The following is a 260,052-nucleotide window of genomic DNA, read 5'->3' as shown; positions in this document are numbered from 1 at the left end:
TAAAGCCTCGTAGATCCTACTGTATCCGAGCTTCAGCCTCCTGATTTCAGTATTTAACTCCAAACTGGAAACATTTATCTTTCCTATCCTCTTCAGATATCGTCTCTGTCCAACACACAGAAAAAAACCTACCGGCGTCTTGAATTGTGTGGAGAGAAAAAGCTGTCAAGCGGTGATATTGATCGATATAGATTTTTCTCCTCACAGTCGCCCAAACTTCATTTAACGCTACAAAAGACCTGATGTCGCCTCCAGCTGCAGCGAACAGGGAGTGGGCTGTCTGGAGCCGCCTGGTTCATCCGCTTCTTCTCATGGTTTTACTGAAGTATCGTTGTTAAAGCGTGACGCCGGACTTATGTTGATGTTTAACTGGAATTGTCCAGGTTCTCCAGTCAAGATGCCAAAAGTGCACGAATGTAATTGAAATATTTATTTATTTTTTGTTTCTTTGGGGGCAGCTGACATGAAATCATTCTGCAGTTTTCTGCATTCACTCTGCGTAATGTAGACACTCATTTCCTGAGTAATAGAAGTAAATAAGAGCCAGATTAGTTCACATCGACCACGAAGAGGCGTATAAATGCCACGATAATGCACAAGGCGTGTAGCGTGCAATAAGTACGCCTTTCTTGATTTCCGCGTGTCATTTGTACGGCATGTATCCTGCACTGACTGCAATGTAAACGCATCCACATATAAATGCTACGGTAAGAGTTAGTGACGTAGTATAAAAAGAGAGAAAGTCCAACAAACGCCGGCCTTTTAACCAGGAGACCGGTGTTTTGTTTCTTAAATTATGTTAGTGACGTGTTTTCCGCAGTTGCTTATTTCAAGCCCAACCGTGACGTTTCCCCTTATCCTAACTAAGTGGTTTTCTTGCCTGAACCTAACTGTGCATGTTTGCATGGCGTGCAAATGACACGTGCAAACGCTAAAGTGCGTACTCTGTGAGACCGAGTTAATCAAAGACATGCTGCCACTCGCTCTAAACACTCAATTTGCAACTTGATTCACAAAATTAGCTCTCTAAATGCTCATTTCACAGAATGTTAACAGGCTGTGCAGAAAAAAGTGCATTATTTCTGAATGATGACAGTTTTCAGTAAAGTTTTTAGTGTAGCATATTATATCATGCACAACCATGGTGGAATCTCCGTCAGTGACGTATCTCTAAACATGTTGATGTTCAGTCTGTCTTCGTTTCATCCTGTCACTCACAAAGAAACTTGTATTGAACATGTAGTGGCTCAAACGTTCACCCTGCCTCCTCGGAGGTTGTATCGTCATCGATGAAATTTAAAAACTTTATGTAGCCCTTATTTTTCCCAACTCCTGTTTTCCTTTCCTAACGCTAAAGCTACGTCTGGTAACATCAACTAAAAGACATTTTGCCTTTTTAGAGTAAAATCTTGTGATAATTTGGCAAAATTAAGAAAAAAGGAAAACTATGATAAATATGTGTTATGAAGATGTTTTACAATAAAAAGTTCAAGTTGTGTTTATGCTCGTCACATCATCTAAAGTCCCGTTGGAACGACAGTGAACCCTGCAGGGATGCTAACATGCTAACATGCTAATGTGCACCAGACAGGTTAAAGGTTAAATGCGTTCTGTTGGTCAGTCGGTCATATTGACACCACGAGGTCAGAGCTCAGAGTTCACCGTGCAATCATGCTAACGAGGTCGACACACATTTGTACTGTAGTTGTGAGGACCATCGTTGACATAATGCCAAAAAACAATCCTTATTTTAACCCAGAATAAAAACATCCAAAGTAATATAGAGAAGTTAAACATTCAAAATGAGGCACTGACGATACCGACGAGTCACGTGACTAAAGACTGACGGTTCGTATGATATCTTACAAAAAGTTATTTCTCATTTTTTGTGTTCCTACGAATGTCCAGCATCAATTTTCCACATTCTGTGACAAAAACTACTTAGTTAGGTTTAGGAAAAGATGTTGGTTTGGGTTAAAATAACACCGGAAGTGCTGTGACTTAAGTACGGAAGTTACGTGACAAATAAATCAACGTTGTTTCATGCGGCACATGAACATCGGTCTACTGGTTGAAAGTCTTGTGTTTGTTTGACCCGTCCACTCCCCTCCCTCCCTCCACGCTATTAACACTACGTCACTTGCTCCGACTGTCCAATAACAACGCGGGTGGGTTTACAGTGGAGTTAATTGAAAGCTAGGTTTGTGTTGCTAAAGGGCGCCTCAGTACGTCGGTTTACGACGTCGAGGGGCACTGGACCAATCAATGATCGGCCTATTTAACGAGTTGGGAGTGAGACCGGGTTGGTTAAAGTTATTTTTTCCTGAGTCAGAACCACTTTGATACTCTGAATGAGCTCAACATTCACACAGATTTACCTTCAGCCGTCGGAGGGGCGACTGCTCACCGTGATTAACCCAAATATCTCTTTTAATTAAATCAGCCGGCAGATTAAGTCGATGTCTTTGCTTTCAAACAAGAATGGAAGGAGGTTCATAATTACTTTCTTACTTTATTATTGGTTCTTATGCTCAAATGTACCTAATTCTAACCTGAACTTTACTGCAAAGTCTTAAAACAGCTTTTTGAAGAAGTGAGTACAACAACAACACACACACACACACACACACACACACACACACACACACACAGAGGCAGCATGGTGGATATTAAATGATTCTCTCCGGGGTGTTTGGTGAAACGAGGAGGAGGAGGACTACCAGCTGAGAAACAATAATTCCCAGGTTGTTTTTTATTCTTTATTTGCACGTGAAGTTGTTGTTGTGAGTCCGTATTGTTCCTGAGGAGATGAGAAGCGTCTGTCTGGTGAAGTGAAACTGAAAAAGGACCATCTGCTCTTCAGTTTGCATGATCAATGCAAAGTCAGTCTGTTTTTTATATAAAGAAATCTCTCAGTGGGATAGTTACTGTTGTGTTGTTTGTGGGGGGGGGGGCCCTGTTTACCGAGGCGTTTCCATGGCGATGATGATGATGATGATGATGATGATGATGATGTGACGAGGTTCACTGCACAGATACAGGCATGTGGATTCACTTATATTTATGATACGGGTCATTATGTCTGTGTGTATGAGCGTGTGTGTGTGTGTGTGTGTGTGTGTGTGTGTGTGTATGCGTGTGTATGTGTGTGTGCGTGCGTGCGTGCGTGCGCGCACGCACACGTGTGTGTGTGTGCTAGCAGAGGTGTCAATAAGAAGATGAAGAGAAGACAAAAAAGAACACAGAGAAAAAGAGGATGAAGAAGAAGACAAAGAAAAAGAGGACGACGAGGACGATTAGGAAGACAAGGACGAACAAAAAAGAAGACGAAAAAGAAGACGAAGAAGAAGTAGAAGAAAAAGAAGAAGAAGAGAAAGAGGACAATGAGGACGACGAGGATGACGATGAAGAAAATGAAGAAGAAGAAAAAGAAGAAAAAAATGGACGAACCGACGAATCGACCGATTCTTATCAACGTCTTGACTGAAATACAGATTTTGATGACATAGATTATAATTGTGCGTCTGTTTCTGGAGTGTTTTGCAGGTTAACTTTCACTCTAAAGCTCCGTTAAGTTCATCAACAAAAACTACGATGATAAATATTAATGGACGAACTTTTAACCCCTAAAGACTAAACCAAAACTAAAGTAACTTTTGACAGAATCTATTACATATCTGTCAGATATAAATGGACAGATTAAGAGCCACATAGGAGCAACACACCTAAACTCAGTTATGTTACATTCTTTTAACCATTTTGTGTCCCTTTGTCATCATTTTGCATCTATTTCTAGACATTTTACGTTTCTTTGTGGTCGTTATGCGTCGATCTTAAGTTGTTTTGCAACTCCTTGTTGGTCATTTTGTGATTGTTCTGCATCTTTTTTATGATGGATTTGCATCTCTTTTAGCCATTTTGCTTCTCCTTGTAGTCGTTTTGCATCTTTTTGCGATGGTTTTGTATCTATTTTAGTCGTTTTGCGTTTCTTTGTGGTCATCTTGGAAGATATCCACCTGATTTGTCTAACGAGCAGTATGACGTGTGAACTTAGTTCAGGTGTTTCTGCAGACTCCCACAGCTGTGCTGCTCTCCTCAGACTGCAGATGGTAGAGATGTGAAAGATTCACACGTCTACACTTTGTTGTGTTGTTCTGAGCTTTTAAAGGAATTTTTCATCATTTTGGGAAAACTTGCTTTTTCTCTTTCTAGACAAGAGTTCCTATAATCCTTTAATAAGGTCTTCTTGTTCATGCTGGCTCAAAAAGTTGAGTCATTAAACTTCTTGGTAAACAGCCAACTTTCAGTAAAGCCGACGTGGACGAGAAGTCCCTAGAAATGCTCTGAAACATGAGTGAGAAAATATGATTGAAAGCTCCGGGACAGCTACTCAATGGACCTTTTTTGTCACAAAAAGAACTTTTTTTCTCGTAAAGTTACAACTTTTTTTCTAGTTAAGTTATGACTTTATTCTCGTAAAGTTATGACTTTATTGTGTAAATCTCAGATGTTTTTTCCCTCAATGTGGCCCTAATACTCCGTAGTACATTGTCTCTTTGGCCCTCGCTGCATTAGACTTATATACTATATACTTAGACTATAAACTGTGTTACCTTCATCACAATGATCACATGTTTTGCGGCTCCAGACAGATTTTTTTTGTACCTAAAATTGCTCTTCTAATAGTAAAGGTTGCTGACCCCTGGGTTAATGCCTTGCTCAGTGGCACTACTGCCTCAGGGAGGTGTTTAAAGGAGGTCTGGTGCTGCTGGACGAGGAGGAGGAGGAGGAGGAGGAGGAGGAGGAGGAGGAAGACGAGTGAGGACTAAGGAGAAAATTGTCCCTCTAAGAGGCCCAGTCAGCACTTTGTTGCTGGAAAATCCATCTGAAAACTGTCCTTCAGTAGGCCTGCAGCGCGCACACACACACACACACACACACACACACACACACACACCTGCAGATAATAGCACAATTTGCAGGATGTCTGACGGCTCATCAGGAGCCGTTTGCAGAGAAATCGTGACTGAAACTCGTGTGTTGGGTTGAAGAGGAGGATGAGGAGGAGGAGGAGGAGGAGGAGGAGTAGAGCCAGGTGTAGTGAAGTAAAATAGACGAGAGGGAGGACACGTTTTACACCCTGCTTTTTATCTTTTCAGTGAAATTGAATTGAATTTGGCTGCGATTCAGACAGAAACAGCCTTTATTCTCATTTTTGGGATTAGTTTTTTTTGGCTGCTACGTGTTCATAAAAACTGGATTCCAATCAAATTTCATTTATAATAAGAGCAAACATATTTACTGGCAGGACAAAAAAAAAAAAAAAAAGCACAGAAACCTGTTTTGTGTGAGATAGTTGTATCCCAGAAAGATTTCTTTTTTTTTATTTGGGGCTTTTCATGTAACATTTCAAAGGAAACAATTCGATGTTGAGAGACGCTGCGTGTTTCTTTAGAGAATAAAGTGCTGGAAGCTGAAAATGTCTCGACGTAAAGCAGCGAAATATCTCACTTCAAACGTCCCGCCGCAACGAGGAAAGGACCTGAAGCACGATTTGTTGTGGTTGCTTAAAGAAGAAGAATAATGGTGAAATAAATGCAGAGTGGCTCGTAGGAGTTTAGAGTTTAGTTGCACATAAATATTTTGAGACAACGACAGACTGAAGAGGAAATGAACACAAACTGTGAAACAGCATCGAGATGACAAAAAGAGCCACGAGCGGCTCGGCAGCGAAAAACTGATGGATAAACAAACCAAAAAAAAAAAGGTGCAGTGTTTGGTTTGTCGAAAACACAACCATTCATATTTTAAGGTGATGTACAGAAGGTCTAAGTACAGAAATCAATACATTCAAATATGACTACTTCACAAACTGCTGTGCGACTGGACTGATATGTTTGCGTCTGTAGATTTCTCATAAATTCACCAAAAGTTACCATTAAATAATGCCCCATTCACGTATTTAAACATAACATTTTAAGAAAACTTGTAATGCAAAAAATAATTGTCTTAATGTCAGTAACAAACCAGGGAAGTCTCATGGTGATATCTATTAGTTATTTTATGTTTTACCCTTTTCCCATGTGGTGTCTCCTCTTAAAGTTCAAACATCGGTGCCACTCCTCACTTCCTTCAGACTTCCCTCCTTCTACCAGATGCTCTCAGTCTTTCCCATCGGTCACCTGACTCCATCCACCTGCTCACCTGTTCCTTGTTCCCTAATCACCTCCACAGTATTTATACCAGCTCATCTCCACCTGCTCTCCATCTCCATCCAGGGTGCAATGTGCTTTTGTGCCTTTGCCCTCCTCGTTCCTTCATTCAGCCTCCGTCCTGTCCACACTGGGAATAAAATAAAACAAGATGAAGCAAAAGCTCCTGGTGCGAGTAATGACTTCATTGGCTGATTGAGAAAGTGTTAGTGTGAGGATTAGCAGGTGTAATGATGTCTACATGAGTAGGTGCAGCGTAGTGAAGTATTGATTTGTCGCAGAGCGTTTAAAGTCAAAGTTAAGATGCATCAGCAGGTGATGTTTCCCAGCCAGTCAGCGAGCTGCAGCAGCACTTTTCACAGCCGGTGATTCCACACGGTTTAGCAGCTCCAACGTGAAGATGAAGTCATTTAGCTGACTCGACTCTCGCTTCAGATTGTACAAGTCAAACATTCAGGAGTCTGGAGGAAACACTGAACAAGATTTAGAGAATGATTCGTGGGACAAATAGATTTATAGTTTGATTGAAGGTTTGGAGCAGCTTCATGTTTTTAACGCTGCAGAGTCAAAGTCTCAAACTACTTGTGCAGCCTAATCCAACCTTTTGTTATTTGGTTGGATGTTGACTATTCCCCCAAAACATATTTTTTTGCTAAAATAGAAGACATTTTTCACCACAGAGCGGCAAAATAAACCAAATCTGAAACTAGTGGATCCTCTGATATTTAGAACCAGACCGTTCTCATTTCCAAGGTGTCAAATACCGACACTTTGTCACAGCCGTCAGCGCGTGATACCGATGCACGAGGCACCCTTTTGCACCGGTATGAGACGTGTTCCTACGTGACGCAGCAACAGTAAACGCTCAGAGAAAGTGTGCGTGTGTGGTGATGTAGTTTTAAAGAGCAAAAAAAAAAAAGTCCAGTCTAACAGCAGTTTGTGAAATGTCACAAAATGTAATGTTTTGATTTGTGTACATAGACACAAATTTCAATTTTTTTTTGTGATAATCAGCACAAAATCAATACGTATGTAAACCACGTTACTGTGAACCTGGAAGTATAAAAAGCGGCGAACACTGCGTAGTTTTTTTCTCCCTTTGACTAGGGCACCGCTGTTCGTGTGAAACCACAAGTCAACGTAGATTTATTTGTCACCTAACTTCCGTACTTAAGTTACGTCACTTCTGCAGTGTGTTCCAATCCGCGTACTTCTGTACTTACACTTACTACTTTGAGTGCATAAGTGCGTTCACACTGGGAAGTACGGCAAAATGCAGTGCACTCAAAGTACCCGGATGTTGTACTCAAAACGGTCAGATCGTTGAGTGTGGAACGCTGGACACTTTCCATACTCAGCTGTCTCCATCTTGGCTACGTAGATAACAGAATAAAACAATACAATACGTAAACATACCGGTGCATTTACAGCCAACAGGAGGACACATCGTAGGCGTAGGTGACGACGTTGGAGACGTAATTTCCACTCTGCTTTCATTTTTTTTCAGAAGATATTTTGGCGGGTAGCGAGCCGCGGTCAAATGTTGCAATCGTCATTTCCGGTCAGTGCGCCGCAGAGTATTCGATTTGAGACGACCCTACCCCCGCTGAAATTTACGCACTACTCAATTGAGTACAGAGTGCACACAGTGCACTACATTGAAGTGTACTTCTGGAAGTACATGGATTGGAACACACTCCTGGTGTTATTTTAACCTAACTACGCTAACTAAGTATTTTATTTTGAAAAGACTGGAGAGGAAATGAACACCTGTCATGTGTTGCTGGTAGATAAACGCATGAAAAATCTGTTGTTGAAAGTCGTGCTGAGCATCACGAAAAAAAGGGAATTTTGTTTCTATGTACACGAATCAAGTAGATTCAATTTCGTCAAGGGGCGTCAAAGCGGCGGTATGTGACGAGTTGGGATGAGAACATGTTGCAGCTAGAACATATACGAGTAGAGTTAAGGATGGCCCATACTAAAAGATTTTTCAGATCTTAACACATGTTTCGAATGTGAGAGTCCACACACAACGACATGTTATCTTAAATTCAACAGTTTAGTTCCTCTCGTGTGTGGAGAGCAACAATTTGTCCAAATACATCTTTTACACCTTTTCGTGCGAACGAGCTGGTTAATCAGAGCGTGCACGGCTGCATGCAAACGAGAATATTAGTGGAGTATTCATTTTCATTAGCAATGTTAACAACTTAGTAGGAATATTTGTCTTTTTCAGATTAAGGAATTATGTTGTGCATGTAAACGTATTCAGTGATATATCGAATGCATGTCCTCCATATCTCTAAAATCAGCCACTTCTTACAGCATCGTCAACTCATAATGACACGTTCGGTCTGTAAACGTGGACTCTGAAGGAGGCGGTTCCTGAAATAGGACACGGCTAAAGTGGGAAATGGCCGAGTGGGAGAGATCACGACTTGAGCAGCACGTCAGATTGTATACTGGAGGTCTGACAGGAAGAAATTACAACACCGCCAGCTGTCCGATCAAATCATCATCATTTCAAACTGATACTGAAGCCACAGATTCTGGACTACATGACCCGCATGCTGCTCATATATTTGCTTGTGTAGTAAAGCTCCATCTGTACACTGTGCATGTATACAGGTACAGTATGTGAGTCATTACAGGCAGCAGCATCCAGCAGAGAGTGTCTCCATCAGTCCTCCTGACACACATCATTGACTGTGCATTGAGCTGTGAGGAGCTCAATAGAGCCAACACCATTACACACTGCATCAATAATGACAGAACAGCAGATAGGGCGATTCACTAACACAGGAAGAGAACGTAGACCAGAACCCAGATAAACCTGAACTATAGAGGGGGGACCACACAGACCCAGGACCTGGACCACAGATGGAAACCACTTTGGCTTCAGATTACAATATCTCAACAACTCTCTGATGGATTATCATGATATTTTGTACAGACATTCGTGTTCCCCTCAGGATGAATCCTCATAACTTTGATGAAGGAGCCAGAACAGCACACATCTGTACCAACGCTGTTTCCTGCAAATAATGTTTATAAGACACACATTTGCAACAGCATGAAAATGTAATGCTGTCTGATCTATGCTTTGACGAAACGCAGATCTGACAAGTCGCAAAATGTTCACACAGAACACAAACTTTAACGTATACTGTTTGTTTTCCTACGATATCAACTCACAGTAAATAAAGCATGGTTAAAGTTTATTATAGATATCTGTTTAGGAAACAACAACACTCAGTTAAGGTCAAGGAGAAACTGAGTCAAAAGTCACTTAAAGAGTCTGACACGACATGTTTATTATTCAACCCAACTCGTGCTCCATGTGCAGCCCGCTCACATGAAAAGGTGTATAAATGCCACGATAATGCACAAGGCGTTTAGCGTGCAATAAGTACACCTTTCTTGATTTCCGCGTGTCATTTGTACGCCATGTATCCCCTCCTGACTGCAACACCGAGCTTTTGACCAGGAGACCGTTGTTGACCGGTGTTTTGTTTTGTAAGTTACGTTAGTTTGTCACGTGACAATTGTTACACGTTTTTTATTGACGTGTGGGACGTGTTTTCTGTAATTGTGTTACGTTGTTTCCGTACATATTTTACTTATTTACGTACTTATTTTAAACCCAATCATGACGTTTTCCTTTACCCTGACTAAGTGGTTTTGTTGCCTGTGCTGCGGACGTTACCGTAGTTTAGTTGCGTAGCGTACAAATGATACAAGAAGTGGTTTACAAATTACACGCTAAAAGGCTCAAATGTAGGGCTGTCCCGAATACTATTTTTTGGGCTTCGAAGCTTCACTGAGCAGCAGGCTGACAAGTTCTTCTGTCTGTCTCCATCTCCCCCGTTTCAGCGCTGCTGCTGCACTACGCTCATGTACCTCTACACAAAACAAAAAGCCATATCCGTCTGAGAATAATTAATAATAAATAATGTTGAGGTGAATAATGAACAATGTTGTCGGATTATTCCTTATTTCATGGACTATTTTGAGATTTCTGCTTTATTATTACATACTTTTAAAACAAAAAACAAAGCATTCAAATAGTGATTTGGAGGTCGAATACCATGACAACGGTTGAAGCTTCAAAGCATTTGGGTCAGCCCTACTAAAACACATACTCATGACACGCAGAATGTCCGTGTAATATCGTGGTATTTATACGCCTTCCTGTGAGACCGGGTTGCGTGTGTGAAACAACATTGAGTTATTTCACCTACTTGTATTATGTAACTTCCGTACTTACTTATCAAACGTAGTTATTTTAACCCAAACGACGATCTTTTTCTAAACCAAGTATTGTTGTGGAAGTAAACCTAGTTTTTTTTTAAAAGACACTATGCATGTAACGAGCGGAAACTGACATACCGTCTCTGACACGTCCAAAACTGACGCTAGATGGGAGCCTAGAGCGCCATAGTTTGAAGCGTAGGGCCACTGACCAAGCGTCGGTATTAGACGAGTTGGGAGTGAGAATGTGTTGCTTGCTGAAATCACCCTGAACGTAGCACGTTTTCATCACTGGATATACCACTGGACAATATCCTGCCTCCAGTTATGTTTCTATAAAAAACAAATGTAATTTCCAGGAGACAGGACTCCCAATGTTGTCCTCACACTCATTCTGGTCCTCACAAAGATAGAAGAACAGGAAATGCCTCTCACACACAGCTCCCCCGGTGTGATATAGATTTCCTCTGAAGTGTAGAAGCTGTCAGACAGAAACGTGAATCTGACAGAGGTGAATATGAGCTAATCTCTCTCTCTCACGCCGTGCTGCTCTGAGAGAGAGAGAGGCTGTAAGAACGATTCATGTAAAGCACATGAAACGGCTTCTTCTCTTCCACTAATACATCAAGCAGAATGAAAGGATGAAATGCATGAATTCACGTGGTTATATGTCGTGAGCTCGCTGGGTTGTGGACAGTTTGGTAAAGTGAGGATATTTTGGGTTATTTTCCACGTCTTTAAAAGGCTGTTTGGGGGGCGACCCGGAGATGATTTCATCAGACAGCAGCACATACAGTGATTTTAATGAACAAAAGGAGCAGTCGGAGAGAAAAATACCCTCAAGTCTGTTTACGTGTGAACTTCGGTTACACTCATGATTCACTACTGTATACTCGTTCAGAGCCTCCCTTTAGATCTAATCTCCTCAGCACAGAAACAGACACGTTTGAAAGGTAAATAATCACAGAAATGAACTGTTTCTTGCTCATACAGCAACTTTTATTTACAGACAAAGAGTAAAACAAAGTGACTGCTTATGTGACTTAAAGGTTCTATCAACCTGATCTCACGGCAAGGCGTATAAATAGTACGGCGTTTTAAAGACATTCGTGTCATGATAACAAGCTTGTTTTAGAGCTTGTTTTTTGCTCTTTGCACTATTTTATGTTAGCTTGAATTAAGTCGTCATATGATGTCATAAAATGTTTTGTTTTGTAAGTTACGTTAGTCATGTGATGTTTGTCACATGTTTTTTAGTGATGTTTGTTACGTGTTTTCCGTAGTTGTGTTACGTTGTCTCCGTACATATTTTACTTACTTTACTTACTTTTTTCAACCATGACGTTTTCCCTTACCCTAACTAAGTGGTTTTCTGTGGACGTTTGTGTGGCGTACAAATGACACGCAAAAACGCTAAAATGTGTACGCATGACACGTGGAATATCCGTGGAATATCGTGGTATTTATATGCCTTCCCGTGAGACCAGGTTAGATTAACGTAACCGGCGGTGTACCTGTTGGAGCACGCGAACACAGCCTCCCTCTTTCATTCCTTCAACCACCTTCTTTAAAATGTCAGTGTTGTGTTTTCTTTTGGGCATGCATGTCTGCAAACTGTCGGCAAGACTTTCAACCAGGAGACCGCTGTTCATGTCCCGTGTAAAACTAAAAGTAACTAATTTTGTCACATCAGTCTTTAGTCACGTGACTCGTCGGCATCGTCAGTCCCGTGAGTCACGTAAGTCGAGTTAGTAAAGTTAACGTCAACAACGACCGTTTCCTAACCCTAACTGAGTGGATATGTTGCCTAAACCTAACTTCCTGTGAAAACGAGCGTAACAATCGTATATTGACATGCCGTCCCCGGTCCGTCCAAAAGTAAGACAATAGGGGTACCCAGTGCGTCGGTCTCCGATACCGAGGGGCACTGACCAAGCGGCGGTGTTTGACGAGTTGGGATTGAGAATGTGTTGTTGCAGCAGGTTCAACATCTGGAGGAAAGCCTGAAACCAGAATAGTGGAGGCTGTTATAGCAGCATGTTAATGAACACGGTGTCACATTCACACGTCCAACTGTCCACATACTTTGTTCCACATGTTCTCTAAGTAAAGCTGGTTTATTTCCAGGGATGGAGGATGGGTTTGTTAATGAGGGGACTTTGATGTCTGAGTGGATTAAAGACAGGTCAGCATATTAGAACATTAACATCCCTCTCTTCTCTTCTCTGTCTGTCAGCGTAATTTCTTCACATCACACATGTTTCAGGCTCACGACGGTGAAAATGGAGCTCGGCTTAGTGTTAATCGCCCGCACACGAGAAACTCCTGAAGCCTCCTGCATGTTGGCAGGCGTCAGGCATGTTTCCTGCAGATAGGCAGGAATTTTCACCACCTGCACTTTCTCATTGAACGCTTCAGGATTTTGAAGCTAAAACCCCCGCTACATATCTGAATATTATTTCTTCAAATGAGCTGTTTCTGCTGCAAAAGTTGACCTTTAGTTTACATGAGTGCGACATAAATTGGCAGTTTATGTCAAATAGAAGACATTTACAAGAATGTGACAAGAAAAGAGAGTTATTATAAAACGCACAGAGCTCATGTCTTCAGTTGTTGTTTCTGGAAATTTGGGGATCTGACATTCAGTTTACATTTAACAATTTAAAAAAATAAGGCTAGCGATATTCATTAAATTTTTGTTGTTGTTAAAAGTGACCAAAAAGTAATATATAACATCCAAATGAATAGAGAAAATATACATATTAATGTTCAATCTTAAAATTGCAGCTTTTTGTTTAGGACTTTACTCACTTGCAGCTTTTTTTTGGTGAAATTAATTCAAACGTCAATAATTAAAATGCGGCGAAAAAGCGAAATATTTTTTCCGCAACAAGGTCGATTTTTTTCTGCGCTTTGCACGGTGAATAAAGACATAAACCAATCACATTGGAACAAGTTGAGTTGTGCCTAAATATATGAAACAACTACATGGAGGCTCTGTAGTCTGAACCAAGACTGCAAACTTTATTCCTCCTTTCAATCTTGACAAAGGCAGCACAGTCCAGATCCACTCCTTCCGCTCTTACCTTTCACAATAAAAGCCCCAGATGTATAATATTCACGAGTATTTTTGCATTTTCGTGTCATTTATTCGTCTCGCTCCCCAGTGTGTAAAGGACTTAAACCAAACATGGACAAGAAGTATTTAAAGTTCAGAACAAATTAAATTTGATCATCTACAACTTCAACTGGGCAAACTCCATCTGCTGATGAAGCTCATGTGCAACCTGATCTCACGGGAAGGCGTCTAAATAGCACGACATTACACAGACATTTCGCGTGTCACAAGTACTTTTTCAGGCTACGCCGCTTTTCACGTGTTATCTGTACACCACACCACAAAACTACGGTAACATCCACAGTTATATTTAGGCAATAAAACCACTTAGTTAGGTTTAGGAAAAACATCATGGTTGGTCTAATGTAAATAAGTACTTAAACTAAGTAAAATACGGATGGAAACAATGTAACAAAAGTACGGAAAACACGTCACAAACATCACTAACGTACCTTGGTTGAAAGTCCTGTGTTTGTTGGACCCATCCACCTCCCCTCCCTCCATCAGCAGTCTTTCTCGTCTTTTATTCTCCATTGCTAGCTCTGAGCGTAGCATATATACGTGGATGCGTTTACACTGCAGTCAGTACAGACTACAAGCCGTACAAATGACGCGCCAAGCGGAAGAAAGGCGTTCTTATTGCAACGCAAAATGACTTGCGCATTATTATGTCATTCAAATCACCTTTTCATGCAAACGGGCTGTCATGTGATATATTAGAAAGCGGTCAAACAGTTACTAATTGGACCCTTGAGGTGAGATTGTTTTGTTAACGATGAGCTCAGTATTTCTAAAATCCTGTCTGCTTGTATGGCATACATAAAAGAGATTTTTTGGGGGGGTATTTTAACCAAATTTGATAACTGATTAATCTTGTACCAAAAAGAAAAGTGCTATAACTGGCCACATGGTGGCAGTATTCACGCCAAAAACACTTTGTTTGTTTTGTGCCAAATGTCCTTTAAGTAGAAACCTTTCACTCACCAGCGGCAGTTACAGATATATATATATTTAGAAGAAGCTCAAGATTATGAACTTTATTTCAGGAAAAGATTATTACTTAACTAACCTCTAACATATTAATCATAATGTGTCTGTGCTCATAGATCCTCAGACTCATTAAGTCAACTCTTATCTTCTGTCACAAGGTCGAAACTCTTCAAAGAAAAAAAATAAACTTCACTTCTGCCTCGAATCAAATCCCCCTCTCCCGTATCTCTGTCCCCTTCTCCTCCTTCTCCATCAGGCTCTTATCTGAAATTTAAAAAACCCTTTGTACTTCTCTTCTCAACTGTTTCCTCCTTTTTTACCCTGAATGCTGTAATAGTCCTCTTTCATTTTCTTGCCCAAAATATTGAATTGAAAAACACCTTTTCTCCTGTGAGAGAGAAATGCTTTCTTCTTATCTCTGTATGTTTTGTTAGAATCACCTCAGACCTCTTCACTCATTTATTGTTAAGAAATTAAATATTGTCACACTATTAAACTCATTTTAAGTGACTTTGGATCAGATCAGCAGCTTTGTGTGTAAAATAAAAACATACCAGAGGATCTAAATGAACATTTGATACATCTAGAAATGCAATAATAAGTTTATATATATGATTAATGCTGGGAAAGCTAAATTATGCTGCTACTATATTAGTTTTTTGACAACCCATTAACTCATTCATTATTTAATATAATCATTTTCATGTTAAACATTGCAATTCATCAGTGTTTATCCCAAAATGTCCCTACGATCACTGTTGAAAAGAGCATTTATTGACACTAAAACTTGTCACTAAATGTCAGATTTAAGGCTGTCAATCAATTCAAATATTTAATCACGATTAATCGCACGATTGTCCATAGTTAATCTTGAGTAATGACACTTTTTTATGAGTTCAAAATGTACCTTAAAGGAAAAGTTGTCAAGTACTTAATACTCTTATCAACATGGGAGTGGGCAAATATGCTGCTTTATGCAAATGTATGTACATATTTATTATTGGAAATCAATTAACAACACAAATCAATGACTTGTCCAGAAACCAGTTTTTCCTCGCCAAAATTTTGCATATTTTTGGAGCGTTAATTAGCCTCATTTGCGACAAGTTAGTATGACATGGTTGGTACCGATGGATTCCTTAAGTTTTATAGTTTTATATGATACCAGTATCTTTACTTTAGCTTTAAACTTAAAGATCGATGGCGTTAATGCGTTAAAGAAGTTAGTGGCGTTAAATCAAATATGCGTTAAAAAGAAAATATTGCATTAAATGTCAGAATATGGATATTTGATAATTTAATTTGTCTGAGACTTACAAGGACCACGTTGGCTTAAAAGTTAAAGTTCAGAGTTAATTCTTGACTTCTGAAACAACAGTTTTGATAAAACAATCTCACCTCAAGGTCCATTTAGTAGCTGTTCTGGAGCTTTTGATGATATCATACATTATGATCTTCCGATGGAGATCGTTGTCCCCGAGATGAAAATAATTTAAATTTGAGCATCTGCATTTTCGTAACAACTCAGTAGATCTCGTCGTCCGCTGATGAAGATCATGTCATACGATCAAAAGCACTAGAACAGCTACAGTAGGTCATGAATAAACTTCTACATTTTGGCTGTTTTCATATTAAGATGTCGAAACTACGGTCAAGATTTCATAAAAAAAAAAAAAGTTATTATAAATATCTACAAAGTAACACAACATCAAGTAATAAACCAACGATATGGAGGCTGTAGGTGTGTTTGGAAACCACATAATATTCATATCCGAAGCACAAACACTGCCGTGGTTAGTCAGAGCTCAACGATAAAGAAGGAAATGGTTCTGGAGCAGCATGACAGCATTAAATGTGACCGTAAAATGTGTGTCCAAAACCTTGAAATCACCCAAAAATGCCTTGAAAATCAGTGGGAAACCTTCTGTCATGTAATACAGATGTGATATAAAGAACACTGTTTCCATCTAGTGGCTGTGACGTTGTACTGCGTTCTGAATGTAATAACAGACAGGTGTGAAACCCTTCACCTGTGGAGGAGATCATCGCCATCTAGTGGAGATTTTGTTATACTGCATCATCAGAAATATAATTTTGACAGAAGAGGGAATTGATGTTACGCTTGATTTCCAAATGGAGTGTTAGTGCATTATTAAACCTGCGACCTTCTGGTTTAACGCACACTGTAATCTGTGTGTGTGTGTGTGTTCTCGTACACCTATCTATGTGAGGACCGATCCGTGTCTTAGACCTTAGAAGCGAGGACATTCTTGAAAAGTGAGGAGATGTTGTTCTGTCCTCACGAGGACTGTTTCAGGGTTGATACTCAGGGTTTTATGGTTAAGATCAGAGGTCGGTTCAGGCCGGTGTTTCCTCACAAGTTCAGTAGGATTGTGTGTTCTCCTGACTCCTCTTTTTTGTCTTTGTTATTGCCATTTCCAGCAAGCGTTTATAATTTATTTTCAATTACCTCATGGAACTAGTATGGCAGCACCTAGTGGTAGTTTTTTGGTGCTAAACCAGTGCACAGCGTCACCTGACCTCGCATCTCAGGAAGCTCTTATTGAAGGCAGGTGTGCTGAAGATTAGTGGACTGTGGAAGACAGAATTGGTGCATGTTTTGGTTATTTTGGCTGGTTTAATCTTGGTTTGATTTGATGAATTTGGTTATTTTCTCCACTGATTTGGACTTTTTGTTAAGGCCTGTTTATTTTGATGAATGTTTGTGTTTGAGGTTTTGATTTTGTTTATGATGCTACAATCAGCCAAAGCAGTTTAGCCGAACCCACCAACTCAAATACACAATTCAAACAACCGTTGGACCACCCAAAACCATCATGGATCATCAAACAGTGAGTAACAAACTTACCAACCTTGCAACGCATTGATCATGTCCTGATGTTATGGCATCTGTGAGCCATTTAGCTTAGAAGCTGCAATAGTCTATTGATTTTTTTTATTGTGCTGTATTGTAATTTTCATGCATTGTACCTTAAAGTGAATTTAAGATACTGCTTGGGAAACTGTTGGGAAGGAATTGATAATATACGTATCAGTCTTGGACCTTTTTCCATTTGCAGGTTTCCATGTCGACCTGTAAAAGGTTAGCGACCTCCAAACAATACCAACTATTGTGGCGCTGTGGAGCAGCACAAAACATAATACATATGCATGTAGTTGCAGACATTATTGTGCTTCTTTGTCCAGAGTTTGCCGCTCACCTTAAAACTTCGGTTATGCTTTTTGCAAGGATGGGCGCATGCACATGAGCTGATATGGAATTGTGATGAGGAAATGTTCGAATCTTTTATACACCGTCTCCTCGTGGCAAACCGTCATTCTCAAAACTCTGAAAAGGTTCTCTATTTTCGCCGCCCATCCGAGTCCGCATAGTTAGAAAAATTGCCACACGGAACCGCTGTAAAGGGCCATGCGGACACTCGTGACCCTCGCGGAAGCATAAATCACGCTTACGACATAGGCCAAGGATCATATTGAGTTAATGAGATTCCTCACAAGTATAGCAGTAAAAATTGTTTGTACACAAAAGAAAGATTATCAATGTTCAAGCGTCAAAATCTTGGATTTTATTGTTATATGTGAAATTTCCAACTAGTTTAAAAAAATAAAAACCAGACACCAAGACAAATGTAAAATTGTCGAAAAATGACTTTATTAGGGTCGCTGTGATTTCTAGTTTAAAAGAGACACACTGCAATTTTACTGGCTTAGATACCAACCAATGGTTTTGTTTTGGCATTTTGCTTTATAAGGCAAAAACATTCACTCTTTAAGGCCCTTTTTCTTAACACTTAATATTTTAGACTTCAGTAAAGCGTTTCCTTCCCTCGAACCAGACCAAACTAAATGTTACATTTAGACATTCAAACTGTAAAATACAGTCAGTTTATTTGTCCTTCCTCATCTGGTAACATTGAATCTTGAGAAAAGTGACAGTGACAACACTTCGGTTTCACCAGTTGGGACAAACTAAAGACTTAAACTTTCACAAAAGGCACAAAGGCACAGGATGATTTCAGTTACACACTCACACACTATACCCTGAATAACACCACACACACAGACACCTTCTGCTCATCCTAAACTTTAGCTAGCATTCTTGCCGTTCTTCTTCTTCTTTTTCTTCGGTGTTTGCTTCTTGGAGGACTCTGCGTTGGAGGAGGCGGTTGTTTTAGGTGTATTTTTGGAGGGTGTAGCTGACTCAGACTTGGTTGCTGCTTCTTCTGGTGCCTGCACTGGTTCAGCCTGGACCTTCAGGTCTTCCACTGGGACCACTGGTTTGACCTTACCGGCCTTGACCAAGATCTCAGCCTCTGCTGCTTCTGGTTTTGGCTCCGTTGGTGGATTGATCTTGATTTTCTCAGACTCAGATGTCGGCACCGGTTCAGAAGGTTGCTGCTGGATCTCCTCATCTGGTTTGACTGATTGCACCTTGACTTGAGTTTGAACTTTTACTACTTCTGGTTTTGTGTCTGTTGGGATCATTTCAGAAGCGTTCTCCACCGGTGTAGCTGGCGTTTGAACCTCCTCAACTTTATCTGGTTGAGGGAGAACTGATTCTGCTGACTCTGATTTGACTTCTACATGGACAGAAACTGCCTCCTCTTTGACCTGAGTTTTGGTTTTGAACTGGACAAACGCAGCTTCCATCAAGTCTTCTTCGGGGTCCGCATCGTCTTTGCCCTCTTCGTCATTGTCGCCGGTTGTGGCCAACAGGGAGGCGGCAATCTCCTGCAGCTTGGCCTGCTCCTCCCTCAGACGGGACATGTCCTTCGTTAAGACCAGGTCCTCCTTCTGGAGCTCCTGGAGCTCCACAGGGGTCAGCGTGGCAGATTTGTCCTCACTCTCAGGGAGGGGGGTATCATCATCGAGGAGAGCGTTCCCGAAGATCTTTGTTGCGATGTCGGAGTTAGCATTGCGGACTTCCTTGATCTTGACATAGAGGATTGCCCTCTCTCTCTGTAGGGCATTACACAACCTCTCCAGCTTCGTGATCTTCAAGACGAACACGTCGTATTCTTTGTTTTTATCGCATCTCTGGAGAAAATGAGGCGCAAAGAAAGTGAGATATAATGAGAATAAAACTATAGAAAAACATGTTAAAGAGTAATCAGATTATGATCATTCCTTAGGATACTTGGCTGGGATTTTATTAAGACTCAACAAAACCTATGCTACGCTAAGAGCTAGTGACGTAGAATAAAAAATGAGAGGTGTTTTGTTTTGAAGTTATGTTAGTGACGTTTGTCACAATTTTCTGTACATATGTTACGTTGTTTCCGTACGTATTTTACTTAGTTTACGTACTTATTTTAAGGCCAACCATGATGCTTTTCTTAAACCTAATTATGCTGGTACTGCACCTTCATACATGTGTGTAATATTCACGTCTCGGCAAGACAAAACGTGACACTGACACGCTATGCTCTAGTGGACAGGCGGGTCTATTACACGCTTTGGCATGATATCGGGTTGCATCAATATACCTCCTCAATCATGTCAGTCAGAGCCTTGTTGCAGCTCTCGAACCTCGTCTTCCACAGACCTGACTCTTTCTCCATTTGCTTCATCTTCTCTGACATCTGAAAAGAAGGAAGAGTTTTAAAATCACAGACGAATGTGAGCCGCAGGAACTAGAAACATGGACAGACTGGTCCCATTGACAACCACCACTTAGATCTCTACATCACACAGAGGTCACCACCTACATTATCCATCTCCTTCTTGAAACGGACGTAGATTTCGTTGCTTTTGGCGAGCGTCTCCTGAAACTCGTCGAACTTCTGAGCGTAGAGGGTCAGCTGTGGACAGACGGAAACACAAAGGGAGTCAGACTGAAGCACAATCTGGCGAAACATCAACCCCTCACATGTCTGTATCTAAACATTTGCTGCTTCAGGTTAATCATCTTGTTTACTCAAGTTCTGTTTAACTTGAACTGACAGTTAACAAGACCACAATCAATGCAGCTCACTGTGATCTTTCTACAGACGTACATCGGCTCATTATAACGTTACTGTTATGAAATTATAAGATGCAGCACTGCATCGCATTGTTAAAAACCAACGACCTGTCAAAGAGACAAAAACATTATTTATAACAGACAGTAAAGGCACATAAATGTATGTTTAAAGAACCAAAACATGATTTTTGCTCTGAATCTTGGGGGAAACATGAGTTATTGGATAATGACTGCGCCTCTAAGTGATGGATTACTAATCGCATCAGTCATTAATTACGAGCCTTACACTCTGCTGGAGGCCATCAATCATTCACACTTTCACGATTCCAACATAATATTCACTTCAAACTTCACACGAAGAAATAGAGGAAAGATGCAGCTTGATCGTTTGTTAATCATCATTAAGTTCTGATACGAGATAGAATTCATCCTGCTGACATGTTTGTTAAACTGTGCCGCAGCTCCAACGTCTCTCCGCTCATTCAGAACACTTTCAAGTTAATTTTCTTTATCTTGCTGGGAGAGTAAGAAGAAGAGAGAAGTAAGAGAGAAAGAATCAACTAATTCAACCATCAAACCTTTAAATATGGGGGTATAAGGAGGAAAACGTGAGATGTGTCTGGCTTTTAAAACTTAACTGTCAAAGATGTTATCATTAAAACATGAATTGGTATCAATAAATAAACAATCTTTCTGTGTGTAAAAGTTTGTAAATTAACTTGCAGAAATGTTAGACCAACTTTTACCAACTTCAGAAGCAGCATTTTGCTGTTGAACATGTACACATTTTAGTTTTTTTAAAGGTTAATTCCAGTGTTGTTTTAGATATATATCTTTAGATTGAACTTTGAAACTTTGTTTAGAGCTTAATGTTGGAAAATGTACAGAAAATATCAGTTAAATGAATTCATGAAATATGTAACAACAAAAATCCCCGAACTTTCCAAACATTTGTAAAAGATCAGAAGGTCTTCGTTGAGCCTCATGACCCCCAATTTCTGGCTCCAGCCCTCAGTCTATCAGGTAAGTCTCAGGTGTGTGCTACCTGTCCTCGCTGTCAGCATGTTAGTCTTGTCAGTGAAATATTCACCTGTGACTGCATCATAGTCCCCTGTTCTCTGAGTGCTTTAGTCTGCAGTTTCCACTCAGCAGCCGTAACCAGTAACTGGTTAGAAGAGAACAGACGGAGACAAACATTAACACGTTAACATGACGTTTCATTTACCTTCTTCTTCATGGTCAGCTCCTGCTCCTTCATAGCGAAGCATTTCTTTGTTTTGTCAATAGCCTCCCTAAGCAACTACGGCGACAGAGACAATACACAGTCAATCTGAGAATAGCTTAACAATGATGAAATAATCATGGATGTTAATAAACGCTAATTCTTACAAGACTCACAATAAAGCACAAGACACATTTATGAAATATAATGAAGAAAACTTAAATAAAAGTGTAAAAAATCTGTAAAATGTGGAGGATTTAATCTGAAGATTATATATAAAATTATATTTGTATGCTTTTTTTTAAGTTTAGAATTTATTAGGTCATTAAGGTCAAGATCTATGACCCAGTGCATCTTTATTATTCACAAAATGAATCTCTGGGTATAACATCCACTCACGTATTCCTTCTCCCTCTTGTGTTTCTCCTCGGCTTCGGCCAGCTGAGCGTTGCTCTGCTGCAGTTTGGCTTCAGTCAGTTTGTGCTGCAGGTCGCGATGCTTGTTGATCTTCTCCAAACCCTGCAGAGAGAGGAAGAGTGGAAGAGAGCTGTGAGTCTGTAGAGCTGTCCTCTGTGAGCCTGTAGACGGCTTTTAATTTGAAGAATGTGGGCCGCTTTTTAAGGGAAAATCCAACAGATGTCAGACGTCATGCACGCTTGTGAGAGTCTTTATTTTCAGCTCCGCTTACAGGGCTAACAGTGCTAACGTTCGGTTAGCAATGGAGTCCGCTAACGCCAACAAACAACCAGCCTCCACCAGAACTCAGCACTCCGACACCAACTCCACAGAAGCATAAAAAAAACAATGTTATATTTAGTGAAGCCCGTCTGGAAAACAGGAATGGGACCGACGTTGATGAGGAAAACTAGTGTTGTGGAAGTGTGTGTGCACGTGGGAAGTGAGTGGTGAAGCAAGAGAGAGCGAGCGGCGGTGAAACGAGCGAGCAGCGGAGCAGAAGAGAGTTAGTTTAGCTCTGAGAATATCAGCGAATGTTTATTAGAAGTTGCATTTTGTGCAGAAATAAATGCTGCAGCTGAGTGGAGTGACGGCGGTCAACTCCGGAGAGAGTAACATTATCGACTCCGGCCCTGAAGACCAGAACTACGGAGTCTCCACTGTGTCTTCTGACCGCGGTCGGGAGGCTGAAGCAGGAAAAGTTGACACTGGGATCGACATCGATTCATGAAGAGACATTCGTTTTGGTAAGCTAATGTTACTGCCAACCTCAGAAATCGCGAGTTGCGTTAATTTGTTGAAGAAACAAATTTGCACTGATGTGTTATTATCGCGTTAACTTTGACAGCCCTAAACGAGACTTTCTTTATCTTCTTAGTTTCATTTTGATGGCTCATTAAAACGTGTTAAACCCATTAGAGCTTCTGTTATAAATGCTATTAAATCATTAATAAGCATCTCTTCTACCTCTAAATGTTTATAAATGGATTCTCTGCAGCTGAAGGCAAGTGGAAACCCTAAAGCATGTTGACCTTTGACCCCTCACCTCCTCCCTCATCTCACACTGGTTCATGAGACTCTCCAGTCTGTCGGTCAGGTTGCTGTTTTCGTGGCACAGCTTGTCGTTTCGGGTGCTGTGCTGCTCGATCTGGGTCTGGATTTCCGTCAGCATCATCTGGAAGTGGCTGGTGATCTCCGTCCTCTTCTCCTCGTCCTCCCTGCAGCGCTTCAGCGTCTCTTCCTGCAGGGGGGGACAGAGAGGGAGGAGGGATTGACCTTACTGTTCCAGTATCAGTATTTCAAGACTCTTAACACATAGAGTTAGCAGCTGCCGGCTGCCCCTACACACCCTGAGTTCGTCGTAGTGTCCCTGCAGCTCTCTGCACAGAGTCTCCAGTTTGCTGCGAGCGGCGGCGCTGCTGCGTCTCTCCTCTTGCAGCTGCTGCCGCTCGTCCAGCAGGACGGTCAACCTCTGCTGCAGCACACACAGCTTCCTCTCGTCGCCACGCCGCTGGGTCGCCTGCATGAAAACACACACAAGGGGAGAAGCGTGTTGTTAGGGATGTGATTATTATAAAAGGCAACTATTATATGAATTGAATGAAAGATGATGAGTACGCAGGTTTCTGTCTGAGTAGCTTTAGACGAATATAAAACACTTCTCACCAGCTCAGCATATTTCCGGACCACATCCTCCAGTTTCTTCTCTGGAGTAGAGAGCTTCTTCAGACTCTTCATGATGAGACAGACCTCTGCAGAGAGACAAAGACAAACACAAGAAGGACATCGATGACCACTTTGGAAATAATCTTTTTAGTAATGCTTTGAAGTTGGAAGTTTATTTTCTTATAGACAGAGAAATCCAACATCAGAAATAAAAATGTCTCTAATTTTGCCCCCGAAATTCCTTCAAACTCTGCTGTCCAACTTTATTTACCTTTTTCTGAATCACGTGTTTCTTATTTTATTAGTAACTATCTGTTCATGGATTTTTAACTTTTTTGAGACTATTTTTATTTGTTCAAAGTCAAATAACTAAAAATACCTATATGCTCAGTTGAAATGTATTATTTATTATTATTATCATGGCCACGTCTTTTTGTATCACAGAGGGTAGATACATTATTAGATATACCTCTTAGTGTAACACAACACCATTAATGAAAGACTACATCCAGTAGCATTATGGGGAAAGTAAGATGTAGATGTATTAGGACACATTGCCATTCCCAACTCGTCAAATACCGCCACTTGGTCAGCGCCCCTCGGCATAGGAGACCGACGCACGGGGTACCCCTCTAGCGGACCGGGGACGGCGTGTCAAAATATGCTCGTTACATGCATTGTGTCCTTTCAAAATAAACTTCTGTTTTCAAAGGAACCACTTAGGGTTAGGAAACGGTCATGGTTGACGTTAACTTCACTGACTAATGATTCACGTGACAAAATAAGTCAACGTTACTTTTAGTTTCACACGGGACATGAACAGCGGTCTCCTGTTTGAAAGTCTTGTGTTTGTTTGACTCATCCCCCTCCCCTCCACCTCCTCTCCCTTCCGCCCTGAACAGACTCTCATGCTATTAATACTACGTCACTTGCTCCGACTGTCGAATAACGCCACGAGTGGGTTTACATTGGAGTTGGAGCCCCGGTTCGTCACATACTGTTGCTAAAGGGTGCCTCAGTGCTTTGGTTTCTGATGTCGAAGGGCGCTGTAATTGACGAGTTGGGAGTGAGAACGGGTTGATTAGGGAGTAAAAGCAGGATATCTTGATATATTTTTTTTTAACATTTGTCCCATGTCCTCCAACTTTATGGAAATGCACAACTGAATGAAATTAATGTCACTTTAACCATAATGACAGCAGATCAAACATCAGCATCAGTCCTTCCTCACCTGTCTCCATGGCAACCGGGATGTCATCTTTAGGTTCCTTCTTCATCTTCTCCGTATCTGCCTCCATCATACTCTGGTACATTCAAAACAATATGAAACTTTGTTTACAATCAGACATTAACATTTATCAGCAGAAGCTACTGTAGAAATTAATTTGTTTTTATGTGTTTTATGTCAGTTTGACGTCACCTGACTCACCTGGTTGTCCAGCAGGTCGGCTGCAGAGCCGTGGGTGCTGATGATGTCCTCCAGACGTCTCCTGAACACCTCCATGGGATCGGAGGAGGAGGAAGCTGCAGGAGGAGCTGCCACCTCACCTGTAGTGCTCTCAGCGCCTCCATCAGGCTGGGGGGGCGCCAACACCTTGGCTGCTTTCACCGACGTCTCCATCCTCAGAGTGCTATAGGGTCAATGGACACAGAGGGGATATTTATAGAGAGTCATTCCTCCAAATGGATGTAAACTGGCACCATTTCAGGTCAAACGTTATTAAATATGGTCTTTACTTTAGTCAGTCTTGTGTTGGTTGTACTGACTGAAACAGATGCGATGCTACTGAATCCCAGCCACATACTTTCCAGTGGTCAACGTCTGTATTTAACTAAATATCGGTCGGATAAATCCTCCGATGAATGGTTTGATTCGGCGTGACAAACCGGTGGGTTTTGATGTGACAGATCTCTGCGGTCTGTCAGCAGTCTGTCAGGTTATTAATGGAACACAGATCATAAACGGAGGAAGATAATAAGCCGCTGAACCTCCGGCGGCGCCGCTCGCCGCTCGCCTCCCAACAGCTGCTCTGATTTAAAGCACCCAGCTTCTGCTTCGACAAACTAATCTGATGTTGGGATTCACCAGCTACTGTGAGGGAAGCTTCACTCTTAGGAAGATGGGTTCCAACAGGGTTCTACCCAGAACCATTTGCTTCTGAAGAAAGGTTTTTGAAGAAAGTTTTTTTTTTCAAGCGTTCTTTGTAAGACTTTCCTTTCTGGAAGAAAGAGGAGGAAAAAGGGGATTGTTGAAAGCTTGGGTGTTAAAAGATCCTCCCAGCCACACCCCCAAACACTGTGACTGTGAACCCTGATTATTGTGGGTTTTACTGCACCACATCAGACCCGGACCCAATGAATCTCTTGAGTCTCAAGGCTGCTGTATGTGGTTCCCATGGCCCCAGGCTAACCTATTCAACTCCAACCAGGGTTAGGGTGGAGCATGATCTATGAGATATAAAATGTAGTGCGGCCCCTTCTTAGTGGATTAGTTGACGAATGCGCTAGTTCACACTACACCACTTTAGCCCTGATTCCCCCCATTAATGGTGCGTTTCATACCTAAAGGATGCCTTAAGTGTTGGTATCGAAACGCAGACGGCCGTGACAGCGTCGGTATTTGATGCAGTGGGAATGAGAACGGGCTTTTACGTTGTGATTCTTTTCGGAGAAACTCAGTTTCACAGATCTGTCGATTAAATCAACTAATTGATTTAAACTAATCAATTAGACGACAAATGTGTTAGTCCACTAAGAATTGATTTGGTTAACATCCCTAATAAAAGGTAATACTTGTGCAACTTGTGCAAAATGCTGCTGCTTGCTTTTTAACCAACACTTCCAGACGTGAACACATTACCACCGTACTTTACTCACTACATTGGCTTCCAGTTGGCTTTAGAATCGATTTGACGCTCCTGATGTTTGTTTTTAAAGCCGTTAACGGCCTCGCCCCGCCTTATTTGTCCGAGATATTAACTCTGCGTGAGCATAACGGGGCTTTGCCGTCATCTGTTCAACTTTTTTTAGAAGTCCGAAGGTCGAGTTATAAGCTGTTTGGTGATCGCTGCTCCTAAACTCTGGAACAAGTTCCCCCCTGATATTCGCACCATCACTGACCGAGTACTTTTTAAATCCAAGCTCAAGACTTTTTTATTTAGATTGGCTTTTAATATCTAGTAGCGCTGTGACATTTTGCTTTTTATGTACCTTTTTATGATTTTATGATGTTATGTTTTCTCCTGTTATTTCTTAATGTTAATGTGAAGCACTTTGGGGACCGTTTGTTGTTGTAAAGAGCTATACAAACAAATGTTGATTGATTGATTGATATTATTATATTCACAGTAGGGGGTTCCAGGTGGAACCTTTCACAAATGGTTCTATGTTTAACCCTTTGTGTTTGGTTTGAGGTAGAACCCTCTGAAAGGGGGAACCTTTATCAAAGGTTAGCACCTTTATCTCTAAGAGTGTTTGACTAATGTTCAATTGTTCTATTTAACATTTACATGCTTCCAATTGGCCACATTATACAAAACAACATCTGAAGCTCAGAGAGGTTTAGACATTTAATCTTGTTTTTCACGTGTGTGTCCAGTGTGTCTCTCTCTGTGTGTATGTGTGTGTGTGTGTGTGTGTGTGTGTGTGTCCAGTGTGTCTCTCTCTCTCTGTGTGTATGTGTGTGTGTGTGTGTGTGTGTGTGTCCAGTGTGTGTTTGTCCTCACATTTCTATCACAACATGACGGCTGCCATCGTTATTGTATCTGCTGAGTTATAATTAGCCGTCTGAGCCATCCAGCCCCCGACTCCGTCACACACACACACACACACACACACACACACACACACACATGAACACACACTCCAGACCACACCTGTTATAGTCTCGTCTATTCTGAGAGCGTCCAAATATGGTCAAACTCACACACACACACACACACATACGATAGGAAACACGGGGATCTGTGTGTGTTTATGTAACTCAAAGTCTGTTTACCTGCTTTATGTCGTAGCCGACCACCCCTCCATCGGAAAAAATAAAAATCCTGCTGTAATGACCCCCCAACGCCCCCCCAAAGAAAAACCAGGCTCCACCCACATCGTTACGCAACCAATCACAGCCCCTCCTCTCAACGTCACCCACATCAAAATAAACAACTTTACTAGTATTTTTACCTCATGAATATATTCTATAAACATGTGTTCAAACCTAACTTATAACCAGCAGGACGTGGACAAAATAAGAGAAACACCACGTGAAAAGGAGCTTTTAATGAACACAAGTCACATTAAGCTAAAAGCTAAGTTAAAAATGTATCTACAAAAGCATTCTGGGTTTAGTTCCTTCTTACTTGTCTTCTCTTTTAAAAAGGAAAAATCATAATCTTCGTTCTATGGACATTTTGCAATTTGTTGTTCCCAAAGTACGGACTGAATTAGGAAAGAAAGCTTTTAGGTTTTCGGCACCTACTGCTTGGAATAATGTACAATCTGATCTTCACCTTCAAAACTTAGTTACCTTGAATGAGTTTAAAGCTTCTGGTGAAATCGCTGCAGACCAGGTTGTCTGTGTGTTTTGTATGAGCAAGTTTTAATGTTGTTAATTTACGTGTTGTCTGTTACTTTCACTAGAACTGTCTTGCTGCTATCTTGGCCAGGTCTCCCTTGTAAAAGAGATCTTTGATCTCAATGGGACTAACCTGGTTAAATAAAGGGAAAAAAAGGTTTTTATGTTGTTTTCAGGTAAAATGTTCGTCCAAAATTAAACTATAAAATCGACAGGATGTAAGAAAAGCCACCTTGTTGTTGTTTTGTTGACCCAACTGTTGTTAATGTTGGAGTTTATATATCTATATTTAAGAGGAAACCCAAGAGTTGGAGAATGTTTTTCCACACATAAATATATATAACCCTCGGAATGAGGTTTTTATGTAAATATTTTATATCCATTTTGTCGCTTTCTATATCCGACTGATGCCGTACTTTTGCTTCCAAAGCACCAGTTATAGAAAGAACATTATACGTTATAGTCAAGATGAGCAGCGATAACAGACAACAAGAACAGAAATGAACGTGTCACAAGAAAAAATAAAGCTGCTACTGTTTGTGGAATTAATGTGAGTTGTTTTTTCAGCAAAACGACGCAACCACCAAAACAGCACAAAAGAGGCCGAAAGGTCACAAAATGTTGAAGTAGCAAAGTAAAAGTATGAAGCTTAGAGACGGCAATAAAAGACACTTTACATTCCACTAAATATCTAAGAAATAAAACAGGTCAAACATCTTTATGACACATTTTCCTCTCAGCTTCCTGCCACAATCGGCTCCATACAGTATCATCAAACTTGGAAAAAATATTGCCTTTAAATGTATCTTAATGTAACTTTGTAATGTGACTGAAGGTTTTGAGATGGTGACAGATTATTTCAGTGTGACGTGTCAGAATATTTAGACTAACAGTGACGGTGACAAAGCAACTCGCCGTGTCATGGCAGCCATTATGGAGCCCTTCATGTGTTTGTCCCGTTTTAATACATCATATTAACATTATACAGTATTAGTAGAGTAGCATATAACTATCACTAAACCACCAGCAGGTCACTTTTAACACCTATAACGAATAAAAACATATTTTTATCCAAACAAATCTACTTGACGAAGACGCTCAAAATACATGTAGCAGCAATGACTCTTCTGTTGTTGAATTTACATGAACCCAACATGAAACAGAGTCTTTACTGAAACAGAGGTACAGAAAGAACAGAGTCTTACCAGGATCAGTGGAGTGAAGGAGAGGAGGTGAAGAAGAGACAGAATGAGGCAGAGGAAGGAGAGAGGAGGAGGAGGAGGAGGAGGAGGAAGAGGAGGAAGAGGAGGAGGAGGAGGGTCCTGCTGACCGGCCCAACGACAGCTGACCCCCGAAATAACCTGAGAGACTCAGCTCACACTCTGAGGACACATGAGGGTGTGTGTGTGTGTGTGTGTGTGTGTGTGTGTGTGTGTGTGTGTTTGTGTGTGTGTGTGTGTGTGTGTGTGTGTGTGTGTGTGTGTGTGTGTGGGGGGGGGCTTCATACAGGAAAACTTCCTGACTAACATGTGAAAACGTCTGGTTGAGCTGCAGCTTTAATAAAGATAGAAATAGGATCTATAGGTTTCGTCTATCTAACATTCTTCCACAGTATAAACCAGGACGCCGGCCAGGACGGTATCATATATCATATATACAGTAGGCCTATCCATAGTAGTAGGCAGCCTGGTCGCACTAAATGTGAATGAATGACACGTTAATTTGCATTTAACGAGCAATAAGAACGGCGATCTAGCTTTTGCTGTGTGTATACTCACACACCTCACGTGCATTTAGCTCTGAGAATATCTAGTGAATGTTCAGTGGACGTTTGTGCAGAAATAACTGCTGCAGCTCCTCCAGACCAACAGAGGTTTCCCGTGTCTTGTGAAGTGACGGGGCTCTGCAGAGAGAAACGTTATCGTCTCCGACCAAAACTCCGGCGTCTCCCCCGTTCCCTCCGGCCGCGGTCGGGAGGCTGAGGCAGGAAAAGCCAACACTAGGATCAGCATTGATTCATGGAGAGACCTTGGTCTGATCAGCTAACATTACTGCCAAGCAGCTGAAATATAGAGTGATATTGTGCTTTTAGCTGACGTGTGTCTCCTCACTGTGTTGAGCGATGCTCCTTCATGTCTATGTAGAGCGAGCACAAGCGCCAGCAACAGGACGCTGACTTTCGTTGATTTAACGGCCACAGGTGTCGCTGTTAACAAGACATTTATGATTCTTACAAACAGTCCCTTTAATACATGACGTAAAATAAAACATCTTCTGCTGCTGTTATTTAAAAATCAACCTCTCTTCGATTTTCTATTCATGCCCTCATCTTTCACACAGCTTACATGACTGAATGGACTGATGCGTTACATTCATAAAAACATAATTTTTTAGCTAATTTTACCCCGTTGTGTCATTGAAACTGAGCAGGAGTGAGAGGGAAAGATACGAGGAAAACTAAACACAGCCAGTTATTTCTCAGAGTGCAGCTCATCATCTCATCTAATACAGAGCTGAATCAAATTAATCAGTCAATCGTCCACAAAATAATTGGCAGCTATTTAGATAATAAATTTATAATTTCAGTAATTTTTCAAGCAAATAAGCCAAACTTTTGCTGATTCCACTTTCTAAAATGTGAGAATTTTCTGCTTTTCTATGTCATAAATCACTGTAAGTGTATTGTCTTTGTCTTTGTTATTAGCTCAGTGGCTCATAGAATCGTTTTTAAATGGTGTAGTCTAACTTTAGTCTACCATTAATCTACCTTCAGTCCACCTGTTTCCCTGCTGCATTCTGATTGGTCAAGTACTGGTGTCGTCATCGTCATCAACCTCTTGTTGGCAGAAGTTAGTACTTCTGTTTAGGAAGAAAGTTACTGCGGTCTCCATGAACACGTGGATTACTGTGAGATTCAGCAGCCGGATATTTCTCGCTACAATCCAAACCTCTGGTGAGAAAATGCCATATTTAAGTTGAGTCGTTCTCCAGGAACAAGATGGTGAAGTGTGTTAGCTCGTCAGAGAAGATGTTTGTTTGTTATCATCCGGAGGAGATGTTATAAGGAATACCTGCAGGAACTAGCAGGCTGTCAGCATCTCAAGCATCTCTCTGAGAGGATTACAACACATGAAGCAGCAGGACGACGAGGTGGAACTGTGCGTCAAAAGTGACAGCAGGTACAAACTGTGAATTCAGCATAACAGCAGCAAATAGAGAGTGATTAAATAATAATATGTTCTTCTCTTTCAGGTTCTGATTAAAGAGCAACACATCCAACATCCTCACAATGAAACTCTGTGAGTACCTGTTTATGTTTGGTGTCTCTACTGCTATAATTCAAATGTTAAGAAGCGTAAAACCACTCCTCCTCCTCCTCTTCCTCCCCGTGACTTCCTCCTCCTCCTCCTCCTCCTCCTCCTCGTCCTCCTCCTCCTCCCTGTGACTTCCTCCTCCTCCTCCTCCTCCTCCTCCTCGTCCTCCTCCTCCTCCTCCTCCTCGTCCTCCTCCTCCTCCCTGTGACTTCCTCCTCCTCCTCCTCCTCCTCCTCCTCCTCCTCCTCCTCCTCCTCCTCCTCCTCCTCCTCCTCCCTGTGACTTCCTCCTCCTCCTCCTCCTCCTCCCCGTGACTTCCTCCTCCTCCTCCCCGTGACTTCCTCCTCCTCCTCCTCCTCCTCCTCCTCCTCCCTTTGACTTTCTCCTCCGTTACCCTCCTCGCCTCATCTCACTCTCGTCGCCACGGTAACAGTGATGGAGATAAATGACAAATGTTTGCTGCTGTAACAGAAACTTACTAGATGATTAATTCGGTCCGGCATTATCATTATCCTCATCCAGCCACTCAGCTGGTATGTGTGTGTGTGTGTGTGTGTATGTGTGTGTGTGTGTGTATGTGTGTGTGTGTGTGTGTGTGACCTCTGGGCAGCTGTCTGCTGGTAAATTTACTTTTTTTCCTAAATTTGAAATGATTTATGAGACACTAGACTCTCACTTGTACATTATACTTGTAATTACACACACAATGTAACTGCAGATCTGTATTCTGTGGTATTCTACGACTCTGTAGTCGGTTTTCTTTGTCATAAGTTTGAGTAGAGAACATTTTGAGTTCTTGACATTGTCGTCACATGTTGATGTGGGCGACTCCTCTGGTTGCTAAAAGAAGTCTGGTTGTATAGAAGTCTATGAGAAAATGAGTCTACTTCTCTCTTGATTTATTACCTCAGTAAACATTGTAAACATGAGTTTATGGTCTCAATCGCTAGTTTCAAGTCTTCTTCAATACAGCATGATGTTCATTTGGTAAATGATGGTCCCATTTAGAGTTTCAGATTTAGTGGAGGATCCTGAAGGGTTTGGAAAAAGGTTTTGTAACAGTCAAATGTTCGAGTCAGCAGAGAAACATTTAAACAGGCTAATGAAAGATGAGATAGACTGGTGCATATGGTCGTCTTTCACACATCCACACTCAGATTGTAACTCTGGCGAGGTTCCAGACTCCAGACCGTGACGTGTGATGAGCTAGCAGGTGGTCGGGATGCCGGCTCTGCTGGTGCGCTGATTTATGCAGCCGTCAAGTATCTGTCTGTGTGTGTGTGTGTGTGTGTGTGTGTGTGTGTGCGTGTGGCGACGGCCACCCCGAGGTTACATCTGCATCAAGAGGCATTAGTAATTCCTCCCTCCAGTAATTAGTCCTGTCAGCTGCAATCAAAAACTCTAATAAGGCCAGAAAACAGCAAGAAGATGATTCACAAGCATGAAGCTGTGGACGTCAAACCCCCAGCGGACTGCAGATCATCTCTACACTACTTCATGTTAGGGAAATATGATGGAAATACAGACGTCCCTGGTCCCAGGAGGATGTATCCTCATGACTTTGATCCACTTTCCCTCTAGACCAGGGGTCGGCAACCTGCAGCTCCGGAGCCACATGAGGCTCTTCAGCTCCTCTCCAGAGGCTCCCTGTGGATTATTATAAAACATTAGTGGAAATGAATAACTGTTTTATGTTTACATTTTAATTTTAATTTATCGTTGTTGTAGGTCTATGGTACGACGGTACGACGGAGTATTAGAGCCACACAGGAAAAAAATAAATCGGAGATTTCGAGAATAAAGTCGTAATATTATGTGAATAAAGTCATAATAATATAGAGTAGTAATTTTCCGTGTTATTTTCTCGTAAAGTTATGACTTTATTCTCGTAATATTAAGAATTTTTTTTTTTGTAAAGTTATGACTTTATTCTCGTAATATTAAGATTTTTTTTTTTGTAAAGTTATGACTTTATTCTCGCAATATTACGACTTTTTTCATGTAAAATTATGACTTTATTTTCTCGTAATATTACGACTTTTTTCCACGTAAAGTTATGACTTTATTTTCTCGTAATATTACGACTTTATTTTCACGTAAAGTTATGACTTTATTCTCGTAACATTACGACTTTTTTTCTCGTAATATTACGACTTTATTCTTTAAATCTCAGATGTTTTCTCCCTCAATGTGGCCCTAATGCTCCGTAGTACATTGTCTCTTTGGCCCTCACTGCATTAGACTTATATACTGTATACTTCAGACAGATTTTTTTTGTTTGCCTAAAATGGCTCTTTTGATAGTAAAGGTTGCCGCCCCCTGCTCTAGCGCCACCAAGAGGTTGACATTTGTGATTCAGAGTGAAACGTCCCAGAAAAGAAAGAGACAAACATTCTGGTAGAGAGTGTTCATGTGAGCTCAAAACTGTAAATCTGTGAACACAGAAACAAGTTTGTAAAAAGCAGACGATGCGTTTTTACCTCCAACATTCCTCTGTGCTTAATGAGATTTCAGGGATGAAATGAGCGTGACAGGTTGTTAAATTCAGCGGCTATGAGGTTTTAGTGTTTTCTAATTTTCAAGTCAATCAGTATGCTAATGAGTCGGCTCTCAGTAAACACAGTAAACACTCAGCTGGAGGAAACAGGAAGTCGCTGCTGGCCTGCAGGACGAGGTTTGGAGTTGTTTGGAACACGTCTCTGATTTGTTTCAGATGGTTTGTTGTTTTGTGTTTTCCTGGTTGGAGAGACAGTCAACCAGTCAGCCACATTTCTATAATGTGTCTGGTGCAAAACCGGAACAAAGCAATGATCTGAGGTCAAATAAAAAAATGACTCAATAGAAAAATAAAATATCATTAAATGTAGCAAAAAATATATTAATAATAAATGTAGTCATTAATGAATTGATAAAATGTGACATAAATTGATATTTCTGTTTTAATTTGCTTCTTTATTTATTTATCTTTGTATTAATTCCCTTATTTATTTACTCTTATTTTTATTTTTCCCTTTAATTACTTTTTGTATTTATTTTTAAATTGATTTATTTACTTTTGCATTTTTTTATTTTATATTTAATATAAATGTATTTATTTATGACCCAATCATGACATTATTTATTGCTTTTTTATTTTGGCAGATGTTGGCAATTGTAGAGATAGATGGTTTTCACTGGATGTTGACAATATGTTAATAGTCTAATTATGGGCCAAAGAAGAAGGAGTTTATTAAATATGTAATTAGTATAAAACTGGTGCTGATGAGTGATCATGTTTCAGGGAGGAGGTAAATCAGCAGGACTAAAGTGTAAAAAGTAAATGGACCAACAGCGCCCTCTTATGTACATACAATAGAATAACAAGTGACAGCACGGATGATGTGATGTCTAACATCTGACTCACATTTAAATGATTCAAAACTAATACAGGACCACATAACTATTCCATAAATTGTGTCTCACTGTAAAGCTGAGACTCTTGTGGATCCAATGAGCCCAACTGTATTCATGTGTGATGATGTTAGTCCCCATAGGAGACATTTAATTGACCTCACTGTATAAAATGACCTGTGGTGACCTCTAGGATAATCACAGCCTCATGAAACTTTACAGCCACAAACTAGAGACCTAGAGCATTCAGAGGATGGATGGATCAAACTAGAGACCTAGAGCATTCAGAGGATGGATGGATCAGACTACAGACCTAGAGCATTCAGAGGATGGATGGATCAGACTAGAGACCTAGAGCATTCAGAGGATGGATGGATCAGACTAGAGACCTAGAGCATTCAGAGGATGGATGGATCAAACTAGAGACCTAGAGCATTCAGAGGATGGATGGATCAGACTAGAGACCTAGAGCATTCAGAGGATGGATGGATCAGACTAGAGACCTAGAGCATTCAGAGGATGGATGGATGGATCAGACTAGAGACCTAGAGCATTCAGAGGATGTGCACCACCACATACACTACTTGTTTACTTCCTTTATTTTGACAGTTATGCACCAAAACACTGATCTGTCTCTTGTTTGTGAAAACCTACTTGGCAATAAACCCGATTCTGATAGAGTTACTAATAATATATTAATACAGTAGTCATGGAAACAGAAGTTGACATTATAGAGTTAGTCTTACTTCCAATGAAAATGATTACAAGTAGTCGTACTACCACCACAACTGTCAAGTCAAACTGAAGTTTCGGAAAATTAAGATTTATAAATATTAATAAATAGAAATTAATAAATTAATAAATAGAAAAATAGAAAATAAATAAATCAGAAAGTAATTTGTAAATTAATAAGTCCAGTAGCAAAACTGAGTGCTCAGTGAGTAAAGCAGAGGGAGGGAAGTCATTAATCAAACTACGCCCGGAGTTTATAAAAGCAACACTCCTCAGTGTCACAGCGAAAAGGGTCCTGAAAATATAGCAGAGCGCTAACTAGCAGGGCTTTCATTCAAACCAGCGCTGCAATCTGCAGTAAAACTATGCGAAAAGAACATCTACAAAGTGTGAGAGGCAGCCGGTGAGGATACTGAATCACTTTGAGAGACTGTTTTTCTGGCGGAGATCGCTGTTGCTGGTGTTTTAGTCCGTCTGTTTGTGCCGGTGGTTGACTTTGTTTGTGGCGGATCGTTTGTTTGGTGCTGCCGATTGTTTGTTTTGAGTGTCCGGTGGATGATGCGGTGAGAGGCACGGTGAATTGTGGGGGCTTATGGGAAATGTAGTTTAGGATTGCTACGTGATTTGATATGAACTCAAAAGTAATTATAAAATATAAGATACTGTGTGTGTGTGTGTGTGTGTGTGTGTGTGTATATATGTATATATATGTATATATACATATATATGTATATATATGTATATATACATATATATGTATATATACATATATGTATGTGTATATATATATTACCGTTATGTTAAGGCTTATTTGTATTTGACATGAGACATTTAATGGGAGTGTGTGTATTAACTTAAATAAGGAGTAATGAATTTTGCATAGTCTCTCTTTGTTCTTATTTATACTTATTTGGTAATAATGTGAATATTTTATTTTCTGTATTTTTTCTATTTGAAAGGTTTTTCACCTCACGCCTAACGCCTAACGCCTAACGCCTAACGCCTAACGCCTAACGGCTAACGCCTAACGCCTAACGCCTAACGGCTAACGCCTAATCACTAAATGGAATGGATAATAATTCCAAAGTGAAATGAACCTGCAACTCAACCTAAAAAATAAAGGAGAGAAAACGGAAAAGCTGTTTCATTGAGTGGATTCCAGTTAAAATCTTACAGTGGATGTTTCAGTCTCTTTCAAGTTTGGACACTGCACATATTTAAACAATAACTTGACAACATCACTGATGACGGTAATGTCATCTATACTGTACATCCACATACAGTTCTACCATCGTGGTGGTATGAGGTGTGTTCTGGTGACCAGCTGGTGGCAGCAGTGAGCCGTCAGACTGCTTCACTGATACAATCCAGTCACATGTTCACCTGCAGGAGTGTGTCTCTGTTTGACCCTCCTGCTCTCTGTGCTTCTCTTTATATAGTCTGTAAAGAGGAAGCTGAATGTTTAAACTATTAATAAAAGACTCGTATGATCTGTATACATCCGTCACCAAATAAACACCAACAGAAACAAAAGTATTGATGTTCTCCAGAGATTGTAACAGAATAATAAAAATAATAATATTAATATTAATAATAATAATAATAATGAATTTAATTTATATAGTACACTTTAAAATACAGAGAAATCTCAAGGTGCTTCACAGCGAGGGCAAAACAATCAACGTTAAGACAACTTACACAAGAACCATACGATTAAAAACGTCAAAATAGGACAAATAAAATGAGTCAAATGACTTCCTGACGTTAGTTAAAAGCAGCTAAAATACTATGAAATCATAGTGATTATAAAACCCTATAGGAGGAAACTAAAAGGAACAGGTGAGTTTTACGGTGAGGAGGTTGGAGTTTCCAGACCTGAGTGTCCGGGGTGAGGATTGAGGGGTGAGGAGCTCCTGCAGGTCGGATGGGACCGGTACAGTTTATTACCTTGAAGACCAGGAGGAGTATCTCGTAGATGATCCGATGGTTTATTGGGAGCCAGTGAAGAGATAGAGGAGGACTGCGGTGATGTGCTGTGATTTACGAGTTCTGGCGAGGATCCGGGCGGTGCTGTTTTGGACATGTTGTAGTCTGTGGATAGTTTTGTTTGGGAGAGAATTGCAGTAGTCGACGCGTGAGCTGATGAAGGCGTGAACCGACGTTTCTGCATCACGTTTGCTCGGTGAGAGTCTCAGTCGTGAAATGTTCCTCGGGTGGAAGAATGAGGTTTGGCAGACAGATTTGATGTGTTTGATGAGTCCAGCTTGAAACCTAGGTTTGTGACGAGTGAAGAGAGAAGGATGGGATGACCGTTGATGCTGATGTGGGTAATACCAGCCTTTTTTTGTTGTCTGATGGGCATGGCCAGTGAGAATGGCTTCTGACTTGCCGCCATTTAGCTGCAGGGAGTTGTTGCTTATACAGTGATGGATGTCATCCAGGCATGTAGAAGCCCGGGATAGTGCAAAGTGTCTATAGTACGCACAAGGACCACCCGCCTGCTTAGAGGTATTGTTTGACACTGAAGAAAACTTAAAAACATGATTATTCTTGGGGAAGTTATGAGGAGCTTTTTTCAGATTTCTAAGGTTATTTGTGATGCATATCAGAGATCATTATATCCTGTAAGTCAAACTGAATCTAAAAATATCTGCATAAACAAATTGAGGAGTTCTCGGCACTAAAGGGTTAACATGGACACGGAGAGGGACGGAGCGAGAACCAACAGAAGAAATGAAGTGAACTTGTTCCAGATGAAATAAGGACACTAGAGGAAATGAGTGATGATGGAGAGAGACTGAGGACATGTGGTCCGTAGAGGACCGAGCCAGGCCCATCTCATCAGCAGTAATATACCATCTGACCCATCCAGCGGTTTGATTAAGGGGCCGTTTTGCAGAAGCAATCAAAGAAAAGCAACAGTAGGGACGTTCCTCCATCACTCCGCTGACTTCACTCCACTGATGGATTATATAAGCGTCGCCCGTTTGGTCCACACTTTTCATCTGAAGCCGTTTCCAGAAACAATCAGGAGAAGTCGGTCCAACCCTGGAGCACTTTGTGTCTTAATCCAGTGAGGATTCAACAAGTAACTTCAGAGACTTTGATTGGCAGCAGGGTCTGAAATGAACTTTTTTCACTTCCCGCCACTGTGGCAGACAAGGATTTGTTTTATCTGCCACTTTTGAAATCTCTTCGCTAAATGAAGGAATAACATTTCAGATCTGATGTCATTCAATGTTCGATATATTTTACACAAAACACATTATATACATGGTAAATTACAGTGTTTGAATTACACCATAATATAATAATAACTCAATGGCACCACCTGTTGAGTTCAACACAGATTTGTTGTTCTCAGTGTCGCATTATCAGGGAAAAAATATGGTGCGTCCCCTCAGGTTTAGTAGCGCCATGCTGTTGAGCCCTTTTTTTATTCTCAACCGTGTCTCCGGTCCCAGACAAACTGAAACATGATACAGCATGCAAATGCGTCACTGTGCAGCGTAACTGTTGGAAAGCATCAATAAGAGGAATCGATAGTCACGGAGGCATGAGATGCCGAGGAATCGGACAACTAGGAACACGTTCTTAACGGGAACTGGTTCTCTATTCCCATCACTAGTTTTCTGCCAAAGTGGCGGATGACCCGACGATTTTATCCGCCACTGCCAACAATTTACCCGCATTTTGCGCATGGCGGGTGCTAATTTCAGACCCTGATTGGCAGCCAGGAAACATCACCAAGAGAGGTTGTTAAAGGGTTTAACAATCATTGAGTGGGTGGGAAGGTGGGGAGGTGGATGGGTCCAATAAACACAGGTCTTTCATCCAGGAGAGCACTGTTCACGTCCATGTATGTGTGTGACCCTTCAGCCTTTACATCTACTGTGTCTACTTAAGATCTGTCTGGATCAGTCTGACGGAGCTGAGTGACTCATCTGTTTGCACATGTAAATAGATTTACTCCACCCGCGTCCTGCATGTTTCCTCTGAACACCTTGTTTATATGTAAATAACACAGCACATGAAGCACATCATAATTGGACTGTAATGTTATTCAGGACGGTAGAAACTGGAAGACAAAGAAGAAGGAGGGCCGGCTGAGGTCGGAACACATCCTCTCTGCTACGCTTCTTTAAAAGCAGGCGACTCACTAGCGGTTACATGGAGAAGGGAACAGTCGGTAATAAATATGTGATCACAGAGAAGCAGAATGAGATCTGCTCCTTCTTCCTATAACGTCTGTCTCACACATAGTGATGCTGATAGAGGATGCAGGGCTGCGGCGTGTGTGTGTCATGAAGGGGAAGGATTTTCTCATTCTTCTTCTCCGCCTCAGAGGCTCAGTGTCCCGGTCCATCATCAGGACTTTATTTTCTCCACTAAGCTGAAGTGCTAAATAAATGAGTAGCTGTTGTCTGTTGACGGATGTTAGCTGGACGGCTGCTGCTACAGTAAACTAACCTGAGCACAGTGAGACACTGGGTTTATTGGGTTAGATTTACTTTAGCTTGGTATTGATTAGTCTTTTAAAGGGCCGTGTTTATTAAATTAGATTGTGCTACGTCTAACTATAAAGCAGTGAATCTCTGTAAGTGTATCTGTGTGTGTCCTTCACCTATCTCCAGAACCGTTTGTCCGATATACTTCACACTTGGCAGGTGTGTTGCCGGGGACCCGAGGACGTGCAGTGTCGAATATGGTGCAATTTGGACATGCGTCACGTTCAGAATTAAACCCTTAAAACGCCGACGGCGGGCCAGGCCGCTATTCTTTCTTTCGGAGGTTGTAGCGGGCTCAGTTGTCAAGGTGATGGGAATATACTGATAGGAGGTAAATCTGTCATGTCCATTTTCAAAGGGGTCCCTAAAAATGAATATAGTGCAGGGTAACAACTGAGATACAGGACTACTAAAATGTGAATATAGTGCAAAAAGTTATATAGTGCTGGATAATAAAATATAGGAGATATAGATATTAAGAAATGTCAAATATGGAATATAATGCGGAATAAGAACTGAGGTAGAGAAGTTTTTTTTAAATAGACTTAAGTGCAGAATAAAGCTGTACATTGTTTGTAGAATACAGTAAAACCAGTCTATAGAGGTGCAGAGTAGAGCTGTTTGTGGTGTGCAGAATTAAAAAGTCTATTAAAGTGCACTGTGTGCATTAACTGTCCTGCAGACCGTCCTCCTTTGTCCTCCTCCTCCCCAGAGAGGTGTTGTACAGTTTGATGGCTCGGGGGACAAAGGATTTCCTGAGTCTGTCTGTGGAGCACTTGGGGAGCAGCAGCATTAAATACTTGACAAATCTCCCTTTAAGGTACATTTTGAACAGATTAATTCGCGATTAACTATTTCAATCGATTGACAGCCCTAGTTCAAATACTCTGCTGGGAATAATCATTTGTGTTAACTTGTTTATTTCTGCAAAAAAGTTTGATTTCTTTCATTAAAGGGACTGTTTGTAACTTCTTACACTTACACACAAACTACACAGAAGCACCAAAACCGCAAAGTTCTATCTCGTGAAGCCCGTCTTGCAAAACGGTGTCAACTCTTCCTGCCTCAGCCCCCCGACCGCGGCCAGAAGACACAGGGGAAACCTGTGTCTGCTCCTCTGCTTGCTTGTCTTCACTCACACACCGCGCTCGTTCTCGCTCTTTCACTCCACTCTCACGTGCATGCTGCTCACTCCACACTGCAGAAGAGCTCTGAGAATATCTAGTGAATGTTCAGTGGATGTTTGTGCAGAAATAACTGCTGCAGCTCCTCCAGACCAACAGAGGTTTCCCGTGTCTTGTGAAGTGACGGGGCTCCGCAGAGAGAAACGTTATCATCTCCGACCAAAACTCCGGCGTCTCCCCCGTTCCCTCCGAAAAGCCAACACTAGGATCAGCATTGATTCATGGAGAGACCTTGGTCTGGTCAGCTAACATTACTGCCAAGCAGCTGAAATATAGAGTGATATTGTGCTTTTAGCTGACGTGTGTCGCCTCACTGTTTTGAGCGATGTTCGTTCATGTATATGTAGAGCGAGCACAAGCGCGAACAACAGGACGCTGACTTTCATTGACTTAACGGCAACAGGTGTCGCTGTTAACAAGACATTTCTGATTCTTACATAGAGTCCCTTTAATAGTTCTTACATCTACTCCTTCACCCTTATTGAAAAATCCAGAGAAATGGGTTAACTTGCAGGATCCAGAATCACTGCTGTGTGTGGACTGAACTTCTTTTAACCTGAAAGTAATGTCAAGGTGTTCCGACCTGAGTGGGCGACACTACATCACTGCAGTGAGGTGGAATGTTTTCCAGCTGGTGGTAAAAAGTTGTAACCGTATTCTCTCTATTGTCTCACTTTGATTGGACCATCAGGGGGTTTTAAAAGGCCATGAATGAAGAGGACACATTTCAGCGTCGCACAGCAGGTGCAGATTGGAGGTTTATTAAAAAGTACGAGTGCTCGTCGTGTATTCCGTGGAGTAAAGGTTTTCAGATTTGGCACAAACAATAGAACAAAGAGCCAAAAGGCGGCGGCGGCCCGACGGGCGGACACGGCTTTTTAATTAAACACAGTCACATCCCGTCATTCAGGTCCTCTCAACCTGTCGGCTCTCTTATCTCTCTGTCTCCTCTTCATGGAGTGAAATGTGTTCAGCCATTAAAAGTTTTCCATCATTGTGACAGCTCTCTGTCATCGGGGATCAGGTTTTAATATCATAGTGCAGAGCTGTGAGGTCCCTCAGAAACATCAACACACTTTAGAACAAATACAAGATGAGTTAAGAGCGTGACGCTCTGACAGCAGCTCCTGGAGGCTTTTAACACAAATATGTGTGAGCTTATGTCACTAATAAAATACATAAATACATAATACAAGAGGGCGATATAGAGATACAAGATCTGGAAGTGCAGAAACAGATTAAGCTGATTAGATCATTTAACATAAAGGTGCCAAAAAGTATCTGATATATTAATAAGAATCTCTGTTAGTGACATTAACCATTTATCCTGGTGCAGTAGAAGTTTATGAATGGTTTTAGGTTGAAACACATACATGTTCATGTTTGTTTTATTTTTGATTGTTAGTTTTATTTTGCTTTCGTTGTTTGCAAATGTTTGTGTGTCTTGTGTCTTGAGAGTTTTATCCTTGAATTACACTTCCTTAAAATGAAAACAAACTAGTATTAGAGATAAGAGCTTTACGGAAACAACGTAACACAACTACGGAAAACACGTCACAAACATCAATAAAAAACATGCGACAAATGTCACTAACGTAACTTACAAAACAATTTATACGTTTTCAGTTAGAACAGGCGTTCAAATGACACGCAAGAAATCAAGCTGTACTTATTGCACGCTAAATGCATTGTGCATTATCGTGACATTTATACCCATTGTCTTGCAAACAGGCTGAATATTTTGTCTCAGTTTTCTGTCTCACACAGTCCTCACATATTCTGCCACCATGTCCTTTCTGATCGTCATCTCTTTCCCTCTTATTCCCTTTGTCTTCCCTCCATCTCCACCTAACTACATTATGTCAAATCTCTCCAACCCCTCCAACTTGTTCTGTCTCTTTATAAGTCTGCTGGTGGAGGTTTGTGGCAGCAGGCCAGCTGGCATGGTTCACATGGTTCAGGACGACTGGAGGGACTGCTGCATGAATAAACGACGGAGACGGTGGAGGATTATTAAAATAGCATATATATATCAATTTATATATTTATAGAGAGAGAGAAGCATAAACCTAGAGAGGTCACACAACAGTACAATATACACAATGCCTAAACTGGACACAAAGTGTTTTTCAATTCATTTTGTCTGATGCTGATTAGGGATGCACCGATCCGACTTTTTCAGTCCCGATTCGATACCTGGGCTTTGGGTATCAACCGATAACGAGTACCGATCTGATACCACTGTTTAATTAATAAGCTGTATCTCTCTGAAAGGGAAGAGGAGAGGGAAGAGGAGAGAGAAGAGTAGATGGAAGAGGAGAGAGAAGAGGAGAGAGACGAGGAGAGAGACGAGGAGAGGAGAGGAGAGGAGAGGAGAGGGAAGAGGAGAGAGAAGAGGAGAGAGACGAGGAGAAGGAAGAGGAGAGAGACGAGGAGAGGAGAGGGGAGAGAGACGAGGAGAGGAGAGGGAAGAGGAGAGAGAAGAGGAGAGGAAAGAGGAGAGGGAAGAGGAGAGGGAAAAGGAGAGAGAAGAGGAGAGAGAAGAGAGGGACGAGGAGAGAGAAGAGGAGAGAAAAGAGGAGAGGGAAGAGGAGAGAGAAGAGGAGAGAGAAGAGGAGAGGGAAGAGGAGAGAGAAGAGGACAGAGAAGAGGAGAGAGAAGAGGAGAAGGAAGAGGATCAATGTGTTTTATGTTTCCCGTCTCCCCTCGTTGATGTTTGTCTCACTTCAGTATTACTACTGTTTCCAGTGAGACGGTGGATTGGGCGGATCCAAAGGTCTGGACCAAGGCCACAGATCTCTCTGAGCAGCAGCCGAGCCGCGCCACTCGCCGTCCATGTGTGTTTAGTACAGAACTGGTCCGACGGCGTCTACGCCGCTGCGTCTAGTGTTATTTTCAAACTCTTTCCTCCTGTGTGTTAAGATGTAAAAGGTTATGTCGGCTTCTCCAACAAGCAGAAAACAGGCAGTAATCTGAGCTGTCAGGAATAAAAGCAACTGCTCCTTTGTTCCAACTGTGTGAAATGAAAACCAGCAGTTTTCGTTGTCTACGGCGACCGTGTGGCGACAGCAGCGTGTCACCTCTGTTTTGACGGATACATAATCTGTAATCACGCCTGTAAGTCTTAAGAAAAACGGTGTTGAAGCATAAATATCCTTCAGTTTGAAGTTACAAAAGCGAGGATTGATGTGTCCTGGGTGACGGCTGTATTGATTAAAACTGAAACGCGTCCGGTAGATATCCTGTTGTGTTTTAGAAGCAAAACATTGATTATCTTTTTGTGCAAAACTCTCTCCTAAAAATGTTCTATTGTTATGTAAACTACTAATTTGCAACAGCGACAAGTTCAGTCACATGAAAGGTTTTTGATGTTTATTTATTGCAACAATATGCATTTTAGTTTGGTGGTGTTGATGAAGACATTATATGATCATAGAGAGAGAAAGAAGTGGTGGACATGCGTGATTTGAGAGTGTTTGGAACATGTAACTATAAAATGAGGCCTGCTGCACGCTCCTTAAATATGATGCAGCCAGATTACACGTTTTATTCACATAACAAAGACGTGTTTGTAATGAATATCTGCAAAGTACAAAAAAGGTCACATCAGCAAAATAGGCAGTGACAATGTATTTCAAGGTCAGGTTATCATTTTAACACTTAAAGCTACTACGAGGAACTTTCATTTTGTGTTGATTTTGGCGCCCCCTGTGGACGAAAGCGGTAGTGTTTTCCACGCACCAAACTCCCTTTAGAAAACATCATTTTACTGCAGCAGGGTTTGACAGTCTGTCCCCGCGCAGTCCTGGTTCTGATTCTCCCGTGCCTCCCGTCCCTCCAGTGGGCCAAGCAATACGGCCTGGGTCTCCAGCAGCGTGGCATCGGTGTCGGCTCCCAGCGGGGACCGGCGAGTTCTCCAACTGCAGGTCCAACCCGTTCGCAGGAAAAAGGCGTATGAATGCCGTGATAATGCGCAAGGCGTTAAGCGTGCAATAAGAACGCCTTTTCTTGATTTACGCGTGTCTTTTGGTAAGCCATGTATCCTGTACTGACTGCAATGTAAAAGCATCCGGTAAGAGTTAATGACGTAGTATAAAAAGAGAGAAAGACCACTTATGGTGGATGGGTCCAACAAACACCAGACTTTTAACCAGGAGACCCGTGTTCGAGACGTTAGTGACATTTGTCATGTGACGATTGTCACAGGTTTACCTACTTGACTTCCTTATTTTAAGCCCAACCATGATGATTTCCCTTACCCTAAGTAAGGGGGTTTCTTGCCTAAACCTAACTGCAGAAGTTTGCGTAGCGTATAAATGACACTCAAAAATGCAAAAATGTGTACTCAAGACATGCAGAATGTCCTTGTAATGTCGTGGTATTTATGCGCCTTCCCGTGAGACCGGGTTGGCAGGTCAAAGGCGGCAGCGAAGCCGGATCTGGGTCTGTCTGCGGCGGGCTGGTCGCTGCCGAGGCCCCGCTGGAGTCTGAGCTGAAGGAGTTTCTGGTGAACCTGCATGATTTTTGTCGGATTTCGCTGGATTCCGACACGGTGGCAACGATGACAAGCATTAAGAATAACTACATAGAAATAGCCAATCTTCTCTCTGACGGTCTTGTTTACTTCTGAAGGTCGTACAGAGGCATCAGGGTTGCAGTGAGACTGTTTCATAACCAGTTAAAAGTTCCTCACAGTAACTTTAACTCCAGTATCTTTCCCCTAAACGAAGTGTTTCCGTAGCCTAAACCTGACTATGTTGATATGAGTGTGTCTGCCAGGTCGGTGGTGTCGCTCTGCAGGTTTTACTCTCTCCATCACACCAGGTCAGTGACTCACAATGCACCCCCGCTCTCTGTGGTATTCAAACCACTTTAATTGGTTGAGATGAACCCACATCGACCGTCCACCTGCCCGTTTCACTCTCATTACCCATTCTTCTACGAGCATTAAAATACCATCTCGTTAAAATGACGGCAGCGATGCCAGAAAAGCAGAATGAAGATTAACGTCTCATTCTCAATATAATATTTCATCCACCGCACACAAAGGCCTTCCCCTTTTTACTTGATGAACTCCCTTTACAACAGCTACATCTTCCATCTGCTGTCTCTAATCTGATTGGTGCTCACTGTCGATGTGCAAGTATGCAGTAAAGACCCGCCGTTGTTACTGTGATTGAATCTTATGCAGCCGACAGCAACGTTTACCTCAACTAACTTTTCTCTCCTCTTTACATCACCTAACATCGGTGTGTTTTCTCAACTCCACAACTCATGGGAGTCCATACAGGCTGAAAACAAAGTGAAGACGTTGTTGTTTAAAGGAATACTTCACACCCCAAATGACCATCTGTATATCAGTTACTCACCCCGGGTTACCTTGAAAACTGAGTTTTTCTCTCATGCCTCCACGGTGAACAGAGAATCAAATAACAGAGAACAGTTTGGATAAATTACAGTAAACGGAGGCCACATTTAGTAACAGCAAAACTATATAAATTTACATCATATCCATTTACAAACTCTCACACAACTGGTCTCATTTATCCAGTCATATGCTCACTACTAAAAAATATTTGACAAAAAAATACTTGACATAAAAATATTTGACAAAAAAAAATACGAAAATAATTCTAGACAAGAAACCCCACGAAAAAATACTTGACCAAAAAAAAGTACGAAAATAATACTTGACTAAAAAATAACTTGAAAAAAAAAATTATTGAAAAAATACTTGACAAAAAAAATATGAAAAAAATATTTGACAAAAAAATAAGAAAACATTATTTGACAAATAAATAAAAATACTTGACAAAAAAATATGAAAAAAATATTTGACAAAAAAATAAAAATACTTGACAAAAAAAATACGAAAAAAAATACTTGACTAAAAAATAACTTGAAAAAAAAATGAATGAAAAAATACTTGACAAAAAAAATATGAAAAAAATATTTGACAAAAAAATAAGTAAAAAATATTTGACAAAAAAAAGTGTGAAAAGAATATTTGACTAAAAAAATACAAAAAAAATACTTGACAAAAATATGAAAAAAATATTTGACAAAAAAAGTGTGAAAAAAATATTTGACAAAAAAGTGTGAAAAAAATACTTGACTAAAAAATAACTTGACCAAAAAAAAAAGTATGAAAAAAAAACTTGACTAAAAAAAAATGAAACAAATACTTGACAAAAAAATATGAAAAAAATATTTGACAAAAAAATAAAAATACTTAACAAAAAAATACTTGACTAAAAAATAACTTGAAAAAAAAAATTAATGAAAAAATACTTGACAAAAAAAATATGAAAAAAATATTTGACAAAAAAATAAGAAAAAACTATTTGACGAAAAAATAAAAATACTTGACAAAAAAATATGAAAAAAATATTTGACTAAAAAAATACATAACAAAAAAAATTATGAAAAAAATACTAGAAAAAAAATACGAAAAAAAAAATCTTGACAGAAACCCCACGAAAAGAAAACTTGCCAAAAAAAGTACAAAAAAAATACTTGACAAAAAAAAGTATGAAAAAAATACTTGACTAAAAAATAACTTGACCAAAAAAAAAGTACAAAAAATAACTGACAGAAAAAAAACTAAAAAATAAAAACTGACTAAAAAAACTAAAAAAATTACATGACAAAAAAAATTATGAAAAAAATACGAAAAAAAATTCTTGACAAGAAACCCACGAAAAAAACAACTTGACAAAAAAATACTTGACAAAAAAAAAGTACGAAAATTATACTTGACTAAAAAATAACTTGAAAAAAAAAATTAATGAAAAAATACTTGACAAAAAAAATAAAAATATTTGACAAAAAAAAATACGAAAAATTCTTGACAAGAAACCCCACGAAAAAAAAACTTGACAAAAAAAAAAAAAAGTACGAAAAAAATACTCTATTGGATTTTACTGGAACATGTTTCACTGGTTGTTGTTCGACTATAAAAAGCCCTGATATTGATGTTATTCGCTCTACAACAACAAAACAAAAGTCAACTACTTTTTGTTCCCGTTAGTGGCGTATTAGCAGCGAGCCACCCACACTGTGTGTATATAGGTCAGAATGGGTTTAATTTTAAACACACAATTAATTCCCGGGTGGGATAACACTCAAATTCATTACAAATCACCACTTATGTAACCTCTAAAGTGCCTTAGTGTTCATTTTCAGCATCAATTTCTCCCCGTGCACATATTTAGCGGCGTAATTAAAGCACTCCGATTTATTTAGATTCGCTTTCACTTTGCCCTCCTGCGTCTGTCGCTCTGAGATAAAAGACACCAGCGTCATGTTGGCGTGCAGCAGGCAAGTCAGCCTGCAGAGACGACACCCGTTAATGTTGGAGTAAGTTAATCTATGGTAATAATGGATCAAACCGCGGCTCGGGGGGTTCGTTTGGAGAAGTTGGAGGGGTGGTGGAGGAGGAGGTTGGGGTTGAATCGGGGGAGGTGTGTTTTATTTGATTTCTTCCCACCTCTCTGTGGTGTTGACTCGTTCTTGGAGAGTGAGCAGCCTTGAAGGAGCTCCGGTCGCCGCGTGTGACGGCACTTACGAGGAGTTTGACCCTCAAAGTGTTTCGAAAGCCGAAGCACTTTTCCTTCAAATTATGAAAATGGATTCTGCTCGCTCTTCTGCCAGAACACCCGGCTGATTTATTCTCAATTCATTCACCGAGTCAGGACATTATAAATGTTGCAGAGCAGAAACAGACATATATATTTATATATTGTGTTCAGATGGATGGTGCTCATCTCCTCAGCCGTATTTTACCAACAGACATTAAGGTCTGCTCTTCGTAGAGGAGAAAGGATTTATAGGTTTGTTTTGAAAATTAAGAGCTTCTTCTCTTTTCACCGAGGAGGTGCAGAGGATTAGAAGTAGTCGGTTAGATTCAAGATCGCATCAAGATTCACATGATTTCAACTAAAAGAGCACATAAAGTCCAGCTGGTCTCTGCAGGATGCTACGCTAAACGTTTCATCAAAATGTTGTCACTTAAAACAGCATACAGTTCCTTTTTTTTGGCCACTAGGGGGCAGAAAAACTCATTATTACCTTATAATGTGACGGCCAGTAATAATACGACTCTTTTGGTTCAGAGAAAAAAGTCACAATTACAAACTATTACTTCAGCACCAAGGACAAGGATTTATCAATACACAGCACAGCTAGGCTACAGAGTCATGGTCGGGGCCATAGATTCGAACTTACTGATATTTCAGAGTCATGGTCGGGGCCATAGATTCGAACTTACTGATATTTCAGAGTCATGGTCGGGGCCATAGATTCGAACTTACTGATACTTCAGAGTCGTGGTCGGGGCCATAGATTCTAACTTACTGATATTTCAGAATCATGGTCGGGGCCATAGATTCTTACTTACTGATATTTCAGAGTCGTGGTCGGGGCCATAGATTCTTACTTACTGATATTTCAGAGTCGTGGTCGGGGCCATAGATTCGAACTTACTGATATTTCAGAGTCGTGGTCGGGGCCATAGATTCTAACTTATTGATATTTCAGAGTCATGGTCGGGGCCATAGATTCTAACTTACTGATATTTCAGAGCCATGGTCGGGGCCATAGATTCTAACTTACTGATATTTCAGAGTCGTGGTCGGAGCCATAGATTCTAACTTACTGATATTTCAGAGCCGTGGTCGGGGCCATAGATTCTAACTTACTGATATTTCAGAGTCATGGTCGGGGCCATAGATTCTAACTTACTGATATTTCAGAGTCATGGTCGGGGCCATAGATTCTAACTTACTGATATTTCAGAGCCATGGTCGGGACCATAGATTCTAACGTACTGATATTTCAGAGTCATGGTCGGGGCCATAGATTCTAACTTACTGATATTTCAGAGCCATGATGAAACATACTGTGTTTTAAATTATGAGCAGACTTTGAGGCACCGCAGGCTTCATCAGATTAGTTTGTTAGAGAAGGGAGGAAAACTCTTTGAAAAACCTGATTTACAATACATTTTAGGATCTCCTTATGTGCTTTGTCACAAGCTTGACCAGACCAACATATTGTTTAATAAATTAATTTGAAAGCAGCTCACGTGTCCTGATCCTAAACTACGCCGTAGAATGGATGCTGTTCTGTTAATTTGTGGCGCCTCTGCTCAGTGAAAACCTGATTTGCATTTCATTGCCTATTATTCACACGTGTTGAATCTTCGGTGTTGAATCTAAAATGCTTGCACGCATTAATCATAATTATCTGTTCAGCCTGGCTCACTAGTTTCACAAAGATAACAACAACACCAGTCCAGCAGGCGTCAGAATGTTTCTCTAGAGAACATCAGCCTCACCAGCGTTGCCATTTTTCGCTGCCAGCTGATCAAGAACAGTCCAGGATGACGTCAATACACAGCGAAGTGTTAATAAGAGTTCACACTCTATTTAAACAGTGTTTCAGCGGATCAGCAGGTGAGAGGGCTGGTACAGGTTCATCTTCTGCTGGCTGCACATGTTACATGCTGTGCAACACATGATGTTTGTCCTCAAGGAAGACCTCTCTAACTTGTCATGCTTGATAATGTGAGTTACTCATTTTCACTATATAAAAGGATGACTGTGCACTTTCTCCTCATCACTGCTCCGCTTCAAATAATTATGATTATACCAGTAAAACTAAGACATCCTAAAGACTTTATATTTCAATCAAAGCTAATGTCACGTCATTAAATTAATTGATAACTTGTAATCCCTCACATTTGAAGGATGAATGGCGGGTTTGTCACAGAGACGTCCTGCAGTTTGTCCCTCCATGACTGTGGGCGGATTATGAGACACTGTGTCCCCGTGCACAGACACCTCTCCTAAACAGGAGCAAGACACACAGACTTTATAATGGTTTAGCCTCTTTTTGTGGTTGTCTTGTGTCTCTTTTGAGTCTTTTTGAGTCTTTTTGTAGTTGCTTTGTGTCGCTTTGTAGTTGATATATGTATCTTTGTAGTCATTACTGTCTCTTTGTAGATGTTATGTGTCTCTTTGTAGTTTCTATGTGTCTCTTTGTAGATGTTTTGAGTCTCTTAGTAGTTGCTATATGTCTCTTTATAGTTATGTCTCTTTGTAGTTGTTATGTCTCTTTGTAGTTGCTATATGTCTCTTGTAGTCTTTTTGAGTCTCTTTGCTGTTGCTATGTGTCTCTTTGTAGTCAATTTGAACCTCTTGATAGTTGCTTTTTGTCTCTTTTGTAGTCATTTTGAATCACTTTGTAGTCGTTCTGAATCTCTTTGTAGTCGCTTTGAGTCTCTTTGTAGTTATGCGTCTCTTTGTAGTTGTTATGTGTCTCTTTAGTTGTTATGTGTCTCTTTGTAGTTATGTGTCTCTTTGTAGTTGTTCTGTGTCTCTTTGTAGTTGTTCTGTGTCTCTTTGGAATTTGTTTTGGTCTCTTTGTAGTTGTTTTGAGTCTCTTTTTGTAGTTGTTTTATGTCTCTTTGTAGTCGTTTTGAGTCTCTTTGTAGTTGTTTTATGTCTCTTTGTAGTTGTTCTGTGTCTCTTTGTAGTTGTTCTGTGTCTCTTTGGAATTTGTTTTGGTCTCTTTGTAGTTGTTTTGAGTCTCTTTGTAGTTGTTTTATGTCTCTGTAGTCGTTTTGAGTCTCTTTGTAGTTGTTGTGAGTCTCTTTGTAGTTGTTTTATGTCTCTTTGTAGTCGTTTTGAGTCTCTTTGTAGTTGTTCTGTGTCTCTTTGGAATTTGTTTTGGTCTCTTTGTAGTTGTTTTGAGTCTCTTTGTAGTCGTTTTGAGTCTCTTTGTAGTTGTTTTATGTCTCTTTGTAGTCGTTTTGAGTCTCTTTGTAGTTGTTTTATGTCTCTTTGTAGTCGTTTTGGTCTCTTTGTAGTTGTTTTGAGTCTCTTTGTAGTCGTTTTGAGTCTCTTTGTAGTTGTTTTATGTCTCTTTGTAGTCGTTTTGAGTCTCTTTGTAGTTGTTGTGAGTCACTTTGTAGTCGTTTTGAATCTCTTTGTAGTTGTTAGTTGTCTCTTTGTAGTTGTTGTGAGTCTCTTTGTAGTCGTTCTAAATCTCTTTGTAGTTGTGAGTCTCTTTGTAGTTATGTGTCTCTTTGTAGTTGTTGTGAGCCTCTTTGTAGTTGTTATGTTGTTATGAGGGTATAGCTGAAGGCCAGGGGGGGTCTCTGGACCTGGACCTGGACCTGGACCTGGACCTGGACCTGGACCTGGACCTGGACCTGGACCTGGACCTGGACCTGGACCTGGACCTGGACCTGGACCTGTGCCCGATAGGCCCGTTCAGTAACCACACAGAGCCATAATATCATAATGGACCATAAGACAAAACCAAATCACCTCTCAGAGAGAGACACAACTGAGACACAAACCGACGTCTTGTATCTGTGAAGACTTTTTCTAAATGTGTTTCAGTGTCCATCAGTTTTTATTATATTGAACCGTCTGGGGGGGTCGAGGTCTGTATCGTGTCATAAAAGCTTGTTATGGGGTTTTTATTGGACCCGTGGACGTCCAGCGGCCGCGGAGACTTCAGCTAACGAGAGTCCTAATGATGACAGAAAGACGTGGAACAGGCAAATTGAATGAAAGGAGAAAAAAAGAGGGACAGCTCCGTTGATTGATCTCTCATTATGTCTCATCAGATCTGCTGTGTGTGTGAGTGTGTGGACACTCTCATTAATCAACCAGCGTGTGTGTTTGTGTGTTTGCCGCCTGCCGACCTCTGTCGTTACAGCTGATCAACCAGATGTCAATCACTCACCAGAGGGTGTATTTATACATTCATATCGTATATGAGGAAGAGGGGGACCACGTCTCATAGAAAGCACGTTTTTATATTCTAATTTGGAAAATGAAGAATGAGATGGAGAAATGTAATGTTTTCTACCAACATAATGAAGAAATGTTATTAATATATTTATCATTTTAGTAAGTAGCTATTGGTATAATGAGTATTTTAAAGTAGCATAAAGCCTTTAGTGTCTCCAGAGAGAGCTGCTGTGTAACGTCTGATAAATGTCCTCATAGTCAAGTCAGTTTTAAAGCTAGAGTGAAAATACTGGTATTATATGAAACTATAAAACCTGATGAATCCATCGGTACCAACCATGTCATACTAGCTTGTCGTGAAAGAGGTTAAATAACGCTCCAAACTTACGCTACATTTTGGCGAGGAAAAACTTGTCATGTCCATTTTCAAAGGGGTCCCTTGACCTCTGACCTCCAGATGTGTGAATGTAAATGGGTTCTATGGGTACCCACGAGTCTCCCCTTTACAGACATGCCCACTTTATGATAATCACATGCAGTTTGGGGGCAAGTCATAGTCAAGTCAGCACACTGACACACTGACAGCTGTTGTTGCCTGTTGGGCTGCAGTTTGCCATGTTATGATTGGAGCATATTGTTTTATGCTAAATGCAGTACCTGTGAGGGTTTCTGGATCAATATCTGTCATGGTTTTGTGTTAATTGTTTCACAATAATAAATATAAACATACATCTGCATAAAGCAGCATATTTGTCCACTCCCATGTTGATAAGAGTATTAAATACTTGACTAATCTCCCTTTAATGTACATTTTGAACAGATAATAAATGTGCGATTAATTTCATCACAATTAAATATATGAGTTGATTGACATGTGCATCTTTTTTTTACATTTTTTTTTAATAAATTTTCATCACAAACAAAAAGGTAACATCTATTTAAATAAAATAAAAAAATAATGAAAATAATGAAAAATAAAAATAATAATAATAAAAAGACAACCACCACAAGACATCTGCATCTTTATTCTTTTTTTGTGATAAATTCACATATGAATGTATGTTGCTTTGGACTAGTTTTTAATACACATGTAAAATATAATATTTCACATTTGAAAAACATGAAATACACATGTACAGTTGTTGTGATGGTTTGATTCATAATTGTGTTGCACATCTCAACATTTAGTTTTAACAAGGACCACGCAGAACGTCTAAATATTTACTTTTATGAATCATGTCTGAGGGACAGACAACATACTTGACTTCAGTGAAATCATATATTGGTAATAAAGCACATGAGAAGGACCTCTCCCTTATTAAAAGTCTGAAGGAACTGAAACGGCTCGATGAAACCGTCAGACATGAATTAATATTCGCTCTGGCCTCGACTCTCTAATTAAATAGAACTTTAAATCATTCAGAGGGTAAAACTTTGGCAGAAATAAGTATCGGCTCTGAAGAGAGTTGACATTTAGCAGAGCGATATTAAAGGCTTCACGGATAGCTGGCAGGGATTTAATGACGACCAGATGATTGTAGTTCTGAACGTGTCCTTGAGCTGTTTCAGCTCGACGTGGATCGCTCTGGACGAGGAGCCGAGGGAGAGAAGAAAGGTTCGGTCCTGGCTGACACTTCGCAGGTTGAGACGCAACAGCTGGAGCTAAGAAGGGCCCGCCGGCGTCACGACGCGTCCTCGCTGACGCTGATGCATCTTGAAAAGGAGTTTTCCATCACTCACAACTGGAATACATTCACTCAAGTACTATACTGAAGTATAATTCTGAAGTACTTGTGAGTATTTCTATTTAGGTGACAAGGTGTGATGTCAGGGTCGTCCCTGCTGTTCTCCCTGGAGCACAACTGCACTGATGTCGTAGTAAATTACAACTTCTGTCTGAAATGTTTTAGACAAGTTGAAGAGCCAGATGTTTTCCTGTTTCTCACATCAGGATCATACACCTGAGAACTGGCCCTTTAACGGCCCCGCAGAGAGCTGCTTGAGCGTAATAAGGTCCATGACATCAGAGGTGAAGGGTCGGAAAGGACACTTCTTTTAACGATGTGTTTTTGACGCCCCCTCTTGAGACGGCGTTACCACGGAAACTGTGAAACCTCCTCTGACCTGAGGTCAGGTCTGGAGGTCAGGGCAGTGACAGGCAGCTGTCCATGATGCAGAAATCTATTGAGGTCAAACATCATCAAGGATGTTCTCCTCGCCACTTAAATGTTACTCAGAGGAGAGAGGAGGCGCTGAGAGGAGCTTGGAAACAGCTGCATTATTGTAATATCAATATCACTGCAATACAATCAACAAATCAATCAGAAGGCCACATTTACGCTTCACAAACGTAACTCGACAACGGTCTGGAACACGAGTCTCCTGGTTAAAAATCCAGCGTTTCTTGGACCCATCCGCCTCCTCACCTGCCCACCATCAGCAGTCTGTTTCACTTTTTATTCTACGTCACTAACTCTTACATGGCGTATAAATGACATGCTGAAATCAAGAAAAGGCGTCCTTATCGCACGCTAAACGCCTCGCGCATTATCGTGGCGCTTATGCGCCTTTTTCGTGGGAACGACATGCAACACATGAGATCATACGGAAGGTGCTCCGAGCTGTTTTCTAGAAGATAAAGCAAAAACTCAGAAGGTCCCCACAGTTATAGAAGATGAAGATCATTTAACACTTACTAACTGTTTTCAAGGTATTCATAAACATGGATGCTTACAGAAGCTCTCTGACTTGATGGGCAACAGAAATAAAGTCCTCACAACACACATGGACATTTATTTATTTAAAAAGGATCCTCATTAGCTGATGGTACCAGCTAGTCTTCCTAGGGTCCGAAATCAAGTACATTACATTTATCACATACATACTATATACAATATCATATCTATCAAAAACCATACATGACCAACACTGGACTATCGATCAGCTGCACAAGTAATGTATTCTTAGATGGTGTCTGAATGAGGATTTGTTAAAGGATTGATGGATGTAAAGAAGGCAGCTATTCCAGTGATTGATGGCACCATAAATGTCTGTCTTTTTTATGGCAATAGATTTTGGGTGAGGTAACATGATTTGGCCGTCACCTGCTGTTCTAGTGAAGAATGTGACTGTGCTAAAGGCGAGTCTTTTCTCTACTGGTAACCATGATAGTTTACGATGCATGCTGTTGGGCAGTGTAAGACTAGTCTAGGCAGCTCTGTTTTGGGCAATCTCTAGTTTCCACAGTACACGTTTTGATGCAGAAGACCGTACAGGTGAGCAATAGTCCACGTGGCTTCAATTTAAAGATTTAACTACTCGTCCCAGAATGTGTGCTGGAACGTACGGAAGGTGTTTTCTTGCCATGGAAATGCCATTTCCCATTTTCCATGGACATGACTGGCAGATGGTGCGACTCATGACGTGGTGTGTTTATGTGTGTTTTACTCTCACGGTGTCATGTTGAGGTTGTTGAGTTCACTACAAGCTTCAAATACCATAAATATGGCAGGAAACGGCGATCAGGTTTCAGTTCAGGAACCAGCGGGGGAGGGGGTGAAATTATTATAATTTATTCTGTTTGTCCACACTAACAATCTTCCCATTTCACGTTGATTTGAGACACCGACGGGGTCAAATAGATTCAGATAATTACTTATGACTGAGGTCTAAATTCTGTATTTAATGTAGTTCTTTCCAGGCTGACAGGAGAGATCTGAAGCTCAAAGCTGAGGTCACCAGGTTGGTTTTGTAATGTGCGACTCACTCTGTAGCCCTGATTATAGTGAAGAGCACTCAACACACTAACACACACACAGCGGAGCAGTGACTGAATATAAAGAAACACAAAAGATCCGAGACTGGCTGCGAGTGTGGAGAGCGACTCGGGATTATCTCGATTGATTCACTCCAAAAGGCTGAACCACCTCACTGCTTTTATACCTTTTATTTCCTTTTTACATCCGTCTTTTTATTCACTTTTATACAAAAAGAGGCTTTGATAATAATTTGTTGAACCAGAAAAACCCTTGATTGATTGAATGAGTACATGAGATTCCTTACAAACAACGGTTTGGTTTCAGAAGTTCTGTCAATAGATATTAACCTCCAACAGTTTTATTGAAAAGTGTTATTTGCTCACAAAATACTGAGAAATGTGGCCTTCATTTCTGTGTATTTAATACTCTTTCCCCATTGAAAACAACAGGAAGTTCATGGCCGGTTGAGTTGATACCTTAACAACACGCGTCAGCAATGACACGCAGCTCAAGGACGATATTAAGATCCTTTTAAAAGGTCTTAGCAACTGATTGCCGCAATTTCCATTGAAATCATGCTCATTGTCGGAGTCATAACTACACATATTTTTAGATTCAGTGTGACTTACACTTCCTGAGGATATCATCACCTCGGATGTCCATCACAAGTAAACGTCCATAAATCTGCTTAGAAACAGGATGTTGCTTAATACTGCAGAACTTGCCTGAGAATCATGTTTTTAGGTTTTCTTCAGTGTGAAATGAATCCAGGGATATTTGTCTGTACATCCATTGTTACACTGCAAACAGGAGCTGTTGAAAGATAATTCGGCACACTTTTAATGTTGCCAATTCACCAAATTGTCAGCAAAAAACTGGAGCTCTATTTGTAGTTCACAGCTAACTGACTCCATGTAAGGCTGCGTATTTCCACCAGACAGTCAAAGGGTGAGAGCAGCCTGCATGTGGTCTGAGAATTAAAAAGAAAAAGAGAGCAACACCTCTGCTCACAAAGCTCAACGTAGCTGTGAATCCTGCTGTTCATCAGTTTTATCAATTATCTTTTTACCTTGAACCGGCTGGTCAGCAGTCTCTCTGCCGCTCCCTCTTCATCACTTACATGAACCGGATTCATTAAACCAACAGAAGAAAGAAGCTCAAATGAATAGAGCTGTAAAATCACTGTGGCGGGAGAGGATCCAGCTAATGACCCGAGACTAAGAGACCTCTGATTGGGTTAGAAAGTGTCTTGCTTTTTATTTGTCCTGAGGGAAATGAGTTCTTCTCCATTCAGAGGGACAGAGGTCGGAAACAGGAGACGCTCCAAAACGCCAAAAGAAAAGAGTGAGCTACCTGGAGACATAAAATAAATCATGTTCTGCTTCTTTAGTCTGGAAAATAGTGTTTCCACCAGTTTTATAGAACGATCACATGTTTTCTAAAGGCAGAAACCCAGCTGTCTCTTCATCACTGCAGCTCCGCTGTTCTTTACATTATTCAAGCAGCACTTAAACATCTTCATCCGTACAAACGTCCAACGTCTCCGAGCAGCGCTGAATATTTCAGTCCTCAGCTGGTTGTCAGCTGGTCCTTGCTGCTGTTTGGGTTTCAGTGTTTAACCACCTGCCAGCGTCATCTCTTATACATGAAGGGAAAAGGAAACACGGCTGCCTTTGTTGACATGTTAAAGCAGCCTTCACATACAGTAAACCAAAAACACACAACAGCTCTTACAATCAAAGACTCCCTGACGTCATACGAAGCAGAAATGTCCGGATTATCTCAAATGTTTGGTTTTGTTTTTATGTTTCTTTGACGTCCATGTTTTCCTCTGAAATATTAACATAAAACCAGTAAAAGTTCTTCTGTTATGATTGGAACCTTCTGTCCATCCAACACAGTCTCACAGCAGTTCGGGAAATAGTCACAATATTTATGATTCGTTTACATAGACACAAATTTCCCTTTTTTTTTTTTTCATGACGCTCAGCACGACTACGTAGTTTTGGGGCGTTTTCCTACGAATGTCCAGCAACACGTGACGCACGTGTCAATTTCCATTCCAGTCTTTTCAAAATAAAACTACTTAGTTAGGTTTATGAATAGATTGACTTGGTTAGGCTTATGCAACAAACTACTTAGTTAGGATTAGGAAAAGATCGTAGTTTGGGTTAAAAGAACTCCAACGTGAGATTGTTTATGGGTAACTGTTTTAAATCAGCCTGTTTGCATGAATGACACAATATGGTGCAAGGCATTTAGCGTGCATTAAGAACGCCTTTCTGGCTTTTGGCGTGTCATGTGTACGCCCAACACAGTCTCACGGCAGTTTGTGAAATAGTCACGAAATGTAATCTGTTAGATTCGTGTACATAGACACGAATTTCCCTTTTTTTTTTGTGACGCTCAGCACGACTTTCAACAACTTATTTTTCTGCGTTTTCCTACGAATGTCCAGCAACACGTGACGCACGTGTCAATTTCCATTCCAGTCTTTTCAAAATAAAACTACTTAGTTAGGCTTAGGAAAAGATCACAGTTTGGGTTCAAATAACTTTGGAAGTGCTGTAACTTAAGTCTGGAAGTTACGTGACAAATAAATCAACGTTGAATTCTGGCCTCACACGGGGCACCAATAGCAGTCTCCTGGTAAAAGTCTGGTATTTTTTGACGAATCAATACGTTAAATTTCATGACTATTTCATAAACTGCCGTGCGACTGTGTCAGAAAACATTAAAGATCTTCCTGGAATGAATCTGAAAATGAAAGTATTAATTGTAATAACTTATTTGACAGCTCAGTTAACATTTAGTTGTTTTATCACCTCTCTGATCTTCCAGTCCTGTAGATAACAGCGCCGACCGTCTTCCAAACTGAATCTTCTTAAGTACGGTGGACATAAAGCGAGGTGACAGGCGCCGTTCTCTTAACTGCAGTGAGGAACATCTTCATATAAATCAGCCCAGCCGCTCAGTTTAACCGCCGCTCACTTGGCAGAATAAAGACATCCATCTGTTCTCACACAACATTCATTATTTTGTCATCTCATGAGGAGGAAGTATCAGGACGTATGAGTCCTCGGCTGAAGACTATATGGTGACATTATACAGGACAAAAGGTCCAATGAGAGAGAGCCTCCATATGGGCCCGTTTCACAGCATGTCATAGCAGCTTAAAAATATTCCAGTGAGGAATGGATCAGGGCCACAACTAACGTTATTAATTAGACCTGTGATTACCCTGCAGTGACATGTAAACATGACCGCTGTGAAAAGGGCCTGTTAAACAGCAAGAGTCAAGGTTTAGAGAACAGCTAACATGAGATCATTAACATCAACTCAGTGTGAACATTGAGCCAAATGACCTACGATCTAAAGCAACTCTATGTATTTCTTTTATACCCCTTTTTCCACAAAATTTGGTGCATATATGCAGGTTTTTTTAAACAAAGGAAAACCCGCTAAAAACAGGCGATAGACTCCTTTCCCATTGCCAGTACACAAGTAGCCTTTCTGTCTTGTTTTTCTGGTGTGACGTTCAACATCACGAACACGCCGGTAAGCAGGGTTCGTAAACAGAGAAACTGCTACGGTGGTTATCTTTTTTTTATATCTGTTACTTATTCAGTCTCTCTTTTCAAACTCTCAAACCAGAGTTGGGGATTGTTGGAACAGTGGAAAGACTAACCAAGACGCTTTTAATGAGTTTATATTATTTCTGTCTCATTTGAATGATTTCGTTGATCGGTGAAGTAAAACTGTTGTCTGACTGGAGTCTGGTAGCTTTGAGTAGAACATATTGTGCCAATGCTCATTTCACTTACACGTAAGAATCACAAAACCACATTCCTTTGCATTCACAAATATAAAACAGATAATATAAAAGTTAGACGACTCCTTTCCCATTGCCAGTAGACGAGTAGCCTTTCTGGGTTTTTTTTCTGGTGTGACGTTCAACATCACGAACACGCCGGTAAGCAGGGTTTGTAAACAGAGAAACTGTTACGGTGGTTACTTCTTCTTTTTTATATCTGTTACTTATTCAGTCTCTCTTTCAAACTCTCAAACTAGAGTTGGTGATTGTTGGAACAGAGTTTTATTTTGTTGCGAGGTAAAATGACTGTTTCTTTCAATGGAGTCTGGTGGCTTTGAGGAGAACACATAACGGCTGTTTCTTTTCACATCTAACTCTGTGAATTAAAAGTTTATTTCAACCAAACCAGAGTTGGTGATTGTTGAAACAATAACACGAATAACAAAGATGGTTTTGATGAGTTTTGTTTGACCTTACTCAATGAAGGTCCTCACTAATCTAGAAATACCAGCATGTTTCTGTCACTAGACCAGCCTGCTTCTCACCTCCCTTCATATGATGTTGTGTGTTTGTGTTTTCATTAGTTCATCAGCATTTCCACCCGGCACTAGAGGAGCGTCCGTCTCGCCTCGTCTCACATCAATCTTGTCCCCGTTACTCTCAGATTGAGGTCAATCTGTCTCAGCGACTCAGCGGTGGACTCGTTTTCTCATTTAGTGTCAAATCTCAGCGTGCGGTCGTCCCCGCTTGGCGAGGTCGTCGCCGCCATTATCCGCTCCGATATGAGCTCCAAATGTTGGTACATGTCATAGAAATAATAATCAATTACAAAAGCACAGCAGCGTCACACAACACAGAACTCACTGAAGACACAACATTAAAACTGACTCCTCATCATGCACAAGATCCTGAAGGGCAACACAGACAGATCCACTTCTAATGCTGATGTACAGAGATTTATTAAAGGGGAACTTTAAGAAAACTTTGTGCAGTTAAGTGTGTTCGGTGAATTAGACTTTGAACGCTCGTATGTGCAAAAAAAGCCAAAGTTTTGAGGCTTTTTTTCGTGCGATTAATTCACACGTCAATATATTTTTTCAAACTCTTGTTTTTGTCATGAGTACTTTCACACAGAATGCAAATATTATGCGTTGAAAAAACTGACGTAATTTACGTAACAAGGTCGTTTTCTGATCTTTCGCACCCTAAATAAAGACATCGACCAATCACTTTGTGTGGAACCGCGGTGAATATGAAACAACAACACTCAATCTTGACAAAGGCAGCGCAAACCAGATCCACTCCTTCTGCTCTTACCTTTCACAATAAAAGCCCTAGATATATAATATTCACAAGGGACTGTTTCACATTTTCGTGTTGTTTATTGCCACATATTCTCACTCCCAAATCATCAAATACGAAAGCTTGGTCAGTGCCCCTCGGCATCGTAGACCAACGCACGGGGTACGCCTCTTGCGTTACTTTTGGACGGACCAGGCACGGCGTGTCAATATACGCTTGTTACATGCATAGACTCCTTTCAAAATAAACTTCCGTTTTCACAGGAAGTTAGGTTTAGGCAACACAACCACTTAGTTAGGGTTAGGAAACGGTCGTGGTTGGCGTTAACTTCATTGACTAACGACTCACGTGACAAAATAAGTCAACGTTACTTTTAGTTTCACACGGGACACGAACAAGGACTTCCCTGTCAACAGTTTTCAAGTTCTCAAGTAGAGATTGTCCCAACAAAAACTGGTTAACTGGAACCATAGTTATCTGTATGTCTGCTAAACTGCAGATTTTCCAACACGTTCTCACTCTCAACTCGTCAAATACCGCCGTTTGGTCAGTGCCCCTCTGCATCGGAGACCGACCGACCACGGTATACCCTCTAGCGTTACTTTTGGACGGACCAGGGACGGCGTGTCAATATATGCTCGTTACATGCATAGTGTCCTTTCAAAATAAACTTCTGTTTTCACGGAAAGTTAGGTTTAGGCAACACAACCACTAAATTAGGGTTAGGAAACGGTCGTGGTTGAGGTTAACTTCACTGACTATTGACTCACGGGGTTGACGGTGTCACGTGACTAAAGACTGACGTGACAAAATAAGTTACTTTTAGTTTCACACTGGAAATGAACAGCGGTCTCCTGGTTGAATGTCTTGTCTGTTTGACCCTCCTCTCTGAACGGACTCTCGCGCTAATAATACTACATCACTTGCTCCGACCGTTGAATAACGCTGTGGGTGGGTTTACATTGGAGTTAGTTGAAAGCCCGGTTCGTCATCGCTAAAGGGTGCCTCAGTGCGTCGGTCTCCGATGCCGAGGGGCGCTGACCAAACGGCGGTATTTGACGAGTTTTGACAGAGAACGGGTTGCACGCCAAAAGCAAGAAAGGCGCTCTTGTTGCCCGTTAGATGCCTTGCACATTACGGTGTCATTCATGCAAACAGGCTGATTTAAACCACTTCCCCTCTTGTGTGCTACTCGCCGTAAGTGTTTTAAGCAAAATGATTTTGTGGGTGAAGTATTCCTTTAAGAGCAGAGAGCCCTTTCAGCTCATTTCTACCGGAGCCACTGTTACATCTCCAGCATGCCGTGTTCTTAAGAAGCTTTGAAGTGATTCATTTGCTGGAGACCTTTTCAACAGTCATCCAGAGAGCAACTGAGGACGAACCAATCAGCCCAGCGGCTCCTTGAAGATTGTTCTTAACCTCTCGGTTACTCCACAACAAAGACTGGAGGAGTCCGTTTGTACAGCGGGACGCTTCACTTTGTCAATATTAGAATTGACACTGTTGAACGGTAGTGTGCGTGTGTGTGTGTTTGTGTGTGTGAGTGCGTGTGCTGACCTGCCTCATTGTGTCTCTGGTCTATTTTCAGCTCAGACCAGGTGATGCTCTCTTACAGCCCTGGATCAGGTTTTATCAGCCTGTTCTGTTGTTTTACCGGTCGCCTCTCGACGGCCTGTTTTAGAGGAAATGTCACTGCAGTAGTTCTCAATGTGCTAATACAGATGTCTTTAAAGGGCCCACAGTCCTTATCATGAGACTGAGGGTGAGTTTTGACTTCATGCTCACTAGATTTGCCTACCTATGTGTGTGTTCTCGTCTCTGGTTTGTGGCTCTACATGTGGTAACTGAAATCATTCACAAACTAAACCAGTGTAACAAGACAGTCAGACATTTATTTCATGCTCGCTGCATAAATGCATAAAGAGAGCTGTGAGAGCTCACTGGGCATATGATTGATAAAAATGTACTGGTGCAGCTCTTTGAGAATTATTAATTTTGACTGGACTGAATGATTCAACTTCTGAGAAGTCTGTTTGGGTAGCAGAGAGCAGCCTGGCGAAGTGTAGTTTGAAACACACTGTTCAAGTTTAAGGCAGCTTCAACCCTTCTTCCCTGATATTAATATACATATATACAGTATATATACTGTATATCAGAATTTAATGTATTGATTCGTGTACGGACGCTGTGTAGGGAGGAGGTTGGGGTGGATGGGTGGGTCAAAAAACAACAGACATTCACCAGGAGACCACTTTGGTGCCCCGTGTGAGGCCAGAAGTCAACGTTGATTTATTTTTCACGTAACTTACGTACTTAAGTTACAGCACTTCTGGAGTTATTTAAACCCAAACCACCATCTTTTTCTAAAGCTAACTATGTAGTTTTGTGATCTGGGGTTCTTGAAGTAATAAACTTTATTTAACTTTATAATAAACTTTATTTATATAGTTCCTTTCATACGGGGAGAGTAGTTCAAAGAGCTTTACAACAAAGTGAAGTAACAAGAGAATTAATAAAAACAGACGGATTAAAACGTGTAAATACTGCACAATAAAACAAAACGGAGGCAGAAGAACAAAACAAAGTAATAAAACAAAGGAAGAGTGACAAGGCAATACTCAATAAACACATTTTCAATTGTCATTTTAAAATGTTCACAGAGCTTGCATCTCTTTGGGTGTGGAACTGCATAGTTATAAAAGGCTGTCCAACATTACACCATTACATCATCTCCTTATGTTATAGGAGTATCCTCTGATGAAGTCGAGCCTCTGGTGCTGGTGGAGAGATGAAATGATGAGCAGAGAGACCTCGTCCTCCATATTTAAATGACTGTATTTCAGGTCATAACTTGTTGAAACATAGTCATTTGAAATCTGTTGAGTCACCTTCTCTGTAACGTTGACGTCATCAACTTTCAACCACATTTAGACCAGTTTTCAGAGTCTAGACATCCTTTGAGCTGCAGATCAATAAATATAGATTTAGGGGCTCTCAATAGAGAATATGTTTTTTAACACAATAGCAGGAAATAATAACATTACTCTGAAACCGTCTGAGAGATTATTATTGTTCCCTTTCTCCAAGGTCTTCTTGGTTACAGCGATTTCAGATCCCCCCCCCCGCCCTCTCTGAGCTTTTGATGGAAGCCAAAAGGTGTGAAATTTCAATTGCGATGCAGGCCTTCTTCAGTCCTTCACCGATTTGTTTTCTGAGTGCATATTAGCCCAGGAGAGAGAGAGAGGCGGAGAAGGTCCGTCCTTCAGCTGCTCCCAGGACAGTTGCTGTAGGAGAGGGTCAGCGGAGAGCGAGGTAGAAAGGAAATGAGTCTCCACATAAACAAAACAACACTTTGAACAGAGTTTGAATGCAGCTTTTACTGCAGCATGTTGGAGCAGTGACGGAGAGGAAAGCCCAGTCGCACAGCAGTTCCTGAAATAGTCACTTAATTTAATGTATTGATTTGTGTACATGTGTTCAATTTTTATGTAATCCACATGAAGTGGAAAGTATAAAGAGCGGTGAACACCGTGTAGGGAAGAGATCAGGGTTTTATTTTGAAAAGACTGGGGCGGAAATTGACACGTGCGTCACATGTCGCTGGACATTTGAAGGAAAATAGACAAAAAACACGTTGTTGAAAGTCGTGCTGAGCGTCACGAAAAAAAAGGGAAATTTGTGTTTATGTGCATAAATCGAATCGATAAATTGTCACAAACTGCTGTGAGACTGTGCTGCAGAGAATTGACTGTTATTATGGAAGCGATCATACTTCATGTATGAAAATAACAGATGAAGCCGAGGCAAAGAGCACAGTGATGCGAGTTATTCCTCCACCGAGTCATCTTCCATTTTAAGCTGTAAGTAGCATTTGGTAGCAAGCTATACCTACAAAGAGTAAATACACTGTAATCCGTATATATCCAATGAAATCAATTGGTATTCAAACCTCATAATTACGAACCAGGACCTATAAAGAGCTACAAACATCGCGTAGGGAGGAGGTCGGGGTGGATGGGTGGGTCAAATAACACCAGACTTTCACCAGGAGACCACTATTGGTGCCCCGTGTGAGGCCAAAAGTCAAAGTTGATTTATTTGTCATGTAACTTCTGTACTTAAGTTACGCCACTTCCATAGTTATTTGAAACCAAAGCACAATCTTTGTTAAACCTAACTAAGTAGTTTTGTTGCCTAAACCTAAGGTAGTTTTCTTCCTGTGAAGACGGAAGTTTATTTTGAAAAGACTATGTATGTAACGAGCAGAAATTGACACGTGTTGCTGGACATTTAGTAGATAAATGAACGAAAAAGGAGAAATAACTTACGAACCGTATGAAAATACGTTGAGCCCAAAGCTCACTGGCAACATTAAACTTCGTGTTTGCTTTGCCCAAAGCATCATGGGAACTGTAGTGTCAAAACACATTGATCTGAAATGGAAATTTCAACTATGTAAATATACCATTTATATAAGGAGGAGCAGCCGGTTTAATCTCTTCAGCATTGAGCCACATCATTCTCTTCATTTGAACATCATTTATTTGAAATGTAATCTAAACTGTGCTTGTAATAATGCCACGTCGTCCCTGTAAACTCATCTCACTCTGAATTCTGCTCTCTACTACGACGGCATCATCATTACTGGGCTTGTTGTTTTCTTCCTGCGTGTTGATAATACAGCTGAGTCAACAGCCGGAGAGTTCATAAATCTCTAGACGAGTTTGGATTTCACACACAAACATGCTCCGAGTCAACATATCTTCATAACCGCGAGACTCCCCGTCGTCACGGCAGCAGCCGTCACAGATGGTGCTCGTGTATCTCTGAGTCGTTGCAATAACACCGAACATGTTGAGAGGAAAAAAAGCATCATCGTGGCTGTGAAGTTCGTCTCGCTCCTGTGAAGATTTCAAGATTGTTATTTAGCTGCTAAACATGAAAAACAAACAGCAATCAGTGGACCTCCGTCTCACTGAGAAGAAATACTCATTTAACTGAAAATGTAAAAAATACAGAAAAACAAATGACTTCAGAAACTCCTGCTCCCTGGTGTTAATTACGACCCCTCCGTCAGTCTGTTGTCTCATTCAAGTTGTTCATCTGCAGAAAAACAGTGATAATGAGTGGAAGAGATGCTGTTTATCTTAAACTGAGCCAAGAAACACAAACAAACAAACATTTATTAAAGTTGAGCTCTGCAAATGTAGCTCCATGGATTCAAAATGTGAGGTAGTTTTACCCGATTCTGCCTTAACCAAGATGTTGCCCTATAGATTGATTTATAAGATGCTACATTTTATTAATAATAAAAACTGCAGCAGTTGGAGCAACCCGATATCATGTAAAAAAAAAAGGGTACGGAAACAATGCAACGTCACGTAACGCAACGTCACGTAACGCAACGTCACGTAACGCAACGTCACGCAACGCACCGTCATGCAACGCAACGTCACGCAACGTCACGCAACGCAACGTCACGTAACACGACGTAATGCAACGTCACATTTGACGTAACGGACTTAGGATCAGGCAAGAATACCACTTAGTTAGATTAAGGGAAAACATCACGGTTGGGCATAAATTAAGTACGTAAACTAAGTAAAAAATGTACAGAAACAACGTAACGTCACTACAAAACACGTGACAAACGTCATTAACGTAACTTAAAAAACAAATCACGGGTCTCCCGGTTGAAAGTCCTGTGTTTGTTTGATAGACCCGTCTGTCACGACGGCGTGTCAGTGTCACATTTTGCCTTGCAGAGATGTGAATATTACACGCCTGTATTAATATGCAGAACCAGCAGGAGGCAACAAAGCCACAGACTTAGGATCAGGCAAGAAAACCACTTAGTTAGGTTAAGGGAAAACGTCATGGTTGGGCTTAAAATAAGTACGTAAACTAAGTAAAAAACGTACGGAATCAACGTACCGTCATTAACGTAACTTACAAAACAAAACAGTGATCTCAAACACGGTTCTCCCGGTTGAAAGTCCTCTGTTTTGTTGATAGAACTGCCTGTCCAGGAGAGGACAGCTCGTCGGTCTAGGCCTGTGTATTGGCAAGAATCTGGCGATACGACACACATCATGATACAGGGGTAACGATTCAATATATTGCGATACTTAAAGCAAACGATGTAATGTGATTTTTAAAAAATTTACACCATGTTAGACTAGGCAAAAACAACAAATGTATACTGCATGCAAAAAAAAACTACATGATTTTCCCCCAAACTGCATGTGATTATCATAAAGTGGGCATGTCTGTAAAGGGGAGACTCGTGGGTACCCATAGAACCCATTTACATTCACACATCTGGAGGTCAGAGGTCAAGGGACCCCTGTCAAAATGACCATTCCAGTTTTTCCTTGCCAAACTTTTGCCTAACTTTGGAGCGTTATTTAGCCTCGTTCCCTACAAGCTAGTATGACATGGTTGGTACCGATGGATTCTTTAGGTTTTCTAGTTTCATATGATTCCAGTATCTTCACTCCAGGGTCTGCTACAACCTCTGAAAGATGGAATAGCAGTCAGGTCTTTCCGGTGGACATGCGGGTCTATTACACACTTTGCCGTGAGACTTGGCCGGTTGGAGATGAGGTCAAATAACAGCCAATCACATCCCATCATCAACCCTTTAAAATCAGCAGACAGTTAAATGAGCAGGGAACCTTTTTCTCCCAAATCTGCTTTCAAGGTTATTTGATGTTGAATTTACATTCAGGAGAGACTGAACTCACATGTCAGGGTTCATTAGCATGAGCACAGTTATGTCACAGCTGCCACGAGGAGAGCGATTGTCTGGCCGTTATATACAATAAGAACTCCCCACAATAAACCCGCTGACACCAGAGAAGGTATTTTGAATGTCTAATGGAAGTCAGGTCGGGAGATTAAAGCCGGCCGTAGTTCAAATGATGATCCTTCTGCATGAACTTAGAATCCGTCTCGACGGCTTTCAAGTTGTGCACTTAAAGCGCAGAAGGTCAAATGAAATGTTGGAAGACGTGCGAGGTATGCATGAGTATGTGCGATGCATCTGTAAAGTGTCAGACTTATGTGATGAGAGTGAGCATCGGCCTACAAAGAATACAAACTGCTCTTTTTCTGTGAGGTGGTCTGAGCAGACGGGAGCAACAGTAAGCATCATCTATTGACAACATGCTGCTTGAGATTTCTCACTTTGCCTTTCTGAGAAGCTGTTTACTACAAGTAGAACAACACAGTTTCCATCAGCCAGCTGAGCACCAGAAGAGATAGTCGACAGTAATGAACCCGCTGCTCCTCCTTTCCATACGCTCAGCTTGATCGCCACGTTACCGCGATACGATAACGTTTCCTGTCCGTGATGTCTAGCTCTGCTTTTCCTGTCAATGTGTGAAACCCAAAGTGTTTCCATCCTTTACTGGATGTGTAGTGTTTACCACGCTGGATTTAACATGTGAGGGTGCAGGTCGTATCCACGACGACCCTCCAACGGTTTCTACTTTCTCGTTTTGGCTCGCGGCGGCCGCTTGCTGTTTGTTTTGGTTGAAGATAAGATAAGATAAGATATTTCTTTATTAGTCCTACTACGGGGAAATTTGCAGCAAAAGGTGATAGTGCAGAAACAAGAAGCATCAGTGTAAAAAAGGCCATGCCTCTGCGCATGCCTCCTCCTACTAACTCCTGTTCTTTAGCATGCGCTGTACATGTGCCACCGGTGTGCATGTCTCCTCCCCCAATCACCTGTGCCCGATCATGCGCTGTGCATGTGCCACCAGTGTGCCTGCACTGAACAGGCTCCCCAATACAGCACTGAGAGTGAAACACAATTAAGGAGAGGACGGCTGAACTTTGGACATTTCTTTCAGTGTGCGTCCATGCAAAATGTGAGTTTATGTTTAATGTATATATATTAGACTAGCATTAATAATTAGTAACTCTGTATGTAAGCCTTTTTCTATGTTGATGCCTGTATTATTTTAGGCTCACTTTTTGTTGCTAATGTTTATTCACTATTCGTTCTAATCACTCTACTGTTGTGTTTTGTTGTTACAGAACCACACACCGTTGTTTTGTTTGCTTTATCTGCTGAGATAAATAGTCGTAACCATACACGTGGACTCCGCATCTTATTCTTCTACAATCACACCTGAGCATGAAATAGTGTCCTGACCCGACACCCTGAAGCGTTCGCTGCCACACCTACTGATTTATAAGAACACACACATCCTCTCACACAATCAATAAAAACAAAAAGGCAAGATACAACACAGTAAAAAAAAGCAAAACAAAAGTGAAACAATATATGAACAATTTAAATGGAATGAAATATAAAATAGGAACAAGGAATCGGAACGGATATGACGTCACGTCACGTCACTCAGACTACAACAATAAAAGCGGTGACTTCCTTCTTCCTCTGCATAGACTCAATGAAGCAAAAAAAATTATACTGGCATTTCAAAATCTATTTCAAAATCGCACAAGGTACCCTTTAGCGGCGGTATGAGACGCACCGGGCTTTCTAATGTAAACCCATCCACGGCAGCAGTAAAAGCTGAGGTGAAGTGCTGCGGTGACGTAGTTTAAAGAGCAAAAGAGACACACCGGACGGGCATGAGGGGTGTTACGTTTTACTTTCACTTTACGATCAGCTCTTCGTTCTTGTCCCGTGTTCACAACATTTTCACTGTAAAACTTATGTTTTAAGCCCAACCATGTTGTTTTTCCTAAACCTAAGCATCCGTATTTGTTTAATTCACAACATAAAGTACGTGTTTACTGCGACCGAAAAGTGGCGCCGAGGGGTCTGACAAAGCGTCAGTATGTGACGAGTTGAGAGGAGAACGTGTTGATTTATTTTTTTGAGACGTATCAAAAGTTTCTCTAAAATTCGCCTGAGTAAATTTGCTAGTGTGAAATCGTTGGTGGAGGTGTAATGACATTTCAATTATGATATTATTATAAATTTTTCCAGGCTGTAAAGTCATAGTCGAGTAGCGATGGTTTAGTAATATAATTTGTACATTGTACTTCCATCTGTTGAGGACCTCACCGGGGAGAACCAGAAGGCTTTACAGCATCTGAAACGAGTCCAAAACAAGTATTGACGTGGCGTGCTGTTAATATTTGGGCTGCTGGCCCAAGTAAATAAACTGTAGTATGGATCTCTGCAGCAGTCTGTCCAAACACTTCATCACTACTGAGGCTTGTGTGTGTGTGTGTGTGTGTCCACTGGGGGACCAGCTGATGTGAGAGGTTGCCTACATTACACTGTGGAAAAGAAGCAGTGAAAACGTTTATATTCAGGACACAAGATGAGCAAAAAGTAAAGATTGGTGGAGAAATTTGAGCTTTTCTGTTGCCTGGAACTTCAGTACAGAAAGGCCTTCTTCCTGGTTGACAAAATATACAATAGAAATTGCTTTGCATGCATTTTACTTTATTTTTCATTTAGTTTGCATCACCTACCTCGTTGAAGACGCCTGTTTGCATGACAATAATAATGTGCAAGACGTTTAGCGTGATTTCCGCATGTCATTTGTACGCCATGTATCCTGTAATGACTGCAATGTAAACACATCCGCGTATAAATGCTGCGGTGAGAGTTAGAGACGGAGAATAAAAAGAGAGAAAGATCATTTATGTTGGCAGGGCGGTGAGGTTGATGGGTCTCCTTTTAACCAGGAGACCCGTGTTCATGTCCGGCGTTTTATAAGTTTCGTTAGTGACGTTTGTCACGTGTTTTCTGAATTTGTGTTACGTTGTTTCCGTACATGTTTTACTTAGTTTACTTATTTCAAGCCCAACCATGACGTTTTCCATAACCCTAAGTAGTTTGGCGTACAAATAACATGCGAAAAAACGGTGTACAAATGGCCCGCCAAAAGGCTAAAATGAGTCCTCATGACACGCAGAATGTCCGTGTAATGTGTTATTTATTCGCCTTCCCATGAGACCGGGTTGAGGTACCCCTCTAGCGTCAGTTTTCGCTCGTAGCATAGCGTCTTTTCAAAATAAACTTCCGTGGTCAGAGGATACATACAGTTTCCGCTGCTACATGCATACAGTGTCTTTTCAAAATAAATTTCCAACGTAGGTTTACTTAGTTTTTAGGTTTACTTATGCAACAAAACTACTTGTTTAGGTTCAAGAAAAATCGTGATCAGAGTTAAAATAAATACGTTAGTTGGTAGTTTTCTCGCCTCAACCTAACTGTGGACGTTTATGTGCTGACAAATGACGCGCAAAAATGCGTACTCATGACACGCTGAATGTCGTGGTATTTCTAAGCCTTCCCGTGAAACCAGGTCGCAATCTGAAAGACACTTCTGACGTGTTTTACCTCTTCTCTAGTTGCAAAATATATTATATTCATTCATAAAGCTTCAGCCGGTCAGAGCTTCCGTCATTCACAAAATTTCATACGTCACCATTTCTGACTTTTGAACTTCCTTTTCTCGCTGTAGACCTGTGCTGTGAAAGAGAAGATTCTGCATGCATTCATCAGGATGTGAGTCTGTAATAGGTTAGTTGTTGCATCTACACTGCAAAAGAGAGAAACACGTTTAATCTGTCCTTCAGCTTCTCCACATAAAATGAACAATTCATGAAAACTGTTTCAAAAGCAGGAGAAAATATTGCAGGTGCAGTCTATTAAATATTTAAGACATCACAAGGGTCAGACAGCAGCGGCTGACTCCTCGGGGTTGAAACATTTTCTTCTTCTCAGGACACACCATTGATAGGAAAAAAACGCTGAGGGACGAGCGCTAAATAAATGTCAGAGTGGACACTCTTTCCTTATCAATGACCCTGTCCACAGTGTCCAGAGGGACAGAAAGGGCTTAGTTAACCTCTGTTTCTCCACAAACTGTAATGGAACACTGTTTTCTAACTAATAGGAGGCCCAATGAAAACATCTCAGAGTTAGAATCTATAGCCCCGACCACGGCTCTGAAATATCAATAAGTTAGAATCTATGGCCCCGACCATGACTCTGAAATATCAGTACGTTAGAATCTATGGCCCCGACCATGACTCTGAAATATCAGTACGTTAGAATCTATGGCCCCGACCATGACTCTGAAATATCAATAAGTTAGAATCTACGGCCCCGACCATGACTCTGAAATATCAGTACGTTAGAATCTATGGCCCCGACCATGACTCTGAAATATCAGTACGTTAGAATCTATGGTCCCGACCATGACTCTGAAATATCAATAAGTTAGAATCTATGGCCCCGACCATGACTCTGAAATATCAGTACGTTAGAATCTATGGTCCCGACCATGACTCTGAAATATCAGTAAGTTAGGATATGGCCCCGACCATGACTCTGAAATATCAGTAAGTTAGGATATGGCCCCGACCATGACTCTCTAGCCTAACCGTGCTGTGTATTGGTAAATCCATGGCGCTGTCCGTGGTGCTGAAGTAGCAGACCGAATTTGTAGCTGTTACTTTTCCACTAGAAATTGGTCGAGTGTTTAGCGAGAGCGCTGCAGACGGCAGAAAGCAAAAGGTAAGGTAAGGAAAAAGCTTTTATTTCGTCTGTAGGGTTCTCTCCATAATGTTGTCAGACACTTATAATAACGGTCTTAGCCTGAAGCTGCCGAGACGCTCAATCATGCCGGAGCAATTTAAAAAATTGTTGCCCCCATTTGTCACTTAGACACAAACAAATGGGAAAATAGGGTTCGCCTTGCAAAACCGAAGTTATGTACCTTTTAGAGCTCCTACAGTATGTGGCAAAAAAAACTGTAATGGAAGAGTCGTTATGTTTCCACTTTAGGGTGCATCAGTACAAACAAACACCGGATCATTGAAGACTTAGAGAGGACGTAGCGGAGGAGTAAACATTATTCATCTGGAAACACGAGCAGTAAGCACTTAATCCCTCTCCATCTCTTCACACCTGGCCTGTAATCACAGAGCATCGCTCCCAACATGAACAGTTTGTTCTTTAAATAACTGTTGCACATGCTGATAATATTAGACATTGTTATCGTTTCGGAGAGAAGATTATTCACAATGAAAATCTCAATTTCCTTTATTGAAACGCCTCAATTATTATGATTATTTGATCAGTGTTTCACATTTAGTGTTTAAATGATAGTGATAATATAACGTTAAATGTTGGATAAAATAACTTTTTGCTTTAAAAACTGTGTGTAGATAATCCGTTTAGCTAATGAGCCAGGTGGACTTTATAATTAACAAGCTTGATTTAAAGCCCCTTTGTGTGTTGAAGCCCTTTTTACTAACGTGTGTGATGTGTGTATTTAGATTAGATCCTGATGGGCAAAGTTGGTATCAGCTGCCATCAGTGTATGAATGTGTGTGTGAGTGGGTGAATGATGACATGTAGTGTAAAGGTCGGAAGACTAGAAAAGCGCTGTATAAATGCAAGTCCATTTATCATTTACCATTCTTCACCGTCTCCTCCTGCTGCACCGAGGAGCCGCACTGCTGTGCGCCGGCCACAGTGTACCGGAGGACGGATAGACATGTTGGCGAGGTCCGCTGTTTGATATGCAGTTTCGGGATGTTTTGGAGGTGCACCGGCTGCTCTTTCCTCAGCTGCACTGTGATTCGTTTATTTCTCTAACAGGACTTTATTTAGTGTTGTTTGGTCAAATATTTTCTGTTTCTTAGCCATGGTTTGGGTCCAATTATTTGGTCATTTATGGTTTGGTCTAATATTTGCTTGTGTTTGAACCCTAGTTTGGATCAATAATCTGTAGTGTTTTAGCCCCAGTTAGGTCCAATTTTTACTAGTGTTTAACCCTTGGTGGTCCAATATTCACTAAGGTTTTAATACTTGTTTAGTCCAATATTCTGTGGTGTTTTATCTCCACTTTGATCCAACATTCACTAGTATTTTTGCTACAGCTTGGTTCAATATTTACTATTATTTTTGTCACAGATTGGTCCACTATTCACTAGTATTTTAGCGGTGCTGGACCCTGGACCAGGTTTCTTGGGTTTTAGCCCTGGTTTGGGCCAATATACACACATTTTAGCCTGGCCTTCACAGATATTTGATTCCTGGTTTTGTCCCTATATTTAGCCCTGGTCTGTACCTTTTTCATATGTATGTTTGAAATACTGCTTCTGACAACCTTTTTTATAGCATGTTGACCTCAGCATGTTGCATGCACATGCTGAGGTCCAAGGGGTGTCCTGAAACATGCAACTTAGTACAGACACTTATCAGTCTTCATCACCGATCCAGACCCAGCATGAACACTGCGACGTGTCGCTTCACGCTTGCTACTAACACACTTCTTGCACACTCTCTCACTCACTCACACAAACACACTGTGACGCACACATTTCACAGATATACAGTATATACACACTTTAACAGAGATAGTTCTGGTTCACGGGGACACGTCCCAGCTAGTGGTCTTTTAATTGCTTGAACAGGGACAGTTCAATGGCAATGTGCAAAAGCTTCACTGGATGCTGTCACACTCCTTCGCTGTGCATGCTGACTATGATTCTGACTTCTTTCTGCCTCCTATCATGACATGAAGAGAGAGTATAACTCCTGTCCAAGTGGTATTACTGAGCCAAGTTTGTAACGTATCTCATAAGACACACTGTATTTAGCAGCAACAGACAAATATCAAAGCTTTCAACATATTTAGCAGCGATATGAGAATATTTTCCAGCAGTAGTCCATGTCAAATGAAAAAGAAAATGATCCAATGACACATAAAAGTGACTCATTTCAAAATGTAAAGCTCAGAAACAGGTTTACTTTTTCCCTTTTTACTCGTTAAATTCCTGGAAAAGAGAAACGCACTTACCGGCATCGCGGCTGAGGTTAATGTTAGTCTGCTTTTGTTCTGCACAGTGTGAAATCTGATGAAAGTAAAGTGTATCAACATAATTACAGCTCAGTCTGGCTTTATTTTTTTTTGTGATCAATTTTTTATTGGTATTTAAGCAAAATTACATAGGGTGGGGTTACAAATTGATAGATCACCAATAGAGTAAAAAATATATATATATATAATCACAAATTTCCATGTACTAATCAATACAGAATTGGCAAGCAGCTACAGAAAAAAGAAAATGAAAAAACAAAAACAAAAAAACAAACAAACAGGAAGAAGGAAAATAACAACAAACAACAACAAAAAGTCATTTAAAATAAAAACTTCTGCGCCCCCCTCCCTCCACCCCCGAATCCCTCCCTTTTGGTTCCCTCCCATCCCACCCACCCTAGACCTTTGGGACACGGAGAACAATTATATGAAGGATTTAATTGTAGTGATTGCTTGTTTCCAATGTGATATATTTTCCCTTTTTGCCAAATGCATGTTTGCAGCCCAGTGTTCCATACCTGCTATATCTAAGAAGTCAAGAAGCCATCTTTGTATATTGACAGAATGTGGAGCTTTCCATCTGCAAGCTATTAGTCGTTTTGCAGCTGTAAGGCCAGCTAACCAGAGACGTCTCTGCTTAACACAGAGTTCCAGGTTGGAGCTGTCATTAAGTAACAGGACTTCAGGTGAATAAGGAATTGTATTTGACAATATGTTTGATAGCATCTCTGCAACCTTTTTCCAGAACTCTGCAACCCTTGGACACCCCCAAACCATATGGAAAAAAGTACCTAATGCATTTTGATTGCATAAGGTGCAGTTTGGTGATGGTAAAGCTTTAAATTTATGCAGTTATACATTTCAATTTCATACACAGAACATATTTCACCCCCCACATATTGCATAAATTTAAAGCTTTACCAGTCTGGCTTTATTAAGTGTGAAATCAAAACATGAAACAGAAGACGTGTCTGTAGTCGCGTTCACTGAACATCTCTGCTAATCCACCGGCTCTCCGTCTGTCTGGCGGAGTGGACTTTTAATCCTTCATCGTCCACATGAGAGACCTCGGACAACAACACAGTCCGGACTCTCGTCTGAACAAAGACTGTCTGTTTGTTGCTCACTGAAGTGCTCTTATTTATTTCACATGATTGTGTTGCACTTTGGTTTTAAAAGTGTGCTTTGAGAACAGAACCGACAGGCGTCTGAAACACTTGAAAAAGTTTCATATTTCTGTTTCACGTTGAGCCAGAAAGTCCAAAACAAAGTCCTTTAATTTTTCTGAGTCTATCTGCACTGCGTGACCTGCAGTGTTTCACATAACCTCCGTTCAGGTTTTTACACAACTAGCCGACTGAAATTACCTTAAAGTGAAAGATGAAAAGATAAAGATTCTGACCACGGCTGATTGGTATTTCAGGGAGGTTGGATGGTGGCGCAGAGGAACATGGAGGGAGGCAGAAATCAATAAAAGAAAGAAAAAAAGCTTTTTACAGAGCCAGAGCCAGAGCCAGTTTATGATCTGACATATTTCTTACAGAATCTCAGTTCTATTTCACATCTCATCTCATCTTTTAGATGTAAGACACGATCGTGTGGGCTATTGATGATTGAAGAGAAGGGCTCAGGGGCAAAATGATGAATTGTATAAAAGTCCTGTTGTTTATAGGGTCAGTTAAACCATCAATCAACAAAACACCTTGATGATTTATTAATGAAGTCATTCATCAAGAAATGTCAATCTGCTCTGGTTCCAGTTTCTTCCTTTGATGTGAGAATTTTGCTGCCGTTCTGTGTTTCCATTTCATATAATTAATATAGATGAGAGATAATATATAATATAATTAATTGTTTGAACGGATTTGCTCTTCGGCCTTTCTGCAAATACGTCATGAGACTATACAGAGCTGTAGCAGATCCACCAGAGCAGCTTCTAGTGGCAATTGTAAATTTCCATTCTGCAAAACATCTTCTGCTCAGACAGCTTTTTCTGTGAAAGGAGCGAAGTCTTGGAACTCGCTACCTGATCACTTGAAATTTGCTGCGAATTTTACCACTTTTAAAGGGACTATATGTAACTTTTAGAAAGTCCTTGTTATTAATGACACCAGTGGCCGTTAAGTGAACTGCAGCCAGCGTCCTGTTGCTCGTGCTCGCACTCCGTAGGCGCGAGTGATCATCCTGGGCATCCGCCAAAACAGTGACGTGACATTACAATCATAGATCACCGTTAATGTCCAATCTCCATGATACTAACTAGCTTACAATTTGCAAATTACTTCATCAGCTATCGTTACGAAGCAAAACCGTCCAGAGTCTTTAGTACATAGAAATCCTGAGTACATAGAAATCAGTCCACAGGCTGTTATAGGCAACCGAGAAAATCACTGAAGGTCTCAGGTTTTAAGTTACATTACAATCTGTTCACACAATGGCAATACAAAGCGATTAATACATGTAAATTGTTACATATAGTACCTTTAAGAGAGCAACCAAATCCTGTTTAATTCAGCGACAAACCTGTACTTAGGTCTAGTTTTTAAATGTAATGTTTTTAAATGTGTTGCTTTATTGTATTTATTTATTTTTCCTGTACTCATTCCACTTTTAATCTCTTATTTTCACAAAAAGCCCTTCTAGGGATGGGTGTTGCAAATTAGCATCCGCTATAAGCACTATGATACTTGCATCAGATGGCCATTTTTAAGTTGTCTATGTACATTGAATTCGTCCCTATCAAATAAACCATGAAATTAAAATAATTGTAAACTGAATATCTTTTGGATTTTGCACGGTTGGTCCAATAAAACAAACAATTTGAGGATGTCACCTTTAGCATCTGATATTTTATAGACTAAACCACATTTGATTAGTAGATAATGAATGATTGATGATGAAAATAAACAGTAGTTAAAGTCCCACCTGTATTGCTGTATGAATAAGATCATAATACGATAATTTCATAATGTCATAATAGCAATAATTTCACTGTAACTGCGTGTGGCTACCATTTCTGGTCTTTCTGAATTGGACTGTTTTTGCAATGAGGCTCATTTGCATAGAAAACGGGTTGATGTTGATGTGTTAATGTCTCCATATTACCTCATTAAATACGTGCAAATAGTGCAGGAGCACCGAGACGCTGTTTGCTGTTTAATGTTTGCTTAGCAGCTCAGTTAGAGGTGCATTTCACCGTTTAGGTGCTGTTGGTATAGCACCGTTTCTTCTTGTCGTATTTGTGCAGGTTTAGCTGCAGCAAAGCCGTACTAGTAGTACTTTTGTGAATCCACTCCTCAGTGTTGTTGTATCATAAACCAAACCAACGTTGCCTCCGCAAAGATATTATAAGAGGTTGTGAGTGGCTGGCTCCTGCAGATCTCAGCAGGTATTAGATTGGATTATTTACGGCAGATCCAACACCAGTTTACAGCAAGAAATTAGTCAATGATGTGTAATCTGGCTGGAACTGAAGCACAAGGGGTGTCTGCTCAAACTCCTTTATTTTGGGATGCAGTGACAGTTGTGTCATGAAAAATAAATAAATAAAGCTCCCATACATGTCATTTTTTAACATACATTACATACAGTTCGTAGCTATACCTACAAAAAGTAATCCACCGTATTTCGTGTATATCCCATGAAATACATTTTTTGTGTAATCCATGTAATTGTGAACCGGGAAGTATAAAGAGGAGGAGATCGGGGTGGATGGGTGGGTCAAAAAACACCGGACTTTTGCCCAGGAGACCGGCGTTCATGTCCCGTGTGAAACCGGAAGTCGTTGATTTATTTGTTACATAACTTCTATACTGGAGTTACGTCACTTCCGTAGTTATTTTAACCCAAACCACCATCTTTTCCAAAACCTAACTAAGTAGTTTTGTAGCTTAATCCTAAATAAGTCGATCTTTTCCTAAACCTAAGTCGTTTTATTGCCAAAGGAAGATGTTCCTTTAAGTTTATTTTGAAAAGACTGTATGCATGTAACGAGCTGAGGCTGATGGGAATGTCTTTAGTTCTGCAGGTATTTGGTCATAAACCAAAGTAAAATGTTGACCTGACGGTGGCGCTAGATGGAAAGTCAGAGGATCAACAAAGTTATTACCCTGAGAGGAACATGGATGATGAACCACATTTCATCACAATCCATCCGATAGTTGTTGAGTCTTTTCGCTGAAAACCAAAAATGCCAAAGACACAGTGGCGCTTGATCACCAAACCCAGGAGCGTTCATCATCTGGGCACCATGAATTGCTCTACAAAATATTTCAGTCTGGACCAAAGTGGTGGACTCGTATCTGTTCACTGAAGACAGCAGCAGGGATGTGAGAAAACACTGTGAGTAAAGAGGAACAAGTCTTTATTTTACCTTCTTCTTATTGAATCTTTCAGCATCTTTGGTTTCACAGTCCTGCTCGCTGGTGTTGCCCTTCAAGAGCCTAAAAGCCGGCAGCAGAGAGAGACACTCTTTAAATAGTGTCAGACGGATCGCGGCGGTTTCACCCAGCAGCTCCCAGGTGTGAATCTTGTCAAGCATACGAAGCGCAACAGTGAAGAAAAGTCAAATATTTACTCAGTCGAGCTCCGGTGGAGTGAACACAAAATGGAAGTGATGGTTTGAAACTAAATTAAAAGCCGTTTGTGTAGAAGTATCGTTTCAGTCCATCCTCCTTTAATGTATGTATGACTTGTGGGAATACACGCGTGGGCATGTATAAATGCATGTCTGGGTTTTGTTTCACCATCGTGCCCCTGGGAGCCGGCTCGGCGCTGAGACCTTTTAACATATACCACTCCTCCCGTCTCCAGACAGCGGCAACGACCTTACAAGATGTCAGAGTGGATTCATATTAACGCTCGAGCTGCTCCCGTTAATCCCACTGACGGCAGCAAACACACCCGAGCGTCACTTTTAACTTCAAGTGCCGGGAGGACAAACTGTACGGCCACTGGAAACGCACACATCCACCTGTTCTCTGACTTCTCTTAAACATACAGAGATACCTTCTTACCGATAACTTCATCCATATTCATCTTCCCTCTTACACGATCTGCACCGTTCTCTGCTCCCACAGTGTTGAAAGATTACACCACCTTTTGTCTTCGTTTCTTGTACTGTTGTTTGAGCTGATATTCCATCTCTCGGGAAATAAACTCATCTTTTGCTTCTTGATTCATCTTGATGAAGATGAATGTTTATCATCAGACACGTCTTTTATTTGACTTTGCAGCCTCTGATGATTGAAACTCATAACTGCTACAGAGACGTGGTGGAGTCACGACGACTGCCCATTAGATTAATTGATCGCTCCAACCTCAGCTGAGCCATAGTTCATTGCTCCGCTGGCAGCCTCTCATCGTGTGGTTGTAGTCTCTTTGCCCTTGGTCGTACTTTAGTTGCGCCGTCGAGAGCCACTCGGTTGGAAAGAAGGGAAGAAATACAATCAGGCTTTTGACTCTTAGGAATCAAGAGAGCAGGTTGATCTGATTTGAGTGTTGCTTTCAAAAATAGCCTACATACCATGCTCAAGAAAGGAGTTCCTGCAACACAAAATCCCAAATGATTTCTACACACAGCAGACAGGATAGCCAAGGTCTCATCGAGGCTCTTCTTCTTCTGCTCTACACATTTTGACATGCTATAACTGTAGCTTCTGCACAATTCACCAAAAAACAGATGTTTCCTTTTGTGCCTGAAGGGAATATCAAGTGTTATCTGCCAGAGCACACAGGATGTGATGAGACTGATGCATGTTTCTCTTAAAGGTCACCTATTATGCAAAATGCACTTTTCCATGTCTTTTAAACATCAATATCTGTCCCCAGTGTGTCTACAGGCCACCATAGTATCATAAAAGACCATCCTCTCTCTTTTTCTCCTCCTCCGTTTGTCCGGAAATGGGTGCAGAAAAAAAAATCGCTTTTTTTCCTTCTCTTCTGACGTCATTAGAGAAATGCAAGCCATGTAAGGGTTTCCTGGTCGAACCAGAGAGAACCTTCAGTAGCTGACCCCGCCCCACAGCGCGTCACTGTCTCTCCTCCTCAACCGAACTTGAGCAAAGTAGCTCCTACTGTTAGTCTGCAAGAACCAGCAGAACAGGCTTCATGTACTCCCATCATCTAAATATAACATGTTCTTTCACAAAGGCTTTATGTAATTACACTGTTTAAACAGATGATATTTATATATTATATATATTTGATGTCATGCATGTAGCAGAGTACAGGTAGTAAATAGTGACTTGTAAGCAACACAACACATTTCTGTTTCACAGTCAAACTTTATTTGAGTTGACAGATGACAATATTAATTATTCACAGCATTTGTAATCATCTCACCTGTTAGTTAGTTATGTTAACATGGTACAGGAGAAAGTCTTCAGCTCCGGTAAACTATGGTAAGCTAAGCTCCGGTGGTCTGTAGTCATGGTAACACAGAGACAGCTACTACTGTAAATAATATACCATTACTCTGATCTTCCATACATTTATCTTTTAGCAGAAATAATGAACTGACTACTGTTTCACATCTTCTATTTTCCACCCTGATGGTCGCTGTGTTTACACACCGTGTCATAGCGGTAGCATGTAGCTAACCCGTTAGCATGTAGCTACATGCTAACGGGTTAGCTCTGTATCTCCCATCTGCCCACAGCTGTCTGCTCTCCTCTGGGATGATTCTGTCGGTCATTTCTCACAGATGGATCTGTAAAGACAGACGTAAAACAGAGTGTATGTTTACGGTTTACAGAGTTGATGCATAATGTAAACACTGAGCTAACTAACAGAGCTATAAATAGCATTATTTACCTGAGAGAAACCGTCAGGAAAACCTGGAATCTGGACCGCAGATGTTCATCATGTGTCGCCGATTTCTGATCAGATTCCTCCGGTAACGTGCGCTGGGTGAAGTTTCTGGTTTATAAACTTTAAAGTGGTTTATAAGCTCTATTCTAGCTGCTATCTCTCCACTCGTCTCTCTCCAGAGCTGCTCCGGGAGGGAGGGGGAGGGTGACGCTGTTGTTGAGGAAGTTTGATTGACAGAAAACGCTGACCAATCAGAGCAGAGTGGGAGGAGACAGGCTGTGAATCAGTGGTTTTCAGACAGAGGCTGAATTAGGCTCTGAGGCAGGCAGACTCAGGCTGCAGTATGAGAAGAATAAAGGGTTTTTTGAACATTGCAGCATGTAAACATGTTCTAGTGCAACATTAAAATACATCTATGAACCTGGAAATGAGCATAATATGTGACCTTTAATTCATTTCACAGCATATTCAGATGAGGCTTTTTTGGACCTCTTTAACACAAGCTTACATGTGTGATAGTTCAGCAGCAGCTGTGACTGATGGGATCAATAAACACTATTACTTTAGTAGGTGTGGGGATAATCAAGGAGTGCTGCTTGAAAATGAGGTATTGTGCAAAAAAAGCAAAAAATAAACATGTGGATAACAATCAAACTCTGTTAAATACATTTCAACTTCAAAAAGGTTTCCAGTCGTTACAAATTGTGGAGCTCAATATCCGCTAACGAAGAAGCCCTGAGGGGCAATTGTTAGAAAATAAACATGTATCTAGTCTTGTGTGCTTTGTTTCTGCATCTTTCCAGTGCCATTCTTTGGGTGCTCGTCTGTCCTCACTTGTTAACTTCGACATGTTCCTTCTCTCCACCTGTTGAAGTGATTGTATCTAGAGAGCTGGCAGCCAATCTGAGAAGATTTTAATGGATCAGTATCATCTAAGATAAAACCGATCAAAAGTCCCAAAGGGGGTTTCTGTGTGTGTCAGTCATGCACAGCAGGCTACAGGGCAGCTGGACTTTATCTTGAATTATTGTGACTTTATTCTCATTAAATTTAACTTTATTCCTGTAATTATATATTTTTTTCTCAAAATATTACGACTATTCTTGAAATCTCAGAGAACAGATATATGAGATATATTTTGAATGTGCAAAAAGTAAACATTGTAAACAAGCCAATGCTGAAGTGCCCTCAACCTGCACTCTATCAGCCAGCAGGGGGCGACTCCTCTGGTTGCTAAAAGAAGTCTGATTGTATAGAAGTCTATGAGAAAATGAGTCTACTTCTCTCTTGATTTATTACCTCAGTAAACATTGTGAACATGAGTTTATGGTCTCAATCACTAGTTTCAAGTCTTCTTCAATACAGCATGATGTTCATTTAGTAAATGATGGTCCCATTTAGAGTCAGATAGACCATAAAGCAGGGGATGCTTTAGGGCGGGGCTACCTTGTGATTGACAGGTCGCTACCACGGCGTTGTCCGGTCTGGGAGTTGTGTTTTCACTTCATCAAAGTTAATTATGACATTTTTGTCGCCTAGAAAATGTCTTATTCAGCGTTCGGTTGTACTTAACTCCACCCTGTAGAGTCACTTCTGGTTGCAAAAAAACAGGATGGCGACGGCCGAAGACCAAGATGGCGAGTTACGTTACGTTACGTTACGTTACGTTACGTTACGTTACGTTACGTTACGTTACGTTACGTTACGTTACGTTACGTTACGTTACGTTAGTGGAGTTACGTTACGTTACGTTAGTGGAGTTACGTTACGTTACGTTACGTTAGTGGAGTTACGTTACGTTACGTTAGTGGAGTAAGTGGAGTTAGGCACCATTAGTGGCATTACATTATGTTAGTGAGTTGGTGATGTTACGTTGGTTTAGTGGTGTTTGTCACATTTGTGTTTTCTATAGTATGTTTCACTTAGTTTACATACTTATTTTAAGCCCAACCATGACGTTTTCCCTTAACTTAAGTAAGTGGTTTTCTTGCCTGGACCTTACTGGGGACGTTTGTGTGGCGTACAAATGACACGTGAAATTGGCTAAAATTTTTACTCATGACACGTAGAATGTCTCTGTAATATCGTGGTATTCATCCGCCCTCCCATGAGACCGGGTTGGTATATTAAGGCCTTTATTTATATATTATATATATAATTGTTGTGTGTGATGAGCATCTTCTCCTCCAGGAGTCACTAACAGGCTCTTAGTCCCGTCGTGTTTTCGTCCCTGCAGCTGAACTTTATAGAGATAAAGACGGACGGATGAGTCACGCTGGTGTTTTGGCTCGACGGCCCTCGAGCCATCGCAACAGACGGCCTCTCATCCACTTCCAAACACATTCGTCTTGTCTAATGACTTTACCTACTGTGACTTGTTTCCAGCTGACGGGGCGGAGGGAGGAAGTGCGAAGGAGGGAAAGACGGAGAGATTAATTAAGAAGAAATGGTGGTGTAAAAAGAGGAAAACAAAGAGAGCAGATGAAGAGTGAGAGGTAGATGAAGATAAAGACGGTGATGGTTAATTACTCAGATACGAAGGAAATGTTCAGGCCTGTCTTAATAGTCACGAACAGACAGTCTCTTTACTCTTCTGTAACATCTTTGTGAATGTAGCACCTGCTCGCTCACAGGTGGCATTCATCAGACTGAAACAAGAGGTTTTCTCAAGTTAACGGTTTGTTGAATCCAACTTGTACAAGCAAACCTCACAGAACAAACTGTACAAGGTTTGAGGTGAGAACACAAAGATGTGTTCAAGAAAGGGAGGAAGAGGAGGGTGAGGAGCAAAGACAGACAAAGAAAAGAGGATAAAGAAAGGAGGTAGAAGAAAATCCGATTTGTGGAGAGCAAAAGTAAAAGACAAAACACTGGAGAGGATGAAGAAGAGGAGTGTAAGAATGAGATTGAGAGAAAAGGATGATGGCAGAGAGAGAAGCAGCGAAGAGAGGAGGAGGAAATAAGAACAGCAAAGACAACAATTGAAACAAAAGAACAAACAAAGAAGAGCAGAAACGATTCAGGAGGAGAAGCTGGTGTAGAAGTTAAAGTGAATTTCTCCACCAAACAATTACCTGAAGAAAACAACCACATGTGGTTCTATAGTTCCACCTTAATAAATTACATTCTGTTGCTTCTTCTCTACTTCCTGTTGGGCTTCTGTCAGACTTCACCAGCTGTGCTGAATATTCAGTTTATTTCTTCCTCTCGGTAACAAAGAGCATCCGCACGTTGTCTGTGGATAAAACAGGTTTCACAGCCTCTTCTGGTTTCTGATAAATTGCACCTTTAAACACAAAAGCATTCAGCTTTCCTGGAACAACACCTTAGAAGTGAATAAGTAATAATGTGAGCTTGGAAAAATGTCATCAAGGGTTAAAATGTCACTTATTTTAAGGGAAATTACACCTTTCAAACTCTGCTGGACGTATTAAAAAACAACAGCAACAGGAAGCAGCGATTTGGGGACAATTTATTGTGCTTTTATATCTTTTTTTTTTCATGCAAAATACAGGAAGACTAAATCATGATGAAATGTATTTCAGGACTTCAGTTGGACCAGAATAGTAACAGACCTGTATAGATGTCAATTTACCAGCGGTGGTGTGAACTGAGGCGAAGATGCATCCACACGAGTCCAACATGTTTCAGCTTGAGTGAAAGAATTCACACTTATCCAACGGCTTCATACTGCATACACAAACACACACTATATACTGACTATATACACACATACATTAGAGCTGTGGATCAATTAAAATATTTAATAGCATGATTGTTCATAGTTAATCGCAAATTAATCGCACATTTTTTATCTTAAAGGGAGATTTGTCAAGTATTTAATCCTCTTATCAACATGGGAGTGAACAAATATGCTGCTTTATGCAAATGTATGTATATATTTATTATTGTAAATCAATTAACAACACAAAACAATGACAGATATTGTCCAGAAACCCTCACAGGTACTGCATTTAGCATAAAATAATATGCTCCAATCATAACATGGCAAACTGCAGCCCAACAGGCAACAACAGCTGTCAGTGTGTCAGTGTGCTGACTTGACTATGACTTGCCCCAAACTGCATGTGATTATCATAAAGTGGGCATGTCTGTAAAGGGGAGACTCGTGGGTACCCATAGAACCCATTTACATTCACTGATCTGGAGGTCAGAGGTCAAGGGACCCCTTTGAAAATGGCCACGACAAGTTTTTCCTCGCCAAAATGTAGCGTAAGTTTGGAGGTTTGGTTGGTACTGATGGATTCTTTAGGTTTTCTAGTTTCATATGATATCTGTGTCTTCTCTCTAGCTTTAAAACTGAGCCGCTACAACCTCAAAATCACAAGTTGCCTTAAAATGTAGACAGAAGTTTATTTTGAAAAGACTATGTATGTAACGAGCGAAAATGTTGATGGACATTTGTAGGAAAATGAACGAAAAATGAGGAATAGGTATTTCATAAGATCTGATATGAACCGTTGTCGGAGGTTTTAACAGCTGTAATAATAGTTCTAAAGCTCTGGACATTAACATGTCGAGCTTTTGTTCTCGTTCTCGTTTCCCTCTGTCTGACGTCAGAGAGGAGCTGAGAGGAGTTTTATTTCTGAACATCAACCCGCCCCAGTGCATTATGGGTCATTTCTGTCCCCGCTGTGACAGTCAATGAATGTGCCGTTAAAACACGCTGTGAGACAAACAAGGTGGAGGCATAATGGGAAGTGTGTGTGTGTGTGTGTGTGTGTGTGTGTGTGTGTGTGTGTGTGTGAGCTGTTAGTCTAACAGCTCTTGGCAGCTAAAGAGTGACGGGTGAAATGATGGACGGAGACAGACGAGAAGAAGAGAAGAAGAAGAAGCGTTTTAACACTTTCAGTGAACACTTGATGATGATGTGCAGCTTCAGCTCAGGTCTTCATACTGAATGTAGACTTATAGACACTAAATATGTGCTTATCAAATGGAGTTTTATTATGCACATAAAACCAAACTTTCACTTCAATTTCAACCTAAATTTCCTCTCTCTCTTTCTCTCCCTCTCTTTCTCTCCCTCTCTCTCTCTCTCTCTCTCTCTCTCTCTCTTTCTCTCCCTCTCTTTCTCTCTCTCTCTCTCTCTCTCTCTCTCTCTCTCTCTCTCCCACCTGAGCAGTTTCAGTTTAATGTCCTCACTAAAATCTCTCTAAAGTGTCCGGCTGCAGTCGTTCAGGCCGTCCACGCCATCTGATTGGTGGAGAACAATAAGAACTTTATTTTCATGATGCAAGCATAATGAAATTGCAGTTGCGTTAACCTCAAATGGTGCATTCAAAGACTTCACACATATTTAAAAGGCACACACATATCAACGATAAAAAGTGCAGAATATGAGTACACAAATATAGGTAATATGAGTCCATTAAAGGTGCAGACTGTCAGACTATCAGACTGAGGAGATGTCTGAGTTTCAGTCTATTTGAGATGATTGATCTGAAGTTGAGGTTTCTGAAAAATGTTCTTCCACCTCTTCTGACAGAATAATTTTATTAATAAACTCATAATATCACAATTTACAGCACATAGCGTAAAAAGACTTCACGTTGCCTTTCACATTGACTATGTTTAAATACACAAAATATTCAGGTTTTTTTCCCTTTATTCCAACAAAAGACAATATTCCTACTAAGCTGCTTGCAAAGCTAATGAAAATGAATATTCCACTAATATTTCTGTTTACATGCAGCCGTGCATACTCCAATTAATGTAACCGGAGATGGACTTGTTGGACTGTGCGAACATTGTTGCATTTGCAACGCAGAGCAAAGTTGTTGTTGGGGGGCTTGGTGGAAACCGGTAGAAACAGACTATTTTGTGAACCATGTGCCAACAATTTACCGTCTATTTCTCACGTATGTTTCCGTGACAAAACGTAGTCTGGAGACCTCATCGCTGATTCCTCCTGATGAAAGATCTTGTAGTGTGTGACCTCCTGTCTCCGGTCAGTCATGTAGTGTGAAAACCACGACGACTTCAAGACTATTCTACTATTATTTAGGGAAAAACATCATGGTTTGGGTTTATATTATTATATTTGTGAAGTGAAAATGAAACTTAACATTGTGAACAAGGACAAACAGCATGTAGTTGGTTTCACACGGGATACTAACAGCGGTCTCCTCAGTGTAAAGTCCTGTGTTTGTTGGACCCGTCCACCTCCGCTTCCGTTTCCTCTCTGTAAACTACGTCACCACCCCGACCATTTTTTCTGAGCTTCTAATAATGACGTGAATGTGTTTACATTGTAGTTACTTGAAAGCTCGGTGCTTCTCATGCAGACGCTGAAGGGTGTCTTGAGTGCCGGTATCACACGCCGACGGCCGTGACAAAGCATCAGTATTTGGCGCCCTGGGAATGAGAACGGGCCTGTTATTTGAACATGCCGGAGCATCGAACGTCTTCAAGTGATGAAGATCCTCTTTTCAACAGCAGCACAGATGGTTCTTATGGATGTTTATGATTCAGATCTGTGGTCAGACATATTTTAGATATTAATTATCAAAATGTATTCATCCTTGTATGTGCATCTTGAGTGTTTGTCACTCGCAGCAGACAGATGGTTGAGAGCGTATATGAGTTTATCTGAGATTATGCTTCTTCATATATACACACTTCATTAGTGTGTTTGTCACGTATCAGGGAGCATATGGAAACAGCAGCACCACAAAACACATTTCTGGAGTCATTTTTACTTTTAAGGGAAGAAAATAACACACTCCTCCATACATTACAAAAAATAGATCTAACAGAACATGTTTGAAATTAAAGCCCATAAAAAACAGACAATAAAAATGTTTTTTTCCATATACATGTATTTCTTTGTTGCTGTCCAATACTGTGGATGTTGTAACCAGGTACGTGAACGGCGTTCCCATCAGCCTCAGCTGTGACTTCCATCTCATATTGTCCAACCTAATCATAATTTCAGAGCATATTTAAAAGCTTTAATACCGTCCAGTACGTCCAGCCTGCAGTAACAGGGACGCTCCAGCATGGTGACAGGTCTGTAACCACATGGTAATCACCTCCTATTAAATAAAGTGACATTTGAGCAAAGACACCTGCTCCCGGCCTGAGAGACGAGTCAGCGAACACCTGATGAACTCAGACTGAGGTTTTAAATCCTGTCAGGTCAATAAAACAGAGAGAGAGGAGGAGGAAGACAGGTAGATCATTTTATTCTTCTGGTCAGAGTTACTACAGTTGTCAAAATGTGAAGGTGTAGCTGAATTAGATGTTCTACACCAACCGCCGTCTCCCAGGTGATTGATGGGGCTCAGGTGAGACTGATGATGGTGTCTTTTATCTGCTGACGGTCCATTTCTTTCCATCACAAACTCAAGTTTTCTCTCAAGTCCCAGTAAAATCTTACTCACTCGTGGGGGTGAAGTAAACCTGAACAGTTGAGGAAGAGTTCAGGTGACATTTTAAAAAGTTTGATCACTGACATCACAGTCCTGTCACGATGTCAGACACTTTAAAAATGATTTACATTTTCCTGGCCAGTTAAAGGCAGAAGTAGCGTGGCGCTATATCGCCGCAAAACCCTAAAATTGTTTGCACCAAAATCAATTACCTTTTAATGTATTGAAATTGACACGTGCGTCACGTGTTGCTGGACATTCGTAGGAAAACGCAAGAAAAATATGTCGTTGAAAGTGTCACGAAAATTAGTACACGAAGCAAATAGATTATGACTATTTCGAGAACTGCTGTGAGATTGTGTTGGACACATATTAGACGCTCAGAGCAACCGCTCCGGAAGTACGGTTACGTAGTATAAAAAGTGACAAAGTCCGCAAAAAAAAACAGGAGGTGGATGGATGGGTCAAACAAACACAGGACTTTCACCCGGGTACCGGTGTTGGTGTCCAATGCGAAGTAGGCTACGACATATGTACGTAACATATGTGATGTAGCAAACAAAGTTATTTTAATCCAACCAAGTAGTTTAGTTGAGGTAAGTCGTTATGTAGTTAAACAGGTCATAATTTCCTCTCTATTATTAGGGCCCGAGCACGAAAGTGCCAGGACCCAACGGCGTCCTGGCACGAATTTTCGTGCGAGGAAACCTATTGTTTTTCTAAAGATTATTGTTATTATTATTTTTCCGCCGGGAGATCGCGTTTTTGGAACCTTAGCCATCCCCAAAAACTCACCAAAAGTGGAATATGCGTCAGAACTGGTGGGAAATTCAATGTTCTGCAGTGACCCGGCTCGGGTGTCTCCAGGGGGCTCCATAGCGCCCCCTAATGTAGGCAGTTTTTCAGAGAAAGTTTCTTCGATCTTCACGAAATTCAAGTATGTCATAACTCACGCCCTCATACCTGGATTAAATATTTTTTTGATTTTTTTCGGCCAACAGGAAGTCAGCCATGTTGGACTTCCTGCGTGATTTTAAAATATACGAACACATGTTTGAAGACTTTAGGATGCACAAAAAATTATGAAACTTTACACGCACATCCAAACTCGTAATTACTTTATTTTAGTGGTGAAATTTTGCTTGGGCGTGGCACGTTGGCTCTCTAGTGCCCCCTTATGTCTTTTAGATATGGAACATACCTTTAGGTACTCGGAAACTCATGAAAGTTGGCAATATGATGGACACCTGTGAACTTTATGTAAATGTACAGCCATTAGGTTCAGTGTGTTTAACGGGCTCTCTAGCGCCCCCTAACGCGTGGAAGGCCGTAGTTTGGTCAAAGTTGATCCGATATTCATGAAACTTGGTATGCATATCCCACTCATTATTTGAAACATATTCCTAATTGGGTTTCATTAGCTCCGCCCAACCGGAAGTCGGCCATATTGAATTTTGTGTTTTTCATGTCATTTATGTATTTTATGCATACTTTTACGAACTCCTCCTAGAGAGTTCATCGGATACGCGTGAAATTTGGGTGGTATAACCCTGGATCTACTGTGATTCTAAATTGCGAAGGAAATTTTGATCGCTCAAACGATGATGTCGTACGGGAATTTTGATTGTTCGCCATGACACAAAAGGCTGTTGTTACTTGACTTTACCTAGTCCCATCTGCCCCAAACTACTCAAGCTGGATAAGAGACCAGGCCTGAAGACATATATGTGACATTAAAAGTGAAAATCATAGCGCCCCCTACAGGAAAAAGGAAATTCTTGTAAAATGATTATACATTATCCAATCTTCCCCAAATTACGTATGCACATCCTGCTCATTATTCCAGACATATTCCTAATTGGGTTTCATTAGCTCCGCCCTTCACGAAGTCGGCCATATTGAAATTTGTCTTTTTTCATGTCATTTATGTATTTTATGCATACTTTTACGAACTCCTCCTAGAGAGTTCATCGGTATCGTGTGAAATTTGGGTGGTACAACCCTCAAACTACTGTGATTCTAAATTGCGAAGGAATTTTTGATCGCTCGAACGGTGATGTCGTACGTGAATTTTTGTGGTTCGCCATGACACAGTAGGCTGTTTTTACTTGACTTTACCTAGTCCCATCTGCCCCAAACTTCACAAGCTCGATAATAATCCAGGCCTGAAGACATATGTGTGACATTAAAAGTGAAAATCATAGCGCCCCCTACAGGAAACAGGAAATTTTTGTAAATTGACTATACATTGTTCAATCTTCCCCAGATTTGGTATGCATATCCCACTCATTATTTGAAACATATTCCTAATTGGGTTTCATTAGCTCCGCCCACCCGGAAGTCGGCCATATTGGAATTTTTGCTTTTCATGTAATTTATGTATTTCATGCATACTTTTACAAACTACTCCTAGAGACTTCATCGGATTCGCGTGAAATTTGGGTGGTATAACCCTCAAACTATAGTGATACTAAATTGAGAAGGATTTTTTGATCGCTCGAACGGTGATGTCATACGTGAATTTTGAAAGTTCGCCTTAACACAGGAGGCTGTTGTTACTTGCCTTTACCTAGTCCCAGCTGCCCCAAACTTCTCATGCTTGATAATATTCCTGGCCTGAAGACATATACGTGCCACGACAGCGGGTACCCCGACGTGCGCGTTCCCCAGACGTGCCCGCGGGGGCGAGGGCCCGTTCATCGCTGCTTGCAGCTTTATTTATTTTATATTGCTGTAAAAACATCTCCTTTCTTGGCAAAAACATGATTTTACTAGATAACATTTGAACGCATCATGATAACGTTGTAATTTACCTTCACCCAATAGTCATTTTGCTGAGCAGACGGTGAACGCCTCATAATAATAACTCAATGGCACCTCCGTTAACGTTAGTAGCTCCGTTATTTATCCAGTCAGGACTGTGCTGCTAACGGCTGCTAACAGCTAACGTTACTAACTATCCTCCTGCTGATTTCAACACAGATTTATCAGGGAAAAACAGGGTGCGTCCCTTCAGGTTTAGTAGCGCCACGCTGTTGAGCACTTTTTTTCTCTCCGCCGTGGCTCCGGTCCCAATCGAACTGAAACATGATACAGCGTGCGTATGCGTCACTGTGCAGCGTAACTGTGGGAAAGCATCAATAAGAGGAATCCATAGTCACGGAGGCATGAGATACCAAGAAATCAGACAACTACGGTTCTCTATTCCCATCGCTAGCGTTTTCCCTGCCTGCCAAAGTGGCGGATGTCCTGATGATTTCACCCGCCACTTCCAACAATTTATCCGCATTTGGCAGGTGCTTATTTCAGACCCTGCCTGTTAGTAATGTTTATGGGCTTGTTTAGTCTTAATAGGCCGTGTTCCCTTCATTATAAGGCTCAAATATGTTTCGCATTTTAGGGGCTCTTTTGATAGTAAAGGTTGACGACCCTTTTTTCTAGTGCTTTCTAAGGAATATCCTTTGACTTAACTCAAGTAAATGTCACTTTCCTTGTCTCGATAAACGACTTTGTCAACTTGAATGAAATGATGCACAATCCTGACAGGTGCCGGGGGAAGTAAACGACCCAGTACAGAGAAATAGAAAGCCTTAAGGGACCGACTAGCACCTCTACGTCACCTCTACAACCACAGATGCTGATTGAGGATTCAAAGTGCTTTCTGTTTATCTGTCGGCAGCCACAGTTGGATTCAAATGTTGTTTCTGATCTAACAATGCTCCGGTTTCTCTCACCCGCTCTGTAAAAGCATCATGGTCTGCAGCTCCTGTTAATCACCTTTATATTTTACTGAATTTAATATGAACAGAATTTAATATGGCTGAGCGTATTTTTCCTCCTCATCATCAGGTGTGCTCTGTGAACTTTAAAGGGCAGTTCTCATCTCGCTGTTAATTTCGAACCTGCTGGATTGTTGTTGGGTCGCTGAAACATGTGGGTGGATAAACATGTGGACCGTGGTGGTTGTTGTGAGTCATTTGGCGGCCGGTTAATGGACAGAGGGATGGATTGTTTGACTGCATCACGTTGTACTACACCCAAACATTAAACAAATGAGGCTTTTCATTCATTCACAGCTCCATCAGGAGGAGCATTTTATTGCAACAGTTGATAATTGGATGTAATTGTCTTCCTTCATTCAATAATCTGCCTCCTCCTTTACAGCGTTCCCCCGGACGCATTTGAACGCATCATTTGCCGTCGTATCGTTTAGAAACATGAGCAGTTTTAAGTCTAATCAATTTTCAGATAAATGCATTACGCCGCGGAGACGAGGTGTTCCAATTAGAGCTCAGCGTTGCGTCGCCGTGAATGCAATTAATTCTCCCGTTTATGAAGATGCATATCATTTGATTCCTGTAGTAAATATTGAACCAAATATCACTTTCAATTTGTATCGAATTACTCTGCACCAATTATATCCACATTTAAGAGTAATTTGACTTTGACATACAGCTCTCCCTCCTGTGTGTTGATTTAATCTGCTGTGATGCCTGTAATTTAGTTAAGGAGTCGGCATCTAAACAGGAAGGAGATTCTTTACAGTCCGTCAGTAACAGCAGGAACAGACAACAGGTTCATTAAATGGCTCCCCGATACTAATGGGGGATGTTTGATTTCGCTCCAACGATAATGCCTTGTTCTGTACCAGTGCAGGAAATACTTTCAGCACAATTATCTTTTATTTTACTCGACACTCTCCTAAAGGTAAAACAAACCCAAATTATTGTGCTTCTGTTTCTGCAGCTTTAAAACGAGCCTGATTGGCTCTTGCCAGGTTGTCGTTTCCATCGCACCAGAGGTCGTTTGTATAAAGTTGAGCTTTTCCTAACTTTCCCCCGGAGTGTCGCTGGCTGCCTTTTTGTATCTCTACTTCCGTCCCAGAGTTTGAGTCTGTAGATCGGCCGATTAACCCGAGCTGCTCCAGTGGAACTGCTCACTGGGTAAAGGTTCCCCGCCCAGTCGCCAGGAAGAAAATGTTGGCATTGTACATTTCTGCAAACCACGGATACTCTGAATATGGACATTTTTGCATTTGGTCAGAATGACGTAGTACGACGAGCGACTGTTATTGGAAGTTACGTGGTATAATACAGCCCAGTCACACGGCTGTTTAATGTATTCATTTGTGTACATCGACACAAATTTATCTTTTTTTCAGGATGTAGTCCACGTTGTTTACACATGAATTTGCTGAGTTTATGTTCTTATTTTGAGCCCAACCAGGACGTTTTTCCTAAACCTAACCCTAACTGGTTTTGTTGCCTGAACTGCTGCCGTTACTGTGGTATTATTGTGTGGTGTACAAATGACACGTGGAAATGCAAAAATGCGTTCTCATGAAATCAAAGTCACGAAATTTAATCTATTTGATTCGTGTAGATTGACATGAATTTACAATTTCCGCTCCAGTCTTTTCAAAATAAAAGTACTTAGGTTTAGGAATAGATCGAACTGGTTAGGATTAATCAACAAAACTAGGTAGTTAGGTTTAGGATTTATTTTTTAGGTTTACGTTGTTATGTTACGTTGTGACTTTACGTTGCTACGTTGTTACACTACGTTATGTTACGTTGTTACATTACGTTATGTTACGTTGTTACATTACGTTATGTTACGTTGTTACATTATACTATGTTACGTTGTTACATTACGTTATGTTACGTTGTTACATAATGTTGTTATGTTACGTTATTACATTACGTTATGTTACGTTGTTACATTACGTTATGTTACTTTGTTACGTAATGTTGTTACGTTACGTTGTTATTTTACGTTGTTATTTTACGTTGTTATTTTACGTTGTTATTTTACGTTGTTACTGCTGCTGCTTGTACTGACTAGAGTCACACACACTCGCGTGCATATGCCAGACAAGACTCCAACACAAACTACACGGAAGCACCAAAACCTCTTGGTTGTATCTAGTGAAGCCCGTCTTGCAAAACAGTGTTGGCTGCGGTCGGAGGACGCGGGGAAGATCGTAGCTTTGGTCTCCAGGGCCGGAGTCTCTGCTCCTCTGCCTGTCTGCTTGCCTTCACTCAGCTCGCTCCACTCTCACACACTCCACACTGTAGAAGACTTCGTAGCTCTGAGAATATCTAGTGGACGTTTGTGCAGAAATAACTGCTGCAGCAGTCATTCAAAGTCAAAGTCCAAGTGAAGTCACGAGTAACAAGACTTCTCCTTTCAGTCTGAAGGAATCAGATTCATGACTCTTGAAGTCATGTGACTCGAGTTCTCACTCCTCACGTCGAAATCCAGCCAATCTGACCTCCAATATGGCCGCTGGTCACCTGAGTAATCACATCGAAACGATCAGATTTAAATCTCATTTAGCTGCTGCGCTCAGTACCATATGTCAGGAAAATAGTGTCAGATACAATCTGAAAATAGAGGTGTGATGCAAACGAAGCTTCATTATAAACATCATTATGTCGGGGAAGATAAACAGCACACGATGATGGCATGTGGGATTTCCAAGAACAAAGCTGTTGCAGCTCACATCAGGTATCTAATTAGCTGCAGGAGATGAGAGAGCAGCTGTCCTCTCCGCTCAGTTCCCCACTTGTTCCTTTTTATATTTGAACAGATGTTGACATCCACAGAGAGGAAACATCTGCATCATCTGAACATATCTTTACTCTAAAGGCATGGACAGTTCCTTATAGTATAGTTTGGCCCTTTGTTGTAATGTATGTCTATCCATCACTTGCAGCTCGAGCCATTGACTCTGGTCAGTACGAGCAGCAGGTGACATTTCATGTGTCGTATTAAATGGAGGGGAACCTCCACCCATCTGAGTCAAAGAGGCAGACAGATGGTGGACCTCCACCCTCTTTAGTGTTCTGTCATCAACCTCATTTAAAACGAATGATGTGGATCGCTTTGCCTTCCTCTCCAAGCTCCTCTCCAACAGTCAGTGTACTGAAGTAATGCCAGAGGAACTGTATCAAATGTCAGTTTAAAGCATTACAAAAGTCACATTGGGCTTCAGGCAGCAATATTCTCCTAAATTTCTCTCAAGAGAAGTCAACTCCAGATGTGTTCTTAAATCTGCTCCTACCAGATGAGCTGAAAGATGAATCCCACTTGATCATAAATTGGAGGCGTGTGGCCGATTGTTTATTATCAGCATAGGTAACGTCTTGGTAGATTTTTCAGACCATATTTGACATCTGCTGTGAAAAGACAGCTCGTTTACCGCATAAGGAACCTTTTCACAGCGGTAGGAGATGGACCAGGCTTTCCATTAATTACACTGTAATCCGTGGCAAAAGTAAACGCACATAAAGTTCTGTGGTGACGGAGTTTAGAGAGTGAAAGAGACACACGGCACGGTGGGAGGGGAGGTGGATGGGTCCAACAAACACGGGGCTTTCATCCAGGAGACAGCTGTTGATGTCCCGTGTGTTAAGTTTCACTTTAACTTTACAATCAGCTGATCATTTGTTACAGTTTTTGTATCAAATTATTGATTTCTTCAGTAAGTAGCCGTGTGATAAGTGGGATCATGTACAGCTAGCGGGTCATTGTTGAGAAAGAATCCCCTCAGGGTGATCACGTAGGGGTCGGGGTCAGGATGGATGGATGAAGTCATGGAGACACGTTAAATAAACACTTGTGTTGTCGGCACAAATCAACAAGTTGGTCCTCCATTTCTGAGCTCCATCTCACTACTACTTTATGCTTCACGTTTAGCATTAGCTCATGTGTTAGCCGCGCCCGCCATGACGACGGCGGTGGTTGTCCTTCCTTCTTCAGTCAGCTCGGTTCTCTATTGGCTGTCGTTCTTTCCCACGTGACTCCCACGTTGAACATGTTTAATATTTGATATCGGTGCATCCAGGATGGACTTCAAAGCCGATCGGGGGATGTAAAAAAACACTCTTAACATACCTCACACCACAGGAACATCTGGAAAGATCATCTTTAGAACTACCAAACAATCAGGGCTTTGCTGACGATCGTCGGGGGGATCGGTCACAAAATCGTCCTGATTCTCGTGTAGTGTTTCTCCCGGCATTAGAGAAAACAAGTTGAATGTTGAAGCAGCATTATTATCATCGTTATTCGTCAACTTCTGTTTATTTGTATTCCAGTGGTGCATGTAGTTATATCATGAGACCTCTTTAACATAAAACATTCTGCTGAAAAGTAACTCTCTTTTCTTTAAAGTAAAAACTCTGGAAAAGTCCCAGAGGCAAAAAGAAACCTCATTCGACCGGCCAGAGTTTGGGTTTAGGTTGAGCTCCTCCAAACAAAAGCAATGTAGCGTGAAATGCCTCCATTACTTTGGTGTCGGCATCAGAAAGAAGATGAGTCTGCAGACGTCTTCAGCATCACACCCAAAGTCTTCTGCTGCTGCAGCAGTTCCCCATCTTAGAGGAGAGGAAGGAGGACATTTATTCATAAGAGTTCATAAAATACATCTTTAAATGGTGAGTTTTATTCTACTGAGGTAACAGACACAATGCTCAAACATTAAAAAGATTGTATGATGTTGGATAATAGAGATCATTTAACTGAAAGTAAACACAGAGCAGTGTTTAGTTGTTTGTTGCAGCGGGGAGTCGTCTCAGCAGCTGGTATTTTGATTTCCTTTCTGCTGCAGCTCCAGTCTATTTTGGCATTTCACTCCCTGAAGCTTTTTGAAATGAACAGAATAATAAAACTGTGACTTTGGACCGGCCCCTCCGTCCTGCTGCTCGTCCTATTTAGATGTAATCTGGTGGCGTTCGGGGCTTCGGTTTAGTTCCAGTTTGTTTGCTGTTCGTACCGGCCACCCTGAAGCTCGCTGATTGAGCCGCTGCTTCAGACTTCTCCGCCTGCAAAGTGTCTTTACTGATCATGTTGTCTGGGCCGTGACATGATAATAACATAGAACCATTTCAAGCTGATACGACCTCTCTGTGGATGCTGCTGTTGACAGGACTGGCTCTTTTCACTTTGACGAGTAATGTGAAAGGAAGGGCTGCGTTTCCAGTTGAGATTCGACCGACCATAAAACTAATACAAGCGCTGATTTCATCTCACACTTATAATGGCAACAGTCGCAAAGTAAATAGTAGAAAAACAGTGTTGACGTTATGAAGTCATACACCAGGGCCGCTCTGGCTCCTGAAAATGATATTCCCATACAACTAAAGTGCATTCTCAGTTACGTTTGGAAGGAAACCTATTATGTTGCGGATTATGTTTGTCTTTTACGAATCAAAAATACCGTTGTAAGTCTGTGGGCGAACGCAGGGAGTGATAGTACAACGAGCGACGTGCAGAGTAGGTGACGCAGTATACTGAGTGACCCTGAATGAAAATAGTTTTTTTACTAAACCTAACCCAGTTGCTTAAACCTAAGTAGTTTTTGTTTTTTTTTGTTTCAATGTCGTAGTCACTTTAAACCAAACCACGATGTTTTTTTACTAGGGCCGTCAGTCGAAATATTGAATTGCAATTAATCTCATGATTCTCCATACTTAATCACGATTAATTGCAAATCAAATACATTTTTATCCGTTCAAAATGTACCGTAAAGGGAGATTTATCAAGTATTTAATACTCTTATCAACATGGGAGTGGACAAATATGCTGCTTTATATAAATGTATGTACATATTTATTATTGTAAATCAATTAACAACACAAAACAATGACAGATATTGATCCAGAAACCCTCACAGGTACTGCATTTAGCATAAAACAATATGCTCCAATCATAACATGGCAAACTGCAGCCCAACAGGCAACAACAGCTGTCAGTGTGTCAGTGTGCTGACTTGACTATGACTTGCCCCAAACTGCATGTGATTATCATAAAGTGGGCATGTCTGTAAAGGGGAGACTCGTGGGTACCCATAGAACCCATTTACATTCACTGATCTGGAGGTCAGAGGTCAACGGACCCCTTTGAAAATGGACATGAAATCTTTTCCTCGCCAAAATTTAGCATAAGTGTGGAGCGTTATTTCCTCTCCTTGGCGACAGCTAGTCTGACATGTTTGGTACCGATGGATTCATCAGGTTTTCTAGTTCCATATGATACCAGTATCTTCACTCTAGCTTTAAAACTGAGCCGCTACAACCCTTAAAATCACAAGTTGTGTTAATGTGAAATTAGTGGCATTAAAACAAATTTGAATGAACGTGTTATTATAGCGTTAACTTTGACAGCCCTATCTTTAACTAAACCTAACTTACATTGTTGATCACATGTATAAAACTGTTTAAAACTGCGACTGTAATCTGGGAGAAAATAGGTTTCCCTCAAAACATATTCTTGTTATACAGTTTAGTTGTATGAGAATGTCATTGTGTGGGCGACAGGGTTGACCAGGGATGTACTATGTGTTTGATCCGTCTGCTCTGAAACCTGCTTTGTTTTGTAGCCGCAGGTTAAGATTTGGGAGTAAAAGTTTCATTGTTGAAGTTTGTTCTAATGAACCATCTTTCTGTCAACCAGCTGTTCCGCTGCTCAACAAGTCAACACCTGAATGTTAAATATGGGTGAAGCATCTTCTCCATCACCAGCTCCCTCCCGTTGTTCTGCTCCTTGTAGGTTTTTGTTGCTGATGCCGCCCCCTTTATGAGCCCGGTGCACTTGTCCAACAGCGTAATCATCAAAAGCAGACTATTCTTGTGGAAACTGCTCTCTTTCAGGTCCTCTGTCAGTGTCATCTTCAGTCTTTTAGCACATTTGAAATCATGCGGCTAGACAGAGGCAAAAAGCAACAAAGAGACACGGCGATGAAGGGAAGAAAGAGACAGCGGGGACAGAAGTGGAAGTTGAGGAGGGAGAGACATGAAAAGAGAGGAGATAGATATCAGTGGAGAGCAGAAAGAGAGGAGCTCATTACTGAAGGAAAGATGACCGACGTGACTCCACACACACTGAGAATGACTGAACCTCCATGTTACACTGGAGGAAACCATCACCCCGTTCGCATTCCCAGGGCGTCAAATACCGACACTTTGCTGTCTGATACCGTCCACTTCACAAGACACAGGAAACCTCTGTTGGTCTGGAGGAGCTGCAGCAGTTATTTCTGCACGAACGTCCACTGAACATTCACTAGATATTCTCAGAGCTACTAACTCTTGTGCAGTGTGGAGTGAGCGCGCGTTCACGTCTAGAGGTGGAGCGAGACAGCGAGAACGTGCGCGATGTGAGTGAAGGCAAGCAGGCAGCGGAGCGGGGACGCCGGCCACCCTTATACGTAAAAAGTTACAAACAGTCCCTTTAAGTTCCAGCCCTTCTGGTGTTATTTTAACCCAAAGCACCATCTATTCCTAAACCTGACTAGAGCAGAAATTGACATGTGCGTCTCATGTTGCTGGACATTCGTAGGAAAACGCACGAAAAATACGTTGCTGAGTGTCATGAAAAAAGAGGGAAGTTTGTGTCTATGTACATGAAACAGATAAATACAATTTCATGATTATTTCACAAGCTGCTGTGAGACTGAGTTGGTTGTTTCCAGGCTGAGGAAGGATGAAAGGGCTGTTTGCTCATGCAGACCTGATGACGGCTGTATGTGAGCTATATAGGACTAATGAAAGATGCTCAAAGTGCCGTATTGATTCGTTTTGTTTTGGCCGGTTGGTTTTTCAGACAGCTTCTGAGTCGAGCTGTTTTTGCCTGCAAATAAAAAAAAAACTATGTTTGCGTCAGCGGAGACTTTTTTAATTTAGAAAAAGTGAGATGAAACCTTATTGATCTGGTGTCAAAACTGAGTCTCTGCTGCAACAATTAGAAGAAAAACTGAGAAGGAAAACACAATATGAGGCTCAGTAGTAGTTTGTTTATTTCTCACCATCTCGTCCTATCCGTTCTTTATAAAAGTTCAGTACAGTCCTCACCAGCAGTGTTTTTCATGCAAATTTCAGGAGCAATTTTTGACACAACGCGTAAAAATTACAGTCTTATTTTCAGCTTCATGTTTGTATTTTGGCTATTAGAACATGTTTCCATGCTTAAATGTTCAAAAACCACATTATTTTCCTCATACTGTCTGCCTGAATATACCTGTATTCACCCTCTGTCTGAAACGCTCTGTTTTAGCGCATTTCAACGGAATTGCGTTGCTAGGCAACAACTTGGGTCCATGTTTACTTCCTGTCAGCTGATGTTATTTACATACACTGCAACAGGAAACAAACTGGGACACATTTAGAATATTTACGTTCAAAACCGTGTAAAGGTCTAAATATTGTATATTTGTGACATCACAAATGGACAGAAATCTTAACGGCACAATTTCTGAATACGGGCTGAGTGTATTTCTCCAAAGATTGAGCGTTTTGATACTTTCACAGTATTTACATAATCACTTAAACCTGCTTTATAATATAAAAGACATGAAAATCTCACTTTTTACAATATGGGACCTTTAATGCATCTTGTAATGTTGTGTCATTCTTACGCCTTCCTGTGAGATTGGGTTGAACAAACGCAGGACTTTCACCCAAGAGGCAGCTGTGGGTCAGGTGAACCGTTGACTTATTGATTAACTCAATGTACCTTAAGTTACAGTTATAGTTATTATTACTGGCAGGAATGATGGACAGAAAATCTTAAAATAAACAACAATTAATCTGCAAAATATCAGAATTTAAATGTATACCAGCTAACTGATGAAACAAGTTTTCTCCATGAGCAGTTTATTTCAACCTTGGATTCATGTGAATCATTCAGATAAAAAAAATAAATCATCACTTGCTCGAAAAATGATTCCGACTGAATCATTCTCAGACAGCGGGAGCTCATTTTTTTGTTACTAAATCTTTCTGTGAAGCTCCACAGAATCTCATTTCATTTTGTATACTGATCTTCCTGCAGTATATTTATATTACTGCCCTTCAAATAATTACTCTCCCCCCATGTTACTACGAAGAGACTCACGCGGATTTACCTCCGGTGACGTCATCGCCCTCTGTAATCCTTTTGGGAAATTCATTTCTGTTGACATGTCTCTGAGTCCTTTCTGTCTCCGCTGCAGACAAAGACCAATTTCATCCACACAGATGAGAGCTGGCTCTTATCTGCCGCCACTATAATTGGAATTTAACCGTTTGTGTGTAATCTGATGTTGCGATGATGGATCCATCTCCGGCATGTTTCAGTCTCCCAGAATGAGCACAGCTCGTCTGTTTGCTGTGTGATGCTCTGCTCTGGTGGCTCCGGGCTTCACTCACACATATAATGGATTTCATGTTCTAACATGTGTTGCTGTAACGGAGCTGTGAGCAACACGCTAAAGTCTTCGGTTTGTTGCTCAGTCCTGGTTCCCTCTCGTCCTCATAGTTTATCAATACGAAAAGGATTGTTGGTAAAATATAAAGGTTTCTTCAGCGTTGCCTCCATCGGGGGTTAATTATCGAATATGTTGATGAACCTCATGATTGGATAGCAACGAAAAAACCCTCTGTACCGTCATTCTGACTCTTATTGACCCATCACTAACGTAGATAAAGTAGTTTGAAGTCATACCGGCCGGCATCTTTGTTGTAAAGATTTTATTTGTTTTAAAAAAAATGTGTCCAAACCCCGTTTAGTTCCTTCTCTTTCTGCAAATCGTGACACCACGATTATCTTGGACAGGGGTCAGCAGCCTTTACTATCAAAAGAGACATTTTAGGTTAAAACAACAAAAAACATCTGTCTGGAGCCGCAAAACATCTGATGATGAAGGTAACACAGTTTATAGTCTAAGTATGTAGTATATAAATCTAATGCAGTGAGGGCCAATAAGACAATGTACTACAGAGTATTAGGGACACATTGAGTCATAAAGTCATAACTTTACGAGAAAAAAAACTCGTAATATTACGAGAAAGAAGTCATAACTTTATGAAAAAAAGAAAATAACACGTAAAATTACAACTTTATAATATTATGACTTTTTTTCTCGAAATCTCAGATGTATTTTTTTTCCTCAGTGAGGCCCTAATACTCCGTCGTACCGTCGTACCATAGTCCTACAATAATGATAAATAAAAATGAACAAAAAACAGTTATTTATGTCCATTTTTAAAACTCCACAGGGAGCCACTGGAGAGGAGCTAAAGAGCTGCATGAGGCTCCAGAGCCGCAGGTTGCTGACCCCTGACCTTGGAGATTCAATTCAATTCAATTCAATTTATTTTGTATAGCGTCAAATCACAACAGAAGTTATCTCGAGACGCTTTATATATAGAGCAGGTCTATGACCGTACACTATCATTTAGATACCCAACAGGATCCACCAAGCGCACTGTGGCCAGGAAACACTCCCCGATTACTGGGAAGAAACCTGGAGCAGAACCGGGCGCAGGGCGGGCGGCCATCTGCCGAGACCGGCTAGGGGGATAGATAGATAGATAGAGAGAGAGATAGAGAGAGAGAGAGAGAGAGAGAGAGAGGGATAGGGAGAGAGAGAGAGAGGCCACAAGAGAAGCAGCCACAATAATAGCCTAGCAGCTGTAATAGCTAATACAAGTAGGACTGATAACACAAAACCAATAGTGGTGGATGGAAAGAGTGATAATACAACTATCGGAAATGATATCATTGGGTCGTCCCCAGACGGGCTTTCAAGCGGAGCTTCCAGCTGTCTCAGTCCACCATACATCTGGCTAGCTCGCCAGCACTGTCCAGCATCTCTCCTCAGTATGTCCATGTGTGTTGGTGTGGGACGTCCCTGTGATCGATGCCCGTGCGTTGGTTCCTGCAGCATCAGCATGCTTGCTGGGAGCTCTTGATGTCTTTGGCAGTGACTGAGAAGTGTTATTCTCCAGGCTGCCACTTTGTCACTAAGTGTTGGTAGTCCCTCGTACAGACGTAGTTAATTAATGATGGTAGCTGTTGGAGATACAAACATTTACTATGTGTACCTGCACAAAATATTCAGGTTTTTGCCCTTACTCCGAAAAAGACAATATTCCTACTAAGCTGTTTACATGGATAATAAAAATGAATATCCCACTAATATTCCCGTTTACATGCAGCCTTGCATTCTCCCGTTAACGTAACCGGTGGTAACCACAGCCTCCCTCTTTCATTCCTTCAACCTCCTTCTTGAAAAGGTCGACGTTGTGATATTTGTGCATATCCCAAAAAACGTGATGATATCCTAGTCTTTCATGATGTTTAAAAGTAGACGTGTTTCTCCTTCCAACCAGAAATGTAGGCTTTTCTCGTGGGCATGCATCTCTGCAAACGCTCGGCTAGTTTATGTACAACCAGCTGGTTCGCATGAAAAAAGCGTATAAATGCCACAACAAGGCATTTAACATGCAATAAGTACGCCGTTCTAGATTTCAATGTGTCAGGTTGTCGTTATTTGCAAAAAATCTGGGAAGTAAAATGACAAAATGAGTTGTGATGTTTCATGATGTTCAGTTTTTCAGCAGGTCAAACAAGCGGCGACTTCTGTAACTCTGCTGGCACATCTTTACTTCTTAAACAAACAAATTATGAATTTAGTTCTTCTAATTTAAAACAAAACAAAATTGTTATGATTTACAAATCATATGATAAAATATTCTGTGGCACTCAGGGCTGCATGAAGAGGAGAACAATGTGAAGTGATGAAGGTTGGGGAAGTCGTACTGGCAAGAACTTCAATCTATACTGTCACCTATGGCTGCTTCTTTCATTTGAGTGTAGCCAGTCTGTCGACTCAGCCAGGATGCTGGTTGACATGCAAACATTGTAAAATCGCTGGCACTGGACGTATAAAAACTTCATCACTGAACGAGATCTAGGGCTAAATGTTGACACGCTTGTCTGGTGGCAATTTTACATTTTTGTTTTTCTTGGCAGCAAGTCCTCCAGCCTGAAGAACAGAACAGGTGGTTTGTGATGTGCTCCCTCCGTTCTTGTCAGAGCTCTCTAAACCACATTATAACCGCTATTGTCCGACAATGCTGCAATAAAAATACCACGGAAACATAATAGAATCATTTATGACTACATGACTGATAGTTCAGTACACAACAATTCTCCATAGACACAATGGGCCCTATTTAAACGATCTACAGTGCATTGTCTAAAGTGCATTTAGGGCGTTTCCACCTTTGCTTTTGCTAGTTACGTGACACATAATCCGGCTGCAAGTTAAGCACAGATGCAGAGGTGATTGTGTGGTACTGTCTTCTGTCCCTTTGGCTCTGCGTTGCCCGCCACTTGGACGAATGAAGCCTCTCTCCTGACGTCTGTACTCCCTCTCTCTGCTTTCATCATTCACGCTGTCTTGTGATTTGTGGTCACACTTTGAACAATAGATGCGTCCCTGATTGTCTCTGTAGCAGCTCGTCGGCGGTGCAGAGCTTCATCCTGCTCCTACAGTACAGTATACAGTACAGTATACTCCTGGTTCTTCAGGGTGGATCTGTGATTGCTCTCTGCACCTTTCTCTCAGATTGTTACGTGACTCAGTCAATTTGTCACTTCTGTCTTATTTTCTGCTTCTCTTCGAGGGTCTGACACATTATGGCAATCATTCACAATAGTTCTGACTCAACCGTCCTCTCAGGAAACATCTGAATAAACACAAGAAAATCAGAAGCTGTTCTTTTAGTCTGCAGCTTCAAGGTAAATCAATATCTCAAACTTCTGGATAGTTCCGTTTTTGTTTTTTTGCAAAGAATGAGATGAATGTCAATTTAATGTTTATGTGTTCATTGCAGAGCTGGAGTCAGGATGTGGTTAGCTTAGCATGGCATAAAGACTGGAAGCAGGGGGAAACAGCTAGCCTGTCTCCGTCCAACGTTCAAAGATACAGCTGCCAACACCTCTAAAGATCACTGATTATAATCTCAGCCCGTTCTCATTCCCAGGGCGTCAAATACTGTCACTTTGTCACGCATGATAGCGACGCACAAAATACCCTTTAGCGTCTGTATGAAACGCCCCAGGCTTTCCATTAACTAAAGTGTAAACCCATCTGTGACTGTTTGTATCCCATGTGAAACCAACAACGTGTCGTTTGTCTTGTGTTCACCACGTTAAGTTTCATTTTCACTTTAGAAACGTAGTCATTTTAAGCCAAACCACAATCTTTTTTACTAAAATCATTTTGTTGCCTAAACCTAAGCAAGTGTTTTTTCTTTAATTCACAACTTTAAAACATGTTTACTGCAAACGTAGAGGAGCGTCATAGTGTGTCGAGCTGGCCTACCCAGTGTGTTAGAAAGTAACGGCAAGGGGTCCTGACAAAGCATCAGTATGTGACGAGTTGGGATGATAACATGTTGGGAATTATGCCTTTCCAAAGATACACGTAAAAATCTCTACGAACTTACGCAGAGAAGGTCGCACACTTTTGATTGGTTGATTCGGAAACTGAGACAAAAGCTAATGTAAACGTACTAAAAGAAACTATTCGAATTGACCCTGTGCATGTTCACCTACGTGTAGACTGGAGATGCATCAATTCGTATGTAATCCACGTAATTGTGAAGCGGCGAACGCCGTGTAGGGAGGAGGTCTGGTCCAAAAACACCGGACTTTTCACCAGGACACCGCTGTTCATGTCCCGTATGAAACTAGAAGTCAACGTTGATTTATTTGTCACGTAACTTCCGTATTTAAGTTACAAGTTACACCGGTGTTAATTTAACCCAAACCACCATCTTTTCCTAAACCTAACCAAGTAGTTTTATTTTGTAAAGACTATAGCAGAAATTGACACATGCATGATGTGTTGCTGGACATTTGTAGGAAACCACACGAAAAATCTGTTGTTGAAAGTCGTGCTGAGCGTCACAAATAAAAAAGGAAATTTGTGTCTACGTACACGAACCAAATAGATACAATTTCATGACTATTTCACGAACTGCCGTGAGTGAGGTGTGAGTTTTCGCAAGTCTAAGGTTACCAACCGGAGAGTGAGAGATGAGTTGACGTCATCTCCAGCTTCCTCCCCACTGGAGAGGTGCCATTGACGTAGTCTTGCGGCAGCATGGTGACACCTCACCTTGTAAGTGGTGGATCCATAATGTCACTCACTGTGGTCTACATAACCTCAACGTCACCAGTTTGAGTACATGTTGCATGTCATCGCCCTCTCCGTCACCATAGAAACTGATAAAAGCACCACAGGGTACAGGTGAATCAGAACAGACATTCATTCATTAAAATGACACACATTAGGTGGGAGGCAGCAATGAAATACCACCATGAACCACAGTCACTCCTTTATTACAATCTCCTCATTCATATATTTTCACATGAAGCCAGCTGATGGTGAAGTGCACTGGTTTACGTTTTATTTTGAGATTTTGAGAACAATAAATACATTTTACTTTTAAATATTTTTAATTTATTATTTTCTATATTTTTTTCTTTTTATTCCTCTGAATTTTATTTATATTAAATTATGAATTATATGATATGTTATATTATTATTATATTATATTATTTATATTGTTTTATTTTATATTTATTTTATTTTTTTGAAACTTTTGTTTTCTTTTTAATGTCTAAAATGAGTCCTTGTTTGCATACTTGAAGTTCTGTGAATGCAGATGTGTGTGTGTGTTTAAGCATGCATTTTCCTGAGTGACTTCTTCTTTCCTCACTGTAGCTAATAGCTCAACTGGCCAATGAACTCTGACGGCCCTAAAACACTCTCCTTTTCTTGGAGGGGATTTTAATGGACTTTCTGCCTCATTTCCTGACACACTAAACACCAACAAGACAGAGTGAGGAAGGAGAGAGGATCGCCTCTGACAATCTGGTAAAACTAAACCTACAGCTGTTTAAATTTACTAAAGATAAGCTGCAGAAGAAAACAATGAAAATGTATTTTTTTAAAGCCCCTCTCCAGTTTATTTTGGCATTTCTATGATATTCCATATTTATTTGAGTCATTTCCTGACTAACTTAGTTCGCCACACTGTTTGCCAAAAACTTTTTCACAAATAACCTTGAACACGCAGCCGAGCCGCACTGCTCACGTTCACAGTGTGTCCCGGGCTGAAGAGACTTTGTTTTGTTTTATGATATAAAATACGTCAATAACTACCCCACTGATGAATTTTGAAGCCTTTACGTGTCTTAAAAGACGTTTGCTAACAAGTGGCTAATGATGTGGTGTAGTTTGTTTATAGCCAAACGTTCGCTTTTTAAGCTTTTTCCAAAAACCTAGATGGCGACGGCCGAATACCGATATATTGACGGCGAAAAACCTAAATGTTGACAGCCAAATACCGAGATGGCGACGGCCAAATACCGAGATGGCGACGGCCAAATACCGAGATGGCGATGGCCAAAAACTAGTATAGCGAAGGGCAAATACCAAGACGTTTGCTTTTTACTTCTGGCGATTGCATTCTTGCTTCAAAAATCATAAATCATGTTCTCCGTTATAAAGCCCAGGTAGATAACAATTACATCAATTACATCGACACACATATTAAAATGTAATCAAACCAGCTGCATCAAAGCTGTGGGGATATCTCAGGTTCAGACCCACAGCTTGAAAATCACCAGTACATATGGTGAAGGCTCTGACACACACACACACACACACACACTCACACACACACAGACACAGACACACACACTGTGTGGACTGACCCAGAGGCCAGATGAGAGCTGTGAAGAGAGAACTGGTGCTGGTGTTGCATTAACCTGTAACGCCTTGTCAAAGTAGTCGAGTCAAACTGTCTCAGAATACCAGATACAGTCACACACACACACACTCACACACATCCAGTGGTGTGTCAGTGTGATTAAGACTCCTTGACTTTTAATCAGTTTAATTAGGCGTCTGAAAAGGCCAGTGTTAGGTTTACTGGTCAGATAAAGGAGCAGGGAAGGCCAGTCTCTGTTCGCTCATTAAACCCAACATGATACATCCAGTTTAAACCTGCAGGAGGACAAAGAGACTGTTGAGACTCTGCAGTTGGACATAATGAGCACAGATGATATGCATCCAAAACCTTTTCTTTTTCACTGACTGTGCGTTCCAATACCCAAACTACCGTACTATTTATTATGCCAGAAATAGATTTAGTAGGTCCCAATAAATAGTATATCAAATACAGTATGCCAAACACACCAGGATGTCCTACATGTAAGTATATACATGGCGGAATAAACCTGATTCTGATACTCTCACGTTATTAATACTACGTCACTTGCTCCGACCTTTGAATAACGCCGCGGTCGGGTTTACATTGGAGTTAGTTGAAAGCCAGGGTTCGTCACATACTGTCGCTAAAGGGCGCTAAGGGGAGCTGATAGCTGCAGTGCGTACTAACAGTAAAAAAAAAAGAGATTTAGAATGCAGCCTAGAAGTCCTAGTCCTACTATTTATTAAAGGCACCCCGTAGACACATTCTCACCAACATTACTATGGATTTGTTCATGGTTCCGTAGGTGATAAACTGCTGTTGCCACTACGCTTTGTTCAGTATATATGTAAACAGATATATTTTTGTTAAACAATAAAGATAACCTTTCTCAAGAACCTTTTTTTGTTTGTTTGTTTTCGAGATGAATATGATTCGTACCACATATTTTCAGGTTTTCCCTTTTTTTTTTTTTTTACATAGATCAGGACAGTATCAACCATGTGGTGATAGCAACACGGCAACTTCACATCCTCTTCTTTTGTTTTTGTTCAAACTTTGAAAAGGCCAACGGCAACATCCTCGTGTAGGGCTGCTGTGTCCCTTTGGCGAAATGGCCAAATACCAAGATGGTGACAGGTCTTACAGCATCCTCACAAGTAAAAGTTCTCTGTGCAGTGTGAGCAAAAGTCTTCCAACTTCTCTGAGTTTATGTTGAATATTGTCATATCTGGTGGGATCCTGTCCGTGCTTATCGAGCTGGTAAAATCTGCCAGCGACAGTCGTCTTTTCAGATAAACAAATCAACGTTTGCCGGCTCGAAATGAAACCTGCTTTTGTTTACTTCTGTTTGAAATCAAGGACCTATTGTTGAAAATAATGGCTATGAATTTTCGATGGCTAATTTTCCACCATTGTTGTCAACTGCAATCGTGCAGTTCTGGAAACTTGTGAGGCGTTGCTGTGAATTTTACACGGTAAAGTCTAAAAGACAGATTTTTTGGTGGAATGTTCCTTTAACTCTAACTCAAACACATCCTCTGCCTCTTCATCCTCGCACAGATGAACAACATCACAAACACCAACGGACATCTTTTCTTCTTATTCACTGAGCCAAAGAGTGAGAGTTGTTTTGCAGCCTCCATCAAAGTCATCGCTCGTGGTGAATTCACACACTTTGTGTCGCCGTGTGGACAAAGAGGAAACACACATACACACACACACACACCCCCCCCCCCACCACACACACACACACACACACACACACAGACCGCACATAATTTCCTGAATCCGTGCCCAACTGAATGCGTGTGAATTTTTTTTTTTTCAACAATGACATGCTAATTTATTCATAACTGTCACGTTACAATCGGAGCCTCTAATGGGAGTCCTGTGAAATAGGAGTGGATGATGGAGGTGTGTGTGTGTGTGTGTGTGTGTGTGTGTGGTTGTGTTGTGTTGTGTTGTGTTGTGTTGTGTTGTGTTGTGTTGTGTTGTGTTGTGTTGTGTTGTGTGTGCGTGTGTCACTGGTCAGAAGATGATTGATGTATTTTCCTGATAGTCTGTTTCTTGGTATGGAGGTCTGAACCTGTTCACTTATTTTTTACTCTTCTGTTTAACTTCTAATTTTATTTATTTATGATTTTTTAAATGTATTATTTATTTTTTAATTTATTTTCATTTATGTATTTATTGTAATTATTTCTAAAATGTATCACTTATTTTTGCATTTATTTTTATTTATGTATTTATTTTTATGATTTTCTTTAATGTTATATTAATTTTTGCATTTATTGTTATTTATGTATTTATTTTGCATTTGTTTATTTATTTATTTTTGCATTTATTTTATATTTATTTTTAAATGTATGTATTTATGTATGTGTCTAAGCATTTATTTATTTATTTATGCATGAGTGCATTTCATGCATTTAAATAAATTAAAACACAAATATCAATTTGTCACATTTTATCCATTAATTAATGACTACATTTATTTTTAACATAATTTTTGCTACTTTTAATGGCATATTTTTTCCTTTATTTATTTATTTATTTATTAATTAATTAATTAATTTATTCATTTATTTATTCATTTATTTATTCATTTTGGATTTTGGCAGGTCCCGTCCGTCATGTCTTGGTCTCTCGCTGAAACATGACTACTCTCAGTGGCTGATGTGTGTGAGCTATAACCTCCAGCAGATTATTACCATTTGGCAAATATGCGTAAAAAAAAAAGCAGCAATCATGAATAAATCAGGCGGCCACGGCCGTCACAGAGCTGGAGAGAATTTGGGGAGTTTGTATGAGCAGCAAAGTAAAGCAAGGCTGCAGTGATGTGTTGAATCACTGTTGTGTATAGAAATATGAAATAAAGGGAGTAGTGGCTAAAGGAGATTCATCCTGTGGAGGTTTTAATGAAAAACATTAATCAGTGACCTCGTTTAATCATTTATTTTGTTTGACCTCAACTCGTCAGATGAATAAAGCTGCTATTCAGAATGAATGATTTATTTGTAAAGATTATTTTTTGATGATTTTAACAAGCAATAATTTCTGTATTACAGAAAGAAGATGGAAATAAAGGGTTGAAAGGTTGAAAGCGTGGTGCAGCAGGAGGGTCGGTACAAGCTGAGGAAATAACACTGAATGATGGAGGTCGAGTCTCCTGCCGGCTTCAAGATGTCCTGTTCAGCTCTGATAGCAGTCAGCTGGAGGAGGAGGAGGAGGAGGAGGAGGAGGAAGAGGCCGACTTCACACAGACAAGAGAGGACAGGAAGACGACTAAACACAGGTACGTCACAGAGAACTACCTCACCTATAAAACCATACCAGGATGAGTCGTGAATAGTCATAATCTGCCGACTTTAATGTCAGAAAATAGCGAAAAATACAAGGTGACGTCCTCAAATTCAAACATTTGTACTACTGTATGTGCTATTCTTCATTGTATATACTTTATTTAGTTTTTTAGATTGCTTTCATACATGCAATTTACATATATTCATACTTACAAAAGTTAAGAAACAAACTTTGAATGTATGATCTTACAAACGAACAGAGACAAAACAAGATGTATAAAAAAGAAAACATCAGCATTACAAATTATAATTAATTAATTAATTAATTAATACATATATATATATACAGTATAAATATATATATATATATATATTTATATATTTTTTATATATATACAGTATAAATAAATAAATATATATATTTATATATAAATATATATATATACAGTATAAATATATATGTGTATGTATATATAAATATATATATATATACAGTATAAATAAATATATACAGCATATATATATATATATATATATATATATATATATATATATATATACAGTATAAATATATATATATATATATACTGCTACTGTTTATTAAAATGATGAAATACTAAATGGTATGCACTCTATCTCATGGCTCATTCAGCGTTGTTACGTACTGCTGATGTTGCCTCTGGTTACGGACATTGTGGGCTTGCAAACTTGAACATTGAGTCATTTCACATCATCCAGGAAGCATGTAAATTCCCTTTTCAGCACAAGTCTTCCATTAATTCTAAAGTGCTCAGGTGTAGAGTGAAGATAGTCGCTCTCACTCTGTGATATCTGTTTTGAGCTGCCTGAGCTGAAGCAAGGCAAAGCGTCCTGGTGCGGACGGACAATCGGATGCTTTAGTGAGTGACTGATGAGGCGTGACAATGGCGTTAAGTGAATCAGAACCACGTCCTATTCAGATTCTGCAGACAGAGAGAGATCTCACTAACTCCTGTCTTCTGGCATTTTTGTTTAAAGGAAGAACTGTTTTATTAAGATAAATCCAAACAGTAAATATTCATAATACATCTTTAGCCGTATTCACACGGGACTAATGTTACCAGGGTGCCATGTCCAACAGCACATTATTCCGAAAATCCGGAAGATTTCCCATCGGGAATAGCTCCACAACTAGCAGGTCTAAATGCTCCAGGCAGATTTTTTTCTTTTTCTTTGCCTAAAATGTCTCTTTTGATAGTAAAAGTTGCTGACCCCTGGGCTAGACAGACAGACCCAAAATAAATCAAGAATAGCTCCACAACTAGCAGGTCTATCTGCATGATCTTGGTCTCTATAGATAGGTAAGACCTCAGAGAATTCATCCCCAGTGTCAGTAACATTGTGACTGTCACTATGCCTGAGTACATTCTGATGAACCAAAGGAAACATTTACATTTTTATCCTCGCCTAAAATGTTTCCTAGATTAGACAGTGGATAACAGCATTATAACAATGATGCCGTGCACAGAGATGCCACTGAATTCATTCAGCAACTCCTCGACTACAACTGAGCCAAAGCAGATAGAAATAACACAAAGCACATAGATTCTACAAAGGCTTTAGTAATGATAGGACCAGGAGGACTCTCCATTCGGCACACCTGGATACTACCTCTTGATCTACCTCTTGAAAGGGAATCTGGCTCTAAAATACTCCTGATATCCACTACAGGAGGCTATGCGCACACAATGGAGCCTTTGGTCATGACCTTTACCCTGTGCATCATCACACTCTACCATTGTGCATCATCACACTCTACCATTGTGCATCATCACACTCTACCATTGTGCATCATCACACTCTACCATTGTGCACAATATAAAATCACAATATGAGATCAATAACAATGTAAATAAGATAACAAAAAAGAATCCAAAGCCAGGTATGTACATTCAATATAAAACAAAATATTATAAAGTAAAAATACAATTTCTCGTGTGTTGATTTTGTAACTAAATTATTGAAATCATTGCCAAACAAACATTGTTTGGACTAAATACACTTGGGAGTGTTGTTTTAGTAGCGTTAAGGCCTCGTCTTTTAGAAACTATTCAGAAAAAAAAGACCACCGCAGCAAGGAGGGTGCAGGTCGTATCCACGCTGATGCTGCGGTTTGTTTTGGTTGACGGATACGGAACGGATATGACGTCACGTTAATCTGACTACAACAATAAAAGCAGTAACTTCCTTCTACCTCCACATCGACTCAGATGAAGCAAATATATTGATTCTGGCAATTAAAAATCAATAAGCCAATAAGGTGTTTGAATTAAACCGATATATTTAGAAGCTAATAATAACCGAGACAAATAAACAATGAAACACACAAAGAAGACGGGTATATGTGGTCTCTGAGCTGTACAGAGTGGAAGAACAGAAGAAGAGCGAGAGAGAAAGATGGACGTGGACAGACAGAAACACAGTAATCATCTGGCTCGTGGAGCTGGGCCGCTGATTTAAGTCCCATTCTGCTTCCTAAAGGCTGCGGACAGATCAATAAGGCTTTCCCCTGGTATGTAATGAACATCATCTTCCACCCAGTGATTCTTAAATGTGTCATCCAGGCAATTGTGAAGCGCGGCTGACTCACAGCCACATCCTATCGCTCCAAATCTAAAGCAGGAAATGGTTTCCCGCCCGCAGGCATCACTTTGCTTCAATAGATGTAAGCCCGAGCAGGCAGATTCCAGATTGCTTCATAGGTCTGGCCCCTTTTTCACACATTTTTCCATCAATGTATTTCACTTATGTCTTTGTTTACCTCTCGTATACGCCCACCCAACCATGGGCCACCGAGATGCAGCCGCACGCAGGTTTAATCAAAGGAACCAGCCGGTTAAGAGCTCGGCAGTAATGGAAATCTTACACGAGATTCTCACATAGCTGGATGAGCACATAGACTGGATATATAACACGTGGACGTAGTCACGGTGACGTCACCCATTGGTTTGTGGACTGCCATGTTGAAGCCTCAAGATCGATGTTTTGGCCGTTATTCACAATGTTTGATATGTTATGTTTAGGGATGTGTATCATTAAGATTTTAACAGTTCTACTACTACTACTACCGATACTGCTTATCGATCGTGTGAATGAGAATCACAAATGATTCCTGTTCAGTAGGGGTGTGAATCTTTGCATATCTCACGAATCGATTCAAAACGATTCCAGATTCAAAATCAATTCTTGATTTAAAATCGATTACTGATTCAAAATCGATTCGGGATTCAAAATCGATTCCTGATTCAAAATCGATGCCTGATTCAAATTGATTCCCGATTCAAAATCGATTCCTGATTCAAAATCGATTCCCGATTCAAAATCGATTCTTGATTCAAAACTATTCCAGATTCAAAACGATTCCGATTCAAAATGGTTCCTGATTCAAAATCATTTTTTTTTTCCTTTCACAATCGAATATTAATTTTCATATCTGAATATCTGTTTTTTTATTTTACAAATTGAATATGTATTTGAATTTGTAATATTCGTTCACAGCCCTAGGTGTGTTGGACTTCTGTCCATCAGCAGCAATATCGAGCTTCTTTTGTAGAAAAATGTTTTTGAAAAATCAATTTTTTTTTGAAGTTGTGAATCAATTCAGAAGATAATCTCAATTCTTACATGAATCTTTTTTTCCCCACTCTTACTGTTCAGTGAGCTTTCCTTTGCTCAACAGCAATTCTTAAAAACAAAGTCCAGTTATGTAATCCATCATTTTATCATCAGAAACCAATAAATACACCAAGAACTCTCAAATCTCTTTTTCTCACACACACAGACGAACTACCTCTCTGTCCTCCTCTCTCCTCTGCTCATCTTCACTGCTCTTATTTGTCTTTTGTCGTATTATCATTTTCAATATTCTTTTGCATATTTGGCTCCTCTAATCCGAGCAGCCACTACGGGCCATGAAGAGAGGCGGACGTGGGCAGACAGCGTCTGGCCTCTCTGAATGCTAATCTGTCACAGCGGGTTTGTGTGACGAGCAGAGGTCGGACTTTGCAATGTTTGTTTTGTCCTGTTTAGAGGCCCAGGTGGGTGGAGTTTAATATGTCAGGACTGTTTTAAAAAAAAGGGAACAGGGAGGTTGTCAATTGCAGGGAGGTAACGTGACTTTTCAACGCTTGTCTTCTGCCTCACACGTGGCACCATAGTTGTGGGCTGTAACGTCGACCCTGGTTCAGACCACCACGACTGTAACTCACCCTGCTGGAGTAACAACTCTGACCTCTGGAGTCTGGAAGCATTTATGGTGCTATATGTTTTCTCTCTCTCTCTCTGTGTTTAATCCTGCCTTCAGTCGCTCTGCAGGTTGTTACACCTGCTTTTCCACAATGTTAAACTTTTCTCTGCCGCATTGTGGTGATAAATAAGGTGCAGTAGCTGGCGTTGTTATGGACGTGCCCTACCAACTTTCAGAGAGATAAAATCAGCTCCCCTAAAAGCAGCCTAGTGTAGGAATTATGTCCACATGGGACAATTTAGCCCCTCGTGATTTACGGCCATTCCCAACATTCATTGCCAGTACTCGGAGTAATGTGCCCTTTTTTATAGCGTAGACGGCGAGGTGGATGAACGTGTAGTGAGTCAGAGTTTCATGCGAGAGACTTGAGTTCATGCCCTGTCACAAACCTACAATCAATATTAGTTTTTTTTGTTTTTTATGAACTGTATACACAATCTTTAACCGTGACCAAGTGTTTTAGTTGCCTGACACCAAATTCACACCAGGCAGCAGAGAAAATGTGCATCTCTGAAAACGTCGCAAGACATTTCCAAACAGGCGTTATTTGGATAAACTGACCACATGTTGGGAATCTAAATGGTTCCTTTCTCATCTGAAAACATATTAAAACTTAATCAGGTGACATATTAACAGCTTTGAGCTAGCTTTTATCCAGAATCCCAAAAAATTTAATTGCGAGTACTCGAACAATCAGAAATAAGCCCCAACCCAAAGTTCCTGAACATTTGGAAAGTAAAATATTAAAAAAATATTAAAATATTGTCCCCAGAAGTTAATTTAGACCCGGCTCCCTGCAGTAGAAACGCAATGATTTCCTCAAAAGGTTCCCATAGTTCCAGGGAAGAGTTCCTGCGGTGGAAAAAGGACTATAGCAACAACATGAGATGTAAGTAATTCCTTATTAACTGTTGTCACAGTGAGATCGTTAGACACAACAAACACAAGGCTTTCATTGAGGAGACCGCTGTTCGTGTCCCATGCATTAAGTTTCACTTTCACGTTACAATCAGCTGTTCGTCACATTTGCACTGTAAAAAATGTCGTAATTTAAAACCCAACCATGTTGTTTTGTCCCTAACCCTGACCCAAAGGTAGTTTATCAAGTGTGCTATCAGTATCGGTAAGAGAGTATACTTTCAGTTTAATTTTGAATGTCCTTATCAGAGTTATATTTAACAAAAGTACACTTCATTATAGGCTACTTGCCTCATACTGACAAGTATATAGAAAAGTACAAGTTAGTATATTTGCAGTATAAAAAACTATTTAACTAGTAGTTTACTGAGAGTATACTTTAAAGTGCACACATAAACTAAAAAGTGGGCTACCAGTATAAAACTAGTGAACCATCAGTACAATACTTACACTTAAAATGTACTTTTATAAGCTAAAAAGTGGGCCTATTTAGTCCCAAGAAGTATTGAAGTAGAACACTTAAAAGTATAAAACTAGTAAACTATCTGTATACTTATAGTTTAGTTGCAGTACAAAATAAGAGTTAAATGTAAACTAGTTGTGTACTCAAAGTTTACTATTCTTACACTTAACGTATACTTAAAAGTATACTTTTATAAACTAAAAGTGGGCCAATTTAGTCCCAAGAAGTATTAAAGCAGTACGCTTATACTACTAGTACAATGATATTATTATACTCACTAAATAACGTATACTTGGGAAATATATGCTTGAACTTTGCTTAAGTATACTCGATAAAATAAACTTGAAGTGCTATCTGTTTCCAGTCTTTATTTTAAGCCAAGCTAACCAGCTGCTGGCTGTAGCTTCATATTAAGCGTCCAGACATGAGAGTGATTAGTAATTAAATCTTTCTCTAAATTAATCATGAAGGTAAATGTTTTTTATTCCAGTATGTGGGTGTGTGTATTAATCAATGAAACAGTATTTGTTGTCCTCGCTGATAGCTAACCTTGGCTCGACAGGTACGTACGCTGCTGAAAAACACTTTATTTGTGATGTATTTGTATACAAATCCACGATCCGTCTTCTTATCTCCGCTCTTTAGAAGTGCTGATCATGAGGAGTTTAATATAGAGTAGGTCCGTTTGACCTCAAATGATAAATACGTAGACGGGAGACAGTTTAAATAGGCCGTATTGATCAGAAAATAACCACGACGGCTTTGAAACTGAAATCCATTATGAAAAGAGTGCCAGTTCTCCGCTCACTCTGCGAACGGCCCCACATGGCGGATCAATAATGTTGATTAGTGCTGTGTAAATGTTTATGCTGCAACATGTTTTATTTGCAGTGAGCAATTAGTGGAGGTTATTTAGGAGCACGTTTCACCCGGTATGGCTGCAACACACGGGGGGATTTAACGATGAGCTTCTTTAAACACAGTTTTTCTCTGACTGATAATCAACAAGATTCCTTTGTTTTTCTCTCCTTTCTTTGTTGCCTGGTAACGGCTTTACTGTCACACGTCAGGTTGGGGTTCAATAATGTTGAATCTGGTAACAAACAATTTCTTTTTTGTAAAATAAAACAAATTTAAAAAAAGAGAATAATCATACAAACATGTGGACAGCCAGAAAAAAAGTAATATTTACATACAATGAAAAGAATAAACAAAAGAAATTGTCAAACAATTGATGCCTTGGTTTACATATTCCAAAAGGAGTTAGAAGAAGTATAAACTAATTTAATCCCACCCCTTAAGTCATTCATTGATAATTAACCAGCTCCATTATTGAGCTAAACATATACAGACCAGTACCAGGCCGGCATTGTAAATAAGAATTTGTTCTTAATTGACTTGCCTTGTTAAATAAAGGTTAAAAAAAACAACCAAAAAAAACATGTTGCAGAGAAAAAGCCGATCAATCAATCAATAAATAAAAACGCCTATACATATATATATAAATATGCCTGTTCTGTCCAATATTCTTTCTTTTAGCTCTGTTTTTGGTCTCCACCACCTCCTGAGGGAAACATCCGTCTCTTTAGCTGTTAAATGTTCCACTCTGTTCACCCGGCTATAGTCTCTAACTGTGTCCGTCTGCTGTAGAGCTGCAGGGCAGGTAGTGAACGGTGGCTTTATCTCAGCTTGTTTGATGAAAACAGCTGTCTGAGAGCAGCGAGACCCGGAAACCAAGACAATGAGCTGAGAGCTATAAAGCTCCATAAAGCTGAATGAAACTGCAGAGTCTGGTGATACAACCTACACATACACACAGCTGGAAACCTGTGATTGTACTTTAATGAGGGCACATTACAACATGCATCTATGTGATGGCAACACATTCAGAAACGTAACACTTGTTGGCATGTCAGTAATGAAATAATACAAGAGATACAAGAGAGAACTTAATTCAGACATTATTAAACCAAAACCAACATATTATAACAGATTTACACAAACAATGCATTCATTTCATCATGTCACAAGTTTATTTTGCTGTGTCGTTGTATAGATTGATTTCATTAGTTTTTTTAATTTAAACCTTTTTCTTTCTGTTGTTTTTTTAACTGTGCAAATAAAATAAACTTTCAGGCTCCATCAGAAAGTTTTCCAAGCTGTGTTCCTAGTTTTGTCAGCGACGTTTCCACAAAGAACTTCTCTCCATATGAACAATCACTCAGTCCAACACAGTCTCACGGCAGTTCATGAAATAGTCACGAAATGTAATCTACTTGATTCGTGTACATAGAGACACAAATGTCCCTTTTTCTTGTGACCCTCAACACGACTTTCAACAACGTATTTTTTGTGCGTTTTCCTACGAATGTCCAGCAACACGTGAAGCACACGTCAAATTCCACTCTAGTCTTTTCAAAATAAAACTACTTAGTTAGGTTAGGGAAAAGATCGTGGTTTGGGTTAAAATAACATCGGAAATGGCGATACTTAAGTACGGAAGTTACGTGACAAAAACGACTTATTTAGGTTTAGGATGAGATCGCAGTTTGTGTTAAAACAACTCTAGAAATGGCGTAACTTCAGTACGGAAGTTAGGTGACAAATAAATCAATGTTGACTTCTGGCCTCACACGGGGCACCAACAGCGGTCTACTGGTGAAAGTCTGACGTTTTTTGACACACCCGTCCACCCCGACCTCCTCCCTACGCAGCATCTGTCGCTCTACTTCCTGTTTCACAATTAAATGGATTACATATGAATTGATTTTGAACTGACCATCACGAAAAATGTGAAATTTGTGTCTCTCAATACATTAAATGACATAAATATTTCACGAGCTGCTGTGCGACCGGGCTGCTCAGTTTGACTTCAGTAAAAGGTCAGCTTCTCCCCGTTGAAGTACGTTTCTTTAGGACCAGAACTTCTGGTCCTGCTAATTAAAGTCTTTAATGTGTTAGTTGCATGTTGGTCCCGTTGGCTCGCCCCCCCTCCCTCCTGTACTCACAGACCGGTAACAGTAAAGTTTACCTCCGTCCACTGATGACTCAATACATCTCGTGTCTGTCTAGTTAACAGGCATTCTCTTAATCTTATTTGTTCAGGGAGGAGTGGATCCTGTTTCACTTCTCTTTATTAGACAGCTCAGCCTCTGGAGGTGAGACAGGTTTAATTAAACCCTTCAGTGATGAGACCGTTTGAAAATCACAAATGACAATATGCCCTGATTCACCACCTCTCATTTCAGGCAATGTAGTCTGATTCATAAAATGACACTCTTGTATGTGATGTTCACATACAAGAGTTCTTACTTCTTGTTCCTCCTTTCAGTTTCTTCATAGTTTATTTTTCTACATTTCCCAGAATGCATCTCATCAGAGGACATGTAATTCAGCTGAGGGTTAAAGGATGAGGATGTTGATGAGAGATGTATTCTCATACAACGCTTCATGTATGTTACGAAAAGTTTTTCCTAATTTTTCGTGTCTGTTTCTACAAATGTCCAGCATCAATTTCCGCTCCAGTATTTTCAAAATAAACTTCCGTCTTTACAGGAAACAACTTGGTTAGGATTGTAGTTAAGTTACACCAAACCGGAAGTGGCGTAACTTAAGTGCGGAAGTTCCCTAACAAAAACGACTTACGTAGGTTCAGGAAAAGATCATCGTTTGGGTTGACCTCTTAAACCCCGATGGACCTGGTACCGGGTCCAAACAGGTTGTGTCCTGTTGCGTAGTTACAAAAAAGTTGCAATGGAAGATGATCTATTTATAGAATATGCATGCCATATCGTTTTGCAAAACAAATTAGTCTCCAGCTTTCAGAATATGTAAACAAACTGTATGTTGTCCAAACAATTGACCTCTGGTTTCACAATAAAACCAGATACGAGACCACAATAAGAGAAATATAGAATATTAATAGACTTGCAAATCATTTTTTTTCCGACTGAAAAAACACTGAAAGTTGCTCCCCATCACGTAAAATACAAAGTAACTTGTAGCTGAATTCAACCGATGGATTTATCTCTGTATAATTGTTCCTCATTGGTGTCCTTTCTCCTCTCTGCAGCTGGAAAGTGGCCTGTTATTCCTTTAACTAACTAGTGTTCACAAGAAAATATAGTGAGAATATGATTTTAATCAAATGTAATAATTTGTTCTGTTCTTTCCGTTCCGAGCAGCGCTGAAGATGCTTCATCTGAACACAGCAGGAACAGCTCTCTGCATTAAAACCCGTTATTATATGTACTTCTGTTACGTCATGTAGACATACCACGTAGGCTACTTATCAACTGTGCGCTCAAGATCAGACTGGAGACGTAACCACTTACCTTCCTTCATTTGTTCTTTTAAACAGAAAACACATGTTTGATATGGTGATAATTACTGGAAATGACAGACAATATAGCCAACAGCAGTAGGAAACGTCCAGCTCTCTGGTGACCTCCCTCCAGCCAGCCGACACCTCATTAAGGTGTTTGTAGTGAAATGAGGAGGTATTGTATAGATTTCAACCTCGCCAATCAGCCTCTCCTGGTCTGTTGAGGCCATTTCAAGGCGAGCGACAGAAACAGCTGGGCGTCTGACAAAAGTTCAGCTCAAAACGGCGTGCGACGTCGCGCTGCGTCGCTCACGACCAGGACATCTGTGTCTGTGATTACTATTGGGCTGCTGAGTCCACGGCTGTTATATTGATAAATGTGACGCTCTGGCTGCTCCGTGTCCGTGGTCTGATCTCAGGCTGGTTTGCAGGATAGGAGTTGCATGGTGATCCTCTTCATGGTGGCAGAGCTATTGTCTGCTTTGCTATTGTCTGGAATGCTTGTATGAGCACGAGTGTGCGCTTTTGTTTGGGGCGAGACAAAGTTTGCACTGGGGCCAATCACAATTCTGTTACGCTGCTGGAAACAAGAGTTCAATCTGGTAGCGATATATCGGCTGATGGTCATTCTTTAATAAACACCACAATAGTTCAGTTTAGAGAAAATGAAACTGGACGTTGTGACAAAGGACACGAACGAACAGCTGATCGTAATGTGAAAGTGAAACTTCAGAGGTGTCGTGTCATGAACTGAAGACCTGAATCAGCAGAGATGTTGAACTGTTAGTGGAGATCAATGAAAAGTCACCAACATCAGTAGAATCCATCCTCCACCACGTATACAGTGTTGAACAGACAAACGTTGTCGGTCATTAAGACCCAGTTGAAGTGATCCCATGCAGGAAAGAGAAGATTATATAAAACTAAGAGAGAGGAGAACAAAGAGGTAGGAGGTAAGAACAACGTGGTGTCTCATTATTCCTCTCACGGACACAGTCGGATAGATTGGTGTGATTGGATGCACGACAGGCCGCCATTATCGGAGAGAGAATTATCATTTTTAGCATAATAAGTCCTCTGCTAATTCTATGCTTGGGTGACCAAATTGAATAGCGGTTATTGCCTGTCCCATTTTAATGACATGTATGCACAGTAGTCTCCACTCCATCCGAATTACCTTTCACTTTCACTGTCAGTTAGTGGAAGTTCAGCACAGAGTGGAACGGCTGCTCTTCTACATTTCCACAACAGAAATGTGAACATTGGATAAAGCCAGGTTCAAAACTCTTGTTTCATTTGTTTGACATATTAGAATCAAATGTTTTTACTTTTTATCACTAAAAAATACTATAAAAATACTGTCAACGGTCATAAAAAAATCATTTTCTTCTTGCTTTTAGTAATAAATTGTTGTATAAATGAACAAACCTCTTTGTAAAAACCCTCAGAATATAGAGAGGACTGTAACTGGACAGTTTGGTGGATGTGAGAGCTACTGCAGTGGAGATTTCTGGATCAGATTTCTGAGAAAAAAGGGCCTACAGGTGAATGGGGTAAACATTCTAACTAATAGAAACTTCCCCAGTTAATTAATGACATTAAGACAATTATTGTTTTGTATTACAAGTTTTCAGAAATGTTGTGTTTAAATATGCGAATGAGGCATTATCTAATGTTAACTGTTGGTGAATTTAGGAGAAATCTACAGACGCAAATAGACAAAGAAGTAAAATAAACACAGAATCAAATATCGTATATACTGTAGGTAAGTCAGTTGTGCGTTCCATTGCAACGTCAGCGCCCAGCAGCAGAGCTACGCTTATTTCTAGTCTATTGACATATTTAATGTCTCTACCGAAATATCCTTTGTTGAACAATAAAATATCATAAATGCAATAAGCGTTTTCAGTCCAAAATGGCGGCAGTGGCTGGTGTCAAAAAACACTGGAAACAAAAGAAACAGAATATTCAATTTACTTAATTTATGTCTTCTCATTTTAAGTCAGCTCAGTGTGAGTCTTTGCTGTGTTTTGCTGTCATTTAGGCTGCTGTCACACTAGTTTCTCACCTGTCCTCTGGTGTTTGTGTGTTCCGACCAGAGACGTCAGTCCACTAACTTGTTGCTCTCGCTACCAACATCAGCTGCTCTGCTTCAATGATGTTGGTCTGAAAAAACGTGCATGCAGGCTGAAATTCAACCGTATTGTTCTGTCGGGAGATTCAGTAAAATCAAGTAAGATCAGGAGCTATGAGTAAGGAAAAGTCCACTAGCTGCTCGGCAGTGTAAATAGGCTGAAGCTAGTAGTGGAGCTCCGGCGGCACGCCTCCTCCTCCTCCGTCCTCTGTACGTCTTGATATGCGTCTTCGGCGACTCCAGTGCATCAACACATTGTTTTCCAGTCGCCTCATTTTCAAACTGTATCATCGCCTTGAGTGAAAAATTGCTACGAGGTAAAGAAAGATGACCAGGGCCGAGATCAAGTCACGTAGTCGTCCCTCCATTGATGCGTTCTGGAAGCCTGCTCTTCTTTGTTTACTTCAGCATGGAAACTCTGACCAATTAGAGAGCAGTTTCTTTGCGAATCAAAATTTCGGTCCGCTTGTAAATGCTGCCGTGTGAACACAAACCAAACCCGAGGCGATATGCAGCATTGTAACAATTTGATCCCTGATTCAGACCAGAGCAAACGAGCTACAGGTGTGAAAACGCCCTAAGTGTGGTAGTTTCCTCCTAGAAGACGTGAAGCGGCAGTTTTATACTCTGTTTAAAGATTTCAGTTTGAAGGTGATCTGCCCGTTTTGAAGACTTGATGTTGCTCATTCCCTCTCGGTATGTTTGTGTTCTAGGTTTCGTCGTGCATATTTACACGTACACACTGACTGTACAGTTTGTGTGTGATGTGGATGCACAGTGATGTTGACTGAGGTTAATTAAAACAAATAAATCAATCAGTACCCGAGGAACCACGCTGTGTTTCCTGGAGGGACTGATGTCACTTTTTTAATTGATCTGTTTGTTCTGTTGATCTGCTGGTGAGGAGCTGCATAATTCAGGGAACCCATAAATTAGCTCCTGTATTTGTTTTCCGTCCGTGGTTGCCATGGTCACATGATGAGTTGACAAACCATCAACTGAGGCAGTAGCAGAAAAATAACCCTGTATGTTAATGAGAGTGAAAGCCTGTCGCCCGCCTTAAAGAGAGCATCCAGTAGCTTTATGAAGACACGGCCCCGTCCTTAATGCTGATAACAGCGAGCAGCTCCTGCTGGAGACCGGGGCGCTGCTGAAACCATCACAGGTTGAATCATGAACCCCTGTCCTCCGAAAAGCTTCCTTTGTTATCCAACTTCCCTCCAGCTAATGACACATCAGAAGTTTTGCGGATCCAGCAGCTGTTCCAGCGCCCCCCCTCCACCGCTCTGACAGCCACCAACAGGTGCAATCAGACACTTTGACACCCACTTACCGACCGTAATTTCAGCTTCACTTACACCTGATTGTCTATTTATAAAGAGCTCAGACTGCTGGAGTGACAACCAGTAGTTAGACTTCCCTGAAACATGTCTCAGCCTTTAATGTTGCTTAAAAAAAACCACACATTTCTATATAAATAAGGAGAAATTGCTCCACTTGTGCGCTCACATAGGAACATTTATTCTGTGTTTATGAGACTCAAGCATCAATTTTTCCGACACAGAAACGTGAAACATGCCCGGCACTGAAAAAACACATCAAACATTTTAAAGAGGAAACATCAAGATGGAATCAAAAACGTACGTCACATGATCATCTTTTTTTTTGTGGTTGTTTTTCAATATACAGCACGTCCATCTGTCACGTCATGCCAAAGCAGCAACACAAAGCACCGACACTATAATCGTAAACACGGGGCTGTTAGTCTGCGCATCCGCCAGGAACCGCTCAGCGTCGTCACTGACTCATTCTTATAGGATAGAAAGTGTAGCATGTTTACAGAGCTTGGAGGTTTTTTTTGGCACTCGCAGAACCAGATGTCAGAGCAGAGGTGGACACATTATCCCGACACATGACACACTAGTGGTTTTGCTTTGGTTGAAACTGACTGTAGGTAGCAGGATTAGTGGAATATGTGACTCATCACTGATGGATGTAACATCATCTATGATTGGAGAAGGTCTTCATTTCAAATTTCCAACTTTTTATAATGTAATTTGGTACTAATTATAGGCTCGGGATTAAATCCAAATACGCTACTTGCTGGTGTAACCTGGAGAGTTTTTTAGTTCACGTCAAAAGGACATGCTCGAATGTAAAATGTGTATACCCTGCATACAATACAATATGTATGGAGATTAAGTCTTCTATAAATAAATCAATAATGAATGAATGTTTACTTGGTTTTAATGGAGAAGACAAATTGTTATTTTCCCTGAAATTACCGGCCAAATTTTTCGGGTGTTTTCCTACGAATAAACTTCCATCTTCACAGGAAGTTACTTAGTTAGGTTTAGGAAAAGATGGTGGTTTAGGATAAAATAACTCCGGAAGTGGTGCCACAAAAGTACGAAAGTTATATGACAAATAAATCAATGTTGACTTCTGGTTTCACACGGGACATGAACAGCGCTCTCCTGGTTTGTTGACCCACCCATCCACCCCGACCTCCTCCCTACACGGCATTCGCCGCTCTTTATACTTCCTGGTTCACAATTACGTGGATTAGATACGAACTGATTTTGTGGGATATATACGAATTACAGTGCATTACTTTTCATAGGTATATAGCTACGAGCGTGGGATGAGAACAAACCCAGTCTCACAGGAAGGCGAATAAATACCACGACATTACACAGACATTCTGAGTGTCATTTGTACGCCACACAAACATTCCCAGTTAGGTTTAGGCAAGAAAACCACTTAGTTAGGGTAAGGGAAAACGTTATGGTTGGGTGCTTTAAATAAGTAAGTAAACTAAGTAAACCATGTACGCAAACAACTACGGAAAACACGTCACAAAAGTCAATAAAAACATGTGACAAGCAACGTAACTTACAAAACAAAACACGGGTTTTTCAAAGACTTTGTTTCCTGCATTCTGGTGACGTTTAAAGAATGAAATAGAAAAATAATAAGTAGCTACACTGCAGCAGCATTTTACATCTTAAATACTTTTAATTTTACTTTTAATGCTCTGGAAATAAAACTGAAATAATTCACCCCTCTGGTGGAACTTATCTGTATTTAACAGTTTTTATTCATTCATTAATTTTTGCCCCTACTTATTTCTTTATCTTAGTTCTCTCCATTTATCTCTCCGTCTCTCACTCACTGAAGGTCCTTTCAGACAAAACGTGACGACGGCACCACTGCGCTCTGAAACCCGTTATTTCCAACAGCTTGCGCCGCGCCACAACGACTTTTGCCTGCGTTGAGCGAAGCCCAACTTCGGGCGCTGCACGTTGTGATGTACGGCAGTGTCCGGGTGGAAACAGTAAGGCATATAGACGCTGTACAGCGCCAGAAACAGGCGTGAACATTTTTCATAAATCAGGAGGAATACGGGAGAATGTGACCCCGGGAGGACACCGGGAGAGGGCGATGAAAAACGTGAGTCTGCAGGGAAAATGGGGAGGGTTGGCACGTATGCACAAGCAGTCTTTCTCTATTTTTATTCTACGTCTGTAACTCTTACCGTAGCATTTATACGTGGATGTGTTTACATTACAGTCAGTGCAGGATACATGGCGTACAAATGACACGCAGAAACCAGGAAAGGCGTACTTAATGCACGCTAAAAGCCTCACGCATTATCGTGGCATTTATACGCCTTTTCATGAGAACAGACTGAATTAGTACCAAATTACAGCAACTGAGCAATCCTCAGTTGCTGTAATTTAAAAAAATTATAAAGTTTTCTGGCAGCGTACCATGAACTTCTTCACGCTCAGCTGCGTCCCATTCCAGTGCGTGCTGGAGTGTCACCGCCGGCATCGTCTGCAAAGAGCAGCGATACGATCCTGAGGTCAGCATGCTGGACACCGTCCGTGAAACGGAGTCAGCGAGGCACAACCCCGCCAGAGCCCGACGCCCGCTGAGAATAAGCCCGATGTCCTGCCAAGAATACGAAATATCAAAGACCAGAAGGCGAGAGGCGGTGGCCCCTTAAGTCCACAAAACCTTCCACAAGAATCTAACAGAGTCGTACCTGGTGAACACAGAGATTAACAGAGCCACCAGACAGCTTCTGCTCCACACAGGGAGATATTTTGGTTTACAAGGCTTTGGGTAGTTTTTGTCTGCTACAGAATAGTTGTAGCAGGAGTTCAGAGAGAGACCATCCCGTATAACTGGAGAGTCAAATCCTCCAATGCATTCCCCCAAGGTGTCCTTGGATAAGTCTCATGTCTCTGTGTCCGACCCTCCTTATCAAGAGGCAGCAGACAATAAGACTCTCTCTCTCTCTGTGGGTCAATACAGAGTCACCAAATAGATGAAAATGGCTTTTTAGATCAATCGCTGATGAGCATTCCAGCAACAGAGAAACATGCTAGTGTGGTAGCCATGCTGTCAACAAGTCTGTCAGCCTCGGACGTGTGGTTTGGTAAACTTCCTCCGACACCTTCAGTAGGATTTATGCTTTAAGCCAACACTGTGGCTGTAGAAAGTTTGGCTTTTTGCCGTTCCCTTTTTCAAAAAGAGGCACTTTTTGTTGGGTTGCCGAGTCGAGGATGTAGATGAAGAAGTCCGGCTGGTGCATCCGTTGAACCGGTATCGAGGCTTGTATAGAGTTCCATCCATCCATCCATCCATCCATCCATCCATCCATCCACACAGTCTACCAAAGTCCCTGCTGGTCTCAGAGCTGCTTGAGTCCGACGTTTGCAGATCTCTCTGGAGCTGAAAACAGAAACAAGAGTCGCAGCCTCCCTCCCGCTTCACAGAGCCACTTCCTGTCTGTTGGAGTTGCCGTTGGCCGCCGGGGCGATGACGGCGGCGGTGGGCGTGGTCTTCTTGATGGAGGTGAGGCGGATGTGGGAGGTGCTGTGCAGGTAGCTGGCTTGGCGCTCGGGGCGGTTACCTTGACCACATCGCAGCTGGCTGAGGAAGAAGAAGAAGAAAGAGTTAACGGAGTCCTAAAGGATCTTTGCTTCCCTTGACACACTGACAGCTGTTGTTGTCTGTTGGGCTGCAGTTTGCCATGTTATGATTTGAGCATATTGTTTTATGCTAAATGCAGTACCTGTGAGGGTTTCTGGACAATATCTGTCATTGTTTTGTGTTGTTAATTGATTTCCAATAATAAATATATACATACATTTTACATAAAGCTGCATATTTGTCCACTCCCATGTTGATAAGAGTAGTAAATACTTGACAAATCTCAATTTAAGGTACATTTTGAATGGATAAAAAATGTGCGATTAATCACAATTAACTATTTTAATTGATTAACAGCCCTAATAATAATATTAAAACAAATGGGGAAAACATGTTTTATTGGTTCCCATTTTGGTAAACTGACTTTCATTTCTTTATTCAATCAGAAAAGGGCTCTTTGTGCTCCGACACTTTGCTCTGCAAAGGGTTAATAAAGGGGTTAATAACTCTGTTCAGAAATGGCTCCTACAACAGACCTAATCAGAAATAGATAATGGTATTTAATAGAACGGAATATGGAAAATAGACGGATAGGACTGGACCAGAATAAGGCATTCATCCAGAATAAGGTGCACCACAAGTAAAAACAGGAGACAAACGGCTGTACTAAATAATTAAGTAATTAATTTATGACAAAATAATAATTAAAAAAAAAAGTGTATGAGTGAAAATGTGCAGCGTGGATGTTGTTTTGTGGAGCCACAATGGAGCTGATGCTGCTGTTATATGAATGGGACACACTGTCTGACTGGCACAATGTGGTGATGCAGATAACTAAAGAGGAAGCTTGAATATAAAAGGCTCACAATGTACAGCTGACGGTTGTTTGGTAACAATGGTGCATTGTCTTTTAGTTTTTTTTTCTAATTCTAACTTTCCATGTAGTGATTTGTTTTCCAGTCTGCTCTCCTTCACCCTGTTGTTGTTGTTGTTGTTGTTGTTGTTGTTGTTGTTGGAGCTTTCTGCTGCTGATGCAGAGCAAACTTTCCTGTTGCTTCACATCAGAATCTTCTTGCTAGATAAAGACTGGTCTTTACTAAAATTAAGACTTTTTTTCTTGCAAATAGGTTTTAATTATTGCAAAGGAGGATTTGCACAAGAAGAGGTGCAGGTGACATGTTGTTATTACAGGACAGTCAAACAACGCATTTAACTTCAGTTCAGCCTGTTTGCACCAAAAGGCTAAATGCCACCATAATGCACAAGGCGTTTAGTGTGCAATAAGTACGCCTTTCTTCATTTGTGCGCCGTGTATCCTGTACTGACTGCTATGTAAACGGATCTGTGTATAAATGCTACAGTAAGAGTCAGTGATGTATAAAAAGAGAGAAAGACCACTAATGGTGGACGGGTCCAACAATCACAAGACTTTTAACCAGGAGACCGTTGTTTGGTAAGTTATGTTCGATGTTATGACGATTGTCACGTTTTTTATTGACGCTTGTAACGTGGTTTCTGAAGTTGTGTTATGTTGTTTCCGTACGTGTTTAACTTAGTTTACATAGTTATTTCAAGCCCAAACATGACGTATTCCCTTATCCTAACTAAGTGGTTTTGTTGCCTGAACCTAACTGCGGACGTTACTGTAGTTTTGTAGCGTGGCGTACAAATTACACACGAAAATGCGTACTCATGACACGCGGAATGTCCGTGTAATGTCGCGGTATTTATACAACTTCCCGTGAGGTCTGGTTGGTCAATTAGACTCACTTGTTCCAGCACTGCAAAATTTGAAAATTCGACAATTTATTTAGCCTTTCGTAATAGCAAACTGAATATCTGTTGGTTTCTTCAGTCAGACAAAGAAGCAATTTTATTTTCTGACATTTTATAGACAAAGCAATTAATTGATAAATCAAGAACATAATCTGCAGATTATTCGATGATGAAAACATTAATTGCAGCTATAATGGAGAGTCGACATTACAGCAGCTACAAAGGATGTTAAACTAAAATTACCAGGTCTCGGTTGTACGCCTCCGCCAACCAGTCCAGCTGCAGTTTACATCCACATCTGTCCAAAATGTCACCACTTCATCATTTTATCCTGTTAGACATTTGTGTTAAATTGTCATAATTACCCCCGCCAAGGCTCAAAGCCTAGGAAGGAGGTTATTTTTTCACCGGCGTTGGTTTGCTTTGCTTGTTTGTTTGTTGGTTTGTTGGTTTGTCCGTTTGGAGGATTACTCCAAAAGTTCACGATGGATTTGAATGAAATTTTTTGGAGGGGTGGGGTGTGGCACAATGAACAATCCATTAGATTTTTGTGGCGATTCAGGAATTTTTTTAAGGATTCAGCCAGAACATTAAGACCTCTGGGTATAACACATGCACAGTGTAGCTGATGACGCGTTGATGACGCATGACCCCGCCTCTTTCCTTCAGAGAGAGAGCGGGGGGGGGGGGGGGAGATGACAACTGTAGATTCAGCGTTTTTTCACATTAAACGTGAAATTGAAATTACAGTTGAGTTCAACCAAAGTACACTTGGTGATTGTTAGAAAGAGTAACGACGACGGTTTAGGTGAGTTTTAGTTTGTTTCTGTCCAGTTTGAATGAAGTAAACAAAAATACACAATACAATACAATCGTTCTCGGACACCTTGACGGAGGTCTGCGCTCTCCGAGTGCCATTCTTGTTAACATATGAGTTATGGCCAAAATGCTGGTTTGTGAGGTCACAACGACCTTTAACCACCAAATTCTCATCATTTCATCCTTGAGTCGAAGTAGACGTTTGTGCCCAATTTGAAAAAAAATCCCTCCAGGCGTTCCTCTGATATCTCATTCACAAAAATGGTACGGACAGAAGGACGGACAACCCAAAACCATAATGCATCTGGTCCGGGGTGTCGTCGGCGCAGAGGCATAACAGAAAACTCAAGTCACTATGAAATAATTTGACAACACCTCCAGCAGTCAGACTTTATAGAAATCTGTACCGGCTGTGTGTGGACTGATTTTATTTCTCCCAGAGTCCCAAAGAAGCAGGAAATAAAGATGGTTAACAGGCTCCCCGGGTACAGAATGTGAAGGCTTAACATTGCTGTACTTTATGGAAATCCTCACATTTGGTCTTATAACACAGTTCGGTTGAAACTTCCTTTAGAATAATAAGAAATAAATCCAAAGACCGGTGAATTACGGCGCGTGCTTCATGCAACAACCCCTTCGTAATTGCTTCCCGAAGGCGCGTCTTATTTCCCTCCGTTTTCTCTGCTGCTTCATTAGGTGTCAGGATTTTGCCTGCAAATCTGACCCCCAATGAACGCACAGAAGCCCGTCTCCGGGTTGCTGCCGCTCTCTGTGACTTGTCACAGGTTTTTGGGAGGATTGTGCCAGAGTTTTGAAAGAAGGGTTTCCCATCTTGCTGAGGAAGAATAATGATGTTCAGTGGAAGTGGGAGCACTCAAAAGGAGATTTAGAGAACGACGGAGCCGTGATTACTTCATCTCGCGTCGAGGTTATGGAGTCCATTTACGGTGAAAATGGAAGAACTCGCTCGCTGTTTTTTTTTTTTTTCCTGAATCTCTTTCGGAGCTCAACAAATGTTCAGCCTTCTGGAAAGTTTTGATTAGTCTACAATTGCAATTTACAACGGTCTGTACACAGAGAGCAAAACATCAGCAGCAGCACCCGGCCAATACTGAGCAGCAGCATGCCTCAGCTGCCTGTTCATCTATCTCCTCGGGTCATCAATACATCTTATTATCTGCATTCTATAGATACAATCAATACCATGTAGGGAGGAGGTCAGTGTAGATGGGTGGGTAAAAAAACTAAGTAATTTTTTTTCACGTAACTTCCGTACTTAAAGCTTCAGTAGTCAGTATATTTTTGGCATCATTGTGTAAAAATCCCATAATAACCTTTCAGCATACCTTTCAAGTGTTCTGAGAGAAAATTAGACTTCTGCTCCTCCTCATGGCTCTGTTATCAGGCTTTAGAACATCTAGTTAATATATCAACTTGGCAGTCTCTTTTTGAAATGGGTGCAGTTACTGTAAATATGAAATGATGAAGGCTTTGTGACTCATGAATATGGGCATTGTGTTTGTTCAGGCAGAGCATTGCATTAGCTGATTGGCATCTGCTGTTTCATGCTTAAATCACAATCACTGGCTCATTCATCAGCTGACAAGAGATGCCCAATCATATTCAATCAAACGGCTGCAGCAGCAGCTCCCCCCCGACTCCCCAACATCCTTATGGGCTAGAATGTTTTAATTGCAATCAAGAAATCAAATGCTCTGACCAAAAAAAAGAAGAAAAATAGCCGATATCTGTGGCTGTCGCAGGACTGTAATAAACCCGTCCAATCACTTCATTCAACCTGAATGAAATTTAAGAAATGTTTATATGTATATTCAACCAATGACATGAATTGTCCCTATGATTATTGGACATACTGTAGTTAGAGGCTGAAATGTATGGAGGACGGAACCTGCCAAAATAAAAAATAAATGGATAAATAAATAAATAATAATTATCATTAGACCCCATGATGACAAACATTTAGTGACAACTCAAAATAAATAAATGCAATGAATACATAAATTTAAAAATATATATAAAAAATAAATAATTGAACAAGTAAATAGAAAATAAATGAATTCAAAAATGAATGAATTAATTTAAAAATGAATTAAAAAAATAACATAAATAAATAAAAGGTAAAATAAAGAAGCATAATCAGCAGAGGAAATATGTAAGTGAATTAATACTAAATAAATAAAGAAGCAAATTAAAACAAATATCAATGTATGTCACATTTTATCAATTAATTAATTATTTTTGCTACATTTAATGACATATTTATGTTTTTATTCATTTATATTTGATTTAGTGTCAGGATCCAGAAACGGTTATCTGACGTGAGGTCCAACCTGTTGAAGTGGCGGCGGAAGCTCTCGCTGAGCAGGTAGAGGGCGAAGGGGTTGACGCAGGACGAGGAGAAGCTGAGGACTCTGGCCAGCAGGGTGACGACCAGGTGAGCCAGCGACAGGTCCATCTGGTGGTAGTGGAAGGAGCGGTACATGTAGAGCACGTGGTTGGGGAACCAGCACAGGGCGAAGAGGCCCACGAACACCAACACGATCTTAGCCAGACGCTTCCTCGTCTCCATCTGGACGAGCGGAGATAAAAAAGAAACAATGAGAAATAATCAGCTGGGATGGAAGATAAAGCTGCTAACTACTGCATCATTTACATTTTATATTCTGGGAGACATACTGGGCTGAGCTGCTCAAACCACTACAACTATGAGAGCTTTGTGTTGTTAACGGGATGCATTTGCTTAACATACTGCAGATAAAATATGTAACCCTTTGGCTGTGAACACGACACCCTGACCTGCACAAAATTGATTTTAATGCACAAAATAATTCATATTTATTCCAAATTACTGTCAGTATTAATGTAGAACACAAGTCTAGATCTTAAAATGCTTCCTGCAAAGTCACACGAGAACATGGAGTTTCTTTATACTTTCTAAATAGTTTGGGAGGATAACTTTGGGAGGAAAGGTGAGCACCGCATGGATTATATTCACTGGCATTGGTTTCACCAGTCAGGATGTTTGTCCTTGAGACGCTCCGAAGTCGTAGGGAGATGTGGAGGTGGATGTTTGGTGTATAACGTGCAGGACTGTGAGACCAGAGTCTGGCTTCATGTGCTGAAGTTTAGGCTACAAAAACACATTGGTTAAGATTTAGGAAAGATCTCCTGTCTCCTGCTTCTCAGTGATCTTTTTAGACTTTTTAGACTTTATTGTCCCACAAGGTTTTCCACAGCACTGTACTTGTAACACAGCAACAGTAATAACAACAGAAAATGACGGAGAGCATTACACACTCAGGCCTATTCAGCGACGCCTGTTGTGTAAGGCGGCTATGACTGTATCAAGCTTTTCCCAAAGCGAGCCCTTTTGCACCTCGGTGTTCTGTACCGGTGTCCGGAGCGGTGCGTTATGGTGAGGTGGTGATTGAGGTGGGTGTGTGATGTCCTGTGCTACTGAGATTGCAATGCGTGCAATGGCTTTGTTGTTTAGTTCTGTGAGGTTGGGTGTCAGGAGACCAGTTATCCTGGCAGCAGTAGTTGCATTACATTTTTTTCCAAACATATTTACTGATGCATATTAGTAGTATATGAATGTAGATTTTTAGAAGACAGGGTTGGTTTGTAAAGATCAAGCCGTTCTTACTCCGAACTACTCATATACCAACGCCGTGTTGATTTGTCACGTAACTTCTGGAGTTGTTTAAACCCAAACCATCATTATCTTGTCCTGATCGTAACAAAGACGTTTTTCTCGGAGAACTTCCACACTTAAGTTACAACACATTCCAGTGTGACGTAACTTAACTACAATCTTTTTCCTGATCCTAACTGAGCAGTTTTGTTGTCCAAACATAACCAAATTCTTTCCTGTGAAGACAGAAGTTTATTTTGAAAAGACTCGAGCAGATATTGATGCTGGACATTCGTAGGAAAACGCACAGGATAACGTGTCTTAAGATATCATATGAATCGTTGTATGAGGATACGTTGACCCCGGAGACCGCTGAAACTAAAAGTCAACGTTAACTTATTTTGTCACTTCCGTCTTTGGTCAGTGAAGTTAACGTCAACCACAGTCTTTTCCTAACTCTAACTAAGTGGTTGTGTTGCCTAAACTTAACTTCATGTGAAGACACTTTTAAAAAGACACTATACATGTAACGAGCATATGCTGAAACGCCATCCCTGACGCATCCAAAACGGACACTAGAGGGGTATCTAGAGCGTCATAGCGTCGGTATTTGACGAGTTGGGAGAAAGAATATGTTGTAAAGATCCAGACACAATCTGTCTGATACTAAACTTGTTAAACCCCTACGGATGTCAGTTTGCTAATAGTTGAAATAATGCAGCTAGAAAGCCGTTAAATGCTGAGATACAAACGGCTTCACATTTTTCACCGCTGCTTTAAAATCCATCACGCATGACGTAGGATTCGTTAAAAGCCCAAATAACAACTGATGCAAACAGTAAACACCCATCCTGTTACACTAACGATCACTTATTTTTGGGGACAAACTGTAATCAAGCTTGAGAAGAGGAAAGGTTCGACTCCCACCGGGACCTGGATGCTAAAAGCTTCCTCCGAATGTCTCCTGATGAAATGGACGGACACAGACAACGAGACGGACGGAGAATTGATCCGGAATCATGTTTAAACATCAAATGCGTTACGTGTTCGAGCGATGAACAAGGAGTTTGACCTTGTCAGGCGGATGCTCGGTGATTGCCAGAGACATATGAAAAAGGTCAATTATGTCACTCATGCGGACTTTGCACAGGTCAGCCATCCGCTGAAACGTAAAGATTGAACTCAACACAAACACTCGTAGAAATGTCAGCGGTGTTTCTCAGAGTGCTTCTGTGTGTTCTCCTCAGACCTCCTGACCTTCTGATGTACACGCATGAACTGGACCACAGAAAGAACATGAATAATGTTCTCTCTTCTTTCTACATGCATCTAAATCCTTTATAGTTTACATCCACAAATTAAACTCAGAGGGGCTCATTAGACCTTCTCACCCCAAACAGAGAGAGAATCTGACTCGTGTTGTTGACACCCAAGGCCACGTTGATCTCCCTCAGGTGCAGGCAGCTTTTTTATCGTCTCTCAACTGCATCTGTTTGGTATTTCGGTGAGTGAACCTGACGTCACTGCAGTGAACTGGAAGGGAAGACGTAGTTTGTCTGGTAGTAGTGTAACTTTGGTGTCAAGAAAGTGTCACGTAAAGCCCTTTTTCACATGCTGGACCTCCATGTTTTACTTTGAAATAAATCTGCAACCATGAAGTAAATTAACAGACTTAACGAGTAGTATCCAACGGTTCCTCTAAGATTCATCCACAACTTCTATTTAGATCAGTGAGCAACCTCCGCATCTGAGAAATGAAGCCAATGCTGAAGTACCTTAAACTTGCATTCTCTCTAACAGCCAGCAGGGGGCGACTCCTCTGGTTGCTAAAAGAAGTCTGATTGTAGAGAAGTCAATGAGAAAATGAGCCTACTTCTCTCTTGATTTATTACCTCAGTAAACATTGTAAACATGAGTTTATGGTCTCAATCTCTAGTTTCAAGTCTTCTTCAATACAGCATGATGTTCATTTAGTAAATTATGGTCCCATTTAGAGTCAGATAGACCATAAAGCAGGAGATGCTTTAGGGCGGGGCTACCTTGTGATTGACAGGTCGCTACCGCGGCGTCGTCCGGTCTGTTTTCGTCTTCTTCTTAAATGTCTTATTCAGCGTTTGGTTGTACTTAACTCCACCCTCTCGTCTCACTTGTGGTTGCAAAAAAAACCAGACGGCGACGGCCAAAAGCCAAGATGGTGACGACCAAAAACCAAGATAATGACGACCAAAGACCAAAATGGTGACGGCCAAAAACCAAGATGGTGACGACCAAAGACCAAAATGGCAACGGCCAACAACGTGGCATTTATATGCCTTTTCATGCGAACAGGCTGCTTCAAACTGCGACTGTAATCTGGGAGATAATATGTTTCCCTCTAAACATAATTGAGAAGGCTGTTTAGTTGCTTGAGAAGGTCATTTTGTAGGAGACGGGGTTGGTCTCTGACATACATATACTGTATGTTGATATATGTTGATAAGTTCAGTTTCATCCGTGTTCACATGACATCAGACTGAATGTTGATGAGCAGAACTGTGGCCAATTGATTGTGTCTTTTTGAAGTTTGACCCTCTGAATGTCTGGAGCGCTCACCTGATGCGATGTCATTTGATATTGTTTGTTGGTAAATTGGACCGAGGAGGATTACATGACTCTTCACAATGAACTTAATGAGATTCTGCTCGGTGAAGAACGGCTGCAGGTTCCAGTTTAGCGTCATTAAGTTGAAAAAGCAGCCGAAGGCATCTCACCTTGACTGCCTCGCCGCTCAAAGACGAGAAACAGTAAATAAAAAAAGTTAACCGACAGCAAAGTGAGCTGATTCCAGAGCACGGATCATCTCTGCTCTCTCCCGTCTGGCTGCCGCTGATTTGTCTTTGCTCTGATTTGCCGCCAGCGTTCGGGCAGTTTGGCGTTTCTCCAAAGATCCTCTTAGGAACCTGCAGCTCCGGGCCACAACGCATCTGGACGGTGGATTAAATGTGTGCGTGTATTGTCAGACGTATAAATATACTTTCATACTTGTATTTCCTTGTGTGTGTCTGTTCAGTACACACACACACACACGCACACAAACACACACCTGCAGCTGCTGCCACGGCTGAGTGTATTCAGATGTCTGTAATGGAGTTTCTCCTCAGCTCATTGATGATAAATCTTCAGAGCCGCTGCCTTTGTCACCGAGGAAGAAGCCTGCAAAGCCACCTGGGAGTTTGCGGGCTGCTAGCTCCCATTTAGAGGCACGTTTGAGACCGATCGACACCTGAGGTGGCGGCGGCGGTGCAGCGAGGCGTCAACTTGTCATATTTCTATTAGGCTCCAAATGCTGAAATCCGGAGCCAAAATTTCATATTTGTGCACTAGTTGTTGTGTCTGCAGATGAAATACTGTATAAATGATGATGATGTTACCCAGCATGCACCGCCATCAAACATTAATCCGCATCAAATATGTAGTTAAAGGCGGGGTTGTAAACTCTCATCACATCCTGAAAGCAATCAATTAGGGCTGTCAAAGATAACAACACGTTAACAGAAATTAGTTTTAACGCCACTCATTTCTTTAACATATTAACGCAACTTTTGAGCTTAAGGTTGTAGCGGACTCAGTTTTAAAGCCATGTTCATTGTTTACGTTCATAATGATAGTTTTGGCGGAGTGGCTTTCCGGCTTTGGGACTTTCTCTCCAGATTTCGGGACTTTTGGAGCTCCGTTCATTGGAAAAGAGTTGACAACAACGGGCTGGGTTTCCTTCACCCACCCTGCCTTTAACAAGTGTTCTGAATCAATCTCTTTTAACTGTTAGTGGTTGTAAAGAAAACAAAGCCGGCTCTATCCGAGTGTCACCATTAATAGACAGAAGAGAAAACAAACATGATCAGCTCAACAAAAGCTGGAGAAACAAAACAGGAAAGCAGCAGCGAGATGAAAAACAACTCGATGCATTCAGTGATTAAAGTGAATGGGAGGGTGAAGTGTGCGCTCTGGGAAATGTCTTTTCACGGTAGTGGGTCAATTTCACAGAGAGAGACGGAGAGACAATGTGGACGGCGTTGGGAGGAGTGTGTCTGAGTGGGTTACAATGGCCATCTCACGTCTAAACAAACAGACACTTCACTCTCCGTCCGCTGCTCAGAAACAACAGCAGGAAGCCTCGTTATTTAGCATATGACTCTTTCATTAAGTCTGAGATGAACGTTATTTAGTGGGATGGCGGACGTGATGGAGGTCTGCGCTCTCCGAGGGCACTTATTGTGTTCTGTATTGCATTGTATTGCCAGCACTTGTAATGTCTTCAAGTGTCTTATTGTGTTAGTAGTTTATTGTTTATTATTTATGTAATTTAAGATGTCGTGCTGCAAAACAAATTGAAAAAGAAAAACTAAATGTTTCAAATAAACCAACGTTGACTGTAAGGATGAAACAGGATGTGAGGAGCAGACAAGCTAGTATGACAAGCTAGTAAGACATGGTGGGTACCGATGGATTCATCATATTTTCTAGTTTCATATGATGCCAGTGTCTTCATCTTTATTGCAACAACCTAAAAATCTAAAAAAGTTAAATGCGTTAGAGAAATTAGTGGCGTTAAAACTTATTTGCGTTAATATCGTGTTAACTTTGACGGCCCCACAGAACTAAAGACGTTCCCGTCATCCGGTCTTTAATCTTCTATTCCCAGATGTTCTTTACTCTTTCAATGAAAAAGCACTAAGAAGCTGTTTTCTCTCGTCACCTCACACCTGCTGTTCTTTGCACCGTCGCTGCTGCTTTGAGGTGTTGATTAGAGCATTTATCTTCACGGATCAAAGACCTTCCCTGGATAGATACTGACGAGCTGCAGCTCCGTCACCTTCACTACCTTTAAAGTTTCTGCTCATTTTCAACAACACACAAATGAGACGTTGGTGTGTCCCAATATGTTTTCTTTCTGTCCAGACGGTGGTTCAAAGCAGCTTTGAAGACTAAACGAGACTAATGACCTCCAGACGAGGGTCACGGGACAGATGGAGGCTTCTTTTCGGTAGCTTTGCTAACTACGATAAAGTTACTAATACTGTAGGAAGGTGATCGGAGCCGGAGGGAGAAGCTTGCTTCATCTGTGTCGACTCTTGTCCTGCACGTCCAACCCATTCTCACTCCCAAATGTCAAATACCGCGACTTGTCCGTGCCCCTCGAGGTCTGATACCAACCCACCGAGCTAAAATATAAACCCATCCGCGTCAGTAGAAGACGTTCAGAGCAACTGATGTAGATTAAAGAGTGAGGAGTGGCACGTAGGGCGGTGGAAGGGGAGGATGGACGGGTCCAACTAACCTGCCCGTTAGCACCAAAAGGTGTATAAATGCCACGTTAATCTGTAAGGTGTTTAGTGTGCAATAAGAACGTTTTTCTTGATTTCCACGTGTCATTTGAACGCCATGAATCCTGTACAGACTGCAATGTAAACGCATCCATGTAAAAATGCTACGCTAAGAGTTAGTGACGTAGTATAAATAGCGAGAAAGAGAACTTATGGTGGGCGGGTCCAACAAACGCCGGACATTTAACCAGGAGACCGCTGTTGACCTGTATTTTGTAAGTTACGTTAGTGAAGTTTGTCATGTGACATATATGTTTTCCATAGTTGTTTCCGTACATGTTTTTTACTTATATTACTTATTTTACGCCCAACCATGACGTTTCCCCGTACCCTAACTAAGTGGTTTTCTTGCCTGAACATAACTGCAGACGTTTGCATGGCGTACAAATGACAAGTCTCTGAAACTCAACTGGCGATGTTGGTGGTATTGGTACTACAGTATCGACTAATAGTGGTACAGCGGAGCACTTCCAGTGACATAACACACACACACACAGTTTGTATTATTGAGTGTGCAATAAGATCCAGAGGAAATGAAAAACTGTCTGATTTCATCCACGGATATGAATCTGAAAGACGTCGCAACACTCACACGAGTTGCTCGAGTGTTTGTTTTGCTTTGCTATTGTCGAGATTTCATGAATAAACATGAACTCTCATCATTGTCTTTATAACAGAAGCAGATGGCAGGAACGTTCGAGTTAAACTGCTGCTGCGACGAGTTTTTTTCATGTTGCGTTTCTAGTTGTTGTTGCATATGTTTCTATTTGATACAATACAACACAAATACACATATTAATGTGTACTTCACTGCCTGTATTCAGACTGAGAGGTTGATGTGAGACAGGATGTTACTCTGTGTTACATTTAGTTCATGTTGATTTCTTTTATACTAAATGTAAAACACTGCTATCAGAGAGTGTGCTCAGTAAGAAGAGTATCACATCCGTCACAGACGAGCTGCAGACGCGTTTTCTATCTGCTGCAAAGCACAAAAAAATGTCAAACAACTCAAAGTATAATTGGCTGCTACGATGCCATCAGCCACAGATCTCGACTTACTAATCCATACCCTTGTCTTTTCACGCCCAGACTACTGCGATGCTCTTTTCTCAGTCTCAGTCGAGTGGCCCGGTCCCGCCTGCAGCCAAGCTGTTAACTAAAACCAAGCGTAGATCCCACATCTCACCAGTCCTCACATCCCTTCACACACATCCCCATAAAGTACAGAATAGACTTCCAGGCATTGCTCATCACACACAATGCTCCTTCATACATCTCCGAAATCCTCATACCACCTCTAGGCCACTCAGATCATCAAATATTAGGCGAGGCCAGAAGAGAATATTAGAGAGCAGCGCCGTCCAAAGTTAAAATAAAAAATATTTGAACTTTTTGCCGGAGAAAGTTGTTCAAGTTTACAATAGAATATTAAGAGAAGGCTGCATTTTATAGATATATGTATTACTGGAATAATTACATAAAATATTCAACCCGGTCTCACAGGAAGGCGTATAAATAGCACGACATTACGCGGACATTAAGCGTGTTAGGAGTACGCATTTTAGTGTTTTCGTGCCTCAGTTGTACGCCACTTTTCACAGGTCATTTGTACGTCACGCAAGTTGGGTTTAGATAAGAAAACCACTTAGTTAGGGTAAGGGAAAACATCATGGTTGAACTCATAATAAGTAAGTAAATTAAGTAAAATATGGAAACAACTACAGAAAACACGTCACAAATGTCAATAAAAAACTGACTGTCGTCACGTGACAAACGTCACTAACGTCACTTACCAAACAAAACACCGGGCAACCTGTTCTCACTCCAAACTCGTCAAATACCGCCGCTTGGTCAGTGCCCCTCGGCATCGGAGACCGACACACGGGGTACCCCTCTTGCGTTACTTTTGGACGGACCAGGGACGGCGTGTCAATATACGCTCATTACATGCATGGTGTCCTCACAAAATAAAGGTAGGTTTCGGGAACCACTTAGTTAGGGGTTAGGAAACGGTCGAGGTTGACGTTAACTTCACTGATTGTTACGGCTGTATGTGTTTTCTGTGCTGTTGTCCCTTTTCCCTCTCCAGTAGCTCTGCTCTGGTGTGCTGCATTTGCTAAACGAGGTTGGGAATGAAGTGCTTAAAAGCTCCGGTGCCAGCAGCAGAAGGGAGAGGCTTCTGGTGTGGGGACTGCTGGTTTTGCTGCCTCTCAGCCTATGATTTTTGCATGGTCTTGTTCGTATCTATTAGTTAATAAATCCTATGGATTTGAGTGTTCTAAAAGTGTCTTCTGTGGTTGATTTGGGTCAGTGTTGGAGTGTTGTTCGCCTCAATAGGGCCGCCCAAAGGGTGGGCCGTAACAAATGGGGGCTCGTCCGGGATTAGAACGTCCATGAGGTGAAGTAACTAAGTGTTGTGTGTATCTTGTGGCCTTTGAGTGTAGAGTTTGCCGGTTCGTCACATGCTGTCGCTAAAGGGTGCCTCCGTGCGACGTTCTCCGAAGCCGAGGGGCGCTGACCAAGCGGCGGTATTTGACCCACCCCCCAACCTCTGTTAGATCAGCTGAGTGCATTAACGGCTTAAAAACAAACTTCTCATTTGTGTCCTCTGTATTTGTATTCTTTCTGTTTAGAGCTTCTTATTTTTCTGCAAGATTTTATATAAATGAAATCTGACTTACAAGCTACGAGCTAAAAGCTACGTTCGTGCCACAAACCGTGAACATGCTGGAGCTGCAGCTCTGCCTTCAGGACGTTTCCTCTCACAGCTCACAGCTCAGAGGGTCGGTGCAGCTCGTTCAAGTGATTTACATGGAGGCTGAACCGTTAAATTCAAAACACACGGGAAGAGCTCCCAGTGCAGCTTTAAGGAGAAGGTTAGTCCTTTAAATGTGTGCACTTTATGTAATTTATATAACTTGTTAATGTCAGGACCTTAAAGTAGTTGGTGGAACAGCCTCAGCACACTGATGATGATGAGGATGTATCTGCAGCAATAAGTGAAGAAGACGTAGTGAGTTATTAAAGATGATGTCATTAAGCTGTCAGGGTGTTTTCACAGTGAAGGACAGCAGAGGGACAAAGAAGTGATCTCAGAGACTCTCCGAGGACGGACGATCCAATCTCTCTGTGATTCCATTTGTCTCTCTCTAACTTGAACGGAGAACTTAAGAGTTTGTGAAGCAGGAGAGTTTTCAGCCGCGGGTCATGACTCAACTTTATTGTTTTCCTTTCACAGTAAATGTGCTTGTGAGAAATGACTCACGGAGATCCTGGAGATGCAGGTTGATGTGTGAACGGAGCCAGATGATGCTGCTGTTGTTTATGTCTCAGCTCATTTATCTCTCTTCATTTGCTTTGTATTTATTGCTTCATATTTCTGTGTTATGTTTCTCTCTGCAGTATGTTTGTTTCTGAGATAAGCATGTCAGAAGTAAACATGGTATTACATAATAGTGTGCACGGTGCCAGCTCTAGTTGGGCTGAATCAAACAAACTGATAACGTTACAGACAATCACATCATCTTCTTGTCCAGTTTAACCCTTTAAAAGCAGCTTAATGAGCTCAGAGGAGAGTTTTTGATTAATATACACTAGTAGTCTATATTAGTAGATGTCTGTAATATTAATATACAGACGTTTGTCTTCTGACAGTGTGTAGCTACATGATGTGTACAACATTATGTTAGAGAACAATTAGGGCTACATCTGAAAGCCTGTTTCCATTAATACCATCTGTTAACTATGGTTTTTTTTAATCACTTAATTAAAAAGGTCGCATGAGTCAAGAGTAAACATGAGCACAACAAATACTGTGAGAAAAGCACCCAGCCACCTACACACAGTGATTATCCAGAGGAGAAAGTAAATAAACTTGAAATATGTGTGAGTAGAAAAGCACAAAAGGTCAATAAGTGTTTCTGTGTTGGAGGGTTTGAATAATTAATGAAGGTATTATGCACAATATGATGCAGATGCAACGCACATATTCCTTCTGCAGAAAAATAACTTTATATTCTTACATTGGCCCTAGAAGCAAAACTGAAAGAGTTTTTTACCTAGTGTTATTACGTGCATTAATAATTAATAAATAAATTCAACTCCAATAAGTATTTCTTTTAAATAATGCTCTGATATATGCCTATTGTTTAGCCGCCTACAGAGAGGAGTGTTGTCTTGTATCAGCCCTCTGTGGGAGGTTATCTCCTCTGTGTTTGACAGCTTAGAGTATAAATTGAATGTTTGAAATGAAGACAAACATGCAGACGCTTTGATTTCTTTTGATTCACACAACTTCTTGCATCCAGCACGTTTTCGACGTGGTGTTGAATCAGGAGACTTTTACGTTTGTGCTCAAAATCAACAGGACGTATCAGTCATGGGCACCGACAAAACGAAGCAAAACATTATATTAGAGGGAAACCTGGTGCGTTGAACACTGTCGTGTAACAACTTTGGTTGAATCTGTTGTGCACATGCCTTTTTAATATGTTTAATACGAGAGAAAAACATACCTCAAAGTCCTCAAAAACAAAATTAAAAATGCAGTTTAGTTGTACGGTAGTGGTGAATGAATGCCACGATAATGCGCGAGGCATTTAATGTGCAAAAAGAACGCCTTTCTTGTTTTTGGCGTGACATCTGTACGCCGTGTAGTTTGTACTGACTACAAATGCATTTGCGTAAATATGCTACGCTCAGAGCTAGTGATGTAGAATAAAAAGAGAGAGAGACTGCTGATGGTGGGAGGGAACACAGGACTTTCAACCAGGAGACCGCTGTTTTTTGTTAATGACATTTTATGATATGTTTTACGTACTTATTTTAAGCCCAACCATGATGTTTTTCTTAAACTTAAGTGAGTGGTTTTGTTGCCTGCAGACGTTACCGTAGTTTTGTTGTTTGGTGTCCTCATGACCCACGAAATGTCTGTGTAATGTCGTGCTATTTACGCGCCTTCCTGTGACCGGGTTGTGTATGGAAATGTCATATTGCAGGAGACACGGTTGACCAAGGAAACCGGAAACTGTAGCAAAACGGTGCAACACTGTTTTCAGATTGAACATGCCCAGACATTAAAAAATCAAGTTGATATTTAAACAAACATTTTTTTGGCACTGGAGGTCGTAGTTGACCCGTCTTTTCCTCTGCAGATGGAGGTTTACGCCGCCTCCATCAGCAGAGAACATGGAGGTGATGATGATGATGTAAGCTGGCAGGTGAAGCAGGGAAGAGATGTGGAGCAGTTTGAAAAGATTTGAGGTTGTAAGGGGACTTGAATTCTCTGAAGTAGACCCTGCAAAGTGTTTAATAAAGTGACAAGTTATCTCTGCAAACTTTGAGTTTCCTCTGGAGAGAGCTGTCTGACCTCACCCTGTACAAAAACCTCTCTCGTCTGTTGGCCACTGACCAACATTGGGATTTGAAGTTTATTGAATTGGTGGTCGTGCATGTTAGGAAAACCTTTTGCACACTAAAATATTGCTCACAAAACCTCCTGAATTTCCTTCCCCAACTCCTGTGGGTGGCTGCAGAGTGCAGCTCGCTGTAGGTCGGTGTGCTGCTGGACGCAGCCTGAGTCGTGGCTGCCTGCCAGCTTAGTGTCCTGCGCTCTGCATCACCCACACTGCCAAACCACACACACACACACACACTGTGTGTATAGGTCCGAGGCAGTTTCTGCAGAATCCTGCAGCTGTCAGTCAGCTGTCACTAGACGTGATTCAAGACATACTGCTGCTGCACTTTCTGCTCAGTCAACAGACACTAAAGTCTAAGTTGGAAGTGTAAACTCGAAGTAAAAGTTTTCCTCACAAACTTGCCCTAAAATGTGACTTTTTCAAACTGATAATAACTCCACTCTCAGTAACAAACTCCAGGAGGACTGTCACCAACTCTTTTTTAGCAGGAAACATTGAAACTGAGAGCTCTGACACACACGGTCCACTACCTGCCCAGCAGCAGACAGCAGACACACTCAGTTAGAAACCAGCTGGTGAACATAGTGGAGCGTTTAGCATCTAAAGAGACAGCTATTTCCCTCAGGAGGTGGTGGTGGAGACCAAATCAGAGCTAAAAGAGAGAGAGAATATTTGTCTCAGGTGGACACAAATAACACTCAAAGGGATGATCATGCTGCTCTGAGTCTGCAGTGGAAGTATATATGATGAGATGTCAGGGCTGCGCATCTGCATGTTCTTCTGCCCCCAAACTAAAAAAAAAACTTCAAATATCAAAGTCAATTTTTAGATTTTGTATTGTTAAAAGTTTTCTTCAAGAAAACTTTTAACCTTTTTAGTAAAATAAACTTCAGTAACAGTGTCGGGAGCTGAACCCTGGCTGCTGGAGGTGAAGGTTTATGGATTCATCGGTAGCAATTATTTAGATTTTGTGGTGCTGTTGTTGCAGATTGTATTGTTAAAAGTTAAAGGTTTTTCTTCATGGTGAACAATTTTAGTATAATGAAAACTTCAGTAAGTGTCGGGAGCTGAACCGTGGCTGCTAGAGGTGAAGGTTTATGGATTCATCGGTAGCAATTATTTGGATTTTTTCCAATGCTGTTGATACAGATTGTATTGTTCAAAGTTACAGGTTTTCTTCATGGTGATCTATTTAAGTAAAATAAAAACTTTTCTTTTCCGTGGCAGCGGTTATTGATGCTCCTTCTAAACTCTTGGCTCCTCTGCTGTTCCACTAAAACACAGGTATATGTTTTATTTAGTAAGATCTACTGCAGATGTTTAGTTTCTCCACCAGCCTGAAACATTGATAGCTACAAACCTGACGAGTCAGTTTCATCTCTCTGCTGCGTTTAACCTCCAACATCTGCAGAACATTACAGATCCTCCTCTTTCACTAACGTGTCTCATCGGATTCATCTCATTACAGTTAAATACATCCTTCTGTCTGGAAGCACAGAGTGATGATATAACTGTATAACTATAATAGTACAATTTTTCTTTTCATTATACAGACACACGCGTCTCTTTAATGATTCAACATCCACCTCCAGAAATAGTCATGTATTATTCTGATGGGAAATTCACAGCAGATGAATAATTACAGCCTCTCTGCATATGAATGTAATTCAAAATTCATTTCCCACTATATTATATTAACCTTGTGTAATATTATATAGAAAATATTAGTTCGTTTTTATAGATTCAGTGAGTCTCTTCTCTTTTTTCTTCCAAGCTCAACATTATTTTTATCTTCCTTGTGTTTTATGATTATATTGTGTTTGTTGTATGAGTTTGCCTTCACCTTTACTTTCAACTTCAATGTCAATATTTATAACAACTCACTGATAGAATATCAACTGCCCTTTCTGAAAGAATATACTCTTGGCATATTTATTCATCTTTTAAAGGCGTTCAATTCAATCAACCATGATAGCTTTCAATTATCCAGATAAATATTATAAATATATTAATGGTTTTAGGATTATTTACATCACAGCTATAATAACTTTATATATTTAGATATGACTCTCTCAAAAAGCACAAGTCTGACACAGTTATAATACTATGTGGGGTTCCTCATGGTCATGGTCACCATGAAAATACATTTTTGCAGATGATACAAATCTCATTTCATCACAATATAGCAGTAATTATTTTTGGAGAGTCCACCATTGGTTGGTGGACTACGACCAGAGTTCGGTTTTTTGGCCATCGCCATCTTGGTTTTTGGTTGTCGCCATCTTGATTTTTGGCGATAGCCATCTTGGTTTTTGGTCGTCGTCATCTTGGTTTTTGGCCGTGACCATCTTGGTTTTTTCTTATCACCATCTTGGTTTTTAGCGGTCGTCATCTTGGTTTTTGGTTGTCGTCATCTTGGTTTTTGGCCGTGACCATCTTGGTTTTTTCTTATCACCATCTTGGTTTTTAGCGGTCGTCATCTTGGTTTTTGGTCGTCGTCATCTTGGTTTTTGGCCGTGACCATCTTGGTTTTTTCTTATCACCATCTTGGTTTTTAGCGGTCGCCATCTTGGTTTTTGGTTGTCGTCATCTTGGTTTTTGTTGTCGTCATCTTGGTTTTTGGTTGTCGCCATCTTGGTTTTTGTTTGTCGCCATCTTGGTTTTTGTTTGTCGCCAACTAGGTTTTTGATCAACGCCCTCTTTGTTTTTGGACGACTCCATCTTGTTTTTTTGCAACCAGAAGTGACATGAGACGGTGGAGTTAAGTGCAACTGAACGCTGAATAAGTCATTTTTAGGCGACCAAAATGTCATAATTAACTTTGATGAAGTGAAAACAGATTGTGAAACCTTTAAAGTTGTAAAACGAAAACACGGACAACTCCCAGACCGGACAACGCCGTGGTAGCGACCTGTCAATCACAAGGTAGCCCCGCCCTAAACCATCCCCTGCTTTATGGTCTATCCGACTCTAAATGGGACCATCATTTACTAAAGGAACATCATGCTGTATTGAAGAAGACTTGAAACTAGAGATTGAGACCGTAAACTCATGTTTACAATGTTTACTGAGGTAATAAATCAAGAGAGAAGTAGGCTCATTTTCTCATAGACTTCTATACAATCAGACTTCTTTTAGCAACCAGAGGAGTCGCCCCCTGCTGGCTGTTAGAAAGAATGCAAGTTAAAGGCACTTCAGCATTGGCTTCACTTCTCAGACCTGTAGGTTTCTGCCTGGTTATATGTTATTTAAAGTTCGCAGTCAAGTTGATTATTCTTGGTTATAAGTTGATCAGCAGGCAAATGAACCAAACTAAAGACACAATATATTGTTTGTTAAAAACCACCAACTTATCTGAGCGTTTTCTGATCGAAGAAATTAAGCCTTCCAGCTCTGCTGTGTTTGTGTGTTGGGATGCAGCAGCTGTGAGTCTATGCTCTGTAATGCGTTTCTTATCTGTGGGAACATAATGAATTAGCTCTGCTCTCAGATAAGATAGTTTGGTATTGATGTGGGCATCGGCAGTTAATGTAACAATTGGCTTCCGACCTCTATAGATGTGGAGATGCGGGCGGCGAGTGAAGAGGCTTTTTCCTATTTAAGGAAGCACTGATAGCATCGCTGCCCCACGAGGACGCACGCACAGGTGGATTTAACTGTAATGAGATGAATTAGACGACATGCGATATGATGTAGAGCAGGGGTGCCCAATACGTCGATCACGATCTACCGGTCGATCGCAAAGGTAGTGTGGGTAGATCGCATGGCATTAAAAAAAATAAATAAAATTTTTTTTTTTTTAAATAGACGTCAGCCAACAAATTGCAACACTGTTTCACCTGAACTCATCTGGAGTGGAGGATGAGATTTTGACACTACAAGCTGACATTCAGCTTAAGTCCAGGGCTCATGGACAGTTCTGGAACTTACTCACAGAGGAAAAGTACCTCAACATGAGGAAATGTGCTACCTCCTTGACTGCATTATTCGGCTCCACTTATTTATGCGAGTCAGCCTTTTCCCACATGAAGATTATTAAGTCCAAATACCGTTCCACCTTGACTGATGATCATTTGGAAGTGTGCTTGAGGCTGGCTATCAGCAGCTACTGTCCGGACTATGCATCCCTGGCTGATTCCATTCAGTGCAAGTCATCAGAGTAAGGTAATGACAAAAAATGTACAGAGTTATATTGTACAATATGGGTTCATGCAGTTATGCAAGGTACACCAACATATATTGTACATATAAAGAATACTCAATATATTTATAAATAAATATATGTTTTGCATTTTTATAGTAGGTAGATCATTTTGACTTGGTCATTTTATAAGTAGCTCGCATGCTGAAAAAGTGTGTGCACCCCTGATGTAGAGGGAGGAGATATCTAATGTTAGAGGAGTTCTTCAGAGCTCTGTGAAGTCAAGTTCTTCCACATACAAGCTGGGAAAACTTTTGTGTAACATGTTTATTTTATGTGTCTGTAATTTCCTAATAATTTCCTAAAAAGTTTTTGAAAGTTTCCTGGAAATGACTTATTTATTGAGGAAAGAGATAATAGTCTTGTAGTTTTTGCAGTGGGATTTCCTTGAAAGAACTCCAAAGTGATACAAATATTCATATATGCACAGACTGTAAATAAGAAGTGGTTGTAGTCACCGTGACGTCACCCGTTGGTTTGTGGACTTCTGTTTTGAAGTCTTGAGTTTGGCTTTTTTGCCGCCACCATCTTGGTTTATGGCCGTCGCCATTTGGTTTTTGGCCGAAACCATTTCGGTTTTTGCCGTCACCGTCTTGGTTTTTGGTCTTAGCCATCTTGGTCGTTGCCATTTTGTTTTTTGGCCGTCAACATCTTGGTTTTTATGACGCGCCTTAGTTAGAATTGTAGGACCACTGACCAAGTGTTTGTATTTCACGAGTTGGGAGTGAGAACGTGTTGTTTTGACAGAATCATCCAGATACATTATAGTAGTAGTAGTTTATACTGGAGATCTGGGAAAAAGAAGCAAGTGGTTGCTTTTTTTGTTCACAAAGTCAATGTGACGGTTCTGTGATAGAAATAGATGATTGGATAGATAACTAATTAGTAGGCCAATCTTGACTGACTCGCATGTACTGTATATTTTGGGCATATTCTCTACTATTATCTGCTTGTAAATATGAAAGCTTATGGAACAGATAAAGATGAGGTAGTTATCTGCAGCTCCAGTATAAAACACACTGACCGACATCAGAGTGTGTTTTTCACGTCTCAGTGGTCGCCTCTGATGATCCCCCTCCTCTTCTCTCAGCTCTCTTAGCGTCAGGACTTGATTCACTGTTTGTCGGTCAGAGATTCTCCATTAACCCCGAGTGTGTCCAGGTCAACCTCTCTGCAGAGTGTCCTTTCAGAGCTGCAGAGCCCCGCAGGCTGCAGCAGAGATGTCACCCAGACGACTTTCCCTTCAGGATTTATGTGTTTTTAAGGTGACACGTTCAGCTAATGGGCTCCACACAGAGTATGAAATGATAATAATAACAATATCTACCGCAACTTTACCTCCACTGGCACCGCCAGGACTCTTCTGGAGTCTGTTGGGGAGAGTCAAAGGCTGTATTCACCGACTACATACTACTGACGAACGCAATAGTATACAGTACATACTGGGTTCCTCAGTAGTATGTAGTATGCAACGGTTAAATTGATGTATTTTGCCCTTCTCTCTCCTCTTCTCTCTCCTCTTCTCTCTCCTCTTCCCTCTCCTCTTTCTTCTCCTCTTCTCTCTCCTCTTCCCTCTCTTCTTCCCTCTCCTCTTCACTCTCCTCTTCTCTCTCCTCTTCTCTCTCCTCTTCCATCTCCTCTTTCCTCGTCTCTTCCCTCTCCTCTCCTCTTCTCTCTCCTCTTCTCTCTCCTCTTCTCTTCCCTCTCCTCTTCCCTCTCCTCTTCCCTCTCCTCTTCTCTCTCCTCTTCTCTCTCCTCTTCTCTCTCCTCTTCTCTCTCCTCCTCCATCTCCTCTTCCCTCTCCTCTTCTCTCTCCTCTTCTCTCTCCTCTTCCCTCTCCTCTTCTCTCTCCTCTTCTCTCTCCTCTTCTCTCTCCTCCTCCATCTCCTCTTCCCTCTCCTCTTCTCTCTCCTCTTCTCTCTCCTCTTCCCTCTCCTCTTCTCTCTCCTCTTCTCTCTCCTCTTCTCTCTCCTCTCTCCTCTTCTCTCTCCTCTTCTCTCTTCTCTCTCCTCTTCCCTCTCCTCTTCCCTCTCCTCTTCCCTCTCCTCTTCTCTCTCCTCTTCTCTCTCCTCTTCCCTCTCCTCTTCTCTCTCCTCTTCTCTCTCCTCTTCTCTCTTCTCTCTCCTCTTCTCTCTCCTCTTCTCTCTCCTCTTCTCTCTCCTCTCTCCTCTTCTCTCTTCTCTCTCCTCTTCCCTCTCCTCTTCCCTCTCCTCTTTCCTCTCCTCTTCCCTCTCCTCTTATCTCTCCTCTTCTCTCTCCTCTTCCCTCTCTTATTCTCTCTCCTCTTCTCTCTCCTCTTCTCTATCCTCTCCTCTCTCCTCTTCCCTCTCTTATTCTCTCTCCTCTTCTCTCTCCTCTTCCCTCTCCTCTTCTCTCTCCTCTTCTCTCTCCTCTTCCCTCTCTTATTCTCTCTCCTCTTCTCTCTCCTCTTCTCTATCCTCTTCTCTCTCCTCTTCCCTCTCTTATTCTCTCTCTCCTCTCCTCTCTCCTCTTCCCTCTCCTCTTCTCTCTCCTCTTCCCTCTCTTATTCTCTCTCTTCTCTCTCCTCGTCTCTCTCCTCTTCTCTATCCTCTCCTCTCTCCTCTTCCCTCTCCTCTTCTCTTCCCTTTTCCCTCTCTTATTCTCTCTCTCCTCTCCTCTCTCCTCTTCCCTCTCCTCTTCTCTCTCCTCTTCCCTCTCTTATTCTCTCTCTTCTCTCTCCTCTTCTCTCTCCTCTTCTCTATCCTCTCCTCTCTCCTCTCTCCTCTTCCCTCTCCTCTTCTCTCTCCTCTTCCCTCTCCTCTTCTCTTCCCTTTTCCCTCTCCTCTTCTCTCTCCTCTTCCCTCTCCTCTTCTCTCTCCTCTTCCCTCTTCCCCTCCTCTTTTTTTCACTAGTCATTTAAAACAAATCTAACTCAAGTCACAAGTAACTTGAAAGTTTCTTCGAGGTAGCTTAACAGGAGCAGAAAAATATAAACACTTGTAAATAATTAGAGAGGTTCTCTGTTCAAAGGAGGAACTGGGAGCAGCAGTTTGGTGGGTGTGACACGACTCTGTCGACCCCTGTGACCTCTCCTCCATCTGTGACCATCGGTGTAAAGTGATTATTCCCTCCAGCTGACTGTCCTCCGCTAAACCTCCGCTACACCTCCCTCATGGCTGGATGTTTACTGCAGCAGTGTGGGTGGGAGGTGAAGGTGCAAAGAGCTTCATGTCTCAGTCGATCCCCGTTAAACTAAAAACTACCAGACTCTTTAGAAATCACTGGATGCACTGAACTCATTTAGTTGTTCAACTTTGTCTGTTTCTGATTTATTCTCTAATTCTGCTTTAATATGGAGCGACTTTTGTTTCTTTATTATGCAATCAGACCGAATATGTTTGAGAGCAAAACTATCGACACTGCAATCAATGTTTTATTGTAGGTCAAATAAATGTGTGATTAATAATGTATTCATGTGAATCAGACTCTGCTGTTTGAAAATCTCGAAGCTTTGTTTGCTGCTGAGCTGAACACAAACAGAAGTTTAGATTCACATTAATACATTAAAACCTGAACACCAGTAGCGTTAAAGAGCCGTATACACAATGAAAACCTGCAGAATGCTGTGTGACAGAGACAGAGCAGCTCTTTGTCAGCTCATGTATTCATTCATTCATTCATTGATCCGTGACTCGCTGGGTCGGCGGGTCGGCGGGTCGGCGGGTCGGTGGGTCGGCGGATGGCTCACCTGTCTCTTGGTGTGCTCGCTGACCTCCCCCGGCATGTCGTGGGCGCTCTTGATGAGCGTACGGGCGATGTGGTAATAGTACACCGAGATGATGGTCAGAGGGATCAGGAAGTAAACCAGGAAGATCATCACCGAGTGGATCTTAGGATGCAACTGATTGGACAGCGGGTAGGGCACGCAGTTCACGAAGGTCACGTTGGTGTGGTCCTTGTGACCCTGAGAGGAGGAGAGGGGAAGAGGAAAGGAAATAAGGAAAGGATAGGGGAGGAGGAGAGAAAAGGACGTAAGGATAGTAGAGGAAGAGATAAGGGAGTAGGAAAAGAAACAAGGAGATGAGAGGGGAGGAGGAGGAGAAGAGGAGACAAGGAAACAAGGACAGGAGGAGCGGTAGGAAGAACAAGGTGAAGAGAGGAGGAGAGGGAAGGAGGAGAGATGAAAGGACACAAAGGGTCCACAAAGAAGGAGATAGAATTAGGGAGGAAGAGAGGAGAGGAGGGGAGAGGAGGGGAGAGGGGAGGGGAGGAAGAAACAAGGAGAAGAGATTGGATTAGGGAGGAAGAGAGGAGATAAGAGGAGCAAAGGGTGGAGGAAAGGAAACATGGAGAAGAGATGGGAGGTAGGAAGAGGAGAGGAAACAAGGAGATGGGAGGGATAAGAGAAAACAAGGGAGGAGAGGGGAGTGAAGAGGAGAGGAAAAGAGAGGAGAGGAGATATGGAGATGAGGAGAATAAAGAAACACAGAAACAGAAGAGGAAGAAGTGAAGGAGGAGCAGGAGGAGGAGGAGAACGAGAACGAGAAGAGGAGGAAATGAAGGGAGAGTAAAGACAAAACATCAGTGAGGATCATAAAACGGACCGTAGAGTAAATGGGGAACACTTGTCATTCATAAATCTGACTGCAGAGCAGTTTTTCGGTGTCGGGGGGGTGTTTGTGTGCTGCTCGGACTGAACCAGTGATGAGCCTTCAACAGGAAGTGATGAAGAGCTCCCATTCAGTCTGAATGGACACAAGGTCACCAGCACTCTGCCAACAGAGAGGACTCTTTATGTAGTTCTGCTGAAATCCAGCCGATGGTTGACGGACTGTTTGTTTTCTTAGTTGACTGCAGTGTTTAAACAGTTCTCATATCTGTACCATATCATACCTTCTATTGTGTAATTTATCCGTCAACTTTCCTGTTAAAGGGTAACTTGGGTATTTTACAACCTGGGTTTTTTTTGGACATTTTTCTGAATTTTCTTTTTTACTTTTTTTTACTTTTTATGATTTTTTTTCAGACATTTAATGAACTTTTTATTCACTTTTTTTACTTTTTTTTTTACTTTTTTTCAAACAGCTTTGGACATTTTTCGGACTTTTCTTTTCCCTTTCTTTCGTACATATGTCGGACATTTTTTTTAATACATTTTTTCAGACTTTTATCAAACTTTTCTTTTTACTTTTTTAAAAAAAAATTCGGACTTTTTTCTGACTTTTTTTCAGCCATTTTTTAAAAACTTTTTTTCGGTCATTTGTCGGACATTATTATACATTATATATATATATGTATATATATATATATATACATGGCAGAACATCTTCAGGCTCTCAAGGCATTTTTTATGGAGATTTCCTGCTTTTCTCTGATTTATATCATATTAAACTAAATGTTGTTGGGTTTTGGACAAAGCAGAACATTTAAAGACATCATCTTGGACTTTGAGAAAGTGAGGTGTACATTCGACATTTTATAGACCAAACGATTAATCAATAAACCTAGAAAATAATCGGCATAATGGATAATGAAAATAATCGTTAGTTGCAGCCCTATGAACATCCAGGATAGGACAAAATGTGAAGAATATGCAGATGACATGATTTTAATTATTACAGTCAATGTTCTCAGATAGATAGATGTATGAAGGGCTTAGCTACATTATTTAAAGTAATGGTTGTTGTAGTACTTATTACAGTAGTATCTATTGTTTTACCTGCATGGAGACAACTTGTGAGAAGATGGCCTCAGGAACAGCCAGCAGGACGGACAGCAGCCAGATAGAGACGGCCTTCAGACACGTCCAGAAGACGGCTCTGGACGTCTGGATGTCCATCGGGTTCACGATCGCCTTGTACCTGACGGAGACAGAGAGACAAACATCTGTCAAACATCTGCAGAGCAACAGGTACCGTCACAGTCTCAATGGGACAACAAACACTGACCCAGACAGGAGGAACGGAGATGGTACTGAAAAACCAGAGACGCCTAACCGTCGCAAAATAGATAGAGCCAGAGCAACACAACCTCCTCTCCCCGCCAGATAAATAGAGCCAGAGCAACACAACCTCCTCTCCACGCTAGATGGATAGAGTCAGAGCAACACGACCTCCACTCCACACCAGATAGATAGAACCAGAGCAACACGACCTCCTCTCCACACCAGATAGATAGAGCCAGAGCAACACAACCTCCTCTCCACGCCAGATAGATAAAGCCAGAGCAACACAACCTCCTCTCCACACTAGATGGATAGAGTCAGAGCAACACGACCTCCACTCCACGCCAGATAGATAAAGCCAGAGCAACACAACCTCCTCTCCACACTAGATGGATAGAGTCAGAGCAACACAACCTCCTCTCCACGCTAGATGGATAGAGTCAGAGCAACACGACCTCCACTCCACGCCAGATAGATAAAGCCAGAGCAACACAACCTCCTCTCCACACCAAACAGATAGAGCCAGAGCAACACGACCTCCTCTCCATGCCAAACAGATACAGCCAGAGCAACACAACCTCCTCTGTACGCCAAACAGACAGAGCCAGAGTAACATGACCTCCTTTCCACGCCAAACAGCTAAAGCCAGACAACACAACCTCCTCTCCATGCCAAACAGATAAAGCCAGAGCAACACAACCTCCTCTCCACACCAAACAGATAGAGCCAGAGCAACACGACCTCCTCTCCATGCCAAACAGATAAAGCCAGAGCAACACAACCTCCTCTCCACACCAGATAGATAGAGCCAGAGCAACACAACCTCCTCTCCATGCCAAACAGCTAGAACCAGAGCAACACAACCTCCTCTCCATGCCAAACAGATAGAGCCAGAGCAACACGACCTCCTCTCCAAGCCAAACAGATAAAGCCAGACAACACAACCTCCTCTCCACGCCAAACAAATAGAGCCAGAGCAACACAACCTCCACTCCACACCAGATAGATAGAACCAGAGCAACACAACCTCCTCTCCACGCCAAACAGATAGAGCCAGATTTTCATGAATTGCATATAAACAACCTTAAACACACTCAGGTGAAACAGCTTGCAGCGCTTCTGCAGGGCACAGCTGCACCTACAAAACAGATCACCTCCCATGGTGCATTGCAGCAGCAGCAACACTGAACCCTCATCATCTACTACCTGTGACCTTCCACCTCCTAAAGCTAGCGGGAGAAACGCAAGTTTTCTCTATGTGATGCTGGAGGCTTTAACAAACTTCTCAACAACCCCCCCCCACACACACACACACACACACGTCGTCTTATGGGCAACGCTTCAACATGAATCTATGAATAAACAGATTAAATGAGACCCTCAGAAGGCTGCCACATTAATAAAAGAAGGAAAACCATTATGAAATGACCCATAATTTCAGACTTTCTGGACCGAAACCAAACATACATCATTTAATAATTATATCATCTTTTCATTTGACAGCATTAGTGGCTCGGGGCTCTTTGTTAGTTAATGATAAGCTCCAGCAGCCGTCCGACTGCAGGCTGGAGGACAAAGAGAGGAAACAATAAGACTTTGTCACTCTCACTGTAATTATTCTTTATGTGTCATCATTGAGCTGCAGTCTCTAGACAGAGATCAGCTGGACGGAGACGCAGTGTTCATTAGCATCAGTGAGTGACAGCCATCTGTTCATCTGATGTATGGATGACGTTTACATGTAGAAATACAACACAGTCTCACGGATGTTTTGTGAAATACTCATGAAATTTAATCCATGTGATTCGTGTACATTCGTGACGCTCAGCACGACTTTCAACAACGTATTTTTCGTGCGTTTACCTGTGAATGTCCAGCAACACGTGTCAATTTCCACTCCAGTCTTTTCAAAATAAAACTATTTAGTTAGGTTTATGAATAAATTAATATCGAAGTTACTGTATGTAACGTTAATACACTGACTATAAGGATGTATGTATACTGTACATGTAGCAGCAACATCATGCAGAAACCTACGTCAGGTCAGGTGGCAAAATCTTGGAGCTAAGTACAACCGACATTTTTAGACGACCAAAATGTTATAATCAACTTTGATGAAGTGAAAACACACTGTGAAAGGGTTAAAGTTCTAAGACGAAAACACAGCCAACTCCCAGACCGGACAACGCCGTGGTAGCGACCTGTCAATCACAAGGTAGCCCCGCCCTAAAGCATCCCCTGCTTTATGGTCTATCTGACTCTAAATGGGACCATAATTTACTAAATGAACATCATGCTGTATTGAAGAAGACTTGAAACTAGCGATTGAGATCATAAACTCATGTTCACAATGTTTACTGAGGTAATAAATCAAGTGAGAAGTAAGCTCATTTTCTCATAGACTTCTATACAACCAGACTTCTTTTAGCAACCAGAGGAGTCGCCCCCTGCTGGCTGTTAGAAAGAATGCAAGGACACATCCAAAACTGCCACAAGAGGGCTTTGTGCAAACCAGTCAAGTTCTTTCACAGCAAAGTATTAAAAGCATTTCTTTATGGAGCTGGTTTTGTTAACTGGGGGGCATCATCATGTTGAATGAGGAAAGAAACAAACTGTTGACACTTTATTGTGGGAAAATAGCATTTTGATGCCAAAACATACTTCGACCAAAGTTTGAATGTTCATATTTGAATGCATAAAGAACACCACTGTGAAGCTATAGAATGATATAAAAGCATAAAAAACAAACAAAAAGAATGTACCTGCCCTTTAAAACACAGTTTAGAGTCATATACATCCGCCAACTGAAAGGGCAGAAAGAGACAAAGATCCCTCTGAGCAACAGAAGAAATCAGCAGGTATCGGTAAAAGACACTGAGCTTATTTAAACCGGAACAGCTTCCTGTTTCAGTTTCATTCTTCTTCTTTTGGGGACAAAACTATTTCACAGGTAAATAACACATTTGGTGTCTGAATTATACCGTTTTTATCTCTGTTAAAATAGTTGTTATTGCAGGAAAAACATCAATATAACATCTGATTCACAACTTTTCAACGGTGCATAGAAAACGTTATTATGTACTTCAGCATCATTTGTATATATAAATACGTGATATGTGATCTAAGTGATGCTTGTATTAGACAGTCAGAAACTCTGACTGCTTCCAGCGCTGCTGTCATGACCGGATCTTGTATTTCCACCCAGATATCCTGTTTTCTGTCCGATAGCACTTTATTTACTCATCCTTATAAAAAAAAACTATTCTTTGTCCACCTGCTGTATTTTATTCATAGAGACACACACAAGGTCACAGCGAGGTCCGATCAGTCCAGAGTTTCAGCCTGAGAGTCCACTGCTCCTCATTCTCTGTCATACAGCTCACCATAAATCTTACATCATTGTGCTCCATCGCTCTTTATGTATTATAGATGTAATGAATTATTGATTATTTATGTCATATAGGAGCTGGATGTTTTGTCCCCCGGGCAGTAAATATTTTCAGGTGGTAAGAATGTAACTATGGGGAAAGTCTGGAGCAAATGATGCCAGCGATGAGCAACGATGGTGGCAACAGGTTTATCCAAGCAGGAGGAAACACGCAGCCTTGGTGGAAGTAGCTACACTATATGGCCAAAAGTAGGTGAACTCGTGATTGTGACACTATGTTCATTTGACCCGTCTCACTTGTCAAATATTGCCGCTTCGTCAAGTCCCCCTCGTCGTCTGATACTGACGGACACGAGCTTTCAACTAACTCCAATGTGAACCCGTCGGCGTCGTTACTAGACTGGAGATTGGATGGGTCAAACAAGTAGACGTTCACCCAGGAGACCACTGTTCGTGTCACGTGTGAAAGCAAGACAACGTTGACTTATTTTACCATTGTTTTGTTACGTAACTTCCGTTCGCCAGTTGCGCAACAAACGTAGTTATTTGAACACAAGCCACAATGTTTTCCTAAACGTAACCCAGTACTTTTGAGAACTAAGTAAACCTACATTGGAAGCATAGACTGTATACAAGAAGTGGACGTAGTCACCGTGACGTCACCCATTGGTTTGTGGACTTGAGTTTGGCATTTTGGTGGTTGCCATCTTGGTTTTTGGTCGTCGCCATTTTGGTTTTTGGTCGTCGTCTTCTTGGTTTTTGGTCGTCGTCTTCTTGGTTTTTGGTCATCTCCATTTTGGTTTTTGGCCATTGCCATCTTGGTTTTTTGGTAGTCCCCATCTTGGATTTTGGTCATCCCCATTTTGGTTTTTGGCTGTTGCAATATTGGTGTTTTGATAGTCCCTATCTTGGGTTTTGGTCATCCCGATTTTGGTTTTTGGTTGTCACCATCTGGGTTTTTTTTTCAACCAGATGTGACATGAGCAGCTAAGTAGAGGGCTCTGTGCAGACAAGTCAAGTTCTAACACACCAAAGTATTAAAAGCATTTGTTTGCGGAGCTGGTTTTGTTAACCGGGAGCATTATCATGTTGACTGAAGAAAGAGACCAACTGTTGACACAAAGAACTTTACTGTCAAATATAACATTGGACGCTGCAGCATTGAGATTCACCATCATTTGAACTAAGAGACCAAACCCTGAAAAACGGGCCCTATTTATTTCATATATTAAGACTAAGTGCTCCCTAAAAAACAATATGCACACAGTCACAACAGCAGTAAACAGTAGGCAGTGATTTATAGTCTGAAAAGCTGCATTGTGTACCTCGGTTCCAGGGCCGGTATCATCTGTCTGCATCTGTCCAAATGTTCAAAATAATGGTGCGTGTCCCTTCAAATGAAATGAATCGCTGCTTCAGTTCTAGTATTTGCTCTCAACACTGGAGCAAGACTGAATGTAAAACAGTAGATTCTGCTCAGCAGAGTTTTCCACATTACTCATCATTGATCATTCTTGGTGGAACAGGTCCCAAACATGACTGATATAATCTTAAATAACTTTGTGTTGGTTGATGTTTAGTATTAGATTGTAAGCTCATAAGTAGGAGAAAAAGGTCATAATCATAAGATCCTTATACAGATTTCATAATTTAACTCTGTCTCCTACAAATTACATTTACTGTATTTTAAACTGCAAATCAAATCGGCACTATGGACAATGGACTCCTTCCATTTCAATTAAATGGTTCATGGTGGCGATGAATAGAGCACTGAAACACACAGTCAGAACCTTGAGCGGTTTCTACAAAATGTACAGTATGCAAAAACCCCCCAAAAAATGAAAAGCTTCTATTGATCACATCTGGTTGAATGTTTTCTAAACCTTTTATTCACTACTGCTGCACATTCATTCATTCAGTCTCACACAGCGTCACACTTTTCTGCTTTTCATCCACTGAGTCTGATCGCAAAATACCTCCTACCTCAACCTGATGTAAGAGACGATACGATGCACCAGACGGAGAGCACAACGTGACGGAAAACGGTTCATGACATAGTCACAAAATTGAATCTTGTTAATTTGATTCGTGTACAAAGACACAAATTTCCTTTTTTTTCGTGACGCTCAGCACGACTTTCAACAATGTATTTTTTTTTTTGCTTTTTCTTACGAATGTCCAAGCAATGTGTCAACTTCCGCTCCAGTCTTTTCAAAATAAAACTACTTAGTTAGGTTTAGGAAAAGGTTGAGAAATAACACCAGAAGTGGCGTAACTTAAATACCGAATTTATGTGATGAATACCTCAACTTTGACTTCTGGTTTCCGCTCAAGTCTTTTCAAAATAAAACTACTTTAGGTTTAGGTTTAGGAATGGAACGGAACAGGTCACAATGCTAACAAGGCAGAAACGTGCTGCTTTGATCATCTGTGCCATCCTGTCTGCTGAAACGTCTAAAAAAGAGGCGCTGGCGTATATGGACTCGCAGGTGGCGAGGAAGATGTGGACAGAATGGCTTGTCCAATTTACAGAGAGAATTGGAGGTAAGCTATATACGTTTTAGTATATCTATTGTACGTTGTTATCTTGATAGCTTCGCTCTGATTACCGTAATAAAAGCAGAAATAAGGCGCTGACGTTGGGGAATCGGCTCGTGGCTCTGCCTCAACTGTGCGAGAGCCTGTGGACGGATGACCAAAACTTCTGGCATGTCAGAAATTCATCCAACGGCCGGTCGGAAGGAGTTAATCAGGTCCTCCGTCCTCCCTTTATACTGCACAGCAAATGACACCTGATGAAGCTGAAATTCGGTACGACTCTAAAATGAGTCGTCCTGCTCAAAATTCAGGTCAGAAACGGGCTAAAATCATACAGCTTAAGCCCAGCTGTACTAACTCTCGGTGAGGCGGCCTTTGTGTGAACCCCCAACGGCTCCAGCAAAGCTTCCTGAGATGTGACACTCACCTCTGACAGTAACAATGACAGCCTGCAGCTCTTCTGAGGCTTTTCACATGTCTATACGTTCCATTTAAAGGGTTTGTCATCCAGTGGGATGCTCCACCAGCATCAGCATCTGTTACCATAGTTACCGATATGGCGCCAACCTAAAAAGTTGACTTTCATATATATATATATAAAAAAAGAAAAGAAAGGCTTTGTCACTGAGCCGTAATTGCAGCTCAGAGTGCCGGCAGTGTCCTGAGCATGTGGAGAATGTGATGGTCTTGACTCTGCAGCCCCTCCGATATATAACCCCGAGGCCAGTGACTCATCAATCAACCTGCGAGATGGCACCGTGTCCCGGTGGAGGAGCTGCTTTACCAGGAAATACTCCGGCTTTCCTGGGTTTACTTTAGGGGTTTTGATGCGACAGAAATACAAACAAATAAACACTCAAAGGGTGAGGCAAAGAATGGAAGAACACCTGAAATCAAAAGAGAAAAAAGATGGAAGGAAATTGATGAAGTCGTGACAATTACTGTCCGTCTTTCTCCTCTTTGGCTTGCGGGAGTTGTTCCGGTCAGACTGACACTCGGACTGTGACAGGAAAACCTTTTGCTTTCCATTAATCGCTCTTTAGCTCCAATCATGTCCCGTCCAATCACTTCTCTCTCTACTTCTGTCCCTTCTTCTAGTTTAATCACCTCTCCACTTTCTTCCCCATCCTGAGTTTCTCTCGTCTTCGTATGAACTTTGACATCCTCTCCTCCTCATACTGTGCACAATGGTAAGGTGTGATGATGCACAATGGTAGAGTGTGATAATGCAGCACGGGGTAAATGTCATGGCCAAGGGCTCCATTGTGTGCTCATAGCCTCCTGTAGTGGATATCAGTAGTATTTTAGAGCCAGATTCCCTTTCAACCATTTGTCACACTTTGGGTATCCAAGTGTGCCAAATGGAGAGTCGTCCTGGTCCTATCCAACTAAAACCTTTGTAGAATCTATGTGCTTTGTTGTCTGATCTAGAAAACATTTGAGGAGAGGATAAAAATGTAAATTTTTGCACATGCATATAGACCTGCTAGTTGTGGAGCTATTCTCAGCAACTTTTACTATCAAAAGAACCATTTTAGGCAAAGAAAAAGAAAAAAATCTGTCTGGAGCCTCAAAACATTTTGATCATTGTGATGAAGGTAACAGTTTATAGTCTAAGTATAAAGTACATAAGTCCAATGCAGTGAGGGCCAAAGAGACAATGTACTACGGAGTATTAAAGCCACATTGAGGGAAAAAACATCTGAGATTTACAGAACAAAGTCATAACTTTACAAGAAAAAAAGAAAATAACATGTAAAATTAATACTTCATAATATTATGACTTTATTCTCGAAATCTCAGATCTATTTTTCCTCAATATGGCCCTAACACTCCGTCATACCGTCGTACCATAGACCTACAACAATGATAAATAAAAATGAAAATGTAAACTAAAAACAGTTATTCATTTCCATTTTTATAAATCCACAAGGAGCCTCTGGAGAGGAGCTGAAGAGACGCAGGTTGCCGACCGCTGATCTAGGTGAACCACACCTTCCAGCACCCTGAAGGGCTGAAGGGGTTAAGTTAAAAGTCTCAACAACTATTTCCACAAAATGTTGTCCACACATTCATGTCCTCCTCAGGATGGACTGGTGATCCCTCTCCTTTTCATCTGGTGCCATCATCAGCCAATATTTCCGATTGGTCCGATATTTGTGTTTATCTATCTACTTAGTTTAATCTACCAGTTTGTTTGTAGGTAAAGAGGCAGCGTTGCTGAAAGGTTGCCAGATTGGGAGCAGACCCCGAGGTTACCCGAGGTTACCGTGAGTCCAGTTCCTCATACCTACGGTGCCGTACTGTCCCCGTTTCACCACCTCATTACAGGTTTTGGCCACCCAGCAGCAGTCAGCTCGTGTTTAGTGTGTGTGCATCATCTTGATAGGAAGGGATCGGGGCTCCAGTAAGCACTCCAATCATCATGCTAATTATCCATTAGGCCTGTTGTTGCTCGTCGAGGACCTTCAGGCAAAGTTAAGATCCGTTAAGGGCTCGTTAGTGGCCTTAAGTCTCGTTAGGGGCTCATTAGAGGCCATCAGGGTCAGACACACGGCCGGATCGCAGCCCGCAGCTGTGTGATCAAAATGAGTTTCCCGTTAACAAGCTGATATAACAGCGTTTTAGACGGAAGACGTCGCTGCCTGTTGGTAAACAGAACAGGAGACCCGGCGGGGCCTCTGAGCTCTGCAGCTTCCGCCCGCGTCACGCAGCAGAGAAATTAAAACTACTCATTCATTTAGCCTCCTATAACCAGCCAACGTCCAGTAACACCATTCAGTCATGTTCACGTGACAAAGGAGGAAATATTATATATTCGAGAAGACGCAGACAGCAGAAACAGCTGATCAGTCATGTGAGTTAAATGTCCGCTACGTCAGAACATATTTGACAAAGGCGTTTAATAATCCAATAATCCATAATCCATCTAGTGCATCAACTCCTCTGACAAAAAAACACCTCAAGCGAGGGGGAAAACTTTAATGCGCAGTTGAGGAAGTTTAATCGGATTTTTCCATTTCCATACAGCTTTCTAATGCGATACTTCAACATGTGCATACAAATATGTGAATGGAAACACGTTTTAAATCCAACTCGTCACATACTGACGCTTTTTGGTCACAGTAAACACGTGCTTAATGTTGTGAATCAAACAAATACAATTGCTTAGGTTGACAGCAGAACAACTTCGTTATATTAATGTGCATGTAAAGGCTGACTGCATCATAAGAATCTGTACCTGCTCCCAGCATGCACCTGTAGGCTAACGGCTTCTACAGTAATAATGCATGTACTTCAGCACTGCGTCTCACTCCAGCCTCTCTCTCTTTCTCCCCCCTGTTTTAATAGTCTCTCTCTCTCTCTCTTTCTCCCCTTCTCCCCCCCCCAGCTCCACTGCAGTCACTTCATCTCTCATCTGCAGTCAACTGGAGTGAAACACGCAGCCAGTTTCTGTCGCAAATTCTCTGCAAATATTCATCTGGTGGTGCCGGTCGGTGGTGTCGGAGCTGCAGCTGTAAGTGTACTTCACATACGTACAGTACATAGACACCACTTCATCCACTTCAACTTCCTGTTGAGACGTTAACAGTCCCGTCGCTGCTCAGAGTGACTCTGAAAGTGAAGCTTTTCATTCAGCAGAGTTTAGAGGTTATAAATATAGTTTATTCTACCTCTTTCTGTTAACGACCAAACACACGATGGACCTCTGAGCTGCTCCTAAATGTTGAAAAACCAAAAGAGAAGACTGTTATCATATTTCCAGGAGGCGTGACGCATCGATTAGGACTAATGGATGCGTCAGGCTTTAATCCAGCATGACTCAACTGTTACCCGACGTCATTTACAACCTCAATGGATCGTTCAGCTCTGAGGGAAGTATATATAGATATCTATAGATATATAGATATCTGTAGATATCTATATATCTATATATATAGGGTTAGGGTTAGTCAGTGCTTTCAAAAACAGTTACAAATCACTGTTACAAAAATAAAAAGGCCGTTCTCATACACTGTTATACACTCAAAAAGTAATGCACTATAATTCATCCGCGTAAGTCCGCTTAATTCCGCATATGGAGGAGGTCGATGTGGATGGATGGGTCCAAAAACACAGGACTTTCACCCAGGAGACCGCTGTTCATGTCCCGCGTGAAACCAGAAGTCAACGTTGATTTATTTGGCACATATCTTCCGAACTTACATACGTTACGGCTCTTCTGTAGTTATTTTAATCAACCCGTTCACTCCTAACTCGTCAAATACCGCTGTTTGGACCGTGCCCCTCGGCATCGGAGAGCGACGCACTTGGTACCACTCTAGCGTTACTTTTGGACGGACCAGGGACTGTCAATATACGCTTGTTGCATGCATAGTGTCCTTTCAAAATAAACTTCTATTTTCGCAAGAAGTTAGGTTTAGGCAACACAACCACTTAGATAGAGTTAGGAAACGGTCGTGGTTGACGTTAACTTCACTGACTAACGACTCACGGGACAAAATAAGTTACTTTCAGTATGTCCCGGTTCGTCACATACTGTTGTTTAAGGGCCTCCGTGCGTCGGTTTCCGATGCCGTGGGGCGCTGACCAAACAGCGGTATTTGACGTGTGAGAACGGGTTGTAACATAAGTACGCAAAACACAAACGTCACTAACGTAACTTACAACAAACCCCCCCCCCCCACACACACACACACTCCCTCCATCATCAGCAGTCTCTCTCTTTTTCTTTTTACTCTACGTCACTAGCTCTGAGCGTAGCATATTTACGTGGAGCGTTTACATTGCAGTCCGTAAAGACGACATGGCGTACACATGCACATGACACGCCAAATGCAAGAAAGGCGTTCTTATTGAATGCTAAATGGCTTGTGCATTATTGTTGCATTCATACACCCTTTCCTGCAAACGGGCTGAATTTAGAGACGTCATATCTGGGAACTAGATTGTGTTTGTATTAAAATAACTAGTGCAGTGCCCGTTTGTGGCGTGGCCGATTGCTTGGCACCCGATAGTGCTGCTTGCAGCGTTGTCCAGAAACGCCCATCGCTCGTCGACTGCGGGGAAGTGAAGAAGAGTTTAAATAGAACAACTTCAACACTGCACTTCCTTGGGTCCCCAGAAATATACGCACCAAGTGTGAAGTAGATCAGATTGACGGTCCTTGAGATATGCGAAGGATACACCTACATACTTACACACAGAGCTTCAGTGATTAATAGCTGCAGCCCATTAAGATAACACACTTTCCCTAGAATATCATATATCAATGCACACATTTCTGCCACTAAGTCATATGCTTACTGAACCTTTCCCCTCGGGGATAAGCACGATCTTGCTTGTTGTGTTAAGCTTTTTAACCGTGTTATCAGCCTTATTTGAAAGTCCAAATTTCTCTCATGCACCGCCGCCGTGTTACATGTATGCTTTATTGGATGTTACAGCTGGTTATGTGGTTTACAAATGGTGCGGGCAAATCGAATTTCAGCTCAGAAGCCCATTCCATGTGCCGCCCTGAGGGAGATCTCGCTGTCAGCTCCGGTTTATGTCCTAAAAAACACAATGAGATTCTGGCATTTTCTTGTTTTCTCTCTCTCTGTTTGTGTGCTGCTTCTTTCTTACCGTCTCCAGACAGGACTGACCTTGGATTTTAAAGTCTTAAACCACAACTCCCTGCTTTATTTTAAGATGCCGAGGGGACGTCTGAAGCTACATTATTTCATAGCGAATTAGGCTGCTAATTGCTAATTAAGAGAGCGTGTCATGCGTCATCATTGCTCAGGAAGGATCAGTCTGTTTTCAGATGGTCAGGAGTAACAAGCAGACAGGAAACAACATCTTTCACGGTGCCGGCAGCGGAAGACCCGAGAGAGGGAACACACACATTCAGCCTCCCAGCTCGGAGGGAAATTATCAACCTCTGTGCATCTTAAGTGTTTGTCGAGTGTCAGCCGGTGAGTTGTTGCCATCAGTAGATCCTGAGTCAGCCCCACAGGCCGCCGAGAGCATAAATTAAAAAGTTGTTGGGCTCTAAAGCGCTGGCAGAGCTCCACCTGACAGAGGACGGACATCGGAGGATTTACAGCCAGGTGTCGGCTCTGTAGTGTAGGCAGTAACTTCATAATCTCAACTTGTAGTTTTTATTATTAATTAATGAAATGAACTTCAAACTCCAAACTGAAATGCTGGTGGAAAGTTACAACACGTAGTTTAGCCTCAAATTGTTTGTCTAATCATCACAACCCAATCTCATGGGAAAGCCTTTCAAATAGCATTTCCACGTGTCATGATAACGCACTTTAGGCTATGTCATTTATCGGCGCGTTGTTACCGTGAAATGGTCGCGGTTATATTTAGGCAACAAACCCAATGAGTTAGGTTTAGGAAAAACATCAGGGTTGGGCTTAAAATAAGCACGTAAACTAAGTAAAATGCGTACGCAAACAACTTAACAGAAGTACAGAAAACATGTCACAAACGTCATTAAGCATAGACTGTATATAAAGATGGACGACGCGTCTCCACCTCCTCCCACTGTACAGAAGTGAAGCCAAAACATCCCGGATACGGGAGCTGCCGAATTGAGATTTTGACATAATTTGGAGCCAGAGTCTGCGCGGTAGTGTTGCGGTATCGAGGTCATCCGCCCGAACCAATCGTGAGCCGACACCCCCGCTTTTTATAGCATCAAATAACTAATTAAAACCAAACTTATCAGAAAAATGAACATTTGAACAAACATCAGCGTGGTGAGAACTACCTAAAATTTGTCTTGTACTTTGACTTTTTAGTTTGGCCATGTTCAATCCGCTAACATGGAGGAGGCGGGGTTTATGAGCTATACTGCAGCCAGCCACCAGGGGGCAATGCAGATGTTTTGGCTTCACTTTTGGGGAGCTGTCATGTCGTCCATCTTTGTATACAGTCTATGCTTCAAAATAACTCAACAACACTTTCGGACATTAACACCGGTCTCCTGGTTTAAAGTCCTGTGTTTGTTGGACCCATCCAACTCCCCTCCCTCCATCAGCTCTCTCTCTTTATTCTACGTCACTAACTCTGAGCGGAGCATATTTACACTGATGCTTTGCATTGCAGTCAGTACAGACTACATGGCGTACTGAAGATATGACACGCCAAAAGTAACAGATATGTTGTTATTGGACTCAAAATGACTTCAAAATGACTGTGTCATTCATTCAACAATTGGTGAGACCGGGCTGCTAATCATCACAAAGCAATGCTCTATTTTCTTTCTCTCCAACTAATTCATTCATGACGTCCTCTGAAGCCTCTTGCTCTCTGTCCATTCATATATTCACACTGTTCCTCCTCTGTTATCCTGATGCATTCACATCCATGTGACCACCACCTTTCCTGCAGCATCAAGACTCCATCAATGATGGTCAAGGTGGGGGTGGGGGTGTCGCTGACAGGTGGAAGGCTGGCCAACACTAAAAGATGAACAGATGTCTGAGTGTTAAATGTAACAGTTTTGTTTGTTACTAACAGATTCATTCATGAACAAAAAAAGAGTCCCCACTAAAAAATAACGGAAATCTCACAAAACCTCTGGTGATCAAACGTGACTTTAGTGTAAACAAACATGGCGGACGACGGGCAGGAAGAACTAGTGATGTTAGTTTTTACTTTGTGCAGAAAATTGAGGAAGGATGGATGGATGTCATCATGGAGACACGTTGAATAAACACTAATCAACAAGTTGCTCCTTCATCTCTGAGCTCCATCTTACTACTACTTTTATACTTTTATGTGTTTTGCACAAGCCCCCAGGAAGAGCGCCGGTCGGTGATCCCAATTTTCATAGTGGCCAAACGGCGGTACTACAACTTCTGTGTCTGTCACGTGATGCCATTTGGCCCAAAAATACTTTTTACCCATAGACTTACATTGGGAAAGAGACGTCTGTAACTCAGCGGATAATTTTTTTTTAGGTGAATCAACTCCCCAGTACAAACACTCTGATAGAACTTATTTAAATCATCAGGTCCTAAAAGTACTAAAACGCACTAATAGCTGAATCCAGAGTTATTCCCCTTCCGCCGTTCATGTGAATGAGACCCACACCAAGGCTGGAGCGCCAAGCCGTGACGACGGTGTGACAGGTGTGACCCCCGTGACCGAGTCATGTGACCGGGCCAGCGCTACTGCGCCTGCTCCTTTAGCCCAATGGATGAGGAGGATTGCCGGATGATCCGGGTACTTCTCCACTCCGAAGTCGAGCAATTTTGGCTTCAACTTTCATCGGAGTGAACGGGGCCCCGCCTCCAACGCTGAATCCAGTTCTCTTAATACTTCCATGGTTTAGCATTAGCTCATGCATTAGCCGCAGCCGCTATGACGACGGCAGTGGTTGTCCTTCCTTCTTCAGTCAGCTCGGTTCTCTATTGGCTGTCGTTCTTTCCCACCTGACTGCGTCATCGGCTTTCCTCGTGGTTCCCCTCACACAACAGGAGATCCCATCGGAAATATTCAACATGTTTAATATTTAGAGATCGGTGCGTCAAAAACGTAAAAACAAAAACAAAACACTCTTAACATGATCTCTCACACCACTGGAACATCTGGAAACATCATCTTTAGAACCATCAACTCTCAAAAATATATGATCAAACATTCCTATTCGTGTTTATTTTATGATAAACTAATTCTTCGTATATTTTTAGTAACATGGATGTAGAGTATGTATGATAACTTCCTCGTGTTCGTCCTCTCTCTCTACATCAACACATCAACACACACGGTGTGTATTATCGGAGCTGTGGATGATTGACTGGACTCGGAGCTGGACAGACAGAGGTCTTTAAACATGAGACAGAGATCATAAATAATTCATGTTCAGAGACACCAGTGAGCTGCTGAGGGGACGGACTGTTGTATTCCTATTCATGTGAGGACCCTGGTAGAAGTAATGTAAGCTCCATCTTATTATAATATCATCCATAAAAACATGTGTTAACCCTTAAAGAGCCCGGTGAAGAAGTGAGGACACTACAACATGTCTCCAAAAACAGCATCGATGTCCCTCCTTCCTAAAGATATCCTCACTTCTAACTTTTCAAACCTCCTGACTAACTTTTCAAAAGTGTCCTGACTTCTAATAAATGTCCTGACATTTTAAAAAATGTCTTTACTGTCCAAAATGTCCCTACTCTCTAGAGATATCCTCACTTCTATCTTTCCAAAAGTGTCCAGACTTTCCAAAAAATGTCCTCGCTGCCCATACGTTCTATAGATCATCATTACCTCTATCTTTTCAAATGTCCTCACCAACTTTGCAAAAGTTTCCTGACTTATAATAAATGTCCTGACATTTGAAAAAATGTCCTCACTTTCCAAAAATGTCCTTACCGTCCAAAAAATTGCAGACTTTCCAAAAAATATCCTCAATTTTCAAAACCATTCCTGCTTTCTAAAATGTTCTCACTTTCCACAAATGTCCTCACTGTCCCTATTTTCGAAAGATATCCTCACTTCTGTCTTTCTAAAAGTGTCCTGACTTCTAAAAAATGTTCTAACATTTGAAATCATGTCCTTACTGTCCAAAATGGTCCTCATTTTCCAAAACTGTCCCTACTTTCTAAAGATATCATCACTTCTATCTTTTTAAATGTCCTGACTAACTTTGCAAAAGTGTCCTGACTTCAAATAAATGTCCTGACATTTGAAAAAATGTCCCCACTTGCCACAAATTTTCTCACTGTCTCTACTTTCTAAAGATATCCTCACTTCTATCTTTCCAAAAGTGTCCTGCATGACTTACAAAAATGTCCTCACTGTCCAAAAATGTCCTGTCTTTCCAAAACTGTCTTCAGCGTCCCTCCTTTCTAAATATATCCTCAAAAGTGTGTTAACTAACTTTACAAAGGTCTTGACCTCTAATAAATGTCATTACTGTCCAAAACTGTCCCTACTTTATAAAGATATCTTCACTTCTATCTTTCCAAAATTGTCCTGACTAACTTTGCAAAAGTGTCCTGAATTTTGATAAACATCTTCACTTTCCAAAGAACTCCTCATCTTCCAAACTCGTCCTCACTGTCCAAAACTATCTTTTCAAAGTGTCCCGACTTGATAAAAAAAAAATCCTCACTTTCCAAAAATGTCTTTACTGTCCGAAAATTTGCAGACTTTCTAAAAATGTCCTCACTTTACACTCTCCTCCTTTTTCATTTTCCAAAATCCCACTACTTTCCAAATACGTCCTTATTTTCTAAAATGTTCCCAAAAATGTCCACACTTTAGAAAAAGGTGCCTTGACTTGTTAAATGAGCTCACGTCACAGAAATGTCCTCTCTTATAACAATGTCCTCATGTCTTCATGTTTAAAGACTGATGCTTACTTTGCAAAACTGGTCCTCATAAAGACAGAAGGAGACACACAAACACGTGACTCGTCTCGTCTTTCAGAGGAAAGACATGAAAACAGCATCCGTCTCTTTTATTGAGTTACATTCTGCTCTATTGTCTTCTATTGTCTTCTACTGTCTTCTCTCCTGAGAAGCTTTTTGTCGCATCGCTGTCCTCTTCAGTATCTGTTTCTACTATCACATGATCATCTCCTCCTCCTCCTCCTCTTCCTCATTATCTCACACTAATCAACGCTGCGCCACAAATCAGCTTAAGCAGCTCTAATTACGCCGCAGCGTCTCTCACACATTCATCAAACAGCCATTTTAAAACTCCTTCCACGTTAATAATGTGTCTCTTTACCTGCAGCCTGGACGTGTTACACCTGCCGGGGGGGTGAACATCTGCAGTATATTTTTGAGAACACGTGCGTTAGATTTGATTCAGCTGCTCGTCAGTGAGATGCAGATGAATCAATCATCATGATTTTTCTATAACAAAACATCATATTTTCATCATCATCATGTGGCCAAATAAATGGAAAGGGGGAATTATTACAGGTCTAAAAAGGTGTAATACTTCCCTCACAGTACAGAGGAGTAGAAGTATAAAGTGGCATTAAATAGAAAATACTTAAGTGAAGTACAAGTACCTTAAAACTGTCCTTAAACACTTCATGTTGCAGCACATTTAACTGGAATAATGATCATCATGAGATCAGAGATGGAGGGCGTTTTCAGATTGTTTTGAGTAAAATATGTTTGTAAAAATACTCATGTTACATGTAAAATACCTGCTTATATACCACACAGACATTTAAGATCCTTATAATAAAGTATAAGATGATATAAAACTACTTTTTGAGACTCAATATTATCCGAATAACACCACTCCTTATGGGAGAATCATCACTGGACTGTTATAAGAAAGAGGATGACTTGCAGACATTGAAGACAGAAGCTGAGGACAGAAGCTGAAGACAGAAGCTGAAGACAGAAGATGAAGACAGAAGCTGAAGACAGAAGCTGAGGACAGAAGCTGAAGACAGAAGCTGAAGACAGAAGATGAAGACAGAAGCTGAAGACAGAAGCTGAGGACAGAAGCTGAAGACAGAAGCTGAAGACAGAAGATGAAGACAGAAGCTGAAGACAGAAGCTGAGGACAGAAGCTGAAGACAGAAGCTGAGGACAGAAGCTGAAGACAGAAGCTGAGGACAGAAGCTGAAGACAGAAGCTGAAGACAGAAGCTGAGGACAGAAGCTGAGGACAGAAGCTGAAGACAGAAGATGAGACGAGTCACGTGTTTGTGTGTCTACTTCTGTCTTTATGAGGACCAGTTTTGCAAAGTAAGCATGTCTTTAAACATGAAGACATGAGGACATTGTTATAAGAGAGGACATTTCTGTGACGTGAGCTCATTTAACAAGTCAAGGCATCTTTTTCTAAAGTGTGGACATTGTTGGGAACATTTTAGAAAATAAGGACATATATGGAAAGTAGTTGGATTTTGGAAAACGAAAAAGGATGAGAGTGTAAAGTGAGGACATTTGTGGCAAGTGGGGACATTTTTTCAAATGTCAGTTCATTTATTTGAAGTCAGGACACTTTTGCAAAGTAAGTCAGGACATTTTAAAATATAGAAGTGATGATATCTTTAGAAAGTAGGGACAGTTTTGGAAAATTAGGACAATTTTGGACAGAAAGGACATGATTTCAAATGTTAGAACATTTTTTAGAAGTCAGGACACTTTTGGAAAGACAGAAGTGAGGATATCTTTAGGAAGGAGGGACAGTGAGGACATTTGTGGAAAGCAGGAATGGTTTTGAAAATTGAGGATATTTTTTGGAAGTTGTGGGATTTTGGAAAACGAAAAAGGATGAGAGTGTAAAGTGAGGACATTTTTTGACAGTGAGGATTTTTTTTCAAATGTCAGGACATTTATTTGAAGTCAGGACACAGTTGAACATATAATTGTGGACATCGTCCTGTCCTACCTGTCCGCGCTGAGCGCCGTGAGCGTGAAGACGGACACGCCGACCGAGGTGAGCTGGATGACGGGGATGAGTTTGCAGGCCGCCTCGCCGAACACCCACTCCTCGGAGAAGTAGCGGAAGGCGTCGACGGGCACGCAGGTGAGCAGCAGCAGCAGGTCTCCGGCCGCCAGGCTGCTGATGAAGATGTTGGGCACGCTGCGCATCGCGCTGTTGGTGATGAAGATCTTCACCAGAGTGATGTTACCCAGCAGACCCACCGAGATGATCAGGATGTACACCGAGGTCATGACGCAGCGCACGGCCAGGTGGACCGCCTCCATGCCGTCCGAGGAGGACCACCAGCCGGGATCAGAGGAGGAGGAGTTCAGGCTCAGAGACTCGTCCGGGTCTCCGGACAGAGACGGGGGCAAGTTGGAGAGGAACTCGTCGTCCATCACGGAAGGGGGGGAATATATCCAGAGACAGAGACAGAGAGACAGAGACACAGAGACAGAAAGAGACACAGAGACAGAGACACAGAGACAGAAAGAGACACAGAGACAGAGAGACAGAGAGACAGAGAGACAGAGAGACAGACACAGAGAGAGAGGAGCTCTGCGCTGCCGGCGCGCAACTGGAAGCTCCGCGCGTAAAGACGCACCAGCAGCTGGTTTTATACTCCGAGACGAGCTGCGAGGAGAAACTTTTACTACCGACTGATCTGAAGACTGACCCTCTACTGAACCACTGAACCACTGAACCACTGACTGAGTGACTGAGTGAAGGTGAGGTACCGACTGAAGGGTGAGAGGAGACTAACGCTCCTAAAGAGAAGGATGCTCTCCTTTGACTCTGGTAACACGGACTCTCTCTCTCTCTCTCTCTCTCTCTCTCTCTCTCTCTCTCTCTCTCTCTTTCTCTCTGTGTGTGTATGTGAGAGAGAGAGAGAGAGAAAGAGAGGGGGAGGGAGGAGAAGGCAAATTGTGAGGATAGATAGATAGATTGATGGATGGATGGATGGATGGATGGAGGGAGGGAGGGAGGAATGGGTGGATGGATGGATGGATGGATGGATGGATGGATGGATAGATGGATAGATAGATAGATAGATAGATAGATAGATAGATAGATAGATAGATAGATAGATGATCACACTAATGTTCTTGTGTCTGACTGGCTGGAACATCTGGAGCAGGAATGACATGTTGCACTATCACATGTGGTTGCCATGTTCAGTTTTGGCCACGTATGAAGAAGGAGAGAAGAGAGAGAAGACGGAAGACAAGACGGATGGGATGGATAATGAGGGAGAGAAAGAGGGAGATTGAGAGAGAGATACCGGGCATGAGAGAGAGAGAGAGAGAGAGAGAGAGAGAGAGAATAAATGAGAGCCGTCCAAACTGTTTTAAATTTTCATAATGAATTAATATCATGTGACAGAGAGAGACAGATGGAGACCTGGTGTTCATTTTCATGCATCAACCTAAAATAGCTTCCTTCTAACGGCATGCTGGGAATGAATCTGCTCCTATTATTCTACAGTAAATGCTCTTTAGATTCTTATAGTTTTATATAAGTCAATTAAAATATTTAATCACGATTAATCGCACATTTCTTTTATCTGTTCAAAACATACCTAAAAGGGAGATTTAACAAGTATTTAATACTCTTATCAACATGGGAGTGGGCAAATATGCTGCTTTATGCAAATGTGTGTATATTTATTATTGTAAATCAATTAACAACACAAATCAATAACAGATATTGATCCAGAAACCCTCACAGGTACTGCATTTAGCATAAAACAATATGCTCACATCATAACATGGCAAACTGCAGCCCAACAGGCAACAACAGCTGTCAGTGTGTCAGTGTGCTGACTTGACTATGACTTGCCCCAAACTACATGTGATTATCATAAAGTGGGCATGTCTGTAAAGGGGAGACTCGTGGGTACCCATAGAACCCATTTACATTCACTGATCTGGAGGTCAGAGGTCAAGGGACCCCTTTGAAAATGGACTTTCTTTGACAATTCCAGTGAAGCAGTCGGTATTGAAATCCTTTCCTTCATCAACTCCACTAAAAAGAATATCCGCCAATAAAAATGAGAATCTAACCAATTAGGGATGCTCATTTTGAAAAAAACTTTTAACCGATAACTGACCCTCGTTAACCGATTATTAACTGTTAACCGACAAGATTTGTGCCTCGCATGCAGCGGTGCGCCAGCTGCAGGAGGACAACAGATGTTCGTTGACGGGAGTCTCCAGTTCAACGTCCGGGAGCGTTAACTCAGCAGCTACGATGCTGCGTGTAGTGTCGCGGACATGCAGCCACTTTCCCAGTAAAAGTTTCCGCCGCACATTTAGTTTAGTTTAGCAGGTTGTCTGCTGTGTGTCTCTCCGGCGTAACTTTAGCGAGTGACCAACAAACAGTGTGTGTATTTGTGCTACGTTAGCACTTCCCCTTTTGTTCACTACAGAAATGACGTGTCAGCGGTTAGTTGAAGGTATTTCATCGTGTGTTCTGCATTCAGTACAATTTACCATCAAATCCTTTCAAACCTGCGATGAGTAGAGCAGTAAAGTGATAACTGATGAATGACTCGTCGCAGGTCAACAAACCATTAGTTGCTCCCACTCAGTCTTTACGATGTGATTTCCTCAGATACGACCCCCCACCCCCCCCTTACCCCCCATCAGCAAAAGGCTGAGATGCATTTTCAAGATTTTTGCACAAAAAGTGTGATTGGGATTAAAAGGCTGCCGGTAGGCGAGGAATGAGATTTAACAGGAGTCCACGAGGAAGCATGAAAAGCCACAGCGGAGTGGGATAACACACACTGATGGGCTTATCTTCTGCTAACACCTGCATGTTTCCTCCCTTTTCAAAAAACGCGGCGCTTCACTTTGTGTGGTGTAACTCGGCGTATCATTAAATGTCCAGGTTTCCCTACATGTCCTCTGATCCTGCATGTTTCCCGCCACTATCGGGGGAAAATAAAAGGGACGGGAAAACCACAAACGGCAGCTACACATCAGGTCAGAAATGTGTTGAATGATGTTTCTTTTTCCCCGTTTCAAACCCACACTGCTGCTGAAAACGGTGTCCTTCGTCATCAGATAAAAACATGAGATGAATGCTCTTAATGAGGAGCTGGAGGGAGAAGAAGGCGGCAGGTTCAGGGATAAAGTCAGCCCGTTTCTCACAAGTGCTTTTAGGTGACTAACGCTCATCAAAAGACCTTCAGTCTGGTAGTTTAGTAGTTTGGTAGTTTGGCTCCGGTATAACAGCTTCTGATTCACCACACGAGGTTTGACTTCTTCTTTCTTTACTCTTCTTTTCTAACTCGTGTCCAGCTGCAGCGTGAGGGCTGAAGATTACCGTTCACATCCGGAGCTTCAAATGGACTTAAAAGTTACAGGCCGTGTGTGTGTGTGTGTGTGTGTGTGTGTGTGTGTGCGTGCGTGTGTGTGTGTGTGTGTGTGTGTTTGTGTGTGTGTGTTTGTGGTTCACAGTCACAGATGGCAGTGTTTCCTCAGCGAGGGATGCCACTACATGAGCTGGAATTTGATCATGAAGTTCTTAGTTTTAAAAAAAAAGAAAAACCCCAATCTGTCCTTCAACCAACTGCTGTAGTTTATAACCATAAATATGAATAATATAGGTTCAGTCCAGCGTTAGTCTCTTTATTATTAAAACATCTGACAATATGTTTTAGTGATGGATATTCAGGTGTTTATTATACTTTGTAAGATTAAAAAGAATGAGGCATCCTCTGGATATCTGCCAGCTCTTTCACAGTGGTGGGTTTGACAGTTAAAGCATCAGTAGGCGAGATTGGAGCAAATATGATTAAAAAAAGTTATTTTCATAAAACGGTCACTATATCGTGACAGTAGTACATGAAACAGGTAACCTGAAAAAAATCATGTGCCTCTATGTCCTCCGGTGCTCCTAACGGCTAGACGTCACCAGATCCTATACACACTGCACCTTTAAAGAAAAATGATGGTAAATCTATGATGGATTTATCGAGATTTTGATGTGATGGTGCAACTAGTCCAGAGAGCAAATACCCTGCAAAAAGCACCGTTTTATAAAGCTAAGAATAAAATTAAAATAACATCAGGAGCATTTCAGAGTCAGTGTTTCAGCACATAGAATTAAACAGAGTACGTTCTGCACTCTTTACCGTTGCCCTGCAAGATTCTCTGTCTTTATTGTTTTCTCTGTAAAGTATTATACATGTCTGGCACCAACACACGCAGCTATCCTCAGATCCTTCAGTCATGTCGTGTTCGTGACGCCATCGCTTCTCTCTGAGCCAAAGCTGCGCTTTTACGCACAGAGTTGGTCCTCCTGCTCTCCGGACGCACGGCCGCTGCGAGCACAAGCTGCCTGCCAAAGTCGTATGAAGCAAGACATAGTTAGTATGGGTTAGACCAGAAGCTGTAGGATTGGACCTTCAAAATAAAAGTACGAAACACCCCTACAAAATAACAATATGACACCTTGTTGGACACTGAATGCAAAATATGAATTTGTTGTGCTTAAGAACATTTTATCAGTGTGAATGGGGCTCGAGCATTCAATATGTTCAAGTTGACACCTGGTTTGACACTTCATCAAAAACTTAGTCTGTCTGTAATGACACTGTAATAATGATGTATTCGTTGTTGTTGCAGCTACTTTGTATATATGTCTATACAGCGTTACATTACGTTTTTACTGTTCAACTGCATCTTAGTTATTCTTTTATATATTTGTATTCCTTTGTTTAGAGTTGTATTTATTTTTTACTTGTGTATATAGAGCCAACAACAACTCCACAATGTGCAATATCTTTTTTCAGTTCAATATCGTTTTTAAAGGTCAAGCAAATACATGTTTTTCTATTTATAATATATATTTTTTTATTGTTACTCTTCTTTATTTGCACTAGATGTGTATGCACTGTCAGGATTGCTATTTCATTTCGTTGTACTTGTGCAATGACAATAAAGGAATTCTATTCTATTATTTTATAACATTTGGAGGATTTTGGCCTCCATGTTATGAATTTATTTATTTATTCTTGTGGTTTTTTTTCAAGTTGTTTATATTTTTTTTCAGTATAAATGTGGTGTTGTATATTCTGCATATACTCGCAGGGATAATTTACTTTTTTATCTCATGTTTCTTTCCTTGCCAGGCTCCTGTGTTTATTTTGAAAGCTGTGACCGGAAGCACCACGTTGATTCCGCGTGCCTTGACTCTATGGCTCTCTGACCCGCGAGGTCCCGCGACTGGCTGGCCTGAGTTCGGGATCCCTGAGGGCCAAAAACCAAGATAGCGACGGACAAAAACCAAGATGGCGACGGACAAAAACCAAGAAGGCAGCAGCCAAAAACCGAGATGGCAAAAGTCAAAAACCAAGATGGAGACGGCCAAAAACCAAGAAGGCAGCGGCCAACAACCAAGATGGTGACTGAATGCAAAATACTAATTTCTCGTGCTTAAGGACCTTCATCAGTGTGAATGGGGCTCGAGCACTCAGCACTCTGTCTGTAATGACACTCTAGTATTATTATTTTGTGGTTGTTGTTTTTGTTGAAATAATATTTGGAGGATTTTTATTTATTTTTTCGGCTTCCATGCTTTAAATTGATTTAATTCTTCTTGTGTCTTTTCCAGGTTGTTTTCTTTTTGTGATTCAGCAAAAAAAAAATTCAGTATAAATGTGATGTTGCACATTCTGCATACTCACAGGGGTAATTTACTTTTCATCTCTTGTTTCTCGGTTGTTATAGTCACCTCTTAGCCTCTCTGTTTTTGGGCTACAACTCTTGCCAAGCTCCTGTGTTTATTTTGAAAGCTGTGACCGGAAGCACCCCCCACGTTGATTCCGCGTGGTTTGACTCTGTGGCTCTCTGACCCGAGAGGTCCCGCGACTGGCTGGCATGAGTTTGGGATCCCTGAGTGGAAAAAAGAGTGTGGAATGAACAACACACCGCCAGGATTACGGTTGGTGTGTGGACTTCCATTTTATTTTATTTTATTTTATTTCACTTCGTGTCCAGTTTTGGCTTTTTTTTTTGTTTTTTGGGGGAAATTTTTAATTTTGATTTGGGTTTCTTTCTGTGTTGGTGGCCGGTTCGCTCGTATAGCTCGCCAAGGGGACCACAGCAGCTCCGACAATGCACTTCCAGAAGTATTTGCAGTGCAGGGTGTGTTGTCATCTTGTTCATGACTTTATGTTTGTCATAGTGAGGAAAAAACTAAAAAGTGTCAAAATGACTGGAAATTATTTTTTTTATGAATAACTTTAAAAAATGGTTCTTTACCCAACTGGGTGTATTGTATTTTTGTTTGCCATCTCTCTCTCTCTCTCTTTCTCTTTCTCTCTCTTTCTCTCTCTCTCTCTCTCTGCATTGTGTGTGACAAGAGGTTGTTTTTTTGCTGACATAGTTCTATAGGGATTATAATGCAGGGACCACATGTCCCCCCAGGCCCATTGTTGGCCCCCTCTGTCTCTGTTGTCCTTTTTTTTTTTACTGAGCGAGTCAATTGATGGAGGGATAAAAGGCAAAAAACAAATATGCATTGACATGGGCTTTCAGGGCAGAGAGAGAGAGAGAGAGAGGGGTCAGTTGGAGATTTTGTGGCCTTCCTGTTGTTGGCCTTTAACTGGTGCCAGCAGCCAAACCGACCGGCCATGAGGGCCCAGAGCAGCCCTGGAATTAAACAGGGGACATCGACAAGCAAACCATGTCTTTAAACTACATCAAAAACTTCTATGAAGGATGCGTAAGTAGGCCAGATCATCCAAAACTACCTTGCTGTTCATGATTTGACAGTTAACAGAGGAGCAGCGCAGAGCAATTATCCCCCCGGAGGCTTAAAAAACAAAACAGAAAAACATCGATCTGTTTACTTCTCCTTTTACCTTCCGTCTTAATGGCGTATTTGTAACCCTCTTTGCTTTGTGAGGGTGTCATTTGGGCCTTTTTTTTTTTTTTTTCTCGGTGAACATGACTCAGTTTTAGTCGGAACAGAGCAGGTAGAGAGAGGAGATGGTGAATGATTCCTCTGAATGGGTTTTTTGTTTTAGCTTTTAGAGCTCAGGGCCTCGGTGAGCCTCTGATGCAGCTGCATTTATCTGGCTGACAAAAGCTGTTTTCTCTTTGTCTCTCTCTCTCTGTGTGTGTGTGTCGCATGTGAAATGTGAACGCTTGTTTGTACGCATCAATATATGTCTGCGTGTGTCCATGGCGACATTAATGTGCTGTGTCTATGTGTCGCTGTGCATTTGTGTGTGTGTGTGTGTGTGTTGCAGCTCAGGCCTCCTACGGTGATAGGCCAGTTCCACACCTTGTTCTTCGGCTCGGTGCGGATGTTCTTTCTGGGCGTTCTTGGCTTCGCTGTCTACGGAAATGAGGCTCTGCACTTCAGCTGCGACCCCGATCGCCGAGAACTCAACCTGTACTGCTACAACCAGTTCAGACCCATAACACCTCAGGTAGGACGACACTACACCAGAGATTGTAGAAGTAAAGAGACGAAACTGCTGCTGTGTGAAACTGCCGCCATTTTGGACTGAAAATGCGTGTTGAATTTAGAATATTTTTTTTTTTCAACACAGGCCATTTTGGTAGAATATGACATGAGAAGAGAAATAATTTAGTTTTACTTTTGTACGGCACTTTGTAGGTGGACGTTTTACTGGTGTCCGGTAGTCACTTTCAGTCCAAAATGGCGGAAGCGTAGCTCTGCGCTGATGTTGCAATGGAACGAACAACTGACTTTCACTTCTTGGGCCATAGATTCTAACTTATTGATATTTCAGAGCCGTGGTCGGGGCCATAGATTCTAACTTACTGATATTTCAGAGCCGTGGTCGGGGCCATAGATTCTAACTTACTGATATTTCAGAGCCGTGGTCGGACCCCCTCCAGTCCTATAACCTTTTACCATCACCTACTATCACCCTATATCCATCATATATTTCAGGATTCCTCCATTCTATATCCGATCGTCTTCTTCCATTGGCTTTTCTCACTCCTCCCTTCCCTTCTTTTCTGCCCACCCCAGGTTTTTTGGGCGTTACAACTGGTAACAGTGCTAGTTCCTGGGGCGGTCTTTCACCTCTACGCAGCCTGTAAGAACATCGACCAGGAAGAGATCCTCGAGCGACCCATCTACACCGTATTCTACATCATTTCTGTTCTTCTACGAATCATTCTGGAAGTCATCGCCTTCTGGCTACAAAGCCACCTCTTTGGCTTCCAGGTCTGTTCATTTCTAATGATATAAATCTTGATGAACTCAATAGAGTGCTTGTCCATGTCAGTTATGCATCCATCCATCCATTTTCAAGTTGCCACTCATGGTTATGGTGATGAAAGGTTGTGCAGATACCCCTTACAACCTTTTCAAAAGGAAGTTCTTTCTGGTGGGTACCAAAGCTCTCCCCGGCTAGCCAGGAGATGTAATTCTTCCAGCATGTCCCAAGCATGGATGCATAATAAGACCTGGATACGGCACCGCCACTCAGCTTTGCTTCCAATATTTCCAGTGGCTATTCGCGATATTGCAACGAGAAATCCCCTGTGACCCAAAAAGCATTTTCCCTAAAGACCACCATTGTAAAAGAGACGTCTGTAAAGCTGTTGACAGGTATGTCCATGGTGAAAAAATCTCATTGGACTGAATAGGCATCATCTTGGGGTCTGGTATCCCGTTCTTATTATACATCCATGGTCCCAAGTTGCCAAAGGTCCCTTTCCTAATTCGTCATACCTTGAACACCTCTGAAGAAATGGGACTTGGGGACACCCTTACCAGATGCCTGAATCACATCTCTTCATGCGATGGAGCAACAACTCAATAGTGGATTTATGTTGTCAAGATCCTCAAAAAATTGAACTTTGTAAGGCAAGCCACCCTTTGGGGAAACCTCAATCAGTGCAGTTGTCAAGATGGCCTGGCTCCACACCAAAGGGTTACGAAAAGTACTTTCTTGCCCAATGGCCAATCTTTCCACAGTTTGCACCAATGCAACATTCCAAAATGGTTAAATAAACATCCAATCAAGTCGATCCTGTCAGCAATGACCAAGAAGAAGAAGCTTGCAATGCATGTTGTCATCCAAAGAGGTGGACTGAACACTGTGATCCACCATGAATCCAATCATCCAGGTCAATGATACCAGTTAGTGGTGCTGAAAAATGGCCATGGTCTGATCTTTTACGAGGTTATTCTGCCAGCAGGATGGAAGTTCGTAGTATTTCAAGATGGTTCCTGAGACATGACAGCAACAACATTTTCCTCCAATACCCCATATAACAACACAAAAGAATGGAGCTAGTCGCGCCCAGTACTTGCTAGGTAAAACTAGCCGACTTGACCCAACTTGAGTATCTTCCAATGTTAAGACGAATATTACCCAGCAAAATTGCACAGTGCCATCTGGAAATTCACACAATCATGACAGTATTACCACCTCATGTTTCTCTTTTTGTCCCCCCAGGTCCACCCGCTGTACATGTGCGATGCCAGGGATTTGGAAAAGGCCTTTAACGTGACTAAGTGCATGGTGCCCGAACACTTTGAAAAGACCATCTTCCTCAGTGCCATGTACACCTTCACCGTGATCACCATACTTCTCTGTGTTGCTGAGATATTTGAGATACTCTGCCGACGTCTTGGTTATCTCAACAACCAATGACATACGTACACATAAAAATGACGAAGGGTGAAAATATCTCTGACAGTTTTTAATCGGGCTCTCGGTTAGCTACTGCTGGACTTTCATAAAAAACAGGAAGCGGACGTAAGAGCAAAACCTCACCTGGGGTCCACCGTGAGTGAGTTGCACCGAGAAATTTGAGAATGTGCGACAGTGTCATAGCTGGCGAGTCTGAAATATTCTCTGGGTGTTTTTTGCCCTCAGCTATAGAGTCATCATCCCTAGTCGTATTTCAGATATCAGTGGGTCCGTACTGGCTGTGTCCAAGGGTCTTGTATGGACGTGATGGCCAGAGAATATGCACCTCTGACACTGAACCGTTGGGGGATGGGATCGAAGGATTTCTTTTTTTTCCACAAGACGGGTTTCAACTTCAGGGTGCTACTAAAAGCTGTGACTACGGTCCAACTAAAGCACAAGGAAATCCCAGTTTGTAACAAACCTGGTGGCCCATAACAGCTTGAGGGTCCCTTAAACCTTGTTCTTGGAGTTTTTCCTCAGATCTGATACTTGTACGCACCCTGGAAGCAATATCTGCACCGATGTTTGCAATATGCTTAAGGGCCAGGTGTGCACTAAATGCATCAAGGTACATTAAACAACTTACAGAGTGCAAACAATGAATCTTAACAGCTCTTTTTCAGGAGATTTCTAAAGTTTCAGAAAGCTTTGATTAAAAGGCTTACAGTCTTCATGTAACGTACTAACAGCCAACAATGCAAATCATTTCGCTAGTCACATAATTCTGCATGAAAACGCAGATAAACACTATAGTCTAGCTTGTCTTCCAGGTGCTGATCAAATATGACAGGCAGACTATAGAGCGGGAAATAGATTATCACTCGTCATTCTTAAGAAAACTGTGAACCAGTGAGCTTACGCATGGGCGAGTGAATTGCAGGTGCCATTGCTCCTGACACTTCCATGTGTGATCGCTTCCCAGTATGTGTCTGTTATTGCTTCCAGCCCGTTCTGACCTTTACGTCCATCAACATGAGCGCCACAACTTTGTTGTGGACCTTTGATGTGGGGTTGTCTGCCTTTTCAAATAACTGTTGCTGGGTCTTAAACAACCTTCAACTTGACTCATAGAATGGAGAATCTCATGAGCTAGAAAAGCTAAAAACAAATGGCTCAGTTTACTTCCATGAGATGTAAAGGCGATTTCGAACAATGATACCATCAGTTCAAAATGGTTGAAATGTAGTGTTTTACTCTATATCTCCCCAGATACAAAATTAACATGAAATTAGTTGATGAAATATTCTAAAAGTCCCATCCTGGCTTAGATTTTGAAACTTTAAAGAAGTTAAATAGAAAATATTATTTAAATTTGGGTATACAAATGTGTTGGAATGAAAATATATACAATATTTAACATTAAGTTGCATTGTTTTAAGTATCTAAAAAAATTATCAACTGCCAGAAAGAAGAAATACTGCACAATTTTTGTGCTTAGATTTGTAATACAATTGGATGTTCCAACATCCAAGGTGAGACTGATGAGGTCACACTGTGTAGTTTAGTTCTTCACAGACATGGACAAAATCACCATAGAAATTTGAAGTTTTTGAGTTTCAAAGCCCCCGTTGGTGTCACATAATAACTCATTATTTTTAAGGCTGAAAAGAGAAACTAAGTGCTCATTCAGTATTTGAAACGATGGTTGAGCTTTTGTCCATGTCTGATTGTCAACCGTCTCTCCTCATCCACCACCCCACTCTCTTCACATCACCTTTCCTCGCTTGTAGTATTACTCATAACACTCTCTGTAATTTTGCCTTCGGTGGCACTGTCGATGTATTTTGAAAAAGATTACCTCTCATGTTTTGTAATGTTTTTTCTTTTTCTTTTTTTAATCAGACATCCATCCAACTTTTGTTATGAAGTTTTCCGCAATCTGTTTATCATCTCAGGTACAAAATTGCATTATAACCAGACAAAAGTGGATCAAACCCTCATTTCAAATCCTTTTCAAACCCTTAAATAAGCTTTTTCCTACTCCAATTGATCCCCGACCTACAGTACCAAAGGCCCGGTTGGTCTGATGGGCTTTAAGAGGATTTGAAACAGGTATGTGACTCCTGTGGTTTGGGTTCGTCTGCGTTCTGGTATCTGTTAGTGGAGGATGGTTTTAAATTTTGCCTCTAAAAGTTCTTTTACCAAGACTTGGGCCTTTGTTTGTTCAGTTATAATATGACTTCATGATCGCTTGCCTCGTTCTCTTGCTTTGACGCCACATCTCCGATCTTATAGCCTGCTCAGACCGGTGTACAATCAAGTCATCTGAATCTATTCACCACGATCATCTGTACAAAATCTTTTACATCAACAACAGTTGGGAAGCAACGAGCAATTGTGACCGACTAGCTCTAGCCTGTTACCAGCTGGCTAGCAGTTTGCCAGCTAGTCCTGCAAGTAGTCACTACACCACTGAACCTCTAGCAGCATCTATTCCAGGCCATTACGCTAGTGCTATTAGCATCTGTAATCTCAACTAAATAGGCCAAGAGCTAACCATTTAAAACACATAACTAAAGTGGCAATAGACAAGTTTCTTTTGCTTTAACTTATCATCATGAAGTAAACGTATTTGCACAATGTAATGGCTATAGAATAATGATTTTGTATTGGTTCCCTATCACTACGCTATACATTTCACTATGCAATTCTGCCTGCCACCGCAGGTCGCCGCTGCAAAATGTATATAACGGAAACAGTTCGGGGTTTCTGATTCAAATTGGGATACTTTTGGTTGCTCGTGTCTAGAAGGTAAAGCACAAATTGTGAAACTCTTGTGGCATGAGCCTGATTCTGATTCTGACATGGTTAAGGTTAGGCGTCGAACTCGAATTGTTCAAATTGGGATAGCTCGATAGCAGCCAGAAACAAACATCTATGGTTCATAGTTAAAATATCCGGGCTAGTCTTGGTAAAGAACTTTGTAAATGAAGCTGTGGTTAACTGTCTCAGAATTTGATTTATAGTGAAATCAGATGGTGTAATTTGACAAGTTTGAATCTTAAAACTTAACTTAAACTTAAAAATACTCATTGATATGATTCTGGTGAATAACTGTAGAGATTGGATTTTTTTTTTTTTTTTTGGTCTTATGCAGAACTTAAATATACACCACATAATTTTTTTTGAATGGTGCCACCAAATCCCCAAATGTTCTTTTGTGAACTGAACTGTAAACAGTTTTTTGGGGTGCTATTGAAAACTATTTACAAAATCAGTGAATATATCTTTAATAAGCCTTGGTGCTTAATTTTGACCACTAATATCAGGGTCATTTGTGTAAATTCATCCACTATGATGCATCATACAGTAGGCTACACTACATTGAAAATTACTCTTTATATCTTTGATGTAGTCTGCGTGTCTGTAATGAGCTCATTTAGTCCTTCACCTCGCAGCTATGTCAAATTAAAAGAGGCACACTTTATGACCAACGCATACATATTGAAACAATATTAATAATATTGTTTGTCTGAGTGCTACTGTTCAGGTGACCAGTTATTCTCCTATTTGTTTTGTCTTGAGATGATTGATTAAAAATGTCCTACAATCGTCTTTGTTTCATTTTTGATTGAGTTATTGACTTTATTTGTTATACAAAAATATTGACTATAAAACGGGTTTTAGAAGGAATTTACAAATCAAAAAGAAATAATCATGTCACAATCATAATTATGTTTTGTTATGCATGAACTATTTTTAGTTACTAGCAACGTATGGCTTTATGATGGAACTGTCAGCCCAATTAACACTTTGGTTACCAATCCCTTGAGGATGAGTGACGTTGGTTGACTTAATGCGCTAAACATTACAAGCTCAACTATATTTATTGTACCATAAGCACATTATTATGGTAATTATATGATTAAGGCATCAAATTAAAGTTTAAGTTGAGCAAACTTTAAAACTGGCTCAACATAAATGTCCACCATACTGTGGATAAACACTGGTGATTCAGGTAACAAACATGATCTCCATCTGGCGCCACCATGAGGACACATTTCAGGATTTTGCTTCAATAGATGAAATGTTGTAAATGCTTCAGCAATTTAGTTTTTTGGTGTTTTCTCAAAGAAATCATTTGTATATCAGTTATTCACCCCGTTTCCTTGAATTCTTGAAGAAAACTTTGTCCATGGCGAACGGAGACTCAAAAAACGGAGCAAAGTCTTGATGAATGGAAGTAAATGGAGGGTTGTGTTTAACAACAGCTAAACTATATCAAACCATCCGTTTACAAACTCACACACAACTGGTGCAGTATAATCCAAGTGTCTTTTATCTAGTCGGATGCTCACTACTTACCAAACACATGTATTTTCGGCAAAATTGTACCATTTTACACTTCCGCCGCTACCGTCTCGACCAAAATGGTCATTTTGTGGGAGAAGTTTTCATTTAATGTATTCATTTATTCAGAGAGATACATTATTGTTACTTAAATTTAGAGCTTAAACAACTGGTAAATTAATTGAAAATAAATATAATAGATAGAGATAATTTGTGCATCATGTCATTTAGCATAAAATGCAAAAATTCACAGTTTGTTTGTTAACTGTCTTTGGGTTTTAAACTGTTGTTGGGAAAAGACAAGAAATATGAAAATGCAGGCTGTTCTCATACACCATTCGTAGCTATACCTACAAAAAGCAGTGCTATTAGAGTTATTTTAACCCAAATCAAGATCTTTTCCTAAACCCAACTAAGTAGTTTTTGTCACGTAACTTCTGTACTTCAGTTACGCCACTTCTGGTGAGGCGTTACTTAAATACGATCTGTCCTAAACCTATCTTAGTAGTTTTTTTGCCTAAACCTAACCAAGTTGTTTCCTGTGAAGATGGAAGTTTATTTTGAAAAGACTTGATCAGAAATTGACGCTGTACATTTGTAGGAAAATGCCGGAAAAATGAGGAATACCTTTTCTTAAGATACAAATCGTTGTGTGAGAATATGTTAGAGGATGTCACATTGGCTTCTGGGTAATAGTGATGGTTATTTTTTTTACCCATTTTGTGCCATTTTATAGACAATCTGTTGAAAATAAATGATCAGAAACAGTTGCAGTAAGATTGAGTTTTTGAGTTAATGAGGTAATTAGCGGTGCAAATGCTGCCCTAGAAGATGAGATGGATGGATAGAGAGAGACAGGTTGAATCTCTGGGGAAGCAGGAGAAAGTCAATGGGTACATCTATTCTATTTCTGCTGCTGCTCATCAGTAAACACAGCTGACAGGTTTCATCAATCAAGTTACATTAATTTATATCATGCATTATACAAAACAAGCGTGATGGAAAGCAAAGAGAGGACACAAAGTTAGAGTAGGTGAAAGGAAGGAGGCACTCCTCCAGACATTTACAGCATGGATTCTCTCTCTCTCTGGAACCACGTCATGTTCACCATCGTCACGATGTTAAATCTGGGAGGGTGCCGAGCCACGACGGGACTTCAAAACCTTGTCCGTTTCCATGGGTATGAGTGCTAGTTCCTGTCCCTGTAACCCATCTCAAAGCTTGCTTCTGAATGGTTCGTGGTATTGGCAGGTTTATGCAAAACATGTTCAGGGTCTGTTGCTTTACACAACGGAGAGAAAGATGGTTGATAAACCTTCACATTAACACTGCAAATGTTTTACTCATACGCAACCTTCAGTTCTCTAACACTGCAGATTATACAGCACAGTCTCACCAAAGTTTGTGAAATAGTCACCAATTTTAATCTATTTGATTCGTGTACATAGACGCCAATTTCCCTTTTTTTCGTGACGCTCAGCACGACTTTCAACAACGTATTTTTTTTTGTGCTTTTTCCTACAAATCCAGCAACACGTGACGCGCGTGTCAATTTCCGTTCCAGTCTTTTCAAAATAAAACTACTTAGAGTTAGTAAAAGGTCGCGGTTTAGGTTAAAATAACTCCAGAAGTGCTGTAACTTAAATACGGAAGTTACGTGACAAATAAATCAACTTTGACCTCTGGTTTCACACGGCACACGAACAATCAATCAATCAATCAATCAATCAATCAATCAATAAATAAATAAATAAATAAATAAATAAATAAATAAATAAATAATTATAAAATAAGTAATAATAATAAATACAATGATAAATACCAGTAATGGTGGACCAAACGGTTGGGATGAGAGTGCTAAAATATGAACAGTTAATACATACTGTATTATCTTAAATAGACATCATAAAAGAAACAGCAGCTGTCTCTAATATCTAATGAGATCATTTGTTAAGTAAGATGACGAAGAGAGGATAGAATAAAAAGATCTCTTAAAGATGTTTCTCTTTGCTGTGGGTACCCATACCGTCGTCCCGAGGGGAGTTTTGCATATTCATTAAACAGAGGGTGTAAAGGGTCCTGAACTATTAATGTTCAGGACATTAATAATTATGAGTAAGATCTTAATTGTGGATTTGGACAGCCCTCGGTGCTCAAGGACTTCACAGGAAGTCTGGATACAATTTTATTGAAAAATTGGAATTAATGACTCATCCAGTGGGCCGGATTGGACCCTTTAGCGGGCCGGTTCTGGCCCTAAAAATCCTTGACTCTGGTCCTTTAAATAAAATAATCCAGATAAGAAAAAATTTGCACATTCATCTAGGTTGCATTCAATTATTATCTTTATATGACTAAACGCTTTATAGTTTTTTTTGCCCTGGATTGTGCCTGTTGGGAATATATCGGTGTGGAGCTGCAGACGCTATTCACAGCTGAAAAAAAAACTACTTGCACCTCATCTGCCTGATTATTTGGGGTTCTGAAACTAAACCCTTATCCAGATTTAGCTTCTCTTTGTCTATATATATTTATATACTATACTGTATATAGCAGCTCTGGTGGGGCGAGGCCAACAGCGGCTCCGCTCCATTGATCCTATCACTGAAGGAAGGGATAAACTTTGGCATGGTGGGAGCCAAGAAATGCAAAGATTAATCACTAAAGGAGTGGGTGGGCTTGGAGCAAAGCTAATGGATTCTCCCAAACTCCAGACCCAAACTCTTAACCACAGCTGCTTTCCCAACCCCATGTGACGTTTGTTTCCAATCCATGGTTCACTAGAAACTGGGCAGTATGAACCTAAACGAACCACATACCAACATGCAACAGTTTTCCACTCTGGTTTGGACCAAAGAAAACACTGGCAGACATAATATATATATATATATATATATATATATATATATATATATATGAGAGAACGTCAGAGTGTTATAGTCTTTCCTCTGTTGTTCCTCTTAGGTCACAGGTTCACTCAGCCACAAGCTCAACCCAACAGATCGAAGATCTCCGTTTTACTGCGGGACATAAACTCTCTCCGCTCCAAGCCCACCCACTTTCTGGGAAATGTCCTTTTATTGAATTTGCGGTGCTTGTTGTGATCTGCCACGTACAGAATGTCTTTGTTGTGCTTATTGTGAATATGTTTTGGCTTGAATGCCTGACTGCAAACTCAATTAGATGGTTTGACCTCAAACCTGAATATCCTGAGTGGAACTTTTGAATATGTCCAATCCTGAGTGAGTCTGAATACAAGTTTGCTTAAATAAAAAATTATATTACTGTGGGAGTTACCTTTTTTGGTCAGGATTTGCACTCAAAGCAGTCACTCTCAAATGTTTTACATCATTATTATTACATAGTTTGTTTGAAAATGCAAATAAATCCAAAGAATATTTTGAATTCTATTCTCTACTTTTATGTCTATTTTTTATTTCTATTTTAATTAATTTAGTTTGGCAATTAAACTAATTAGACTTTGCTGCTTTAACTTGATTTTTGTACAATTGAACATTACAGAAATTAAATTTAAGAAGACGCATGTCAAATATTGAACAAGGGTGACAGAACCAAGACATCCACTGTGTCGTTATTATATTATAGAAAAATACCACAAAAAATGTACATATAGTATTGGTATTATACATTTATAATATAATTATATAATTAATAAAATTAGTAAATTAATTAATTTTCCTGGTAATATTTTGATAACTGTCATGAATCCTTTTATTCTTCGTTAACAGAATACAGCCCACATAGCCCACATTATGTATACATAACAACAAGCTATGAAAACATCTCAATCAGCTGCGCCAAATCCAGTGAATCCTGTAGTCACTCTGCAATAACTCTACACCTGTCTACCACAATTATATATTATTTTTTATTTTATATCATATTTTATATATGTTTTATTTTGTCCTTATATTTTAACCGATTTTCTTATAATTTATATTATTATTATTATACATTTTTATAATTATTTATATATATATTTTATAATATATATATATATAAATACTCAAATGCACAAATTTAATATTTCTATTTTAATATAAAGATGTAATATATTTTATATATAAATATTTAATGAGCATTGTCGGAGGGAGATTGAGAATTATGATTTTCACTGTCAACTTGATAAATAAATTAAAGGTCCCATATTGTAAAAAGTAAGATTTTCATGTCTTTTATATAATGAAGCAGGTTTAAGTGCTTTATAAATACTGTGAAAGTATCGTATTCAGAAATTATGTATTTGAAACAAGCCGTTTTCTGTCCATTTGTGATGTCACAAATAAACAATATTTAGACCATTACACGGTTTTAAACGTAAACATTCTAAATGTGTCCCAGTTTATTTCCTGTTGCAGTGTATGTAAATAACATCAGCTGACAGGAAGTAAACATGGACCCAAACTGTTGCCTAGCAACGCAATTCTGTTGCAATTACGTTGAAATGCACTAAAACGGAGCGTTTTAGACAGAGGGTGAATACAGGTATATTCAGGCAGACATCTGTATATTCTCATCTGGGAAACTTCTCTCAAAAGGACATTGTTTATGGTGTTTATGGTCTTGTCATGGACAATAACAAAGATGTCTTTCTGGTGAATAACATTCTCATTCTTGGAAAATTGTATTTGCACAATTCCAAGTATATGGATGTGAAACCTGGTTTAATGTGTTTCATTTCTTACATAAAAGCCCTTAAATTCGTGAAAAACAAAAATGCTTTTAAACTTCTTAGTATAATAGAAGAATCTGAATTAAAGGTACAGCCCTTATAGCCCTTGATTTAATTTATTATTATTTTCATGTATAGTCTTACATATTTTATTTGTTCTTGTTCTGTATGCACCTTGTCCTTTTACTCTAATGCAATGATCTATGAGCCATGTTGTCTGTAAATTTGAATTTGTTCAATAAAAAAAAAGATATATAACATTTTTTAATTAAAATAAAAAGATCTATGAGCCATGTTCTTTGTAAATTTTAATTTGTTCAATAAAAGAAATTTAAAAAAAAGCTATAATAAAAGATCTATGAGCCATGTTGTTTGTAAATTTGAATTTGTTCAATTAAAAAAACAAAACAAATATGTTTTACTGGATAAAAGGTGCACCACCTCTGGTGACGTCATCTGTCCCGCGTCTGCGGCCGCTCCTATTGGATGACAGACCCGGAAGTGAGAGGAAGACTTGCTAACAACAACAACAGGATTGAGTTCTCTCTCTGTCATTGCTGTGTTTTAGCCTCCTGGAGGGTTTCTAATCAGTCATGGCTCTACCTCCTCAGCTCAAAGCCATCCAGCACTACCTGCGGACCGCTCAGGAACACGAGAAACGAGACCCGGTCGTCGCTTACTACTGTAAGTTACTCTGCTAGCTAACTAATGTTAGCCGCAGCTGCTGTTAGCATCACATCTCTGTTGACCTGAGCCGTCATCTGAGAGCTGAGGGAGCTTTATAGCCTCTGACTGGGTGTTGAACTGGGACTTTACACTTTAACTAGTTACATACTGATTCATATTATTAATGAACCTCTGAGCTGCTGGATTAAATCAGTCTGCTCTCTAATCTTAGCTGCTCTGCTCTGTTAGCTCTGACTGTTCACACTTCATCAGCTGGCTAACGAGCTGTACTCATTATTATATTATTATATTATTATATTACTACATTATTACATTATTATATTATTATATTACTACATTATTATATTATTATATTATTACATTATTATATTATTATATTACTACATTATTATATTATTATATTATTACATTATTATATTATTATATTACTACATTATTATATTATTATGTTATTACATTATTATATTATTACATTATTACATTATTATATTATTATATTACTACATTATTATATTATTACATTATTATGTTATTACATTATTATATTATTACATTATTACATTATTACATTATTATATTATTACATTATTACATTATTATATTATTATATTACTACATTATTATATTATTATATTATTATGTTATTACATTATTATATTATTATATTATTATATTACTACATTATTATGTTATTATATTATGTTATTACATTATTATATTATGTTATTACATTATTATATTACTACATTATTATATTATTATATTATTACATTATTACATTATTACATTATTATATTATTACATTATTACATTATTATATTATTACATTATTACATTATTATATTACTACATTATTATATTATTATTATAATTTTATATTATTACATTATTACATTATTATATTATTACATTATTATGATAACGTCTCCTCATCATGGCAGCTGTACTCATTATTATATTATTATAGTTATTATATTATTACATTATTATAGTTATTATATTATAGTTATGCTAACGTCTCCTCATGGCAGCTGTACTCATTATTATATTATTACATTATTATATTATTACATTATTATAGTTATGCTAACGTCTCCTCCTCATGGCAGCTGTACTCATTATTATATTATTACATTATTACATTATTATATTATTATAGTTATTACATTATTATATTATTATATTGTTATATTATTATAGTTATTATATTATTACATTATTATATTATATTACAATATTATATTATTATAGTTATGCTAACGTCTCCTCATCATGGCAGCTGTACTCATTATTATATATTAATAATATTAATGTATTTTTAGAGATACGTGGTTCTCTCAGGACAGCGACGCTACAAACACATAATGATCTTATAGACCATGATGCATTGCTGTAGATTAACTATAGCCAATATGATATAAAGGAGTGAAAATGCAACATACACATTAATGCAGCAGTAATATTAATCCAGAAAAATCAGATATAGTAGTAAAACACTGACAGAGAACATTTTACTGACAGCAATTTAATTCAAGACTTTTTTTTACTAGTAGTAGGGTATTTTCACAGTGTAGTATTATTAGTAATTTTACTTCAGTAAAAGATCAGTTAGCAGATAGACAAGGCCAGAAGATAGTGGCTAGTGTAGATTTCTGGTTCAGCTTGTTTGTAACAGACAGTCATGAGTCTCAGAGTCATGCTGGCTCAGCTCTAAAGAATGAGCTCCACCCGACTGACCTGCAAGATCACTTCATGCTGTGTTATGGAGCGAGGCTATTGCATTGTGACTAATATGTTTGTATAGCACGCAGTGTTTTCACAGTAACTGGAGTTGTTTAAATCTGGTATTTTATAGTAGGGCTGGGACAATACACTTATCTCCCAATTCAATACTGTCATGATACTTTGGGTGCCGATTTGATATGTATTGCGATTCGATATCACGATTTATTGTGATTTTTGTTAACTTGTTTTAACACTAGGTCATGGGAAAAAGTTGAATCCTACACTTCTAGGGACTTTTGCTTTGGAAAATATCTAAAATAATACCGTAAAAATGTTTGATTTTCAGCATGTATGTAGTCAGAGATGTCCTGAAGTCAAATATATCAGACGTAGTCACACATGTATACTTCCTCTAACTTCGCCAAGTCCGTGGCCAGCTCTCCCGTCAGCTGCGTTCTCTTTACATATATGTATATACATATATACTGTATACACATTGGCTCTTTTTCAAGAGAACCAGGACGATGCTAACTTCCTGGTTGGCCTACAAAAAGACGTCATCCCTGCACCAGTCTATAAAGCTCCATTAATGACATGTTCCTTCATCACCATGAACACACAGTTTATTTTGACTCACTCCCACATACACCGTCCTGCTGCCTCACTACATGCATATTAATCCACCTCTGAAAATAGTCCCCAGGAGTTGAATGTCCTCTGTTTGATTAATGTTTGTTTAAAACTACAGTGACCAGCTGTTTTAAGAAAATACTGAGCCTTTTTTAAAAAATGAAACTACATACTTGTAAACCTTTTTTCCCCCCGTGAGCCAAGATTTACTACGTCTTCAGTAGGAACTTGAGGCTGAGAGCCACAGATAGGTGGGGAGCTTTCTCTTGATTAAATAAGTTTAATTAGTGAAACTTTGCTTGGCATCGCTGTCCTCATCACAGTTTTATAGCCCCTTTATTTATAGAGACTGCCTTACCTTACATAAATTCACCACCTCTGCTAACATCATGAAATAAATAATGAAATATAAAAGAGAGAAAGACATTTCATATATTTGTTAGTGACCATTGTTTAGGATGCCACCTGCTAACTAAAGTCACCAGGAGACGGGATGTGAGTCATCACCTGGATGGCTTATCTCCTCCGCTAAACAATATCCTGAGCAGAAACCCTGTGAAAATAAATCAGATTTTATCCAACATCAGAAATTTCAGTGATGCAGTCCCTGTCTGAAATATTAAGACTGGTTTGTTCAGCTTTATTGTGACTGTAAATTACAAGATTGAGCGATGATGTGTAGTTTTAGCCGCTCCATGCAGCACAAAAACATTAAATGATATGATATAAGTAAAATAGAGAAGGTAGAATAAGAAACTGTTCAGTGAAAGTAGTAAGGAAGAAAACACAGATACAGTATATAAGCGTTTACCAGAATTAGCATATATCATTTACAGCCATATTACCCAGCATAGTTGGTAAACAAGCTACTGTTTCTGAATGATTTCCTTTGAGATAAACTTTACATCCACCCCGTAGAACATGTACAGATTTAAATTTGTATGAACATGATATATGCAGTAAGTACAGCCTAGTTTCCCGTGAAGTAGGGCAGCTATCAGAGATGACTTGTGATAATATAGAGAGCAGTGCAGCAGGGGTCTGCATCTGACCTAGTTGAGCTGTGACATGGGGAAGCTGCTGGAGGCGAGATGCACATGAAGAGGTATGGAAAAGCATAAAAAACAAGCCCCAAAAAGTTGTCAGATCAAAAGCATGTGTCCACCTCGCTGACAGTCTGATGTGGCTGTTTCTTCTGACAGCTGAGGGGAAACTTTTCTTATACTGGGAAAGTAAGAAGTCTTTACTTGATCAGAGTTTGGCATTTTGATTTTCAAGTTGGGATGAGTCCATTATGTGGGATCTCACTGAGTGACTCTTGGTGTTTGTAGGCAGGACCAGAAACCATCTGCACCATTTTACCAGTTTCTCCTATTTTATCAAACATGTTACTTTGCCAAAAGAAAAAAACAGGTGCGACATGTAAGGGGTAATGAACAGCGAGCTGTTCATTGTGAAATGAACCCCAACAGGGCGATGCGGCAACTTGACGCAAATATTATGTGCCGAAAAAGCGACGTAATTTTGTAATTTCTGCGAATAAATTCTTACCTTTCACAATAAAAGCCCTAGACATTAGGGCGCCTGTCTCCTGATTCGATACTATAACGATACTTGGGTGCTGATTTGATATGTATTGCGATTTTTAAGTATTGCGACTCCAGAAACGCACAATGCCACGTGGTTAACATGAAACAATTGCTCAGGTTTAAGCAACGAAACTACTTTGTTAAGGTTAGCAAAAACAATATGATTTTTTTTTAAATAACGCATAAACAAATATACGTCAATAAACAATAATTAATAAAAAATAAGGTAATGTAACGTTACGTAACGTAACAACATAACTACTGTAAATAAACAACAACCGCCCTTAGCCTTTCTTACATAACGTTACATAACAAGCATAACAATTCTGCATAAAACAACGTTGCGTAAAACAGCGTTGCGTAAAACAGTGCTGCGTAAAACAGCGCTGCGTAAAAAGCACAGTCAACGTTTACTTTTGGTTTCACAGGAACAGCGGTATCTTGGGTGAAAGTCCTGTGTTTGTTTGACTCGTCCATCACATCTCCCTCCCGCCCTTTGTAGACTTTCGTGCTTGTTATACTAATTTTTTTACCACGTAACTTTCAATAATGTTCGCTTGTTGTCACTTACTCTGATGGAATGCAAAAGCGTCCACATTCAACATATCCGCGTTTTCAGAAAGGTACAATGCTAACATTGTTTCCTGGTGACTGGGCTGATTATACTGTAGATTTAGAAATTAAAATATTATTCATATATATGAAATGATATCAAGATAATTTAAATGAGATCCCACTTTGAGAATCACTGATTTAAGTTTATCATTTAATTACTTTTGAATCTGAACCTTCTGTATTTGGTTTAAATAAGAATAAGCTGTGTGTTATTTCTATCTGCGGTTTGTTCATCTTGACTTTCCAGCTCGTGGTCATTTATGAGTTTTTGATCCCTGAGAAGCCTCATCTAGCCGTGCTGTGGAAATACAACCAATCACAGCCTCAGCACGGCTCATTACTGATCCCTGATTGGCTGCAGATGACCGAGGGTGAGAGTGAAGGAGTGAAGGAGAGGCAGAGTGCCTGCTGGGAAGTGGATTGGACTGAGATGAGAGTGGTGATGATGTATGTGTGGATATGCATGGAAATATCATTTTCTGTGTTGAATCAAGCCAAGCTGACTGAGTGTCGACAGATAACTTCTTTTTCTGTTCTTTTTGAGGTGAATGATCATTTTTGTTTCTGTGTGCGTCAGGACATACTTACAGTTTTTCCTGTGGCAGTGGTGGATTTCTGACTGTGTGCTAACAGCATGCTTAAACACATATATATTTAATCTGTTGCTGGTGAAATAGACCATCATGACAAGCGTATGAGAATGTATAACCTGCTTGGAACCAATGTGTCAGCTGAGCAAGCTGTGCTGTTTATTTTGTCACATTTTATTGATCAAATTTGACACTTTAGACTCGAAAGCAACATATAAAATGAAGAGGACTTGGCAGGGAAGTTGTGTTTTTCTCCACAAATCATTTCCTGGAGGTTAAAAGCAAACACCCGCTGAGAGGCGGTTCACTGCTTTGGGGTTTTTGGTTTATTCTGAAGTGGTTGCTGTAAATAGGAAGTGATTCTTGGCATCGTGGTGAGAGGCAGGTCGCAAAATCCATCCATTTAATTTTAATGTTTGCAGAGAGACTTCCAAATTGATGGTTGGACACTTTCCAATCTCATTAGATTAGATTTTATTTCCAGCCTGTAGTTAAATTGAACAGGTTGGTGGTCATTTCTGCCCAGGATGTAGTCGGCTCAATCTAAAATAACTGTCCTGTAGTGTCTGTATTCTCAGTCTTTTACTAAAAATTATGCCTGGGACGATGCACTTATCTCCTGATTCAATACTACGATACTTGGTGCCAATTTGACATGTATTGCAATTTATAGCGATTTTTATTAACACTAGACCATGGGGGAAAAAGTTAGGGACTTTTACTTTGGAAAATATCTAAATTAATGTACGTAATGTTTTATACTTCTGGTGAAAATAATCCAATCAATCTTATTTCCATATATGGATTTTGTATATACTATATATATATATATATATCTAATGCTGAACCTTTGTGGTAAGGTTATGTAAAACACTCAAAACAGTGCGGTTTTATTCTCACAACTTGCCAAAAAATAATAAAATTGCAACTATATTTGCAATTTTCACTTGCCTCTGCAATTTTATTCGGTTTGTTCATCTTGAAAAAAAAATTGCGAAACATAGCTGAATCCATTTTTTTCCTGGTTTCCTGAAAACATCAGACCATTTACATTTTGAACGGTTAGTTTTTTTTCCAAATCTTGAAATGTCTTTAAATAAAGTGAACCTTTGTAACTGTAAATGTGTTTTTCAGTGAATTCCTAGAGATCAGCCGTCAGTCAGATGGAGTGGCTGCTACTGTAATGTCTTTTTCCTCCTCTGATATGGTTCTTAGTGGATTAAATCTGAATCAGGGACCAGGGAGTTGGGCTGTTTTAATGGGAAAGAGCAGAGGCTGCTTACACTGGGAACACTGTGTTGGCTCAGTTCGCTCCAGATAAGCGGATTAACTTTATCTCAAAGCAAGAACAAGCTCTTTCTCATTGATGTTCGATGTTCTGCGATAGAGGTGATTGACGGGGCTTCTGGGAAGGTTGAGAAACTTGTACATGAATTGGTTTGGATTACTTCCAAGTCTTTTTTTTTCTTTTCTTTTTTTCTAGTGAAGACTTATTTCAGAGGTGGTTTAAGAGCAGGTCAGTGTGCAGTAGGAACCTTTGCAGGGTAGAGGATGGATGTGAAGTGTTTGGCATGCAGCCACAGTGTGTGCTGTGTGCTGAGGTGGACCAGTGATCCAGCCAGACCACTGGAGGTCAGCAGCACCATGTGTCTGGGCCTCAGAGAGAGGGAGGCCTCATTATCATGAGACCAGCAGGCTTAAACTGAGGGAGGATGTTAGAGAGGGAGTTCCTCACATTGATGCATCAGAAAGAAGTTAAGATAGGAACATTTCTGAAACAGGAACATGATGGGTAAAACGCAAATCTTGTCAAAAATCATGCAACAAAATGAAATAGACTGTAAAACATGAATTCAATAATAAATCAGTGTGTGTAATGTGGTAATTACAGCCTCCTCCTCCGACATGTTCTCAGACCCAAAACAATTTTAAGACCATCTCTAATTGGTTGAACAGATGGTAACAAACCGACCCGTGCAGAGGAGTTTGGATTGAACAGATTGGAAATCTGAAAGTGTGTGTGTGTGTGTGTGTGTGTGTGTGTGTGTGTGTGTGTGTGTGTGTGTGTGTGTGTGTGTGTGTGTGTGTGTGTGTGTGTGTGTGTGTGTGTGTGTGTAAATTAACGGGACTAGTGTGATTCTATATTTTTGTTTGTATATTTAAGCCTTTATTATTAGGTCTGTCCATGACCAAATAAGTTCTTAGTCGACTAACACTGATTCAGTCGACTAATCGATTAGTTGGTTTAATCGACAGATCTGTAAAGCTGAAAAAATTTAAAAATGTCCAAAAATATTTGAAAAATATCTGAAAAACAATCGAAACAAATTCTAAAAAATATGTGAAAAATGTCCAAAAGATATTTGAAAAATATAAGTGAAAAATATCCGAAAAACATGTGAAAAATATTTTAAAAGTGTCCGAAAAATATTGGTAAAAAATATCTGAAAAACGTGAAAAATGTCTTGAAAATTTGTGAGAAATGTCCGAAAATTATTAGTAAAATATTTGAAAAACATTAATGAATAATATCTTAAAAACATGTGAAAAATATATAGTAAATAAATAGTGAAAAATATCCCAAAACAATATGTGAAAACCATGAACACACACACTGTAGTTTATTCTGACTCAATCCCACACACACAGTCCTGCTGCCACTAATACTCACTAGAGAACCACACTAGAGTTTGTTTGGTAAAAACTACAGTGAGCAGCTGTTCTAGGAAATTACTGATGAAACTATATATTTGTGAGATGGAGAAAGTCAGAGGGATGGAACATGGGATTATTGACAAAAAGAAAACACTATTATTCTTTAATTTGTTGAGATAATGAAACAGAATTGGAGTTTATTGTAGACTATTTTCAGACCTCATTATGCTGACTGCGGTGCTTCTTCATTTCCCATTAATTAATTGAGAGTATTACAGACTTCACTCATCTATTAGAAACACTCAGAGGCTGATCGTCTTCGTCCGACCGCTGATGTGTTTCATCCATCACTGGCTCTCAGCCCTTCATCAGCAGGTCTATCTAAATTAGCCTAATGCAGGCCAATATTTTAGCCCACCTCCACCCTAGAACAGGACGATCAATGGCGGGTTGAGTCAAAGCCGTGATTTGTTTAGCTGTAATGAAGCGTTGTAATTCAGCGGCAGCTCCCCGGCTGACAGAGTTTGGCTGCGTTACAGCTGCTGTTTCACACAGATTGGATCATTGACTTTATAAATGAGCTGAGGCTGAACACAGGTACTCTACTGTACCTCTGTCTCACACACACTCCTCCTGTTTACTCTGTTCTCTTTCTACATGTATCTGTACAAGTGTGCATAATGGCATTAACATAACTTTATTTGACTTTATTTTAGGAGATATTAGGGCTGTGCAATTAATCAAATTTCAATTACAGTTACGATTTTGGCTTATGAAAACAATATCATCGGCATTCTGTTTCGCTGTTTTGTCTTGTTATAAATCCAGCACACATCTTTCCTTTTTTAATTCATTCATGTATTTAATTTTATACATTTTTTTATTTATTTATTTTTAATTTATTTTTAATTTTTTTAATTTATTTTATTTTTTATTTATTTTATATTTATTTTTCAATTTGTGTATTTATTTATGTATTTATGCATATATGTATTTATTTCTGCATGTTTTGGCCTGCTGCTGCTCCTCCACCGCTGCCTCGTACCGGTACAGGTGTGCAGATCAACCGTTTTCAATTAATAAGTAATTAATTAATGGCTATATTTATTTTTTAATATTATTTTTGCTACATTTAATGACATATTTATTCATTCATCGAGTCATTCATTTATTTATTTTTATTACGGCCGGTTTCGTCCTCCATTGTATTTTACGTGAAGGACGATAGTTTACTAAAAGGACTTGCAATACTGCTGAGGGTTTATGCATTTTACTTTGTATTCACGAGGAATTTGAATTGAAAACGGGTCTTTATTGACCGAATATTACATTTGTTTCCCACTTTAAAAAGTAGTGCAGGTTGACAATCCTGGTCAACGTTCAGTGGACAACTTCAAGCTCCAGAGTTTGTTTCATTCAGTCACAAAGTAGTTTGAAAGCAAACATGATGAACCAGCTGTGAGTTTCATGGATTTTGTTTCATCGTATCATGACCAGTTTTTGACACATTGACTTTTGTGTGTTTTATTGATCATATTCAGACTCCACGTGGTTTATGAAGATACTAATGGTAACATTTTGTGGAGTAATAAAGCACTTGTTCTATAGCTTTTATAGCGGAGAGTCTGTGCCAGTGATTTACTTCCTCTATAACACAGCTACCCTCCATAATATCCTCCTTGTCATTTCTGTGACGGAGAGGCTCAGACTCAGATTGGCACAGATTCCTCATGACCGACGTCAAAGCTGCGTGGAGGCTGCGGCGCTCTGCCAGCACTCTTTATACGGGTGTTAATTCTTCTCTGCTAGACGTATTTCCTTACAGCACCAAACTGGATGTCACGTTGAGTTAGGATCTAAACAAATAAACCTCCTTTAAAGATTTAATCTTTCCTGAGCAATAACGCTGTCACAGTTTGGGCAAAGAGTATAGAAGCAAAGAGGCGACACTCTGGTGCTTTTTTGACAACAGTTGCTAGACGGCGCTGCGGTTAACTTTTCCTGTCCATGACAGAGTTAGCATGCAGCTTGAGCCATGATGTCTAACCCTAACCCAGCTAAAAGTGTCTTTTGTGCATTTGTTTTTCCATTTCCAAAACCACAGAGATTAGTCAAACTGGGTTAATAACTATCTGTGACTGATAGTTTTGTTGCCTAAACCTAAAGAAGTTGTAGTTTTGTTACCTAAACCTAAAGAAGTTGTAGCTTTGTTGTCTAAACCTAAAGAAGTTGTAGTTTTGTTGCCTAAACCTAACGAAGTTGTAGTTTTGTTGTCTAAACCTAAAGAAGTTGTAGTTTTGTTGCCTAAACCTAACGAAGTTGTAGTTTTGTTGTCTAAACCTAAAGAAGTTGTAGTTTTGTTACCTAAACCTAAAGAAGTTGTAGTTTTGTTGCCTAAACCTAAAGAAGTTGTAGTTTTGTTGCCTAAACCTAAAGAAGTTGTAGTTTTGTTGTCTAAACCTAAAGAAGTTGTAGTTTTGTTACCTAAACCTAAAGAAGTTGTAGTTTTGTTGTCTAAACCTAAAGAAGTTGTAGCTTTGTTGCCTAAACCTAAAGACGTTGTAGCTTTGTTGTCTAAACCTAAAGAAGCATTTTTGTTTGTGTTCAAAACGTGACATTTTATTCAGTTTTACATCATGTTAGAATGTGTTGCTTTTAACGTACAACGTAGTAGGCGTAGTAGGCCCCTACTGACTCACATCTATGGTGCTTATAGTGACTGATAACGCCTCTTTAATGGCCTGGCCTTTACTTTCCTTCTCTGTGTGCATTGGCAGCAACAGCAGTTCATCTGAAGCGTCTTGTCTTAGATTAATGAGTGATATAAAATGGAATAGGAAGTAGCAACAACACTGGTAGTAAAAGTTTAGTTTTTATTCACTTTAATTATGTGCATGACAGGCAGAAAAGAGGTGCAGCAGAGTTGGAAAGCACCATGAAAGAGCCTCTAATCTCAGTCAGTAACAGCCTGAAAGCTCATTATGGTCATTGTCACCTGTTCCAAACACTGGAGTGCTGTTTGCTTCATAGTAATGGACGTGAACACCAGAGGACCAGAAGAAACATTGCCTGCTTACCACAAGAATTATTCACATTAAACAATCATTTCTCAAGTCAAATTACCTGAGTGCGGAGTCACCCTACATGTTTGTTTCCCCTACCGGGGACATAACAAATGTGATCGATCAGTCATCAAGGAATATATTGAACATAAATGAGTAACTTAAACACTTTGTTTACAGTGAAAACACACACACACACACACACACACACACACACACACACACACACACACACACACCGTACAGTACCTCTACTGACCACCAGGGGGCTCCAGCTTTGGGGGAACCCATCTGGAAGTGGGCCAGTCTCTGCTTGGTTGTAGTTTTTTTTCACTTTCCCTGGCCTTACATCCTCTCTGCTGTCAAAGCCCTCTGTGTTACAGTTCATTGTCTCAGTGAATGCTGTATGGGTGTCGGAGCACAAAGGGCGTCTTTGTCGCTCCATGACTGGCTAACTGGCCGACGTGCTCCAGTAGCTGAGGACTTGCTGGCTGGTTTGTCTCTACTGGTTAACTTCCAACATGCTTACATGTGTGTCACGCTGCTGCTGCTTTTTAGGAAACATTGAGCGGTCCGGGCCTCAGCAGCTTGGCGGTGACGCCCCGCCATCCCGCCCTGTGAAATGAGACATTGTTCTGTTGATGCTGTGCAGGACAGTGACTCAAACACTAGACATGAGCTGGAAACAGAGGGCTTACCGTACTCAGCGTGGAGTACTACGAAATGTGGACGGTCGCCTGGTAACAGACTCCACCACACCACAAGCCTGGCTGTGAAAATACATGTTAGTGTTTAGTTTTTCTTGCTGCTAAAGATGCTTGGAGCTGAACTGCATCAGTACAACTTCAGTCAAATCTACAATTTAGTGTTTATTTTTGTTGGTTCATTCCATCCAGCATGCAGCATGCAAGTAGTAAACAAGTTCAGACGGTATTTGCTGAAACTGGGGAAGCAGGAGATCCCAGCAGATTTCCCTAAAAGATCCAATAAAACAAACAAACAAAATATCTCACGATCAAACGTGACTTTAGTGAAAACAAACATGGCAGACGATGTACTAATATTGAGGAAGGATGGATGGATGAAGTCACTGAGACAAGTTATATAAACACTAATCAACAAGTTGCTCCTCCATTTCTGAGCTCCATCTCACATCTACTTTATGCTTCACGGTTAGCATTAGCCGCGGCCGCCATGACGACGGCGGTGGTTGTCCTTCCTTCTTCAGTCAGCTCGGTTCTCTATTGGCTATCGTTCTTTTAATCACGTGACTGCGTCATCGGCTGTCCTCGGGATTCCCCCACACACAGCAGGATTATCCCATCGCAAATATTGAACATGTTAAATATTTACGGTTTGAAATCGGTGAGGCCGGGATGGACTTCCGAGGAAGTTTGATGTTATATGTCATAATAATGTTTTCTGTTCAGGCCAGGCAGAGATCTTTGGCTGCTCCCGTTTGCAGTAAACTGTTGAAGTAATGTAATCCGTCTCCATGTCGGCTGATAATCCTCCCGGCATCCTCACCGACTGCAAGCAGAAGAACATCTGAGGCAGTTCCCCTCGCCTCTCATTCACACTGCAGTGCTGACTTGGCTTTGTTGCACAAAGCACGTTCAGCCTGTGTGGTGTACATCTCACACACACACACACACACACACACACACACACACACACACACACACACACACACACAACTGCTCATATACAGCACACACACATACACACTTGTTGTGGATTAGGTGGATGAAACCTGTAGTGTTTGTTTGCTGGCAGCTGGGTACATTTACCTTGTGATTCTCCTGAGCTTCAAACACACGTGTGTGTGTGTGTTTATGTGTACACGGCTGACATGCTGATGTAGTACTACTGGTATTTTATATTCCACCTCAAGGAACCATTGATAATGTATGCTGTCGGAGCGGTGTAGTAGATCTTTCTTGCATGGTTGCACAGCAAAACCTTTGACGAGACTAAAGGTTTTGTACTTCTACACTTGTGAAGACCCTCACTGATAAACCGCATCCCCCAAATTATAACCTCTAACCTCTCACCTCTAAAACCAAGTCCTAAGACCCAGACACACCAAACCGACATCAGACAACTAGCGACGATGGAGGCCGACCATTGTGTCGCCTCACGTCGCCTTTGTTTTGGCAAAAAGTTGCACTCGAACACCGCAGAGACTACAGCCAACGGCCGGTTAGCACGTACGTTCTGCGCCTGCGTGAGAGGAAATAACTCTCCACACCGTTTTCTGTTTTAAAGCTAGAGTAAAGATACTGGCATCATATGAAACTAGAACACCTAAAGAATCCATCGGTAACAACCATGTCATACTAGCTTGTCACGAAGGACAAGGCTAACTTTTGGCGAGGAAAAACTGGATTTTTTTCTTTCGTAAGTTCCGTTAGTGACGGTAATGAACTGTTTTTTATTGACGTTTGTGACGTGGTTTCCGTTGTTGTTTCCGTACGTGTTTTCCTTAGTTTACGTACTTATTTTAAGCTCAACCTTGACGTCTTACCTTGACCTAACTAAGTGGTTTTCTTGCCTGAACTGAAGTTAGTGGACGTTTACGTGGCGTACAAATGACACGCGGAATATCCGTGTAATGTCGTGGTATTTATATGTCTTCCCGTGAGACTGGGTTGAGTTCACGGTGCCGGGAGCCCTGTCCATCCTCGCAGGGAGAGAGGGCGCATACAGCAAGCACCACGGCCCCGGGGGGAAGCGACGAGGTCTTGGCGAGGTCTGGGCGTGGTCCGGACGAGGGGTGCTGCAAAGCTCAAGCACTGACGGCGAGCCGCCTTCACCCTGGACCTTTCCAAGCTGAGAGCCCGTCACAGGGCACCACGGAGCGAGTTGAATCCCTCCGGAAGATTTTGTCAATTTTCAGTACAAAGTGCAAAAGCTAACATCGCTAATTCTTTCTGCCCGTCGTCCGCCATGTTTCACATTTTACACATCTGTTAGTGTGGGCCAGCCTGAAGCCAATCAGAGACGGAGGGGTTGTGGGTCGACCCTCCAGGCTTTGTGCTGCTGCTCCCGCCCTCTAGCTAGAAAGTTAAAGGAGTTCCATCATGTGTAGAGAAGAATGTGCCCACAGAGCTAATTGACAGGTGAGGGATTGTGGGAGTTGAAGTTCTGACAGCTCTGTTCGATCGGGCCTGTCCCGGCTCAGGTGGAAACCTCTTCGACCTTCCTCCTGCTCCGCTGTGTTTTAGTGTTTGATCTGCTGCAGAGGAGAGGAAAACATCCTCGGCTGCTGTGTGCTGAAAGATTCATCCTGACGTTGGCGGTAGGGGAACTGGACTTTACTGAGCAGAGAAAAGATGTTTCATCGTGTTCACCTCTCCCTCTCCTGTCCTCTGCTGCAGGTCGGCTCTACGCCATGCAGACCGGCATGAAGCTGGACAGCAAAACACCGGAGTGCCGAAAGTTCCTGGTCAGACTGATGGACCAGCTGGAGACGGTAAGTTAGACCTGCTTTAGTCCTGTTTCTCCGTGGATGAGATCCAATTGTACCTGGTAGAGGTGTGCGATGAGGAGAAAATCACACCATCACAGTAATAGTATACCTGTAATAGGGCTGTCGATCCATTCAAATATTTAATCACGTGATTGTCCATAGTTAATTATAGATTAATCAAAATTAATCACACATTTTTTATCTGTTCAAAAGTTACCTTAAAGGGAGATTAGTGAAGTATTTAATCCTCTTATCAACATGGGAGTGGACAAATATGCTGCTTTATGTAAATGTATGTATATATTTATTATTGTAAATCAATTAACAACACAAAACAATGACAGATATTGTCCAGAAACCCTCACAGGTACTGCATTTAGCATAAAACAATATGCTCACATCATAACATGGCAAACTGCAGCCCAACAGGCAACAACAGCTGTCAGTGTGTCAGTGTGCTGACTTGACTATGACTTGCCCCAAACTGCATGTGATTATCATAAAGTGGGCACGTCTGTCAAAGGGAGACTCGTGGGTACCCATAGAACCCATTTACATTCACACATCTGGAGGTCAGAGGTCAAGGGACCCCTTAGAAAATGGACATGACAGTTTTCTCTCGCCAAAATTTAGTTTGGAGCGTTATTTAACCTCCTTCATGACCAGCTAGTATGACCTAGTTGGTACCGATGGATTCATCAGGTTTTCTTGTTTCATATGACGCCAGTATCTTCACTCTAGATTTAAAACTGAACCTGCTGCAACCTCCGAAATATCGACCTGGACATATTGTCGTTTTTATTGGAAATGTTGTCAGGTGTCAATGTGTATTTAATTTAATTTGAATTACTTTCACTGTACTCAATAAGTACAATGTCAGCATCGAACCATCAACGGTCCTGACTGATCAAAATACCTGTAGAAGATACACCTGACAACTTGTAATACCACTGCTGAGAAAATTACTTGGTTCTCTCCTTTTAAGTAAAGCCCTGTTTCCACCGAGGGAACTTTCCCCCGGAACTAGGAACCTTTTGAGGAACTCATTGCGTTTCGACTGCAGAGACCAGGGTCTAAATTAAGTTCTGGGGACATTTTTTTCCCTCAAGTACTTTCTGAAAGTACCAGAACTTACGGGGTGGAGTTTGCAGGGATGACCGTTGGTGATTGGTCAAACACACACACACAGCGGCGCTGCATCAACTGTACCGCTTCACCATAAGACAAGGAAGATTTAGGACCATTTTAGGACGAGAGGAGAGCATCTCTCTAGTTTGATAACTTTAAAAGTAAAGTTAGACTCATTGCTCATGCTCCAGACTAAAGGTCCCGGGAACTTTCTTGGTGGAAACCCAGCTTAAAATGTTAAATACTAAAGTTTCAGCTTTGTTTCAAATATAAAATATTGCAAATTCATTCTACATCACCTGCAGAAAGTGGGCCTGACAGAACCAGTTTGGGAACCAATTGACTGTAAAATGGCCTCATTGTGTCCAGTTAGGATGCTGCTAGATTCAAGGTTTTGTGCTGTCGTATTAAAAGTGAGTTTGATAAATTGTCCAGCTCTTTGAACAAACTATTAGAATAAGTATGAAGAGCAGTGTGGGACAGAAAGTGGCTGTAGGGTCGGTGAGAATCTCATTTCATGTTGGTTCATACAGAGTGTCAGGTGACGTTTTATAAACTGCTTCATGAAGACTAATGTCCGACTGTAGAGCGGCACGGTTCAGCTGACGGCCTTATTACTGCTATCAGCGTACATCAGTGGAGTGACCAGAGGTGTTTTTAAATGGACGGGTCTGTAATGTCGCCTCTTCCACTGAACCACATGGATGAATGGCTCTATTCTTCCTAGAGCTCTACTGCCGGGCTCTACTGTAATCCATACACTCGCACTAAAAGGCCGGACATTTGTTGGTCGGTGGGTCTTCTCAGAGGTTTGAGGTTTCCTTCCTCAGAGACTTCGACCGCCAGCAGCAGCTCAGAGGGGATCAGTACGCCCCCTAGAGGTCGGATGTACAATAGAGCATGAAGGCAACTCAAACAGGGACTCCGAATGATGGTTTGTTACCAGACAAACGACAAGTTATAGATTATTCTAATGATCTCTGACACTGTGCTGCATGGTGATTTCTAACCTGCTGTGGAGAGATAAGATGGAAGGTTATAACAGTGGCCGTGTTTCCAACGGCCCTCACTTTCATTGCGCCACAGGGTTTTGCTTGCACCCTCTGACTCACTCGTGCGTTAGACTCCTTGGTCCGTGTTTCAAGACGGGTCGGGTGGGTTGCAGACATCGCCGCAGACCCCTGGCACCTTTTACGTGGGCCGAGCCCCGCCTTGGAGGCACGACGTGGTTGGGGCGCACTGAGGACAGTCCGCCCCGGTCGACAGTCGCACTGGAAGCAGGGGGCCCCTTCCCTTCCAAGCCAACCTAGAGCCGGTAGCGGCGCACCGTCTCGTATGCGGGACTCCCCAGCCTGCCGTGTGTCACTCACACCCTCCAGCTGGCTGTTAACAAGGGTCTTTTTGGCACAGAGAAGTACTCGTATCGGTACTCGGTATCGGAGAGTACCCAAATGTAAGTACTTGTACTTGTTCTGAAATCGGTGCATCCCTAAACGTTACTTTTACTTTCACACAAGACGCGAACAGCGGTCTCCTGGTCGAACGTCTTGTGTTAGTTTGACCCGTCCACCTCAATGAACGGACTCTCACGCTGTTTATACTCTCTTACACTATGCGTCTCTTTCACAACAGCACATATACTGTCATGATTGATCTAAAAATCTGTGTGACAAAAAACTTTCTGGAAGATTAGACAGGCGCTTTTCTTTCAAATGACACCGTATGAAATAATACAGTTAACATTCAGTTTGCATACATTCTTCCTCCGTCCTTACCAGTGCATGTTAGGTTAAAGCTTGGAGTCCCAGAGCTTTGGGGAGGCCTGAGCTCTCACTTGACTCACATTTACGTAACGTAGGCTGCTTGTCAACAGGGGCCAAACTAATTAGATTTAATAGAGTTGTTATGATGAAGAGGAGGGGAGGAGGAGGAGGAGGGGAGGTGAGACGAGATGAGATGAGATGAGATGAGATGAGAGGAGGTGAACGGGCTCGGACTGTCCCAGTGGGGGTCAAACAAATGAGCCTTTTATCAAGAGACTGGTGACGGAGCTGCAACCAAGTCATTTTCATAGTTGACAAATATGTGAAAGGATATCTTTTGTTTCATCTTGTAGAGTCATTTCTGAGTTCCAGCATGTTTCATATTTTGAGTGAAGAAAGGTTGCTCCATGTGGTCAGACTTTAACAGACGGGCGACACGGTGGCCAGAGAGGCGTTCAGACCGAGGAGGTGAACGAGAGCAGGTGGAGGTTTTTATGGAAGGGACGAGGAGACCTGAGGCGGGGGGGGGAGAGGAGAGTGGTTGAGGAGGTGGGAAGTCCCACAGCGATGCTGGACTCGCTTTATGATCACTAAGAGCCAATTAAAGGAAGCAGAGGACGACACAGAGGTTTTACTGAAGCTCCGGGGATCTTCATTACTGTCACACACTCAGGATGTCAACAGGACGCACATCCGCTGCTTTCATCTGTGCGTGCGTGTGTTTATGCGTGCGCTCTCTTAATCCCACAAACATGTATTTTTCATGTCTAATGAATGTTTCACTTATTTAGGTTAGGTTTAGGTTATTAATGGAGTCTGTTCATATATTATTATATATCTGCAGGCCTTTTAAAGTTTGTAGTTTTTAATTAACTGATAAAATATGAACAAGATCTCCAGTTTATTAGGTACTCCTACCTAATGCCGGGTCACACACTACACAAGAATCAAGCTGATTTTGGGCCTGATTCCTCCGTCCTGACAATACCGATACGTTTTTACAACGATACGATACGTATGAATTTCCCTGGTTCCGACAACTTGCCGAGCACCTATCGATGTAGTTGGATCGTAGGAATATAAATCAATCGATGTAGTAGATGAATCGTTACACCCCTAGTCAGCAAAGCCCTGATTGTTTTGGTAGTCCTAAAGAGAATCTTTCCAGATGTTCCTGTGGTGTGAGGTATGTTAAGAGTGTTTGTTACATCCCCGATCGGCTGAAGTCCATCCTGGCTGCACCGATTTCAAATCATAAATATTAAACATGTTGAATATTTCTGATGGGATAACCTGTTGTGTGTGGGGAACCCCGAGGACAGCCGATGATGCAGTCACGTGGGAAAGAACGATAGCCAATAGAGAACCAAGCTGACTGAAGAAGGAAGGACAACCACCGCCGTCGTCATGGCGGCTGCGGCTAATGCATGAGCTAATTCTAAACGTGAAGCATAAAGTAGTAGTGAGATGGAGCTCAGAGATGGAGGAGCAACTTGTTGATTATCATCCATCTTTTGTAAATTTTCAGAACAAAGTAAAAACTACCATCACTAATTTTCCCTGCCCGTCGTCCGCCATGTTTGTTTACACTAAAGTCACGTTTGATGGCGAGAGATTTTGCGAGATTTCTGTTTTTTGTATTGAGGACTCTTGTTGATGAATGAATCTGTTAGATTGTGGTGTTCTGGCTGTTTTGGCCAAATGGTTGCTCTCCTCACACGACAGGAACCAAACTGTTAAATGGAACACAACCTGTCGTTATGTGTGGGCTCTCTCACATTTTACACTTCTGTTATGATCTGAAAAGTCTTTTAGTGTGGGCCAGCCTTAAGGTGCTGCTTACTGCACACATCCAGCAGCAGTCCACCACAGGTAAAAGCCTTATTATTGATTCAGGACACGTTTATTGTCCCGATGGAGACCTGCTGTAAAACATTTTATCTTCCTCTTAGTATTCCTCGTTGCATCTCTGTGAAACACGGGGATACCCTGAGGTTATTTTTTCTGTACGGTCCACGTCTTTATGAACTGTTGCCGGTTAGTTGTGACTCATTTGTGCAGAGTGAGCGGTACAGTCGGTACACAGACTCCAGCAGCTCTCTCCCTGATGACCTGGCTCGTACACACTGTACATGTTGGACTCATTAATTCTATTTTCCACCGTCGTCGCCGGCTCAACTCTCTGAGGCTTCGCCCTCACTGGGACGGTGGAAAAATGTTTGTTTTTTTACTTGTGTAAAAGGTGGAGGGGTGGGAAACCTCCAGCAGCTACCAGTCAGACTCTGCTAAACTTAGAGGTATAAACAAATACATTTACATGATCTTTAAATGAGTGTTTGTAAAGATGCAGTCTTTCTCTGCTGTTAATCTAACGCACACTGTGTCCTGATTGACTTCATCAAGCAGCCAGCTGTTAATACCAGCGGGCACCGACGGCGTCTAGCTGTCAGACACTTGCAGTCGTGATTCATACCGTTAATTATTCAATAGCACCTGCTACGTTCTGTTCTGTTCCACTTCTCTTTTCTCCATTTCTTTTTTTATTTGGCTTGTTCACGTCAAACGTGTGACAGGGCTTTGTAGCGTTGAGCTCATCTCTCCTCCCCTGGGATTGGTTGGTTCAAGTTAAAAATCACTCCGATCTGTCCAGAGGAATGTGAGCCTCGGGGTGTTTTCCACACTGATGCTTCCACATAAAGACAGTTAGTCATTTGCAGTCTAATTTTGACTGATCGCTGCACCTTTTACACATCTAGTGGTTCAACCAAACCGTGCAGATGCAAACTGTTTATGTTGTCTCCAAAGTAAACCTTGATGTGTGTGATTTTTACCAATTCATTTTGCATTAGAAAATATGAGAGAAGCTCAATAACGAGCGCTGTGTACCTCCAAAGTTCAGACACTGATCTGTCGGATCTTGACGGACCAGGGACGGCGTGTCAGTATACGCTCGTTACATGCATAGTGTCCTTTCATAATAAGCTTTTGTTTTTCACAGGAAGTTTTGGTTCCACATTTCACACATCAATCTATTCGGGAAATAGATTTTTTAATGCCAGAATCGATATATTTACTTCATTTGAATCTATGTGGAGGTAGAAGGAAGTTACCGTTTTTATTGTTGTAGTAACGTGACGTCATATCCGTTCCGTATCCGTCAACCGAAACAAACCGCAGCAAGCCGAAACGAGAAAGTAGAAAACGTTGGAGGGTCGTCGTGGATACGACCTGCACCCTCCCAGGTTAAATCCAGCGTGGTAAACCCTACACATCCAGTAAAGGATGGAAACACTTTGGGTTTCACACATTGACAGGAAAAGCAGAGCTAGGCAGAGCAGAGCTAAAGCTGCATGCTAACTCTGTCATGGACAGGAAACGTTATCGTGTCGCGGTAAAGTAGCGGTGGAGCCGGCCGTCGCTCTCGTCTCCGTGTTCAAATGGGCCGATGCTACGACTGTAGAGCACCCAGATACTGACATTTCTGTTCTCTGCATTGAAACGGCCCCGATGGAGCTGACCATGGATGGATAAAGAGAACGGAGCTGACGGGAGAGCTAGAGACCACCTTGGAGAAGTTAGAGGAAGTAGACACGTGGGACTACGTTCGCTTTTCAAAATAAGGTGTTCACAAAGGGAACTGTATATACAAAAAAAAAAGATTGATTGGATTATATTCACCAGAAGTATAAAACATTACATGTCCCTTATTAATGAAAAAGAAAATACCACTAATTTGTGAGTGAAATGTCTTTATCCTTTGATTTTGGCGTGATAATGACTGATATAATTGACTTCAGGACATCTCTGACTACATACATGCTGAAAATCAAACATTTTTACTGGATTATTTTAGATATTTTCCAAAGTAAAAGTCCCTAGAAGTGTATGATTCAGCTCTTCCCTGTGGTCTAGTGTTAAAAAAGTTAACAAAAATCACAATAAATCGTAATATTGATTCACAATACTTTAATTTCAATACATATCGAATTGGCACCGAAGAATCGTGATAGTTTTGAATCAGGAGATGGATGAATCGTGCCAGACCTAATATCTACAAACCGTGACGGTTTGGTTACAGCTCTAATGGAAAGACTTGACTAAAATTCTCATAAAGTTGAATTACCAGTTAAATAGAAACCTCCGAGTGAGAATGAGAGATTGTTTCTATTCCCTGACCAGTTGTCCTTCCTTCATCCTGCTCTCAGCCCAGTGCTCTTACATTCCTCTACACACTCACACACACAGATTGATGAAGCCGGTGAACAGTGTGTCTATTCAGGCTGGTCAGGGTCCACCTGCTGGAGGGAACCAGTGTGTTTGCTTTTAGTGGTTTTACTAGAAACCTGAAGCCCTGACGGACGCTGTAATGGAGAGAGAGAGAGAGAAAGAAACAGAGAGGGTGTCTAATGGAAGAGAGGAGTTACAGCTTGAGAGAATCCATGATAAAGGCAAAAGGAGTGAGATGGAGTCACTAGATGGTGTCCTCTGAAGCGAGGACGTGTTCACTCAAGTTGGCGTGTTTGACTGAGATGTTTTACTTACTGCTCTAAATCAAAAGTTTTCTGTTAAGCTACACGTCCAGATGTCTGTTTTCACCACCTTATTGAAGACACATCTGACAGCGCACAGGTTTACAAAAGCTAGATTCCCAAACAGATACTAATAATAGAGAGCTGCAGGGACGACGCATTGTTGTAGTCCAACCAGGACGTTAGCATTGCCCTGGTTCCCCTCCGCTAACGGGATTGTTCCATTGGCTTTTGGATTATTGCAAAACAAACACACGTTTATGATAAATGAAGAAAGGAGGTTAGACGTGTTTTACCGTTTCACAAGGAATAGTCAGCCTGTACTCGTACAAACCGTTGTGTGATATCTTACGGAAAGTTATTCTACGAATGGCGCACACGCTACGAGCATGCACAGAGGCGTTTATGCTCGGCGCGTTATTCGTTGCAGTATGCTCAAAAAACACCAGGAGGCGTTGACACAAAATATTCTGTGGATAAGCAAGAAGTCAACGAGCGACACCGGAAATGAAAGTAGGTTGCCTGGCAACAGTAGTAAACACTAAACACCAACGTACATACCGCCAAACGTTGCATTTGTGTGCTGTAATTTTTACTGGTCTATCATGTTTTCATGTAACAGGACAAGATACAACCTCAGTTCAATGTCACTCTCATCGTTTACATCTTCCAAAGCAGTGAATCAGTTTTTATACACTTTGTAAAGAGAGAGCACGGCTCATCGTAATGTGTCAACCTCTGATCATAGTGTCACTGTGCTGCTTATTGTCGGAGTAAAGTGATGGAAGTGAACGGAGCTGAAAGAGAGAGAGAGAGAGGAAAGCTTTATTTATAGTGTTTGTTTTCATGTCCTTGGAGGCTGAGCTCTCAACGCTACACACTACACAGTAATTCATTTTTAAAAGGGATTTAATTAATGTCAGTTATGATATGTTTCCCTCCGATGAGTATTCTGCATGTTCGACCTTTCACAATAAAAGCCTGAGCCAACCACAGCGTCTCAGAGAGGTCCCCGCGGTGTTCTGCTTTCTAGACTTCTTTATTAGTGGATTAATTGATGCTGATTAGTTCTTGTTTGAGTATAACTCTGTGTGTGTGTGTGTGTGTGTGTGTGTGTGTGTGTGTGTGTGTGTGTGTGTGTGTGTGTGTGTGTGTGTGTGTGTGTTGTGCAGATGAAGAAGGAGTTGGGTGACAACGACTCCATCAGTCAGGAGGTGGTCGGGAACGCCCACATCGAAAACTACGCCTTAAAGATGTTCCTCTACGCCGACACCGAGGACCGACAGGGACGCTTCCACAAGTAAGAACACGTCTTATACTGTCGGGTTTTATATGGTTCTGGTTCAGGTTCTGATGCTGGTTCTGGTTCTGGTTCTGGTTCTGGTTCTGGTTCTGGAGTCCATTTAGTTACAGTATTATCTGGTCGGCTTCATCTCTGTGTTCTCACCCAGACCAGCTGCTCCTCAAACTCTACCGTGGTTCCTAAAATTAAATAAGAAAAAAATACTTTCAATACCTCTCCTCTGCTTGTTTCCTCCTCTCCTCTCCTCTCCTCTCCTCTCCTCTCCTCTCCTCTCCTCTCCTCTCCTCTCTGCTTAATGTTTCTTCTCCGTGTTTCCTCTCCTCTCCTCTCCTCTCCTCTCCTCTCCTCTCTGCTTAATGTTTCTTCTCCGTGTTTCCTCTCCTCTCCTCTCCTCTCCTCTCCTCTCCTCTCCTCTCCTCTCCTCTCCTCTCCTCTCTTGTTTCCTCCTCTCCCCTCCTCTCCCCTCCCCTCCTCTCCTCTCCTCTCCTCTCCTCTCCTCCTCTCCTCTCCTCTCCTCTCCTCTCCTCTCCTCTCCTCTCCTCTCCTCTCCTCTCCTCTCCTCCTCTCCTCTCCTCTCCTCTCCTCTCCTCTCCTCTCCTCTCCTCTCCTCTCCTCTCCTCTCCTCTCCTCTCCTCTCCTCTCCTCTCCTCTCCTCTCCCCTCCTCGTGTCCTTTCTGGTTTCCTAGATTTTCCCAGACAGTGGAGGGAAGTGAAACGTGCTTCTCTAATCTCTCGGGTCAGCTCAAGTCAGTCTGATCTAACAGACATGTTTGTCTCGGAGGACGGTCCGGTCTGTACAGTCCGTCCCAGACAGCCAGAGGGGCAGCGAGTCGCTCCTCCTTCCATGGAAGTAGAAAGTTTAGTCTTATTTAGGTCAGGAAACCACCGACCTCCGCCAGCGGGCACGCTGCCTTCATAACACAGACGTGTGATAAGAGTGAAAACAGGAAGACTGGGTGTGGGTTAAATCATGTTATGAGCTAAAAGCTTCCTCTTTAATCAGCACCTCCAGTTCCACAGAAATACGTTAGAACTAAGTGGAAGGAGAAACAGGAAGAGATAAGTAGTCCCACTTTTCCTGATAAATTCATCGGTGTTGGCCCAAATATTTCTGCATTTTCTTTGTTTTTAAATATTTCATCTTCTACAATCAGTAAAGAATATTTATTAATTTGATGATTAGAGTGTTTGGAATCATTAATAAATCCTTCGGGAGCTCTCATCATCTGACAGATGATCTGATTCATCATATTTAAGGAGGCAGACCTATAATTAATTAATTAAATTAAAAGATTTTTTTCACTGGATGATTCATTCCTTTCTTTAACTTATCATCTGGAATATGACGTGGAGTTTTAAAGGAGTCTTTCCTGACAGGAAATATCTGGGAAATAAATAAATCTTCATAGGGGAAAGAATTTTTATGTCTTTCATAACACAACGTCATCCAAGACGGATCCCTCCAACGTTTCTCCTCTTTCCCTCCTTTCTTTGTCTTTCTTTGTCTTTTAAGGGGAGTTCCTCCTCTGAATTGAGTTACCGAAATATACCGGGTGTCGTATGTCGTTCAGACAGTTATTTATTATGAATGAAAATAAAAGAATGATTTTTACAACTTGTTTCACAGATTCAAAAACAAACAAATCAGCTCTAAAAGCTGCACACGACGGAGAGACAAGATTCAAAAAGCTCTGAAACGGAGCAATTGTGTTTTTTAAAAGTAATAATAAATAAAACAAATCTGTGCTAACGCGTTATCGTGTTGACTTTGACAGCCCCAGTTTAAAGGCAGACAGACACTGTACGGATGAAGCCAGAGTTTCAACATGAATTAGTCGTGTCTGTTTAATTTTTTAAACCAATGAAACCAAATTTCTGCCAGATTGGTTGTAGTTTGATTGCGCGTCATCGCAGTCTTTTAGTACTGACAATACCCATGTTGGTTGTTCACGGCCTGACCGGGCGGACGGTCACTTTCTCTCTAGATTTCTGCTCCAGTCTTTTTTTAGATAAACTTCCGTCTTCACAGGAAACTATAGTAAGGTTTAGGCAAGATCGTAGTTAAGTTACGTCACGCCGGAAATGGTTACACGACACCTGAGGTGGCGTAACTTAAATACGGACGGTTAGGTGACAAAAACTACTTAGTTAGGTTTAGGAAAAGATCCCAGTTTGGGTTTAAATAACACCGGAAGTTTCACACGGGACATGAACAGCAGACTCCTGGGTGAAAGTCTGGTGTTTTTTGATCCACCCATCCACCCCGACCTCCTCCCTACGCGGCGTTCGCCTCTCTTTATGTTTCCTCGTACACGATTACGTGGATTACATATGAATTGATTTTGTGGGATAAATATGAATTACAGTGCATCACTTTTCATACGTATAGCTTCGAACGGTGTATGACAGCAGCCTGACCGAGTACAGTAAACCTAACCAAGTGGTTTCCTGTGAAGACGGAATTTTATTTTGAAAAGACTGGAGCAGAAATTGACACTGGACATTCGTAGAAAAATAACTTTTCTTAAGATACGAATCGTTGTGTGAGGATACGTTGAACCTGGTACCGGGTCATTTCAGTATCCAGTACCGATACCCAGCACCACAACAGGAAGTGTAGTTTCCCTCCCTGTGGGTGAGCGTGAGCAGCGTGTGGAGGATGAATGGCTGCAGGCGACAGCTTCTCTGGACCTGTTAGTGGTGTAAACAAGCACTCAGAAGCTCTCTGTATTAAACAGGACCGGGTCACAGCTCTGTTACTCGCTGACGGGGAACACAAACAGCCTGCAGCTTTACGAGAACCAGGAGCAAAAAGCAAAACACCAGTAGTCACATACAAACACATGTAGGCATATATATATACACAGGCTTTAATACTTAATACACACATATAAAAGCACACACTGGCTCTCATGTCCACCTTCATGACGCACACACACACATGTTGAGGCTCAGAGGTGAATGTTTACGGTGGAATAAGAGACTTCCTCCGGCATGTTGAGGCCACTGCTCGGTAGCTCTCACACTGAGGCCATTCATGTTCCTTACCTTAACTCTCTGTGTGTGTTTATATGTGTGTGTGTGTGTGTGTGTGTGTGTGTGTGTGTGTGTGTGTGTGTGTGTGTGTGTGTGTGTGTGTGTGTGATGATGGGAAACCAGCCCTAACCAGTGCCAGTAAATCTGGGCTGTGGCTGCTTTAAACCCACAACACAAATATTTAAACCATCTTATCAAATCCCTCGCTGAGCATTCATGCATGCAGCTGTTGTTATGATGGGTTGCTACGGGATACATGATAGTAGCAGGGCTGGGACGGTTCACCGATCTCCCGATTTGATGCTATCACGATACTTTGGTGCTGATTCCATATGTATTGTGATTTTTAAGTATTGCGACATTACGATTTCTTGAACTTTTTTAATGGGAAAAAGTTGAATCTACACTTCTAGGGACTTTTACTTTGGAAAATATCTAATTTAATACAGTAAAATGTTTGATTCTCAGCATGTATGTAGTCAGCGATGTCCTGAAGTCAAATATATCAGTCATTGTCAGGAATTATTTATTATCCAGCAACCCAAAAATCTGAGAATAAAGACATTCCCCTCACAAATTTATAAGGGACATTCTGGTGAATGTAATCCAATCAATCTCATTTCTGTATTTTGTATATACAGTTCCCTTTGTTTACACCTTATTTTGAAAACCCGACGTAGTCGCACATGTCTACTTCCTTTAACTTCTCCAAGGTGGTCTCTAGCTCTCCCGTCAGCTCCGTTCTCTTTATCCATCCATGGTCAGCTCCATCGGGGCCGTTTCAATGCATTTAAAGATCGCCACGTTACCTCAATACGATAACGTTTCCAGTCCGTGACAGAGTTAGCATGCAGCTTTAGTCGTGATGTCTAGCTCTGTATTTCCTGTCAATCTGTGAAACCCAAAGTGTTTCCATCCTTTACTGGATGTGTAGTGTTTACCACGCTGGATTTAACATGTGAGGGTGCAGGTCGTATCCACGCTGACCCTCCGCCGTTTTCTGCTTTCTAGTTTCGGCTCACTGAGGTTTGTTTTGGTTGACGGATACGGAACGGATATGACGTCACGTTACTCAGACTACAACAATAAGAGTGTTAACTTCCTTCTAACTCCGCATAGACTCAAATGAAGCAAATATATAGATTCTGGCATTAAAACATCTATTTCAAAATCGTAAAAAATTGCGATACATAGGTGAATAAATTTTTTTTCCACGCCTAGTTATTAGTTATTGATTTGATGATATATTAGTTGTTGTCTTTTCCAGTAGGTACACATCAATCCAACTTTTTCCTCTCCTGATACCGACTCCAATGCCTCTGTTTCACAGTATACAGGGTACCCACCAGTGCTCTCTTTATCCCACATTTAAATCTGTATGTTTGTTATTCGAATGTTAGGTAATATGAGGTGCGGATATGATGTGGCCTGCCGTGACTCAGTGAATGTACCTCACAGCACAAACACTGAATTTTATGACATTTTTTATGTCAAAGAAACTATATTTAACGTGGATCACATCATGGCCGACACCTGATCCTCTTAATAACGTCAGTAAGTGCGCAACATCCTGCTCTTTAAAGTTGTGTTGCCGTTAAATTAGTGGGTTTTTTTTTCATACTCTTTGTCAATAAAATGAACAGCAATTTTATTGCTTTCTTTCCTCCTACAGGACCAACAGTGATCCCCTTTTTTACCCACGGGAGTAATGCACTGTAATTCATGTATATCCCACGAAATCAGTTCCTGTGTAATTCACATAATCGTGAACCAGGAAGTATAAAGAGCAGCGGGGTCGATGGGTGGGTCAAAAAAACACCAGACTTTCACCAGGAGACCACTATTAAGATAAGATAAGATATTCCTTTATTAGTCCCACATTGGTGCCCCGTGTGAGGCAAGAAATCCACATTGTCAAGTCTTTTTTGGAATATGGTTGTTCCTAATGACCGGTCTTTATTTTTTATTTTTATGCTGAGATGTGATTTAAATCTGAAGAATCACATCGAGGCAACAGCTGTTTCTAACGTATTCGGACAGTTTGATATTTCTCCAGCTAACTGTATTTTTATTGGAAGTGGGGAGAGTCAGTGCCTCGATGAAACACTGAACTAATAGTTTTATATGTTTGTTTTTCTTTCCCCCCTCTCCTCTTTCACTTCTGATATCCCTCCTTTTTCTTTCATTCCCTTCCCTGCCTCCCTCCCTCCCTCTCATCTCCCATCTTCCTCACACTCTGCCCTCCTCCAGGAACATGATCAAGTCTTTCTACTCAGCCAGTCTGCTGCTGGATGTCTTGTCTGTGTTCGGGGAGTTGTCAGAGGAGGTAAGATCTCTGCAGACTCCTTTAAGTGATGATAATCAACAAACCCAGATAACTGTAAGTAGCCTGGATAAGACAGGAAGGCAGATCATTTGTTAAGGGAAGCAGCTCGCTTTATTTTATCTTCTCTCTGATCCACAAATCCCCCCTGAAGAGACCAAAACCAACAAAACATTCATCTCGTTAACAGGTTTTGTCTGTGATAACGATTATTATGCATCCGGGCCTTTAAAGTGGAACTAAAACACAAAAAAAGAGAGACAAACATCACTGCAGTAGATTCCTTCATGGAGCGTTTGTTTTTACGTTCAGGTGGCAAATATATTTAGAAAAAACTTAAAGCTACTTATTAGGAAATAAAACACTGTATTAAGGAGTTAATTAAATGTGTGGTTAGAAGCAGGTAATGTCCCTTTTCGTAAGGTTGCATCACACACACACACACACTCACACACACACACACACACACACACACACACACACACACACACACACACACACACACTCACACTCTACCCATCTCCATATGAATGTGACACGCGTGGTCTTTCTCCACCTTCTGTCCAAGTCACCCAGCAGCCATTAAAACATCAACAGGACACTTGCGGTTCATCAAGTCAGAGAACAATGAGTCCTCAGATCTGGTGAGTTCTCTGCAGTCCAGACAGAGTGATTTAGTTTCAGGCAGTAAAAAGAGGTTTTCAGCAGGTGAGTGGAGTCAGTGATCAGGTGAGTTGGCTCATTGTGATGCTGTCACTGGTCCATCAGGATCCCTGACGTCTCCCATGTTGGGCAGAATTTCATCCCACTGAAGAGCAAGAAACTGAAGAAAATTCCTTACATGATTTAATATCCTGTTAATCCCGGTATTATCAGTGTTACCTTCGTAGCATTGAGTTACATTGTGACGCCTTCGCAGTAAAGTTGAGTATTGGGCGAAGTTAAATTATAACGTTATCGTGATGTGTTCAAATGTCATCTTGTAAAATTTAGTTTTTGGTGAGAAACTTAAGGCGGATCATGAGGGATTGATAATAAATTCACAAACACTAGTATGCAAACGGTAATAAAGGATTGTATAGGATTTATTTGTTTGGTTTTTTTTACCGTGGTTTCGAATTGGTATCGACAATCGTGGAATTTCACTGGTATTGATCCCTATAGATCTACCAGGACTTGAATAAGAAAAACAATGTACGGAAACACATTGCTCGGCAAACAAACTACTTGTGCAACGTTACCGTGGCAACGTGAGAAGATAACTGAAGCTGATCCCCGACCGATATTTAAAGGCCTATATAATAACGAAAGTTAGGAGCAGGAAAAAGCTGAAGTGTGATTTGGTGGATTACATCGTTGGATTATGTTCTGTTTATTTACAACAGGTGATCCAAAATATAACAAGGAGCCTGGGTGATTAGCAAAATCTTTAACTTCACTCTAGATCTGCAGGTAAAGACGGAGGTAATGTGATCTCTCTATTTGAATTCAACCCAGGTATGCCGGCTCCTCCTGGTCGTTCAGGGTCCTCTGCTTTGACCTTTCAGAGGACCCTAGTAACATGTTATCAACACTATGTTTCAGCCACATCTGCATTGTTCTATCACAGCGCTGAATCTCTGCAGACAAAGACAGCGTTGACCATCTGTCTTACTGCCTTCTACTACTGGGATTATCGCTCTCCACCACGAGTCGGTGAGCCCTGACAGGGACAGTGTCGGCTGCGCTCGAGCCAAAAGGCAGTTCAATTCTTAAATAGTCAATTTGGATCTTTTTCTTTCTTAAGTTTTATTGTATTTTAGTACGTGGAGTATTCATACTGTCGTTGTAAACTCTGGACTTACCCATCATCCCCTTGGGAAGCGGATACCTCCCTGTCCTGGCAGAACTCGTGTTTACTCTCATTAACTCTCATAACTTCACAGTGAGTCACATTTCTCCTGAAATGTTGTGACGGTGACATTATAAATCCTGTCCTTTGTGGTGCGGTTACTGTAATATCACAGCAGTGTTATTTCAGTGATTAGAAATGACTACGTTTTAGCCACTCTTTTTTTTTTTTTTTTTAGACTGAGGTTGAGCAAACACAAGCTTACCTCACGGGGGACCTCGGCGCTCCGGTCGGCCATTGTTTCTGAGCCGCCGCTGCTGAAAACACTTCACTTATCAGGCAGGAGCAGGAATTTCTCCATTCATTCTTATCAGCGTCATGTCAGCGTAAATCTGCTGCCCCCGCCTCTCTTTACCTCCTCGACACTTTCAAACATCCTGCCTCTCATTTTCTGTCACCACCCGTACCCTAATTAACCTGAATACTGCCCCCGAACAGTCGGACTAATTAATGTCTGTAACAATCTTCACCTCCGTCCCACACAATGAATATTAATGTTCCCAACGAATAACTCTGGCCCCAGATGATTTTTACACCTCTGGTGTTCTGAATGAATAATTCCTACTTTTTATACAAACTCTGCTTCGCCTCAAATCATTTCTTCTATTTGCCCTAAAGTTATTTTCTATACAACTTTTCTTTTTTCCTAAAACAATTATTGCCCCACTTCTCTAATATCTCCTAACACCTACAAACCAGCCCTGCTCCTAAAGATTACTCCACTCTTGTGGTCGCCACCGACTAATAACTGGATTATTCCCATCAACTGTTATAGCCATTTTACTTATTCTTATCTCTTCGTTGCTTCCAACTAAACGGAAACGTTGCCGATATTCAACCAGCTTTTTATCATTGCAATATGAGGGGTTTGTGCAAAAGAACGATGTTCGGCTTCCCTCCATGCTCCGACAATAGTCCTGTTGGATGCCGCGAAATACCACACTTTGCATCATCTGGCGGACCCTCGCCGGCAATTGAGCGGACTTGTGTTTTCACTCCTTCTTCAGCAGTAGCTCACTTCGTGGGGACTTGGCTTGGGAACCAGGGGGTCAAGTCCCCGTACAGACCAGGTATTGCGGGCGGACTAGTAGCCGAAGAGCTGCCCGTTCGCCTCCCTTGAGCAAGGTACCGAACCCCCAAAAATTGCTCCAGGCAACCCATTCTCACCCCCAACTCACCAAATACCGCCGTTTGGTCAGCGCCCCTCGACATCGGAAACCGACACACGAAGAGATACATTTCAACGGACTTGTGTGAATTGACGAATAAAGCATCTTTCTTTCTTGGTTAACACGGAGGGGAGCCGAACATCGTTCATTTGCACATACCACCCACAAAGCTGGTTGAAAATCAAAGTTCAAATCAATCAAAATCAGTAAAGTTATCCTTTCAGACTACTCCTTGTCACCCCAAAATCACCAGCACAACACCAACTGCCCTTTACCCTCTGTATACACCCCTCAGATTTACCCTTAAAGGGACTCTGTAAGAATCAGAACTTGCTTACTCAGAAAAAAAGTCCCACATTCTTCACATTGAAAGCCGTCTACAGGCTGATGGAGGGAACCCAGAAAGTCGTGGAAGGTCTCATTTTTTAGGTTACGTTACAACCACACAAACATTTCTATGTGTAAAAAGTTACATAGAGTCCCTTTAACCATGCTGCTTCCTGTCCATACACACCCACTTCCCAATCGCCACCAATTACCAGATTTCTACCCTTTACGAGCCTCTACCCTCCGTGTTACCCCGTCTCCTACCACTCACCAACTGTCTACTTATTACCCCTACTCCTTGCAAACCGCCTTACCACACGACTAATAACCCCTTGTATGTCTCTCTCTACCAGAACATCCAGCACAGGAAGTACGCCCGCTGGAAGGCCACCTACATCCACAACTGTCTGAAGAACGGAGAGACGCCTCAGGCCGGGCCTACCGGCATGGACGAGGACGGGGAAGCAGGTGGGACACACTGATTATACGACACTGGAAGAGCTCTCCTGAGCGTGCTCTTTAAAGACCACCGAGGCCAGCGTCCTTTGTTGACGTGGTTTTGTCTATGTCTAGGTTTGTGTGTGTGTATGAAGCTTGGCTTTGCATTGTCCTGCCTTATCAGGTCTGGGACTGTTGCAGGAAAGCTCCGCAGTAGAAACCGCTGATTTGGGAGATTAGAAGTGTGCAGAGAGTAGATTAGTGACGTGTTCTTGTGTCCAAAGTAAGTTTGTGAGTGAGAGAGAGAATGAAATGATTGCAGTCTGAATAATACAATGGTGTGTGTGTGTGTGTGTGTGTGTGTGTGTGTGTGTGTGTGTGTGTGTGTGTTTTTGTGAATGCACTAAGGCTGTGCTGGGTTCTCTGGGTACCCACGAGTCTCCCCTTGACAGACATGCCCACTTTATGATAATCACATGTAGTATAAATGTGTCATTTTCTCCTATTCTAAAATGGTGTGTTTGAATATTTCTCCATACTGGGGTCCCTAAACAGTCTTGAATTCCATAAACTGGGTATCACTGTAAAGCTGAGACTCTGGTGGATCCAATGAGCCCAACTGTATTCATGTGAGATGATGTTAGTCCCCATAGGCGACATTTCATTGTGAGGTCATTGAAACTTGACCTCCCTGTATAAAATGACCTGTGGTGACCTCTAGGATAATCACAGCCTCATGAAACTTTACAGCCACAAACCAGAGACCTAGAGCATTCAGAGGATGGATGGATCAAACTAGAGACCTAGAGCATTCAGAGGATGGATGGATCAGACTAGAGACCTAGAGCATTCAGAGGATGGATGGATCAGACTAGAGACCTAGAGCATTCAGAGGATGGATGGATCAGACTAGAGACCTAGAGCATTCAGAGGATGGATGGATCAGACTAGAGACCTAGAGCATTCAGAGGATGGATGGCTTTCCTAGCTAGATTGACAATAAGGGGGTTTCTGAGCAGTTTACGCAACAGAAGTGCTCGCCATCCAATCGCTGAAAAAATGCCAATTCTTGCAGAAATCTCCAAATGTCAAAAAGTTTTTGATCCCAAATCACAACATGGCTTTTTCTATGGTGTTCCTCAAGGTCTTGGTGTCTTAATGTGGTATTTTGGAGGGATTATTGATCATTTTTATCAATTCTCCAGTGGTAAAAAAAATGGTTAAATTTAGCACCAAATCTGTGTAATAAATGGTATCAACCTCTAAAATTGCTGCAACAATTTATGAGACATAATAGAGCATGGGGATGACCATCATATACTTCTATCATCAGGCTCTAAGCAGATTTACAACTAGAAGAACTTGACCCACAGCGCTGAGCAGCATCTCAAATTAATGTTCAGGTTCCCAGTTTTCAGATGATGTACACCACTTCTTTGTGACATCTACTGTTGACTGTTGAGCTCCCCCTAAACATTCCCTAACGAATGGCAAAGGGGTTAATGTGCGTGAGATTGACCTGATATTTATGTTGTTATTCTCCGCTCCCCTTCATATCCAGCATGGATCAACTCTGAGTCCCTGACCTTTTATCACATTGAAAAGCTCTGGCCTCTCATGCCAGACTTCCACCATAAAACATAACCTTTTAGGAGAAAGAAAAGCTTTAGGAAAACACCACTAGATCCCTGAGGAGATTGACTGAATAAATTAGACAACAAAAATTGGCCATTGCAGTTTTTTAAAGTTCACCGCGTTGTGAGAAGCATGCTGTGGGAAAAAAACACAGAGCAGGAAACTAACCTTTTTGTTCAGCGTTTTAGCAGCAGACAGGAGATTTGCAAATAGATTAGGGCCTTCAGATGAGGGTTTTTTCTGCCAGAGTGGCTGTTTGAGCGCTCCGATTTACCGACCGTCCTCAAAGCTCACCGGCACTTGTCTTTTGGCAGGCGGTAATTCAGGTTGACGTCCACACAGAGATGGGCTCAGATGTGTTTTTCATTTCTTTCAGACGCCTCTCATCTGACCTTTTCCAGTTTTTTACTTTTATTCTGTAAATATACTATTAAATAACTCACTGCTTGTGAAGGGCTTTACACAATTTAGTGTCTCTTCCCTTCGATTAAGAGTTTGTCCTCAAGTTAGAGCTACATCAATTTTGTTGCAGGGCTTCTCAAAGACTGGACCAAGGTCTGTAACCGGACCGAACAGCAAGTCATTCCAACAATTAACAACACAAAACAATGACAGATATTGATCCAGAAACCCTCACAGGTACTGCATTTAGTATAAAACAATATGCTCCAATCATAACATGGCAAACTGCAGCCCAACAGGCAACAACAGCTGTCAGTGTGTCAGTGTGCTGACTTGACTATGACTTGCCCCCAAACTGCATGTGATTATCATAAAGTGGGCATGTCTGTAAAGGGGAGACTCGTGGGTACCCATAGAACCCATTTACATTCACTGATCTGGAGGTCAGAGGTCAACGGACCCCTTTGAAAATGGACATGACTGTTTTTCCTCGCCAAAATGTAGCGTAAGTTTGGAGCGTTATTTAACCTCCTTCATGACGAGCTAGTATGACATGGTTGGTGCCGATGGATTCATTAGGTTTTATAGTTTCATATGATTCCAGTATCTTCGCTCTAGCTCTAAAACTGAGCCCACTACGACCATAAAAATCGCAAATTGCATTAATGCATTTAAGAAATTAGTGGCGTTTAAAACTAATTAGCGTTATTATGGCATTAGCTTTGACAGCCCTAGTTATTCCGTTATCACCAATCGTTCCAGACTTCTGATCTTGAATAAAACTGTGAGTAATAAGTGTCATATTTCCTCTGATATACTGCCTGCGTATCTTGATTACATTTCTGATGACCCCCCCCCATCCCCATGCAGGAGAAGTTATTTTTTACTGATTCCTCTCATTACATGAGTCCCCGAGGAGGAGACGCAGCTCAGCATGGTGGCTTTGAGAGACCGTAGACCTGGTCCAGTGCAGCGTTGTGTGTGTTAGGACTCTAGTGACCTCAGCTACAAGCAGAATTTACCCTGGGTCACATGGGACTCTGCAGCATCTGGACTCATTTTCAGATTGCACTTGGAGGGCTTAGAAATTGCGTCACATTGCCTCTTGAGAAGAGCAGACAGGAATGCATGTTGACATGAACACCTATGTGCTCACTTCCCTGTAGGGGAAACCGTAAACCTATTTTTCATGTCGGCGAACTGACGAATTCCTCTCTAAAATAAAGGCCATCTGCTCGTCCACGCCCGCTCGTGTTTGACCCAAACATCGCCTGCTCGCCCATGACATCATCACCTCCAGAATCCCTCAGCTACATGTACAGTAAACACCCAGTATAACTGTATATGTTTGTACACTTTAACACCCTCTGTTATCTTACATACACTCCTCCTCTCCCAGGGTGCATCGGGGTCTCTAGGTCAGTGATGACATCATGATAGCTTATTCCCGCTGATGGATAGCGCCGCCAGCTCACAGCTGATATCATCCACCCAGCACGTGTGTGTCCTGCTCCCTGGTGTGTGTGTCTTTTATTGTTTGCATCAGGATTTTATCAGCGTTTCAACTCCTGGTGTGTGTGTGTGTGTGTGTGTGTGTGTGTGTGTGTGTGTGTGTGTGTGTGTGTGTGTGTGTGTGTGTGTGTGTGTGTGTGTGTGTGTGTGTGTGTGTGTGTGTGTGTGTGTGTGTGTGTGTGTGTGTGTGTGTGTGTGTGTGTGTGTGTGTGTGTGTGTGTGTGTGTGCATGTATGTGCAACAATAGCCCAGATGTTTGTCACATCTGTCCCCTCCCTCCATCAGAAAGCATTCCTTTCTGACGTGATCATTCTAGGTGGACTGTTGTTGTTCATCCCGTAGACGTAATTCTGTAGGTGGAGGTCGATTTTTGTGGTCAAACAACCGACCCTTTTATAGCCGACGTCATCAAAAATATGCGCGTGCATGTTGACAACAGAAGTGGCGTTTAGCCCCAGCCGTCCAGAAGAGTTAGCGAGCTTTAAACGTTGAATTAAAGCTGTTACCAGCTACAAAATGTCTGGTTGGGCGGTTGTCAGAACGGATATTTCAACAGCGAACTCAAGTTCTACTGAATTCCATATGTGTGTGTGACAACGGCGAGCACAAAGCCACCAGCAACGATACAGCTGCGAACGTAACACAAACACACACACGGTCTGTCGGGCACTCGGTAACGTCACTAAAAATTGCACCGCTGAATGCGACGCACTGATCTTGTCAGTTAACGGTTAATAATCGGTTAACGGGGGTCGTTATCAGCCCCCTATCCTTAGTTTACGTACTTATTTTAAGCCCAACCATGACGTTTTCTCTTCCCCCTAGCTTAGTGGTTTTCTTGCCTGAACCCAACTGCGGATGTTTGAGTGGTGTACAAATGACACGTGAAAATCGTCGTACAAATGACACGTGAAAACGCTAAAATGCGTACTCGCCACACGCGGAATGTCTGTGTAATGTCGTGGTATTCATACACCTTCCCGTACGCTCAGGTGTGTAAAGGCCTGAACTAACCCGGTCACAGGGTTGTTCCCCTACACTAACTTTTCATTTGATCAGCTGGTACTCTGTGTTGTGTTACATTTTATGTGACATGCAGACTTTATGGTTCCAGTGAACGGGATCAAACAACCCAGACTCCCACATGCTGCAGAACGAGGTGTAAAAATAGACCATATTTAATAGTTAGGCCACTCTCTGATCTTCTGGTTTGTCAGTATGCAGTAAGGACTCTGGTCCTCTGGCTCTCCACGGGTCAACAGTCCATCTTTGTAGTCCGCTCAGTGCACTGGACACTGCAGTGATATGAACCAGTGTAAGTAGGTTTATTAACCTCTGGAGAGCAGCAGGACCGTCTCACTCTACAGATATACCAGTGGTACTTACAGAAAGACCATTGTCTCCCAGCTGCTCTGGACTGACTTTCCATCGGCTGGGAGGGGGGGATGTGTGCAGCAAGAGGAAAGGAATGGGTGGAGGGAGAAAACAACGTTGTAAAAATATAAAGAATGTGTTCTGGGACACAGTCGTTAGAGGAAAACGTATTGAACGGGTTGTGAAATGTTGCCAACACTACAGTCAGATGCAGTGAGACACAGAGAATATGTGAATGTATATATAGAGAGAGAGAGAGACGGACAGCAAGGATCTTTCATAAAATGTTTAAATTTAGTCACTGTAAAGCTTGTTGATGAATTCTGATTGACAGACATCACAGTCATAATGTGGAAACTCACAATATTAAATCTTGTATCTAATATATTCTGCCAGGTAGGGATGTCACGACGAGGCATCCACTCCTTTTATTACCATTGTCATACTGGTCATACTTCCCTCTTTATTATCTGTTTTATACTGCTGTGAAAACATCTCCTTCAAATATCCAAAGGTCTGCTTTTTCTATCTGTATGGTGCTCTGGTAGGAATGTTCACCATGCAACATGTTGCACTGATGGACTGTAATACCTTTTCTGTGTTTTGGGGAACGTAAAGTCGTCTAAGGAAGCGTAAAACATAGTTAATAACTTTTTTAAATGTAACTCTATTAACCAAGATGGCGACAGACAAAAACCAAGATGGCGAAGGCCAAGAACCAAGATGAATCCGGCCAAAGAACCAAGATGGAGACGGCCAAAAACCAAGATGCTGAAGGTCAAAAACCAAGATGGAGACGGCCAAAAACCAAGATGCTGAAGGTCAAAAACCAAGATAGAGACGGCCAAAAACCAAGATGGAGACGGCCAAAAACCAAGATGCCGGAGGTCAAAAACCAAGCTGGCGATCGACAAAAACCAAGATTGCGAGTGCCAATTGCTGAACTTGAGGCTTCAGAACCGCAGGCCACAAACCAATGGGTGACGTCACGGTGACTACGTTTACTTCTTATATACAGTCTATGGTTCAGCTGTCTGAGCCGTGAAAAACCGCCATTCACAGCAAACACATTGCATTTCCTATAGCTGCTTCACAATAAAAGTCTCCTGCTGGTTCCCCAGTAAAGCGTGGACAGTGGGGGTTCACAGTTGACGCATTGACCTTCAGGAAAAGAACAATTATGAACATTGGCGTGAAGCTAAACTCCCCACCATAGATCCAGTTATCCTCTGCTGTGAGGCCGCAGTGGAAACGCTTGTGTTCACCACACAGCGTGGCACAATTAATACAGGATAACCCATGCAGGCCCGTAGAACAATGAGCATAATGTCCTCACTATTCTGGTGATATTAGGAGTAAAAATGCCCCTCCACATGGCAGCTGGAGAACTCCTGACATACTGAAAGAACACAACTATGCAGAGCTCAGAAACCATTATCAAAAGTGCCCTTTGGCAAGAAGACACTCAGCCACTAATTGTCCCAGTGGAGCTGCTCAGAGTGCAGCAGCAGAACAGTTGGACTGTGAATCATCCTGCTGTAAACAAGGGTGTCTTCTTCAGGATGGCAGGAAGCAGATGAGTTTAGTCCAAACTGGCCACAGTGTCTGCTCATTTCAATTCACCAGGCACTTTGGGTATTACGCCAACCAGATGAGATTTTTAGAATAGAATAAAAACCTCCAAATGATGGTTTTTACCGGCAGAGTGGTTGTTACAACAACATACCAGCCAACCACAATCTATAACCAGCGTTCATGAGTTGGCTGCTGGTAGTTTCACTTTCTAATCAAAGTGACGCAGAAAGACACTCTGGTATAGAGCTGCAACAAAAGAAACATAAAGGTCAACCATAGACTGTATATAAGAAGTAGACGTAGTCACCCTGATCTCACCCATTGGTTTATGGACTGCCGTTTTGAAGCCTCGAGTTCAGCATCTTGGCCGTCGCCGTCTTGTTTTTTGGCCGTGGCCATCTTGGTTTTTGGCCGTCGCCATCTTGGTTTTTGGCCGTAGCCATCTTGGTTTTTGGCCGTGGCCATCTTGGTTTTCGGCCGTAGCCATCTTGTTTTTTGGCCGTGGCCATCTTGTTTTTTGGCCGTAGCCATCTTGGTTTTTGGCCATAGCCATCTTGGCTTTTGGCCGTAGCCATCTTGGTTTTTGGCTTTTGCCATCTTGATTTTTGGTCGTCTCCATCTTGGTTCTTGGCTGTCGCCATCTTGGTTTTTGGTTGTAGACATCTTGGTTTTTGACCCTCGCCAGTTTGGTATTTGGCATTTACCATCTTGGTTTTTGGCCGTCTCCATCTTGGTTTTTGGCCGTCACCATCTTGGTTTTTGCAACCAGAAGAGACACGAGAGGGTGGAGTTAAGTACAACCGAACGCTCAATACAACATTTCCAGGCGACCAAAAAGGTTATAATTAACTTTGATGAACTGAAAACACACTGTGAAAGGGTTAAAGTTGTGAGACGAAAACATGATGAAAATAGTTGTTAGTTGTAGCTCTACTCCGGTACAAATGTACATATGACCCACTAATGAGGTGGTGTTGAGTCTCAGATAGCAGATAGTCATTATTATTCACTTAACATGTGTGCTGTCATGGACTAAAGTGTGACAGAAGAAGGCAAAAAAGGACAACTTGTTCAATATTTTAGAACTTATATTTTTTTTATGTTGTGTTGTTCCACAATCTGAATGATAGCACATGACCTGATACAAGCTTAAATCCACACACACGTACACATCTGTTAACCAGTCGTCTTCACATCTGGTATTAATTATCTGTTAACGTGCGCGCCGGTACATTCTGCATCCTCTGTGAATGCATTTATTTCTTGTTTGTGTGTATAAGTTGGTCTGTTATTGGTCCCAGCTTGTGTTGGCAGAGCTGATAGATTAGTTAAACGGTCAGGCTGTATTTCGTTTTCATGGCACACTCTTTTCCCTTTGGAGCTTAACGGTAGTAGAGTGGGGGATCATTTATAGTCAATCAATTAAGCAGTTAAAAACAGAAAAGTTTTAGTTTCTAAACTGTAGGAGTGGGATATTTACTGATATATTTTATTTCGTAGAACAAAACGTTAAAATCTCTACAGACTTTATTTCAGACAACTAAAAACCCATTCACTTCTAGACGAAGGAACTGGAAGTGCTAAATTCTAACTCATTTCCGGGATTTAGGACTCATTCCTGTAGCAGATGGCGGTCGGCATGCTCCCAGTTTGGAGAAGCAGACAGGAGTACCGGCAGGCTGTCTCCTTCCTGGTTTTTGGCTGTCACCATCTTGTTTTTGGCTGTCACCATCTTGTTTTTGGCTGTCACCATCTTGTTTTTGGCTGTCACCATCTTGTATTTGGCTGTCACCATCTTGTTTTTGGTCATCGCCATCTTGGTTTTTGCGTGTCGCCATCTTGGTTCGTTGCCATCCCCATAAGAAAGGGCATTCTGAAGTTTCTGCTTTAACGGCTGAGTGGGCGCTCCATTTGAGAAACCCGGAAAAGAACACAGATGGAGTCGACCTTTAAAATCCTAAACTATAAACACTGACTCTGATATACAGCTGGAATCTAAAACAGCTGTATTTTAATTACAGATGAATGATTGAAAATGATTTTGTCTCAGTCCGGCTGGCTGCTCACGGTTGATAGACGGTCTCTGTTAGTTACTTTATTGTTTATCCAGCTTGTTGAATTCACAGCACTAAACTTAAATCTTAATCCAGTGTGACTCTAGAGAAATGACCTCTTGCTAAACAAATATCCTGCACCCTTTATTAATACAGTATCCATAAAATGTAGGCTTCATTGTTTTTCCCCCCTCTGTCACCCGAACAGATTTATAAAGACACTGATGTAATGTCCCTTTGATTTAACAAACCTCAAAGTCTCATGTCTGTTTTGTGTCCAGATGTGACACCATCGAAGAGAACGTGAAGCTTAACTTTCTCTGGATAAACACAGTTTTGACGGTTTAATGACAGCGGGCGTTTGCTAAGTGTCAGATCTCCTCTTCCTGCCTGTAATGCAGTAATGACAGAGGTCGGAGCTCAACACGGTGTCAAATACATGCCGCTGTCTGCAAACCTGTTTAATCTGTCAAAATATCTTCGGCTTGTCCAGAGATGTTTTCTTCGTGCGAGGTGTGGCTGCTGAGCGTTCCGCGTGAGGCTCATGTTTCGGAGGATGAAAACACCACGGAACATTCCTTTTCTTTCTTTTCTCGTTTCTTTTTAAAGAGCTTCTAAAAGCAGCAAGAAAGCGTTGTGTTTCGAACAATTGCTTCGTTTTGAAGCACTACTTTCTCTCTTTCTCTTCTCCGAGATCTTCCGTTCATTATGTCAGTTAAATCTTAATCTTAAGTTAAACATAACTGTGATTACCATCCAGAATTTAACTCTTAACATAAGTATATATTATATAGATCTTATGTCCATAATTCAGGAATGATGAGAACGACATTAATATGATAAGTCATCAGCAGTCCTGCTGCACGCTGTTAAAACGAAAAAAAGTTCCTGCTTCATGCCCCATTTTTCATCTAAAACCAATTTCTGATTGCACATCTATGAATGTGATTTACACATTTTTTGTCCGCTCAGTTTAATCTCATTCTCATGAATTCTAATCATTTCACCTAAAACTCTTTTTTTTTTAATTCCCCGTCACCTGATTTTTTGTGTGTGATTGAAGCCAGGCGAGGCCGAAATGTTTAAACTCCTCCGTTCGGCACCTTCTGTAGCAGCATTTTCTACAGTTTAGCACCTCTTTTCATTTTAACCCCTTATATTCCACCCTTTTTTTAGAGGGCTAGTGGTGTACATCATCTGAAAGCTGGGAACATGAAGATTAATTTGAGGTGCAGCTCAGCACTGTGTGTCAAGTTGTTCTAGTCATGAATCAGAAATAAAAAATATACTAATAAATTAATTAATTAAAATAAATTGTAAACGTGTATGAGGGTTTAGAACATTGCGATAGAAGTATATGATGGTCATTCCCATGCTCTATTATGTCACATAAGTTGTTGCAGCAATTTTTGGGTTAATACTATTTGTTACACAGATTTGGTGCTAAATTTAACCTTTTTTTTACCACTGGAGAATTGATAAAAAATGATCAATAATCCCTCCAAAATACCACATTAAGACACCAAGACCTTGAGGAACACCATAGAAAAAGCCATGCTGTGATTTGGGATCAAAAACTTTTCACATTTGGAGATTTCTGCAAGACTTGCATTTTTTCAGCGATCGAATGGCGAGCGCTTCTGTTGTGTTAAACTGCTCAGAAACCCCCTTTTTGTCATTCTACCTAGGAAAGCCATCCATCCTCTGAATGCTCTAGGTCTCTAGTTTGTGGCTGTAAAGTTTCACAAGGCTGTGGTTATCCTAGAGGTCACCACAGGTCATTGTATACAGTGACGTCAAGTTACAAAGAAAATGGTCTCACTACAATGAAATGTCTCCTATGGGGACTAACATCATCACACATAAATACAGTTGGGCTCATTGGATCCACAAGAGTCTCAGCTTCACAGTGATACCCAATTTAGGGAATTCAAGACTGTTTAGGGACCCCAGTATGGATATAATATCATGTGATTTCATATGATACCTTCACTCTAGCTTGAAAACTCACCCTGAATAACATCACATCGTCAGCAAGTAGTGAAACTAGAAACAATCTGAACCCTGTTCTCGTCTTGTGTTCTCTCTCTGGCAGATGAGTATGGAGCTGAAGGTTTCTCAGGTCAAGGCTTCTCCCAAGGGGGTTCCTTCAGGGGAGGGCCTCCCTCAGGGTCCTTCGACGACCAGAACCAGGGTTTGGATCTGGGTCCCGCCCCGGGCATCGGCTTTACTCCCGGTCCGGGATCGGGGCCGTCGGGTCCCCCGACCACCAACTTCAATAACATCCACATCCCACCAGGGGCCCACGCACCGGCCAACACTCCAGCCGAGCTGCCTCCACCCACAGGTAGGAAGCAGAGAGTCTTCTTGTATCTACACGAGGTCTTTAGTCATCTAGCGCCACCATCAGGTCAACATTTTAATGTGTCCAAATACCTGCAGACCGGTGTGGCACAATGAACAATCCATTAGATTTTAGTTTTTAAAGTCAGGCACCTTGGCGGAGGTCTGCGCTCTCCGAAATTTACAACTAAAAAGTTGGAAAAGTTACATTAAAGTGTTCATGGATATTATGCGTATGGATGAAACCGAGTTATGATGATGAAGTAGCCACGTAGACGTCAGAAAGAGGTTTCACTTATCCCAGTAACTGATCGGAGTTGGCCTCATTGGATGGACTTCATCAATCCTTCAGTAAAGAGAGCCAAGTCCAGCTGTGATGTATTTACTGGAAAGAAGGGCGGGTCTATGATGATAATAATAATCAAACCCAGTGATGCATTATAATAATGGTAATAATAGTGTTCCCAGCGTCCCATTATTCTCTAAGCTGAAACCTTCTTATCATTTGTGTTGAAATCCCTCTTTCTCACTAATTCCCCCTGATAACACCGACAGTCTGCTGGCACTACGTCCAATAACACAAACACACTCACCTCCCTGAGAGACTCCCTCACACACTCCTCAACTAGTGTCCTCATGAGGACAGAAACAATGAGGGGAACTGAGGATATTAGGATCTTATCTGAGGTCAGAGTTGTAATTATTGGGAGGGTGAGTTGTATGTTAGATTTATAGGATAACTTTGGTACTTTTCAACCTTATTTTCCCATGTTTTTGTGTCTATGTGAGTAATGCGGACAACACTTTACACTTGAAATTAGTCCAGAGTTGAGGGAGAACGCTGCAGCCGCTAAACAAGCTGTAATGTAATCATTTGGGGCAACCTGGTACCGTCAGTTTACGTCCACTAAAAGTGCTTAGGCTCAGATTTGTAAGAGAAATGAAACCTTTTTCTTACCTTAGTAGGGCTGAGACGATGCACCTATCTCCTGATTCACTTTCACTATACTTGGGTACTGATTCGATATGTATTGCGATTTTTAAGTATTGCGATTCGGTATTGTAAGTTAATGCGATTTTTGTTAACTTTTTTAACACTAGACCATGAGGGGAAAAAGTTGAATCATACACTTCTAGGGACTTTTACTTTGGAAAATATCTAAATGAATACAGTAAAAATGTTTGATTTTCAGCATGTATGTAGTCAGAGATGTCCTGAAGTCAAATATATCAGTCATTGTCAGGAATTATTTATTATCCAGCAACCCAACAATCAAAGAATAAAGACATTTCCCTCACAGATTAGTGGTGTTTTCTTTTTAATTTATAAGGGTCACATAATGTTTTATACGTATAGTGAATATAATCCATCAATCTTATTTCCATAGATGTATTTTGTATATACAATTTTCTCATTTTGAAAAGCGGACGCAGTCCCACGTGTCTACTTCCTCTAACTTCTCCAAGGTGGTCTTTAGCTCTCCCGTCAGCTCCCGTCAGCTCCAAATGTTTGAATGCATTTAACAGAAATGTCAGTATCTGGGTGCTCTACAGTCGTAGCGTCGGCCGATTTGACCACGGAGACGAGAGCAACGGCCGGCTCAACCGCCACGTTACCGCCATATGATAACGTTTCCTGTCCGTGACAGAGTTAGCATGCAGCTTTAGCTCTGCTCTGTCTAGCTCTGCTTTTCCTGTCAATGTGTGAAACCCAAAGTGTTTCCATCCTTTCCTGGATGTGTAGTGTTTACCACGCTGGATTTAACATGTGAGGGTGCAGGTCGTATCCACGACGACCCTCCAACGTTTTCTACTTTCTCGTTTCGGCTCGCTGCGGTTTGTTTCGGTTGACGGATACGGAACGGATATGACATCACGTTACTCAGACTACAACAATCAGAGTGTAAAGACTAAATGTTTCTGTAACTACGTTTCTCAAGTCGCCTCCTCGTGAGTGTATGCTGAGAGAGAGTCTTGTTTTCGTTTCCCATGTGGAGCGTCGGAGCTCGAGACAAAGTGTGTGTGCTCTACACACATTAAACATCATTTAGGGTGATTGCACACACACACACATATATTGCGTGGCTGGCATTTAATCTCATGTTCCTGCAGTGAGGAAGAGGTGATTAAATGAAATGAGCGACAGAGGTTGACCTTGGTGCTCGTCCAGTCACTCCCTGTGTGTGTTGCTGATAGTGAAGGACTGTTATTGATCACAACAGGGAGCAACTCGATGCAGTGTGTGTTGGCGTCAGTGTGTGAGAACGACAGAAGAGGATGTGTGTGTTCACACATGTGGCTGATTTCAGTTCAAACTCCTTTTAGTTCCTGTGTTTGATGTGACTTTAGGCTTTAATATTAGAATAAATCAGACATTTAATACAGAAACAAACAGCTGAAACACTGAAGTTCAACATGTTTGTTTTATTTATGTTTGAGGGGTTCTGAAGTTTCCATTTTTCTCTTCACTTTCATTCGCTGGGAACATTATTCTTTCCTTAACTCGTCCCTATTTTTCGTCCTCAGAAACGAGCATTAAGAATTATTAACTGTGTTCATCAAACTCATTCATCTCAACCTTTATTTTTCCAGTCCAGCATTTTCCGTGTTTATCAAGTTACCAACTTCAGATCGCTTGATTTCTGTACAGCTCTTTGAACGGGGCCCTTCCCTCATATTTCCATGAACTGTATTCCTTTAATCAACAAATCCACAATTATTTGACTCAAAATAACTTCAAACTCAGACCTCCTATGTGTCAAACATCTCCGTTACAGTTTGGTTTAATTCACCGAGGTTCAGTGATATGGAACGCTCTGCCGTCTCATATTTTAAAGTTGGCATCAGAACAATTTAAGAAAGCTGTTAAAGGTTTGTTTTTATCTCCCCACTGTTTTCCTTATGGATTATCTCTGTAAATTGCTTACTAGTAATGAGTTTTTAATGATGATATTATAATGTGAATCTCTCTCTCTCTTTACCATCCTTTTTAATATTGTATTCTCTTTTTAAAATGGATTAAGGTTTGCACTGGAGAGTCCCCTGATCAAGCCCCTTTCAGGGTTTTATGCACCTCTCCATCACATTTGTTGTTTATCTGATTTCAATTTGTACCTTTTTTATGTGTAAATAAATAAAATCTAAATCTAATCAAACCTCAAAGTGACTATTTATATACATACTCATTGTAGAGTTTTTATTATTCAGTGTTTCTTTTAGTGTTTCTGATATTCAGAAGTGTTTTTATTGACCAACAGAACCGGTGCAACCAGTGCCTGTTCCCAGAACAGTGCCCATTGTTGATCCCACACTGCTCAACGCCCAGCAGCAAGGTAAGAACACATTTTCCTTTCTCTCTTTCCTGCTGTCTTTCTATTTAATACCCTAAAACTGATCATAGAGCTGCAGCTCGTAGCTGCTATAAAGAAAAGGTTAATTTACTACATGTAGTACTATATATACTATACTATACTATACTATACTATACTATACTATACTATACTATACTATACTATACTATACTATACTATACTATACTATACTATATACTGCAGCAGCTGTCTGATCTGGGCAGTGGTCTCCAGTCTGCTATATATTAGATTTTAAAATACCGTTGCTTGTCATCAAATAATTCCTCCGTACTTTAGAGCCAAAACACATTTCATACATTTCTTTAGGCATCTGTGGTGCATGTGGGATCAGCCTGTTACTGCAGTAAAAACACAAAAATGTGAAGAATAAATTCCTGAGACTGAGCCCAAACTGCTTTTGAATCCAGCTTTAAAATATTTTATTATCCTTCATTAAACTTTTACCTCTCTTTATGTTTGTTTTCTCACCATTTAACCTTTTTATTTGATCACATTTGTATTTTGCTTAAAGATGAAATACACTTTCTGCACACAGAAATACAGTTTTCCCCTCAAATTCCAGCTTCTCAAATGTGACTATAGGGATGCACCGATACCGATACCAGTATCGGGTATCGGGTCTGATACTGTGCTCATGTACTGCAAAACGGCTACGATTCTACTTTACAGCCGACGGTGCGGGTGAGACCGGTGGTGCGCCCGACCCCGCGGGGCCGGGATCCCACTTCAGCCGGTGCGCGCCAGTCCTCACTTTCATTGCGCCGATGGGTTTTGCTTGCACCCTCTGACTCGTGCATACGTTAGACTCCTTGGTCCGTGTTTCAAGACGGGTCCGGTAGGTTGCCGACATCACCACAGACTCCTGGCACCTTTTACGTCGACAGTCCGCACCGGGAGCAGGGGACGCATCCCTCACCGGCGGGGAGAGAGGGCGCAGCGAGCACTTTGTCCACGGCCCCGGGAAGCACCTTCGCCCCGAGCCTTTCCAAGCCGACCTAGAGCCGGTGGCGGCGCACCACCTCGTATGCGGGACTCCCCAGCCTGCCGTGTGTCGCTCACACCCTCCAGCTGGCTGTCTCTTTTGGCACAGAGAAGTACTCGTATCGGTAATCGGTATCGGCGAGTACCCAAATGTAAGTACTTGTACTTGTACTTGGTCTGAAAAAAAGTGGTATCGGTGCATCCCTACTTTGGACTTTTGGTCAAAGTCGTCACCTTGGACTTTGGTGTTTTTAAAGGGTTTGTTCGGATTCACCAAAGTCACACAATAACACAAACAAACTAACCGATCGAACACAACTCCTGTGTTCTGAGAGGTTTAATTACTGTTTTTATGAATGGAGACTGGTGGCTTTGAAGAGAGCATAGATAACGGCTTCAGTTCCCCGTCAGAAAGGGCTGTCTGACAGCGAGGTAAAGCAGTACAAATATTCTAAATATAGCACACATAAACTGATTTTGACTTTTTGAGGTCCATCTACTGTAGGTAATGCACTGACTATGGGGAAGTACCTCATACAACCACACTGAGAAACACCTGAACTCTCCCTTTAGCTGGCAGCTTTAGCCGCAGGCTGTTAACTGTGTCATAAATGACTTTCCGTTGATGTTTCAGAGTCACCGTTCTGCCGTTTCTGTGGAGGACACTTTAACATCTCCCCACTTTTTCATGCACAATTTATGTATTTAGCATTTCAGGACATCAGTATTTAGCGTAGTTGGTAGAAAAGACACGTCTCCGGTCCGTCCTGACTGGTCTTTGAAGTCCATCTTTGAAGATATTTGAGGTCACTCGGTATCTTTAACTCTGTGATGTTTTCAAAGTGTGTGTGAGGAGGACGGAGGGCAGAGAGGAGAGTAAAGGAGACGGAAACTGGAGCTGGATTTAAAATGTGTTCCTGTTGAAGGGTCGGGGGTTCGATCGACTCTGAAACCAGAATCAAATCCTTCTGAATCTCTCATGGAATCTAATTAGATTCAGCAGATTCAGCTGAGATCATCTGTATCTGTTGTTACCTGAGTATCAGAAACTGTTTACTCCGTCTTCACATCCTTCACCTGCAACCAGAAACAGCAGGCAATATGATAAAATGCACCTGACTCATTGAAACACGAGCTACCTTATCCAACTGTTCTGACTCAGAACTTTTCCTCAATTATTGATATACGAATAAAAGTTGAATTGACTTGATGCAGTGAGTTAATTTAACCAGAGAAGACTATTATATATAAAAACACAATAGTAGAGTGATGTTACGGAGCGGTGCAGCTTTTCTCTTCCAAACAGTCTTTGGTCCAATACATAAGGGGTGTAGTGAGCGAAGATACTGGCAGCATATGAAGCTACAAAACCTAAGGAATCCATCGGTACCAACCATGTCATAGTAGCTTGTCGGGAAGGAGGTTAAATAACGCTCCAAACTTACCCTAAATCTTACGCTAAGAAACTGTCACGGCCATACAAACTGAACTGTGGGCTTGGTAAACTGTTGCATCACGCTAATTTTGGACCCCTTTTCCAGTGCCCCGCTACGAATCGCCCACAAATTCTGCCCGTCTCCGTCCAAGCAGCGCTCGAACATCGTCCCAAATTAGAGAGACTGAAGTAACGGATATAAAAAAGAAGAATTCACTGTAACATTTTCACTGTTTTTCAGCACGTTCATGACTTCGAACGTAACCCACCGGGAAAAAAATCAAATAGAAAGGCTACTCGTCGACTGACAATGGGAAAGGAGTCCATCGCCTATATTTTTGGGTTTTCAAAACCAGCATATACGCGCAAATTTTGGTGTAAAAACACCAAAGTGTATGTTGGCTAGAAGGCCACTTTGCCCATTTATATTCTCTACCGAAGAGATGATATCATGATAACAGCTTCCTTTAAGTACAACACAACAGCCTTCATAGAAATACTCCTCTCTCTGCTCTGCTGAAGATGAAAAATAATCGCTGAAGAAGTGACACTGCAGGAGATGGCGGTGACGGCGATGGTCCCTGCACCATCTGTCATCTGTCTGCCATCGAACCTATCATTACAACCACACCACCGCCACTTTGCCGCTGTCTAGACTATCATTAGCTGCTGGTGGTCAACCGCAGAGAGACACTGAGAAAGAGAGAGGTGGAGAGCTTACAGTCTGATCGCGAAGCTCCATCCTTTTCCCATATTCACTGTTTGCTCTGTCAACAACTACCGCGACACATTAACACGCACCAGACACCGGGTTAACTTACTGATTTAGTTTCTCTGTTAGATTTAATAATCTTGCACAAGTGCATTCTTAAACCCGGCTATAGCAACCCTGTCTCCCACAACATTATATTCTCATACAGCTAAACTTTATAACCAAACTACGTTTAGAGGGAAACCTATTTTCTCCCAGATTATGGTTGCAGTTTTAAACAGTTTTAAACACGTGGTTAACGTTGTCAATTGAAACTAAACAAAACCAAAATGCAACAAAAGTACTTGGTCAAGTGTTTGTTGGACCAGCCCCTTGGTATCACGCCCCTCGGTGTCACGTCCCTCGGTGTCTCGTCCCTTGGTGTCACGCCCCTTGGTGTCACGTCCCTTGGTATCACGTCCCTTGGTGTCACGCCCCTTGGTGTCACGCCCCTTGGTGTCACGTCCCTTGGTGTCACGCCCCTTGGTGTCACGCCCCTTGGTGTTACGCCCATCCAAAAAGTTGATCTGTTCCAGCTTTTCCGCCGCAGGCCGCTGCGTTTTTTTGGACCCTAAAAACTGCTCCTGACGAACCGGCGTCCTGCCGCCATCGCTGTATGTGAATGCAGTCCATTTACCATATAGTAACTGTTTTAAAGTTAATTACCAAGTTTAGTCAGCCTGTCATGGAGAAATTATTTTAAAACCACAGTGCAGTTCTTGAGCTGAATATTGCCGATACAGTGGATCTGAGATGCATGTGGATCCGCTTTATTTTCCTATAAAGATTAGTATGCACACTCAGCAGAACCTTTAACTGGATAAGTAGGTGAAATGAATAATTCAACCTCTTTTCAGGATTTCATTCAGTCTGAACTGCCAAGTCACCGAAAGAAAAAAGAGAAATCTCTTTTTATTTCTGCTCACGGGGTGAATCCAGGCGCGCCCGCATGACTCAGGCAATTACACTCTCGTCCGATCGCTGTTGAAATTTAAAATGAAAAGGCCTATTTGAGAAACGCATTAAGCCTCCGACCATGCAGATAAATGAAGAAAAACATTAAAACATGTCAAACAGCCTGAACAAGAAAGAAGCAAATGACCCAGAAAGCATGTGGATATCTGTTCTGCATTTCCTATTCATGAGCCATGAAACTTTTTAATTCACTCGGTCAGCAGTCCTGTCTTCGGTTTCCTCTTCTTGTCCACGTGTGACGTAATGCAGAGCGACAGAACAGAAAATAGGTTCAGAGCGTCAGTCGCCTAAATTACAACTACTTTTGATGAATTTGGGCGTAAAGTTTTTAAACATTTATTACATCGTTGGACTGCCAGACTGCTGTGAAGGTACGGAGATACTTTATATTAACAACAGGTTGTTCTTTTTGAAACGATGAGTCTACCTTACAGATACTTGTATTGAATGTTTATATTCATGGCACTAGCTGTTCTGCTCCCACTATGCATGAAGGTGCAGAGAGATAGACAGATCAAATATTCAGTGATATTAAAGATACCATCAGAACCAAAATGAGTTGGTTGAGTAACATAGAAAGTAGATCAACCAAACCGTCAGATATGTCCCTTTTTAATGGAAAATATCAGGAAGAAAGACCAGCATTAAGTTTCCATCAGACCTACACCGCAGTCATTTATCTATAAAACACCAGCATCTCCTCATACAATGATTCCTATGATATCTTACGTAAAGTTATCCCTCATTTTGTGTGTGTTTTCCGACTAATGTCTGAACCCGTTCGCACGAAAAGGCGTATAAATGCCACGATAATGCACAAGGCGTTTAGCGTGCAATAAGTACGCCTTCCATTGATTTGTATGCCATGTATCCTCTACTGACTGCAGTGTAAACACATCCACGTATAAATGCTACAGTAAGAGTTAGTGACGTAGAATAAAAAGCAAGAAAGACCACTTATGGTGGGCGGGTGGATGGGTCCAACAAACACAGGACTTTTAACCAGGAGACGGAAGTAAGGGATAAATGTACAGCGAGCCGGTCATTGTTGTGAAATAAACCCCTTTTAGTTAATTATTTGACCCGCTAGCTGTACATTATCCCGTTTATTACACGGCGATTTACTTAAGAAATCAATAATTTAACACAACAGTCCGCCAGAGTCCGACATCTGAGCTGCGCCCATAGCAACGGTCTGTTATACATAACAACAGTCTGCTATACATAACAACGGTCTGCTATACATAGCAACAGTCTGTTATACATAGCAACGGTCAGCTATACATAGCAACGGCCTGTTTTACATAACAACAGTCTGCTATACATAACAACGGTCTGCTATACATAGCAACGGTCTGCTATACATAGCAACGGTCTGTTATACATAGCAACGGTCTGCTATACATAGCAACGGTCTGTTATACATAGCAACGGTCTGCTATACATAGCAACGGTCTGTTGGCGTTCTACGGTCTGTTAATTCTTTATAACAGACCGTAGAACGCCGTAATTGACCAATCGGAATCGAGTATTCAACAAAGCCGTGTAATAAGTTACATTAGTGACACTTGTCACGTGTTTTTCGTTGCCGTTTGTGACGTGTTTTCCATAGTTGTTTCCGTACGTGTTTTACTTAGTTTACGTACTTATTTTAAGCCGAACCCTGATGTTTTCCCTCAACCTAACCATTTACGTGGCGTACAAATGTCGGGGTATTTAGACGCCTTCCTGTGAGACCGGGTTGATCATTCTGTTTATTAATTTCTCTTTACAAAAGCTGATTGTCAACTCAGTTATTTTATTCTTTCTATCTGTAATGATGATGTGGTCTTTAGATGACTGTTCAGATTATTTTGTATCACTTCCACCTTTTTTAAACGGCCTCTCTAAAGCGCTGTGGTCTCTGGAGCTCTCCCATTTCTTTACTGACTTTCTCTCCTCATTTTTCCACTATTTCCCCTCCTCCTCCTCCTCCTCCTCCTCCTCCTCCTCCTACTCCTCCTACTCCTCCTCCTCCTCCTACTCCTCCTACTCCTACTCCTCCTACTCCTCCTCCTCCTCCTACTCCTCCTCCTCCTCCTCCCCTCGTCCTCCTCCCCTCCTCCTCCTCCTCTCCTCCTCCTCCTCCTCCTCCTCCTCCTCCTCCTCCTCCCCTCCTCCTCCTCCCCTCCTCCTTCTCCTCCTCCTCCTCCTCCTCCTCCTCCCCTCGTCCTCCTCCTCCTTCTCCTCCTCCTCCTCCTCCTCCTCCTCCTCCTCCTCCTCCTCCTCCTCCTCCTCTCTACCTCTTCCCATCGTTGGGAGGATGCAGTCAGCATATTTGCTGTTTTGGCGGAGCAGAGAAATCAGCCGAGGGATTAGGGGCATATGGTGCAACATTATTCAATCATTTTTTCCTGTTCTTCTCCGGGACGTTTTAAAGAGTAGAGCGTGTTTTATGAGCGTTAGTAAAGCCAAGAGAGACATTATCTGGTGCTCTGGTCCTCCGGTCTTCACCGGCTCTCTAAGTGGGGTCCAGGGACCTGCAGAGGTCCTTCATGGGGTCCAGGGACCTGCAGGGGTCCTTCATGGGGTCCCACCATGTCAACATTAAAGTAGAAGAATAACCTGCTGTCATTATTATTTCATGTGCTAGACGTTAACTGGGTGAGAGGAGATTCAGATTTATCTCCTCTGCTGCCTGCTGCGGTGGGTTCACCCCAAAATACACCAGAGACTTCCCAGTTTAACCAGTGAACAAACATCACAAAGGAGAGCCGAGTGACAGTTTTGTTGTAGCTACACATCAACTATGGGTAGAACTCCATATTTTGTTATGAATAAATCTTTCCATGAAATGGAAATATTACACATTCTTCAGCGTGACATGTTTGGGATCCTTACAAACTTTTAGATCTCCACTTGGATCTATTAGAATTTTCTGAGTTTAAATAAAGTTTTTATTGTAATGACTCACCACAGGTTAGTGAGAGTTAAGAGGACAATTACAAATGTTCATATGAAGTAGGGCTGTCAGTCGATTAGAATAGTTAAATGCGATCAATCGCAAATTAATCACATTTTTGAGCTGTTCAAAATGAACCTTAAAGGGAGATTTGTCATGTATTTAATACTCTTATCAACATGGCAGTGGACAAATATGCTGCTTTATGTAAATGTATGTATGTATTTATTATTGTAAATCAATTAACAACACAAAACAATGACAGATATATTGACAGATACCTCTGTTGGTCTGGAGGAGCTGCAGCAGTTATTTCTGCACAAACGTCCACTACATTCACTAGATATTCTCAGAGCTAAACTAACTCTTCTGCAGTGTGGAGTGAGCAGCATGCACGTGAGAGGTGAGCTAAAGAGTGAGAATGAGCGCGGTGTCTGAGTGAAGGCAGGCAGAGGAGCAGAGGAGCGGAGTACAGCAGAGACTCCGGTCCTGGAGACCAAAGCTACGGTCTCCTCCGCGTCCTCCGACCGCGGCCAACACTGTTTAACAGACGGGCTTCACTAGATACAACCAAGAGGTTTTGGTGCTTCCGTGTAGTTTGTGTTGGAGTCTTGTCTGAACAGCGTAGACACACGCATGGGACACCGACCCGCAATGATTTATACGAGAAGAAGTTTCAAACAGTCCCTTTAATGGAGCCATGCAGATGGTTTTACTGCTGCTGAACATCCACAGAACAATTTCGAAGTAGTTCCGACAAAAACGTTCCCAGCGCCTTCCAGAGGAGCTGAGACGCTGTTTCTGGAAAGCAGTAAATGTAATCTTCAGAATCAGATACACTACATGTTCCCTGTTAAGGAATAGAAATCACTCTCCTAACTTTATTCAGACTCGGTACCTCTGAGACAACGAGGATCTGTTCTTCTGCTTCGGTCAACAGTGAAGCCGAGCTGTTGAATATTATTCTTCTGTAGCATGTTTTGATTTTGTGCCGTCAGCTGTATGAGTTCATGTGTTTGATATGGAGAGAGCGTGTGTCTCGTGTAGTGTTTGCAGAGCTCAGCGTGGACGGAGGGATGGTTCCAGTTAAAGACCGTCCTCTGGGGGACGGACAAGAGAAGGAGGGAGGAAAGAAAGGAAGTAGGATAGGAGGGAAAGGAGGCCAGAGAAAGAAGGACGTTTTCTAAGTTACGAAATGAAAGAGAGAATGTGTCGTAACATAAAATCATATTATTCAGATTCACACAGAGACTCCAGGCAGAACATTTATATTATTATATATTACCAACGCTAGATTTCTGTCTTAGACTTTCTAACTGGTTGAGCAACAAACTGCACATTGACAGACACGCTATTAAAGCACCGGCTGCATGAACGGCATTATTACATTTAACAAAGAGGAAAGAAGAGACATGTGACAAGAAGGAGAGAATCAGGGGTAGAATAAATAAAGGTAAAGAGGCGAACAACAGACGGGAAGAGTTATAACAGATGGAGAAGAGTAAAAAGTAAAAACAAGGGCTGTCAAAGTTAATAATAACACGTTAACGCCACTCATTTCTTTAACGCATTAATGCAATTAGGTTGTAGCCGGCTCAGTTCTAAAGCTAGAGTAAAGATACTGGCATCATATAAAACTATAAAACCTGATGAATCCATCGGTACCAACCATGTCTTACTATCTAGTCGTGAAGGAGGTTAAATAACGCTCCAAACTTGTGCAAAATTTTGGTGAGGAAAAACCGGCATGGCCATTTTCAAAGGGGTCCCTTGACCTCTGACCTCCAGATGTGTGAATGTAAATGGGTTCTATGGGTACCCACGAGTCTCCCCTTTACAGACATGCCCACTTTATGAGTTACAGCACTTCCACAGTTATTTTAACCCAAACCACCATATGTTTTTTTATTCTTTGGTGTTTTTCTGCCCGCCCGTCCACTCCGACCTCCTCCTCTACGTGGTGTTTGACGCTCTTTATACTTCCTGGTTCACGATTACGTGGATTGAATACGATTTGATTTTGTGCTGTCACGTAACTTCTGTACTTAAGTTACGCTACTTCCAGTGTTATTTTCACCCAAACCGCGATCTTTTCCTATCCATAACTAAGTAGTTCAACTGTGAATGTGCTCTCTAGTAATTCATGTTTTCGTTTTAAAAACGCATAACTTTAGCCATGTTTACGTGTCGCGTCCGCTCGACTCCGCCGTTTTTGAGCCTCTAAAACGGAGACGTTTGAAAACGCTGCTGACGCCGTTTTAGTTTTAAAACTCCGGGGTTGTGTTTAGGCTCTGTCTACACATCTACAGATATTTTTTAAAACAGATGTTTTCCCCTCCGCTTAAAAAAAAAAAAATCTGTTCACACAACCTTTGTTTTACAAAATATCTCCGTCCACACTTGAACGCAAAAACGATTCCAAACGCTCGCTGTAATATTTACATGTCACCACAAGTGAGATCACGAGTTAAGGGTCAAGGAATTTTGTTATCAGCCTTCTCACTCCCTTTCCTTCGGCTTCATTACAGAAACACAAACCGCAGTTTCCTAAACCTAACTAAGTAGTTTTGTTGCCTAACCCAAGGCAATCTTTTCCTCAACCCAGTTTTATTTTGAAAAGACTGGAGCGGAAATTGACACGTGCGTCCCGTGTTGCTGGACATTCGTAGGTAAACGTACTTGTTGAAAGTCGTGCTGAGCGTCACCAAAAACAATCTGTCTATGTACGTGAATCAAATAGATTACATTTCGTCACTATTTCACGAACATCCTTGTGACGGTGTTGGATGAATAGAGTCCACAGAAATAGTTTATAAAGTCATTCAAGATGGGATTTTTCAAGTTAAAGTGGAAAAATGTTGGACAGCAATAAATCAGAGTTTGTGATTCCCTGCATGGAAGTGGTGAAACAATCAGTTGGCTCCTTTGTGATTTGGACTAACCCAACGGACTACGGCTGTTGAAAGAGCCCTGAGGGTCTGTATAAGGGGGTTTCTGGAGTCCAGTATGTGAAGGAGGGGTGTACAGTATGAAGTCTATATAGTGTTACACCCTCTATAAGAGGTCGTAGCTCCTCCAGGCTCGGCTGCAGACCTCCAGGGACTCTGATGGGTGGAGGACTGTAAGAGGAACAAGCTGCAGAAACACACAGTTTAAAGGAAAGACAGACTTGAACGTGTGTCATCAGTTTCAGCGTCTCGTTGTGTTCTTTGGCAGCGCGAGGTCAGTTTGATCTGATACTGAACGTGAGGGGAAATCAATATTTTGACACAGAGACACTAATAATATATCATCCACACACATAAAGAGGATTTATCTTCTCTGCTCTCAGATCATGAAAACATCTCCTGCGCTCACTCTCTCGACCTCCTGTGAGTCGTCCACAGGTGGAAACATCAGCGTTAGTCAGTTGAAGGTTTTGTTCTCCCCTCCACGTGTCCTTCAGCCTGACAGGAAGCACCAGCTTCATGGTGGAGTTGGTGTCTGATGCATTGATTTTCCTCCTCATGGTGGATTTTGTCTTCTCTGTTCTTCAGAAAGCTGGAATGTTCTCACAAAAAATATACAAACAAGTTTGACATTTTCGCTCCCCAATTATGGTCATGAGGCCGGCGGTTCTCTCCCACCGTTCATCGCTATAGCAACGAAAAGTAAAATAAAATATAACCCACAAATCAATGCATAATCCACGTTATCCTGAACCAGGAAGTATAAAGAGTGACAAACGCTGTGTAGGGACGAGGTCAAGTAACTTCTGTACTTAAGTAACAACACTTCTGTAGTTCTTTTAATAAAAACCACCATCTTTTCCAGAACCTAACTTAATAGTTTTGTTGCCTAAGCGTAACCCCCGGCTGCATCATTTTTTATTTTATTTTTTAACTACAATGGGCCTAATATGCCGTTGTAAATATCTAATCTTTTTCTCATATATTTGGCACTTTAATCTCAGAGAATATCAGATTTTTCCTTTTAAATTTATGACTTTATAATATCGGAAATTTGTGAGGTTTGTCTCGCAAATTTGCCACTTAAATTTCTCCTAAATTTACTTTAATGTTTAATCCCCCGGCTACATAATTTGTATTTTCTTAAACAATGGCACTAATATGCCGTTGTAAATATCATATCTTGCAAATTTGTAAGGTTTTTCTCAAAAAAATCCATAATATAGCAAATTTGTGATTTTTTTTCCTCCTAAATTTACAACTTTCATCTCAAATATTATCCATGTTTTTGTCTCCTAAATTTATGACTTTATAATATTGAAGATTTGTGAGGCTTTTCTCGCAAATTTGCCACTTTAATCTAAGAATATTTCTCTTTTTTTTCCTTATATTTACAACTTTAATCTCAGATATCCATGTTTTTTTCTCCTACATTTATGACTTTATAATATCACAGATTTGTGAGTTTTTTTCTCATAAAGTTGCCGCTTTAATCTCGGAGAATTAAAATGGCAGCCTTAATACGCTGTCGTATAGCCCTGCGATGGACTGGCGACCTGTCCAGGGTGTACCCTGCCTTCGCCCAATGTCGGCTGGGATCGGCTCCAGCCCCCCCGCGACCCCTAACGGGATAAGCGGTTGCAGATGGATGGATGAATACGCTGTCGTAAATATCAATATACTTAACACATGTCGAATCAGACTTTAATATTTGAGGAGAACTATTAAAGAGGAGGACGAGAGCTGGACGTTATTAAATGAGATGTGTTGATCGGTGAGATGTGAAGCTGAAGCTGAAGGTGGTATCTTTACAGAGAGAGAGGTGGTCTGTCTCCTCTCTTTATTAAGTCCTACAGTAATGAGAGCTGATCAAAGGGACACGCTGTCTCCTGACTGACAGATCACAGACCAGCCTTTGTTTTAAACTCTTCACCAGGTACCTCTCCATCATAAATTACCCACAATCCCCTCAGGGCTGCTGACAGGTGATTATGGGCTGCTGGAGAGGACTTTCCATGACGCAGGTCATTTTAACGTCTTAAACGGGACGTTTTCCAATAAATAATACATGTCTTACAATTCTTTTGAATCCAGACAGAAGACAGAGAAAGTAGAAGCAGAAGTAGTAATAAAGGAACAGCAGCCGGGATGTTTGCTATAAACGGCATCTTAAAAGAACCCTGAAAAGAACTGACAGAAAATGTTAATAATTGATTACTTGTGTATTTCAGATAAAACATAAGCGTTAATCTCAGGTTCCAGCTTCTCAAAAGTGAGAATTTGCTGCTTTTTCTCAGTTTTATATCATTTTAACCTGAATAAGACATTTGAAGACGTCCGCTTGAGCAACTTTTAATGAACATTTTTCACTATTTTCTGACTTTTTACAGAATAAATATTTGATAAATTGATCAGATGATGGAAAGATTCATCTAGAATGAGTTTTTCTTGGATTATAGAGAAGAGTTTCCGTCATCAGAGATCCATATTGTAGTTCAAATAAGGTCATTTATAGAAGCACTTTAAAGATTTGAGCGTTTGGTTGTGTCTGATAGACGAAGAAAACTGATATGTTTTAAGGTATTTATTTTTATGGAGGACGAAACCAAAAATAAATGATTCAATAAATAAATAAATGTCATTAAATTTAGCAAAAATAATATTATAAATACATGTAGCAATTCATTATTTGATCAAATGTGACATAAATTGATATTTCTGTTTTAATTAGCTTCTTTATTTATTTATCTTTGTTTTAATTCCCTTATTTATTTACTCTTCTGTTTAATTTCCTTTTATTTATAAACGTGTTTATTTTTCTTAATTTTAAATCTATTTATTTATTTTTATTTATTCATATATTTTATATTTATTTTTTAATTTATTTATTTATTTATGTATTTTGCATTTATTTTTTATGTATTTATATATTTTATATACATTTTTAAATGTATGTATTTATTTATGTTTTCTTGCATTTATTTATGTATTGATGTATTTTTTCATATATTTTATTTTTCATTTTCCCTTTTCACCCCATATTTATTTTCCCAAAACCAATTTATTTCTGTATTCTTTTCTTTATACGTTTCTTTATGCGTTTCTGTCACTCAACGTGTGTTTATTCATTAATTTATCTTTTATTTAGGCGAGTTTTGTCCTCCATAGAAAGTCTCCGTAATCAGAGTGATTTCTGCTCCTCTAACTGACTCGTAGAGTTGTTGTACGTTAACTGATCTCACTGACTTCCTCCTCTTGTTATCTTCCCATCTCTCTCTCTTCCTTCCTCTCTCTCTCCTCCGTCCATCCCTCCCTCCCTCCAGGCGGCGTCCATCTCTCCGCGGAGGACTTCACCAAGGCCCAGAAGTACTGCAAGTACGCCGGCAGCGCCATGCAGTACGAGGACGTCGGCACGGCCGTCCAGAACCTCCAGAAAGCCCTGAAGCTCCTCACCACCGGCAAAGAATGAAGGCTTTGTCCTCCTCCTCCTCCTCCTCCATCCCTCCCTCCTTCATCCCCCTCTCTCCTCCCCAGCAGCGCCGCTCTATCTGTCACTGATCTGGCCCACGGCGAGCGGAGGACGCAGGCATGAACACACACACACACACACACACACACACACACACACACACACTGAGGCCGGCCTGTGAAGAGAGACGTTCAGCTCGGCGTCAGAGGAGGACATGATGGAAATCAGTCTGTAACAATGGCTGCCTGTGTCTGACACTGTGACTGACGGACTGACTGACTGACTGACGGACTGATTGACTACGACGGCATATGTAGGTAAAAACACAAAAATACTGAGCTCGGGGAAAGGGTAATATTCTGAGAAAAAAGTTTAAACTTGTAAATATACAAGAGAAAAATCTTGGATATTATCTGAGATTAAAGTGTCATATTTACAAGAAAAATCTCAGAATTAACGAGATTATATAGTTGCAAAATTACGAGAAAAAAATAATAATTTTGCGAGTTTATACGATCGTAAATTTACGAGAAAAAACTTGCAAATTTTCAAGATTATTAAATCGTAAATATACGGGGAAAAAATCTGATATTCTCTGAGATTAATGTGGAAAATATACGAGAAAAAACTCAGAATTTCCAAGATTATATAGTTGTAAATTTACGAGAAAAAAATTTGATGATCTCTGAGATAACAGTGGCAAATTTACGAGAAAAAAAATAAGAGATTTGTGAGATTATATGATCGTAAATTTACGAGAAAAACAATGCAAATTTTCGAGATTATTAAAACACAAATATACGGGAAAAAATCTGATGTTCTCTGAGATTAAAGTGGCAAATTTAAGAGAAAAAAACGTATTAATTTCTGAGATTATACGATCGTAAATTTACAGGAAAAAAATTACAAATTAAAAATGAATTGCAAATTAAATCAAATACATCTTCAATTTGGAAATTCTTTTTTCAGATTAGATTTTTTTCCCGTAAATTTACAACTATCTTTTATCAATTATCTTTGAAGTTCTGACTTTTTTTCTCTGAATATTACCCCCCCCACCCCCCCCCCCCCCCCCTCCCCCATCATAGAGCCAGGCAGCTAATTAGCTTATCTTATCTTAACACCTATCTTTTTTTACCGTTCGGATCCAAAAAATGAGATTTGACGAGTCGGTGAGCTTTAGAGGTGACAGGCTAGCTGTTTCCCTCTGCTCCCAGTCTTTATGCTAAGCTACGCTAACTGTAATAGGACAGATACGAGGCGTGTTTCTGAAAATGTTGAGGGATAAGTGGTTAGCTGACATGCTACGTAGCTAACTAGAACGCTAACAGACAGCTGACGGACGGACTGAACATCGTTTACAAGCAGACGATCAACCAGGAGTGAGTTCAGACAGCAGCTTCATCCGTAATACCAGAGGACAAACTGATCCCAGAAACGTTTTGATGTGTGATAACGCAGCAGGATGTAACGACACTTTAATTTAACTCTGTGTTTTCTGTTTTACGAGTTAATCTGTCTCGTTGTGTTTCATCGTGTTTATATCGACAATAAAGAAATTGAACTTGACAGTAAATCCGAGAGGACATATCGCTGCTGCTGCTGCTGGACTGTTAATCCTCAGAGACGTCCTCTGACGTTTGGTTTCTTGGAGGTTTTTGAACGATCACTTTCTCTGTATATGTGGATTATTAATCTGACAGCGGGCGGCCGTCTTTCTTTCTTCCTGGTTGGTATTTAGCATTTAAGTTTCTCTGAACTTCTTTGAGTGGGACTTCTTCACAAAGATCATCTGTCAGATTCACTTTGAATAAAATATTTGAAATGATGATACTCTGTGTTTGTTGTGTTTGGAGCTGCACTCACTGGATATGACGACGTCTTCTGTGATGTTAACCGGCACCTTGTTTTATTAATTCTCTTTACAAACTGGGTTCACCGTTTTGATGTCATATTATACCCAAAGACTTTAGAAGCAAAGAGACAAAACTACAGTGTTGTTTTTAACAACAGCCACTGCCGCCATTTTGGACTGAAAACGCTCATTATATTTATTTCCAAATCTTTTTTTATTACGTTTTTTTGCAGACATGGAAAGGTCATTTTATCAAATGTAGAACATAACGCCGTGACCGTGACATGAAATAAAAACAGAAAAAGGACCACCCCATGCTGGTCTTGGTCACACGAAAGGGAAAAAATTAAATACATAGAAAAAAAAATAATAATAGTAATAAATTAAAATAATTAAAAATAGTAAATAAATAAAAATAAAAAATTCTATGAAATCAAATAATGGATTTAGTTGGGGTTTTTTTAAAGCTTATTATATTAATATTATTTTATTCAATACCGGCCATTTTGGTAGAATATGACAATAGATTATAAATTTTTTTGTTTTATTTTGTAAAGCACTTAGGACGTAATATAAATAACTAATACAAATTTGAAATATGTGCATCAAACACATACAATATATAACTACAGTATAAGTAAATATAAATTAAAATAAAAAATGCTGCAATGTGATTAGACAAATAGTCATGACTGAATACCAAAACATGATCATCAAAGGAGGAGGAGGAGGTAACTGATCGAGTACGTCTGAGTAGATAACATGTGTTTCTAATTTAGTTCATAACGATGTTTTCTGAAGGAAACAGGAAGTTACAAACCTCCAGTTCAAAGTGTCTCAACTCGTCTTAAAACTTTACCTCCTCACACAGTCCGTCTCTGCACTGAGTCACGTTACTTCATCTTTGGGATCATAAACAGACACATTTGTACGACAGCGTATTAGGGTCATTGTAGGTAAAAAAAAATAATAATTGCGAGAAAAAAGTCATAACTTTACGAGAAAAAAAGTCGTAATATCACAAGAATAAAGTTATAACTTTCCGAGAAAAAAAGTCGTAATATTACGATAATAAAGTCGTAACTTTGCAAGAAAAGAAGTCGCAAAATTATGAGAATAAAGGCATAACTACGAGAAAAAAAGTCGTAATATTACGATAATAAAGTCGTAACTTTGCAAGAAAAGAAGTCGCAAAATTATGAGAATAAAGTCATAACTTTACGAGAAAAAGAAGTTGTAATATTACAAGAATAAAGTCATAACTTTACAAGAAAAAAAGAAAATAACACGTAAAATTATTACTTTGTAATATTATGACTTTATTCTCGAAATCTCAGATTTATTTTTTTTCCTCAATTTCCCCTGGTATAGTCCATTATCTGCTTTTCAAATTAAAAGTATTTTTCTGTCTCACTGGGTGTATCTCATGTCTCTCCTGGTCTGTTTGCTTAAATCTATAGAAGTTGTTTTTTTACCTTTAAGAGCTCTGATTCCAGTCGTCTGTCATAAACCTGGTTTTATTTAGCGAGTCGATCTGCCAGGAACAAAACGTTTTTCTTTTTTATTGATGTTACACAATCTGCTGAATATCTCTCCTCTCTCCAGCTCTTCTCTCTCCTCAAAATGTAGGTGTTTTTAGAGTGGAGTTTGTTGGGAAGTTTTTCTGTTCTACTCGCGTATAAAGAAGAATGAATAAAGTAGTGAGTGAGGTTGTGATGGACAGTTTCCCATCATAATGCAGCCTCCTCACTCACCGTTTTATCAGCAGGAAAATCTGTTTAAAGTCAAATGAGACGCAGCGTCTCTTCGTTCTCTTTGACCTCCAGCTTTATCACAACATGTTCATCATGTTTAACATCTCTGTTAACGATGTTGTTGCTGTATGAACCTTTTCTTTTCCTTTTATTTTGCTAGTATTGTTAGAAGTATTCAGATCCTTTACTTCAGTAGAAGTAGTAATACCAAAGTTTAAAAATACTTCATTACAAGTAAAAGTTCAAAATGTTGCTCAAGTAAAAGTATTATCAGCAAATTGTACTTAAAGTATAAAAAGTGTTTTATTATTATATAATATAATATTACTCTGTTTTTATTACATGTTAGAGCATTTTAATGCTGTAGTTCCACAATGTGGAGACAATTTTAGATATTTAGTTATACTACTGGGTAGATTAGTAGTATAGTATGCTGACATGGTAACACTTTAAAATAACCATCATTAATAAATGGTAAATTGATAGTTAATTTACGTGAAAAACTTCTGATATTCTCGGAGATTAAAGTGACGAATTTACGAGAAAAACTCACAAAATTTGCTATATTATTAAATTGTAAATTTATGAAAAAAAACAACATATACAGCATATTCGGGCCATTGTAGTTAAAAAAAATTAATATAAATGATGCAGCTGGGGGATGCGGGGTATTCAAATAAAAAAAGTCAGAATTTCAGAGATTAAAGTCGTAGATTTACGAGAAAAAAATCTACTCTGCGAGATTTTAAAGTCATAACTTTACTAGAAAAAAAACTGGGATATTTTCCGAGATTAAAGTGGCAAATTTACGAGAAAAAAACGAATTCTGAGAAAAGACTAAGAATTTAAAAATTTAAAATGGATTTGATTTAATAATCTTGAAAATTGTATTTTGCTTTCTTTCTCGTAAATTTGCCACTTTAACCTCAGAGAATATCAGATCAGTATATAATATACTATAATAATCACATTCTTGGTACAAAGAAACTGAATAAACCTAATATTAATATAAAATAAGCCATTATAGATACAGGAAAAACATATTATATACAAAGAATAGATATATAAGTAAAAAGAATATACACAAGTAAAAGAAGTAAAATTTAAAACAATAAAATAAAATAAAATCTATTTATATATACATATACAGTATATACTGTATACATATATACATACATACACATATACGCACACGCAGTATATACACATACAAAAACACATATACATATAATCAATTAAAAAAAACAGTGTACAATTCAGTCATCATCCTATTCTAAAAAAATAAATAATAAAATAAATAAATAAAGTAGTAACTCTCCACAAGAAAAAAATCTAATCTGCGAGATTATAAAGTCATAACTTTACTAGAAAAAAAACTAGTAAAGAATTGTGCAAAA

At 40.9% G+C, this 260,052-nt stretch overlaps 4 protein-coding genes and 2 long non-coding RNA genes across 9 annotated transcripts; 3 read left to right on the top strand and 3 right to left on the bottom strand.

Annotated features, from left to right (window-relative positions):
• Positions 1-18,225: 18,225 nt before the first annotated feature.
• Positions 18,226-29,822, bottom strand: txlnba (taxilin beta a). Of its 3 annotated transcripts, XR_012591511.1 has the most exons (12): positions 29,673-29,822; positions 25,330-25,531; positions 25,132-25,204; positions 23,901-23,986; positions 23,584-23,754; positions 23,281-23,475; positions 22,179-22,298; positions 21,648-21,722; positions 20,304-20,396; positions 20,082-20,177; positions 18,541-19,632; positions 18,226-18,463 (listed from the first exon to the last, which is right to left on the bottom strand). XR_012591511.1 is itself a non-coding variant. In XM_074616656.1 (11 exons), the coding sequence occupies exons 2-11, from the start codon at positions 25,519-25,521 to the stop codon at positions 18,682-18,684; spliced, it is 2,052 nt and encodes a 683-aa protein (XP_074472757.1). In that variant the 5' UTR covers positions 25,522-25,531; positions 29,673-29,822; the 3' UTR covers positions 18,226-18,681. The 3 variants fall into 3 exon arrangements, 2 of the variants coding, with proteins under 2 accessions (XP_074472757.1, XP_074472756.1); XM_074616656.1 differs by lacking the exon at positions 21,648-21,722 and adding an exon at positions 21,783-21,857 and having other exon boundaries at positions 18,226-19,632; XM_074616655.1 differs by having other exon boundaries at positions 18,226-19,632.
• Positions 29,823-31,240: 1,418 nt separating this feature from the next.
• LOC141756689 (uncharacterized) lies at positions 31,241-113,389 on the top strand. 2 transcript variants are annotated; one of them, XR_012591513.1, is made up of 3 exons: positions 31,241-31,646; positions 31,720-31,766; positions 112,895-113,389. It is a non-coding gene; the product is annotated as an uncharacterized LOC141756689 (long non-coding RNA). The 2 variants fall into 2 exon arrangements; XR_012591512.1 differs by lacking the exon at positions 112,895-113,389 and adding an exon at positions 43,363-43,957.
• LOC141756275 (uncharacterized) lies at positions 82,331-83,028 on the bottom strand. The gene is made up of 2 exons (XR_012591429.1): positions 82,880-83,028; positions 82,331-82,775 (listed from the first exon to the last, which is right to left on the bottom strand). It is a non-coding gene; the product is annotated as an uncharacterized LOC141756275 (long non-coding RNA).
• A 15,624-nt stretch (positions 113,390-129,013) lies between the features above and the next one.
• nmbr (neuromedin B receptor) lies at positions 129,014-176,453 on the bottom strand. The gene is made up of 5 exons (XM_074615205.1): positions 175,633-176,453; positions 157,114-157,255; positions 155,143-155,358; positions 135,143-135,381; positions 129,014-130,196 (listed from the first exon to the last, which is right to left on the bottom strand). Exons 1-5 carry the CDS (start codon positions 176,064-176,066, stop codon positions 130,034-130,036), a joined length of 1,194 nt encoding a protein of 397 aa, XP_074471306.1. The 5' UTR covers positions 176,067-176,453; the 3' UTR covers positions 129,014-130,033.
• A 6,362-nt stretch (positions 176,454-182,815) lies between these two features.
• On the top strand, positions 182,816-188,843 carry gje1a (gap junction protein epsilon 1a). The gene is made up of 3 exons (XM_074615598.1): positions 182,816-183,115; positions 183,688-183,885; positions 185,126-188,843. Exons 1-3 carry the CDS (start codon positions 182,849-182,851, stop codon positions 185,321-185,323), a joined length of 663 nt encoding a protein of 220 aa, XP_074471699.1. The 5' UTR covers positions 182,816-182,848; the 3' UTR covers positions 185,324-188,843.
• Positions 188,844-194,833: 5,990 nt separating this feature from the next.
• vta1 (vesicle (multivesicular body) trafficking 1) lies at positions 194,834-256,875 on the top strand. Its single transcript, XM_074615021.1, has 8 exons — positions 194,834-195,032; positions 209,282-209,376; positions 217,966-218,093; positions 223,383-223,458; positions 227,196-227,310; positions 237,928-238,179; positions 241,433-241,507; positions 254,901-256,875. The coding sequence occupies exons 1-8, from the start codon at positions 194,942-194,944 to the stop codon at positions 255,044-255,046; spliced, it is 978 nt and encodes a 325-aa protein (XP_074471122.1). The 5' UTR covers positions 194,834-194,941; the 3' UTR covers positions 255,047-256,875.
• Positions 256,876-260,052: the final 3,177 nt, after the last annotated feature.

Source organism: Sebastes fasciatus, chromosome 18, assembly GCF_043250625.1.
Source record: "Sebastes fasciatus isolate fSebFas1 chromosome 18, fSebFas1.pri, whole genome shotgun sequence".
Lineage (NCBI taxonomy): Eukaryota > Metazoa > Chordata > Actinopteri > Perciformes > Sebastidae > Sebastes > Sebastes fasciatus.
The sequence above is the reverse complement of the archived record's forward strand: the minus strand, read 5'-3'. Positions and strand labels throughout refer to the sequence as shown.

What these genes read in the sequence shown, in the direction of transcription:
- txlnba (XM_074616656.1), bottom strand. Translation starts at nt 25,521, where the DNA reads ATGGAGACGTCGGTGAAAGCAGCCAAGGTGTTGGCGCCCCCCCAGCCT. An exon ending in ACAAGAGGGAGAAGGAATAC is followed by an intron (nt 21,858 to 22,178) that starts GTGAGTGGATGT and finishes CTGTCGCCGTAG; the next exon opens with TTGCTTAGGGAGGCTATTGA. An exon ending in TCAAGAAGGAGATGGATAAT is followed by an intron (nt 20,178 to 20,303) that starts GTAGGTGGTGAC and finishes CCTTCTTTTCAG; the next exon opens with ATGTCAGAGAAGATGAAGCA.
- nmbr (XM_074615205.1), bottom strand. Translation starts at nt 176,066, where the DNA reads ATGGACGACGAGTTCCTCTCCAACTTGCCCCCGTCTCTGTCCGGAGAC. An exon ending in ACGGCGCTCAGCGCGGACAG is followed by an intron (nt 157,256 to 175,632) that starts GTAGGACAGGAC and finishes TGTCTCCGTCAG; the next exon opens with GTACAAGGCGATCGTGAACC. An exon ending in CACAAGTTGTCTCCATGCAG is followed by an intron (nt 155,359 to 157,113) that starts GTAAAACAATAG and finishes TCCTCCTCTCAG; the next exon opens with GGTCACAAGGACCACACCAA.
- gje1a (XM_074615598.1), top strand. Translation starts at nt 182,849, where the DNA reads ATGTCTGCGTGTGTCCATGGCGACATTAATGTGCTGTGTCTATGTGTC. An exon ending in TCAGACCCATAACACCTCAG is followed by an intron (nt 183,116 to 183,687) that starts GTAGGACGACAC and finishes TGCCCACCCCAG; the next exon opens with GTTTTTTGGGCGTTACAACT. An exon ending in GCCACCTCTTTGGCTTCCAG is followed by an intron (nt 183,886 to 185,125) that starts GTCTGTTCATTT and finishes TTGTCCCCCCAG; the next exon opens with GTCCACCCGCTGTACATGTG.
- vta1 (XM_074615021.1), top strand. Translation starts at nt 194,942, where the DNA reads ATGGCTCTACCTCCTCAGCTCAAAGCCATCCAGCACTACCTGCGGACC. An exon ending in TCGGGGAGTTGTCAGAGGAG is followed by an intron (nt 223,459 to 227,195) that starts GTAAGATCTCTG and finishes TCTCTCTACCAG; the next exon opens with AACATCCAGCACAGGAAGTA. An exon ending in GGACGAGGACGGGGAAGCAG is followed by an intron (nt 227,311 to 237,927) that starts GTGGGACACACT and finishes TCTCTCTGGCAG; the next exon opens with ATGAGTATGGAGCTGAAGGT.